Source organism: Astatotilapia calliptera, chromosome 2, assembly GCF_964374335.1.
Source record: "Astatotilapia calliptera chromosome 2, fAstCal68.1, whole genome shotgun sequence".
Classification (NCBI taxonomy): domain Eukaryota; kingdom Metazoa; phylum Chordata; class Actinopteri; order Cichliformes; family Cichlidae; genus Astatotilapia; species Astatotilapia calliptera.
The window spans coordinates 29,024,379-29,279,673 of NC_137423.1; the positions used below are offsets into that span (position 1 = coordinate 29,024,379).

General features: G+C 40.3%; 15 protein-coding genes and 3 long non-coding RNA genes across 29 annotated transcripts; 10 read left to right on the forward strand and 8 right to left on the reverse strand.

Annotated features, from left to right (window-relative positions):
• Positions 1-11,921: 11,921 nt before the first annotated feature.
• cnot6a (CCR4-NOT transcription complex, subunit 6a) lies at positions 11,922-21,598 on the reverse strand. Of its 2 annotated transcripts, none has more exons than XM_026192279.2 (12): positions 21,458-21,598; positions 20,349-20,470; positions 19,857-20,043; positions 19,266-19,351; positions 18,623-18,727; positions 18,355-18,423; positions 17,359-17,516; positions 15,836-15,990; positions 13,843-13,997; positions 13,398-13,631; positions 12,554-12,756; positions 11,922-12,380 (listed from the first exon to the last, which is right to left on the reverse strand). In XM_026192279.2, exons 2-12 carry the CDS (start codon positions 20,458-20,460, stop codon positions 12,165-12,167), a joined length of 1,680 nt encoding a protein of 559 aa, XP_026048064.1. In that variant the 5' UTR covers positions 20,461-20,470; positions 21,458-21,598; the 3' UTR covers positions 11,922-12,164. The 2 variants fall into 2 exon arrangements, with proteins under 2 accessions (XP_026048064.1, XP_080163475.1); XM_080307349.1 differs by lacking the exon at positions 21,458-21,598 and adding an exon at positions 21,018-21,038.
• Positions 21,599-22,109: 511 nt separating this feature from the next.
• On the reverse strand, positions 22,110-30,872 carry simc1 (SUMO interacting motifs containing 1). 4 transcript variants are annotated; one of them, XM_026192257.2, is made up of 11 exons: positions 30,729-30,869; positions 27,797-27,849; positions 26,569-27,294; positions 26,228-26,475; positions 26,034-26,103; positions 25,644-25,804; positions 25,089-25,178; positions 24,573-24,704; positions 23,672-23,828; positions 22,837-22,921; positions 22,110-22,346 (listed from the first exon to the last, which is right to left on the reverse strand). In XM_026192257.2, exons 2-11 carry the CDS (start codon positions 27,821-27,823, stop codon positions 22,135-22,137), a joined length of 1,908 nt encoding a protein of 635 aa, XP_026048042.1. In that variant the 5' UTR covers positions 27,824-27,849; positions 30,729-30,869; the 3' UTR covers positions 22,110-22,134. The 4 variants fall into 4 exon arrangements, with proteins under 4 accessions (XP_026048042.1, XP_026048050.1, XP_026048032.1 ...); XM_026192265.2 differs by lacking the exon at positions 30,729-30,869 and adding an exon at positions 30,526-30,650; XM_026192247.2 differs by lacking the exon at positions 27,797-27,849 and having other exon boundaries at positions 30,729-30,872.
• An 88-nt stretch (positions 30,873-30,960) lies between these two features.
• LOC145431491 (uncharacterized) lies at positions 30,961-31,650 on the forward strand. The gene is made up of 2 exons (XR_013911812.1): positions 30,961-31,091; positions 31,253-31,650. It is a non-coding gene; the product is annotated as an uncharacterized LOC145431491 (long non-coding RNA).
• A 14,660-nt stretch (positions 31,651-46,310) lies between these two features.
• Positions 46,311-49,505, forward strand: adra2db (adrenergic, alpha-2D-, receptor b). Its single transcript, XM_026180257.2, has one exon. The coding sequence runs from the start codon at positions 46,733-46,735 to the stop codon at positions 48,002-48,004; it is 1,272 nt and encodes a 423-aa protein (XP_026036042.1). The 5' UTR covers positions 46,311-46,732; the 3' UTR covers positions 48,005-49,505.
• A 40,800-nt stretch (positions 49,506-90,305) lies between these two features.
• slc34a1b (solute carrier family 34 member 1b) lies at positions 90,306-113,281 on the reverse strand. Its single transcript, XM_080307369.1, has 17 exons — positions 112,927-113,281; positions 108,887-108,997; positions 108,733-108,810; positions 108,594-108,647; positions 105,772-108,509; positions 104,628-104,789; positions 104,368-104,553; positions 103,866-104,012; positions 103,443-103,586; positions 100,768-100,879; positions 100,190-100,385; positions 99,422-99,517; positions 98,898-98,961; positions 98,353-98,520; positions 96,476-96,592; positions 91,863-91,987; positions 90,306-91,236 (listed from the first exon to the last, which is right to left on the reverse strand). The coding sequence occupies exons 6-17, from the start codon at positions 104,686-104,688 to the stop codon at positions 90,658-90,660; spliced, it is 1,995 nt and encodes a 664-aa protein (XP_080163495.1). The 5' UTR covers positions 104,689-104,789; positions 105,772-108,509; positions 108,594-108,647; positions 108,733-108,810; positions 108,887-108,997; positions 112,927-113,281; the 3' UTR covers positions 90,306-90,657.
• A 572-nt stretch (positions 113,282-113,853) lies between these two features.
• rgs14b (regulator of G protein signaling 14b) lies at positions 113,854-127,941 on the reverse strand. 2 transcript variants are annotated; one of them, XM_026192309.2, is made up of 15 exons: positions 127,751-127,941; positions 124,378-124,399; positions 124,067-124,218; positions 123,854-123,946; positions 122,273-122,416; positions 122,003-122,176; positions 121,075-121,156; positions 120,880-120,944; positions 120,486-120,704; positions 120,172-120,248; positions 119,689-119,815; positions 118,645-118,726; positions 117,770-117,819; positions 115,733-115,832; positions 113,854-115,014 (listed from the first exon to the last, which is right to left on the reverse strand). In XM_026192309.2, the coding sequence occupies exons 1-15, from the start codon at positions 127,874-127,876 to the stop codon at positions 114,740-114,742; spliced, it is 1,788 nt and encodes a 595-aa protein (XP_026048094.1). In that variant the 5' UTR covers positions 127,877-127,941; the 3' UTR covers positions 113,854-114,739. The 2 variants fall into 2 exon arrangements, with proteins under 2 accessions (XP_026048094.1, XP_026048104.1); XM_026192319.2 differs by lacking the exon at positions 127,751-127,941 and adding an exon at positions 127,006-127,145.
• A 2,115-nt stretch (positions 127,942-130,056) lies between these two features.
• LOC145431502 (uncharacterized) lies at positions 130,057-132,225 on the forward strand. Of its 2 annotated transcripts, XM_080307387.1 has the most exons (6): positions 130,057-130,161; positions 130,287-130,392; positions 130,710-130,748; positions 131,183-131,431; positions 131,567-131,665; positions 132,016-132,225. In XM_080307387.1, exons 2-6 carry the CDS (start codon positions 130,353-130,355, stop codon positions 132,096-132,098), a joined length of 510 nt encoding a protein of 169 aa, XP_080163513.1. In that variant the 5' UTR covers positions 130,057-130,161; positions 130,287-130,352; the 3' UTR covers positions 132,099-132,225. The 2 variants fall into 2 exon arrangements, with proteins under 2 accessions (XP_080163513.1, XP_080163518.1); XM_080307392.1 differs by lacking the exon at positions 130,057-130,161 and having other exon boundaries at positions 130,222-130,392.
• Positions 132,226-132,703: 478 nt separating this feature from the next.
• On the forward strand, positions 132,704-136,862 carry arl3l1 (ADP ribosylation factor like GTPase 3, like 1). The gene is made up of 6 exons (XM_026192331.2): positions 132,704-133,128; positions 134,219-134,362; positions 135,451-135,567; positions 135,827-135,877; positions 135,977-136,162; positions 136,385-136,862. The coding sequence occupies exons 1-6, from the start codon at positions 133,111-133,113 to the stop codon at positions 136,430-136,432; spliced, it is 564 nt and encodes a 187-aa protein (XP_026048116.1). The 5' UTR covers positions 132,704-133,110; the 3' UTR covers positions 136,433-136,862.
• Positions 136,863-138,450: 1,588 nt separating this feature from the next.
• Positions 138,451-139,589, forward strand: LOC145431511 (uncharacterized). The gene is made up of 2 exons (XR_013911830.1): positions 138,451-138,620; positions 138,912-139,589. It is a non-coding gene; the product is annotated as an uncharacterized LOC145431511 (long non-coding RNA).
• A 3,379-nt stretch (positions 139,590-142,968) lies between these two features.
• On the reverse strand, positions 142,969-148,004 carry LOC145431517 (uncharacterized). The gene is made up of 6 exons (XR_013911843.1): positions 147,740-148,004; positions 145,617-145,731; positions 145,407-145,526; positions 144,190-144,875; positions 143,397-143,529; positions 142,969-143,225 (listed from the first exon to the last, which is right to left on the reverse strand). It is a non-coding gene; the product is annotated as an uncharacterized LOC145431517 (long non-coding RNA).
• Positions 148,005-149,351: 1,347 nt separating this feature from the next.
• LOC113036213 (myozenin-2-like) lies at positions 149,352-156,389 on the forward strand. 2 transcript variants are annotated; one of them, XM_026192400.2, is made up of 6 exons: positions 149,352-149,494; positions 151,255-151,348; positions 153,293-153,441; positions 153,687-153,768; positions 154,428-154,611; positions 155,382-156,389. In XM_026192400.2, the coding sequence occupies exons 2-6, from the start codon at positions 151,267-151,269 to the stop codon at positions 155,563-155,565; spliced, it is 681 nt and encodes a 226-aa protein (XP_026048185.1). In that variant the 5' UTR covers positions 149,352-149,494; positions 151,255-151,266; the 3' UTR covers positions 155,566-156,389. The 2 variants fall into 2 exon arrangements, with proteins under 2 accessions (XP_026048185.1, XP_026048178.1); XM_026192393.2 differs by having other exon boundaries at positions 149,360-149,494; positions 153,687-153,840; positions 155,382-156,079.
• rbm22 (RNA binding motif protein 22) lies at positions 155,988-161,807 on the reverse strand. Its single transcript, XM_026192367.2, has 11 exons — positions 161,709-161,807; positions 160,536-160,589; positions 160,400-160,429; positions 160,128-160,260; positions 159,929-160,029; positions 159,556-159,728; positions 159,220-159,420; positions 158,215-158,379; positions 157,752-157,840; positions 156,830-156,958; positions 155,988-156,676 (listed from the first exon to the last, which is right to left on the reverse strand). The coding sequence occupies exons 1-11, from the start codon at positions 161,760-161,762 to the stop codon at positions 156,522-156,524; spliced, it is 1,284 nt and encodes a 427-aa protein (XP_026048152.1). The 5' UTR covers positions 161,763-161,807; the 3' UTR covers positions 155,988-156,521.
• Positions 161,808-164,239: 2,432 nt separating this feature from the next.
• Positions 164,240-213,186, forward strand: LOC113036185 (bifunctional heparan sulfate N-deacetylase/N-sulfotransferase 1). The gene is made up of 15 exons (XM_026192339.2): positions 164,240-164,379; positions 197,063-198,080; positions 200,575-201,057; positions 201,813-201,900; positions 202,294-202,448; positions 203,278-203,463; positions 204,634-204,762; positions 206,784-206,966; positions 207,412-207,508; positions 207,828-207,951; positions 208,819-208,993; positions 209,113-209,283; positions 210,453-210,562; positions 211,104-211,206; positions 211,293-213,186. Exons 2-15 carry the CDS (start codon positions 197,535-197,537, stop codon positions 211,410-211,412), a joined length of 2,670 nt encoding a protein of 889 aa, XP_026048124.1. The 5' UTR covers positions 164,240-164,379; positions 197,063-197,534; the 3' UTR covers positions 211,413-213,186.
• Positions 213,187-215,914: 2,728 nt separating this feature from the next.
• Positions 215,915-220,786, forward strand: cd74a (CD74 molecule, major histocompatibility complex, class II invariant chain a). Its single transcript, XM_026192379.2, has 9 exons — positions 215,915-216,145; positions 217,816-217,985; positions 218,446-218,540; positions 218,678-218,734; positions 218,823-218,906; positions 219,013-219,091; positions 219,440-219,640; positions 219,737-219,799; positions 219,914-220,786. Exons 1-9 carry the CDS (start codon positions 216,057-216,059, stop codon positions 219,928-219,930), a joined length of 855 nt encoding a protein of 284 aa, XP_026048164.1. The 5' UTR covers positions 215,915-216,056; the 3' UTR covers positions 219,931-220,786.
• A 7,582-nt stretch (positions 220,787-228,368) lies between these two features.
• Positions 228,369-231,953, forward strand: LOC113028325 (uncharacterized). 2 transcript variants are annotated; one of them, XM_026178506.2, is made up of 6 exons: positions 228,369-228,572; positions 228,654-228,778; positions 229,460-229,579; positions 229,749-229,916; positions 231,109-231,259; positions 231,343-231,953. In XM_026178506.2, the coding sequence occupies exons 1-6, from the start codon at positions 228,416-228,418 to the stop codon at positions 231,417-231,419; spliced, it is 798 nt and encodes a 265-aa protein (XP_026034291.2). In that variant the 5' UTR covers positions 228,369-228,415; the 3' UTR covers positions 231,420-231,953. The 2 variants fall into 2 exon arrangements, with proteins under 2 accessions (XP_026034291.2, XP_080163565.1); XM_080307439.1 differs by having other exon boundaries at positions 228,369-228,778.
• LOC113036250 (putative UDP-sugar transporter protein SLC35A4) lies at positions 231,489-232,856 on the reverse strand. The gene has a single exon (XM_026192466.2). It carries the CDS (start codon positions 232,854-232,856, stop codon positions 231,879-231,881), a length of 978 nt encoding a protein of 325 aa, XP_026048251.1. The 3' UTR covers positions 231,489-231,878.
• Positions 232,857-233,050: 194 nt separating this feature from the next.
• Positions 233,051-235,395, reverse strand: LOC113036259 (SLC35A4 upstream open reading frame protein-like). The gene is made up of 3 exons (XM_026192478.2): positions 235,003-235,395; positions 234,562-234,660; positions 233,051-233,572 (listed from the first exon to the last, which is right to left on the reverse strand). Exons 1-3 carry the CDS (start codon positions 235,015-235,017, stop codon positions 233,375-233,377), a joined length of 312 nt encoding a protein of 103 aa, XP_026048263.1. The 5' UTR covers positions 235,018-235,395; the 3' UTR covers positions 233,051-233,374.
• A 125-nt stretch (positions 235,396-235,520) lies between these two features.
• On the forward strand, positions 235,521-249,095 carry hmgxb3 (HMG box domain containing 3). 4 transcript variants are annotated; one of them, XM_026192447.2, is made up of 22 exons: positions 235,521-235,720; positions 236,323-236,432; positions 236,522-236,673; positions 236,795-236,969; positions 238,388-238,894; positions 239,013-239,120; positions 239,231-239,365; positions 239,453-239,688; positions 240,260-240,369; positions 240,457-240,537; positions 240,739-240,821; positions 240,926-241,033; positions 241,148-241,288; positions 241,522-241,829; positions 242,491-242,618; positions 244,071-244,202; positions 244,310-244,494; positions 244,621-244,843; positions 246,552-246,685; positions 246,889-247,008; positions 247,203-247,412; positions 247,539-249,095. In XM_026192447.2, exons 3-22 carry the CDS (start codon positions 236,534-236,536, stop codon positions 248,130-248,132), a joined length of 3,858 nt encoding a protein of 1,285 aa, XP_026048232.2. In that variant the 5' UTR covers positions 235,521-235,720; positions 236,323-236,432; positions 236,522-236,533; the 3' UTR covers positions 248,133-249,095. The 4 variants fall into 4 exon arrangements, with proteins under 4 accessions (XP_026048232.2, XP_026048222.2, XP_026048194.2 ...); XM_026192437.2 differs by lacking the exon at positions 236,323-236,432; XM_026192409.2 differs by lacking the exons at positions 235,521-235,720; positions 236,323-236,432 and adding an exon at positions 235,757-236,015.
• The last annotated feature ends 6,200 nt before the right edge of the window (positions 249,096-255,295 follow it).

Here is a 255,295-nt window from a genome sequence, read left to right on the forward strand (position 1 = left end):
TTAGACGCACCAGCAGGAATTTCAGAGGGAAAGGGAAACAGTAGGGGGGGGGGGGGGGGGGGGGGGAGTAAGAACAACAGGGGCGAGACAGAAAGAGAGAGTACATGTGTAAGAAAGTGCAGAGCCTTTGAAATCATGCTGCCACGTCAACAACTTGAACTAATGTCCTCCTTCTGATGCACTAACACAGAAGAACACATTTGGCTAGCTGTCACTACCACGAATTCCACTTCTAACAAAAACTAGTTCATGACCTCGAGAACAAAAATTACCTCTTGGACAACCCTTAATGTTTTCTTCCAACTTCCTGACACCCATTTTAAACCGATTAAATCGACTGAATTAAGGCAACATGTTTAGAAAGCCTCTGGTTTCCATATGATAAGCAAGGTGAGAATGTTTTTTACTCTCACAGAGCATTTTGGGCTAAAAAAAATGATCCGTGTGGCTTTTTGCACACAACTTTTGCTGCATTAAAAGCATTTTATTAACTGTATAGAAGTGGGCATCTACTAACAACGCAACAAAAATACATTTACACTTATTTTATATTGTTTTGAGTGCAGGTTTGCCTGCATTTGTTAGTGGCTTTCTCAGATTTATTCTGCAACCATTTCATCATGTCCTCACCATTAAAAAGGGCTCAGACTCTTGAAGGTCTGTTAACTACAACTAATATAATGAACAACAAGTGAAGCAGACACAAGCGCAGTACTGAAAGTCCACAAAGTTCTGCAAAATCGAATTTCCCTGTGCAACCACAACAGTTTGAAAGAAAATGTTAATTTGTTTTTACAGTCAGTAAAGAAGCAAAACAGAAGCAGTGGATGTCACACTGATTACAGACTGGTTATGCTGCATTCTCAGCAACATTGCGGACTGTTCAAGGCATGCATGGAGTCATGAGGAAAGTTGCAATTATTGGAGTGTTGGACTGATTAATAACCCTGTTGTTTAAGAGTCAAAAACTAAATAAATGGCTTTAAACTTTAAATCCACAAGCCAATCAGGGGCCTTTCTGTGCAGGATTTCTCCAGGCACCCTTTCACACCTGGGAGGACTTCAATCCTCAATGCAACCCTGAATTGTATGAGAACTTAAGAAAATGAAATGCTGAAAAATCCAAATTAAAACAAAATTTGAAAAAATAACATACGATTTATAAATCAAGTGTAATTACAGAATTTATAACAATTACAAAGTTTAGCAGGTTAAAATCGATATTGTGTTTGCTTGTCCTTGAGAAAATATCTACTTATACAGGGTGCATCATCAAGAATCATCTGATTTCAAAAGGCTTTTTAAAAAAATAAAGTAATGGACATAGAAGCTTAAAATGTGAGGCTAAACATAAAGTTTTACATGTGTCCACCTGTGGACACAGAACATATACCCACGATGACACCCCTCATTAATAGTAAGTTTTGCATTCCCTTGGAGAAATGCTTCAGATGAAGGTAAAATAGTTATTTACAGCTGTGTTTTAATATTGTATTCCTGAACTCCCACTGTCTGGTAGGAACACACTCAATTGTCTTTATTTATGGGGAGTGTAACCTGTAATCCACATTTCCTAGCTCATCTCCTCAAGTGGAACAACATAACTGAAGTCACTTTAAGCGGAGCGGTTCACAGATTTGTTGCCTTGTGTGCTGTGACTGTTTACTCAGCCTGTTCAATAATGGCCGGAAAGGTACCCCTGTTTGTGTGTTATTAGTTTAGCTGGATTGTGTTTGTCTTTGAAAGTGAATCCCGGTAATAGCACAAACATTTTCTTTCGACTTTATTTAATAGAAACACCACAGGTAGAAATCCTGTATGGATTAACAGCGCCATCTTAGCTGATGCTAATAGCGGTAAAGACTAATTCAATGGCTTTTAATGTCTAGTACAGCTAAACTATGCTAGCACAGTGATAACTTAACCTAGGACCTTCAGAAAACTGCAGCCCTGTTCACAGATAGCAGTTGGATACTCTTGCAGCCAGTTCTTCTCAAACAGTAACACATCTGTAGCATTTTCATAGTGTTTCCCTAATCTAGCCATGTGTTATAAACAGATCATCTGTTTATGTGGATCAAAGTTTGGAAAAAGCTCCAAAGGTTAATATCAGGAGGGTTTGTGTGTCAGTTATGTCACACAATTTGCCCCCAGCTTGAGTACACCTTTGCTTCAGTTGCCAACATTTAGCTGCAATTCAATTCAATTGAACAACAGTTGCTTCAAGGTGCTTTATATTGTAAGATAAGGACCCCACAATAATATCGCAACAAGAGAAAAAAGCCAACAATCAGATCGCCTCCCTATGAGCAAGCACTGTGGTGACAGTGGGAAGGAAAAACTCCCTTTTAACAGGAAGAAACCTCTGGCAGAATCAGGCTCAGGGAGGGCTGTAATCTCAATTTGACACTATATAAACTGATGTTAGCCTTAATGCATCAGCTAATACTTAACATTCATTTGAACAACCTTTTCTCTGCATACTGTTTGAGATAAGAACCAGCTGTGCTCTCAGTATGTTCTCAAGAAGAAGGACCTCTGTGGAGGTGAAAGTGTAACAAGAAAAGACTTTAGCCAAAGATCTTCACACTCCACACTGACCTCAGATGGCCAGAAATCCAGTCATAATGTAAGTAGATGAAGGGATTTTAAAAAAAAAGCAAGGGGCAGGTGCACACATACACACAGAGAGACTCCTTCATTCATATTTAGATGCCGAACGGAGGAAAAACTGCTAGTTATTTTCCTTTTTTCTATATGTGAATAACAATAAGTGGCAGTACTTAATAATCAGTCAAGGAATCACTCAGTTTTAATTACTATTTTTAGCATGTGATCAACATACTGTATAGAATGTAACTACTAAGTACTTGTACTTGCAGCTTGTAAAACCACCATCTGCAATAACTTGAAATAATTGTTTTCTGTATGACTTTTTCAGTCACTCACATTATTGCGGAACAGCTTTGGCCCCCCTTCCTCCTTACGGCAATGCTTGTCTTCAGGTCCTGACACACAATTTCAAACAGTCTTTGACCGAGGCATAGCAACACTTGGATACTTTCTTTTTAATACATTCTGCTGTCAATTTGGTGGCCGACACTGGATCATTGTGCTGTTGCATGATCCAGTGTCGGCCAGGCCTTAGCTTTTGACTCTGGAATCCGGTGGTCCACAGAGGAGTTCATGGTTGACTCAGTGACTGCAAACAAGTCCAAACCATCACACATTCACCACCGTGCTTGACAGCTGGTAGGAGGTATCTGTGCTGATACGCTGTGTTTGGTTTTCACCACTTGTGATGCTGCACTCTATGACATCTCAGCATTAGTACACACCTGAATGCCCCAGACCAACAAATTGTCAAGACTTTTGCACAGAGTCCTGCAAATTAAAAAATTATGTACATGTTTTCAAGATTATTTAAGATAACTTATGAAAGAACAACATTTGTTTAGAGTTCTGATATTATTCTTTTTTAAATGCACACACTGCTATTCTGGCTAACAGTTTGGAGTGGAGTTTGATTTATTGGTCAGCATCAGAATAATCAGGAAAAAATCTGATTTTCCTTGTTTAAAATTTTATGTGGCACATCTGAGATGTTTTTCATTCTTCACATTACTGTCAGGATCAGATCAGTGCGCTGTGCTTGTCCAGAGGTAATCCTCTGGCTCCATCATGTGCCCGTGAATGTTAATGCAAAAAACTGTCATCCTCAACCTACTTAAGGTACTAAATGTTAATGTTAAACTTTATTGATCCCCAATGGGAAATTCTAGTTTCATTTGCTGTTCTGGAGGAAAACCAAAGGTCAGTCTCAGCTAGATAACAGCACCCGTGGCGCTGTTAACGGTTTAGTGTCTTACTAAAGGACACTTCAGGGGGTGAGTGCGCTTACTGAGACAGGTGCTTCAACCGAGACAGTCCTCCTCGGCCCACAGTCTGGAAAAAGTGTGTCACAGAGAGCCGTGAGTGCGCAGGTTTTAATTTTGAGCAGATATTCACATATTCTAATGAAGCTGGAGGAAGGCTTGGCTGGAACAAAAACCTGCAAACTTGCATACCCTTGGGTCTCATAATCCAGCCTTCGCCAGCTGTGTGACACACTTACTGCTACGGCAACAACTGCCACACGATGCTCCTGAATCTAGTTTAAAAATGTTGAATTATCACCTCACCGTTGCAAGCCTGTGCTGCTCAATTTTACAGTTTTAAAAACCCACGCCTATCTATAGAGAGCCACAAACCGAAGATAGATAGATAGAAGATAGATTTCTTTTACAGTATCTCACAAAAGTGAGTACACCTCTCACATTTTTGTAAATATTTTATTTTATCTTTTCATGGGACAACACTGAAGATATGACACATTGATACAATGTAAAGTAGTCAGTGTACAGCTTGTATAACAGTGTAAATTTGCTGTCACCTCAAAATAACTTAACATAGAGCCATTAATGTCTAAACCGCTGGCAACAAACGTGAGTACACTCCTAAGTGAAAATGTCCAAACTGTGCCCAAAGTGTCAATAATTTGTGTGGCCACCAGAGATGGGCAGTAATCCAATTACTTTTTTCAAGTAACGAGTAAAGTAAGGGATTATTATTGCAAAAAAGGTAATTAGATTACTGTTACTTTCCCGTAAGCACGCTGCGTTACTGCGTTACTAAAACTGTGATTTTATTTGGGAGAATGTCTCATGACAATGACGTAAGCGAGTGCGACGCAACAGCTGTGTGCAGAATAACAATAATATAATAATAATAATATAACGAGTGCGGGAGAGAGTATGAGCGTGCAGCGTTTAAAGCGTGGAAGTACTGACCTTACTTTGAGTTTGATTCTGTAAAAAGTGACAAAAACATTAGCCTCCGCTGCTCACTGCGTCGGAAGAAAACTTCTTTTTACAGCAAAAAAACCCCTAAACTTCCGAGCAAGCACCGAGTACAGTGCCATGTAATGGGAAATTCACAGAGAAATTCGCGGATTCCTGCACCAGGGCAAACATCCGCCTGGCCCACTCCCGCTATACAGGTGAAAATAAAGCAACAGGACCACTAGTCTTTGGCTTTATTTATTTTCTGCTGTGTTTCACTTGCATTTATTTGAAAGACTGAGTGTAAACACAAAAACCTATTTTATTTTATGTGCTGGAATGTGCAGAAAATAGGTTTAAATGTTAAACAAATTTCTTCCAGCCAGTGAATGTTGCATATAATTTAATGTTTGCTTGATGCATAAAGTTAAAAGATTAAAACTAATAAAACAAATTTTAAAAAGAGACTTTTTCCATTTGATTAAAGTTTATATGGTGGATTATGCAGAAAAAGTAGAATTGGGCTGAAAGATCTATTGCTTTCTTATCTATTGTCTATTATCTATTTAGGTTGTAAATCATGTTTTTAAAAAGTAACTAAGTAACCAATTACTTTTGAAAATAAGTAATCAGTAAAGTAACGGGATTACTTTTTGGGGGAAGTAATCAGTAATTAGTGATTACTTTTTTCAAGTAACTTGACCAACACTGGTGGCCACCATTATTTTCCAACACTGCCTTAACTCTGTTGGGCACGGAGTTCACTAGAGCTTCACAGGCTGCCACTGGAATCCTCTTCCAGTCCTCCATGATGACATAATGGAGCTGGTGGATGTAAGAGACCTTGCGCTCCTCCACCTTCCATCTGAGGATGCTCAATTGGGTTTAAGTCTGTATGGTCTTTTTGGAGGCGTGTCGGGGCTGTTATCATGTTGGAATACTGTCCTGTGGCCCAGTTTCTGAAGAGAAGTGATCATGCTGTGCTTGAGTATGTCACAGTACATGTTGGCATTCATGATTACCTCAGTTAACTGTAGCTCCCAAGTGCGAGCAGCATTCATGCAGCCCCCAAACAATGACATCCCATCACCATACTTGACTGTAGGGAAGACACACTTGCCTTTGTACTCGTCACCTGGTTGCTGCCACACACGACTGACACCATCTGAATCAAATACATTTATCTTGGTCTCATCAGACCACAGGTAATCCACGTCCTTAGTCTGCTTGTCTTCAGCAAACTGATTGTGCGGTTTCTTGTGCATTATCTTTAAAATAGGCTTCTTTCTGGGATGACAGCCATTTGATGCAGTGTATGGCATATTGTCTGAGCACTGACAGGCTGACCCCCCCCCCATGCATTCAACCTGCACTCATACATCCATTTTCGAAAGACAATCTCTGGATAATTCGCTGAGAATGTGCACTCAACTTTGTTGGTCAACCATGGTGAGGCCTGTCCTGAGTGGAACCTGTCCTACTAAACTGCTGTATGGTCTTGCCTACCTTGCTGCAGCTCAGTTTCAGGGTGTTGGTAATATTCTTATAGCCATCTTTATGTAGAGTAGCATTTTATTTTCCAGATCCTCAGAGAATTCTTTGCCATGATGTGCAATGTTGAACTTCCTGTGACCAAATTCAACATACCTGTTCCCCATTTGCATCTGAGACCTTGTAACACTAACGAGTCACCAGGAAGGGAAAACAGCTGATTGAAAATGTCTAAATTGTGCCCAATTAGGGGTGTACTCACTTTTATTGCCAGCGGTTGAGGCAATAACGGCTGCATGCTGAGGTATTTAGAGGCGACAGCAAATTTAATTCAGTTCAGCTCAATTCAATTTATACAGCACCAAATCACAACAACAATTGCCTCAGGGCACTTTATATTGTAAGGTCCTACAATAATACATACAGAGAAAAACCCAACAATCACATGACCCCCTATGAGCAAGCACTTTGGCAACAGTGGGAAAGAAAAACTCCCTTTTAATGGGAAGAAACCTCCAGCAGAGCTGTGCATCATCACTTTGTTGAACCAGGCTCAGAGCCCCCCCCCTGAGCCTGGTTCAACAAAGTGATGATGCACAGCTCATCATCAGTGAGGTGGTGGTCTAGAGGAATTTGAGAAAAATGAATGACGGGGGTCTCTTACAAGTTAAAAAAAAAAAAAAAAATCATCAGGATGGGCAGACCGCACTTTCACTTTTCAGAAGACAAAATTGCTTCATTTTCTCCCAAGTTATATACATAACTGACAAATTGCTTATAACATTAAGCTATAATATAAAATATCTGACTTTCTTCCTTCAAAATTAAACCTTTGAATTATATTTAGCATATAGAGCCTCAACACAAGAGGTCAAAGTGCCCTTCACCCTCAGCGTTTCTGAGATCATATTCACAAGAACGGTACAGATGGAAACCACAGAATGACTCCAACTGTGTGGAGCCGTGAGAAAACTATATAATCTGAGCCAGTGATCTCCTGTTGGCAACATCTGATGAAGTCACCAACCGAGGAAGAGGAACAGAAATACGCACGTGTTAACCCAAACCTGAGAAAGGCTGGGAGGAGGGAGAGGGGAGAAAGAGAAAAAAAAAAAAAAAAAAAGCAGGCACGACAAGGAGAACAGATATAGAATTTATTTTCCAATATCCATTGCAAAGAATAAGAGGTGACACGGCTTGAAACAGATAATACAGAATTTATTTTCAACCAGAAGTAGGAAAATACATAGCTAGGTGTAAAGGAAACGAGCAGAACCTGTAGTCAAAGAAAAAAATAATATAAGAAACCAAAAATAATAAAAACTAGACCAAAGAGAATTGAGAGGACGGCTAAGGGGGTACAACGGAAAGCATTGTTTACCATTCAGTTTCATTTTAAAACAGTATGTGTTGATTTGAAAACAGCTGCCTTGATTTCTCATCTGGGTTAATGGACATTCTACAACATTGTGCAAGTGTTTTTGTCTTCTTCTTTTCTCCTTTTTTTTGCTGGTATTTCATGAATGGTAAACAATAGTTGGTCCAGTGCATAAACACAGTGACACAGATCAATATATGTACTCAGCTGACTACAGATAGACAATCCTGATCATTGAACAACTACCACTAAATTGGCAGGGAGAAGGAGATGAGTAAATATACAAGATGGATGATAGGAGGAAGAAAGAAAAAAAAAAAATGCTGTTCAGGTAACCTGGAAGGGTAAAGATGGGAGTTTTAAAAATAATTAAACAATCACACTGAAAGATGAAATAGCTACATATTCCAGGTAAACATCTAAAGAAAATCTGAATGTGTGAATGTTTCTGGGTATTATTGCCAAGTTTTTAGGACCAAAAAAAAAAAAAAGAAAAAAAAAAAAAGAAAAAAAAGAAGGGGATGCATCTGAAAAGAGCCGTCAGGTTGAGAACTCAAACTGAAAACGGGTGAATATGCGGTTCAGGAAAAGGACAAAAGTGCTTCGTTTTCCTTACAGCCCTACATTTCATGAAAACTATGAGCTGGATTTAATATAAAAAAAAACAAGAAAAATAAAAAAAAAAACACCATAACAAAACCCTGAACTGGACTGGAGAACTGAACTACGAGCAGCTTTGGTGTGCACCCATGCAAAGAGACGCAGCCTGGGGAGAAGGTTAGAAAAAAAAAAAAAAATTACAACTTAAAACCTCTTTACACCTAAAAATGAAACGATGTAAGGAAGAAAAAGGAAAAGCCAAAAAAGTGATTAGTCACTGGGGCTTACAGGTTGTCACAACTCAGCTTTGATTTGACAAGATTCAGTCCGACGCCATCTGTGGTTTAACGAGAAATGATGAAGAGGACGTTTTTGTCAATAGTAGCTAACTAGTTTGACAGATTTAACCACTGTGATGCACGAGAACAGAATGAGATTGACTAGTAGTACTCAAATCATCACAGTACCAGTCTAGCGGCACATCATTTTACACCTCTCACAAAATAATCGAAAGACAGAAAGAAAAATAAAAAATAAAATGTTTTTTTGTACTGAACTGCAGCCACTAGAAGACAGCTCTGCTGCCCTAACCTACAAGCACTAGCACTCTCCTGCTAGTGCCATGCAAGATCCAAAATAAAGCTGAAATGTAAAATAATAAGAAGAAAAAATTAAAACTGCATATCCCTGCGCTCAAAGTCGTGCTGTTACCAATGATGCAGGGATTTGTTTTTCCTTTTACCCCCACCAGTAAGCTCTCCATCCTTCACTGTGGGAGGTATTATCCAGAACATTCAACTTCTGATCAACCCATCAAAGACTACGTCTCATGATTTCTACAGAGGATTTGGTTTGTGATGGGATGAGCCGAACGGGGAAAGAATTGAGTTTAAGTAAAAACAACGTAGCAAACATAACACCATCGTAGAATTCATGATTTACACATCAACAAACACAATTCAATCTGTTTAGAAAGGAAACATGAGATACATCTTTTATTCACACTTTACAAAAAAAAAAGAATATTAAAAAAAAAAAAAAAAAGCTACCCCTTGAACAACTACAATACTAATGCCATTCAGGAAAGAAGAAAAAAAAACATGCATTAAAAAAAAAATTAAAAAGAAAAAAGATGGGGACCAAATTTATTCTTATTTAGGTGCTTCCCTCTCACTTTAAAACCTGAATTTCAATGCATTTAAAGTAATGAGATCTTTACTACAAATACAACAGGGAAGGGAGTGAGGGAAGCTGCATATGACCCTACTAAGTGCTTCTCATCTGTATAAAAGCATGACTGTTTAAGTAGCCATCTTGCTTGTGACAGATTTAATTCATTTTTTAAAAAGATGTATCAAATTCATAAGCAACAGGTTAGCCCATCCTAAGTCTGCTGACCCTCATCCCTTGTTTATCCAATCGCAGAGAAAGGAGGACCTTCAACCCTTTCCAAATTATAGAGGGAGGGGCAGGTCCACAAATGGCACTATAGCTGCAGTAACAAGGGTAGGAAAACTATACAAAGTGGTTGAGCAAAGGGGATTAAAAGATGCAGCTTGTGTAAGATAGTCGAGAGGTTAAAGTCCAAGATGGGCAGTTTAGGGTGAGAGGTGTTAGGTTGATGGACAGGCTTAGGGAGGTTTAAATCTGTGGCCGGGCAGGGGAAAGCTAGGGGCTGTGCGTTTCTGGGGGCATGGAGCTGTGTAAAAAGAGAGCAAAACATGAGTGGATTTATAAAGACAGGAAACCCTACTCATGTTCCTAAGAAAAGGAGAAAGGGTTGGTAGTGAAAGCATACCTGATTACTAGAGAGCTTAATGAATAGCAAGGATATACACATCATCATAACATTGTCACAGCTCATAAAAAAAGGAAAATAAACATTAACAAAAACCAAAAAGGACATAAAATCTTCACAAATGTCTCAACAGTATTTAAAAATAAAAGGAGAAAAGGTTGTTCAGGCGTTCGTCGCATGTAAATAGTGCAAGACAACGTCAACTGCTACAGTGAGGCACAATGTACATATATGTGGGGTTTATATAGGTTTTGCCAGTTACATCACTATTGAGCAAGTTATAGAAATGAACAGATGTAACTCATACTTGCGCGTCCTTTTGTCAGAAGTGATGGCAGCGGTGTGGATCAATGGCTTTGTTAATGGGCAAGAAGCAACAGTTTACTCAGTGTCTATTTACATATCAGCAAATGCCAGCAAATCATTAAAAAAAACTGCAGCGAGAAAGGGGAAAAATATACTGATGCATTAATTACAGTTAATCTCAAGGAAGTGCAAAGTTGTGACAGCGAACGCCTTGAACAATCTCTTCTTACGTCTTTTGTACAAGCTGGTAATATCAATTCATCTCAACATTAACTGGATAAAAATTTAGCCTTAGTTTACAATACAATCTTTTTTTTCTGATCATAATTTACTGATCATAATTTACTCTTCGTACAAAAAACGCCAGAAAACAGGTCTTTTGTGGTTCATATACAATCATGTAAAGACTGAGTCTAGATTTCTATTCTGTACAAACACTTGTGAAAAAAAAACCCACGGCTTTGTGTATGGAATTTATGGCTGGGGAAAGTCACTACTGGCCTCAGTGCTACAGATCTGCCTGCAAATTACATGTGGTGTGTGTGTGTGTGTGTGTGTGTGTGTGTGTGTGTGTGTGTGTGTGTGTGTGGGGAGCTGGATGGCAACTCCTGACAGTGAGAGGAATGCTGGTTTTATTCCTGTGTATCGGCCATTACTCGCTGTCCCTGCCCTAAAAGCAATCAAGACAAATACTGGTAATAGCCCCCCCACTCCCCAATCGCTTTGCCCATCAGCCTAAATCCCCTCACCGCTTGGTCAAAAAAAACAAAACAAAAACAAAAAAAGGTGACGCATGGGCCACATGAGCTCCTAAGCACAAGACTAACCTAACAGCTATACAGGCTGGGGTGAAATTGTCAGCAAACAGGATGGTAGCATCTATCAAATTTTCACATCGTGGCTTTTCAGCACTACACACCATCTGTGTGAAACATCAAATCTAAGCTCGGGATTCTTGTTTTCTAGGCATCTGTGGATTTTGGTAGCAGTACCAGGTCCAGGGTCAGAGGTGTAGACTATCTTGTAGCACCACGGGAGGCCATGACTACACAAAAGGCCTCAGCACCACAGTATGACAGCAGGAAATCTCACCTCATACGAGCTGCGCTACATCCGCCTCCTGGGATACTTAAACTACCAGCAAAAAGCTGCTCTAATCCCAACACATCTGCCTCAACAAATGTGTGTATCCTAGAAAACCAATCATGTAAGCTGGCTGCCCAAACTGTAGGGGATAACTAGCACAAGCAAAGGATGGAGTATTGAGACTGACAAGTCTGCTGTCTTTGCTGGTTTCAGGTTTATACAGGACAGACAGACATGCAGACCATCAGCCATGGAGCTCTTCAGTGGAAAGTCATTTCCTTCAGCCAAAATAAAAAAAAAGTATCCCCCCCTCACTCTTAAACCAAACAGTGCCCTAAGTGACAAATATGAATGAGCTACCATCCCTTCTCATTTTAAAAGACAGAAGCAAAGTGTGTAGGGTTGGTGGATCTTGAGAACAAAGGGGAGTCCAAAAACAAAATATGGTACACAAACAGGACTGAATTGAGCAGTTAAAAACAAAACAAACAAAAAAAAAAGAAAAATATAGAATATCTATAACATTATACGAAATCCCTGTCAGCCAGACCTCACTGTATGAATATTTTACAGGTTGTGTTTTTATGTCTTCCTCCTTCAGTTTGGTGGAGGGAAGAGCTGGTAGTGGGAGGAAGGAGGAGGGTTGAGAGGGAGAGGCTCCCCCTGGTGGTTAGGCAGGGTCTCACTACCTGCGTGTCGGCAGATGGAGCCCATTCACCTGGGGGGGCAGGTTGGGCAGGAGCAACTCCAGCTGAGCAAAGAGGGAGAAGTGGTCAGAGGGGATGTGTGGATGTGGGCAACCGCTGACATTGTTCTCTACAAGCCAGTGGTGGTCCAAAGGGCCCAAGATACCCAGCACGTTCAGGTGAGGCTTCGAGTAGAAAATATAGTCGATGACACCCTGAGAAGAGAAATAGAGAAGTGACTTTTGCATAGTTTTGTGTAAGAACAGACTGGTCCTCAATATCATTTAAAAAACAAACAAAAAACAAACAAACAACAAAACAAAAAAACAAATACATTTAATATAAAAAACAAAAACAAAAAAACAAAACACCACATATGTGTAATTACCTTAAAATCGAAGGTGTAGTTGGTATAAGGCATCAGGCCGTTCTCATAGGCGGTCTTTAACTTGAAGCCATGGGTGATCCTGCCATTAGATGTGCTGTTCTTGCCATTGCAATTGAATTTGGTCAGACAGTCGCTGTAACGGAGCTCCTTGAAGTCCTTGTGTGTGCAGTCCACTCCACCAGTACTCAGGTACTCCACTACGCCTGAACAGAGAAGAACTGAACCATCAGCATTTAAAAACAAAAAAAACATGATGATGACGTCAACGACAACAACTTATCCCACTAAAATATTGTTAAAAATAAAACAGGTGGAACATGGACCATTTTTTATTAGTTAAGAAAAAATACACCGTTTGCAAAGGAATTTGTGAGACTCCATTATTATTTCAACTCAAATTTGACTATAGTAAAAAACTTATAGCAAAAATATATTGCACTACTGTATGCAGTGAGCAGGCTAACAATTCTGTTCACCACCACAAAAAGGCAAATACTGATGTAATTTATGTTTTTATGAATGCCAAACAATTATTTTCATCTATTTATCCAATTATAATCAAACCCATTCTCAATTGCAAGGCAAGAGAAAATTAGGCAAAACAAGGTTGTCAGCATCTTTAAAACATGCCAGATTTAACCATCCTTTACTCGCTTCACTGAGATATGTTCGGCAGCAACAACATTAATCAGCTGTTAACATAAACTCAGCACTTCACTGGAGGCACCTCAAACACTTTTTTCAAATTTATTTAAAAAAAAATTTTTAAATTGTATTTTATGAACAATCGGTGCACTCGAAGTAAAACATTTTCTTAAGAGCAGGTCGAGTACAGCCTACTTACCCGAGTCAGGCAAGGAGTTGAGGTCAGCGCACAGCACCAGTGGAATGGCATTAGTCTCGCCAGAAACAGAGGACAACTTGAGGCTGCGTGTGGCCTTATCCACTATGCTTTTCACCTCTGACAGGAACATCATGGTCTGGACCAGCTTGACATCAGAATACTCTGGGTCCCAGTGCATGTGAGCATTGGCTACAAGGAGCAGCTGCTTTTCCATGCCATGGAGAGACTTACCAGCTGAAATGAGTGGCAGAGAAAGAAGGGTGGGGTGGGGCATTTATTAACAGGCATGTTTAACAGGGCAAAGGGGTACTAAGAGCATTAGGACAAACTGAACACATTGCCCTTGGCATAATCATCACCAAAATCCTCTGCAATACCTCTCGAATAAAATTCAGCGAGAAGATGAATTTGTAGTACAAAGGGCTGATCTTAACTGTCTACTCACAGGAGAGCTCCATCATCTCTTTGCGGACCTCAAGCAGTACAGCTACCCCAATGTTATCCTTTGTCATCACCCTGTTCAGCATAGCCTCTGAGCCCTCGGAGTTAGCCATGGCCAGCTGGTTAAACTCCACTGTGTGCTTCTGCACTGCACTGAACCTAAAGGCAAACGGGGAAAAAGAACTACTTAAAGCACTTTCTAAGCAGAGATGAGCAGAAATAATAAATAGAAAAGTCATAATAAGTTGGAAATACAAAGTATTAAGAGGTCCATAGAAATCAAAACCTGACATATTTGGCATTTCTCACATTCAGGGTTATGACTTTGCTATTGTGGACCATATTTTGTGCGATACTGGCAGTCTTGCCTTGGGGGGTCCAGTTCAAAATGCACAGCTGAATAGAGCCTACCCACCAACATATTGTTTGCAATCAAACTAAAATAAAATTAAAAACAAAATCCATAAATATTGTATCGGTCTGAATGCTACAAAGAAATAAGAATACTTTTCCTCTGACTCTACACAAAACTGGATGGCTTTAGACTTGGGAACTAACTGAAAAGCGCTCAGCCTTGTTTGGGAACCCACGTTTCATAACTATGAGGATTCACACAAAAATTTAGGTCATTGTGAAAGCACAAGAGTGCAAGTGGTTAGAAGAACCAAGATGATGATCTGGATGTGAGAGCAGCCAAATATCAATTAGGTAAGGTTTCTCATTTCATGGTCCTGCTATCAGAAGCTTTTGATCACCTTACTAAAGGAGTTCAGATAAGATAAGATGACCTTTATTAGTCCCACAGGTGGGAAATTTGTTTTGTTACAGCAAAAGTGCAAAGTTATGTAGCAGAAATGAGAAAACACTGGAATGCAATAAAATAAAATACAATAGAATAAAATATAATACTATATACAATAGAATAAAATAGAATAATATATACAATAGAATAAAATAGAAATACTATATACAACTGAGTAGGAAAATACAAAAATACAACTTCGTGAGTAGAAGAATTGCACAAGAATTGCACATATAGCAGTCTTATTGCACATGTGTGGGTTTGTGTGTTTGACCTCAAACAGGACCTCAAACCTGAGAGGTTGGGGTTAAAATTATACATGAATGGTGTGTATTATATAATTATTTATTCTTTTAAACTTCACTGACTGTGTGCATTCTCTGGTAAATCACAACTTCTCTAAAAGAGACAACTGGAGGTGAGCAACAACTATTTGAATGCTAATAAAAGCTACATGTAAAGCTTTTCTTGTCTCTAGAACAGTTTTAACAAAATGTTAAAAGGTTTATCGTTTCAGTTTAACCGTTTGTTGCACATATTGTCTTTATGATGGAACTTTTTGACAGTGATAAAAACATTACTACTATTAGGTGCTATATGAATAAACCTTTTAGCTTTAACGCAAGCATTACTAAAGACAAACTACATTAACCACTAAAGAGTGAAACAAAACTACACATACCAAAAGAATAGTTTCACTTCAAGTTGAAAACAACAGTTAAACTTTAAGTTAAGCTAAAGCTAGATTAGCCTTTTTGGTAATTGCATTATACGGCTGATGGCATCACTGTCTGGAGACTACAATAAAAACTTAGACTTTCTCCTTTGAAGTGAAGTTAAACTGATAAGATATGCATAGCAATACTTAAGCATAGGTTACAGTGTCCCAGTGTAATAGACTGGATTTTGAGTGAAAGGTTTACAACATGATATTTCATTTCTTTCTGAGAACTACTGCATCCACTTTGTGGACACTAGAGACAACCCAAAAGGAACATCGGTCACTCAGACAACAGCAGTAGGTGACGTCAGGTTTAATTGAGATTGTTTTATCACTAAGCTAAGCACTGGCTAACAAGTATTAGTGAATATAGTGAAGCAGTTTCAATCTAATTCACCACAGGAACTCAAATCACTGCGAGCTATTCTTAAACCAAGAAATAGTTGCCACAGGACAAAAACTATAGACACATACTTTTCTGTCCTGTAAAAAATTGCACATCCATCCACGTGCTTTCGATCCGACTCAGACATAGTTCTGGCTCGTGACTTTGGACTGAAGAACCCGTCATATCCTTGCTCCTTCAGCTCTGGCAAGAAGAAATTGTAGTACTGCTCTGTCTCAACTTCCTGCAATTAACAGCAAAAAACAAGTTCCAGGGTGAACAGGAAAGGCTGTTATTCATGGAAGTACATCAGTTAACCCCCTCTAAATATAAGGCCATCTGGCTACATTAGCCATCTATTAACAGGATGGGTAAGAGACAGCGTGTGATAAAATAGCCATGAAAATCTGCATAATATAATAACTAATGGTGATCTTTGGGGATGACACTGATGAATAGGAGAAACATCTTTGTGCAAGACATAATTTAAAGAGCTCCCAATTAACACTTCTTGGGGTATGTACACATTTGAAATGCAATACTATTCCCACCTTTTTATTCTTTTATATCTAAAATTTTCAAAACTCAGTTTGTATGTTTTATCGGGGTTTTTTTGGGGAGTTTCTTTCTTCTTCTTCTCACAAAAAAAGTATAACATTTTAATTTGACGCAGACTAGAGTTTACATATTAAAGTCTTTTCTGTTTTAAAATCTGGTTTTGAGCTTACACATTTTTACAAATGTAAAAACTAAATTACAACATTAATAATAAAACTGAAAGTGATACCAGAAGATTCAGGTTCAAGGAAAGTAAGACAATAATTTAACCTACATGTCCATTGAATAAGTATCATCTGAAAACATCACAAATCTCTGATTATTAGAACTGGTAGTCAATTCAGTATGGATGATCATGCACTAAATTAAATGGGCCAGGCTTGGAAGAGATTCGCAGAAACCAATACAAGTCTCTCCAGCTTGTATAGTTTTGCCTTTTAGCCGACATGACCCCTCCCAAGAATAGCTGCTACATCCATAACAAAACAGTGCAAAACTAGTTTTGCTTCACTCAGTATATGTGCTTGTCTTTACCCCTCGGCGGTCCTAAGGGCTGACAGATTGCAAAGCAAATAAAAACCCATCTAGTGGTGTCTTTATAATGAACAGGTGGCGTCTGAGCTAACGTGGTGCATTTAAAAAAATAAAAAATAAATTAAAATAAAATGGATAACAAACAAATGGATAAAAACATAATGAATTAGGCCTCTAACAAACACAAAGATCACTAGTTCCAATAGAAGCACCTGAATATTTAGCTGCAAACAAAAGGTCTAATCTAAGCACTCAACCACAAAAGAAAAGTTTGCAATTTGTTGACACTGTCCATTAGACTGAACACATCACAATTTTCAAAACTGTCAACTGAACATAGTACTCTAATAAGAGTGTTAGCATAACAGTTTAAATGTGATATTGTTAAAATAATGAGTGACAGAATTTTGTGTTTGTGTGTGGTCATGAGAAAATTTTAGACCAATTTCTTGGATCCATTTGATAGAAAACAAAATGGAAACAATTAAGAGCCAGTGAAAGAAACTATGACATCTCTCACCTGCAAGCTGATGATGTCTGCATTGCAGCCCATGATCTCCTGCATTATGGATTTTTTCCTGTACTCCCAGTTTAGAGCCCAAGTGGGACAATAGCCATATAGCTGACGTGTGGCATACTTATCACACAGCACATTGTAGCACATCACAGAGAACAATGCTGAGGAGACAAACAGGAGAAAAACGAACAAAAACATCTTAACTGTGCACACAGTTACAATTAAAAATTCATTAAAAACAAAACAAAACAACAACAAAAGAACCACAAATCTGCAGTTGCTTGCAACAGTAAAAGAAAATAAAAATGCTGAGTAAATCTCATCATTACGGAAAGCACCAAAATCAACTACCAATACTTCTTCAAACCAGGAATCAGATCAGCCGTTCTTTTTGACTCATTTGTTTTGCTTTGCTTCAGCAACCGAAACAATGCTTATACACTAGACTAAACACAAGTGGCAGAGCTTCTGCTCTAGAAAGAGGGGCGACACTAAATTTCACACCAAACAGATTATAAATTTGTGCACCTTTCAGATCATAGGAAACATTCAGCATGTTTGTGTCAAACTGGGCATTTTCTTGATGATCAGATACATGCGAATGGCAGTCAGTTTATGTGGGTGCAAGCTGGATCCATACTAAACTACATCAAACTTTGGTTTGCAAACTTTGTACTTTACATAACTGTAGCTTCCAGACTTGATGTCATAGTTTACAAATCCACTACCAAATGTTGTAACCTGATGACGCAGTCTTCTCTGGACTGTATACTACTATGAGGACACTTGTGCGCAGTGTACATCTTTAACAGGTCTGAGCTGTCTAAATGAGTTGCAGTCTGAACCGCTCTTTTAGGATCTACCAAATATTTGTGGTTTAAAGCCACAGTGCTCAACTGATCACTGCATTGCATACCATCCTGAAACTCACAACCACACAAGACAAAAACCATACAGGTACTTCTGTTCAAAGTCATGTTGTGTGTATTTTGTTCTTACCCGAGGGCCGTGCTCGATCAGTTTCCTGGAGTGTAATCCACGACCGGGGTGGGGGTTGTTCTGTTGGCACTGAGTTTATGGAAAATGGTTCAGCATAGGTATCAACATATTGTCAAACAGGGATTTATTTAAAGAAAACAAACAAACAAACAAAAACAAAACCACACACACTACATGATCTGTTGAGCCTGCTTACTGATTTACCTTTTCAGTAAAAATGACAACATATGCTGAAACTTCTCACAAAAGCAAGAGAGAGAACACTCACTGCGCTTTATAGCCCCCGCCAGATTGTCTAACAAGTAGCTCAGCAGCCTCCGCGTGCCATCAGGTTCCTGGTAGAGGCTCAGAATTTCTTGTGCAAGTGGGTTTCCTGTTGAAGGAAAAGCAAATCAAAGCTAAATCATCAGTGTTTCCCCTACCCGAGACCTCCTGGGCCCCCAAATAAACATAGGAGGAAAAAAATAAATAAAAAATGTAGACAGAAAAAAAAGAAAAAAGGATACATTTATTTTGTACATGTCATTACCAATGAGCATTTGTTCACTTCCGCTTGAGTCTGAACTGTACACGTGTTTAACCATGTACTTCACTGAAATTGTACAACCCCTAACCACCCACCCACACGAGGGAATCAGGATAATGTTACTCAAGTGGAACACTTGTTAGGTTACTGTACATGCAATGAAATGTTGCCAACAGCAGTTACTCTGTCTAAAACAACAGCATGTATGACCCTATTTCAAGTTTGTCTTTAATAACAGAAGAAAATGATAACATAAACATCAGTTGCCACCACTGCCAATTCACCCTCTACTGTTGCTGCATCCTTAGAGAAATAAAAATACACCTTATAATATCGAGGGATTTCCAGTCCAGAATGGCTACAAAAACATTGAAGAGCCACTCACCTTTCAACCCCAGTGTTTGTAACTGAAAGAGTTTCCCCAATTCAAATGGCAGAACCCGCAACTGGTTGTTATTTAAAAGCAGTTCCCTGTGGAGGGCAGATGGGAAGTGGATCATTAGAAACTAAACTTCTAAGATTAAAAATAAATACATAAAACTCTTTGTCTTTCAAAAACATTTTCCGAAAGTCGTCATTTAAAAATACAAGCATTACTTGACAGTGTTAAAATGATTATGAATGCAGCCTTTTAAATTAAAGTGAGACATTTCAACAGATGGGACAAGAGTGACAACAGTGGTAAAAATCAGCAGCTGGTCATTGCAGAGAGAGAGAGAGAGAGAGAGAGAGAGAGAGAGAGAGAGAGAGAGAGAGAGAGAGAGAGAGAGAGAGAGATTATATATATATATATATATATATATATATATATATATATATATATATATATATATATATATATATATATATATATATATATATATATATATATATATATATATATATATTTTTTTTTTTTTTTTTTTTTTTAATTAAAGTAAGGTATGAAGAAAATAGTCCTTTATAACCCAATTTAGGATACAGGTTTATCACTTACCTGAGAGACACCATGTTGCCGAGCTCTGCCGGCAGGCTCCTGATCTTATTGGATGAGAGATCCAAGTACACCAGGTTGTGTAGTTTGGCAATGTCTGGCGGGATGCGTGACAGTGAGTTGTCACTGAGGTGCAGGGCAGTGAGGTGGGTCAGAGACCACAGGGCTGTGCTGAGACTCCTTACTCTGCCTGTGGCGAAAATGGGGAAAAGGCCAAACAGGACAATAAGTCCAAGAATCCAAGCCATTTTCACAAAGATAAATGTGAAAGAAAACTGTCCCCCATTGATATGAATAAGTCAAAACAGGTGAGCTGATTTCACAGTGGAAAAACAAAAAAAAACAAACAAACATGTTTGCAATATTTCTCTTTGATAGTGAGGATTTAGTAATTACTTGTGTGCAGCTGTGCAAAGCAATGGAAAAAAATATGTGAGAGGAAAATAAATTTAAAAACCCCCAAATGATTTATCTACACAAGCAGAAGATACTCACCACTGATTTCCAGCTCAGCCCAGTATGACTTCTTCCCATTTGCTGCCTCCTCACTGGACATAATTGTGTACATCCGCCTGGGATCCGGCGGGTCATATTTTTCCTTGGGCATTCCTATAACACTAGAGAAATAATTTATATTTTAATTAACCAACAACTAAAAGTATACTAAAAATGAAGTTCAAGCTCATAAATGTAGCCTGAAATAATCCAAAGTAAGTTTGAAGTGATGTGTCTCGCTCATCAGGTTAGCCCAGGTGACTGTAGCGACCACCAAGATGTGATTAAAGTCATAAGTTTCCGTTTACTGATTATAAAGCAATGAGTTTCCTTCATATGGAGCTGTTAAAATGTCAACAGCTCCCTATAAAGACCGTGATTTCGCTTGAGTTACATAATTTAACAGCGTAAAATAATTACAACTGTAGAGCCATATTTTCCACGCCAACTTGAAAAACTAGGCTCTTAACAGTGTGAAGCTTTAATTTGTGCAATAATTAAACCACATTTGTAAAAATTAGGTTAGCACATTTTTCCTCTCAGTGACGCTAACTGATTAGTCTAGCTTAACCTAATTAGGCAGCTATCGAACTACACATAACAGACGCTAGTTAACAAACTAGCTCGCTTGCTAACTAGCACGACGGAAAACAGACAAACAAAATTTACCAGTTAGCCGACGCTAACGCCCTTTTCAAGTGGGTAAATGGATAATACACTAAATAATATTAAAAGATACCATGCAGTCTCGCTTTATATAATACCAAAGCACTGAGTTGCGCATAAACACTAGGCCACGCAACAACGCATTAGTTAGCTGTCATTAGCTAGCTTCCACTAGCAAGAAGCACTATCACGGAGATAAACAGAGAGGAACCCAATGCACACAAAGCGACAAAGCTGGACTTGAAAGCAATTTTGAGCTATTTAGCTTAGCTTGTGTTAGCTTATTGGCTAAAAGCTAACATCCTAATTATGTGAAGCTGACCACTTCCTATTAAATAAGTGTTATTTCGGAAAATTACGGCAGCACTTCTAACATTCCGCATAAGATTTTGGTCAATTGGGTGAAAATGGGTGAGTTAAAACAGAAAGGATTCAATTTTTACCTGCAAGAGCATACCAAATCGCGAGGACGACTGCGTGTTCTCTTTTGTTTTCTAGCTACTTCTCACCCGTTTCCGCTGCTGTATCATGGCGACTGTAAGGATTTTTTTTTCCTGTGCCGATAACGGCGCCTGATCTTATTGGTCAGCGTGTGGAAGGTCCAACCAGCTGTTGAACCACAATAAATATCAAGTGAGGAATGATGGACCTTGAGATGGAGCGACAAAATGCCATTATTCACTTTACTGTGGCTTATCTAGAAATCATGCTCAATCAAGCACAATGATTATCACGTATTGTGTACTCTATCGGCATAATGATGTAATGCTTGCATCTGTGTGGAAGTAAATTACACACAATGACAAAACTTTTCATAGAAAAAGGCAATATAATTTATTGAGAAAAGTGAGTTCTACAATTAGTTTGACTTAATTAGGCCAAACAAAGAGGGCCACATTTTTATACAAAAAAATAAAATAAAAATAAAGGTCACCAACATGTAGCCACACATCTGAAAGCACATTGATTTGCTCTCCTGATATGTAGACTGTAGTATTGATATTTTAACCTTATATATATATATATATATATATATATATATATATATATATATATATAGTTTATTAGTTTACCTACAAAATAAGCACCAATATGAAACGTGAAACACAGACTCTTTTATTTAACACTGACAGACATCTAGGAGATGATCCTGTAGATAAGTTAAGGACTCTTCCACATGGAGAGGTAAAGCTTGGTCGAGGTCAGCCTGAGATCTGGACAGAAAGGCTTCAACGGCTTCCTGAACGGCAGGTCGTGATACCCTGTCATCAGGCTTATAGACTGACATGCCAACTCTGCCTCTGGGCTCTGTTAATGAGTTGCAGAGATAGCCTGTGGATAACAGATAACGTAAATTAGGAGGACACACAAACAAACATTGTAGAGTTAGACAGTTGATTGACTTATTGTTACAGTGGAGGATGTGGTACACTGGGTACAAAAAAGTGACTGTAACCTATGTTTTAGAGGCATTCACCAGGAAATGCAATGACAGTGATTTAAAAAAAACATCACAGGGCAATAATGCCACAAACAACAGTGCAAACAAGACTCCTGTCAGCAGGAAATGTGCAAGCTCATCCAAAAGGCACATATTGCAATTTTTAATCTATTTATTTACCTGCCTCTATAATTTGCTAAATACTGAAAAAGCTGATAACGCTGTGTACAACAAACATTTATTGTATCAATGCAAAATTGCCCTCATTGTCGCCATCAACAATCATCTTGTCTTCAATATTATATACTTCATAGGAGACCATTTATCTACCACAGCTGCAGATACTGCGAAGCAATTTCCAGCTGTTTACCAAAATCTCACCTTTCATTGCTTTGTTATAGCTGAGCAGCAACATCCAGAGGAGATGCACCAACTCCTCCCACTTGAGCCACTTTTCAGTGCCATCCTAGAGATTACAGACATTAATCAGTGGCATTGAATCATCGTTTATGGTCACTTGTTTTGTTTTGTTTTATTTCTCTCAAAAAAATTAAATAGAACAAGAAACAAGAATCACAAATTTGTGACTTGAAAACATCAACAAGAAGCTGTCTGCGTCTCTAAAGTGAAGATCACGATGATATAAATCATTCCCATAGTATACTCAATTACAGGCTCACAATTATGTTTATTTTGAGGCTTTATTAATATACAGATGTTAACAGTAGCTGATGCTTTTTTCATTGTCCAATAATAGAATTTGGAAAAAACATGCAAATGAGGACACAGCACACTTTATTTGGTTGTATTAAATGCAGTATACTGGTACACAAAAAGTAGGCCTGAATTAAAGACTTGGTCATGTTAGCCACATTAGCCATGCACTGTTCTGTGGGAACACTACTATTGAGATAATGATGGCAGACTGTGAGGCAACTAGATTTAGCTGGCTAAATGTTGTTTAATCCTAAGCCAAAGCTGCAACTATAAATAAGAAACACAAGTCTAGTGTTTCAGGCAGTGTTTCAACAGTTTCCTTTCAAGAGAAGACAACATAACGTTGAAAACTTTGGGAAAATCTACACAAGGTAAATAGCACACACTAAAGAACAGTGGAAACCCCTCCCCCAAAAACATATTCTGGGAACTAAAGTACTGTAAAGAAGTTGGCCAATGACATAAAAATGAAGATAACAATCAGGAATGTAATATTCACCATAGGGTCTGGTGCTACAGTGCAGTGTTTTAGAAAGTGAAGCAGCAGACTGAGCGACATGGGCAGTGAGATTTTCACTGGGCATGCATAGTCCAGCAGATGTTCCAACAGCTTACATCTCAGCAGCTTACTCTGTAGGCTCTCCAACAACAACATCCTGGGAGTCAAAAACAGATCAGTCAAAGGCAGCTTGAAAAACTAGTGGGAAAAAAGGGTCAACCTTGCTATTAGAATAAATATATGTTTGCTTATATAATTTACTTAATTGATGTACTTACAAGATTTAAATATATTTCCATTAAAGCAATGCAATGAAAACACAATTATTTATTTTTCCATACAAACAGCCCTTTATTTAGTTTAAGTGAGGAGTTTCTATAATACAGACAGGTAAATTTTGTTTGTGATGATATTACCACTCATTACCACAAACAAGCAATATTTGGGCTGCAAAGGCAAGTACCCAGCAACATAGGCAAAGTAATAGGATAGGACAACAGGAAGCACTGTTGAGCCTACAGTGGAAAAACGCCAAAAAAAAAAAAGCCTGGAGACTTTTCAAATAAGGATTATAATGTTTTTTAAAAAGTGCCCTACAGGGAGGATAACTACAGAAATACTTAAAAAAAGAAAAATTGATTTCTGGCTTCTTGTATTTACACTTTCCACTTCACATTTTAGTAAGCTCCTTTTCTGTTTTGCTAAGAGTTCAAATGATTCAAGGTAAAAATGTAAAAATGTTCGCGTAAAAATTAAAAATAAAGTACTCATCATTCCATAAATTCTGATAGAAAATGGAATGAAAAACATTTACAGACTACTGAGCAAAAATAACGTGATTTAGTCTAGTAGATTTTTTCCCTACACCATTAAATATTCTGAACACACGTCTCCTCCTCACCTGTGAGCTCGTAGGGGCACGTTACTGATGAGCATATGGAAGAGCTCTTGGGACAGCTTGGCAGAGGTTAGAGCAGGAGAACAATCCACCTCCAGAGCCAGAGAAAGCATCCTTTGCAAGCAAGACACCATTCTGTAGGAGACAGAGACATACACTTTAAAAAGCAGACAGAAATTGGAATTGTTAAAACCTTTCATAGTTTTAGCTCTGTATGCCAACACAGCAGATTTTAAATCAAACAGTCGAGATGCATTTTCAGTCCTGACTTTAAGGGGTTGAAAAAATAAATAAAATACATAAACTGTAGTCCTGGAAAATTACAGCTGAGAATATAAACTTCAAATGCATATATAATGTTTTGTTACAAATTTTTTGTGGTGGTGTAAAAAGCCAAAATCACACCACTAAATCACTGTCTAAACATTTCTATAGCTAACTGTGACATACATGCAAATCAGTTGTTTATTCTGCTCAAACTACCACTTCTTTATTTAAGAACAATTTATTCTAATTCACCTCATATATTCTCTTTCTTGGGTCGTTTCTCTACCCTTTCCATGCTCTGTTGATTTCATAATGGCAGAAAACAGCCATTTGATGACCTCCCTGTAAAAAAAAAAAAAAAAAAATTAAAAAAAAGATATCAAAAATGACTTTAAATATGATACTTATAAAGAAAATGGCAAAATAATTAAAACAATCTGGTTTGTCACTGGGTGTATGTGATAATTATTTGTTGTCAATTGTATGAGTATTATACTTGATGAAAGATGTCATCATTAAAACTGTGAATGACCATTTGTGTCAACTAAACCTGAGTATTTTTGTTTGTTTTTGTATAAATGACGGTAGGTTAAAAATGAAAAAAACACCTCTCTTCTTAACAAAACATTTGCTTCCATACTGTTAAAACAAACCCAGCAGAATATCTTCACAGAAGAAAGTTTTACCCAGGCCTCCATCATAAACTCGCCAAGTAAGGGTATCCAACCTCAATGATATACAATCAAACTCAAGTGCTTATGTCCAAAGTTACCCATGTTTATAATACAGGTTGGCTATCATGCTCACCTAACCCGGGGAAACTGCTGATCACACGACAATGTTGCCTTTGCTATCGAATGGTGCAAGGAGGATGTAGAGCATTTGGCCCGAAAGTCGTCCTCCAAAGTCTGCACAATGTACTCCAGGAACATGCGCACCACATCACACCGATGCCTTTGTGTGTGCTCCTAAGGAGGCAAAAGGTTAGCAAGTAGGGAAATGATATTGGGCTGCAAATGTCTGCATTTTAGAGCAGATTGAAAACAAAAACAGCCTGACAAACAAGGTGAAACAAGCAAGCAAACTCAAAATGTTTGACTAGTAATGGGACTGCAAATGTTTTTCACCATTGCAACTAAATTATTTTCAATATGCTCTTGTTCATAGAGTTTTTGGATAAACTTCGTAAATCAGTACCTCATCGGTCATGACTGAGGTCAGTAACTCCCAATCCCACGGAACTGTGTTTTTATCAACCATGTGGTGCCTGCAATCACACAACATTCTTAGTCTAAGACATTCAAAGACCAAAAAGCAAGTGACAATTTGTAAGATATAGACTATGCAATTTAAACATACTCATCAAACTCATATTGCTACAGTCTCTTTACCTTTGTGACCTCATCAGGAGCTTAAAAGCCTGCACGCAGAGGTGATGAGGAGACTGTAGGTCGAGCAGAATGCCGTGGAGTAGGTGTGAGGTGATATCTCTGGGGGGATAGTAACCAGGCTGTAGTAGGTCAGACAAAAGCTGCAAAGTACCTTCTGGATAGTTCTCGTCAATCGTACTGTAAACCAGACTCAGACTCTGGCGACATAGCACCTCGGGAGTTACAAAATCTTCATCATCCTCTTCAAACTATGGAAAGAAAATGCACTTGCTTCAGCATTTGATCAGTTAATGAGGGTACCAGGAAATACAAATATAGATATCTGGGCAGCAGTCTCTCACCATTGCTTTTTGAGATGTTCCAGCTAGTAATTTCCTGAGTGTAGATGGGCACACAAAATGTCTATCCTCTCTACTGACCGCCCTGCAGTCCATGGTCTCTTCATTCATGTCTTCTCCATCACTTTCATCTTCCCATGGGAAAGACCCTGGACTGTAAAGTCCAAGATCTCCCTTGTACGTCTCAGTCTCCAACTGCCATTCAGGCGTATCTTCAGCTGATTCGGATCTAGGAGATGACTCAGCAGGGCTCTTTCGACTATGAGATATAGGACTTGTATTGGAGGGAGGGTCAGGCTCAAAAGGCTCAGAAGAGTTTGATGCAGTAGTAGGAGAGAAGGGGGATGAGTTACCAGAGCTGCAGGGTTGTCTAGATTTTTCTGGTTCGTCTAATTTTGGCTGATTCAGGTCAGAACAGGGGGATTCCATTTGAGCTTCGTCCTGTGATGACGATGCCAAATCTATGGATGTAATAGGTAGAGCTGAACTAACTCCATCGCTCGGACCATCGTGTATGTCCTGTGATGAAGATGCCAAATCTATGGATGTAATGGGTAGAGCTGAACTAACTCCATCGCTTGGACCATCGTGTATGCTATGCTCTTTTGAACTTGCAACAGAGTTTTCTCCCACTGAGCGAGGAGAATCTGCAGGGCTATGTAGGTGCTGTGGTTCATCATCTTGTACCTGTGTGTTTGTACATTCCTCACTGTTGTTTTCTTGTCCATCCTTAGGAGGAGACACATCAAACAAAGGCCCAACGTTAGAAACGTTTGGAGTCGTAGTTGTACTTAAATTACTATTGCAACAAGGTGCTTCACCATGACTGTTCAGAGACATTTGAGTACAATCTTTGGTCACATAGACAGAACACTTTGAGGTTTTCAGTTCTGCAACATGTGTTTCTAGAAAAGGCAATCGTTTCAACTTTACAGCTGGTGTGTTAGGACAGGGGGCTGCTTTATTGTCTTTTTTTGGATGTTGTGTTTCAGGTATTTGAGGATTTAGACGTCTCTGCTTTGGTTTTGGGTCACCACAGTCCTGCTGTGGAGCACAAACAACGGAGTCCGTCAAAGGCGTTTTTTGGTTATTAAAATCTTGACTTTGTGAGATGTGATTTAAATTTGTATTTGTGTTTTTTGATTGACAGTCATCTGGTGGTAAATTCTCTGTCTCCTGCTCTGTTTCATTTTCAGTCAAGTCTACTAATGCTGTGCCAGTGCCATTTTGCCTTCTCCGTAGCTCTGGAAGAGTCCATCTTGGATCTGTGAGGTCAATATAATTCTAAAAAAAAAAAAGGAAAAGATAATTATTAAAAAATTAATATTAAATCAAATATAACCTTTGATTGTTTTTTTTTTTCATTTCTGAAAGAAATAGGGGGAAGAAGGAAAATCATCCTTACCTTACTTCTAAAAGATTATTTAGCTTTTGTAACTATGTACCACTTTATCTTATTATAACAGGTCTTATTAATATTGAATTATTCCTGAAGAAAACTACAGAAATTACAAGAAAACTTGCTCAGAGAATTTAGGATACACTGAAGGTGGTCATACCAAATAGTGTCTGTAATTATTCAGACTTTATTTTACCTGACTTACCTTTAAGCTTTCTCACCAGTCCCTCAACATAAGCTTAAAAAATACTCTCTCCATTTAATTACATATTCATCTTCTGTGAGCTTCAGTTACAGTTATAATAGTAATATTTCAAATGCATAATATCTAACCACCTCCACAAATGTCAGCCAATGGTTTTGGTAGCGGTTTCAATCAACTCCATCAAAGGCAAGAAAAGTTTAACTGGTGACTTCCAGTCACCAGCAGTTTATTTAGCTGTTGTGAAGTCTCTGAATGCCACTGACAATCTATGGTCTCTGGTTATCAACTTGCTGCTTGTCAGTTTGTGTGTGGTTGCACCTCCCCTAATCAGTTATCAGGATCTGCCCAAGTACTGACTAACCAAACTGATTACCATCTGCAACTAAATCTTCAGTTTTCTTTCTTCTTGCTATGTCAAATGCTTTAGAAAAATTGATCAACAATCCAATGCAACACTCCTTGACTAGAGATGCGATCATATAATTTACTGACTCTTATGATGCTGTCAAGGTACTACACTATATTGCCAAAAGTATTCACTTGTCTGCCCTCACACATATGAACCAGTGGTGGTCCTTTCTTAATCCATAGAGTATTATGATGTTGGTTAACCGCTTGCAGCTATAACAGCTTCAACTCTTCCGGGAAAAATTTTCCAGGAAGTTTTATAAGTGTGTTTATAGCCATTTTTGATTATTCTCCACAACTACATTTGTGAGGTCAGACACTGAAGTTGGACAAGAAGGCCTGGCTCAAACTCTCCACTCTTATTTCCCCCAAAGGTGTTCTATCAGGTTGAGGTCAGGACTCTGTGCAGTCAAGTTCTTCCACACCAAACTAACTCATCCATGTCTTTATGGTCCTTGCTTTGTGCACTGGTGCACAGTCATGTTGGAACAGGAAGGGGCCATCCCCAAACCTTTCCCACAAAATTAGGAATATGAAATTGTTCAAAATTATTTGGTATGCTGAAGAATTAAGAATACTTTGCACTGGAACTAAGAGACCGAGCCAAAGTCCTGAAGAATGATCCCACATGATAATCCCCCCTCCCCCAACCTTTACACTTGGCAAAATACAGTCAGACAAGTACATAACACGTCTCCACGGCTGTACAGTCCAGTGGTGGCATGCTTTACAACACTGCATCCAGTGCTTTGCATTGAGCTTGGTGATTTTTTTAAGGCTTGGACAAAGCTGCTCAGCCATGGAAACCTATTCCATGAAGCTCCCTTTGCACTGTTCTTGAGCTAATTGTCTAAACTGACTGCAGAAAGTTGGTGATCTCTGCCCACTACGCACCTCAGCATCCGCTGACCGCTCTGCAATTTTACGTGGTCTACCACTTCCTGGCTGAGTTGTTGTCATTCCCAATCATTTCCACTTTGTTATAATACCACTAACAGTTGACTGTGGAATATTTAGTAGCAAGGAAATTTCACAAATGGACATGTTGCACAGGAGGCATCCTATCACAGCACCACGCTGGAATTCAGATAGCTCCTGAGAGAGACCTATTCTTTCACCAGTGTTTGTACAAAAAGTCTGCATGCCATGCTTGATTTTATACACCTGTGGCCATGGAAGTGACTGAAACACCCGAATTCAATTATTTGGATCCGTAAGTGAATTCTTTTGCCAATGTTGTGTATCTCCCGGTCAAAACCCACCGGAAATAGTAGTGCAACTGAAAAGCTATGGAGTTTTCTTTTGCAATTTTTATAGATAAAAGAACTAATGCTTTATTTACGTTTGCTTTAATGGCTGATATACACAATGTCTGTATTGCTGGTTAATTGGTTAAACTTAAAACCCAAATAATTATACTTTATGGAAGGACAGCATGTACAGTTCAAGAAGAAGGTACAGAGTTGTTGTAATTGGTCTCACAGTTCTTTTGGAGGTGGCTCTCCCTTTAATATCTGGATGTATAAGACTATGTATAAGACCAAGCCACAGAATAGCGAGCAATTTGAGTCAAAAAGACACTCCTATCAGGTTATCTTATCCTTCCCCATGGGCAGTTTCTCATTTGACTAGCAAATGCTCGCCTGGTATAACATAACAAAGAGCTCCTTTACATAAAATATACAACAAAGATTTTGGTAGACACATTTTACTACGCAATTTAATCCGCATTAATGTTAACTATCATTCCCAGTTTCATGCACTATGAAAAAATTAAAACTATTTAGCAGCGCATTTACAGTACAGTAGTACAGTAGCAATACATTTATAAACAATAAAGACATACAGCAGATACTAATGACACCATTTAAACATAAATGCTTGTTTGAGCAACAAAATTATTTTACAATAACAAAGTTATAAACAAAGCGCCAAATAACTTATTTACCTTTAAGCTAGGTTATAGCGTCTTTCACCAGTAATGTCGCTACATTTGACTTGTGCTGCTACTTGACCGCAGAGCGTTAATAAGCAGGCCGTATCTTTTAACTTTTGTTTGTTTTTTCTCTATCCAGGTGACGAGCAACAGTCTGAGAATACCTACTGAAATGTACCCTAGTTTCTACAGCAACCGAGTTTCAGTCCGCTTACCGGTGGGAGGGCGAGCTTCACGGCATCGACTTCAACCCGCACAGCGGAGAGAGGCATCGGGTCAGGCTTGGCAGTGAATGTACAGTAGGACCCGACGATCTCCACGTCGGAGTCGTCTGAGCTGAGACTGATCACATCATCCATTTCTCTTCAGTCATTCAAATTCAGCAGCCAATGCACAAAAGCATCACCTAAAGCAGACCCGTGACGGCCAGGGCAGTCCTAAACAGCCATGAGCTTCCGCCGTAGATGTCTAATTCCAATCATGTTTTGTAGAAAACGCAAAATAATGCTTCCAATGAGGCGTGCAACCTTCGGCATTTCCTTGTTCAGATCGTAGATTACATGCGTCGTGTTCGGCAGGTGGGTTAAAACGTGGGTGTATCGCTACAATTCCTGGGTTGCTGTGAATTAACTACATAGAAGCTAGACGCCAAATTTGAAATCCAAACGCTTAAAATGTATTGATAATTGCAATGCAACATATGAAGTTTATGAACGCTTCCTGTTTTTTCTCCCCATAGCTTTTCTTCTATGACTGTGGCGGGTCACAACAAGCGCCATACTTGAAATGATCTCCACCTGCTGTACTGGAGTGCAACCTGCCAGCGCAGATTCTGCCTGTCCTCAAAGAAAATTAAGGACAGACAGAGATACTAAAGACAGACGAACACATCCAAAATACACCTTAATTCCTAAAGTGTGACTGGTTACAGCCAAAGGCAACGGAAACGAGAGGCCACACGTGTCTTTGGAGTATCCACCTCACACGATCTTTTTCTAATTTATATTTAAATTACACTTTAAATGTGTTTTCCTCCTCGCCTCATAATGACTATCGATGCTAAATTTTAAACTAATGATCTATTTAGAATATATAAATAGCTTGTCTTACATCAATAAATAAATGATTAATTCTTAATTAGTGGTTCAGAGTGCACATTGAGTATATTTTCTAGGATGTACTACATTTATTTTGAGTGAAAAGCATCAATTATCACACAATGCAATATCCCGTGTTATCTAAAACATGTAAACATAACATAAATACTTATTTAAATATATTTTACTGAAAGAACTTTCCAGAGCCATAGCACCCTTCTTCCTATAAGGTGACAGGGCAAACCACTGCACCGCCATGTCAACCTATTTTATTATTACGTGTCTGACCTCTGTATGACCTCTTTTTCTCATGTGCACCATATACAGTCCCTATCAAAAGTTTAAGAATACTTAAAAAATGGCAAAATATCATATTTTGCATGGTTGGATCTTAACAGGGTAACCTTGATGACAACCAAGTGGGATGACAAGCAGATCCCACTTGAAATGTTTTCTACGTGACACAGTGGAGGGGGCGCCATAATGGTCTGGGGTGCTTTTTCCTTCAGTGGAACAATGGAGCTTCAGGAGGTGCAGGGCGTCAAACAGCCGCTGGCTATGTGCACATGTTGCAGAAAGCATCCCTTATGACTGAAGGCCCTTGTCAGTGTGGTAACGACTGGGTTTTTCAACAGCATAATGCTACAGTACACACTGCCCACAGGACAAGGAGCTTCTTCCGGGAGAATAACATCACTCTTTTGGGCCATCCTGCGTGTTCGCCTGATCTAAATCCAATTGAGAAACTTTGGGGATGGATGGGAAGGGAAGTTTTTACAAAAATGGACAACAGTTGCAGACAGTAGATGCCTTTTATGTGGCCATCTTCACCACTTGGAGAAATGTTCCCACTCTCATCGTGGAAACGCTTGCATCAACCATGCCGCGATGAATTTTTGAAGTAATCAACAATAACAGTAGAGCTACTCATTACTGAGTTTATCTTTGGAACTTTGTTTTCTGTTTTGGTAGGATTTACTGGGCTTTTTTTTGGAAGTGCGGTCCTAAACCTTTGATCAGCTGTAGAAAAAGCCTGTTTCAGTTCAATAAATTGCATGCTCTAAAATGCTTTGTCTCATTTCTATTTCCTCTTGTTGCATGTTGAAGCTCTACTTGGAACCTTGTTAAGATCCAACCATGCAAAATAGGATTTTTTGCCATTTTTCAAGTGGTCTTAAAGTTTTGATGGGGACTGTATGATCAGTCCTATGCTGTTTTAGTAATCGAAGAGTCCCCCATGACCTCTGAAATACCATCAGATGCCTGTCTCTATGGAAACCTGGGCAAATGTGGTGGGATCACAGACAGTTCTCATGACTGAATCAAGCTCCCCCTTCGACTCTGTCACCACTGGTCCATAGAAAAAAATAAAAACACACAGAGAAATAGCATGTACAGTTTCACACTTTCAATTCTCCTCAACAATCAACATTTTCCATGATTTGACTGGTGAATCGAAATTCCATCTGAACAGATAGGGGTCAGATTTGTCCTGGAACAGCCTTAATGTATTTGTAGCACCTGAACAAAAGCAGAAAACATTTAAATTAGTGTAATGTTGTGTATTTTGGGGTCACTTCAGAAAAAATAAACTTCAGGCTAAAAGAATGACATGCAGAGTATTTATGCTGCTCTGCTCGTATTACAAAAATTGAAGTATAAATAACATATACTGTACTTGATTTATATTTATTTATACAATTACAATACAATTAAACTAAAATTAGGTTTAACGCAATTAATGTATAATAAATATGTTAAATAAGCAGCTTTAAGTAAACAACTTGAGCCTTTCCTGACAACTCTGAGATATTTTTACACTTTTTACAATTTGTATTTATTCATTTATGTAGTTATTAAAAAAAATCACAATAAAAGATAGAGACATCAAACCTTTTAAAACCATCAATGCACTGAGCATCTTTGATAGTGTGCAATCTCATACATCACCACTGGAGTGCACTCACACAGTGGGAAAGAGCCACCACAGGATGTTTGCAGCAATCAAAGGTGTTTTCTTGAGTTACAAAAAAAGAAAAAAAGAATCACCAGACGTGAAATGTGAACTGAACTGATCAGAGTAAGATCTGACCCAAAAAAAAAAAAAAAAAAAAGGATGACAAAGGATGAACTGAAGCTCCGCCATCACGTGATGTCACATGCTGCTGTTTCTGATGTCACTTCAAAAAAAAAAAAAAAAAAAAAAAAAAAAAGATCTGACCCATCAATGATGCATTGAGGCCTCTGCACAATAATATTTTACAGTTTACGTTCCTGATATAGTTGTAGGGTCCTTCCTTTTGTTGAGCAGAATATCCAATACTACTGGGTTTACTTACCTGTACTTCTGAGCACACTGCTTAGAAAATGGGCACACTAAATGGTCATGTTGTTCCTGTTTGTAATATTACGTTACGATGCAAAATCTATGTGATTTAACACGTAAACACATTTAAGTATGCACTGTTTTCGTCAAAGCCATATGCTGTGAATGCACATGCATTTTCAAGAAAAATTAGAAAATATCACTATCTAAGCTGTGCTTGTTTTTCTCTGAAAATCTTTTTTTATTTTTATTTTTTATTATCCTAGTCTCATGTAATTCGATGAAAAGGGATATTAACCTCAGAGGGCTTCAACTATCTCTTTATACGGTCTGTGCATCCCACTCTGAGAGAAGTATCAGGCAGGATGAGTCATAGCAGTCAGACATATACAACCCCCTGACATCTATTCAGCAATGGGAGGACATTATTAGGGTGATTAATGCGTGCATAGCAAAGTATATGTATGTAAGTGTCTACAGCAGTTTCTTCTGTGCCTTGGAAATCGTCCTTATCTTTTGTTAGATTAGAGACTATCCTAAAAATGTCTCGCAAATACAATATATTATATAATAATGTCCAACACACAGGATTAATTAATTCCAGACTGCTTTGTTCACTTTATTACTTCTGAGAGGACAAATATTTCCCAAAGCTCATTCAGCTAGAAAAGGTGGTCCAAGTTCAGTTAGACAATGAGCAAGAGCTACAAAGACATCTGAAATCCCAAATGAACCTCCAAACATTCTGATGCCCATACATGGACACAAATTAAGCAGGCAACACTTTATCAGCATCAGAACACACAGTTTCTGTTTTAGAAAGGTGAACAACAGCATGCCTCTGCTCATTATTAGTTACTTACACTGGGAATCATTATTTGAGGCCCACTGTGGTTTTAATGTTTATAGAGATCTGAGCAATGGACTTAAACTATAAAAGACACCAGTTCCTGTGTTTTCCAAGTCGCAAAATCAAACTTGTACTTGTACAGATTGAGGTGGCGAGTGAGTGCAGTGGTTGTGAATTTGAACCCACTTGTTTGCCTGTTATCCCTGTTCTTGTGTGGGTTTTCTGTGGGTGCTAAATTGGCCAAAGGTGTGAAGAATTACCTGGCTCTCTGTGTCAGTGTTTCTGTGGTCCACTGGACTGTCCTGCCTCTTACCCAGTTTCCTGGGATAGTCTGCAGCCAATCCTATAAGCCTGAATTTTGTAAAAAGTTAAGACATTAATAATACAGATTCTTTTCTTTGAACAAACCTGATGGAAAAAATATCATTGCTTGGGTTTGCGATAGGTTTTATTTTAAACTAACTTTAGTACAATATAACATAGGTAATATTTATGTTAACATTTTATTATTTTTTTTATATTGTCAGTTCCATTTTCAAATAAAACAAATAAAAGAGAAAAAATAACAATGAGCTACTTGTTTTATTATCTTATGACAGAGCTGTGGCAGCTGCTGCATTAAATGTCTCCTTTTCATTTATCCGAGCAAAATTTCTCAAATCAAATTGCCAAAATGAGGAAATAGGACCAGGAACTCCTATTGCATTTTATAGTAGAGCATTCTCAAGAGAGAAATCTCAGGATGTTGCTCGAAGATTTCATGCATCTGCTACTGATTTACTTTGCTTTCTCTCTGTGAGTCAACACAAAAGGATAGACTCAGTCTGAGTATGGTCAAGTCCATTCACTGCTGAATACTGAGTATAATGACACCTGGCAACATCCTCAGGCAGTCAAGGTTTCCGTCTTTATCAGGGGCATCAAAAAACATTCGTTCCATCTAATCTGACCATAATGTCCCTCACATTATATTAATAATACAGAAACCAGTAACATTGTTATTGTTTTCTTTTGCCTTGGGCTGTATTAATAAATATTTTCAAAAGATGTAGAGGCTCACAAGTCAGTTCTCCGAGGACACTGAGTACTTAGTATCATGAACATCACAAGAATTTCTGACAGAAATTCTAGCTTAGCTTTTCAAGGTAAATGACAAATTTAATCAGTGAGTGAACTGAGTTCACAAGCATGTATATTTAGTTTCGTAAAAGAATGTAGCACTATGTGCTAAATAATTGGCGTGTGAAGGTTTTTTGTGACAGTACAGAAATATCACTGGTCAGCTACATGCCAGAGTAGGCTGAACATTAGTCAGTGAAGAATACTGAGAAATACCTTCAAACTTCAAACAGTTTAGATATAAACTGAGGCAATCAGAGGGCCTGATCAGGTACAGTTGTCACAAAATTAGTGACAGCTGTTTTATCCCATCCTGTCCCAGCCTGTGAGTGTCATGGTCCTGGGTCGTGCGACCCAGTGTTTTGTGTTTTAGCCTATTTTGATGTTTATTCTTTGTTTAGGGTCACTAAGGCAGTCCAGCCATTTGTACATACTACCCGTGTATTAAGTCTCCCTTGCCCTTCGTGTGGTTATGTCATCTCCCCTGTACTACGTCTCCCCGGTTCATGTGTCTTGTCTAATCTCCATGTTTCCTGTTTTACTTTGAAAGTCTGTATTCACGGTCAGTGTATTCAGTTTCACTCCTTCTGTCCTGTCATTAAGTTCATGTGTGTCAGCTGTGTTCCCATGTGTGGCCACTTCCCCTGATCATCCCTCATGTGTATTTAGTCTCTGTGTTTCATACAGTCTGTCTCGCGTCGTCTGTGTTATCTCCCCTACCCCTTGTCATAGTATCCCAGCCATGGTTTGTATTTTGCAGTCTAAATCTCATTAGAGTCATAGTTTCCCAGTCTATGTTCAGGTTTTCCCTCAGTTACTTTGTTGTTCTTTTCCATGAGTTTTTCAGCCATAATAAAAGGCTCGTTTTGGTTGGAATCCACTCCTGCATCCTCGTTTGTGTTCGCACCTGGGTCCACCACACACCTTTCCGCATGGTCTGCCTCCGCAGACCTTGACAGTGAGTCGAGGCTCTTTGTGACACTGGCAGAATTAGCTGCTGTAAGACTGAGGTCATATCTGCTGTCTTGATACATTTGACAGAGAATGAATAACAGTTAAACAAATATTTGATGCTCCACAAAACACTGTTTTGAGTGTTCAATCAGTGTCATTAATACTGTGAAAGGATTTGCATAACTCTTCAAAAATCTATAATTAAAAATCTGATATTCCAGATCCTGCCCAATCGTGCCACAGAGCACCACAGTGTTTTAAACAAGGGAAAGATGTCCCCCCCCCCCCCAAAAAAAAATGATTCAGTGACAGTTTAGTCATAATTCACACAAAGGTCATTGGGTTTTTCAAAAATAACAGATGAGTTGGAAGCAATAAATAAATAAATAATAAAAGAAAACTAAATAAAATAAAGAAAAAACCCACCATACTATAAAGATAATGTTTGATTGACTAAAGAAAAAAACATAGATATCATCTGCGCTTTTACTTACATACTGTAGTACCAGTACATGCCCCATGTTCAAAATTCAGCCAAGGTAAAACTATGTTATTATTATCATTGAAATAAAGAGACGTTTGAAAAGCAAAAGTATTCCAACGAAAAAGACCCTCTGTAAGTGATGTAATTGATTTTTAACACAGATGCTGTAAGTACCCATTCTCACATATACAATTTTACTATTGGTTTCAAACTAGCAGTTGACCAAAGGCTGACTAGTTCAAGCTTTGTAACTCTTAGCTGATGGTTGTTGAAGAAGATTAGAAATCATTTGGGACTTTTTTGTGTTAGATCTTTGTGTATTATACCCATCAGAATATATTAACATCTGCCAGGTCACCGGCAACCTGTTTAGATTTAGGCTTGCTTTAGCTACATGCTTAAAAAAGTCCTATACATTCTGCTCACAATTTTTCTGTTAAAAGTGTCAGATATACAAAAACATGATAAAAAAGATCTGGACATTACCAACCCAAACCCTGGACTTGCTGTGCATTAGGACTTTAAAGGGAATTTTTAGAGTATCTACTGACAACTACCTAAAAACACAGACCCACACACCCAGTTTATTTTGGAGGATCAAAAACCAAAAATATTGGAAAGCACCGCTTTAATCTCAGTAATACATTGCATTTTATAGACTTAGTAGTTGAAAAATTAAACTCTGAAGAGTAAACACACAGTAGCTGACACACACTATTATGAAATCAAATATCATAAGCAAGGGATGGAACTGGAAAAAAAAACATGAACTCCATTAGTTACCCATGTCCCAACTATGACCTTTTACATGCAACCTCATTTGTGTTTAATTATTTTAATATAATAATAATTAATAATATAATAATAATTTTAATCATTTGGAGCTATTCCTCAGGCTTGTTTGTGAGGGTCACAGTGATCACTGGATGCTGACATGCACTCCTGTAGGGCTGTACTACTGAAAAGTGGTGGTTGTAAGCACTGTGCTGGCCACATTTTCATTTTCACAGAGCAGCATGGAGAAGGACTGAGCTGAACACCCAGCATATGGTTGAGACAGATAGTACTGTCTCGTGGAAATGTTCAGCCACAATAAGAGGGAAACAGAACTGCAGGTAGAGGAGAATAGATGATTGAAGTGAAATAACAGTTTACTGAATCAACAGGTGTCAGCTGCCACATCAAGGACATGAAAGTGTGAGCAAGAGATCGAGGTCTGACAAAGCTGGAAGGTGACAGGCAACACAAGCATGCTGCCTGAAATCAGCATCCACCTTAGGGTGTTGCTTCTCGCTCTTAAGTCCTGTAGGGCATGGCTGCCACATACCCTGCTTCGCACTGCCATCAGATTTCGGAGGGTGACTTTTTTTTTTGCCATGCCTGTGTAGCAGCACAGTATCCCTAACAAGGTTCATTTGACTGGCAGAGTGTGCCAGATCTAGAGACAGTGGAGCCTGATGGACCAGAGCCCAATGACTCACTCTGCAATCTGTGACCCCAGGGGCTGATGAGTGTCACAACAGGATCCTTTACCAGGCAGATATATGCTGTAGCAATGAAGAACTGGGTGCTGTTTCAGAATTCAATGGTCATTTGATGTAGGATCTTTTGTAAATACAGCAACAATTTAAAGCACTGTTATGAGATTTCTCACTCCGCTACTATACAGCATGGATCTCATGGATGGAAACACCTGTGTTCTATAAATTTGTCATGCAAAAAAGTTCCTTGAGTCGAATTTAGCCACATCCAAGTTAAAATCAATAGTTTAAAGAAAATTAAAAGAAAATACCAGCAAAGCTCCTCAACAAATTTTGCATATGGGTTGTCATCAGTCTGGAATCTTTTAGATTATTTATACAGAAAATGATTTTAATTTACATGAAAGATAATATACTTTTTAAAAAATCTACACAAAAGGTATAAGAAATGTAATATTATTCTGTAACATTTTAAATTCCAATGCAAATTTAAGACATTTATTTGACCACTCATCATAAAAACTTATGTTATGAAACATATATATAAATATTTTAGAAGTCTGTCAAAATTTGTTTAAAAAAAAGCAAAAACATCATTTTGATTCAAGAGTTGATGGATTAACCATTACAGAAAAATAATAAAATGATTTTGGTTGATTTGGGCATAAACCTTACATTGAGTGGTGGTCTAATAAATTTGTTAAGAACTGTATATGTGTGTTGTATTTGAGAGAGAAGCATGTCTGCCCAAAATGCTTGCACTTAATAAAGAGAGATATTTTCTGTATCACTAAAAAAAACAACACAATACACCGTGCAAGCTGAAAGAAAAACAGGCAAGGAGCCAAAAGTCAAATCCATAATGAATGCTCTGATGAGTTCTTGGACCGGTGGCAGGATAAACAGGGATACATTTCATGCTAGCTGTTTAATTTTAATGGTTGGAATGTGCACACGGTAGACACAGATTATTTTGGAGACTTTAAAAAAAAGAAAAGCATATGCAAGCAAATTACTTCATTTTCATAGCCCACAGGGGGTGCCATAGCCTGATTATAAGACACCTGTTGTGAAGGCAGTTTTCTTTTTCAAGTGTGAAAATGCTCAAATTTGACATGAGACTACATGCAGTTAGTGGTGAATTTGCATTGGTGCTTGAATGATAAGCAAGTAACCATTTGAATGAATGTTTAGTAGGTTAATTAGTTGTTCACAGTTGTTAGCGTGCTAATACACATAATAGTGAAACTGTATTGTATATATGTACATATGACCTGGGTCCTGCGGTCAAATCCTGAATGTCCAAAGATAGAAGAAAGATCTCATAATCATACTGCATATAGACCAGATGCATATTTTGCCAGAGGAAAGCACAAATTAGATCATTTTCACTTAAACAGATGCAGGGTGAACCCATAGACTGATCTTTCCATCATATTAGCCTCATAAAAAAACAACTTTTCAAGGTCCTTTAGGTCTGCTGAGGCTAATTTGTTGTTTCTGCATTTTTCTATATGAATAATAGTGATGCCAAATTTGCTTGACTAATAACAGGCCCCCCTCCCCAGCATTTCATGAGAGAATTTGATACTTTTTCTCAATAGGGTTCAGCTGGAGCTCAAGACATTTTGGAGCAATTTCCTAGCTTTGCTTATAAAATCTGGCGGATTCCTCCGTCTCGGATGTTAAGTCTACATGATCGCCACACATTTTCTTCAATATTTGTCGGAAAGCTTTTCTGCAAGTCAAATATAAATGTTGATGCTTTCTAGTCATAGTAAATATTCCACTGCAGGCTTTCATGTTGCTCTGTCAACTACATATCTTATTGTAAGATAAGGTTATTTGTAAAGTACCCACGAAGTGTTTTCTATTTTCCACACAATTACTTTCTCAGATGTAATGGATGCAATACTTCTTCGAGAAACATTACTACAATTAAAAAGAAAATAAAATAAAATAAAAGAAGAATAAGATCTCATAATAGAGTACCTGAGAGCCCACTACTTGTCTGATAGTGATAGTTTGTTATACATGTTATGTAAGTCCTGTGAGTTCTGAGTCATTCCTCCCTTTTTCTCAGTGTCTCCAAATGAAGACAAAATTGGGACTTTCTGTGAAGTTTTCGGAGAAAAGACTATTGGATGCAAAAACTTTCACACTTCTTATGGCACAGGAAATTGATCCCACTGCTGAAGATAAAATGAGGCTTAATGTGCTTAAGACCCTTATTCCACACCCATTCTTTTTCATTTTCAGCCCAGGGCAAAGGGCCACCATGGCGTTAACTAAATTACTACAAATGCTCTGAAAGTGAGCGACTTCTAACCAGCTACAAATGTGTTCTTTCTCTTAAAATGAGAAGGGCGATAATTCCCTGATGTGTTTTTGCAGGAAGCCTATTCTCTACGGCCCTGGAAGTGACTTTTAAAAGCGCCTTCCTCTACTGTGCACACAACCATTAAAGCTCTTTATCAAAGATGTAGCCCTTTATGCCTCGTTTCGATTCACAGAGCAGCTGATGAAACAAGCTGATCAGTTGCTAATCTGAATATATTCAAAGTAAGTTTAATGATCTGCAAAAAATATGCCATGCCTGCTTAATTATTTGAATTAATTTTATTTTTTTTAAAGAGCCAATTCTATTTTTTCTTGCAGTGAAATTGATGTAATTTGTGATATTTTTATTGCCGTTTTGGCATCAACAGCTTTCTTAACAAAAAGCCATCCTGAATTTCAGCTGATTGCTTATAATTCAAGGTGAAACTTCTTTCAGGGAATGTGGTGACATGCATGACCTTCAAGGATTCATTAATCTGGTCACGCTTTCGCATTCCAGGGCGGTTTTGTCCAAAGCTGTGGAAAAATGTGAGGGAGATCTTGTTTGTTTGGGACACAACAAAGGTCAGCAGTCATGTATTTTTTGCTGACCTGCCGGGGCTCCCGACAGCAAAAGCGACAGTGGAAGAAGGTGGGAGATGTGGAAGATGTGCAATCTGTGGAAAAAAACAAAAAGACATGTGAATCACAGTGTAGCTGTGACACACATAGTCCTTCCCACACCCGAGCTATCTCCTACAAGCAGACACATCCAAAAGAGCCAAGGATCCTGTAATCACACATGGAAATTAAGATGGATAGACTGTACAGTATTTAAGTAATCATACCGGGTCATGGCTGATTTTTTTGCAGACTGAATTCCCCAAAGAAAGTGTTTACTATCACAAATCACCTGCAGCCTGAGATGAGTTTTTCACACGCCACCTCGGGCCATTTATTCCTGGAACGTTACATAACGCAGTAGTGGGTTCTGCTTGCATTCAGCCAAAAAGCCTCTTTATAAGAAAACAGGAAGGTAAGAGGATTGAGGCAGCAAGGAAAACACAGTCATCAGCTGCAACCTCTATAAGGTGCCCTCCCAGGGATCTCTCTGTTTTATCAACATAAAAGGGCATCCCAGGGGGGATAGGTGGGGAATAGTGGAGGTAAATAATCACAGCCTCATCATATATCCAGAAAAAAAAGCACTTTTATTGGTAATTCTGAAATGTAACATTATTAGGCACAGTAAACAAACGATTAGCTTATTGAATGAATACTTTGATTTACTCTTTATTGTATCTCCAGCAGTATTGGAGCTTCTGATGTATCTCCTACCCGCTGAAAGGTGCTAATGGTTTAGTCCAAAAGAGAAAAAAATAGTTTAGCTTTAAAGAAAAAAACCGCATGATGCTAACTGTGACAAGTTCTGGCGGAAACACACTACAGCTTTCCAGTAATGTTTTTGGCCTGAATTCTAATTGATGTCTGAGCTATTGCACATGTCAAATATAGCTCATAAGGCTATTATGCACTTTTAAGGCGCTTGTGATCCAGAGCTTTCTCCAGTAATAACTTAGTCTGACAAAAGCTTAATAACTTGGACTCAGTTAAATATGTTGATACTGGTCAGTACTGAGAATTTTACAGCGTGTTTTTTTTTTTTTTTTTTGGCTTTCCCTTTCAAAAGTTTGATTTTAATGCATCTATGTTTCTACAGACTGCAGTAATGGAGTCTTATTGTGAAATACAGTGCAGTCTCAGTATGGGGTGCACACAGTGCTTACCAGGTTTTTTCTAATGCTTAACATGAGTGTAAAATCTGTCACACATATGGAAAACCTCACAGTGACTCACAATATTTACATAATGCACTCGCTGCAGATGCATCGGCTCACATATATTTGTTAAGTTACTTATTCCTGTGACAATAGATACAATGTTTATGCCCTACAAGCCTGCATATGTACTGAGCCCTGACTGTTCACACAGTCTTGTATTTCCCATAAACAATGTTATCTACGTTACTGTATGTCATAATAACATGCTTCTGCACTGCTTTTCATCATGTTGGTTTCCTGTGAGCTTGGACACACATCAGACCAGTGTGGTGGTCCAGTTCCTTGATTGCTAAATTTCCTTAGCGATTACCTTGGAAAGCGCCCACGAAACTGATAAGTGTACACACAGCAGCTATTCAGCAGTGAAATTATGGTCAGCAAGCATGTTAATAATCACTGCTAAGCTAATGAATATTTTCTGTGGGCAGTATTTATCACTAAAAACACATTACTCAAAGTATTACCTGCTGGCAAGGACAGAAGTTGTTGAATCATGGTGCACACCCAATGATTGATGAGCTGATGAGATTAAAGTCGGTACGGATGCTGGAACATGATGTGAACACTTTTCCAAACTTCAGCAGAGATTGATGCATCAGAATTACAGCTAGGGTGGACAGGATAGCCTTAAACACACTGCTGCAAGAGCACCTCGACCCAGAAAACCTTCTCGAGGCTTCTGATGTGCAAGCACACACATCGAATGTGCCTGAAGTGCCGTGCTATTTCTCCCATGGGAACACACTGGCTCCTAACACCTCTGCAGCTCCGGAGACCAGCTAAAATTTCATACCATGACAGTAAATGAATCTGGCATCTGCATTACAGAGTTGTCATGTGTGTCACCGAGATGTCAAGCATGTAACATTTTAAGCAGCTTATTAGTTTTGCCTCCTTGGTAATGGATTTTACTTTGAATTGGAAAGTGAAATTGTCTGAATAGCCAGTTGGTAAGATTTGTGTCAAATTTGGGGAGAAACCTTCAGGACTTCAGGATAGCTTTGCATTTATATGCACACCTCACTATGTCCGATGACTGCAGCATAACAGGAAGCTGTATCCAAAGAGACAGGATGTTGGGTATTGTTGCACTGCTTGGAATAGAAATTACGGAAGGCTTGAAGGAACATGTCTGTAAGTGTTTTTTATATATAGATTTCCCAAGTTCACCCGATAATGTTCTGATTAGGTTTTTTTTTTTTAGCTTGTTATGTCATGCTATTGTATAGAAGAGTGAGTGAATTGTGTTATCTCATAGCACAAAAGAATATATTGACAAGCTTGTTCAGTGACTTTCAGCTTTAGACAGAATTTAAAATTATATAATTGTTCATTTTGAAACCAGCAAAGTGCAGAAATGGGAAGACAAAACTGTTGTCATGAGAATTTGTTCTCTTTTGAAAAATTGTCTGCAATGTTCTCTGCAGAGAGCAAAGCTAGTTCACAAGCATCGGTGCTGATTAGACTAGATTTTATCAACATCTGCAAGAAGAAGATGTCAAAACAGTCACATCATTTCTTTTCACCCTGTGGTTTAAAGATGCAGAAACAATAGTAGCATTTGGTTATACATTGCAAAACCACTGTATGAATATGCAACATATTGTTGGAATATTAATGCAAACACCTCGTAAATAAGCTGTCTAATCTAACCTGAACAGCTTGTCTTTGTGTTTTTGTCTTTGCAAACTTAATATGAATTCATTATTGTCCCTTTAGTGTTTAGAAAGCTGAGAAAGAAAGATATTTAATTGCATCTTCCATCACAGAATTGCAAAACTAATAATGCTCATTTATAATAATGGTAATTTGTAGGCAGTTCTCTTTTAAAGAAAAAAAATGAGGTGCAATAAAGACTGTTTTTTCTGCTTGTAAAGGCTGTTTGAGGGTGCTGGTGACTGAGGTCAGTGTTTTTCCTGTTTTTTTTTCAGCAGGTAGACCCTTTAGGGTACATCTACCACTGACCACTGATATGTGGTGACAGTTGCCCTGCTCTTTAAAGCTGTTTTTTTTAATTTTCATACTGTGGAGAGAGGTTACAGAGAGTGAGCGGGAAAAGAGTCAGGGAAACAAACATGTTCATGTTCTTGAGCCTTCAAGCGTGGACACAAACGTACACCTAAAAGCAGCTTTTATGTTGGCATCCGTGTAGGTTTACCTGCACTGGAAATCCAATAATGACAGGCTTCTGCCACATGGTATTTACTCATATACTTTAAAATCCCAAATAAGTGAAGCACTTATGTGTTGGGCAAAGCTACAGTCTCTACATCAGAGTACTTCAAAGTGACCCCTCTTCTGGCCTTGTGTGCACCTTTCTGTTTGGCTGGTACATTTTTCATAAACATCCCCTGGCTGTATGTCTGGTTGCCTAACATAGCTGCATATGTGTTATATAACTGAACCTCCAGAGCAAACAGATGGAAGCACCGCAGCAACAGGTATTACCTTCACTGTGCCAGCATAGAACAATTCCAGATTATGATTCATGAATAATGGATGAGTGCAATTGCACATAAACAAGTTAGGCCTTCACAAAAGTAGTTTACAATGATAGATGGGCATCTATGCTTCACTGACAAAATTCATGCACTGATCAGTGATCACTGCTTCCATTAAAGCTATTTTAATTTGAACACTTTGCCCTCCTAACTCATCACCTGCAGGGTTGATAAAGTTCAGAGAAACCTCCACCTGTGCTGTTTTACCTCTTGTTCCATCAGGGACTCTTAATGATGGTGCCATCACAAATTATTCAGGTTTTTCAAAGAAAAATTATTTCTGATGCAACATACAGTGCTTAACAAATGTATTCACCCAATCCTATACCCAGAATAATGTTTCACCCACATCTGGTTGAATGTTATGCTTGATTCATTTCTGACTTCTCAGAGTAGTCCCTTGTGCCAGCTCAAAAAATGTGAATTTAGCATTTTTTTTTTTAGTTCTGAAGTTTTTGATAGATTTCTAAAATATTTGCGTGTCCTTGTTTTTTTTATAATAATACATTGATCAAGCAGTGTACTTATATATTGATAAACAGCGTGGTAGGAAACCTCATTTTAAAGGATGAAGGAAAAACTCGCACGTGTCTATTTTTTCCTACTGGCGATTTGGTTTGAACATGTAAAGCAGAGACATTAAATATGAAGAAAGAAAAAAATATTAAGGACAAAAAGCAAACTTACATGTAGAGAAACACTTTAAAGTTTTAAAGATATCTCTTCTCTCTCTCTCTCTCTCTCTCTCTCTCTCTCTCTCTCTCTCTCTCTCTCTCTCTCTCTCTCTCTCAGTTTAGAAATGGGCTGGTTCTCTCGGTGATGTCACCTCGCTCCTGTGTGGACATTTATTCCACACAGTGTGCATCTCCCGTTCGTCTCCATAGAGAAGCGGTTCACCCTAACGCAACTAGCATTACGCATGACATGGATGCCGCAGGAGCGAGTTTATTCTCGGAGTCTTTGCGGATTGTGAACTCTGCTCCTCTCGCAGTTTTCTCACACAGTCGACATCTGATGTGCGTGTCGGATCTCCCCAAAGGACGTGTGTTAAACAGTTTGCTGTTTCAGGAGATCACGTCTGCAGCCCCCGTGTCTTATGTGGGCTGCACTCGATAGTGACCCGGAGCTTTACGCGCAGCCGATCCCCATGCTTTAGCAACACAGCTCAGCGCACTCAACCTTAGATGTTTCGAAAAAGAACAGGGTGAAATAACAAAGATGATACAAACGGACATTTTGCAGACAGAATGGATTTAACCCAGCTAAGCCTCTTGTTGGAAAATGTTTCCAACGTTGAAAACACCACCGACGCACCGTTCGCTCTGCCACACACAGAGGCAGCCACCGCACTCATCATCCTCGTGGTTACAGTGATCATTTCGGTCACAATTGTTGGTAATGTGTTGGTGATTGTAGCGGTTCTTACTAGCAGGGCTCTCCGTGCCCCTCAGAACCTTTTCCTGGTCTCTCTTGCATCGGCGGACATCCTGGTGGCCACACTAGTGATCCCCTTCTCCCTCGTCAACGAGGTAATGGGCTACTGGTACTTTGGAAGTACTTGGTGCGCCTTCTATCTCGCTCTGGATGTGTTGTTCTGCACCTCATCCATCGTTCACCTGTGCGCCATCAGCCTGGACCGATACTGGTCAGTAACCAAGGCAGTTAGCTACAACCTGAAACGGACACCTAAGCGCATCAAGTCCATGATTGCTGTAGTGTGGATAATATCTGCTATCATCTCCTTCCCTCCTCTCCTCATGACCAAACACGATGAACGGGAGTGTCTGCTAAATGATGAAACCTGGTACATCCTCTCATCCTGCCTGGTCTCCTTTTTCGCTCCCGGTCTCATTATGATTCTGGTATATTGTAAAATTTATAAAGTTGCCAAGCAGCGCTCCTCCACCGTGTTCGTGGCTAAGAATGGCCTGGAGAGGCAGCCCTCTCAGTCAGAGACCTGTTTTGTCAGGAAGGACCGGTTCGAAATGGAGAGCCCTAGCAGTCAAAGCTCCGGCAGCCATCCGCAAAAGCAAGGGGAGCTGGACGACATTGACCTGGAGGAGAGCTGCTGTGCATCGGATACGAAACCCCGACACCATCGCTTCACCAAGCGAAGGAAAGTAGAGGGATCGGACAGTTGTCCACCCCAGAACTGCCGACTTTCCTGGGCTTCAGCCCGGGCGTTACAACTTTACCCGGAGCAGAAGAACCCAGCTGGGCGACAACAGCTGGCCGCAGCCAACAAGACCAAAGTGGCCCAGATGCGGGAGAAGCGCTTCACCTTCGTCTTGGCGGTAGTGATGGGGGTGTTTGTGCTCTGCTGGTTCCCCTTCTTCTTTACTTACAGCCTGCATGCTATCTGCAGAGAGAGCTGCTACATCCCCGCCGCACTTTTCAACCTTTTCTTTTGGATTGGCTACTGCAACAGTTCTGTGAACCCCATAATCTACACCATTTTCAACAGGGATTTCAGAAAAGCTTTTAAGAAAATCATATGCAGGACATCAAAACGCACATGAAAGGTTGAAAAAAATTTTTCTGGCTCTCAGAAACATTGGGAAGAAATCATAGTATTATAACTTATTGATCTTGGCTGACTATTCTGCTACTCCATCATTTAAATGTAATGTTTAGCATATTAAAAATATCCAGTGTTGTGTACACATTAAATTGTCTATAATTGAAATAAATCATTATATATACTTGACCATTCCTGCAGCAAGCTCAGATATTTCAGGGCAAGGGGAAGTCATGGTCACGTCTGTTGCTGGACTCTGAGTGTTGGCAGCTGGTCACTGTGGGTGCCGAGATAAATAGAAGATTAATCTCCAGCATGGAGATTTTGACTTTTTTTGTGATATTGAAGAGGAAAAAAAGTGCTGAATTCTGCATGGATGAAATGTTTGGCATTATTTCAGGTAATTCGTGTAGCTTTCTGTGCTTGCTGCAGTTAAAGGTACAGCAAGGTTATCAGCTGTTTCTTATCAGTGAACCCCTAAACTTATGTAAGAGTGTAATCTCACACCTCCGCCATGCTATCACACCACCTCAGGACCAGAACAATGGCCGAGCTGAGGCCTGCATTTGCAGAATTGATTGCACACGTCTCTGTATTTCATTTCCCTGCAACTGCTTAACATTTTGTCATTAAATATTTTAAGATGCTGTTAAACATGCAGTGCCAACTTACTATACATATCGTTTTTAAGTCTTAGACAAAAGCCTCCTGATGGATTTGACATATTCTTGAATAAACAGAAGAAGAACACTCAAAATAACAAAAGTAAAAACATTTCTGATAAGATCTCAGGACTGGTTTAATCCACTGTGAGCTCTCTTTGGTTAAAAAAAGAGTTTAATATCTATAAGTCAGGCCTCACACTGTGATGCTAAGCTTTATAAAGCTGTTAGATTACCACTTTCTTAATATAGTGAAAAATCTGCAGAAGAAATCATTCATAAGGGACAATTCTTCAGTATGTGATTAAAAAATGATTAATGCATTGGTACAACTCGCATACATAGGATGGGAGTGTTATTAGAAGACTGTATTTGAACTTCCCAACACTGTTTTCCATACAACATCAGACTGTGGTCGGTTGTTGATGCATGTGGGATACAACGTGTATGTCATACGGTGAATATATCATGAAGGACCGCGCTGAGTATAAATACACTATTTATATCCTCTTAGGAATGTCTTCAAAGCACTCCTACTGCTCACTGGCCCCTCGCCAAAGATAATCACCCTGTCTGAGGGATGTCATGCTGAAAAAGAGAAAAAAAAATGAAAGCGGTTTTTGTGAAGTATGCTCACATTCACAAGGGTATTGTTAAAATACTGTCAGGAGAAACAAGGGTGAAGATGGCTGCATATTTTCTTTTCTTTTAATGTGAAATACCATTTTATTTATGAAGGGAATCAGAAAGTCCGAGAGGAGTGTTGTTAGCGCGAGGAAACTTTATCTCAGAGGGATTCACAAACTCTCGAAAGAAATTAAACGTCTGGGTCAAGTCGCACTTGTAAGAGTCTGTGTAATTAGCTTTGTTCCTTCATCACATTTAGCAGGATGGGATTGATGCTTATTTATCTGTGACTTAATGGGATGTTGCTGTACACATGTTACATGTAACCTGATTTCTCCAGAGAACAAAATTACAAGTGCATTTTTCATTACCTCAAAATGAAACACTCATATTTAAATTATTTGCTGATAGTAAACTGATTCGTGGCTGACAAGACACCCAACTCCCTTGTTAAATCACACTTCCGAATTCAATTGTCTTTTGTAATCAGCTGCTCAACTGCAGCAGGATTGGGGCACAATACTTTTAATTAGCTGTAGTGTTTTCTGACGCTTTCATGTGCACTTCCTCCAGGCAAGTCTCTTCAAATGTCAGCGCAGCTCTGTTAAATCTTTTGAAAGCGAGCGCTTGCAATATTACATTACAGTGCTGTTATTTTCCTTTGGTGACCCGGGAGGAAAGTATGACAAAGCAAAACATGGAGAATTTTCATAGTCCTTCACCAGTCGTCGCATAAACGCTCTGATAGCTCAACTTTTATTCAAAACCAAGCCTGTGGTGGCTTTTTGTGTTTTGCAGATTTGAAGCTCTACAGTCTGCACAACAATCCACAAACTCTTTTCCTTATCCCAGAATGTAAACAAAGTTGGCGACTGGCTCAGGGAGGGAAGCAGAGCTGCAGTGACCCTTGACCTCCTAAACTCTCTTCTAAAGACTTAATGAGAGCAACAGAACAACTGGACAGAGACAAAACATTTCCTGATGTGGACTGTTGACAAAAAAAGCCCCACTCGAGCCTCTTAATAGGGGAAGAAGAGTGAAGATTTGGAGTTAAAAAAACAACAACATTTTTTTAGAGCCAGAAAATTTTGCAAGGTTATTTGCAGTCCTAATAGTCAGAAAAGAGACAGTAATGAATATTTCAAGATAGGTGCGCCGCAGAGAAAAGTGAGCGTCTTAGGAAAAGGGAGAGAGTGGAGAAGGGAGCAGTTGCTTCTTGTCGTCTGCTACATTACCTTGTTTATCACACAACGGAGCATCTGCAGGTAATTGCTTTTTTCAATTGTCTCTAACAAGATAAGGATTGGAGGCAAGTGAGGCCAAATTTCGACTCAATCTCAGGAAGCTGTGTATCCAGAGAAGGAGACCTCAGTATGTCATTAGTGTAAATCAGCTGGTTTCATGTCTGAGCGAGGGTGGAACTGGGCTCATGTCTCCAGGGTGTTCTGATATATCGCCCTGCTAAACGCAACCACTATGTGACTTGAGTCGACAATATAAATCACACCGTACTAATTTAAAGATGATAGTGGTATTATCTGTGTTTGAGAGCAGATTTTACTAACTGAATCCCAGTGACGTTCATATTGCATTTTAAGATATTTACTATTTACTATACTATGTTTTGTATTTTCCGTAGAGATTTGGAAATTAAAATATTATTGTGCATTTCCCTTCACTGTGGTGAACATGGGCACTGTTTAGATAGAGCCAGTCCAGCAAACACTTTCCCCGCTGCTGTGGAAAATCTGTAGCACGGCGAGTTTGCTGCTAAATCTGCATAAATTATCCTCAAATGACACAATCTACTCCAATTTGAATAACAATACAGTGGCCGGAAGTTTAAGAAAGTGGACTGGATCACTGGTTTTAAAATTGTCTTATGATTCATCGTCTGCTTTATTCCTTTGATTCTCAACAAATAAAGAATGTGTATAAACAAAGAGAAATATGTAAGCCATGTAATTAGTCATAACTGATACAATGTCGCTCATTTGGACTGAACGTTTACATCATGCTCGGTGGCTGTAACTCCTTAAAACAAAACTATTTTCCCCCTTGTATGTTCTCATACAGAAAAAAAAACATGTCTGAGGGGTGACTAATGACTTGGACTGTGCTGGAAATGTTTTAGTCCCCAAAGACCCAACTAGGACACGTAATCTGAGTTATCTCTGCTCTGGTACCTGCCTTATTATTTGTTATCCAGGATTAGGTACAAAGATAGTTCAAAAAGTAATGAGTAGTCATTCTAGGAGACAACTTAAGTTTACCTCCATTTAACTCCAAACTATCTCTGATTTAAATGTTTGGTAGTGATGAGGTAATGATGTAATAATGATGCAATAAGGTGGAAAAAAGGTAATAATATTTATTGCCCATTTATATAAATTTCAGTGAAATATCACTCAGGTATGATGATAGTTGACACATTACTTGGTTATTTGACATTACTTTTGTAGAGTGGTAATAACTTGTTATTACCATATTATTACCCCCACACAGCTGTAATACAAGGTGATACTTAAGTAACGGACTCTTCATCACTACATTCAGAACATTCAGGGACATTTGCACCTCTCTGAGTTTATATTCATGAATTCCTCCAGAACTACAGGTCTAAAGTATTGCACCATCCAGATAGAAAGTGGACAACAAGGCCTTCTGAATGCTGTGTTGCTGCTAACTGGCTTTACACATCAGTGAGTGAGAGACACTGCATCCATCCATGCACAGTGTCTCATAAATTGCACACAATTCATGAGAGACCAAATCTTTTTATCCTCAGACAATATTTAAACTCAAACAAAACATTTGTGCAGCTGCTTCATTTGGGGAAATCTCTGCTACATTTCTCTCACAATCTGGACTGTTGTTAACACGCTCCAGTGCTTTCCCTCACTCCTGTGATGAGACAGATTACTCGGGCTGATTATGCATTCTGCTGGACGATGGTGCATCTCTGCCAACTGATTATTATTTATTTCTATCATCACCGGTAAACACACATAAGACAAACACACTCTCAGCTCTCTGCCAGGCGCTCGTCTGTTTCACACATACAGGGAGAGTAAGTAAAGCATTAAGAGGATGTTTGTGACCTGCGATAGCCTACATAGTCTTTAAAGCCTATGATAGCCCAGATAGGATCTTTCACCTTTAAAACAGGAAATGAACTGGACCTGCTGTTTAGCAAAGGTATGTCACTGTCACACAACAGGGACACTGCACTCTGAATATCGTTAGTTCACTTTTAAACAACACATAACTCACTGCTAATTAAAATAACTGTAGTCTGAAACACAGCAACCTCCCTGCCTTTTGACCCTTTTATATTTCACCAACCATCCAGATTCATAAAAGCACATATGAAACCATTTTTTCCTTTCAAGGCTTGTTTTATGAAGCACTAGTAGGGGTCGCTTCCTGCAGTGTTTTTCTAAGTTGAAACAATTTTTGTGGCGGCACCTGCAGCAATAACACTCTGCTAACTAATATTTGTAGCAAAAGGAGGATGAATATTAGAAATAATGAAAATGGGAGTTACTATAAAGAGCTTCATGTGCATAGAAATAAAGTCTGTGTTATTTCCTCAGGCAGGAGGGATCGGCTCTGTTGTTTTTCACCACCGACAGCAACAACAACACTTCGGCGCATACTCTCTTCTTCCCCAGTTTAAATGGATATGAAGGATGGGTGTAAATGCTGATGATTATGAGTTCACATGCATGTTTTTCTTCTTTTTATTTTACTGAAGATATTAAATAAGTGGCAAATAAAAGTAATCTTTAAGAACTTCTTCAACAGTATTGATTGCATTTAGTTCTTGAATGACTTACAAGTAACTCACCGAGGCTGCTTTTGCTCAGCGTATATATGTGTGCAGTGATCATGAAAGATTTCTTTTGGTGTCGAGCATATCAAACATAGCCTTCAAAAACTCACATGCATGCGACAAGCTTGTGCTTGCAATACTCCGGTGCAGGCTTTCAGCTCTCCTAATCCCATAAGAGAGAGGATGTTTTTTTTCACTTTCTTAAGCTACAGTAAGAAGAGGATAACGCGCTTTTACTCCTGTCCCTAAAAGGATCAAATTCACATAGCCTTGTCCATAATATTTGATATTTCAGGGGTTTAAAGAGAGAAAATAGAAAAGGAATTTAGCAAAACTTGTTGTTTTATCTTCAAGAAAAAAAAATGAAAATCCATTAAAGCATTAAAGCAGCATTTATCAGCATTTTAATTATAATGTAAAAAGATCTCAAAAAGAAAATGACTATCGTGTGACTGTATAGTTTCCCCATGCCTGAAGGAGGATTATTGTTTTGGTTTTTGATGATATTCTTTCATCCGCCTTGTATGGTACAGCTCCAACACCAAACATCAGATAAATTTAAACTACTTGCAGATTGATGAAACCAGATTAGCATTTAGCAGCTAAAGACACGAATATTTCCCCAAAGAAATGACACCAAAACACAGCTGGGAGCTGGGTAGAAATTGGACTTTGATTCATCAAATGGTCGGCAGCAACAACTCCAAATAGTTGATAATGTTGCATCATGGCTGCTGGGTAGTTTGAGAAGTGTTGCCAGCACATTTATCAGAACAGCTTCATGTAATAACAACACATGAGAGCTATTCTTACATCACCTTTTTGCTCTGCCCCCAAGAAACCAAATAATGAAGGTTTTACTATTCAGATTATTACAACCTCAATTCTAAACAAAACTGGGAAGTTGTGTAAAACATAAGTAAAAACTGAATGTAATCATTTGGAAACATCATAAACCCGCATTTTATTCATAGCAGAGCATAGAAAATATGTAAAACATTGAAACTGAGAAAAAATATAAATTTATGAATAAAATTCGATCATTTTGAATTTGAAGAGACATATCTCAAAAGACGGCAGTGTTTACCACTCAACGTTTCATTTACCATGAGTGTGGGAACCATCTGGGAACTCTGGGAACCAGTTGCTGGAATGTCCATTCTTGTCTGATATAGGATTCTAGCTAACAGCTAACAGTCCTGGGTCGTCTTCTTGTATTTTTCATTTCACAACATTTCAGGTGTTTTCAGTTGAAGAAATGTCTGGAATGGGGCGAGGCCAGTTCACCATCCAGACTTTTCTACTCTGCAGCAGTGTTTTATATGTGGTTTAGCTTTGCAGTGCTAAAATATACAAGGCCTCCTTTAAAAAGATGACATCCAGATAGGAGAATATCTTGGATGTCTTGGTTTAAACCCTGTGTATAGAATTCAGCACTCTTGATACGCTTTCAGATGTGCGAGCTGCCAATTTCAGAGGCACTAATGCACCTCGTACCATCAGAAATGCAGACTTTTGAACTCTGTACTAATAATAAGCAAATAAGCTAAAAGGCTCATTTTGATTTGTCTGACCACATAACAGTTTTCCACTTTCCCCCAGTCCATTTTAAATAAGCTTTGGCTTATAATTATGTTAACTAATTGCGTATGTTTGCATCTTAGAACTTTAACCTGCATTTGTAGATTGCACAAGAAATTGTGCTCACTGAAAATGATTTCAATGATTTGTTCCTGAGCACATGCGGCGATTGCTATGAACAAATCATGCAGTGCTGCCTGAGTGCCAGAAGTTCACAGGCATCTGATACTTGTTTTCAGCCTTGTCATTTGCACATTTTGAGAGAATTGGAGTTATATTTTAGGTCCAGGTTTATTCCTGGTAAAATAATAATTTTATGGCAAAGTGAATTACCCTTTTATTTAGGAAAGTACTTTTGATGTCTGAGGCAAACACATTTTTGTCAGATATTCCCCACATAATTTTCTCCATACAAATATCCCCCTGACTGAGAGATTGTGGATTATGAATAGTATGATGAAAATCCTGCTGTTCAGAGAGGAAGTGAAGGAAGTTGTGGGAAGGGTGGAAGAGGGGTGTTTTACCCTTGACCTCAGTCCCTGTGGCCAAGAACTGAACGCAGTACTGAAGAGGCCACACGCTCATTCCACAAGACAATCACCCATAAAAATTTGGATGTTATGCATCAGTTTCATAAACTTATTTATCATGCTGTGCATTGAGAGTCAAGTCCACTGTTAAGGTTGTGTGTTATTTTAACAGTTCTAATCCAAGATTGTGGAATAGTTACTCAAGCATTCACCCGTCACTCCCCGAGGGGTAAGAAGTCACTTGGGTCATTTAAATACAACCTGCAACCTCTCCAACACCAACCAAGCATAGGATTTACAGTCATTTTCTTTTCCATTCTTTTATCTCATTCCCTGAGAACGTTGGTCAGCGTTCCCAAGCTGGAGCTAGAGTGTAAAAACTGAAAATATATAGACAATTTAGTAAAATTCAGAAATTCTAAGAAAAGCAGGAAGTAATAACTCAAAGCAAGAAGCTGATTGAAGACGATGGCTGAAGAGAGCACAGCTGCAAAACATAGCAGCCGTTCATACGTAATGGAGATTGTCACAATTCCACTGTGGCATCAAAATAAGGGCAGGGGAAAAATGCAGGAGCAATGAAACGTTACTCTGAGGAAATAGACCAATGTCCTGCTGTGAAAACAAGGCAAAACAGTCCAAACAAGGGGACTGTTTATTTCCATGACATTGACGCTTCTCCACCACATCGATTCGCCTCCATCTCCCTTTGCTTATTATAATGGATTGGATTTATATAGCGCTTTTCAAGGCACCCAAAGCGCTTTACAATACCACTATTCATTCACTCTCACATTCATACACTGGTGGAGGCAAGCTACAGTTGTAGCCACAGCTGCCCTGGGGCAGACTGACAGAAGCGAGGCTGCCATATTACGCCATCGGCCCCTCTGGCCAACACCAGTAGGCAAGTAGGGTAAAGTGCCTTGCCCAGGGACACAACGAGCAGGACAGAGAGCCCGGGGATCGAACCGGCGACCTTCCGGTTACAGATGCGATTCCCAACCCCTGAGCCACGGTCGCCCCCCTATTACTATGTTCCAGGTTCCATCTTGGGACCCCTTCTGTTTAACATCTACATGCTCCCACTGGCACAGATTATAAACAACAACAAAATAAACTATCACAGCTATGCAGATGACACACAAATATATATCACAATGTCACCAGGAGACCGAGGCCCTGTACAGGCTCTTGGTAAATGCATTGAGGAAATCAATGACTGGTTGTGCCACAATTTTCTCCAGCTAAACAAAAACAAAACTGAGGTAATAGTCTTTGGCGCCAAAGAAAAACGATTACAGGTCACCAGAGAACTTCAATCTATACATCTAAAAACCACAAACCAGGCGAGAAATTTGGGTGTAGTGATGGATGCAGACCTAAACTTAGAAAAACACATTAAGACAATAACAAAGTCAGCTTACTATCACCTCAAGAATATATCAAGGATAAAAGATCAGATGTCTCAACAGGACCTGGAAAAACTAGTCCATGCATTCATCTTTAGTAGGCTTGATTACTGTAACAGCATCTTTACAGGTCTACCTAAAAAATCAGTCAGACAACTACAGCTCATTCAGAACTCTGCTGCTCGAGTCCTCACTAAGACCAAAAAAGTGGACCACATCAGTCCAGCTCTGAGGTCCTTACACTGGCTGCCTGTCCGTCAGAGGATAGACTTTAAAGTTCTGATGCTGGCCTATAAAGCTCTGAATGGTTTAGGACCAAAATACATCAATGACCTCCTGACCCAGTATGAACCATCCAGATCCCTCAGGTCATCTGGATCAGGTCTTTTATCAGTTCCCAGAGTCAGAACCAGACACGGAGAAGCTGCATTCAGCTTTTATGCTCCTTATATCTGGAACAAACTCCCAGAAAGCCTCAGATCAGCTGAAACACTCAGTTTATTTAAATCCAGGTTGAAGACTCACCTGTTCTCAGCTGCATTTGAATAAAGCACCAAATCCACACTTTAAGCTTAAATTTCAAAACTTACATTTAACTACTGATTTTATCTACTGTTCTGATTTTATCTGTTTTGATTTTATATACTGTTGTTTGTTTGTTTGTTTTTTGTTTGTTAATTAGTCAGTTAGTTTATTTGCTTGTTTTATTCAATTTTAAATCATGTTTTTTATTTGTTCTTGTTTCTAATGTCTCTGTAAAGCACTTTGAATCACCTTGTTGTTGAATTGTGCTATACAAATAAACTTGCCTTGCCTTGCCTTCATCTATCTGCCTTGCAAAATAAGAGAAGGTTCATATTCCAGGACCTTCTGACTGTATTGGAAGAGAGATAAATGGAACTTATTCTAAGCATCAAGAGTTTGGACGTGTGAGAACACAGGAAAAAACTGTTAGTTCTTTTTGCACTTTACGCTGCACTCGCAAATATATCATCTTGTGCATTACCATTTCACACAATAGCACCGAAATTCAAAAGCAAAGCTCTTATTACTCATAACTATTTTGTCAAGAAGTGCACACCATACTGAATAGGAAGCCTTTCATGGAATTTTAACTCTGACCCAGACTTTACTTTTATCGGGGTGTAGATGATGAGATTTATCACCTCGCACTTGGCAAGCTCTCTGAGAGGAAATTCATCTTTAAAAATAACCACCACTCCAGCTCAAGAGGTAAACTTCCAGCCTATAGATATCTGGTATTTGAGAGCTATGCAAGGAATTCCCAGATGAACAGCAGCTCATTAATGGACTTTGGAAAATGTGATTGTGTATTACTAGGGGTAATTTTTTAAGTGTTACCTGGAACTGAGTGTTGAATGTAGGAGAAGATGCGCATATGTTTATGTTTATCTCTCTTTGGAGTTTGGTTTGGCAGGGCATCAGTCTTTCCTGATTCACTGGAAATGCAGCCTGAATGCAAACAACAGCAAAGTATCATAGCTCATGTGTATTTAATATATGGTGAGCTCAGTATTACAGTTTGCTGCTTGGATTTCCTTTTTTTAAAAGAAAAGTTGCTTGTTGGATATATAATAAAACACTTTTTTTTCAGTGACACCACAAACCTCAATGTTTCAGCAATTGCAGTTATAGCCAGTCTATTACAATAGTAGTGAAACCTTCTTTTTCTCTGAGCATGAATGAAACTATCCACACTTACAGGGCCAGTGGCCTTTTATTAAATTTATCTGACAACAATAACACCTGGTAAATTTGGAGGCCATGTGTTGACACTGACCTCAATATCATACGTGTTCTCCAGTTTTGGATTCATTCCAGCAAAGTGGGTCAGACAAAAGCTGAACTTCAGCAGCACTGGTCTCCAAAGTAGGATGCAGCGTGTGATTTCAGTAACCTCACTTCACCTGGCACCTGCCATTGTTCTGACATAAACGGTAGTAACCAGACCGAAAAGCAGTGCACATTTCGGTGCTTTTTTTCGGTGCTTTTTTTCCCCTGAGATGTCATACACTTTGGATTCTAGCCAATCATTTTACCTTTCCAAGGATAGTAGGCGGGCCCAGGTACGTACGTTCTTTTAGAGCAGAGCTACAAATTAAAAATGCCCAAGGCGAAGCAGTCAAAAGTGTGGCTGTACTTCACAGCAAAAGATGCAAACTCAGCAGCCTGCAACAAGTGCTTTAAGCTGATACTGTGCAAAGGAGGTAACACCTCGAATCTGATGAAACACCTGGCGACGCATAGCGTTTTTTTAAAAGCGGAGAAATGCACCGTATTTGATAGCTTGCTGCAAGACCAAGCAAATCTACTGCGGGTGGGTTGCCTGTTATCGGACCCGGAGTTAGTAACATCCCCCAAGAACCTGAAGAGGAGAGTCCTGGCCCCTAGCCCTGCCAGTGTAGCAGAAATGATGACGGATGATGATGCAGCAGCAGCCGTTCTTCTCTGCGTGAGTAGCTTAATGTTGTTCGTGTGTAATTTATGTTGAGTAGGCTAACCACGTTATTAAATTAATGCACGTACCCGTCGTAGTTACATGCGGTTGTCTTCTTGTTTGATGGCAGATACTCCCTTCACCCTGGCCAAAAAGGCTAAAATGACCAAAGAAAAAGTGGAAAACAGCTAAACATGAGAGGTTTTTGGACAAAGTTTGTGTTTTTTCCATTGTTTAAGCACTGCTCCCAGCCAAGAGTGATACCATATATGCCCTATAGCTGCAGAAAAGGCTAACATTTTACAAAAAAACAGCTAAACATGAGAGTTTTTTGGACAAAGTGTGTGTTCCCCATTCTTTAAGCACCGGTTCGAGCACCGTTTAAGCACCGGCACCGTTTCAAAAGTACTGGTTTGGCACCGGTATCGGATAAAACCTAAACAATACCCAGCCCTATGTAAGGGTCCATGTTGTTAAAAGATTCCTCTATTGAGCTGTTGTGACAATGGAGACCATCCGAATTCTTCAAACATTTGAATCTGGCAGCAGAAATGCAGACTGATCAGACCAGGCAATATTTTGATTACATGCCTAAATTGAGCTGACCCCATTTGATTTGCAGAAATCAGAATTGTTATTGGATATTTCTATATCTGCCTTTTTACTGGTTACATGGTATCCACATTGCTTTCTTCACTGCTTGAACCTGTCCTTTACTTGGAGATTTATTAAGTCACGTCTTATCTGCCCATTTTGCTGTCCTACAGTCTAGTATTTAAGTAACTAAATTCTTTTTTAACCACGAAATGTCTGAGAAGTCAACTTTAGAGTCCCGACCTAATCCGCTAAAAATTGAGTGTTCTGCCGGGGTCATAGTTCTGTTAAACTCTAAAGATTTTATTTCTCTGCTCAATATTTCTTCTGCGGCAGTGTCAGCACACAGATGTTCAGTGTAACACCACAGGTCTACACTGTAGAGAAGTATTAATCTTTGAGGCCCCTGTATCTCTTTGCTTTTTTTTATTATTCTATCTAAAAACAGTTCCATCATTCAGACACAGCAGACAAAAGCCCTCGGCATTTTAAATTTAGGTAATGGTAATGGGCCGAAAAATGCTATTCTAGATTATGTCAGGGGTATCAGTGATGTGCCACGGGACAATTAGGCTCATAGGGTGTCAATGAGTATTGATTCAAGAGTATGCAGAAGTCTGTTAACCTCTCATAAGCACAAAGCCCAGTGTCACACAGACAGACCCACATGCACATTAGCCCACTGCCACTGTGAAACACTGTCATTTAAAATAGGGAGAAACTAAGAGGAAGATGTGGCTCATCTGTATGCATGTTTATACTGGCACATTTATGGTTCTGGATGTTATATATGTATGTTCATCTGTTACATGTGTGCTTACATAACCCAGGAAGCCAGTGCAACTCCCAAGTGACTCTGATTGTTCCTTGGATAGTTTTTAGTCCTCCTTTTTGATTCATTTGATAAGATGGAAAGTTAGATAGGATGAACTTTAAGCAGTCCCATGACTCGCACATGTTTCGGATTAATGAATCACATGTGTGTGTTCTTGTATCCATATTTGTACATGTGTGGATGCATGTTGTTACAAGGCCGAGCCCTCCAGCCTACGTTATTACCATGTGGATTAGTGTTTGTTTTACCTCCCAAGGGAGCGCACGCAGTTGTTTTCAGTTAATTAAAACAAACTACCTGCAGTTGTAGCCTCAGGACTTGGATAAAATCAAATATCAACACAGCGTGGTGTCCAGTTACTGCAATTTATGTACATTTTTCAGCATGTGGTCTCAGGAGATGTGTCGTGATTTAATTAAAAGGTGGGCTTTTAAAGCAGCTTTTAAAATGTCAGAAATACTTCAAAACTTTACATTTCATGACAGAAAGAGATTCAAAGTACACACCCTGTTGTTCATCCAATACAACACAAATCATCTGTGTGAGGCCTTCCAGCACAGGTAAGACACAGGTGACAAATAACTTGTTTTATTTAGTGTAAGTGCTATGTTGGCTGCTCAATGAGTGGGCAGTATTTCTGCTGCTTCTGGGAACGAAGCTCCTGGAAGGGGGAACAGGTGCAGGGAGGGGACAGCCTGCGCGCCTCGATTAACAAGCAGATGGTGGAATAGGGTTTATCCTGGGCCAGAGAGCGGATTGTGAAAAAGAGAAGAGAAATAGTGAGAGAAATGGGGTTGGCGACACACTCAGACACCTAGACAGGTAAACAAGCTGGAGTAACCTAGGAGGAGAGACACGTAGGAAGGATTAAATGACAAATGAACCGATACCAGTCAGATGATGAGTGAGAGGATGTGAGAGAAAAGAGGAATACATTTATGTCTATGTAACGTATCTGGGCAGTCATATGATGTTTACAAATGATGCCTCCTGTAATTTATGCAACTTTTGAACACGCAAACTTTTGCATATGTTGACTCTGAACTTTTCTGATTCATCTGGAGTCACAAACATGTCAAACTTTTAATTTATTCTCTAATTTGGTTTATGACCCCATACCCAGAAAACTCATTAGTTCCATTAGCCCCACAAGTACTTTGTCTCTTTTGGCAAATACCACCATGCTGACATGCGACATTAAAATGGTGAAAATGATGTGCAGGGAAATGCAAGTGGAGTCCTACTCTAAGGTACAATCACAGAAAATGTGAAAATAGTTGTGGTACCTCATCAGTGGGTCTGTCTCAGCAGTGCTTTGCACAAGTCGTATTTCTTCCCTGCATCTGACTTTTAAAAAGCTTAATCGGTTGTTTTCCTAAAGCTTCACCATTGTGCTTGTTTTATCAAAATCTCACCAGTTGAGTCTCGGATATGATGCTGATTTTAAGAGTATGATGAATATTGCCTTTGGATAATTTTTTCTCAGCCCGTGTATCCATTTTGATTGGTAAAGCAAGCTGATTTTGATGTTTGTCAAACATCAGTTATGGATTCTCAGCTTTAATTACTGTGTTCCCACTGGGCCCAAAACTTTCTCTCCTTCTGTTTGCGCTTCTAGGTTTATTATCTAGCATTATTCACAGTGAATGTCAGAAATTTCAGTTCATACTAAAATGACGGCTCATCTGTCAGACTGACATTCCTAACACCCAGATCTCACTACTGTTTTGGTTAAAAATCAAAGATGTCTGATAATTTTCTCAAAGTTTTCTCAAAGCGTAACAAAAAAAGTACATGTTCTGCTCTTGTAAAGATCTTCCTGTGTGTTTACACTCAACATGACCACTCAAAGCACACCGAACTCGTCAGCTCCTCTGAGTGGATTTTCTTTTACATGTCATCCTGTTCATTACAGCTCGAGGTGAGGATTTGTGTCACAGTGGCTTATTACAATGATGTGTCCCTGTGCTATGGCTATGAATTATGCAATACTCAAATAGCTTAGAGTACAATATATGACTGTGACAGCACTGTAGAAATATGTGGCATTTTATTTCCAGTACCAATTCAGTTCAAAATCCTCCAACAGCGATGCTGTTTACAGCTTGAGGACCTCATCGGGACTGGAGTGTCGTTTTCATGATGAAATTTATTGGAAAAAAAAAAAACATGGTGGGGAAAGTGGAACCAGCACCAGCACCCCACTTACACACACACACTTACCTCCATTTAAATTTACAGTTTAAGACCAATGTCTCTGTTGTGGTATTCACAGGCAGCTTATACAGAGACAGAAGGCAACAGGTTGAAGATAGTGCTAAAATAATTCAGAACTATCATGCACAAGGGTTCAGTCCTGCCATCCCACCTCCTCAAAATGTCACTGCTTCTCCAGAGTAAAAATAAATAAAGAGACACACAAACTGTTGGCCCTGGAGGAGAAAAAGAAGAATAGATGTGAAATCTCTGTCAGCAAGCCAAGGTAGGCCTGCTTTTATTGCAGCTGAACATGAAAAGCATTCAGATTGACTGGTAAGTACAATGTTAATCAGCTGGGGGATGGAGGCTTATCAATGGGCTCACCTGCTGTAGCGTTTAGTTAGACGGAAATTATGAATTCTCTTCAGCTCAAATAAATGCTGATTGTATAAACCACTTAACCAACTTTTGAGAGCCAAAGCATCGGAAAGCAAACGCACAGATTGAGTGCTGAACGAAGGTTACTCGGGAAGAGCTTTTCTTTTAAAAGAGACAAAATTAGCATCTGTAAATAAACAATGGAGAAACTTACACTCTAGTCTACTCTGATGTAGAAGGAGACTTTCAAAGATAAAACCCCACCCCCCCTCACACCGTTTGCCTAATTGTAACAACCATCTTGCTTCAGAGCAACCACCGCTCCTGATAACCTAACCAGCACCACCCTGCAAGCCAAATTGGCAATTAGCTGATGAGCATTTAACGAATAAAACGTCACATAATTCCCATGGGAATTGGTTGACAGAGGACCAGAGCTAAAAGTAGTCCACATATTGACCAAAAGGTCAAGCTTATTACATCAAGTGAATGCTAGCGTTTCTTCCTAATTGCTAGCTATGAAAATAAACAAGTGTATGGGCCTCAACAGCAGGAATAGACACACAAATACCAACTCACAGTGTGGCCATGATCCATGTCAAAGAATGCAAATCCATTCACTTTTTTTTAGTATTTAATTTTATATTTTAAATTGAATTTAAATAAAAAATGAATTTAAAAAAATGAAGAATTAAAAGAACATAATCTTATTTGACTTCTAAAAAAAGAGACCTTTTCTTTTTCTTGGGTATTAAATTTGCCCAAACTTCTGTATTTCCCTGTAATTTCCACCTCTCTATCCTCTCGTACCACCTCATTCAAAAACACACAACCGTCGTTGCACTGAAACATCTGCGTTCAATTAGCAGGAAGCTTTCAGTGGCAGCGCGCGTTATCGGAACTCCAAAGTTCAAGAGCAGCTAAACATCTGCAGCGCATCTGTCTTCAAGCATGTTTTTACTGTGAGAGAGCACTTTAATCTAAAACACACAACCTGCTCCGTCTCTGTGCTGCATAATGAAGTCTGGTTTTCATAAAGTGTACGTGCAGTCTAGTCACAGTTAAGGGGAGTGTTAAATGGAGTAAAACATAACATGACAGGAACTTTTTCAGTGCGGACATCGTTCTGCTCTCTGGATATCAAAAGTCTTGTCTTTGGTCTCTTGTGCGCTGAGTTACAGGACCCTAAACTGGCTCTCGGACAGGAATTCTCACCAAGTCTAAACTGCCTCCAAATATTCCTGTGAATTAATTATTCTGTTCAATACTATATAAGGAAGTAAGTGTTCCAAATTTCGAGCCAATAGATGATGTTGGCTAGGCCGGCTGTTTTTTTCTCATTCTTTCCAACTTAACGTGTACTTACTCCCTGATGTAAGCTTTAGCTCTCTTACCTTACTATAGTAAGGTTGTAATTGTTGTTTTCATGCTGAGACCCCTGTTACTAGAACAACACATTTTGTCTCCCAACACAACAAACAGTGATTGTAACATATTGCTATCACAAAAAAGTGCAATTTTGACTGATGTAACTAAGCTATCAGGGACAATAATTAAAGCCAAAATTATCTCAGCTGGAGAAATGTAAACACACCAGAAACACCTGGACACACAAGCAGCAATCCATTAAGTGTTTTCTAACATAACTCCACACCCTAATGCAACTTAAGTGGGTTGGCATATTTAATAGATGTAAATACTAGTGAAATTCAACTATTTCTTCCAAATTACTTAAATGTTTAGACTTTATTAACGTACTGCTAAACATACTGTCTTATTGTTAGTTTTTTTAAGCTTTTAATATTATCACTTTCATTGTGTTCAATGACATTTTGAACACAATGAAAGGTCCTTTTTTGTTACGATTGGTACCTACTCCTCCTCCATTGCCCCTGTTACCTCTGGTGTCCCCCAGGGGTCTGTACTGGGTCCTATGCTGTTCTCTTTATACTTGTTACCCTTGGGCCAAATCTTTTAAAAATACAATATTTCTTTTCATTTTTATGCAGATGACATTCAAATCTATTTTGAACTGGCTGAGGATGTCACACCATCGTTGCAACACCTCTTCGATTGTATGAATGAATTTAAAAACTGGCTGCTGAGCAATTCCCTCATTCTGAATGATAACAAGACGGAAACTGTAATCTTTAATAGTCCCATTCGTCAGCCTGAACTAACTAGTATATTTGGGCCCTTTGCTGACTCTCTTTCTGATACTGCGAGGAACCTGGGTGTTGTCTTGGACAGTCCCTTTAAGCTGGACAAACATGTTTCCTCTGTAGTTAAATCCAGTTTCTATCAATTATGTCTTATCTCCAAGGCCAAGCCCTACATACCACGTAAAGACCTTGAAAACTTATTCATGCCTTTGTTACTTCCAGATTACATTACTGTAATTCCCTTCATATTGGTCTACATTCTGCCCTTATTCACAAATGGCACCTCATTCAAAATGCTGCTGCGTGTGTCTTAACTGGGACTGGTAGGTTAGATCAGCAGGCCAAATGTTCCTGGTGTGACCGAGATCTCGGCTTAAGACCAGAGGTGACCTCTGTTGTACCCTACCTCTGGAATAATATTACCCAATTCTGTCTGATTCAATTCAATCTTTTAAATCTCAATTAAAAATCTATTTCTTTAGCCTAGCCTGTCCGGCTTCCTAGAGCCCGCATGTGTGATGGTACTGTATTTTTTCATTTTGCTCTGATTATAATTTATAATGATTTAACCTTCAGCCTTTGGCTTGTGCCTACTGTGTGCCTATTGTGTGCTTACTGTGCCTGGTGTATATTGGATAGTTATGTTTCCCACCTGTCACTATATTTGTATTTGTATCTGTAATTGCACTTAATTGATTCTGTGAAGCACTTTGGCACCCTCCTCAGGTGGTAAATAGCTAAAACAGTCTCACAGCATTAAGAGGAAAAGACACAAAATTGCATGTTTTCAGTCAGAAAAAGTCCAATCTTTTCTGTTTACATACAGACACCTACCACACAATTTGGATGTACATGGAATTATATTTATTCCTTTTTATTTGTCATGACAAATTTTCAGTGTTTCCAATGTTAGGAGTCATCAAGGTCCAGTTGTACAGACAAACAAACAAACAAAATATATTATTTATCACACTCAGTCTGTCATAACATTTCATCTGAACAAAGAATTATTAGCCATTATATTCAGCATTACTAAGAAAAGACCATTAAGATCATAGATGTAGTTTATAAGAAGCTCTTCAGCTCATCAAATCTGAAAAATAAACCAAGTACATTAAAAACTGTATTTCAATGAATTCATAAACATGTCGGTCTCTGCATTGACAGTAGAGCCTGTAAATCAGCTTTGCTCTGCTTGTTGGCCGTCGCAGTGGAAATGAACAGAGCCACAAAGCAGCAGGTTCAGCAGACTGGAGCAGAGAGGAGCTTACATCAGGGCACAGACCTTCTCTTACTGAAAGCGCTCCCACATGGACATGATAATACGACTGCAGCTACTGTCTGGTGTCTGTGTGCGAAGTTCATACAGTTCAGAGGGGCACGGGTGGATATGTGTACAGTGTGTGTCATGGGAAAAATATAAATTATTGCTCTTGGTTTCCTCTGAGGTTAAAGGGAGCTGTTTTGCTCAGGGCCATCAAGAGTGAGTCATAGCTCACTACAATATTTTAAACAAGCACACACAACCCAACAAACACACAACCTCTTACGAGATAGGTCATTCATGCATGATCCTTCGTTGTACCCCATCCCCATTTTTTGAGACATGTTACTGGCACGAAATTCAAAATTTTCCATAAAATAATGACATTTCTTTTTCAAAATGTGATGTTTTTTTTAGATAATCTATGGTGAACAAAATAAAAAACCTGAGATTAGGATTTATTTCTTTATTTACATGTTAAAAATTCCATTTTATTTGGTATTGCAGTTATATTTGAAATTCATGTTATCCACTATAACTATTATAGAGATTCACATTGTCGTAATCTTTAAGACTGGAGACCTGGTTGTGAAAGCTTGGTCCCTAACCCACAAAGCTGAAAAGGTCAAAATGATCTCATTACACTAAAGTGGAGGCCGCAGTGCACGTCGCACAAACGCAGGTGTGCTGAAACACTTCTTCTTCTGGGAAAACCGATTTGTGAACATGAACAGGGAAACAAGCAGGATATCATCGCGTGTTTGTGTCGGTGTGTATACCTGTGTCATATTCAGAGACAGTTTGGGAGTCAGGTGCTAAGTGTGTGCTGCGGTTTTTGCTTAAGGGATATAATCTCCTTTAGTTCTCTATGACACTGAGAGTGAAAGGAGATCATTTAATTTTCCAGTCAGCCGCATACCTGAAAAATTGTTGTACAGTAATGTTTCCTATGCAAATGAATGGATTTTATTTTTTTTTAAAATGCACTGTTGAACCGAAGAAGTTTTATCTAACCTTAAAATTAACTTATTATTAATTTGTATATATGAGTTTTAATGTGTAAATTTGCTACATCCAGCAGTTTTTTGTAATTTATTTCTTAAAAATGTGTTGTGCAATTTAGCTTTCCTTGTTTTAGAACATGATAAAGAAATGCTGCTGGGGTAAATGAAAGAAATCTGTCAGCACGACTGTGTGAGACCCAAAGTGTATGAAATATGTGTTTACTGTGGGTCCTCTAAAAAATAAAAAATAAAAAACATACAATTCTATGTTAGATAGTGAAACAGGAACCTTTCTGTCATTTAATGTTTAACTATATCTTAATTATGTTAGTGTAGTATGGCTAGCCATGGGGAAGGTCTTTGTCAGTAGGAAAAGCTGTAAAACTTAAAATACAGTCAAAGAGCCAGACAAGATTTTTATTTCCTTCACATTTTACAAAGTAATCCAATGGACCAGATTGGAGTCTTTGCTGGGGCGATTCTGGCCCCCGGGCCTTACATTTGATACCCCTCAATGAAGCTGTTTGGCGATAAGACTCCATTGACTGATCAGAGCAGAATGAAAATCCCAGTGGTGAAAGGATTTAGGACAAACCCGGGTGGTGATAAAGATCAAGAATGAAGTTTGGATGGAGCTCTGGGTGACCATGGTGAGGAGGAGATTTGGAGGAGACAGGGAAAAGGGAGCTTTGAGATTTAAAGCACACAAAATAGAGGCTGATTGGGTCAGAGAAGGCAAGTCTAGAGCAATGATGTGGAAGTGACATAAGGAAAAGACTAGCAGGCAGACACCTAGTAGCAGGCAGATGAGTTATTAAAGAACATCCTTTCTAAACGTATGTATTGCATATGCAGGCTTTATTTGCTTGTTCTTGAAATTAAATAACTACTGATATATTACATTTACGGTATGTCATAGATAGAATGCAACCCTATGATTATGTATACATTGTACTGCTTTTGTTTCTTTGATTTTTCAGTTTCTAAACCAGATGGAAAACAGAACAGCTGCTGTTCCTGATCTTGTCTTAGGCCAGAGGTTCCCAAAGTTGCGTGATGAACTCTGTATTCCTCATCCACACATAAACGCGAAAAAAGGAGTTTTAAAAAATCTCGGTTTTCAGTGATTCGAAACGGCGTATACGTGTGGACAAAATGCCCAAATGTAGTGTATTTTATTACTACCTGTAATTTATTGCAGTTTACTTGTATTTGCTTAACTAAATGTTTGTTTACTAAATGTTTGAGGTGTGACATAAACCGCAATGGAGTTTGAAAACAAAATATAGGTGTGTGTGGTTGGATGATGTATTTGTGCGGGGGTGGGGTTACAAGAACAAAGGCCCCCCTTTGTTCGTGTAAGGTTAAAACAGAGTCCTCGCTTGTTGATCCTGCTCTACAAACCTTCACTACTTTTGTTCTTTTACTTGTACACTGCCTCTCCTTCATCATCAATAACAAGAGGTGAGAATCCTTAACGTCATAAAGAAATCTGCTGTCTTCCCAGATCTACTTGTTCTTCTCACGATGGACTGATTGCAGATTACATGATTAGTAATTAGTAAACACATTGAGCAATACGGCATATTGCATGAAGTAAGGAAGAGGGGAACTTAAAAATGTAAAAAAATCAGAAAGTTACAGTACTTCCTAAAATTATGTGAAAAGGCCTTGTCTGTAGCCACTACATTTTCAAAATAATAAACTGAATGTGATGTAGATTTACTTTTTATGTGCTACAGCAGCTGTTTTCATATGAATGAGATTTAAACACGGACCAAATCACACTCGTGTGTTTGGAAATTCCGGTGATAAAAGAAAACTTACTGCATTCTGAAGCAGTCTCGATTTTTCGTATGCGATAAAAAAAAGGAACGACTTGCTTTACAAAACCTCTGATGTAATGAATGAAAACCCAATAAAACACACAATAAATAAATCCCCATTGCAATCAGGGTTCTTACTTCTGAAAGAAATCTCATTTTAAGGGAAAAACTGCACTTCACAGGGTGCGTGTCATTAAATCTCCGACCATCGACCTCTATATCCTGCTTTCTTAAAGTGTTTCTCTCTCCCAGCAGTGCACTTCTAGCCCTTGTATTGTACGATTTCAAATATCTCATGTCTCTATCAGCGGTCCTCTGCAAGCTCAGCGCTGACAGCCCAATAAACCTCAGCTTATTCTTCAGCTGAGATGCTGCGCAAGATGTGTGCGAACCACAGTCTGAGACATGATGGTACGATTAGGTACACAGTAATATGCGAGATGCTGTGATGCAAAGCTCCATCCCTGCTTGTTTCAACACTAAATTATGTAAGCTGAAGTTTCGCAACCTGAAAACCTGCAAACAAATACAAAGTAAATCTAGAAAATGACAGAAGGTAAGTTTTGTTTTTACAGATTAATTTCTCGGAATCAGCTTATCTTTAATTCATAAAACACATAGGAAATGTCCATAAAGTAAATGTTAACCGGAAAGGATTGTATCAAATAGGTGTTATTCAGTGAAAAAGGTGTAGCTAATTACACCCACCCAACAATTTTTTTATTAAACCACATTTCACCAAAACAAAGACCAAAGAAAAAAAATTTAAGAACAAATATTAAACAAAAACCTAATTTTTTATAACAGTGATGATCACACCTATCACCACATTTTTAAAAAATGTGCATAATGAAGTGCACAACCTCAGTTCCTTATCGCAGCGATTACAAATGTTGACAGATACAGAACTTTGACCTTTGATTTTTTGAACTTTCCTTTTCCTCCGAGTTCATGTTTTATGTCTCTTGTTTCAAACAGATTATCTTGTGATTTGTACTTTATCACTGCAGTGCTAAAAAGATCTAAACTGTAAAATTATCAGGCATTTAGTTTAACGAATAGTCTGTTGATTGGTTCATAGTATTCCAGCCTATTTATATGTCTTAAATGGTTTCTGGCATTTTTGTTATTACGCGGTCAGTTATCACACTCAAAAATTTAGTTTCACGCACTCTTTCTGTGTCAACTTTGTTTATTATAATTTTGACTTATGACTGACTAAATATTATAAACTTTGCTTTTTTCCCAGCTCTTTAACAGCCTTGTTGAGCTGTTTAATGTCGTCTATCAGTGCAGTCAACACATCTTGTTGTTTGGTCACTTTACTGAGATCATCCTTCATGGAGAGATTTTCTAATCTCCTCCAGCTCTTCTTCTATGGGCCAGATTATTAGCTGTCTTTGGTGCCATTTTCAGCAGTTATCATTACTGTTTTCTCGTTGTTGTTTTGTAGGCGCCACCGTCAGAACACCAATGAATTTTCATGAAAAGGTTCAAAACTACATATAGCTTAGAGAGAAAAAGCTCAGATCTTCAGATCTCACTGGCATCCAGTTATCACTTTAAATAGTGCTGAAATAGTGTGATGCTGTTCATTGCGCTCCTTCTTATCTTAATATCCTTTTTTATGACTGTCTTTATTTTTAAACAGGAGGTGATTTAATTCCGATTCTCTTGCTGGTGGAGAACAGATGAATGCCTCACTTAAATGTCTGCTTATCTGTAATCTATTTGTATTCCACTGATTAAGACCAATGCTTTGGAAATCATTTCCAGATACAAAGCGACGTGCCTCCGCAAATGATGTTATTCGTGACCTCTGCCCACTGAAGAACACAATAAAAGCCAAATTAATCCATACACAGACTCTGACATGCAAGCTGTCATCTGATGGACAATTGGCCCAGCCAGTGCTGGATTAGCTGAGCATGTGCATGTCCACAAAGCACACAGGCACACACTGACACACACACACACACAGCCTAACAGTGTCATTTCTCATTGGAAACCAAACCAGGAGGGTTCCTCATGTATTACCCATTGCACATAGCCAGACCAGAGTGCAACTGCAACCTGTCAATTAAAATGATTTCATTTGAGCACTTACTTCAACTCCAAAAGTTGGAGAAAGCAGAGGGTTGGGGATTAGGAGAGCTAATGGGACAGGAGAAGAGGGGAGAGGGGTTTATATAATGTCATCATGAGTACAAATGAAAAAACAATCACAGTGCCACAGACCCACGCAGTGTGTGCATTTATAGCAGTGTGGCTACATCCCTTATGTGTTTTGACACTGAAGCCCTTTTCAGACATGGAATATTTACCACAGCATCATTCTGTCATTTATTGGTCACTCTTACATTCATTTTCCCCATTTTCTCACGGGACATTTACCACACTAGTGAAACTGAGCTTCTTTCTTTCAAAGCAGTTTTGTAATTCAACTACATCCAGTTCAGATTATACCATGTTAAAAGTGACACGTAAATGTTAAAAGGCCACGGTCTTGTGTCTGGGGATGGGCGTCCAGGTACACACCGGCTCACTCCTTGGCGGCCGCTTATCGGGGCCTGGAGCCTGGGGCTCGCTCGGGCCACTTCGGAGGTGGGGTGCCCCCGGCCTCTCGGCCTGGGGCTCGGTCACTCAGGCACAGCTGGCTGCCGGCGGAACTCACGGGCGCGTCACTGCAACTCCCCCTGGCTTCTGCTCCGCGGCTGCTGAGTGAGCCCTCATCTGGGACTCTCCTCAGCTCTTTCTGGGACAGTGGCGCGGCTGCCCCTCTGTTAGTCTTCCTTGGTCTCTTGTGTTCTGGGGGCCTCTGGATGTCTGGAGTTTTGATCTCCTTCATACCTGCTTCATGCCCTGGAGGACGGGGCTGTGGCCCCCCCACACCCTCTAGCAGATCATTACATGAAGGAACCTTTTAAAAAAAAACAAAAAAACAAGCGCGTCCATGCTCACAGGTGTACACACGGGTGATCACACCCACAAACTACATCCTTTTTGGCTCCTACCTCAAAGCACACTGTGTGCTGTCGATCTTACGTGCTGCACAATAATGTTTAATATTTAGTATTTACTGTCATATTCCCATATATCATTGTGATGTTGTTTATTCTATTACTCTTGTTCTCTTCTGCTTGTTTTCTTTTTTCTTTCTCAACAGGTGATCCAGGTGATCGATATATGCATTTTTTTTCTTTTCTTTCTTTCTTTTTTTTTCCTGCTCATTCTGTTGGTTTTTGTTTTTTGCCCTTCTCCCCCGTCCCTCTTCTCAGCTGTTTCTCTTTCCCTCTTTCTTTCTCCCCTTCTTTCCTCCAGTCAAGTCTGTCCCGTATTCAGTAAGTGAAAATAAAATAAACAATAAAAGGTGAATCAAATGGACCATTACGGCAAGGCTGGGATGGTCAATTTGGTAAAGTAAATCCGTTGGGCATCTTTCTTTGCCTTTAGACAACAATTCTGATGGCAAAAGAGCCAAACGGGACAGGCAAAATGAAAAAAAAAAAGGCCACGGTCTTGAAACTGTCAGAGGATTTTCTGACACACTGAGATCCCATCACATTAATGGAAATGAGTAAATGTTTGAAAACGGCTTTCTCCACAGTAACTGTGCAGTGCTGACTCCCCAGTAAAAATGACTCCCAGTGGGACCAAGCTCTGACCCTGCCCCCATCCATCATCTCCTGCCTTCTCTTTATTGATGTAATATGAGAATCACATTACAGTTTTTTACAGACGCTAGGACACATTTCTCAATACTTAGGTCACTTTTGCAAAACTCCTCACACAATGAGCACAACAGAAGTCTATGTGGGCTAAACTGAGGACCAGTTATCATTGTTTTGGCACAAAATGCATTCAATGACTACATCTCTCAAATTTCATGAATTATTTTCTCACTCAGACACAACAACTGCCAAAAATCTTTGTACGTACAGGACATTTTGCATGTGCTTACATACTGTTTTCAAAACTGTTAAACTTGTGGCCAAAACAATAACACAATGCAAAACTTAAAAAGACAGCAAAATTCAACAGCAATATTTTAGTGAAACATATTTTAAATCTAAAAATGCAGTTTAACCAGCCACAGCTGATTCTCATTGTAGATGAACATCTACACAGATGTTACTCCTTCAATTTCATTACAAAAGGAGACAACTGCTGAATAGGTTTTTTTGTGATGTAAACATGGACCCAGCCAGAAATGGAGTAGATTAGCATTACTATTGTATGTGTATCAGTGGATGGTGTGTATACAAATTCTTGTATTTTGGGATTACTTAGTGCAAAAAAATAAAAATACATAAACAAATATTAACGAATTCTGCATGATGTCTGATTCATTCCAGTAACATATATTGAAATTATAAACAGAGATGTGTCCTTGTTTTACACAAGAAAACACTGTGTAATGCTACATGTTGTTAGTGTTTTTTAGGTCATTGTTTTGTGGGTGACAAAGTGTGTTTGTCGGCTGTCAACCTTTGCTAGTGTTCTGGAAGAATGAGTTTATTTGAGACCTGAATAAAGTGTTTTGGTAGTTGTAGTGCATTTTGAATGTGAAATGAACTGCTTTGCCAAGCTGAAGGTCAGTTAGGAGAATTGTGTGAAGAGTTTTGCAAAAGTGACCTAAGTATTGTGAAATGTGTCCTAGCGGCTGTAAAAAACTGTAATTCCAATGGTAATTCCTACATACACCAACATGCTCTGATGTCTTTTTTGGAGGGCTTTACAACTTGACCATCTCTCTCCGGATCACTAAAATAAATGAGTGAAACAACAATAATCTTCTGTTAGCATTTAAAAAAATTAGACATGCTGAAAAGCTAAAGATGGAGTTGTAATGCCCAATTCTGCTTCTTGGGGCACACAGAGAGGAACACACATACACACTTTCATGGATGCACACCCCCTTGAAATTGAAAACTTCCTCTGTCATGGGAAATGAGTGGGAGTGAAACAGGAAACAAAAGTAAGTGTGTGTGTGTGTGTGTGTGTGTGTGTGTGTGTGTGTGTGTGTGTGTGTGTGTGTGTGTGTGTGTGTGTGTTTAAAGGATTGTAATGATCTTGCCTATTGTTGTTTTTCTATTGCAGTTCTCATTTCCTTATCTTGATCATTGTTTATTGCCTCTCAGTTGTGTTGTTTAGGAGCATTACCTTGGCAACATTTTTAGAATAACTGAGTTTGTGGGTGCAACATAAATCTCTCTAATTATTAAGTATATATATTTTACAATGAATACACATAATTTTAATAATTTTTGTTTTTTATTACTATACGTTTCTAATTAAGTTTCAACAGTGAGCAAGCAGTTGCAGTAGCAAATAGTTGTGTTTGATGCAAAAATGTGATCAGTTATCACCACATTTATGGACCTCATTGACTGAATTCATCTTTCACACTCATTAACTTACATGATCTTAAAATTTTGAAGTCAATGTTCGTGAAGTTGATAACCTCCACCACACCCCCTGAGAGAGCCAATTAAAACCAAGCAATTAAAATTGGCAGCTTGTTTCACTTGGAGTGACATCAGGGAATCCAAATACACAATGTAGTAGCTGCTAAGTGTGAAACAAAAGGTTAAAAATGATAGTTTAGGAACATTGTTTTAATTACATATTACAAATGCTGTTGGCTATATATATATATACACACACACACATATATACACACTTCTTCCACTCAAGCTGTGTGAGTGCACAGCAGAGGTAGGGGAGGGGCCTTTAGACAGACTTGATTGGCCAATACAGTGTCAGTAATGAAAGTGAATGAATGGGCTGCTGTCAGTACTTGCAAGTCCGGTGCACAGCGGCCCTTCAAGCTGCCCCATCGACCCAAAAGTGCGTCGGCCCACCGGGAAAATGTCCAGTATGCCAGATTGCCAGTCCAGCCCTGCCAGGAGGACCCCAGTGAAAATCCCCTAATGCCTCCCAGACAGTTTTCCTAAATTGAATGATTTGTTCAGTTATTGTCTGCTATGGGTACTAAATTGAAGCATCTCACAGTATGAAAAGTAGGAGTACTCTGTCAGTCATTTTAAAGAAGAAAAGCTCAGATACCATCGGTACATTTATCATCTGGATGGGGATCTTCCTACTCTGGAAGTTATCTGAATCTTGGCAACATCATCAGATGTACCTGAAATAGATGCTTTGGTCATCCCACACATAAAAAGTAGAACTGATGCTGCAAAGTCCATTCCAAGCAGCAATGACCCTCCTGGGAGTGAGAAAACCTCCATCTGTTGATGCTCGGCTGGAAAAGCTACTTGAAAAAGGTGTTACCTTTCTTCCTTAAGCACAGACAGGAGGGTAGCAACTGTTTGATCCTCCTGTCATAGGCACCATGCTCTGAGCATAGCATGAGGCAAACTGTGTGCTCTAACTCCCTGTGGTGTGTTTTTAGTTCTGATTCATGTACACCTATAGTGAAAGTTTCCATCAATAAGTCAGAGTTGTTCAGATGGTTGCTGGTCACTTATGCTGAACGTTATATTTATGGACAGAATTTCTAGGTGCAGCCCAACGGTGATGGGCGCAGGATGTTGAGTTTAATAGTCACAGGACCTTGCCTTTGTTTTTCACAGATTATGTGGTTCTGTCAGCCTCATTGAGCCATGATCTCCAGCCCTGCACTGTTTGCAGCTGAGTGTAAAGTGGTCGGGAGAAGAATTACAAGATGTCTGAGGCCATGGTTTTCTGGAAATTACCCATTCTGGAATAAGTTGCTGCCCCAAGTGGAGGAGTTTAAATATCTTGAGGTTTATTCATGAGTGAGGGGAAAGTGGTGCAGGAAATTGACCGGCAGATTGGTGAAGCCTTTGCAGAGATACGGATGCTGCAAAGATGTTGTGGTGATGAGAGAGCTGAGCGTGAAAGTAAATGTGTCAATTTATCGGTTGCTCTGCATTCTCATCCTTCCCTATGGTCAGGAGCTCTATGCCATGACTGAATGGATGAGATCATGAATGCGAGCAGCAAAAATTAGATTTCACCGAATGGTGTGTGTGCGTGTGTGTTCACCCTTAGGGTAAGGAGCTCAGCCATTCGAGAGGGGTGCAAAATAAAGCCGCTACTCCTCCACGTTGAAAGGAAAGGTTGAGACTGTATGGGCATCTGACCAGGATGCCTCCTGGGCACCTCCAGGCTGAGAAGTTTTTAACAATGTAAACGGGGGCAGATCCAGGACACACTGGGGAGATTTCATCGCTGGGCTGGCAAGTGTGTCTCTGTCTCCTAATTTAATTACATGGGGTCAAAATGAGCCAACTGACTTTATCATACAAATACAACAGAATTACTGAAAACTTAGTCATACCAACATCAAAAGATGGTAAATAAGCTGTTAAATAATAATATGGTATAATATGGTAGTTGACATAAAGAATTACAAGGTGCAATAAAATTATTTAATAATAACTTTGTACAGCACATGTTAACTTCCTCATAATTATGCACTGGTACGACAGCTTTTATTCTCAACGATCACAAGTTTAGTGAACTGTTATAGTCGTCACACTAAGTGTGTGAAATGTTTTGAAATTTGAAAAAAAAGAGAGCAAAAAAAGTAACTGTTAAATGAGTATCTGAGATCATTTCCATCAATGGACGATCATTTCCGTCTAAGCAAATAGTGGGAAACTTTCTCCTGTGACATCTGTGTTTTTCTTTTTTGGCAAAATTAATGAAATTCCCTGTAAAGCCAGAGCTGCCAAAAACCTGTCAACAACAGGGAGAGAGGGACCCAAAAAAGCAACATGCTTGGACTGAAAAGCTCACATCTCTCGCTCCATCTGTCTGTTTGCATATCTGCATGGAAATCGCAGACAGAAAGGCAGCAGCGACCTGTCTACAGCCTGTCTTCATTTGTAATTAAGTGGAGCCAGCATCACAACCTGAATTTGACTAAGGTGGTTCCCCTCAGTGATGTAACATTGTTTTTAGGCGCGGAAGCTGCTGTTATAAAACAATCATTAGACCAAACATAAAATAATAATTATAATAATAATTATGTGCACTCAAGACACAAAAGTCATCCTAACACAATTAGCCTACTGTTTTTAGACAGTGTGCCATATTGGTTATTAAGCTGTGATATGCACTGAATGACCAAACTCAAAGTAAACTTTGTAAAAAGTTACTTTCGAACTTAGTCTTAGTAAATGTTCAGAAACCATATCAGTTTCTGTTAAGTCCAAAGTTCTCAAAATACAAGGTGTTTAGAAAAACCTTTTTCTTCTTGCATTGGTTCTTCTCATTGCCAATAATAATAATAATAATAATAATAATAATAATAATAATAATAATAATAATAAAAGGCCACAGGTGTAGCGCTTTTCTACTTATGAAAGTAACACCAGTGACTGTCCAGATTGTCTCACACTGTCTCAGTGTGGGTGAGAGCATATTGACCAACTAACTGACAACTCATACTGAAGACTACAGTCCTGGTTTTAATGTAAAGATACCGTAATGTCATCTAGGCTTTCAAAATGACAGATATCTGTAAGCCTTGATTAGCTTTGATCAACTTTGATAAATCAAAAGAACGGTTCTCAATATGTTCATTCACAGATATCTTCAACTGAATTTTAAACCTGTACACATGAATGGACAATTCATTTGTATATTGCCTTCGTCAGGTACACCTTGCTGTACTAGGTGTATCTAACCTTGTACCTTGACGGACCTTTTTGTCTTCAAAATTGCCTAAAACTGTCTTAATACTTGGTTATTATAAGTGAATATGATTATTATTTTCTAACTGTAAAAACTGGGCATATTAATGCAGACTAATGGAGGATTTTCCTTGTTTTGAAGATCCAAACGTTGTACCCATTAGCACAAAATGTACAAATTAAGAAGGCGACCTTCCCAAATTCAGTGCAAAAAAATAAAAAATGCGAATCATGCTCAGGAGCACAAAGTAGATTGCTAAGTGTGCCAAGAAAATATCTCCTTAAATCACTTTTCTTCCTCATTCTGATTCTCACAGTTTGAACTTCAGCATGCCATCATGAGCATGTGCATTGTTTTCATTGGATTGGCTCATTATATATTTGCACTAAAAAGCAGCTAAACAGGTGTATCTGCTGGTATCTAGTCATGTGGCTGGTGAGGATAAAGCCCTGTGTGAGTATCTGGAATAAATGACAGACCGCGTAACCTTTAATCTTTATTCAGCTTGTCATACCGAAACATGCCTTCAGCTTCTGTAACAGTTGTAAAGTTTTCTTTGTGTCTGGATGAAAGTGAGTGAGAGTAGCAAGCAGATCCTCTTGACTTTGTGAACTCAAAAACATGGGTCTCGCCTCCAGTCCATTTGAATGAAGAGTCTCCTTACAGAGCCACTAACAGACACTGAATGACATAACAGCACTTCACATTCTGCTGGAAAAACAGCACTTAAGCTAGTAGAAAGCCACACGATTTACGGTCAAAGAGCACTTAAACTGTCAATAATAATTTCATTACTTTTCAATACTTCATTATTCAAGTGGAACATGATTACAATTTTCTAAATGTAAAAATAATGCACATTAATGCAGAGTAATGCAGGATTTTCCTACTTTTGAAGCTCCACAGTAAATTTTGTAGCTAGCAGGGCAATAATATGTGTGCACAATATTAAACTTACAACTTAAGGACGCAACCTTCCTGATTCCAACAGTGCAAAAAAATAAAAAGAGAAACCTAAATGATGCAAAACTACAAATGAGCTGAATATTAACTCACAGCTATGTGATACATTCTAATCACGTCATAGATGGTGTCTGAACGATTCTTCACAAAGTGATTTTCTTGAGAAAGGAATCACATTGAGTGTGCTCCTGCTTTTCACATTGTTCGTATGATAAATCTGTGTAATCAAGTCTTCCAGCACACATGCTGCATCCTAGATGGTATCTGAAAGATTCTTTGCAAACTACATTTCTTTGGAAATATTTTTTAAAGAAAGAATTATATTTACTAAAAGAATATTTTTAAATGAGACTAGAATGTTTTCCTAATTCTCAACTGCAGCATTTGATCTCTTACTCTGTGACTTCTAATCTTGGAGTTCTTTGAACTTCTCAGAAAAGGATGATGCTAACAATAAACAGCAACTCTCAGCTTCAAACCTGCTCCAGTGCAAATCAACATGAGGCATCACAGGTGGCTATATCCATCTTTATAAATAGTCTGTGATTTAGAGAAACGTTTGAGATGAGTGCACAGTTATTTATGTAGAGCATCACATAGAGGCTTGAAACCATGGAAAAAGCAATCAGTGTGTATTGAAGAAATTATGTCTTTATGATAATCAGCTGTGTAAATTGGCCAGCTTTCAGAAACCTCCAGGGTTTCATTTAATTGTATATATCTACATAATTTTTAGCATAGAAATAATAAGTTGATACTATTTGATGATATGTACTGTTCAGGGTCATTTCAGGGTGTGCGCCCATGGGGTCGGCTCTGACCCCATGGGTTCTCCAGGGTTAAGACACAGAGGATAAACAAGCACATACAATGCTCTCTTTTCAGCATTTTAAAGGCTCATTTGAGCTGTGCTGCATGAGCGTCTGTATTTTTTTCCCTTGTTTGGCTATGCTTGATTGTGAGCATGTGCATGTGATTAGAAGGCTATCAACAAAAACAAATGAGCTCAGGCAAAGATTTCCATAACTGCTGGCCACAACACCAAATAAAGGTAGGAAATAAAGTCCTTTTTGTACAGCTGAAGACTGCATGGGGTTACAATGATACAAAAGTGCCTTTTTAAAAATGATAAATCTATTCGGAAACTAAGAGAATATATCAGAATATCTCCAAACTAACCAGTGTAGTAATTTTACAGTGTCTGTTGAAAACATTTGGCACTTGTTGATGCTTTTGTTATCACATACTGGCAAGATACTCTGTACATAATATTGTGTTGCCAAGATTTCTGTTCTTTTGCTGACAGCCACCCCTATTATATTGCAATCATTTTTCAAACATGCCATTTTCTTTCACAAAACCAAACTAGTGAGCTTTCAGATGGGGAAGAAAAAAGCTCCTCAGACAAGAAAGGTAGACATGAAAGAGCACAAGAGTGGCCTGAGCTATCACTAGCACTATTAGCTCCCATTCACACACTCTGTTGAAACAAGTCTAGTTGAAAAGGTCATAGCTATATCAGAGTCCATTATGAAGTAGCCCTGTAACAAAACAGTTACTCCGCTTTATATAATAATGACAGGACATAAAAAATGCTTTAGAAAAAAAGCTGCAAAAGGAACGTGTAATTATTTCCCGTTGACCCCTCGTGCTTCTAATGGAGTCCAACATCTCACACCTACCCCCGTTACTCCCTCCTCTTCTCTTTCTCTCTTTCTGTGAGAGTGTGTGCTTGTTCCCTTGTGAGGTTTCAGAGGTGAGGCTGCTCGCCAGTTCCCCATTGAATTCCTGAACGATGCACTTGATCGTCATAATCTAATCACCTCCAGCTTCATCATATTGGCCAGCTCTTTCAACCTTTTTCAGCCAGATTTTTCCAGCTGGAGCTGTAACATTTAGAATCATCACTTGCAACTCTTGCATTATCTGGTGAAACCCTTTCTTTCACTGTGCTTCAGTGTTCTTCACATCTTCAGCCAACTGGCTCTCTCTGTCTAGTCCTCATTTATAAGAAACCCGTAACTAGCTGCCATCTTCAGCCACAGTCTATCGCCACCTCAACCTCTGCTTTACTCCAACAGAATACTTGAATCTTGTCAATTAACAAGACAATTAATTTATTACTTTTGTGTAACAAATAACAAAATAATAAAAAATAATTTACCGGGTCTTAAAATTAGGTAAATATAACCTGAGATGACCCACAACACGTGCCATATTATTCTAGTTATTATCTATTTATCAAAAACTAGGCCAAAATGCAAAAGCGGTGTAGGAAAAGCCAAATACATCCCATGATTTGATAGCTTGTAGAACCACCTTTAGCAGCGATAACTTGAAGCAGACTTTATCAACCTCACATTGTTGTGGAGGAATTTTGGCCCACTGTTTTTGACATTGTTGCTTCAGTTCATTGAGCTTTTGTAGGCATTTGTTTATGCACAGCTCTCTTAAGGTCCCACAGCATTTCAGTCAGGTTGAGGTGTGGACTTTGCTGCACCTGGATTTTTTAATTTTTCAGTCATTTTGTTGTAGATTTGCTGTTGTGTTTGAGATCATTGTCCTGTTGCTTCACTCGATTTGGGCCAAGCTTTAGCTGCTGGACAGATGGCCTCATATCTGACTATATAATGCTTTGGTAAACAGGAGGGCTTGTGGTCAACTCAATGACTCAAAGGTTCTCAGGTTCTGTGGCTACAAAAAAATACACAATTTATAACCTCCACCAACCACCACCCCCACCGTGCTTGACAGTTGGCATGTACAGATGTGCCATGTTTGGTTTTCTCCAAACACAGTGCTGTGCGTTATAGCCAAACAGCTCCACTCTGTCCAAAACCCTTTGCTCCAAACGTTTGCCCAAACGTGTCTTTGCAAGCCTAAGCTGTGCTACCTTTTTAGAGAGAACAAGCTTTTTTTCAGCAACGCTTTCAAACAAATTGTTCCATGTTTTTTGAATTTAATTCAATTAACAACCTAACTGAGGCCTTTAGAGTCTGAGATGTAGCTCTTGTGTTTTTTGTAATTTCTCTTAACTTGGGGCGAATGTGCTGGGACATTCATTGTATTTAATATTGGAAAATGTTTTGAGTTTTTTCCACTTGTGACTAATCTTTCTCACAGTAAATGATGGACTTCAAATTGTTTGGAAACAGCCTCATATCCCCTTTTTAGATTGATGGACAGCAACAAAGACCTGCTCTATTTCAGCACGGGCCAGACTGAAAGACAGAGCCACCTTGTGATCGGACAAATCCTCCTCATTTCCAGTTTAAACTTCCATCATGGTGCACTTTTTAAGGCTGATATACACATTACTGTAAATCATCAGTAACTGCACATATTTTAACATATTATGTTTTTGCTGTTTTGCGTTGCATACTACACAATATTATTGTCATATATTTTTATGACAAAGAGACTGATGCACAGCTTTAACTTTCCAGCTTGCCTTGGTAAATAAATACTAACAAAATAAACAGTGCTGTGGTTCAGTGCTGTTTGCTCAGTATTGCTGCATTATGCGGGTTAAGTATCTGCTGTTGCTCCAAAGACAAAACAATAAACCAGAGACTGTTTTTTTGGCTGGGTTTAGCTAACTGACTGCTGTCTCATCTACTGAAATGTGTTGGCTCAGATACAATAGACATACAGTATGTGACCTTCCATGTATCTCACTTGGCAGCACAATCAATTGTCAGATACTGACTAAAATTATTTTAATTACACAGTAACAAACAGGCATTTAAAAAAATGTTGGTTTATGAAGAGCTCATAGTCACTGCTGCTGAGAAACAATGAAGATACAAATTGATGTAATTAGTCAGGCCTCATTTCTTTCATTTTGATGCCTGACTTTACCTTTTACTTTATTATTTTTTTACTTGCTTTCTTATTTTTGCTGAGACATAGGTACACATGTTCAATTAATGTTTCAGAAAGTGCTTATGAGTGCTGCAGCCGTTCTTAATCATTTATCCTTAATTGCTGTTAAAGTCTGGTGCAAGAGGAACTTATTGCTTATTATCTTCACTTTCAATATCAGAGTTAATAATTGCCACCTGCTACCAGTAAAAACACGTGGTTGATGCGTTGAGACTGGAAAGCACTATGTGGGGGGGGGGGGGGGGAATGAAAGGGAAGGAGGCCAGCAATAACACCAGGGAATTGCACCCCAGAAAATATTAACATACAATAAAATCTCTCAGTTATATTGTAAACTAACAGAGACACAAAGATTTATTATATTGAGACAAGGATGTCAAATCAAATGTGTGGGGAACAGAGCTGCTGGAGAAGAAAAGCCACAAAGCAGATTTCCAAATACAAGTAAGGAATTAAAATCCTACTTCATTGATACTATAATCGAAAAAGACCTAATCAGAAAATCAAAAGGCATGGACATTAAAAGAGTAAAAACAATCAGCCTTAATTAATCTTAAAGAAAAACGAGGAAACTAGGTGAAGACCACTGTGGTGGGGCGTGGTCTGCGGTGCAGTGCAGGGAGGGCGGACGCACCTGCACGGCATCCTTAATCACGCCCACCGAGGTATAAACACGGGGACTCAGGGGTTGGTGTGTATTGTGGTGTGGTGTATTTGCGGCTGGCAGCTTGAGAGCTGCAGCCACATGAAATAAAGATGGCTCAAAACTATGATCTTTGGACCCATCGTGCCTTAATTCCACCACAACCACCTACAGAACAGCCTCCAGTACACTCATGAGAGCCCAGGAGTGCACATAGGTACTCAGTGCTCCACTCCTCACTTCAAATGAAATGGTATAATCTAGTTTGGTGGCAGGGTGTGGTTCAGCTCTGGAAGGGAGAGCTGGCATAGACTATGACCAGTCCAAACAGCTGAGTGGCACATCAGACGCTCCACTTACATAGTAAATGCCTGACCAACCTAAGATAAATACAGAGAGATGATAATAATAATAATAATAATGATAATTAAAGCAGAACTGGGAAAAACAATGCAGATTAAGGCAAAAGACTTAAACAAAACTGCATCAGTGACTTCATATGGACACTGGATTAGATTGGCAGAACAACAGCGGGGTTCTGGCAGAAGTCGGCCAACTTACACTTCCAAAAACAAGGCAAGCGACAAGATACGCACTGAATCACTGACTTTATACTACCTGTGACAAACACGCTCAGCTGCAACCAAAGTAAATGAAGGGAGGCCAAGTGAGAGTAAATCAGGGGGGGTAGCTATATTATGAAGCATGATTTGGGGCTTAGAGAGATCCAGCTTCCACCTTCACTCCATAAACACGTGAATTATGGAGATATAGAGAATATTATGGACATACTGACATTATGTGTATGGACATATTAGGTCACACATCACCAAATAAATGAAAATAATAGTAATATTATATAACAAATAGTGTACCAGTGTACAGAATAAATCACATGAAGCAACAGTAAGGCAGAAAATTGAGAACAGAAAATAGCATATGGAGGAAATACTGAAATAAAAAACACATTATACATTGCATACTTTTCAGAGTGTGTGTGTGTGTGTGTGTGTGTCACATTAGCAAGTCTACAGGAAGCTAAATATACTGAAAGTTTGATTCCATATGTAATGTTATATCCCAGCTTGGACTGCATGACGTCAAAGAGTCTTGTTTGTCCTCCTGTTCTTTGCTTCTGTCTCGTTGTCTGGAAATGTGCCTGCTTGTCAGATGCTGTTTTCTACTTTTCCCTCCAATCTTGCAATTTACATTCAGCTGTTTTTATATTCTTTATGCATGTCATGAGGACCAGGCAACACATGGCTTTTGGCTGATTAAAAATAGAAACCACCTTGCTTTGGTGACATCAGATTTCAGTCTCTTCTTTAATGCACATATTTACTTTGCAGCTCATTCTTATTCCTGCTTTCACAAATTCTGCTTTCATTTCCTTATATTTTGCCATTAGATGCATCCTGTTCACAGTGCTATACAACATGTTCGCTTGTCTGTCTCTACTGCATTGCAACATCCTGTTTGTTTGCATTATTATGCTGACTGATGATTGAAAGCCCTGGCCCAGATGGAGTTAAGGGAAAGCACCAATGCATAAAACAGATAAAGCAAGATTTACTGTGAATGTGGAGCTTGAAATATTTCAGCGCGGGATATAAATTGAGTATGACCTTGAGATTGGTATAATTCCAGCCACATGCACACATGTAATTGTAAGTTATCAAAACAGCAAACCAACTTATCAAAACATTTCAGAAATTGCAGTCGTTAAAAAGCCGCGTCGTGTAAAATGATTGCCATAAATGGCTCTGAATAAGAATAATAACGCTGTTTGTTTTGCCGTTTAAACAGGAATAAATGACACATTCTGTGCATGCTAGGTAACTGAAGTGAAGCATCATTGCATCAGCCAGCATTCAGGAACCCCTAACATGCTGTATAAACAACTTTCACGACAAGCCTGTACACAATATCAGCATCAACACTGAAAGCACTGAATATTTCAAATCAACTACCCACCTTGTCCAGCAGCGAAAGAGCCAGTCCCCCCCAAAAACACTCACATCTGTTTCTCTCTTCCTCGCTCTCTCTCCCTATTTCTCTGAGTGGGGAGGGGAAAATATGAAAATCCAAGGGTCATTTTTAAATTGAAAGTACTGAGTCGAAACTGTATGCTAATGTTACTAAATGGCACAGGCTGGTTGTCCACTTTCCACCCAGGGGCTCCCTAAGCAGATAAGAGACCAGAACCACTACTTCCAGTTTGGCTACCATTAGACTATATTAGATTGTGGCAGAGAATTTTTTTACCTGCCTGTGGCAGTGGCTTACAGTGTGTGAACGTTGCCCACACAGTAATAACTCATTTGCACAGCTTCAGTTTTAACACTTCCTGTATTAACACAGTTACCTGAAATGAAGCTGTCAGTGATAATTTCCACTTCTGGACATTGTTTAACATGTACCATTATTTCCAGGTGTTGGACAAGTGAGAGGTGGCCTGGACTGCACTGTGCAGCTTCTATGTATGCTCTATAATTGTGCTTCCCCATAAAACACTATGGAGTTATAGATATTGCAGTACACCTGTGTTTTGACTATATTTAGACTCATTATTTCAACAAATCGTGTGCAGGCTTACTGATCAATCAGAAAAACAACAAAGGACTGTGTCCGTGTTATACGTGTTATTAGAAGAAAAGTGTAATTAAACAGAGGGTGATTGGTACCAGCCCGTTTATTGATAATGTAATAGTCGGACAATAGTACCTTTGTTTTGAAACAGAACTGCAAACTGTTTAAGTGCAGAAGCTTCTGCTAGTTTGGATAAACACGTAATCCCATCAGGCCCAACAGCCACAGGCCATGAAAGATCAATTTGTTTTCTTATGAGAGGCTGAAGAATAAAGGACATTTTTCTAATCCAAAAGGGAGTACAGATCTGGTGCTAGGAGCAGAGACAATGTGATGGCACTGGGTCTTTAACTTAATGTTTCTATGTTTATGGACATTATACTGTTTATTTTGAATATAGTTTCATGGTTGTTTTTACATCATGCTTAAAGTATGTTTCTTTTAGCATTTAGTTTAGTGATCTTTGAGTTTTTCTTCCCTCAGTGTCTGCTCCTCTCCTGTGTTTAGTCAGCCTTGTCTTCGTGTTGTTTATTTCTCGTCTACCCAGTCAGTCATGTCCCCGTGTCCTTTTCTCCCTGGTCCAAGTGTCAAGCCTGTCTTCATCTCCATGTTTATCCTGCTTCCAGTTTCTTTTCCAGTGTACAGTGTGTTCAGTTTTGCTTCCCCTGTCCTCTTGTCCTGCACATTTAAGTCTTCAGTCTCCCTCTGTTCATTGTTTTTCATTTACTGTGTGTTTCCTTGTGTTCCACGGGCCCTCATTTATCATTTATTCCTACTTGATAATTCCTCGTTTCTGAGTTTTTATATGTTTGTACTTTTGAGTTTAATTAGTTACAGCTCTGACAAACACAAAGAGCAATACAGGACTATATATATATATATAGATATATATATATAGATATATATATATATATATCTATATATATATACGTATATGTATAGTCCTGTATTGCTCTTTGTGTTTGTCAGAGCATCTGTGGAAGAAGTAACTTTATTGCTGTAACTAATTAAACTCAAAAGTACAAACATATAAAAACTCAGAAATATATATGTATATATATATATATATGTACACACACATTGATAACTGCTTGGGAGCAAGACACAGGCAAAGGTAAGACTATCAGACAAACAGCCTAAACCAGCTGTCAAGGTAAAAAAGGAAACACCCAAAAGATACTTTTCTAATCCAGAGGCAACAAGACTCACAGGGTAAAGCTGAATGCTAAACCGACTATTGCTAACAAATAGAACTCAAGGCATGAACCAAAGCTAAATGCTAAACTGAAACTCTGCGCTTGAGTATCAGAAATCAAAGAGGCAATTTTAACACCACCGGAAATGTTGTGGAATCAAAAAAGATCACTCATTCGTTTTAACTTCATACACTCTGATATAATAATAATAATATATTGACTGCTGCTTCAGAACCCAAAACACCAGATGACTTCAGAATCATTATTTCCTTACACCTCTTCTGCCCTCACCTTTTCAGTAATGATGTCCCTGGATGATTATGTGGAATAAGTATGTTGTAATGCCTTCTCATCACACAGTGAGAGAAGGCTGATGACAGATTATTGCTAAATCAGCACTTGGGCGGTGAAGCATAATGCCTTGCAAGCAAAATTGGAAGGATTGAGGGTTGAAAGGGTTCATGAACACAGTTGCTGAAATGTGTGCGGCATGACTTCATCATCACACACCATGTGTTTATACACCAATCTGCAATTGATCATTTGTTATTATTAATCTCTGGCTCTCTTCCAGTGTTTCTTGGTTCTGTCTGATTTCTGCATGTTAAAAGGGAGTTTTTTCTTCACACTGGCGCTGCACAGGTCTCCCACTGATCTTACAATATAAAGTGCCTTAAGGCTACTGCTGCAGTGATTTGACGCTATATAAATAAAACAGAATTTAATTGAGTCTGGTGGACTGGTTTCTTCTTTTGCTTTGCTCGCACAGAGCATAGAGAGTAAATAAGTGTGAGAGAGCATAAGGTAGGAAGTAACAGATTCCATGTTAATGGGATCACAATGATCGCACTGGGAGAAATGGAAAAACGATTGAAACACTTTACACATCGTGGATGAGTGAAGAGAAAGGGCACTCAGAGGCGTGAATGTGTGAACGATCGTGTTATTTTCTCTGCAATATTGTAGAGACTGAACAAAAAACAGCAGAAAGTCCTAGCAGCTCCAGGTCCTCACTGTGAATCCTTGGACTCAAAAAGGCTTGGCTGGAGTGACCCTGCCCTGCTGGACTCCAGCATTGATCCAAACTGCACCCACACAAATGATTATCAGCACTCACATCACCTCTCACGAGAAGGAACAGAGCTGGGTGTATTTTATAATGAGTGGATGTAAGAATGAGGTTCAAGGACTCATGGTAGTTTCTCTTCTCATGCTGCTCTTCGATGCCTTCAAGGTTCAAATGAATCAGCAAGACAGTGTAAACTCAGTGCAGACTGGCATGTGTATTGGCGACTTTTGAACATCAAAGCGAAACACTATCAGAGAGACATGAAGACAAGACGATGCTTTTCGTTAAAGAAAAGGTGAGCTGTGAAACCAAAGATGACTAATCTTAATAAACAAACTCTTATTTTAGACAATTCTGAACAAAAGTTATTGGCAGGCTAATGGTTGCTCTTCAGTTCGTCATGTCTTTGTCTATCACCTTACAAGTGAAAGTGTCTGACTTTGCTCTCTGATTGCATCAGTGCATTTCAGCAAGCCCATATTTCTTTTCTTTTTTTCCCCTTTCTTTATCAATTGTTTCAGAACAGCAGAGAAAACGGCACATATTCACACTTTCAGCAACACCTCCCGAGTGTGCATACTCACCCACTTGGAAAAGCATACACACACATACACACAGCCCGCAACACGTTCATGCCACATTCATGCACTTCTTTGTAGACAACATCAAGCAGCTAATGTGGTGATTCTTTGAATTCCTTGTAGAGTCTCTGTGTATTCAGTCGCCCACTAAGACTTATATAACCAGTGAGTACATGGTATTTTCACTTAATGATCAAACATTTCTCCACTTGGTAATATGATTGTTTTATTAAACTCTGGACTAAACAGCGCTCATTTCTTTTTCTTGATTTTTCTACAAAAACTAGAAGATAAAATAAATATCTTCCTCAACCATTTCTGCATTCTGTGGGAAATAAGGCCTAATAATTGTTATTGTTATGTACTCATTCTGGCATTCCTACACATGGTGGTGTTTATTTTTAATGAATTTATTAAATATTCTTAAACTGGATAAAATGATTTGGTTTCTTTGTGGAATCCTTGATGTTTGTGTGTAAATCCTCACTGTTTGGGTCAAATTTAACACAGGTTGACATTTGACAGCAGTAAATATGACCCAAAAAAAGAAAACAGGTACAGGTGCTACATGGAGGCTGGATTTTAGATGCACAAGAAAAATCTTAGTTTTAGGGAATCTTCAAACTGTGAAACTGTACATATCATATCTGTGTGTATTTTTTGTGGGACAGTAGTGACAGAGTTGAAGAGGGACCTTGAGACTGTCTGTATTTCCACCTAATTTCTTCAGGAAATGAAGAAGCCTCTTGGGTGAAATGTCTTCATGACATGAAGAAGTCAGGTCGCTCCTAAAATGACCATGACTTGGATGACTGAGACACAGACAATGTTACTTGTAGTAAAAAAGTGATTTTTGTGGTCAACAAGACCAGGAACATGTCATAGAAATGTAGGAAATTCTCAAAATAATGAAATACGAATCTTTTTTTTTAAAACTCCAATTAAAACAGAGATCAAAAGAGGGATTGTAGGAGTTTCCTACCACTGCTTTGAATGCAGTAACTAGTTTGCAGTAAGCATTTTTTTTAAGTTTTGTGCTTTGTTATAATAATCTAGATATGGATAATTATGCAATCTTATTATAAGGTTGATTTTTATGATGAAAGTGTCTGTCTAAATAGTTATGCATGATTACATAATAAATACCAACACTTTCACAATGTTTTTCCCAGTTTTACCTCAAATAATTTATATTTAAATCATTATGTTTTAATAGGTAAGAGAGGCCATGGCATTGCATCATAATGTAGATTTTACAAACACTAATTTACAAGAAATGAGTGTAAAATTTAAAAAAAAACACTATCTCTTCTATGAAACCTTTTTTAAGGATTAATCATCCATTTATTAACGTCAGTTAGGCTAGTCATACATTTTGTATAGATTTGTATTTAAAAGGTCAGTATAGACATTCATTATGAGGGAATCGTTGGTTAAAAATTGGCAAAAACAAAAAACAAAAAAAAAATTGTTCTCCTCATTGATTCTTAGTTGGTGTTGTCTGAACTCACATCTCATCCTAAAATTGCTTTCCATTTCAAACGAAGTCAGTCAGTCAGGAATCACAAATCAGTTTATTTCCAAAAAATTAAAAGTTACTTTTCTAAAACCTACTCTTTTGACAAAATGGAATTTTTCTTCCATTTTGTCAAAAACCCTCATTATTGGATGAATTACAGAGGAGTGCTGTTGCACCTCTCTAAACCTTTTAATTTAAGAACTGGTACATCTGGTCTTCTCTCATGCAGGTAATCCATGACTGGGTTGTTGTAAGCAAGCTGAGCAAACTCCGTGTGTTTGTTGCAAGAGGTTGTACTTGGAGATATTGGTGCTTCTTCTTCCTCTTGTCTGTCTTCACAAGAGAAGCTGCAGCAGAGAACTGTTTTGGCAATTAGGTGGTCCAGTGGTTTGAGAGAGTGCATCCATTTGGGCAGGAAGTCCCAGTTCTTGAGCTTGTTTGGCAGGTGATGGGGGCTGCGGGACTGCATTACATTCACCATGGTAATGAAGATGGTTACACCCAAGAAAGGAGCCCCAACTCCAGCCATCACCTGCCAACCAGCCAGTGAGAGGCCCAGCACCAGTGATGGAAGCAACAGGAAGCAGAGGAGTAGGTACAAGATTGCAAACCAGCGGTACTTGGCAGTGCGCTCACCGAGAACACGAGCCATCCTTATCGGTAGACGCATGAATGGGAAAGGATACCACAACAGAATGCCAAAAACATTGAAGAAAAGGTGACACAGAGCAATCTAGAAGACAAGAGACCTAATAATTAAGAATTCAAATGCTTAATGTGTATTGATGTCAACTCAAAGTCATACCAGTAGAAAGCGTCTACTGATTTCTTATAATGTCACACTGATATCATAAATATATTCCAATTATGCAACGCAGCTTTCATGAGTAGCTTATTGTAACACTACATTACAAAATACCTCACACTGCGGAGTCTACAGCCTAGCTATAGCTTGCTATGTTTTGGTTACATGTTTCAAACGGCTACCATATGTTAGGCAAAAAGAGGGTTATTTTGGCAGTATATGGCTGATTTTGATTACTTATACAAAGCTCAGATTCAGCAGGTTATGGCCATGAAGTCAAAACACAGCAAATACAAAGCAAAATCAAAGTTTTCAGTTTAAACATGTGATGTTTGTTTTGTTTTAAATTACATTTTCCACAGCAACCCTCTGGAAATTTTTGTTGTTATTATTATTATTATTATTATTATTATCATTATCATTATCATTATCATTATCATTATCATTATCATTATCATTATCATTTTCATTATCATTATCATTTTCATTATCATTATCATCATCATTATTATTATTATATGTCCTTTGTATCCAGAAAAACAAACAAAACCTACCTGTATGGCAGCAGCAAGTTTGTTCCCAGGACTGGCCAAAGCTGCCAGCAGGGCTGTGGCAGTTGTGCCAATGTTGGACCCAAGAGTGAGAGGATAGGCTCGCTCCAAACTGATTACACCAATACCTGATGAAGATGACAAAGCCAAATGCTGTAAAGCATATCGTATTGGTTTACCAGAAAATATAATTAGTGTTTTGTTCCTGTTGAAATATTTATAGAGCACCACTAAGCTATACGGAGAGTTCTTAAGATGTTTTGTGACAAATACAAATGCCATCTATGATAGATCTCAGAAATTAGCCCTGTTTATATACTAGCAGTAATAACCCAATAAGTTATGAAAATTGTTCTCCAGGTGGCGTAATACTTATTGAGATAGTCGAAGGGAAACATCGCGGATATAAAGAAAGAAAGATATTTTTGTACGTGCCATTTGAGAACACCAGATAGTATTTTAATTTTTTAAAGAAATCCTTCTCATAAAGGTTAAACTACATCTTTGGCTGATAGGATGATTAGTGACTGCCAAAAGAAGGTCACAACTGAAAGCTGAAGACATTTATATAAGTAAAGCAAGTAAATAAAAATTGTACTCATAAAGCACCAAAATTCCACAACAAAAATGCTAAAAATATAAAGACAAAAAGCTTTAACTGCCTTTAGAAAGAAACCAGTTGTCAGGCTAAGAGGAAAGCATTCCAGAGTCTATGGAGGCCATTGCCGTGAACTCTCCCATATGGAAAAGAAATAGTAAAAACATATATGATTTACTCAAGAAAGTGGCCACTTTCATGAGTAAATCATATATAAATCATATAAGGCTTACATGATTTACTCATGAAAGTAGCCACTTTCTCATTACTTTCATATATTTTTTTAGTAAGTATACAAAACATACAAGTTTCATTATATAATTTTTCAAGGGATCTTATATGTGTTTTCACTCTTGTATGCTTTTCATACAAGTTTCATACAAGACAGATAAAAACTTTATAAGATTTATATATATCTTTTCCATATGGGCTTTTTTTTATAGTTCTCTGTCTAGTATGATGGACAGCCAGCAGGTCCTCAAGGACCCCCAAGATGTATGGATGTAAATGTTCAGTGATCTATGCTGTCGCTTGTTCATGTAGTGCTCTAAAAGTCAAAAACAAAATCTTGGTAGTCAGTGGACACTGAATTTACTTGAAAGCCGGAAATGAATGAGCATCAGACTGATATGTAAGTCTCATAGTGGCATTCTGAACAATCTGCCAAGAATGCAAAAAAGCTTTGTTAAAGCAAGCAAATAATAAATTAAAATAATCCAGAAGGTATGAATAAGAATTTGGAATTTAGTGCATGAGACAATAGAACTCAACTTCACAACATTTCTTATCTGAAAAAACAAGAGCAAACCAGAGATTTAATGCGACTCAAGGGTTACCAAAGCTTCTCACAGAAGACTTAGCAAAAAGGGAAAAGAACCTAGAATTACCCTTACCCTGACCACAAATCTGTTAGGGCTTCTGTTGTCTCATAAAATTGAAGGAAACAGTCTGCTGTCCAACTTTTAACAGTCTATGGACGAAAACAAGATGCGCAACTATAGTTGATATTTCTATATTACTATATCTATATTTCTATATTACTATATATATTATATATATATAATACTATATATATATATATAATATATTACTTATATATATATATTATATATATATATTACTATATATATATTACTATATAGTTGATATTTAACTATAGATATTTCCTAGTTACCTATAGGTAACTAGGAAATATCTTGGGGCTATATATATGTATATAGATAGATAGGTAGATAGATATAACTGAAACCTTGTGGCATACCACAGGAAAGACAAGTAGAAGATAAATGAATTTAAGCAGCCACAGAGGTAATAACATGGCTAATTAAACAAAATTAAACAAATTAAACAGCAATACAGCAAACCTTTTGTTCCTTTATTAATAGTTTATCAGGATAACCATAAACATGTGGATAGAGGTTGCGGTGTTAGAATTTATATTGTAGAGAAACCACTGGCCTTGGGGGGGAGAGTGCAGTTTATGGCAAGAACACAACAGTAATTCTTATGTGTTGTTATCAGTGGAGTTCTCTCTGTATGTGTCCCCTGTTGTGACAACTGAAAAACAAAGTTGTGTAAAAACTTTACACTGGTACACTGTTCTGGCATATTTGTGGATAAAAAGTAATTTTCAGCAGTTCCTCAATCTTAAAAAAACAAACACTGCTCAGTTTTAACCTCTCCTAAACCTCTCTTGCAACATGTATTTCATGCATACCTTTATTTGTTTATTGGAAAGTTTGTTTCAGTAAGTTTCAGTGGTTAGAGTGTCTTTGGTTGCATCTAATTCAAGCTCCACTGATGGGAGTTCCACTTGGAGGAAATACCACAAATGTGTCGTCTATTAACACCACTGTTAGAAGGTTTATTTTTAAAGGGTTTTTTCTCAGTTGTATGGACAATGTTCTGCTTTTTCACTATTCTGGCCATTCAAAAAGCTTTGGCCACTTTCAAAAACCTCTGAACTGTGATTTTATTCCTCCACACCCACTTAAAAGGAAAGGTATGTAAAAAGTCAGCAATTAACAAGCTGCTTGTTCCTGACCTCCAAATGGTCAAAATGACGGAAATTAAAGTAATAGGTCTGCCATGAAATGCTGGTATTTTTATAAAATGTTTTAGATTTCCTTCTATACACTTTAATCTATTCACAGTATGGCATAAGCTCTGTGATGTAATTGAAGGCTAAAACATGACAGATATCGAGGTGATTGGTTTCATGAGAAAGACAATCTGATGGGGGGACAGGTGTGGGCAATTGAGGGTGAGGGGGAGACACTAAAAAGAGTTAAAAGTGGGTCATTGGGGAGTTAAAGGCTGTGCTGTGTGGTCCGGAGGGATGGTAGTATCCACTGCTGTTTAGAGTCAGTGGCAATGAAGACAGTTAGTTATTCCACTGTTAGGAAGGGCGATCTGTTGCCTCCTGAAGACATTTAAGACCAGTAAGGTTGCCTGTATTGCTCTCCTGTTGTCTAACACTGTATCTCCATGATACCCAAGCTATATAGTATGTGTATGTGCTTTAATATGTGGGAAAGGTCGATAGCCAGGAATGTAATTTAGCAGGAGGGACAACTTTAAAGTTTCTATTATATTGCATGGGTTAATTGCAGGTCTGTTCATGTGGGTGGCTTGGCTTTTGGAGTGATTTGCCATGTGTAAGTATCCTGTATAACTGTTTGTGTGGGTTGCAGCAGCACTAACTTACAGGAAATTATTGATTGTTCTGGAAAATGTTAATATCTTCTCATGGGGAAAAAATGTCTGAGTACTATGAAACATTAATTGTTTATAATAAATAGCATGTTGCCACCCAGACAAAACTTCCACATTATTGCTGCATATGAGGCGTCAAGTCAAAACTGGAGGCAAACAAATCCGTTTTTTCCTGCATCAAAGCCTCAAAGAATGTCTTCAGACTGTTACATCTCCTTTTGTATGATCTGCGAATCTCTGAGCAAAGAGTGGACAAAGGGACATTACGTAACCTTCCTGATATATTTTTGAGCCAGAGACAGTTATTGCGCCAGGGTTAGGGTGACACTGACTTAGGCAGGATTCACTTGAAAATGAAACTGACACCAATGCAACAGCCACTTACTGAAAACACGTGTTTTTATTGTCATAATCTGTCCTTCAGTTGCTTCATGGTGACTCAAGGTTTTTTGTGTCAAGTTAGTGAGGTGAGGATTATTTTATGTGCCATCTATAGGAAATTTAGTGATGATCACTGGAAAACATTCATGTCCCCATTCTAGGATTGATCATTTTCTTTATAGCGTTAGTCATGCCGTTCCTCAGCACTTAATTTAGCAAGCTGCTCCTACAAGGTTAAAGCTGATCACCAACAATAAAGCATTTTTTATATATTTTAAGTATACTCTATTTATAAAGTATGACCAAATACAATTATATCATCCAATTAAACCAAACAAGTGGCTCATTGTAGGTCAGCATGAGTGAGATAAACCTAAACAATCTCTGTAGAAGGAGACAATTTAAGAGTGGCCTGTTCCAACAAATCAAATGGAAGTTTAGAGTTTCATAGGCCAAGCCTCTTATTATAGGAGCTTTGTAAGAGGATTTGTGGGCACTGCTGGCCCTCTCCATTAGCTGGCAGAGTAAAGGAAGCTTTTTCAATAGAATATGACCTGTAAATATGCATGGATTTTGACCCTTGAATGACCTTTAACTATCTGCTAAAGCATTTTGTAAACTCTGTTCTCAAAGACAGACAGACAGACAGATAGATAGATAGATAGATAGATAGATAGATAGATAGATAGATAGATAGATAGATAGATAGATAGATAGATAGATAGATAGATAGATAGATAGATAGATACCAATATTGAACAAATTAATTGTGATTTTTGCCTATAATCATGCAGCCCGAATTGATTGAGGCGACTAAAGTTAAAAAAGAATAAACAGATAAAATCCACGAAGCTTGGCAAAGATTTGTGCACATGGTGTGCAGACTTTGACATTCAAAAGAGCAAAAACATACATCACTCACCTATAAGAGGAGTCATGGCTGAAGTAAAGACAGAGCTACTCTGCACCACAAATGTCACACCTGCACCCACAAACATGGCGATGTATCCTGCCAGCCACCCAAATGGATAGGGAAGGTCTGCAGTGATGCACAAGAGAAACTTGAATCATTTTTAACTTTAAAGAATAAAGTGCTTACATTTTCCATGTAACCCCCTTCAGTTAAAAATCTATGTTAAAAACTAAAATGTCAGTTCTACACTCATCTGCCCGTTGATGCTAAAACTAAGAAGAATTGCTGATCAAAGGCAGTCATAAACACCTACCAGGACCCTGAAAGCTCATTCTGAGAACTCCCTCTTATGGGTTAACAAGGCAAGGAAACATGCATATTTGGAGCTGGCCAATATGAGCTGGAAGTTTCACTTGAGCTCTGAAGCTTTTCAAATCAAGAAGTCAGGCAGGGCTTCAATAAACTCTCAAATGATTTTTGTGTGAATTTTGTAAGGCTTCACAACATCCCTCACACATATAAAACAAATAATTATAATATACTGACACATAATAAGAATTAAAAAAAAAATAAAATAAAAAAAAGCTTAAATTCACCATTGTGTTTAGCATTTCAGTACCATGGACAGCTCACAATGCTTGCCCAGATTGCTGATGGTGTTTCTCAAAAATTCATCAGCAATCTGGGCGAAAATTTGCACTTCCAATCTGCACTTCTCTTGATAGAGATTTTGGTCATTACTGAATTGAACACGATCCATGTGCATATGTAAATTTGCCCATTGTTAGTATATCCCTGCAGAGGTTTCCACTCCCATTGCACCTTTTCCAAGTGCCTTCTCACACCAGTTTCTTCCAGCTTAGTTACACTGGCCTTTTCTCCTTTAGTAACTGTAGCAGTTTAACCTGGGTTATTATGAGTGTTGGAAAGTACATCTTCATGCAATCACATTACATTTTTATGTGATGCAATAATGGAATGTATTAGTGTGTTAATTTCAGTAATAACATTGCAGTAACAGTTATATTGGTTCTCACTTTATAAAGAGGTGGGTGGAAAGAGAGAAAAGAGCATTTTTTTCAACTACAGTCAGCTTTTCTGCTGTGAGGGGGAAATGGTGTTGCACCTGCAACCTTTGTCACTAGGAAATATAGATGTAATTTTATTTTTCTTCTAGCTTTTTAGCTTCCATTTCAACCTGTAAATGCTTTTGCAGTACAGTCTCAGTGGTGAGGTCCTCTGTGGCCAAGTTTTCACCTTTCTTTTGATTCAAATTTAAACACTAAAAGAAAGATCTCATCTCATGAGTAGGATAGAGAAGTACTTTCTCCAAATAACATAAGGCATTAGTTTAAAAAATAACAAGTATTGTGTAATACATTACTTTTTTGAGAACTTTAGCAACACTGGTTGATGTTTTGCTGTTTGTTCAGTACAGTGACTTCCTGGAGCTACACATAGCACTAAGTAATACAAATAACACACGATGGGTTATCTGTATTACTTAGTGCTGATGGGTTGATGGGTTTATCCTGGCTCAAGAGTTGGCAGTTCATCTTGTGATCGGAAGGTTGCCGGTTCGAGCCCCGGCTCGGACAGTCTCGGTCGTTGTGTCCTTGGGCAAGACGCTTCACCTACCGCCTGCTGGTGATGGCCAGAGGGGCCGATGGCGCAATATGGCAGCCTTGCTTCTGTCAGTCTGCCTCAGGGCAGCTGTGGCTACAACTGTGGTTTGCCTTCCACCAGTGTGTGAATGAATAGTGGAATCGTAAAGTGCTTTGAGGATCTTGAAAAGCGCTATATAAATGCAATCCATTATTTGTTTCCTAACAAGTCAAGATATTCATTTTTTATTTATTCATTTGGTAGCTCAAATTTAGACTAACCTGTGTTGATGACTTTATGGATGGCCTTTGCTACTTGGCCTTTAAGAAGAGAGTTGAGCAGTTTGACTAGAAGCAGCAAACATGTGCACAGGACAGCCAGCGAGGTGGCGAGTAGGATGAGGCCCACTGTGAGGTCTGACATCTCAGCAGATGCAAACAAATGTCTACCTACAAAGAAAGCCACAATAACAGGATATTTGACTGCATTTATACCTTACCAAATGAGTTGAGACACTATGGAAAGTGACAAAACTTGAAGTTCAATTTACCACCATTTAGTTTGCCATATTTTTTGATAATGTTCTCTTACTGTTTAGTTATACTTGTATCGACTGTTTTGCTATGTAAATAAAAATTTCTTGAGAAGACAAGTTCAGTTTTGGCCTTCTCTTGTTGAAATAAGGGAAGCCTTTTATCCAGAACACACTGCTTGTATTCCAACATTATGGCATTATGTTAACTTCTTTGGATATGAGGTTGTACAGATTGGTTCCGGCTTACTATATGATTGATTCAGATTCAGATAGGACTTTAGGTTAACTTACACTTCACGTGTGTTTGCAAGTCATGGCTGGAGTCACAGCTTTCAGTGCTCACGTTGTGATGAGACTATGGATTTATGGATAGATAAAAGAAAGAAAGAAAGACATTAGCCAGGCCATTTTTACTGGCATCAGTGACAAGCTCCATTTGGCGCCAGTACACAGTGACACAGTATGGTAAATGGCCTGTATTTGTATAGTGCTTTACTAGTCCCTAAGGACCCCAAAGTGCTTTACACAACCAGTCATCCACCCATTCACACACACATTCACACACTGGTGATGGCAAGCTACATTGTAGCCATAGCCACCCTAGGGCGCACTGATAGAGGCGAGGCTGCCTGGCGCCACCGGGCCCTCTGTCACCACCAGTAGGCAAAGAAGTGTCTTGCCCAAGGACACAACGACCGAGACTGTCCAAGCAGGGGCTCGAACCGGCAACCTTCCGATTACAAGGCGAACTCCCAAATCTTGAGCCACGATCGCCCCACGATGTGAAGGAGACAGGGCTAGAGATGAGACATTACCATAACAAGGTTGGTCTGGCACCATTCTTTCACCAAGCTCCTGTTCCTCATGCCCTCCTTCCCCATGGCGATCCCTGTGATCACACACTTGTCCAGCTGAGGGTGAAAGAAGATGTACATTCATTTTTCACCACAATTTTTTTGTTTTGTTTTGGTTTTTTTTGCTTGGCAGCTGAATTGCTGATCGAGTTTATCAGTTTTCAGCAGTGACCTCAGCTAACGAGTTAGATGATACATGAGATGGTTTTGAGGTGACATTTTTCACTATTTACTTGAAAACATGTTCCAGATATTTCTAAATATGACGTGCATCATTTATTTTATACTTTACTTTTTCATGATGTTGAAATAACCTTACCATTGTTTTGCTGTGTAGTATCAAGTTCAGGCATTATAAGTAGAAGAAAAATTGTGATAAGCCAAATTTTAACGGGTTGCTGATGACCCGACTCTACACCCCTACAAAGCTTAATCAGAATTTATTTGAAGATTTTTGAGTTATGGTGTTTCGACAGAGACACCCATCAATTATGTGCTCAGAATTGCCTTCTACCATGTTGTGTTTAATCTATTTCTTACATTTTGGTTTCTGTGATGTTTGGTTTTGGACAGAAAAAGAAAATAAATATAAATTACAAATAAATCACAACATTGCTGACCTGCTGTGAGTAACATCACAGTTACTAAGCTGAGATCATAGAGGGCTGCAGTCCAATGAAGGGGCTTAGTAAACAGTAAATTAGAAAAAATGGCGTCTGATGGTTTTACCTGTATGATAAGCTTGGTGACTGGCTCCGTGATGACCTTGAGTAGCTCGGGTGCTTCCTCCCCTGGCTCGAGCCTCAGAGTGGTGACCAGCAGGTGAGACAGCCGAGTCATGAACCCGCTCGCCACCTCCAGGGGCAACAGAACCAGGACTGACAGCCAGTTGAAGCAGTCATGGATTGTTGCTCCGGCAAAAGCACTATCGTGGATCACAGTCATTTTCTGTGTTAGCTATCCAGGAGCATCATAAACTACTCAGAGTGATTGCTTGTTAATCTCCTTTTCACAGCTCAACTTTTGCTTTTTTGGTCTTTGGCAGTGATGTAATGGGGCACTGGTTACTGGTATAGGATTAGTGTGGACTGGTGCCATTATTATAGTGTGAAGCTGCAGCTACAGCTGCTGATGCTTTCTCATCATCCTCCTCTACTTTCTCCTCTGCTCTCTTAACACTTTTTCCCTCTTCCCTCCATCTAACCACTTATCCACTTCACTTTTCCATTTCAGTGTCTTCTTGCCTCAACCCCCACCCTATTCTACCTCCACTCTCCTCCTCGGTCTTGCTGTGTTTTGTCACTCACCGTTGAAACTCGGTTCGTTCTGCCGCTTGCATCATGGCCACTATGGTGTTTGTAACCGAAGTCCCAATATTGGTCCCCATGATGACTGGAACAGCCGACCTGACTTCTAAAACTATGAGATGAGGCGAAAATGAAGAAGCATGTTACAAAAAAAACTAAACATTGTAAATGCATAAACACCATTGCAAATGGTAATGCATCATATATATATATATATATATATATATAATTACAGAAAATGGCCTTGTACTTTTTTGATGCAACATGTGTTTTAATGGAAATGAGAGGTGATTGTAATTCTAGGCTAAGTGAGACGGCTTTGGAGATGGGTTATTTTTGAATACGCCTTTAATGGCGATGACCCAGAGGGCAGACGTCAGGAAGACAAACATTTATGCCTTTCCATATCTTTCAGTCTCCAGTAATTACCTCTAATCATCCTCATGGCTCTCTTATTTAAAACAAATCTTTGGAAGCAGAGCAGCAACTCCTGCATACTGATGTAATTCACTTTAACTACCCAGAGCAAAAGTGGAAGACCTACATGCAAAAGCCTGGACATTTTCTTGTAACCTTACCACATAATGGTCTTACACAAGGCTGACTGAGATGATGAGACATTACCCAGAGTAAGAAAGGTTGGATTTGATTGCCCCTCTAATCTTGCTTCACCCTGTCAGACTACACTTATTTTACATCATTTTTACAAATTGCAACTGCAGTACTGGAATCTCGAAATGGGTCTCAGTTAGCGTCTTGAGCCACCTCTCATTTATTTATATTTTGCAAGGAAAATAGAAAATGGGTGCAGTGTTTAATTGAAACATGCAAATATACACATATAAGGCAAAAACAGAGTTTCTTTCTTTAAGCAGTCTTCAGGAATAGTTCTCTGGGCTCTTGCAGGACATTTAAAGCTCTTCTTTGGATGTTGGTCTGTCATGATGTTCTCAGACTGCTTCAATAATGTTGAGTTGGATCAAAATCAACAATACTTTGTTTATTATTGCATCAGTTTTAAAAAAAGATCTCCATCAGCCCCAAACCATCACATAGCATTTACTGTGTTTTAATCTCTATCTTTGTGCTTCTCTCCTGACCTCATCTGGATATAATGATGAGGATTTGAACCAAAAATGTCAAATTTGGATTAATTACTCCGTACGAGCTGTTGCCACTCATTTTTAGTCCAGTTCTTGTGTAATCTTGCATACCTCAGCCTTTTCTGCTTGTTTTCCTTTCTTCTGAAATGGCTTCTTGACAGCCACCCTTCCACTGAGACCATTACTGATGAGGCATCATTGAACAGTAGCTGGATCAGGTGAAGGGCCAGATGCATCTCTCGGGTCCTGTGTCAGATCTTTGATTGATTACATTCCTATTTCTTAAGGCCATGATTTTCAGATACTGTTTGTCTGCTGTATATAGGGTTGTTTTTTTTAGGTCTGCCTTCTTCTTTTGTCCTTCACGTGTCCAGGTTACTCAATTTTTAAGGACACACTGAGTTTTCAGCTAACAGCTCTTTGGAAACTACTTTGTTGGCAGAAAACTACTATTTTATCCTGTCCAGCTGTATTATCTTTGGCATTTTTTGTTTTTTGTGGATTCAAAAATGAAAAGAACAAATGTTTTTGCGACAGTCTGTAACAAAGTGCAATTTGTTTCTTTCTATTTGCGTAGACATAACACTGGTTCACCCCTTCAGTTAGGTGGTGTTTTTTAAACTTGAATGATTCATAGGTCAGTGTTCAGTGGTTCAAAAAAATGTCCTTTTGAGAACAGTCAGGTATGGGGACTGACCTGAAAGTAAGTGAAAAGTCAATGAAATGCTTTGAGAGACCTTCAGAAAGCCTGGAGAACTATTGCTCAAGACCACATGTAGATCTTTGGAATCAAAATGTAATGAAATGAGGGGCAACTCAAGACTTGTGTACAGTACTATACATTAATCATTCTTTCATTATACAAGTTTGAAAACTGACATAAACATCTAAATAGTGGAAAGCTAAAAATAAAATAAAATAAAAGCAACAACGGTGCATTAATCTGCAGCCAAAAGTAGCACGCAACAAATAAATCATTTACAATAGACTTTCCTAGCACTTTCAGGAGATTAATAAACCCGTGAATGTGAGTTATGGAGCGAAAAGTTAGCACAATGCTCGTTTTAATATTTTTCAAGGGGTTGTTTAGATGCTAGATGACAGGAAACATCACTCTTAGCTGTTCATCTGCTGGTTTAGTTAGTGGAGAAATGTGTGCAAGCAAATCTTCCTGTTCTCTGAAGAACAATCCTCTGGTATAGTTTGTTAATGTAACCCAAACTTTTTTTGCTAATTTGATCCTTAATGCCAAATAACAAACTGATCATAATGGATTCAACCCTCCACAGGGAATACGGGTTGTTATAGGACTTTGAGGCAGAAAATTTCGATTTGAACTATAGACTGCAAATTGATTTTGCTGCCAATAAGGCGCCATGGGGGTGTTATTTTCTCTGGTTTTATTGCTACGGTAATGGATTTTGTTTTCTGTTTATTAACTTATCTATATATGCAAAATAATAACCTGCAGAGACATAAGCCTACTGTGCAGACAGTACAATAAACACACACGCGCACACACCTGAATTCTGGCACTCACACATTTGCACATGCGTTTATGTGCCTACTCACGTCCGGAGGCCACCAGACTGACTACAATGGAGGTGGAGGTTGATGAGCTCTGAACCAGCACAGTAACCAAGATCCCCACCACGAGCCCTGCCACGGGGTTAGACAGCACTGCATTGTCCTGGAAAATGTCCCCTGCCACTTTACCTGGTTAGATATGCCGCCCACATACACAGAAACACACACATAAAAAAATACCAGTCTTAGGAATCACAAGGTTGCCAAGAGCAATGTTAAACAAAAATCAAACTGTTTGTTTCCCCAATTTCAAGAAGGTCACAGATCAAACTCGGCAGTAAATTATACAGCAGCAGGGCCCAGTAGGATGGTGTGAACTGGTGCTCGGTGACTCACTTATTTGTCAAATATCAACAGACTGAGTCACTATGAACCTGCTGATGGGGCAGTGAGGGTCAGAGCGCTTACCCCCTGCTAACTGGAAGGCAGAGCTCAGAGTGTCCAAGGAGCAAACAAAGAGGAAGAGGAGGAGGAAGAGGAGAGGGATCTTGGATAGATTGATAAGGACCTTCTTGATCTTGTTTGGACTCGCTGCTGAGGTCTGAGGAGATCTGTCTGGAGAAAACAGCAAAGAGACGGTTAGACTGAAATCTTTTTTTAAGGGATTTTATCTGATGAAACAAAACGGCAGCATGTTTTTGGCCACTGCTCGACTCTCTGATAGCTGTGTCCTCTCACATGTAGAGATAGAAGCCATCTGACAAAGTACATTCATAACCCATATGCAGCCAAACACTGCTGAGTGAGAGGCCACATGATCCCACTGGCACTGTGTGTCTCCTGAGCATGTCCTTATCTAATGAGCCTGTGGCTCGCTTCTGCTGTTGTAATTTACCGCCTCAAAGAGGTTAAACCTGCTGCCAGCGTGGGAGATGTATGTGTCACTCTCCTCTTTATGCCTCTCTTGTACCTTTCTCCCCGGGGAATGTGCCTGCCTCCATCAGTGAGGGTTTGTCGGAGTGGTGATTGGTATGTTGGTTACAGCCCTCAAAGCTGCCAGTGAGGTCAAGGGTGGAGCCGATGCCAGACTCCCTGTCCTCCTCTGCCAGTGGGAGTTTGGGATGTGAGGGGAGCTGAGCCGAGTGTATTCTCACCCCTGGTAGCAGAAGAGGAGTCAGGCAATTCAAAGACATAAAACAAGAATGGTGGGAATTTAAACTAATGAGTTACCACTGAAGCCGAGCTCCGTGCTCCGTCCAGAGGACACTATGGTTATAGATCGAGAGGACATGGCGCTGTGAGTGCTGTGTGGAGATATGCAAGCAATTAAAATCGCAGGATGTTACCACCGTGGAGGGAACAGATCTGATAGTGGATGTATTTATCAGCCACCTGCAGCAGTAAGAAAAAGAAGCCAACATAGAGACCAACAAGTGTGTATATGAGCCCATCTCTCACAGAGGTACAGGGATCAACAGACAAGCAATTAGAAGAGAGCGAAGGCAGCCCACGTGGTTATGTAATTGGCAGCCATCCGTGATGTGAGGTCAGGCGTCTCACCTCCCAAACAACTAAACAACCTCATCAGATCATGAAGAACACATTAGGATCCGTGTAGCTTATCCTGTCTTCCATTTCCTACAGCTGCGAGCCAGCTCTTCAAGGGACTCTCCAGCATCTATAGAGCAAGTCTCTTCAAAGGGTTTCATGCTCTTGATTTGAAGAGATCCCCCCCCCACCCCACCCCCCCAAACCCCCACCCCCATCCCACCCTTCTTTTTTTTCTGTCTTCCACTTCGGGGACTCCAGTGGAGGAGGGAGTACCAATGTCTCTTAAAAGCAAAGAGGATGGAAGTAATTACAGCAGCCGAAATTACAGTAATTACAGTCACTGCATCATCCTCACCGCGCGTGTCATCCTGCTGCAGGTTTCAGATGCGCGCGGAGGCCTGCGTTAACATATGTACATCTGTCTGTATGTGGGAGAAACAGCCCACTGCAGCAGGATAAACTCTGAATGTATCTGAGCTGATTTTGTGAGCGTGTGTACTGAATGTTATCCTCTAATCTAACTGCCCCGTTCGTCTGTTTGTCAGTCTGCCACCGTTCCCGTCTCAGCTCTTGTGCCGTTACGTGCAAGTTTGTGTTTAAGGCTGTCTCTGTGACTCACATGGATAATTTCTCAATTAGTGTTGCTGCAATTTTGTTTTGCTTTGTAGAAAAATGCAGGCTTTTCTCAAGCATTTAGCCAATGTTGTCAGTGTGAGTCAGCTTACTTGGCAAGATTTTCTAAAAGTATGTATGAGACATCGAAATAAAAGCTGGAATTTAAAAAAAAAAAAAGTGTATATAGTAAAATAGTGTTGCCTCTTACCTTGTCCAAAGGCTTAGGTGTTGCTCATGACCCCGCTAAAGGAAGGTATCAAACTGAAGACTAAAACATCTTTAAATAGACCGAGTGTGGAGGTATCAGGGGGGAAACATCTACGTGATCTCTCGGTTATTAACTTGCTCTCTCATCAGAGACAGCATTGTTAATCAGTTACACAATGTCTTAAGTTAATGATGCATAGGTCTTAAATGCCTGTTGTGTATTAGGTAATAAATGATGTTTGTTCAGCCAGCTATTTTCACCTGATTTGGGCCCCAGATAAAGATTGCAAGATGAAGTGGCCTGTTTGATGTGATTTATCAGCCCTTCTCACTTGAGGTTTTTAGGTAGCAATGCAGGAGAAACCTGACATCTAGTGGCGTGTTTTAGATAAACCTGGGAGATTGCTCCTGTTTTCTTAAGTCCGCTCACATTCTCATGCGGCTGTTTCCATCACATTTCGTAGTCTTGGCAAAGATTAAAGCCGGGGTATTAAATGATCACTTCTTCCACGAGATAAGTCAGTGGAAGTATTTCAGACACGCAAAGCGTAATCTGTTTGACTTGTACAGAATGTTCAGGTACTTAGGTACTTTGCCAGCACTCAGCATCAAGCCTGTTTTGATTGGAAATAGACTATCAAGGAGATTTTCTGAGAGCCTCTTGACACGCATGCACCACTATCCACACGCAGCGCCCGCCTGTGTTGTTGTGGGGGTAATTGTTAATGATTAGTGCAGCCGCGGTTCTGTCATATCAGCAGTGCTCTCAACCAAATCTCCCAAGCCTGCTGACGCCAGACTTGCATCTATGAACTTAATAAACCCTTTAGACTAAGTTGTTGCTTTCCAATCTGTTATGAGATCTGGGAGCCTGAGAGAAATAACAGCCTTGTTGTTTTTCAGGGAGCTGGGTTTGCTGCTGTAGGTGGCAACTGGAGGAGAAATCCTTGAGATTTGGAGCAAAATTATACAGAGAGAGAGAAAAAAACGAAGCACAGATGTACCAGCGCACATGGATGCGCGCGCGCGCGCACACACACATGTAATCACGTAAACACACACTGAGCGGCTCTAGAGCTCTTTGGTTAAAAAACACTCCACGTTGCAGTTAATCCCATCTCCAGATGTGCGAGTCACAGGGTGGCTGCTGCTACTGCACAGCATGCCGAACCAGACGGGGGCTAAATTCTGCCACGCAAGGCGTCCTGCTTGGTTTATCTAATATTAAAAAATAAATAAAGCAAAGCCTCTGGGTTTTTAACAAAGGGGCCCATAACACTATGAACAAAACGTCAGTTAATTATCTCTACACAGGTGTGTGTCTTATTCTAAAGACTCTGTTCTTGTTTTGACTGGCTAGGTGACACTAATCAGCACAAGTCATTCAGATTAATACTAATCTCTTTTACCTTGATCACTGTTGTCATCTACACGAAGGGAGGAATGACGCTTTGAGAAAAAGAAAAAGCACTCTGATATTTTATATAGATCTGTGTGTTTTTCATGTCTGTTGTTAACACAAGAGCTAAACTCTTAACTGGAGCTTCACATTCACAGAACTGAAACAATCAGACTCAAATAATCAACTCGATTTCAGGATTTGAGCACCTAAGCTGCTGGTTTAGGAACAAGCGTCAATCCTGCCACATGTACGGCCTCCGTTTCAGATTATGCGATTCCCAAAGTGGTTGCTGCAGCCCCCTAGTGGGTGCTGAAGTTAGGCCTGCAGGCTTGCTGGCCAAGGAGGCGCATTTTACAATTAAAAACAAAAAGCAATCACAACTATTAAAATAAAACCCATGGAATTTAAATGACTTCTTATCGTAGGTGGCAGACGTAAAGCTCATAAGAGAGAATCGGCTTTAACGAGCAAATCAATCAACAGAACTTCAACAAGCAAATCAAAATAAATCACCGAGAAGAAAACACTCCATCGTAGTTTCATGCAGTAATCAGAGTTATGATTAAAGGATTGCGTGGGTGGCAGAAGGTTGCCAGATTTCAAATTGGGCTTCGGACCTTGCAAGTTTGTAAAAAAAAAAAAAAAACTGCAGGAGACGTTGCAGGGTGAAAAGAACATTTGAAACTAATGATACATATATTTATGTGTGATGAAGCAGCTCTTCCGTCCTTAAACATCAGCACCTTTATTTATTTTTATTTAAAAATACACTGAGACTGCCATTGAATGCATCGATGGGATAATCTTACATATTATTGGGTGATTTCATAAAGATTTCGATTTTAAGCTGTGCTTCTTTCATCCTCTGCTGCACACCATCATCTATCTGTATTGTTTCCGACAGCCTTATTATTTGGCAGTTGGCTTAGTGGAGGTTAGTAAACACAGATTCACTCAGCAACATCACTTTATTGTTACTACACATTCAGGTGGCATGTATACACCACTCACAGTACAATGAAACAATATCATCACAGGTGTCCTTTTGTTCACATACATGTTGTTTCAGCGGTAGGGTGAATTTGTGTGTGTGTGTGTGTGTGTGTGTGTGTGTGTGTGTGTGTGTGTGTGTGTGTTTTAGTCCAATTCTCTCCTTTTAATCAATTCACGGCTTGCATTTTTTTCATATACTATTCTGCATGTTCCGCTGTGTACATCTGCACATTTTATGTCTCAGGTTTATGATGATGTAGCTTTATGGCATCTTTTTTTGGCTTTGTTCATCATTTCAGTTCTTCGCTGGAGGATGACGGTGTCTCAGAGCCATCAGGACATTCCTGCAACAAATAAAAATAAAACTCTGGTTTTAAACATAGCTTTAGGCTTTAATGCCAATACAGTAGAACAGTGATACATCTCACCTTCACTCTCTCCAGCTCTGGTCTGCCTGGGAGTGATTTTTGTGAGGAAAAGGCCTGTGAGGAAAGACAGTTAGGTTGACTCATAGGGTGAGGGAAGAAATAGTGTGCTAGGGTGAACATCAGGCTGCTGCAGGCTCACCTTCTTTGACTGCTGTACCTCCTCTGTGGACTTAGACCTATTTTTCATGTGTTTCTGAGGAGAGGTGCTGGTGGGACACTAGGCAGAGGGAAGGGTCGCATTAGACGGCAAATGATTAAAATTTAGTGTATCAGAGTATCGGGTTCTTAAGTACCTCATTTGTCTTCTGCTCCATGGCTGACTTGAAAGTTTTTCCTCAGAAGTTCGGGGCTGTGGGGACTTAGGATGGATCACTCTGTTTTTCTTGCAAACTTTGGCTGTGCAACTAAAAGGTTAGGAGAAAAAACGAGAGAAACTTTCAAAAAGCGTGACTGCACGCAACAACAACAGACAAGGGAAAGTCATTAATATATCCAGTAAAATGCAAACAATTAATCTTGCCCTAAGCGGTCTGATCCACTGCAAGAGATCCAAGTGGAGCAAGAGAGTGTGCAGTTATGAGCTCTTCTCACTAGAGGGTGTCTCTGACTCAGAGATACACTACTGCAGATTTCAGTGTCCTGTTGTTTGTTTTTAGCTTTGGGATTCACTAGAAGCAAAAATTATGACTGATTACAGGTTAGCTTGGCTCAATTTTCTCTACTGGCAAAACAGGCATACTTTTAAAAAAAAAAAAAGGAGCGGTGGGGGGGAAGAAGGGGTGGTAATTCTTCTGACCTTGTTTGATTATACATAAATCCACCAAATATTTTTTTTTAAATTGTATTTCAGTATATAAACATTGCTTGTTGGAGCCCTAATGGTTGACATAACAGAAGCTCAACTTTAGCTCAGAGGATGAAAGCAAAACAGCAAGTCACAGCAAATAAAATCGTGAAAAGGACTGCTCTGAACAAGGACACACACACAGTTACTCAAACAGTGATTCCTCGAGAACTGAAAGACCACAGAGAACACTAGGCAACAGTCACAGCCAGGGCCACAGCTGGAGTCATGAGCCCTGTTGGCTGAGGGACAAAACGCCACTGGGTCTGGTTCAGTGAACAAGAGACTTTTTTTCCCCTTTCTTTTTTTAACAGTCCATCAGCCTCCCTTTTGATGTCTGCTTCTCTCTGTCAGGCACACCGATGAGATTCTAATGGTGTGAAGGGGTGGTTCAGTGCTGCTGTTCAAAAAGAAGAAATAAAATATGTCATAGGTATTTCAAACAAAAGACTTGAGCTTAAAAGCTCTTGGTTGAACATGGGAACCAACATTATTGAAAGCGGAAACTTTAAAATTAGGAAGTTATTGTAGTTTTCTGATGCTTTTGTCTACATCCTGCAGAGAATAGCAGAAACACCATCTAAGTGGATCTATCACTTTTGCCAGTATTTTTTTTTTCTGGCTCTTTTTCCTATGATTTGCCATTTGTTCTGTCTCTCTGTCCTCTATTCTCCTTCCCCTCCCCCCCAACCAGTCACCGCAGATGGGTGTCCCACCCTGAGCCTGGTTCTGCTGAAGGTCTGTTCCTGTTAATAGGGAGTTTTTCCTTCCCACTGTCACCAGGTGTTTGCTCGGAGGAGGTTGTGTAATTCTTGGGGTTTCTTTAATATTGTAGGGTCTTTACCTTATAATATAAATGAACTTGAGGTGACTGCTGTTGTGAATGAATAGTATAAAAATAACTGTAAATTGAATTAATAATGTAATTTGGCATATTGCAACCTAATAAATATGAAAAATGATGTGATAGTAACAGAAATAACTTCATATCCTTGATGTTTCTACATTAAAAAAATACCTGTTTCTAAATCCTGATTGGTGCAGAGACATATGCAACATTACCATTATGTAACTGAGGCAACTGAGTCATTTCACAAAAAGCTGTGTTTTTTTCAGAGCCTTTAAAGCGTCAATCATTGCTGAGTTTTCAAAATGTAGCACATCTAACAGACAGCTTATCTCTTTCCAAGATGCATGGAATTACAATTTACTTATTACTTACTGATGAGGCTAGAATGCCAAACACACACACACACACACACATATATATATATACACATATACACACATATATACATACACACTCTGACTGAAGTCAAACAGTCTACTATTCTGGGCTCCAGTTCTGCCTAAGCTTACAGGAAGCATTTAGCCCAGGGCTCATAAAGAATGAATAGGAAATGATCAACGGGAGCGCACTCACTCGCTGTGATGGCTGACATCATGGTGGCATCACTTTTGATGCTGCAGGGAACTCTGGTACAAAGTCCTACCTGAAGTGGAATATATGTGATATTCAGTGAGGCCAGAAATACTCCACTTGGTCAGTACCAGTGGAGTTTCTGCTTTCTTTTATACAAGTTCCATTACCGCAGAACATGTATGTTTGTTCGGTAGGTACAGCCAGGAGGGATGATGAACTCTCTGCACTTACTTTAAAATGTGCATTATAGTCCTTTGAGGGACAGCTGAGGATAATCTGAGGCTTGATGGCAGGGCAGGCATTCAAAGAGTCCTGAGTGCTCTTTCTGACCAACTCGCTGAAGGAAATGACCTAAATGTGAATGATTTGCTTGCTTGCCTCACTCTGTCAACCCCTGCTTTCCTCTGTTACCGTCTTTTCATCTTTGTGTAGAAGAGAAATTCTTCCACTGCAGACGAAGCCAAGAAGTGGAGGATCGTATAGGTTAGACTGAGGCGGGTGGAAGTCCAGCTCCTTTGTAGCAGAGATAAAAACCCCTGTGGCTTTTAGAAACACTTCGCCAACGATTAGTCCACATGAGCAACAATCAAGGTGGCACATCGAAATCATCACGTCTCTTTTTTTGATATAGATAAAAAGAAATGTACATGCATAAAGCTTTTACATGCCCCTACAGACGGGAGCATACACATGCAAAGCAATCTTTACCATTTAAAGCTACTGAATAAGTTTTGTTCTGCAGGGATGAACAAACAGACTCAATTTGAGATGCAGCAGAAGGAAAAAGATAAGGCAGAAAAGTTTAATGACTACGTAGCCTTTACGATCCTTAATAAACGCTGCTGTTCACATCTGCGTTACGTAAGAAGCAAATCTATTCCGGAGGTTTGAATCCATAACCCTGAAAGAACCTCACACAGAGCCTATCTTTGCGTCCGGGTCAACACTAATTAACTCCCTAACTGAGAAACAGAACATGACAAGAGCTCCTTAAGCATAAGTTTCCTGTGGATGTGTGTTCTGCCTCTACACTGTCACTCCTGCCTTCTTCCTGCTCAACCTAAAGGTCTGCCAAATCACTCCCTCCTGGAAACACAATAAGAAGTCATTAGTTTCATTCGCTGATTTAGTCAAACAGTGATGACACTGGATGCCTGTATCGCTTCAGCCATGTGTTGATGGTTTCAAGTCTTTTGGGAGGAATTCAAACCAGGAGTTAAAAATCAGTGTCTGACATTTCTCAGCCACCACACAAGTGTCTGCAAACATGCTGATCGCAAATCTTCACGTGGCCAGGATTTGTGTAATAAAATGGGCTGTTTTACCACAGACAACACACAGCGAGATGGCTGGAGCACCAAGGTCAGCATGTGAGCAGTGATGGAAGAGAGCACATGAAAATGGCTCAGTGTCAAGGACATTATGCCGTGTAATTGATGATGATGTGCTGTCTGTTTTGTCACACTCAGGTGGGACATGCACACATCCCAACTACACCCAGCTGGATGTATTAAGTCAGTAGCTGACCAGCACAACTGCCCTCTGTCGGAATCACAGCTGAGCCATGTGTATCTCACCTGATACCCGAGTCATGGTTATGACTCCATAATCTTTTCATTCTTAACCCACTGAAGACTGATTGAAGACTGCCCTTCAACTGTGCACAATCTTTCAATCCACATTAATGTGCCTGCATCGATCGGCTGGACAGGTTTTGTTTTACAGCACTTACACATATTTTGCAGGACTCTCTAAGGCGGTGTGAGCTCCCATTAGAAGAACTATTTTAGAAATCCAGAACCTGCTTGTTATTCATCCAGATGTACAATGGACATGAAGCTTAGCTCAAACTGAAAGCTGTAAACAACAAAACAGAGACAAGACAGAGCGCTAGCACAGTCTGAATGAAAACAGTAAAGCACTGAGTGACAGAAGGGAGTGGAGGATGAATGATGCGGGTGATGGAAAGAGGAGAAAAAAAGGCACCCACATCTACTGACTGAACGAGCCCTGCAATCATCGCAAATGAGACAAATGAAATGCCTGGGGTTAATTCATACACTCACCTCCTTCCCTCTCTTTTCTCCTCTCAGTACAGTAGGCGTGCAGTGGAGTAAATGACACTCCTCATCTCACTGCTGCTATGGTGTCTGTGAGAGTACACCCCTCTCTGCCCATTCATAGCTCCGCCAACGCACCACTCACGGATGGAGTCAGTAGCCAGCCAGCCAGCTCCCCCCCCCCCTCCCCCCTCACACACGCACATCCAAGACTACCACCAGGTGTGTCACTCAAAGCTCTGTGTGCTAATGTCTCCAGGCTGGCAGTGGGAAGCTGTGGGTGTGACAGACCGGTATTGTACACTGCACATCAATGCTGACGTCCACAGCTCTCATCATTACTTTAGGTTATTTCAATGACAATCACATTATACCAGATGATGATGCATGTAAGATGGCTTGACTGAGATACTTTCAAAACGTACTCTGAAATATGCATAATGCTGACATCATTCATGTTGATGAGACCATCTATGACTCATCCAGATTGTTTTGTAACCCATACAATAGCCAAATACAACAGGAAGCCACCTTCCAGCAACAAGTCTGCAGACAGATTAAGCTGGTCATTGGCCACAGAACCAACTTAAAGAGCCAATCATAGCATTGCAGTGCTGTGATTGGTTCTTTTTAAAAAAAAAGAAAAAGAAAAAGGACATCATTATGTGACAGCATTTTCGAAGAGCTTTCCTTTAACCAAGATACACCAGAAGACTCAAGAATGAATAATGTAATCAATGCTAGTTACATGTGTAAAGACTTTCTTTACCCTGTATGAATCACACAGTTGGTCCACAGGGGTTGTGGGGTCTGACTGCACTGCATATAAAACCCAATCACGTAGCATTTCTCAAGCCAGAAACTGACCTCAGTGATTCATCACCCCCCCCCAAAAAAAAATAAATAAATAAATAAATGCAGACAGACAGGATAACAATTTCTTATAAAACACTTTAATTTTTTTCAATACACCCTGTGGATTATCGTTAGAATCATTGCAACCATTTCATTTTTATTATCACATTACTCATTTAATGAACTAGATCTGTAGTCTGAGATGTAGAGAACAGGAATACAGGACATGACCAGGGCTTTGCAAAGTGCAGTCACAGCAAACATAGGGATAATTTTAAAAAATAAAAATAAAAAGGGAAGAGAAAAAAAAAAAAACACAAAAACACAAAAAAAAGAAAACACAACACACCTAAAGCATGCAACACACAAATTTAAAAAGAATATATTAAATAATAAATCTGCATCAAATATTCCATGCATGTTGAAGCAAAGAAACCATGCAAAAACATTGAAACCCATTTTGGACAGTCACTCCTTCCTGTGCTTAGTTTAAAGAAAACATTACTGCAAAGTAGGGCTGTGAAAAAACAGAAGAAATGTGAACGATATATCAAAATCTGTACAGTATTACAAATCAGGGGATGAATAAAATGTATACTAAAACATTTAAAGTTTCAGGGTGACATTCTGACCTATAACTTTTTCATATAAGGTTGAATTAATCATTTCATAGCAAACATTTTCCCCATAAGGATGTGTAGTGTTTTAGAACGACACCATAAATGCTTGCCATGATCTGCCTTATTTACAAATTGGCTTAAAAGAAGGTCATTCAAAAGTATAGAGCAGCGTGTGGTAGCACACCGCTTTCTCAGAGCTTATACTGCGAACAATTAGAAAAAAGTGCTATAGGACTAATTTTTTCTTGCATTAATTTTCTTAAATTAATCATATCACAGTTTTGTGAAATGTTCGTCGTAGTTTTTTTGATCACATCTTCGTTCATCCAACACATGATTGTCTTTCAAACTGTTGTTTCCCTCATGTCTGGGGATTTCGATTTAGCAGAGTCGGGGGCTTCCTTCGCTGCTTCGGCTGAATTTTCAGCTGAATTCTTATCCTCAGATTTTGCTTTGGAGTCAGTAGTGGAAGAGCTGGCTATACTGGGATCCTCTGGTTCCTGCACCTGCTCTGTGGGCAGCTGGAGGAAGGAAGGAACCTCCAGCTGCTCTTTGGTGAGAAGACCTCGCTGATCATCTACCCTGGAGTTCTGAGCCCTCGTCAGCATGTCCAGGAACCCTGGCATGGACAAATCATTGTTATTGTTGCCCTCTTGTTCTGATAATCAGATAAATGTAATATAATCTGAATTTCCCGGAGGAACCAACCCAAGGGATTAATAAAGTTTCATCCAATCTAATTTGTAATCTAAATAGTTGATATATTGACAATAATCTTGATATTGAACAGAATTTCAATAATAATATAAAACATCTGAGAAAAAAAAAAAAAAAAAAAAACCTCAATACTGTCACCTGCCAGTGGTGCTACCTACCCCGCCCAAGCCTCCTGGCAGAAGTACCCATTGCATTCCATTGGTCGAGGTCACCGATTCAAACTCATCCAAGACTTTTAGGGGATGCATCTATGGTATCAGTTATAAAAAATTCTACAAGGCATTGTTTTCAAGATATCAGATACCCAAACCTGTGTCCATGCCACCCATCCAGCAAGTGACCACAATACCCCATCAGCCTTTTAAAGCTGAGGGGTAAAAAGCTAAAACGCATACGCCTCAAAATGCCCATCCTTTTTAGATGGGTTGGCTAATAAAGATAGTCATACAACTTCACGATGCAACAATCATGTATATTCTAATGAAGTATTACCTACATGTATATATTTTGGCATGCAGATAAAGACTGATATAACAAAATTATTTCCCCACATTGAAAACAACTCAGCTAATTCAATAACCTTAAACCAAACCACACTAGATATTGCCAAGTCATCCTACCGTCCATCTCGCGGTTCTTGGTAGACCTTGGCTGAGCCTTAGCTCTGTCTTGGCTCAGTGATCTGGCTTCTGGACCTGTACTTGCTGCTCCTCCCTGGGACTAAAACAGATTTCAGCATCATCAACAAACCATTTCTCAGCTCACAAGGTTTAAATCTCAGTAACACTTAGTAAGTTTTCATTTCTAGTTTTAATCATTGAATCTGACGGCGTCTTGTGCAGCCATATACCATTTCCAGACTTAGTTTGAGATCGCTCCTCCTTGCAGTACAAACAAACCTCCTTTAGTGTGTCTCACTTCAACTTACATTTTATCTTGAAGAAAAGGTGTGTGGCTCACAGTCAGAGACCCAACTCTTATTACTAGGGATGCTCCTCAACATAAGGATTAGATCAGCTGGAGTTTGAGGTATATTTATGGCATATTTGAAGCATACAGGTGGCTAGAAAAAGACATCTAGGGAGCAATTTAAAATTGCAGCAGTGCCAAAAATAATTCAAAAGTGCACAAGACCAACACCTGAAGGGCAGAATGGCAAATAAAAAGACATGTTTTTTGTTTATTGAGACCTCAGCAGCATAGCGCATAGAGGTCACACACCCCTTCTAACTTTTGTACCCTTTAGAGTAGCTCAAGAGTGAGTGTGTAAAGAGCTTCATGGAGTGGTTCCCATGGCAAAGTAGCTGCATTCAACCCTTACATCAACAAGTGCAATTCAAACGCCAGAGTCTTAAAGCACGCTGCCACTGGACTAGAGAAGTGGAAACATGACAAATCGCACTTCTCCATCTGGCAATCTGTTGAACAAGTCTGGGTTTGCTGGTTGCCAGAGGAGTGGTAGTCTGACTGCATTGTACAGTCTGGGGGAGGGGGTTTTGGCATATTGCTTTACAGGACTTGGGCTCAGCCCCTTAGTTCCAGTAAAAGGAACTCTTTATGCTCCAGCATACCAAGACATTTTGGACTATTTCATGCTCCCAACTTTGTAGGAACAGTTTGGGGACGGCCCCTTCTTGTTCCAACATGACTTGCGCACCAGTACACAAATCAAGGTCTATAAAGACAGCGGTTGAGCGTGTTTGGTGTGGAAGAACTTGACTGGCCTGCACAGAGTCCTGACCTCAACCTGATAGAACACCTTTGGGATGAATTAGAGCAGAGACTGTGAGCCAGGCTTTCTCGTCCAATATTACCGTCTGACCTCACAAACGCGCTTCTGGAAGAATGATCAAAAATTCCAATAAACACACTCCTAAAACTTGTAGAAAGCCTTCCCAGAAGGAGTGCGCTGGATAAAAGTTATAAGAATAAATAAATCATTAAAGCAATATAGCCTGAAATGTCTCAGACTTTGCCTTCTGTATTGTTTTTGAACTGGTGAGACCTCATATTGAAAGGATAAAAATGTAGGCTAAGGCCTAAATCATTTTAGCTAACATATTCCTTATAGTCATTTAATTTTGTAAACATTTTGTGATACCAAGTTGGAAAACTATAAACAATCATTTCTGACAATATTCTTATTTTACCTTGAATACAAAGATGTCCGTTAAAATTACCCAAAACCATCTGGTGATCAGGAGGTTTTAAGTCTTCTTTGCAGAGTACCAGAATGTATATGCTTACACTAGTCCATTAAACATTTGTACAGAAAGATTATATAGATTTGACATAATGTAGTTTGTGAATGAGGCCCATTTACACACTGCAACATACCACTTTTCATAGATTTATATAATGCATGTTTATATAGATACTGTTAAAGGGAAATGACTGGTCCCATAAAATAGACAAAAAAGGGCAACATAGGGACTTGTCTAAGAAGGTAATGAAGGTTGTTTAACACTATTCATGTTCAGCCTTGGCTTCATACAAAAATTCTCATTTGAGTTGTTATTTTTCCAAAATAAGTTACCCAAAAGTCACAAAAGAATATTTATGCCTAGGAATTACAAAGCAGCAATTCAAAGTTTCTTCATGATGGTAAAATTATTTTTGTTGCCGTTTTATTGACGCTTCAATAAACACTGCCTCACCTGGTTGGCTGCAGAACTGCCGCCTCTGGAAATGCTGGTCTGCTCTTTGCCTGTATACACACAAAGATGGAAATGAGTTTCTAACAGAACTCTTATTTTCAGTGTACAAGTAGTCAACAAAAAGCTGACGATGCTACAGAACTTTAGCATACCCATTACGTTAAACACTGACATTAGGCAGATAAAACATCTTAAGTATTAAAATGGTCCTCCTGGGATACAACCACTCTAATTGAATCTACTTAGTTCCTCCTGAACAAAATAAAAAGAATCTGAGGCCGAGAGCACTGATCCAAACTGAAGTCAGATCTAGCCTCAGCAGTCAGGAAAAGAGGTGAGTGAACTGAAAGTGGCACAGCATTCAACAAACCAAATGGACTCAGACATTTTAACTTCAATTTAAAAGAAAGAAAAAAAAAAGCGGCTAAAAGAGAAATGCACAAAGAGGAAAGCAAAGTAAAGAAAGAAACATGCAAACAGTGATGCAGAAAAAACATGACCGCAAAATGGACAGTGAAAAGACTCTTCAGACAGCCTCAAGGGAGAGAGCACCATGAGCTGAAAAACACTTTGTACGAGCCATTAAGAAACGATTAAATCAATAAGGAGCCACAGACAGCACCAGAGAACACACAATAATGGCCAATGTATCGTCAACATAATCAGCTGATGGAGAGATGAAATGTGCTGTTATCTGATTTCACTGAAGACTGTTTTCATTTACTTATCAGCTAAGTAGGTTTGTTTTCATCCTGTGGCTTATTGTGCTCCTCTGGTAGCTGCATGCTGTATTACAATAAATGTTATAAACATTAATCAGCCTGTTTCATATTGAGGTAAATTTATGGGTTTCTAAAAAGGTCAAGTATATTAACCTTTGATTTTGTCAAGTCGGAGCGTCTTATTGGCCAGACTAAACACATTGGTGCTCACATTCAGAGGCTCATCACTTCCAACCTGAAACACAAAGCATACACACATGCAGACATACTTAGCTGAACAGTACTATGAGAATCAATCATCTCTGCAGTAAATGGGTTGTGCATAACTTAGAAAAGACAATGCATTACTAAAATAATCTCATTACTCACTACAAACTAGTGTAACGTTTATTAAAAGTAGAACCAGCATCTTAAGGACACACAGAAGCTGCTTACATTAGTTTCAAAATGATATCTTAATAATCTGAACCATGCATTATTTCTAAAACGAGTAATTTTACTAAAGCAATTTCATTAAAACAATAAGCTAAACTTGTGTCTGTGAAAGTTGACAAATAAAGAAGATGACTCATTAAAATGTAGCAGCTTTGCAAACAGAGGCCTTCTTTCCTGTAATAAGAAATGAAAGAAACCGTGGCTGGAAAATGTTTTCTGTGCAGCTGGCTTCCCATTACTGAGAAAGATAAAGGTTTTAAGTAAAGCAAGTTTTCAAAAAATGTAATGTGAAACTTTGAAACGTGAGAAACATTCAAGTGTGTGACTCATTTCAATGCAGCTACAATGACAATGCCAACAAGGGTGTGCCATTCATTTAGTGACAGATTTTGAAATCCATCCTTAAAAGTGACGCTCATTTCCAGCTTTTTTGCTCTACTGAGTATCTTTGCAAGACCTATAGTTCAAAATAATCCTAGACTATACATGGCTGAAAAATATGTAAAATAGATATTGATATTATAATATTGAAAAGAATCACTGGTGTAACACTTTGAAATTACATGTTTACATAGGTAAACATGCACATTGATTTTTCCTAATAGATTAAAGGTTAAAAGGCATTTCACATATTTTTGTCGGTAGAATTCAACCACAGAAAATCAATCATTCATTTAAAAGTGACAATATTGTTAATCTTTATATGGAAATGACTCAAAGAAAAGGTAACATATTATAATCCTACTCATATGCAACACTCACCATGGTGACCAAGGCCTCTTGTGGCTTAATATTGTGCTTCTGCAGCACCACAGAGAGAGCTTCCTGCAGTGTCTTACTAGATTTCACCATGATCCCCACAGTTTTACCAGAGAAGGCAATCTCCACCCTGAAACACACACTTATTTCTATAACTTTCCTCTCACACTGTGACTCACACTGAATCAAATGCAATGGAATAGAAGTACAGAATTACTGTCAGACAATGTCTGTAGTCACGAGGGCAGCTGGCAAGGGATATCTTAGCAGGAAACCCATTTCTGATTACATTTTGAATTTTATTTAGTCAATGTAAAGGAAGAGTACAAAGATTAATGCTCAGAGAGCTAGACTTTGTGTGCATATTAACACAAGGACTTCCCTCTAATATGGTAAGAAAGGACATGTAGTGGGGGTGTGCAAGCCTGCTATAGTGTCAAAGACAGGAGAAAATAGGAAGTGAAGGAAGTCATTCAGTTGACTCACGCAAACGTCACTCTGAGCTCTAAAGAGACCTGCTGATTTCTCAGTACGGAGCAGTCTTGGTCCAGCGATAATGGTTGCTGCAGAGAGAGAAATTATGTTTCAAACAGAAAGAAACAAGAGGGATTTCTATAGATGTGAACATCAACATGGGTTACTTTGAGGGGGTGAGATAACACAGCACGAAAATGTCAGAACAGGAAGGAGGCAGTCGTCGGTCATGCTCACTGTTGTAAACAACTTTACAGTGTGGCTCAAGTTCCTCAAAAATGCCTCCTGATTTAAAGTTGCAGCTGAAGCACAGCAAACGTGCTCACCTTGTCCTTGCCATGAAGGTAAATGATAACATCTTTCAGTGGGAAGCCTCTTTTCTCACAAAGGCTAGTCAGCAAGTCTTTGATTGGCTGGCCATTAGGCGTGGGTGCCAAGGAGGCACTGCCATCAGGCAAGTAGACACAGCAGTATCCCCCCTCCAACCCTACACGACTCCCACCTCCACCCCCCAGCTCAGGGGAGCGGGGACTCGAGCCACCATTCTACATCACAGACAGAGAAATGAGAAAAGTGTAATCCCAATCACACATTTTCCTCTATACTTGTCACCTCAAATATTAGTTTTGTTAACTGTATACCTCCAATCATATAAATTGTAAATTAACATTCATTTCCCATAATTCCAACCAACTCTAAATGCTTTATAAATGTACTGACCTCCATATGCCTGCAGATGGAGCCAAGCTCCACACTACTGGTCGACTTGATGGACAAATGGGACTCTTTCCAGGAAACCACGCCATAGGAGTTGGAATCATTGTTATTGATGAGATTTAAAAATAAATAAATAAAGTCAGAAGATGTACATAAGATATCACAGAAGCATGAGATGTGTCATTTGGCACACATTACCTCCCCAGGATCCTCGTTTCTGTCGCTGTTTCTCTGAGGCACTCTTACCACCTAGAAAGCTGTTAGGGTCTGACTTCTTGCTCTGTTGGAGGCAGCGATGAAATAAATGTCAAACGAATAATAAAACAGGTATTCTTCATCTCGACCTTCAGTCCATCTACCGTATTTTTCGGACCATAAGGAACACCGGATTATAAGGTGCACTGTCAATGAATGGGTCTGTTTTCATACATAAGGCACACTGGATTATAAGGCGCATTAAGCGAAACAAAACAGTCCGATAAGTCAAACTTTACTCAACTCATCCTTCTTGATCCTCCACTTCCGTACCATTGATTCATTAATGTTGAATTCTCTTGCAGCTCCTCTATCCCCATGTTGTTGCAGTATACTAATGACTAACCTCGTATTGTGGATGGATTATCTGAGTTGTTCTCCTGACTGAAGTTTGGTCCGTCCTGCCATGCGATTGCATTTGTCCCCAACCACCGAGAACCCTCACATTAACTTTTATCAAGTGGAAAACAGTTAGCGTTCATCCTCCAGCTTCACTGTGTTTATGTTATGCTAACATAGCTGTGTCGCTAGCGATCATGTAGCACAGCATTATATACCAGCTAGCCCAACTTCAGCAACCCTATAAAAGTCACTGCTGTTTAGTTTTGTGTTTTCATTTATGTTAGAAGTGATAGCAGAGCTGTACATTTTATTTTTTCAGAAATCTCTCAGTCAGAACATGCTATATCATGTTTAGGTGGAAACTAGCAAGCTAACTTCCTGCTAACTTCGGTTCGGTAAATTCGGTTCTAGGTCAGTAAACACAACCAGAATTCATACATAAGGCACACCATGATTATAAGGCACACTGTCAATTTTTGAGAAAATTAAAGGATTTTAGGTGCGCCTTATAGTGTGGAAAATACGGTACCTTCTTTTCCCTTAAGGGGACTTTGGAGGCCACATCCTCCCAGGATCCCATGCGCGGAGACTCATTGGAGAGCCGAGGTAGGCCTTTGCCTTCTACTGTTGCCAAAGTGCAGCTCTGATAAAGAGGGGACCGTACAAAGCGCCTGTAGCTGTCCATTTTCATCAGCTTAAATATCTGAAGCAAAGCAACAAGAGGGGGCACCCAGTCATCTGTGTGTCAAAAATGAGTCACAATTACTAAGCAGAAGTAGTAGGGTTGATTCATACCAACCTGCGCTTGAGCTTTGTTAAACATGTCAGGTGTAGGCTGCTGAAGGTCCTTCTCCTCCGTCTTTGCTGTGTCATCAATGTTCACCGAGTAGGGAGCACTCTCAGACAGGTAGGTGCTGTAGATTGAGCGAGCTTCTGCTTTCAGCTGGAAAAAACAGCAAGAGCTCTGTCAGATTGAACTATTCTGAAGGTCAGCAATCAGCTAAACTTTGTTTCTTAATTACAGTTCATGAAGTGCTGAGGCACAAGTAAGATCAGACACTCTGTTAATTTCCCTGTGGATTTCATTTGAATGTTCACCTTCTTAAATCCTCTAGTAAGTCACTTATTGTTTGCAAAGCTCCCAAATTACATGGTGGTATTACTTTAAGCGTTAAGCACACTCTATGTAGCATAAATTAAAGGAAACCTTTCTGTGGCTCTCTGATGTAAATCATACAGATTTCTAAAGGATAAGGTAAACCTTTCACCTACATAATTATGGCTGATGTATGATCTATTTGAATCCTTTCAATACTTTTTTTTTTAAATTTCCTCAGTCAATCTCCAATGGAAATAATCTCCACAGGAGGTGAAAGAAAGATTCAGGTCAGCCACAGTCAAATGGTAAAAGTTAGTTTACTTGTGTAACACAATACTATATCCCATTGAATACTCTAAATTATGAGCTACTGTGGATATTAACACATTGGTCCTGGTGATGGGGTTTACACAGGTTTTCATTGTAACCACTAAATATAAACTGTTATAGAGGAATACAAATGTCCTCCAAATTATGATGCATTTGCTTGCATTACATAACTTTGCTTTCCAATATATTTGCCAAAAGAAGTTTATAGAGCAAACTGCAACAGCTGGTAACTGTAACAACCATTCTGTAAAATGGAAAATTAAGTAGTTCCCACCAAACCTGTTCTTCATTTTTAATAACTGAATACTTACAATTTCTGCACATTGTTTCACAAAGTAAATCTCCAAAAACAGCCATAAAAATTATCATATGGCAGATCTATTTTTTGCCAACAATGCACAGCTTCTGGCTGTTTGACTGTGGTTGATGCAATTAAAAGTTAGTGTCAGCAGTTAAAGTGCACCAAATGACTTATTGGAGGGATCATCTCAAAATTACAACAGAAAAATGCTTATGTTACTTGAAAAGCAACTAAAATATTACTGAATTACTGACGCACTGCCATCCTCCGATTGCTGGAGACACCCATAGTTACAGCAACAAGGCAACCCTATTCCCACTAAACAGTCCACTTCTTTTCTACAAAACATGTGTTTTAACAAATGTGTGCTATCAGGGTAGTGGTTTACAAATATTTTTCCTGCCATATCCCACTTCAGAAGGCAGGAAAATTCACACTCCACACCCATCAAATATGATCCAAGTTGAAGGCCATCACAACTTCATGATCAAACGCTTGTTAATTTTCCCTTTAAGAATCATATTTACTTCACTCCATACTTTACACATCTGGTCCTGCAGTAGTTCTGTCTCCCATAGTACAAGAACTACTGCAATAAAGTATTAATTAAAGATAAATACATAAAAGAAAAGTTTAGAGAGAGTTTGTACCTCATCCAAGGAAGTGGCCGGAATCTTCTTGAACTTTTCACAAGCCTGCCAGAATAAAATGTTCTCCGCACTCACCTCAGACTTTAAGAAGTCCTGCAGACAAACACACACACACAGCATTATTAGGTATGGGTAATGATTAGTTAATGTCAACACTTGAACTCTGCCTGAACTTTTTCCTAACTGAAAAATTCCAACATTAGTTTGCCTCACCGTAAAGTAACGGACCCCAAAGGGGTCCTCCAGCAGTTTCTCAAATGACACGGCCCAGCTCATGACACTGTTGGCTGGGCCATGCTCTCCGGCTGGAGTCCCAGGAAGGCTGGTGCTGCTGCCGCCACAGCCGCGTGCGGACATGTTCAAATCTAAAGCATATCCAGGCACAAACACACCCATTTATCAGCACAGAAAAGCATGACCAAGAGTGAGACTGAATCAGATATTTTCATGCACAGACATGTTCACGTTGTAGAACTGAGATATGTACAGGATTAGCAGCATGCAAGTTGGCTGCTCATGCTTACCTCCATCTGACACTGCCTGGCTCTGTGAACAGAGAGAGCAATCTGTCAAAGAACTTTACTTCAACAGTTAAAACTAAAACTGAGAAAAAGCCTAATACTGAATACTCTTTGTTATTGTCTGTATAATACTGATAATATTATTCAAATTTATCCTACGTATATTTTCTTCAGGCTGCACAGTCAAAAGGAAAGAAGAAAGTTTACTTTGGCCCCGTTTACACAGGATTGTGGAGATTCTCACTACAACTCAATATTACTGCAACAACTATACAGCACTACGATAAAAGCCTTTAGGAAGGGAAACACGAACAGCAGCTGCACATTATTTTTCTCTTCTTGTTTTTTTTTTCCAACCTGTAACTCTGTAGCGCAATCAGCCAAGGCTGTTTTTACAGGAAGTGGTTGCAAAACTGGTGACAATAAGCCTCATTCAGCTTTCAGAGCACACAAAATGCACATCTTGTAAATGTTCGCTTCAACCGACACATTTTTTTTTTTTACAGAAACTGAATGAAATCTGCAGACTATTTAAACACCTGTAACCTACAAGCTGTGATCACAAACATGTTTTCAAGTCACCAAGATACTGATCTGACGTATACACAGAAAAGCTTCAGCTTATGGAAATATTGTTTAAACAGCAGCAAATTAGCTCACAGCAGAATTTTTGGTTTTAATCCATAGGAGACCGTCGATGGATACATTTATGAGCTTTGTCAAGGTTTCCTCTTCATGCTCTGGTTTCCTCCCACAGTTCACAGATGTGTGGGCTCTGATTCTAAAATTGCCCAAAGGTGTGAATGTGTGTGTGTCTACATGTCTGTATAGTCTGTGTGGTAGCAACTTGCCCAGAGTGTGTGGAGGATATAGGTCTTATAAATAAAGTACCATTTTCAGAACTGACAGCTGTGAGTGCCATTTTAATCAATGTACTATTAAGTGTACTATTAAGCAACAGTACACGTTGTTTTTAACTGATAATACTAATGTAACGGAATCCTTTACATTACAGAAAAAGGCAAATATCTTCACAACCCTGCACAGTAACTGTTGCTTTTAAAGTAAAGCATTTAACTTTTTATGAATAGATTACTTTCATTTTCATTCTGTGTTTAATATTACTTTTGTGACCTGATCTGTACTTGATATTCTAGCTTTTTAAGTCATTGAGGCAAGCTTCTTAATTATTTGTTTATTTTGTTAATGAAGGCCATGTAAACATCAAGGTTTTGACAACATGGCCAGTTAATCTTGATTTCAGTTCAGAATTTTAGTCAAATGTTAAATCATGAAGTTACATTACTTATAATCTATATAACTGGATATAGATAACTAGATAAAGTTATCTGTCATCCTAAAACTAGCTCTGATTAGGAAGTCCTGCAAGGCACAATTTGCAAAGTAACCCAGCTACATTAGTGCAACACAAACCAAACTGGTCATCTACATTGTATAGTTAAAGTGAAATTCAGATACATAACCAAGGCAACACAGGCTGAGGAAGAGGAGAAAATCATCCACTAATCAAAGGTCAGTTTGCTCAATTCCCAAAACAGAATCAATGGGTTTCGCTGTAGAGCTCCTCATGTGTCGATACAATAAAAAATTAACATTTTATTTTTCCTAATACGTCACTGTATCCTTTTATGCTTGACATTTGCTACAAGCTTACATTTGAGATAAATCTATACATCTATATAGATGTATCTATAAATCGACGCACTCTAAGCAGAGAGTGCGTTGTTGTAACCAAAAATAACTGATCTTGACAACAGCCCCTGTCTATTGTTACATTTTGACCATATACGGTTGAAATGGGCTGTCTATCTCTGCAGGTGTGAGTCTCTCTGACTCCACCTCTTCAGTTATTTGCTCTGCTATGCAAATACTGCTTTCATAGTCAATAGTACATTTTCTAAACACTAATGAAAACAATCGATTCGTCACTGTCTTAGCTGTAAACCTTGCATTCTCGTAAAATGCACTTTTAACTCTCTGAAAAATCTATTAAAGGAGCGATATCAAAATGCAGACATCAAACGCAAGCCACAGAAAGCCCCTTTTTTTAAGACTACGGCAACATCCTGCTCTTGTGACTTAATATCCGTTGATACATTTTCACACCTTTTTTTGGCAGAACTGAACCATTTCAAGAAATGCAATGGTCTCACACCGAGAACACTGAAGCCAACTCAGCCTACACATGACAGATTGGACAACAGGCATGGCTCAGTTTCTCCTTCTGGCTCAGAATGGCCCAGCCTGTTCTCAGTAGCAACCAAGTGTAGCCACACAGGCTGATTCTGGCACTATCAAAGACTGGAGGCAAAACACAAGCCAGCACGAGACAACTGCTCAAACCGTACTCTTGATACTCTGGATTGGAAGTCAGCTTAATAGTAACAGCACCGTTAAAAGCAGATCAAAACAGCATACAGGGAGATTTAGAGTGCCTGCACAGCTACAAGAAGCGTAGTCAACACACTCAACACTAAAATGCCTTGACTAGTCACTGTGGAAGGCCGGTCAAAGCCTCCTATCGTATATGTAACAAGCGTATCAAAGAACTACTACCCAAAGGACGGCCACAGAACCAAGTAAGACCTAACAAGAATGGTGCCAACTCACCATGTGGCCAATAGGGATCTCTAAAGAATTGCTGTTCTTCGCCATGATGGCCCAGACACCAGTTTCAGAGCTGAAGTCCTACGATGTGCACACTGTCAGGGGACGCAGCAGAGTGCTCCACCCAAACTTGATGCACACTCCTTACACACTCACACACAAAACTCATCACTTGGGTCTTCCTGTCACTTCCTGCCTGGAAGGGAAGTCTTACCATAGCAACAAGCCACAAAAGAGGAAGTATGGTTACTATGATCAAACTGCTCTCAGCCTACATCTTGAGAAACACTGTGATGTGGGTACACAGGCAGCCAGACTGTCATTCTGCTTTTTTATGCGCAGTCAATGAAACGCTTGGTTATTTTGGCTTTCTATCTTTATAAATAAACATGACAATTTTGCAGATTTAGTGTTAGACCTTAGTTTCAGAATCTGTCGGTTTTACTTTTAACTCATTGCGGCCTAAAGCACACACATTTCAAGTCTTACCCTTCAAACGGGCCTCGTGAAAGAAGCCTTTCTTTGCTATAAGCCCAATTTTGCTATAGGGTATCATTTAACACGTTTCTGGATCATCTGAAAGCAAAACTCGTTACATGGCTTTGCGCAGATTCAAATGAAATGATAAGAGATAAAAATCATCACAGTACCACTCTCTCGCTATTGCAAACAGATGACTCAAGATAACGCTCAGGCTAAAACTGCACAGTCACACATGCACCGAAAGCTCACACTGTATGTGGCATACCTTCTTGTTGTTGCCCAAGATGTTGCTGGCTATGGCGCACAGTTTGTTATATTTCCGTTGCTGCTTTTGGGCTGCAACTTTTGCCAGGCGAGAAAACCTGTTATACACTCCGCTGAAAGTAACCATGGTTCACGATACTAGAAAATACAGAACAGAACACAGTGTAGACAACATTAGCCAGGCGCTACCGTGACTGTATAAATGTTTTCTACAGCCAATTGGGTGCTACTTAACAACTAATTAAGCCCTGACATGCTCACAAGCAGCCCTGGACAATCAGCGGCCCTCTACCCCGGGATAGTTTTTTGGCAGCTTGGAATTTATATTACTTAGCTATGATATCACATTAGCCATACTAATTGATAGTACTTAGCTATACTAATTATTAGTACTTAGTAGCTAATAGTACATTTGAGTTGTAATGTTTTAGTAGTGCTGTTAAATTAACACATTAAATGCTACAATAACATGAAAAAAACTCTTCACTTAAGTGTTTTGCAAAACTCATGAGAGTGGTTTATCGAAAAACAACTCAACATGTTAGCATATATGCTATATAATAAAAGAGACAATATTGATACCAAAAAAACATGCTACACTAACTAGCACGAGAATTTCATGCATATTTCATGCATTAGGCACCTCCTGGTCCCACAGGGCATTTTTGTGAAACGCTACAGGATGTCGTAGGCCGTCAGTGTATGAATCATTAGGCAGCCAGTGATAGATAGATAGATAGATAGATAGATAGATAGATAGATAGATAGATAGATAGATAGATAGATAGATAGATAATTTTCCCGAAGTACCATGTTAATGTTGAGGATTATACAGTAGCTTGATCACGTTAAGCATGTTAAGTGAATGTGTAGTATATAAAAAGCAAAGGATCAACTTCAGTAGAGATGTATTAAGTGAAACTGAGTGGTGGAAGAATTAAAACTGAAAGGAAACGTACACATTTCTAAAGCCATGTGGTCTCACTATGCAATTTATAAGCAGAGGAAACAAAGGTTAGTTTGTAACGCTTCCTGAATTTACACTCAAAAACAGAAAGTTATGACTTTAACTAGAGCTGCTTAAGTGCTTTAATGAGCACAGATTGCAGGCTGATATTTGCCTCAAAAACAGTTGTAAATTCATTTAAAACTATTTCCAAAGCTGTTTGATTTGAAAGGTTGTTGAGGTCCATGTAGAATGGACTCACTTTGCACAAATAGCAGCCTGAGCACATCTGGGAAAATACCAGTTTGCTCACATTCTCCTACATCGCTTCCTTTTAACAAGTCAGTTTTCTCTTTAATCACTTGGTACAAGGCCAAGAAAATTAGAGTGTGGCTTAATCCGTTTCATTGTTATTTCTTATCAGCAACTATAAAGAGCTTGATGGCAAATGGAATAGCAAAATTGTAGCCTTGTGTCATCATTCCGTGAACTATTGTTTTCTGTTGTTGTGTTTGATGAGTTTAGGTATCTATCGAGACTGGCCACAGTAAGGGAAATTTTTGATTAACGTTAAGCTGACTAAACAAATTGAATGTAAACAGCAACGGGCCACATTACTCAACCATATTCATCTTATTTACCGTCTGGTCACTTTGGTTAAGGTGGCCCAGAGAGAATTTGAATGCAAAGCCAGTCATTCTATTTCTGTGTGGAGTTTGCATGTCCAGCGTGTGTGTGTGTGTGGGTTTGTATGCATGCATTTTCCAAAACAGAGGTTTTATTCAATTCAGTCTCTGAATGTGCTGTAAAGCATTTAGCTTTAGCAGTGTGTAACATGTTTTGGCAATGGTAGACCATTTAGCTGCACGGGAGCCCTTCAGAAAAAAATGAATACGATTTTGTGATGAGCAGCACTCTCTAGTGGCCACTGTTTGAATAAGTCACTGTTTAAAGTAATGCATGATTTCAGTAAAAGGCAGTAATGTATTTTTGAGGTGCCTTTTAAACTAAATCATTTTGGATTTATTCTTCCAAATTCTTAGAAAAGTTCATCTTAGTATGTGTCATAATAAACTGTGTGCACAGAGGCAGAGGGTAGTTTGCCTAAGTAAACCAATGTTTCCCTGATAACAGGCTATATTAGAGCACAGCTCCATCTCTCAGCATGTGTCCTTATGTTTTGGGTGTTTTGATCAGAGCTGAAGAAATCTCATCATTTTGACCTAAACGTCACTCAATGTTACATGAAAGCAGCAGCGGCGGCTTTACCGTCATCGTTGTCGTCACATGCACCTTCACAACAAACAGCTGCTTTGTTCATGCTATAATATTCCAGGGATGAATATATTTGCATTGCTATCAGTGTTTAGAATCAGTTTTGCCGTGCCTCTTCTGATGCAAAGACTATTCAGTTAAGCAAAGCAGAGCGGGTCATCACTCTGGTCTGTGTGTCAGAGGCAATCCAGGTAAGAGCATTACGTATTATATGTATAACTTTAAAAATATATTTAATGCTTTGTCTAAAAGTTTTAAAGTATTTCATTGCTATGAAACTTGTTCTTCCTATTTTTCTATATGCTCTTTTTTTTAGATATTAATGACATTAATTTCTCAGACTGTTCTTAACGGTTGTGAATCCAGTCTGTTCTAGTAGAGAATGGTTATCATTTATCTCATGCTTGGTTATCTCCTCTCTGGTAAGCACTCACCTACATTTATGTATATATGTCTATATTTTCTTGTTCTCTGTTTGTATATGTGCCAGTTTAGCTCTAAATAATTCGCTCTATATTCTGATATCGTAGCTGGTACTGACTGCCTGTGTTACTGTTGAGTTTTTGAAATGTACCATCACAGGGTAAACTATGGCAGATGGGGGAAAAGGAAAATTGTACATCTGGAAATGTCATGTCGCAGCTAATGTGCCTGAACATTGCCTGCCAATAAAATGCAAAATGAGATGCATTGGAAAAATGTTCCTGACGTTATTTTTTTTCATCTGTTTTTCTCATAGATACTTATGCGAAATGTGAAAACAGCACTTTGTGTAATGGTTAGTCCTCACTTTGTTTTTATTTGTTTTGTTTGTTTGTTTTTTATAAATCCTGTGAACTTGAATAGACTGCAACTGGTAGAGAGGTGTGATAACAGCCTAAGGTTGTGTCTGACACTAAAATGAAATATAAATTAAATATTGATAAGCTTTTTTTTTCTTTGATAATTGTGTATCTCTAAAATTAAATCTTTAAGAGTAAAGAAAGTCGACCAGATTACGTTTAAATTTCTTTTTTTTAATAATGCTGAATGTGACAGTGTTCATTCTTCTTCATTTTTTTTCTCTTTAGGAGCAACATTTAAACAATGCACTGAATGTAACATTTGAGAATACCTTTGTCTGAAGCAATGGATTATAACAGAGCACACTCTAATTACCTAACATTATTTATTGTTGCTTTCCTCGCTTTTCATGTTTACTCTGCCCATCAGATGAAGTGTTCATCAGCAGCGAGCCATCCAGCCCAAATGAGGGTGACGACGTCACTCTCACATGCAATGAAAAATGTGAAAATTCAACTGTGACTTTTCAGTGGAAGAAAAATAAGGCGGTCAAAGAAAAAGAAAATAATAAGACCTTTCTTATCCAAAGTGCCCTTTCAATTTCTGACATATACATCTGCTCAGTAAAGTGCTCCCGTTACTGTTGTGATTCTAAACCATACACACTGTCTGTAAAAAGTAAGTCCATCCATCTGTATACTTCTGTTATATGTTATGATTTTAGAAATGTGTATAATGGCATGCTATCAACAGCCCTTGATACCATGTGTCTTCACTTCCTGTGTATTTGTCTATGTGTGTGTCATTGTCCAGACAACACTGTGATCATCTTGGTGGTCTGTGGTGTTGCAGCTTTGGCCCTTGTTTTGATTATGGGACTGATTATGAAGTGTAAGCTGAAAAGAGACAGTGGTAAGAGCTCATTTTAAGATGTCTGTGGTATTAGACAACAATAAGAAAGAAAGAAAGAAAGAAAGAAAGAAAGAAAGAAAGAAAGAAAGAAAGAAGTTTTTCTAGTTTTAACTAACTTAACTATCATGATATGACTATCAATAAAATACAACAAATTTTGATGCTTATTATGAATGTCTGGGTGAAAACAGGCTGTTTTTGCCGCATTACAAGTAATTGTGCGAGGCTAAGCTAACAGGCTGGTGCCTTCAGTTACAACTTTGAACAATATCGTTGATGATCTTGAATCTATCTACACATCAGAACTCAGAATGACACATCTGACTGATTTGAATGCTCTCTCTCTGCAGATAAACACAGGGAGAGGGTGAGACAGAGACAGGCTGGACAGGCTGCTGGTGGGCCATATCCTGTCACACCCAGAGAGTCCTAAAAAGAAAACATTCTATCATATTTTGATATAATAAATTCTGATCTTATGCAACATAATATATATTTATCTTTTTGATATTTCAGACTTTTGAATGCTCACAAATTGAATAAATACTCTTTAATCTCTGTTTTTGAGTGCATGTGTGCGTGTTTAATCAGTTAAAGTCACACTTTTCCACAATGTAGCGTTGCATTTCTGTTAGTTTGCTCAGTTTAAAAAAAAAAGAACCTAGAAATGTTTTAATCCACACACAGGATTGGCATGCTCGCACTAATCCTGCTGAATGCTCCACTCACAGTGGCACACACTGCTCAGCTTTACAGTGGCTTGCATGTAATGGATATATGGGAGTGTAATGCTGTCTACTCCTATCCATGAGAGGGATGAATGTGGGATTTGAAGATTGACTTATGAACATAGTAATAGCGTTAGGTGCCTCGATTCAATGTCAGGATGCAATGATTTGAAGTTTAAGTGTTAAGCTCGGTCTTCATGCTGCCAGAGTGCCTGGCATTAGCAGTGTTTTGGGGGGGTTCCCCTCCCGGCCATATGGCAAAAACTTATTTATCCGCATGTATGAGTGGGTCAGGAAGGACTGTTTATTCAGTTTCCTTCTATAACAGGTGGCTAAGGGATAATCCAGGTAAAGCCACTGCAAAGTGGAGACGGAGGGATGGACAGAGGAAGGGGGAGGAGGGGGATGGGGTTGCCTTTGCATGGATGCCTAGGGCTAATTCTGGCCTCTTAATCCCAGTCCCATACGCCCTGCCTCTCTTCCTTCTTGTAACTCTACAGTTACATTGAGGAGCAGTTCATGTCCAGGTAGACATTACTATCACATAAACGCATCACGTAACCCACCCAGGTTTACTGAGAAGGAAGGGAAAAAGACAGAGGCTGCTGGTCCCTTTCCTGGATAGCTGGGTGACTGGATAGCTAACACACCTGTGTGTGAGCTTCACTGGAGAATGGAGCTGTAGCCCTCCAGCCACGCCACAGGAAACACACCAACATGGGAGAAGCTCAAAAGGTAGGTGACCTGATTTGGAGCAGCAAGACTTACAAACTCAAATGATAACCTTATGAGTCTGCATAAAAAAGAGGTTTTACAAGTAGCTGTGACCTGAACAGTGGGCCATGAGACATAAAGTATTTTGCGGTTGTGTTGTGTGTCTTTGCAGCTCACAGACACGATGGATTATCTGAACTCCTTGTGTTAATACAGAACAGTAACTAAGATTTTACTCCTGAATCTCTTGGAATGGAATGGAATCTCTTTATTGTACAGTTAACCAGAAATGCAAATGAAATGTTGAAAACTATGGTGCCTGTAGTCAACAATATGGCAGCCTTGCTGCACTGTCTGCAGTTGTGCAACCCTGCAGACTAATCACATTAATGTACAGCTATATGAATGGAGCTATTTTTTACACCAGTGCTTCTCTAAATAAAGCAACACAGTGATCCTCACAGGGTGTCTGTGGTAGCAATACAGTCTTTTCAAAAACTGAGGAAGAAAAACAAGTAGGCCTCTGTGAGGGGAGCTTTGACCTCAAATCAGAAAGAGGTCAGTGGGATTTTGTTTTGAGAGGCTAAAGCTATTTTTGTCTATTCATGTAATTTTGTTTTTTGGATAGTAATAGTGTGATTAGTGTTGTTGTTTTTTATGAGAGAAACAATGCACCCAAGAAAAAAGGATGCATTGTACATAAGTATTTTCTGTTTGCCTCCAAAGGTTAGGGCTGGGACAAAATAATGTGACGGCTGCCATTTGGTTCCTGTTTTTCAGAAGGATTATGTAAAGACTACAGAGCTGAATTTTCACAAACTTCGTAAAAAAAAAAAGAAGAAAAAGGAGAAAAGGAATAAGCCATTAAACTTTAGTCTGGATTACTTTCTTTTAAATTACAAAGCAGTTCATTGGCCCAGGCTAAAGATGCACTCTCAGATTGTGTTTAGTTCTCAATAACCTGACTGTATTAATTACTCACATTTACATACAAAGTTGGCTGGCTTTATGCTTTAATTTAATTATTATTCAGCTCTGAGGGAGTCGATGCTTGACAGTTTCTTTGCCTTATTGCTCTGCCTGCCCCTCCTGCCCCCATGCCTCTCCACAGGGCTTACTCTCTGTCATAGAGAAACTGAAGGGATCCACAGAGCAGGAGGTCAGGATAGTGCTTCTAGGATTGGACAACGCTGGCAAGACCACCCTGCTGAAAAGCCTCGCCTCTGAGGATGTGAACACTATCACGCCAACGCAGGTGAGAGGAAGTTATGTGTTCAAAAAGCAGTGTGCATCCGCTCTATAACATTAGAACACATGCTGATCATTGTGTTTTCATCTCCTTGTTTAAATCAATTCAATTTTAACATAAACAGTCGATGCTCATTATTATATGTATATCAAGTGAAAAAAGGTCCGTCTGTGAGCAGTTTTCCATCAATACTTTGTTAATAAGCAGTTTACCATTAAAGCTCTTCTGAATACTAAATATAATGTAATAAATGTAATAAAATGTAATTAAAAATACAAAACATTGGAAGATGGTTTGTATTTTCATGATACTGTAGCCAAGCATCATAACAGGTGAGAGGATTGTGTCTAACCTTGCAATATCTGCTAAATCAGAGCACATTTGAAGTAATGAGACTCAGATGACCCTTGTTTTCCTGACCCACACAGTAAAATGCAATCATTGGCCTCACACCACACATGCTTTAACCAGATTTGTCAGATCACGCTGTTACACTGTTAAATAACCCTTCATCGCGAGATAAACTGTAGCCCGACATGACCTTGTTGATTTGCATGCTCTCCACACATTTTCTGAGAACATCCTGGTTGGCGTTATGACTGCTTCTCTCTCTCCTTTTCTCTTTTTTTTCTCTCATCTCCCTCTGATGTATTTATCTAAGCTCTAATGTCGTTATCTAATGACCTTGTATTACTCTACCGAGACAAGCCAACACTGAGTTGATGTACTGCCAGGTCCGGTACTGGGCAAGTGTGAAAGCTCATCAGACACCAGGGAGGGAGGACGCAGTCCAGTATGGCAATAGTCGACACAAAGCTAAATCAGACGTGACACATGAACACATACACTTACCTTGATCCTTCGAGTCTTATCCTCAGATTTGCTCCTCGGATGGCCCTCGGGATAAAGTTGTTATACAACTTTGCCAACTGAAACAGAGGTGTTGTGTTATGAAGAGCAACCATATCCTTATAAACAACTGAGTGTAACCACTGATCAAGTACAGTGACACTTCATGAATTACCTTATCAGGTGGAAACAGCTTTTAAATTGAAGGCAGGGCAGTGACTCTAGGTGCTGTGTTTTTTCTTAAGGGCTTCAACATAAAGAGTGTTGCCTCCCATGGGATGAAACTTAACGTTTGGGACATCGGAGGACAAAGAAAGATCAGGCCCTTCTGGAAAAAGTATCTGGAAAACACAGACTTGTTGGTGAGTAGGTCACTTTAAGCCATTTTAAATCAATAACACAGTAAAGTAGAGAAGTTTTATGTTATTTTAATATCTTTTTAACCCTCAGGACACTATCCCACATATAAGCAGAGATTAAACACTTCTTTAAGGATGTTTTGGACATGATGTGACCACATTCTTCTCTAGTATTTTTTAACAATAATTTCTTGCAGATAATAAAATGTAAACTTTCAGAAAATGTGGATGTGATAACACTGTAACATGTCTCTTCTTTTAGATTTATGTTATTGACAGTGCGGACAAGAAGCGTTTTGAAGAGACGGGGCTGGTGAGTGTCTAAACCCTTTTACTAACAGCCTTATTACTAACGGTAATGCTATTGTGCACAAAATAGAATCAAAAGTTGCACCTATGTATGTATGTGCAGGAGCTGTCCGAGCTGACTGACGAGGAGAATTTGAAGGGCGTTCCGCTGCTCATCTTTGCCAATAAGCAGGATCTGGCCACAGCATCACCGGCCAGCGAGATCGCCGAGGGGCTCAACCTGCACACGTATCGGGACCGCGAGTGGCAGATTCAGGCCTGCTCTGCTGTTTCTGGCGAGGGAGTTCAGGTCAGACCTGACTTTGATTTATTGATTTCTCCCTCATATGGAATCTAATTGGCAACAAATGCTTTGCATGTCCCTCCTTTATTCACTGGGCCCACAATCAATTGAAACAGAGACCCTGTTTCTTTCAGTGAAGTCTTTAACGTGATTAATTTGATGGTTTTGTGTTGTTTTCCATGCTTGGATCGTTTGGATCATTTTCTTTTGTCTTCATTTCTCCATTAGGATGGGATGGACTGGATTTGTAACAACATTGTGAATAAGAAGAAGTGAATCATCATCCCAAGCAAAACCGATCGGAGTGAAACAGTGCAGAGATCACATAAGGGAATTTTTAAAAAATATATATGTTTCATGTAATATCTCCAGACTTCACTTATAACAGATTCAGCTCCCCTTACAGATTTAAAAAACAAGTTTATTTTTACAATTTCTGACATTTTTATGCAAAATTAGCCAATATAAAGACACATTTTAGCCCCAGTAAGTCAATTAGGCATACATTGGTCATTCTTCCGTCCTTAAAAAATATATTTTTGTTCCCTCTTTTATCCTCGTCTCTTCAAACTGTGTGCTTTCTTGGGGGAAGGAAAAGCTGAGTGTGTAGTTATGTAGTGGTCTGTCAGTTACACAAACACCAGCTCAGTGTGAGTGTAATGTATGTGTCATGAGATTTTTAACAAATAAAACAATTAGTCATTTCTGCCATTGTGTTTCCTTGTTTTCAAATCAAATGTAGCCATCAGTAATCAGATTGTCCAAGCACGAATGCATGCATGCACAGACAATAAAGGCATTTACGGGTCAGATAATAGCTGTCAGTGACAGAAACACACAAATGTGACTGTAAATCATCTCCTGAGTGACAAGAGGAACAATAACGAGCTGATCTGCCCCTGCTCAGCTGTCATCTTGCTTTTATTTCCACTCTACGATGACAAGCACTTACACCGTACAGTGAGTGAGGGGCTCATTGAAAAGCGAGAAGTTGGAGGGAAGAGGGTTTACAATTACACACTCACATTGCGTGGCAGAAGAAGATATCAAATCTTTGAGTCACAGCGGAACAACAGAGAGAAGGAAATTACACAGAGAGGGGTTGTCTACATTTTCGGCAGGGATTCTTTTTCTTCAGATGTTTTCTATGTTAATTCCAAGACTTTTGTATTAGCGTGCGACCTGTCTAGCTGCTCTAACGGTGGTGGTTGGTCATATGACACATCTCACATCCAGCTGTGAATGCACGGCATTCAAGTAGAAATGCATATAGTCTCATCTACTATTCAAGTTCTGTCTTGAGATGTGTTTAAAAAAAAGGTACTTCCTGAATCAGTTAATCTGTCCTGGTACTCGAGCAGTTACCCCTGTGGTCATTCTCCACATATTTGTCCTTTACGCTGACCTTGGTGTAAGCTAAGTCCTCTATTCAGCCATTTTGGCCCTGCTTTTGCTGCAGTTGGATTTAATGGATCTTTTCTTTCTATTGTTTGGAGCTGCAATTAGCCATCTGAAAGCACTCTAAAATCACATCAGCTGGCAGGCTTTACTCCGTGTGTTCTGCTCTGCATTAAATTATGCAAATTAATATCCCCCACCCACCCCTTTTTTTTGTTTTGTTTTTTTTAGTCTGACATTTTTGAGTAGTTCTGAAAAATTAAATGTATGTTTGTTTACTTGGTAAGTGTTAACAAAACGCTAGATGTTGGCTGATTAAGTGAGTCATCTCCATGGTGACTAATACTGGAGCAAGCCTTAAAACATTCAATGTCTTTTGAGGGAGCACAGCAGGGGTGTGTGGGACCAATTACAAGTTGTACTAAAGAACCTTATGGCAGTCTGAAAGGGACCAGACAGTGCAGGGGCTGGGAGGGCGTTGAGTTCTTTTCATGTACAGTCTTTGGTGGAGAAATGAGGTTTGCAATGGACTTTTCAGTGCTGCTTCTTTCGCCCACAGGTGGCAGCATTAGAGGGTCGGATCACTCTTGTGGCAGACGGGGAGTCCTCTATTTGCACATAAGTGATCTGACACTCTCTAATTCCTCTGATTTTGTTTGCTGTTTGAAAGGTCAAGTGTGATTGAGCATATGCTTTTATTGCTTTCTGTAAATACAAAATAAATTATGTATTTCATTCAGGTTACTGGGCAACAATTTAGTGGCTTTACCTCTGGATTGTTTAAAATGTAAAAATCTCCTAATTTCTATACAATAAAACGTGTTTTAATCTTAAAGAGACATGATGTCACTCTCATGCAAGTAGCCCCTAGGCAAGTGTTGCCATAGCAACCATCCCTGTTATCCCTGGTCCAGAAGCAGCTGCCGCTCTTCCTCGGTATAGCCCTTTCTCTCTCTCCCTTCCTTCATTTCTTTCATTTCCCCAAAGCTCGCCTTACCTCCTTTACCAAGGAAATCCTGAATCCTGCACAGAAACTGGACCACAACACTGCAACTACACACTGCAGGTAGGAATCAAAAAACTTTTTCTGTGTTTGGTTGTCTGTGTGTTCATTAACCTGCCAGTTTAAAAATACAGAACAGAAAGCTAATGTTTACATTTGAAAGGGTTAACAATTTACAAAATGTCATTACATTAATAGAGATTCAAAATAACTGTTTCTATTGCCAAATGTTGTCTTTTCAACAGGTTGGCTTATCACTGCATATACTGTATGCTTATCTTGCTTTTAAACTCCACTTGGATTCATTTTACGCTAGTTAAAATGTTTTGTTGTTTGTTTGTTGGTTTGTTTAAGGCCACAACAAAACCTTCCAAAACCCACTGACGGAACATATCCATCATGCCAGAAGACGCCTACCTGTCTTCCATGAAGCCGCCCTTCCCAACACTCACTCCCCATCCCAGGTTTGACGCGAGCCCGACAGCTTTCAGCCTCCTGACCACCACAGCACTTCTGCCACGTGAGCGCTTTCACATAGAAGGATCCACCCTCCTGATTGTGGTCATTTTTTGCGTGGTCTTTGTCCTGCTCCTTTCAGCCTTTTTCTACGCCTTCTGCTTCCATTGCTCCATCAGTACGTCGCTTAAAGACTCGCATGCAGATAACGGATGCAGCCTAGATCATGAGGACGCCACATATAAGTGCAGCTCATCTGATAACCAGTCAGTAGGGAATGTTGTCTGACTGTGATGCCAGACCAAGATAATTGTCATGTGGTTGTGATTAAGCTTTCTTGGGAATTTCCTGCAGTAGCAGTGCAATGAAAGCATAATTCCAAAACAGTATTGTTAGTAGGATTCCTCCTAAGCTCACATGAGTTTAGGTAAGACGAATCCAAATGCACTTAAATGTCATAGATCCATAGCTATTGTGTCCAATAAAAATCTGTTGAATAGATGTATAATATATGTGCACATGAGTCTGAATGCCACTGAATCACAAGAAAAACAATAATAAATGCATTGGCACCCAGCCCAGCAGCCATCGTGCTTTATTTTCACTGAGGTGACAGGTGATTTTATTGTGCCACTGCTGTGTGTTTCTAACAAATGAAAGAGAGAAAGGAGAAGGGACAGGGTGGGGGGAATGAGGTTGTTTAAAGGGTGAATCAAGACATCACATTTGGATGCAGCAAAAACAAGGAGTGCAGGAAATTACTGAGCTTGTGTCTGGCTGGAAGACACAAGCTTACAGAGCTTTAGTGGCTGAAACTGAGACTTGTCTGTTCAGTCGTGAAGCAAATTAACACTAATAATAAAATCAATTTGTGCACTTTTGGAGCTTAATGAATTATTTCCATATTGGAAATTCAACACCACATGAGGTCACTAGTAATTCTGAGCATTACAGCTTATATACAGACATCAACACAAGATGATCTTCATTATCTGTCATTTATAGGCTAATATTCAGCATTCTGAATTCTACATGACTGCATTTTAGCTTCGATTGCATTACTATCTTATGATTCATGATAAAGAGCACATGGCACTTTTGGAGCAGCGGGAACCACAGTGTCGTCTCTGTCCTCTGACCCACGCGAGTCCCAATCAAGGTGAGAGTCCTGGAGACCATCATTATAGTAAGACTGGAGAAGGAAGACGTTATTTAATCATCCTAATAACAAAACAGCAAGGTTGACTCAACTGTGTATATATGAAAAGCAAAAGAAAAAAATCTTTTTATTTAATTCAGCAATTTAAAAATTCCTGCACCACAGTTTTTCTCTCAACTCATGAACAGTTATCTCCTCCATCCTGCTTTCCTTCAACGAGTCCCCAGAAAATGGCCTGAAATCTCCATTTTCATACGATGAGAGCGAACATACTTGACATCATCCTTGTCTTCCCCTGGTACCAGTGGGAAAACCTGAGCGCAGAGACAGAAAGAGCCTCGAGGAATCAGAGATAATGACTGTGGCAATAAAGCAAATGAGAGTGCGCACCATTCAAGCGTGTCTCAGCCGAACCTTTACCGGTCCCTGCTCATCCCCTGTGGCCTCAGGGTCCAATATGGTGGCCTTGCTGATGGCTTTACTGATGGTCCTTGTCTCAAACTGAGGACACGCTGCCTGAGCATTACAATGCTTGTCCATTTTGCCTTTCAGCCACTATGTTTCTATTTCAACATTGCCTTGTAAATGTACAAAGGGAAGAAAAAAGAAGAGAAATTTGATGGTTTTTGTTGTTTTTTGGGGGGGGTTTCTACCATAAATGTACCTAACATACAAACTTATATTCAAAGACAGAGATTCACAGGCACAATTTCTGCTTTGGAAGTGAAATGGCAGCTGCCAGATTCTTAGTTCCCTGATGAAAAATGAATTGCTGTTGCTTTCTTGAGATTGGTGTGTGTAATCAGGTGCCTCAGAAACCTCTGGGAGTCACTTTGCCGGTATTATCGCTGAATGTACAGCCTCAAAGTCGGGCTCACTGATAAAGCAGTAAATCAAGAAGCAAACTGCAATTACCAGCTGTGAATACTGAGTGTGCTGACTCCCCAGAGCCAAAACATTGTCAGTTATTATTATTTCATGTGTTTCTGAGGTTCATAAATGTTTATCCTTTCTGTTTGCTGGTAGGCATCCATTAACACAAATGAAACCCTCAGTCTTTGGGTCTCATAAGGCCTGTCCACAATATCCAGGCATGCCCGTTATACTTTTCTAAACATTCAGACTATTTAATACTGTTACGTCGTTGCCTCATCCTCTGTTTTTTGAGACCTGTGTTCTTATTTCTGTCATTTGCTACTTTAAACAATTTCTTGAGGTAAATTGTATTGAATTGATTTAAACTATGATGCGTATTTGTTCCACAGCAATAGATAATTGATTACATGTTTCTGTAATGGCTCGTTATGCGCAACAAATGAAGTAGGTGTCGTTGCTATGGGGAGAGTTTTGATCGCTGACCTTGATGCTAACGATGCCCCTCCTTTCAGACATGAGGTGGCTTCCTTTCAGGTGCTTGTAGGAGGCACTGCTTCGCTGAATGTGCAGCTCCTGATTGACAGAGTCATCAGTCCCCAGAAAATCCCCCAAATTACCAACAATAACTAAATAAAGACATTCTGACTATACATACATACTGAGCAAGGAACATTTCCACACTGACAAGTTGTGGGACTGGTACAGTCTAAACCTGATTTGTGTATTTTTTTTCAGTTATTATTATCATGCACAGACTTTTATTTTTGTGGATCTTTTTTTTGCAAGAGTTGGCTAGCAACAATCCACCATGACTGAGACACCTGCAGTGATGAATAGCTTCTAGCCAATGACCCATTTCCAGTTGCTTGTCATACATTCATTAAAGCATTCTTTAGAAAGCTGTGCGGTGTATGTAAGAGGGATTCTATCGCCTCTCCCTTAATTTTCCAATAATATTTCCTTTAACTACCCTAAGCTTCCTAAAATTAATAAATAAATATGTCTACTACCATAATTAATATTACAGAATTTCTTTATTTTAAGTTAGCATAACTTGTATTAAATTGTATTTGATTGTTGTCACCGGAGTTTACGCAGCTTCTACCCACCAAGAAAAAATGGTATGTTTTTGCTGTTAGATTGGTCTTTGAGGTGATCTATGGAGTGCATCATGTCTAAGGCCATGTCACAGCAACTACCGTGTCTGCATCTCCACTGTACTCAACCTGCATAATAAAGGACAAGTGTTCTTACCCAAACACACTTGGGTATAAAGTGCTTTACAATAAGAAAGAAAAAAGTTAAAGATGTGTTGTGTCACACTGAGCGTGTCAAATAGGGTGTACATGGTGTTGAGCATGGAGACCACCTGCCTCAGTGTGATGTGGCTACAAATGCGAGTAAATCCCTGCATCACTGAAGAGGAAGGTCACATCACGGAAAACCTGGGAGAAAAGACACAAAGTGTCTGGGAACTCTTCACAATATAAACAGCTCAGTTTATGCTTTAGTAAATGCTAGATTGGAGATGTAATGAAAAAAAAATTTGACTTTTTTAAGTGCTTCATACATGCGTGTGAGTTAGAGTAAGTGCACAGAGCACACATGTCTCGGGGCCTTCTTCACGCCCTAGCGCAGCCACAGCAAATCATGCTGTTATGACAGCTACCCTCAGTACTCCCCTCTTCATTATAGATGGACCATTTTCTTTCATCTCAATTTCTTTTAGAGTTAATTAGAGCCAATTAAAGGCAAGTATTTAAGGGCAGCGTCTGTATCCTAATATTGATGAGGCAAACTGAGTCCGCTGAAGACATTGTAAAATTTATCAAAGTTATGCTGGTAATATATATTCACTTGCCTTTTTCTGTGGAAGAAGAAGAAACATTTCTTTGACATGGAGCCACATTTTTCACCAGAACATTTGTAAACAAATGACCTTTTATTACCTTCAAGGTTTCTTTCCCAGCATGTTGTACAAAGACAGTACCACCTGTGTGCAATAATAGTTAGCTTAGCTTGGTACAGACAGTAGAAAAACAGCATTTTCTAACAGCCGAAGTGTTCACAGCCAGCTCTCCTTTCTGCATCATCCTGTAAAGAAGGTCTTCAGTCTTCTTCATCTCATAGTCCAGCAACTTCACGCTCTCCTCCAGCTTACTCGACTGCCTTTGCTCCTGGTTTTCCCCAGTGAGAAGAAAGAGAGAAAAAGTATTAGTTTGTGCAAAAGGTTGGTAAACTGGTTCTGCTAGACTGAAAGCTGGGCTTTAGAGCAACTTTGCATAATACAGGTTGACAAGCGAGCCGATCACTCATACAGAATACAGCTGCACTTTAGCACCAAGTACCTGTATGAGAGCTCTCTTTAGCTCCTCTCACTGTTGTTGCGTTCCCTCCAGCACCAGGTCTCTGCTCGAGTCGTGCAGCCTCAGGTCGTTGATGTACAAGCCGGTCTTAAACATCACATTGAGGCTCTCCAACCTCCACATGCAGTGAAAGACAGTGGAGGTGGAAAAATACATTAATTAACAATGATAGTGGTAGTTATGTGTAATAAAATCAAATTATACTATCATTACTTATAAAATTATAAAAACTGTGATCATGGGATGCATTATTATTTTTATTTTTTTCAGTTTCCTGCAACATTAATAATGTAAGCAGTGTGGTGTGGCATTTGATATTTCACTAGCTTTGTCAATACAGGGATAAGGGCATTTTGCTTGGAAAACAAAATGTTTTAGAAGAGGAGGGGGGTGTTTTTGTAATGTACTCAGTGGAAAACACTCTCAATTGCAAATGGGTTCCCATTAGGCTCACAAGAGCTGCACTGTCTGATTACAAGCTAATTAGCAGCTCATTTCATGCATGGTAAGTGCTGTTAGAATGGGCCTCTGATTTGATTCACTGCCCAGGCTTTTATTTCTCACTCGTAATTCACTTTAGCTCTTGCTGCTTTTTAGAATGTTTTACTTTTCAACTGCAGCCTTTTAATAAAGTTCTCTTTCTGTGTGTGTGTGTGTGTGTGTGTGTGTGTGTGTGTGTGTGTGTGTGTGTGTGTGTGTGTGTGTGTGTGTGTGTGTGTGTGTGTAGGTGTGTGTGCATGTTTGTGTCTTTGGAGGTGAACGTGAGGCTTTATACAGGGGTTCCCAGGAAGATGATGGACTCCCACTCTGGCATGTATCTCATTTGTCCTTTTAGTTTGAGGCAGCAGCTCCCATCACTCCAGCTCTCCATTGCATTAGCACTGTTACCGCCTAAAAGAGGGGCAATCAAACGGTGAGAAAGCAAACATTCAGAGAGGTGTTTTAGGTTAGATTTTAACTGTAGATACTCAGCAGTACATTTCAGCGGGGGATAATGGTTTGCACACTGTGATAACAATGTCATCTTAATTTAATGGACTTAGCATTTTTTAAAAGAGTAGTTTGACATTTGGGGAAGTAGTTTTATTCATTTTCTTGATGGCAGTTTGATGAAAACAGATAATACCCTCATATCTGTGTGTTCAGAGTGAAGCTGGATACAACAGCTTGGCATAGGAAGCGCTAACTGAGAGAAAGCTTGCCTGACTCTGTCTCAGCTTTTGTTCTGGGCTGCCTTTGGACTTCAGAAACTTTCTACTGGCTCCAGTTTCATGTTGAAAAGAAAAGAAAGAGGTATTGAAAATATATATAAATATTTTGAAGAACCCAACGAGTCTCGCCATACATTTTTGCGAATAACAGAGAGGACTTGACCTTTATAATCATCTCCGATGACAGACTGGTAGGCCATGATCTCCACATGTACATCAGCAGAGCAGCTGACATTTTCATAGTCAGAATCTGCGGATAAACAAGCTGAAGCACTGAGACTCATGAACGTGTTTTACCCGGGCTTGGATCAGGTCAAATAAATTCAGTCAATTGAAAACATCAAAGAGTTGAATTTCTGCAACTGCAGGACCTCAAAAATTTGATTCCACTCTAGGTGAAATATTCATTCCCTTGCACAAGAACAGACAGTTTAACAGTTTAACTGCACACTTCTTTAAAAGAATGAAATTTAAATAGCCAGGCACTACTTTGTGTCTGACTACAGTATATCTGATTAAACCACAAGTCCTCTAAATCAGACACACACCCCTGTGACTGTTTACAAGCTTCGGTCTTGGTTTGATGGTTCCTCTCGCTTAGCTAGCTGCTTGAATATGATCTGAAACAGATTTTTGGGATTGGAGATTATCTGTTTACACAATACTAGATCAGTATTCTGAATAGCTCATATTTTAAAGACTACATTGTAATCTAACTAGTGTCTAGTCTGAACTTTATTTGCTGTTAACAAGAACATTGTTGCCGTCTGAAATTTCTCACCATGTTCCAGGTGAACTCCACAAGGGGGCGAGCCACCAAGAAGGTTTCATTGAACTTCTTTCCATCCAGATCAGGGAAGACTGTAGCCAGGCTCGAGCCAACATTTTGCACCACCATGTCCTAAATCATTTAAAGGATCAGTGAGTGTGTCTTCATTTCATTCCAGACTGCCAGCGGTTATATAAAGAGGGGGCAATTTAAAATAATTACCTGTCTGTTAAAGGGGAAGACCTCAAAGAAGAAGTCAGAAGTAATGGGAAAGGTTTTCTGCTTTTCCTCATCCTCTTTCATGATGTGCCGGTAGGCTGAGTTATCAAAGTTCAGCCTGTGTAGTGAAGCAGATGAGTGCTTCTTTTAAAAGTTTAAAGTTAAGTTTTCAAAAAACTGTGTTGAAAGAAGCATGAAGATCTTAACTTTAGAAAAAGGCAGCGGGGCATGAGGATTTGGTAACCACTGATTTCATGTTTTTATATTATATCTTAACTGTCACTTCCAAAATACATGCAGAAAAAAAAAAGTATCCAGTTGCAATAAATGAAAATAAAGAGTTCTTCCCACCACTTGATCTTCTGTGTTTTTCTCTGTTTCTACACCTCATGGTAACATGGGAGTAGTCCCCAGTCATCTGCTCACAGAGCACCTCCACATGGATGTCAGTGTCATAAAATTGTTTCCACATCTGCCTCAGCTGACCCCTAGCAAAGTGTCCTATCGCTTACTCCTGCAGGGGACAGACAAAGAAAATCTAATGTCTTTCTAAAGAGATTAACCACGCAGCATTTCCTTGTCTCTACTCCAGCTTTTATGTCTGTTATGTCTCCTGTCTGCCCCAGCCCAACGCTGCAGTCAGTCCCCAACCACCTCCCCACCCCTGCTGTAGCAGACCTGTAGTGGAGGGTCACTCCTCCTCCTGGCAGAAGAAGGTCGGCGGCTGCACCTTGGGGTAGCAGGTATTCGTGAAAGTTATCAAGGCCATTGACAAAGTCACGTATGTGTCGGCACAGCACTTGGATGGAGAGAGAATGACTTTGGAAACCCTTTGTAATGTGCCCTGCAACAAAGCGTGTAATCCCTTTGTAAGTAACTGGAAATTCATTGTATTTTATTTGAATTTTAATGTAATTATATTTACCTACAAATACTTTAAGGTAGGTACACTAGAATAAGGGGGTGACAAGTCAGGTTTTTCTGGAAACAAATTAGAGTGTAATTACATTTAAGTACATTCTAGGTTGTTTTAAGTGATGCATAATTTCATGGTAATTTTGCTGAAAAACAAGATTTCCTCATCGTACATCATAAGTAAGCTGTAATTCTCAGAGCACAGGCCGTATTATGGACTGGATTAATTTAGCCTTTTTACATCTTTATTTTTTTAGCTTTATTTAATCCTGACTATGTTGATGTGCATGATGGATTGTCCCTTTATCATATGAATATAAACCCTCTGAGGATTGTTCTCCCTCACCGCCTTACAAGAAAAAACAAATCATCAAAGTTGCATCCCTAAATAATCGTAAAATGATGAAACAAAGCCTAACTTTTTTTTCTTCCTTTCACCGTCACTGTTCTGAATCCCTACTACATCTCTACCATAAGGTGGGGAAAAATCTAAAGAGCTGATAAAATACAGTGAAATGCAATTTAACTACAGAGAAATTACACCTTTAGTCACATGTTACTCTGACTTTTTTAATAAAGTAATCATACAGGGACAAAGTCATTTAAGATGTTTAATGCAGAATATTTCATCCATTTTAAAAATAATCCAATCTGATGTTATTTCATCTTATCTCTGAATATCTTTCATTTACAGTCCATGTTTTAGTCTGCCAGCTATATCTAAGTGTTATTAGTCCTTTATTGCAGTTACACAAGCTATTCCAAACCCACCGATATCTTCTGGATATGGAAGAAGCTGCATGGTATTACACTCATGTAACACCCACTAGCAGAACAACAGCCGTGACAGTTTTGTCATCTGTATCTTTTCTCACCTCAAGGATCCTGTCATAACCATATTTCTCAACAAAACCCAGGAAGCAGACACCCCAGGAGTTCATCAGCCTCTTGTGGGGTGTTGCTGTCACTCTACATGCTGCCTTTGCAATCCGGGGAATGAAACTCTCAATATAGACCTGCAAATGCAAACGCTCTGACTTAGGTGAAGAAGCTGTTCTGGCCTGTTGACTATGACCTTTCAGACAAAAGTGACAGAGCAATGAATAAAAGTGCTATCATGTTGACTTGGATGCAGTCACACACTACAGACCTAAAATATATTATTAGTCCATGGATGACTATAAAGCATAAAGCCATGCCAGTGTACCCACCTGACATCTGCTCTCTCTGACCAGCTTCCACACATCGTCTCCGTAAGACTCCTTGATGAAGTCATGACTCTCACACAGAAGCCCATACATTATTTCTCACTGGATTGAAGCTCAGACTGACTAGCACTATATAGCAAGACGCCTCCCCAGCTGACTGACTTGCAACAGTCCTCCCCAAGGCACCTGCAAGCGATAAGAAAAGTTCAGAATGATGACTTTTTCAGGGCTGCAAGCTGAATATTAATGCATTTAGCTTTTAGCGGGAAGCTATAAAAAGACGTGTACTTATACTGCTGCTTTTGCTTTCTCCAGCTCTTCACTCTGCCAATAAGGATTCATCTGAAGGCCAGCGGGGCAAACGATTTTAAAGGCGCCCTAATTGCACAAAACCCTTGAGTCTGAATGGGACTCTTTTGTTCTTGTGTCAGCTGTCAGTGCCTGGTGGCTGTGCACCTCTCGATGTGACACAAACTCCCTGCGGAAGACGCCTCTCGAACACAGATGAGACCAATTTGAGAAACTTCTGCCTTCATTTTATCATCCTCTTGTTTGCAATAAAATTATCAATGCACAAAATCTGAATGTGTATGTGTGTGTTATTTATTTATTACTTTATCTAGCTCAGAGTAGACTTGAGTTATGAACTGTTTTCACTGTTCCCAACATGTGACTGAACCACACAAAGCAGATTTATTTTTTCTTTTAATGTTTAAACCTTTATGAGGGGGTTTTTCTTTTTAAAAAAAGCAAAATTGCTTTTTCTACTAAACAAACACTCTTAAATAAACCTTTAATGGGCAGAAACTCTTCAGCTTTTATTGTTTGTTTGCAGCTGATTTTCTGTGACTCGGGATGACTTCACATTTTCTTTCAGGCTGGGAGGCTTCCCACTGGGAGATAGTGGTATTGTGGAGCAGGGCAGGTGCAAAATCGATATCCAATCTCAGCAGGGATAAAGAAAATGGTTTTCCCCCCCTCCAGACTCCTGCTGAGCTCAATGAATCAATTTGGGGGGGGGAAGAAAAACTGCATGATAAAATTAACTTTAGTTCAAAAAGGGCATCCAAAAATAAAGTTAAAGGTCATTACGCATTGTGCAAGGCAAAAAGTATTTATGCAGAAGTCACTATTGGAGTTTCTCTGCAGTTGGTAAACCAACAAATAAATTAAATCCAGATAGTAAAAGTATTGCATGGTTGCTTACTGTGATCATTTACACAGCCGAATAACTCAGCTAAAGATCTCCCACCTCTAGAAACTCAAAGAACAACCAAACTAGATTCAGAGCCACAACCTCGGATCAGTCCTGAAGCTCTTTCTCCAAAACCGCGTTCTAGTGTCCAAGTTTGCAACGGGGGAGGCTGGGGGCTTGGCCTCAGTGCGCAAGTGTCTGGACAGCTGCTGTCATCAAACACACACGCTGAAGGGATCCGATTTTTATCATCACAGAAGCTTGAGGTCATGATGTAAATCTTTGTGCTCGTCCCTTTCCCTAAATCGCTAGTGCCACCCCTCCTCCTCAAATACTCCCTCGATCCATCCTCGCCCTCTTACCCCTCTGCTAAAATAAACTCAGTGAGGTAAGCACTGGAGGCATCTTGGGATGAGTTTTATACAGACTGTTCCCTCTGTGCTGAGGAGTGTCAGAGTGGAGCGTGGAAGCATCCCAGCAACAGTAAAAGAACAAACCACACAAACACCCCAACCAGCTCCAACACCCGGCAAACAGGCAGGCAGCAGAAGCAAGAGAAGCAGGTAAGGACTAAAATAAGGGGAGTGCAAACCTTTGTATCATCCAAATAAGGAGTGACATAAGACACAGGATTCATAAATGACTGTTTATCAGAAGCATGACTGAACAGCTAAGTGAATATTTTTATTTTCATTGTAAAGAAGTAATCTGCCCGTTTTGTTTAGACCCATAACCGGAGTACGTGTGTACCAAAAAAAATCTGCAGAATATACATTTTTTTTCAAAGAAAGCTGGGCCACCTTTTAAAAAAGAGTATGGTGATGCAGTGCAAATCATCATTGACTATATGTATGTGAAATGAGTGCAGATTAAATGTAAACACTGACATGATTTTATTAATTTTTAACTTTGTTTTGACAAAAACTGTTTTTTATACTGTTTTTATACAGTTTTTTGTTTTTTTGGTTGGTTGGGTTTTTTTTTTTTAACTTTTCTACAGGTGACAGACAGCCTGTAAGGGTTTGAGGACTTTATTGACCAAGTTTATTATTTTCTTGTACTCACTTGATATACGATTTCAGCTACTTAACGGTTTGCGGTCTCCCTTGTCATAATTTGGGTTTCATGGTGCACCAAACGCTCTCAGTGACTGACAGGCCCGGACTGCAGGCACCCAAGTTTAGAGCCCAGAGTCTTTAACTTTACAGTCATGATCTTATGAATATGGTTTAGTTTTAGTAAAATAATTAAGACCTTCTCTTTTCGTAATTTTGCCTCTGTGCACCACCACAGTGGATTTATGATCAGACAGTCATGTGACTATAGTGTAGCCTTTAGGCTTTAATTTGAGGGGTTTAAAAAAATACATGAACTCTTTGGGAATCACAGGCGTTTTTAAACACAGTCCCGCATTTTCAGAGGATCATAAGTAATTGGATTTTGATTTACAAGCAGGTTCTTGACCAGGTGAGGCCTATCTCTGTTGTTATTCTGTGGCAAATTAAATATTAAAGATCTGAAGTAGCCAAATTAGTACAATTGGTATTTTCTTAAAATAGACAATCCTTATATTTGTATGTATGTTACTTTGCCCAATTATTTTTGAGGACTGTTTATAAAATTGGCTGCGATTCCTTGAAAGTTAATGCCATACTTTTATAGAACCCCTTGAATTAAAGTTGCACTTCAATCACATCTTGACTGTGTGATTTCAAATCTATTTTGGTGTACAGAGACACAGCTACAAGCGTTGTGTGATTGTCCAAATATTTATGAACCCAACTGTATGTTCCGATGCCTGTGTATAACGTTCAGCATCAATAATGCCTCTCCAGATTTGCATAATATGGATAGTCTCTGCAATTTGCAGGTAGGTGCTTTCCACCTCTAAGCTGGATAGTCCCTTTCTTTTTTAACCCACAGGATGCAGAGAATTTGTGCAAGAAGTTGTTTATAATCCATCTGACCAAAAGATAATTCTCTACTTAACATATTCAGTATGAAAAAAAAATTCCGTTTCTCGTTTAAGAAATTGGTTTTCGATCTTTTGTAATTTTTTGTAATCTGTATTTCTTACATTTTACACAGAATCCAAACATTTTTCTTTAAGTACTGGGTTACATTACTAAGGATTTGTGGCATATGGGTGAGGGGTGGCATAGCTAAGTTTTATCAACATCAGTGATATAAAAATATCTAATTATAAAATGTCACTAAATCAGAAAGAAAGAAAGACAGATTAGAAAGATTCTGTGTTTATGTTATATGGGAGAAATTACACATTAGCCCTTATACTGATGATGAAAATGTATGTGTTCCTTAGAGGAAGCTGTGAATGATGATGCAGTCAGACGTGAATCACATGACTAAGCAGAGGTTGTTGCAGACTAAGGGTCTGTCTAAGGAAGTCAGGGGAGGTAAGTGTATTTTAGATGCTTTGTTTTATTACTGCCTATGTCAGGGCATCAGGAAATAGAACTGACATATGTGTACAAAACATTTGCATATTAGTTTCAATGCTTTTATGCACGTTGGTCTACTTCTTCTTTTAGTTGGTCCCTTTAGATCATCTACCTTTATCCCATTATCTCTCACAGAGGCTCTCTGCATGTCCTCCTTCACTACATCCATCTTCTCTGTGTTTTTTTTTCTTGTGCCTCTATATTCAGCATCATTTCTCCACTATCCCTCTTCTATACGACTCATTCGAATCTTGTACATCCTGGTCACTCCCAATGAAAGTCTTAACATCTTCAGCACCACCTTCTGTCTTTTTGTCAGAGACACCATCTCCAAACCATACCTCATAGCAGGTCTCACTACCATCTTAAAAACCTTCCCTTTCCCTTCTGTCACAAATCCACCCCTAACACTCATCTCCACCCACTCCACCCTGTCTGCACTCTCTTCTTCACCTCTCTTGTGCACTGTCCATTGCTTTGGATCACCCCAGATATTTAAACTCATCCACCTTTACTGCATACACTCCTTGCATCTTCACCTTTCCACCTCTGTCCCTCTCATTCACACTCATGATTTCTGTCTTGCTTCTACTGACTTTCATTCCTCTTCTCTCCAGAGCATACCTCCGCATCTCCAGGCTCTCTCCCATCTGTTTGCTATTCTCACTACAGATATCTTCTGCAAACATCATAGTCCACAAAAACTTGTGTCCGATCTCATTTGTCAGCCCGTCCATTCAATTCAATTCAATAAAACTCTATTGATCCTGAAGGTTGACCCCGAAGGAAATTGGGTTAAGGCTGCCGACCTTTGCCAGCGCCATTTTTTTTTCCATCAATCATTGCAAAAAGGAAGGGGCTGAAAGTAATCCCACTCCCACCTTGAACCCTTCTGTCACTCCTACCACACACTTCACCAATCTCTCACTGTTCTCATGCAGGTCTTGTATCACCCTCACATACCTTCTACTCTTAACTTCCTCATGCAGGATCACAGTTCCTCATATTCCATAAAATAACGTGTGGATATGAGCCCATGTTCCATGTGACATATAGCATATCTGGGACCAACAGATTGAACTGAGCCAAACATCAGCACATGCTGGCCCACTGCCTGGAGAGAAATGAACTGTAGTATACTGAAATCCCCGGAAGGCCAAAGTGCTGTTGAAATTCTCTGCACATTCCAGTGGGGACCATCCCATTTGCACTGTTTGTTTTCCAGTTTTGGCCGCCAGCTACACTTTGAAACTAAGTCTCCTAAACTCAGCAAAATGTGACTCCCACCACTGAATTTTACACAAGCTGATCAAAGACAGCTCCTCCAGGATGGCACATGCCCAAACCTCCCCGAACACTTATCATGTGCAAGTAAGAGAGCCGCTCTTACACAAGTCTTTCATCCAAAGAGCCTATTTATATGCCGGTTACCCATGCAACCTTGGACCACAACAGACATTACACACCTCTTGACATCACCTTGAGGTTATTTGAGACCCTCCACAGTGCCGGGATATCACACAAGAAGAGACCCTGAGCAAAAGCTCTGAGGATACCAACTAAGTGAGGCTTCCCATGCTTTTACTTTTATATATAAGTCCCTCTCAGCTGTTTAATGTTGACAGAAATAAGAGGACCAGAGGGAACTTTATGATTTGCCAAAGGTCCTTAATAGCCTGTTGTTACTGCCCTTCTCCTTCCAAACGTCTGCAAGTTGCTGCCATCATTAATTAGCACCAACAGCTAAAAGTATTTATGGAGGGTCACATCCACGCTGCCTCACTGCACAAAATCTTGAAGCAAATTATTTTCTGTAGTATGAGCTGTAACTTAAAAAATGCCACGTGTAATCAGTTTTTAAAACATGAGTATCTCTTTGTGTATCCTGTTTTGCACAAGGTTTGAACCTGGGGAAGAAGATTAGCGTTCCAAAAGACGTGATGATGGAGGAGCTCAACCTTCTCTCTAATCGGGGTTCTCGCATGTTTCAGGAGAGACAGAAGAGGGCTGAGAGATTCACAGTAGAGAGTGCTGCCAACACCAGTAATGTAAGAAAGTGAGAGATTAGGAAACTGTTTCTCATGTGTATACTCTCTTGTAACAGCTTAGTGTGCTACATGGATCGAACAGTTACGATTAATAGCAAAAAAGCATTTTCTTAGCCCTTGTGCAATTTGTAGTACAGCAAGAGGCCACTTTACCTCACATCATGAAGAATTACTGCCATATCAGCATCACAACAAGGAAACTTGTTAGGAAAGTAATAAGTAAATTAACCCAGTATCTTTCCTAGGTTTATGCGGAGCCCATTCCTACCCAGCAAGTCATCCAAGAGGTGCAGGCAGGAAAAGAGAACCAGGCTTTCTCCATCCCTGGTAAGCATAGCCTGGTCATGAACCTTCAGAAGACTGTAGCAAAGAAGGGCAGTCCTGATGTCCTGGCTCCAGGTAATACACGACAATGAAAGGATTGCCAAGGACTGCCAAAAGCACAAGCCATGAGACTTGCTCGTTGCAATGCCAGTGCCTGGATAGAGGAAACGCTTGAGCAATGCATGGTCATTGTAGCACACTCTGGTTTGCAAGTGCTCACCTTTGTTTTGGAAATGCATCGGGCACATGGATTTGTTTGATGGTTATTGGTGCCAGGAGAGTTGGCAGTTTGTAGAAAGCAATTAAGTGTGAGCATCTTTGCCGAGTGCTGTTGTGTATTTGCCCCAACAGAAGGCACCGCTTACACTCTGACTGACAGTGAGATAAGCACTGTTTATTATCAGGGATTCACACTGAGATCTAATTACTGTAGTTCCTATTTCCTATTGACAGGGGTGATATCAAACATATTCATATTAGATCTGTGTCTGCTTTAATAAGGAGAGCTTTTATGATTTTTATCTAGTGGGTTTTGAGTTTTTTTTAGTTGAGCTCATTTACATAGAATTTAGCACACACTCACAACTGAAGTCAAACTTTTCTCTTTGCCCAAAGCGGTGTGCTATTTTTAGCCGCTGATACTACATTTTTGCTCATGTCAGGGTATTCCGGCCCTCTGAAGGAAATTCCTCGTGAGAAGTTCAACATGACGGTAATCCCCAAATCCTACTGCTCACCATGGATGGAAGCTTTGGGAGACAATGAGGAGCTCCTGAACACCCTCAATACTCAGCTGCCCCAGCCCCCACAAAGACTACAGGCTTCCAACTACAGGTGCTTCAACAGGTAAATCTGCCCTTTCACCCCAAATAAATCAAAAAGTGGTAAATCTTAGTCTGTTAGAAGCCCACAGTTCTACAAATAGTCCCACAGATGACCTCACCACCTTATCCATCACTATCATATCTTCCCGTCGGCTCCGCTCCATGTTTCCATGGTTTGAAAATTAATCCAGTGTCTGGCTTGCACTTCCTTAGGAGTGACGTATCTGTGATGGCTATTTTGAACACTGGCTCTTGAAAAACGATCTACTGAGGGGTTGCAAGCTTTTAAATGGCCCCACAGGACAAACCAGCACACGAAAGAGAATCACGTCTCTCATGGAACACAAGGAATTGCATCACACAAGCGAGGGCAGGACAAAGGTTACGCTTGGGCAGACGGATAAACGGAGAATATATGAAAGACCAACTGGCTTTACTCACTTGAAGCTGTCAGATAAATAAATTCTGACAGCCAGGTTGAAACTGAAGCCAATGTGGAAGGATCTTTTTACACACTTACAGTTATTATGAAGGCTTAATTAAATCTGAACTCTAACAGTGAGAGCAGCAGTGTTAGTAAAGGAGGTCAAGTTCCCCCCCAATGCCTGTTAGGGGTTTTTTTTTTTTAACCGTTAAAAGAGCCTTCTGTTTAGAGCAGGGACTTCCAAATTCATATTAGGTATCATGTGAAAGACACCCGCTTTAAGGGAAGGAGTGTAAGCTAACACTTCTAGGTAATGTTCCACCATAAAGTGTTTACTTAACCACAAAAGACTCTTCTTTGTTTCTCAGATCTCCAATGCCATTTGGGGGCGCTGTGGCAAGCAAACGGGTGATCCCGGTGATCAGCTTTGAGGCTGTAGAATCCCAGCAACTTCCTGGCATCGCTCTGGACCGCATGTGCCGTCGCCCCAACTTCAACAGAGCACCCAGGGGATGGGGACCCGATTACTGCCCTGAATCTAATGAACTATGAAGAGAAGCTGACAGACTAAAAGAAGCTAAAGACTGAAACTCTGGCCTATGATCGCTCTTCTCCTCCTACAAAGACGAACCCTCTGTTAATCCTAAAGCACCGCAGGGGAGAAGAAGAAGAAAAAAAGTACTCCTGCATGATATACAAAGTGGTTTTCTACTGCCGAGTGGATTGATGAGCTGAGGCGAACTCCCAAGTTCATTACACACTCAGTCAAGTCCAGGACAATGCTGCCACAGGCTGATCAGTCCTACCTATTGTTCCTGTTTGTCACCTCGAGCAGTATCTGATCCCATCAATGTCTCAATGTCTGCCTGCCCTCTCCTTTCCCTTCACTCTGCAGCTTTACATCTTCTCTATTAATCAGAAGCTGCCAGACGCCGTTATACAAGTAATGATGAATAATGCACACAGAGACGATGGATGGAAAAAGTTAGCCGTTTTAATGACAAATGAAAACAATATTCAAAGAAAGCCTTACAATAAAGTAAGTCAGATGATGTCAGATAAAAAAGTCAACTGAAATTAACAGAATCTAACTGCATGTTATACTACACACAATGTGACAAATACAAGTTTAACCTAAGGAAAAACATTTTATATATACACACACAATGGTTCCTACCACAGGAGGCTTTGAAACCCGCTCTTGTTTTTAAAGTCTTTTAAAACGTTAGGCTCCGGTGTTCAGATGCCGTTTTGGCTACTTTTTGACAACTTGCAAGATCCTGGTTGTCGTCTCTCCAGACACAGATGGTGCTTCTTCACATCATTCACTGCTCTGCAGGTGGAGTATTTAAAAAAAAAACATAACAAAAAAACCCGACTGTTTTCTATGCGATGTCCTGCTCCCAGACGTTGCCTTTGGGTTCACCGCCAGTTTGCAATGTGTCCTGACCAGGTTGAATACAAGGAGAAGAGCGACATCTAATAACAGCACGACTTCCCTCTGACTGCTAATCGCCATGACGTGCTCCATGTGCAGCATGGGCACCCATGCGCTGAGGATCCTGAGAGGGGTAGTGGATTTGACCTGGAGGTCTCATGCTCATTGGAGGGGGCATAGGCGGGGCCATGGGACCCATGTGGTGAAACATTGGAGGGCCAAAGCCTAAGGGAGCAAAGGAAATAAACATGCTAAGTATCTACAATTACAAACTGTGTACACCTATGTAAGTGACTAAACCAAGACTGATGCCTTTAAAAAAAAAAAAAAATTCATAAACTATACTATAAAATACACATTAATAAGTCATAATTTTACCTGGAGGAGGTGGATTGATGCCTGGAGGTGGGGGTAATGCAATGTTCATGACAGCAGGAGAGGAGCTGGGGTCAAGGTTGAAGTAGTTGGCAGGAGGCTCTTCATCTAGAGCTGGCGGTGGAGGCAGAGCTAGTGCAAAGAAGAGCAAAGCTTTAGAAACTAAACAGGAAATGGCAACAGGCCAGCAAGATGTTTTTATGTCCGATTTTGCCAAATTAGCCCAATTCTACACGCACAGATTTCATATTAACTCATTCACTGCCATTGACGTCTATAGCCGTCAATGGCAGTGAATGAGTCAATGGGTTTAACTCATTCACTGCCAATGGCTGGCAGTGAATGAGTTAATTGAGAGTTTGTAAAACAACAAATAAGAATTAGATGCAGACATCAAACAGCATGCAACAGCTCGCTTTCTCCTCTGCTCGCTGTGTCTGACAGCTGAACCTGAGCTGCAGTACATACGCAGTCACAGCAGATGAAGTGTCCGTTCCACTTGGATTCACATGAAATCTGCAAATGTGGCAACTTCCTCCAAGGTTGTGTGGAGCTGCACACAATCTTATTTGTGCTCTAAAGTGCAACTACCTTGAAACACTGAAAAAAAGGAACGGCAGACTCTTTGCTTTACTCCAAAAGTCACATTCACTCAGCTTTTTTTCCCCTCTGCAGTGACTCTATTCCCCACCAGTGTCAGTACAGAACTGAAGGTTTAAGGGAGAAAAGCTAAAATGACTGGTGTGGGACAGATGATGAACTGAATAGCTCAGTATAAGATAAATAAGGAACATTTTCAACCCTAAATCAAGCACAGCTGAAATCCTGCCCATACACACCTACCACAAATGCTCAGCGCCGCAAGAACAACTCTAAATGTTCTTCATGCACACACACACACATCCTCACACTCTTCGAGACTCACCTCCAGGCAGTCCAGGCACAGGATCAAGTCTGGTACCCATCTCACTGACACCATCTTTGATTCCCTCCTTTCCTCTTGCTGCCTGGGACCTAAATGGGCACACAGCACAAGTCAAACAATGACTAATGACACTGCAACATTCACCATCCAGGACAAAATCAATTTTAAGCCTCCTGCCTGACATAATTTGATTCAACTCTTTCTACATTTCCACTTTGAGTCAAGCATTATGTCAGGGCATTACCTTTAAACATGGCAAATTATCACTTTTAAAATTGACATCTTTACCTAAATGGCTCTCCTTGGTGGGGGTTTATGGGAGTTAAGCTTATAAATCAGATTGCAAAATGATGTTTTGTAATTTACATTGTTATGAGCCCCCTTTAATGGATTCAGTACCTTCTGGTGTTGCTCTTAATATTCACAAAGCTGGACAATGTTTAACTTTTGATCGGATTCTTACCTTCCCCACTTGACAGTGAGTCTTCGTCCGTTAATAATGAGTTTGTTGAAGGACTTTTCAGCAGCCGTTTCAGCTGACTGCCGCGTGGCAAACTGGATGAAAGCGCACTGCTGCCTTTGGACTATGGTAATGGTTCGGATTTCACCAAACTGGTAGAAGTGACTCCTGCAATGACACAAAATAGTGAAATAAAAATACTTTGTAAATTTTGCTGTGTTGCAGTAAGTAGAAATAACAATATCCGCTTGTGGCTGTAACCCTCTAGCCGGCAACAACAGCTGTCTAGCCTAATAATACATGTAGCGGAAGCTTTAGAAGAGTTTATTAAGCAGGCACGAAAGATAAGTGTTACCAATTTAGAATCTGACCAAACGTGACATATGACCACAATCTCTTCTTCTTTTCCTGACTTATTTCTTTGAGTAAAAGTCAGCAAATTGCTCTCGTAGAACATCCCATCAGCATTTTGTATTACTGCCAAACGCCCTTGCTATGCATCGCGGAGAAGGAACAAATATACATATGCTACGATCATTACAGTGTAATGCTATGATACATTATATTGTGGCAACATTCTATTCTGACACTGCACCGATCAATTGAACTGTCAAATGTACAACAATAAACGACTGTGGGATTTCTATAAAATATTCCTATAGGCCATATAAATGTCGGCACTCACAGGGCCCTAGGCAATGTTTATACAAAGTTTCATCAAGATTAGTGCACTTGTGTTGGAGGCGATAAGGAGCATGCAAAGATACATACGCTATGATCATTTTAGTATAATTAGACATTTGTATTTTGTATTATTCTAACCAGCTCATCTTTGTTTGTGCCTGATTTAAATAGTGATGAGAGAGATAAGATAGGAATGGAACAGATGGATGAATAGACAGCCAAAAACACAATGCCTCCAGCCACAGCTGTCCCGGGCATCGAGGCATAACAATAAATTATCACAGCAAGCTGTAAAAGAGGTCATTATGAAACAGAAATGCTTACTTGAGGTCTCCATCTGTAACAGTGTCTCCCAACCCCCCAATGTAGAGAGTGGTGATGGATTTGTCCTCTGGTGGGTCCAGTCGGGGCATAGTTGAAGCCCGCTTTAGTAATTTGTCAGCCACTGGGTCATTGATGCCATAGTAACGATCCTTTATGTTTTGGTCTGCTAGAGGGTCATCAGGATCTGTGGGCTTCTCATGCCTGTGTAAAGAGGGCAACAGAAAAACAATAAATATGATATGAAACTTCAACTAACCCATAGCGATGTCTTAATATATGTGAGCTGATATCAAAAGAAAGAATCAGCTCCATGGAGACTAGCATCATGGCACTCACCTGTAGGGACATTCCTCCCCTCTCTTACACTCTCCCTTGACCCAGAAGGAGCAGATGTGTGGCCGGTTCCTCTTGTAATATGGTGTGGTCCGAGCCAACTTCAGCAACATATCACTAGAACTTGGAGCCTTACCAAGCTGGCCCACTGGCCGAGTGCCATCGGAATTGGCTATCTGTAAACAAAGAAGTCCAGAGAGGCATGATGGATGGAAAATCTCTCTTATGTTTGCTTGAAAAAAAACCCACTGGATCAGACATTGGACCAGTAAAGACTGTTATCACTGTGCAAGCATAACAACTTAAAAAATAAACAAACCCAAACCAAAACAAACAAACAAAAAAATCATGCTGCAGTCATGAGAAAGGAGCTTACCTCTCTCTCCATGTTCTGTGTGTAGTACTCTTTATTCACATCTGACCGAGGAACCTCATCTTTAACGGAGAGTCCAGTGTCTCGGACTTGGATAGGCAAACCTGTCAAACACAAGATATGACAGGAGGGTTACGCTCAGAACTATATAAATGAGGAGCTCATGAAATCTGCACAGCGACAAAACCCAGAGGAGACTCACCATACTCCAGGTCCAGCAGACATGTCTGACAAACATTTTTCATTTTACTGCAGGTCTGACAGACTTCTGTCTTTTTGAAACGCATCCGTGTTCCTGGACACCATCGGAACACTGTAAAGGGCCGAGCACAGATCTGATAGGCGGAGAGCGACGTATTAGAATAGAATAGCCCTTTATTGTCATGCATCAAAAAGGCCTGTACAATGTGGGCTAAATATGTACAATTTAAACAGTTAAGGCACCCCCCCCAAACAAAAACAAAAAAAACATACCTTGCATTCTTTCCCATATTTTTCCTTGGTCTGTAAAACAAAGCATGACCATATTTGGACTTGCACATTTGCTGGTATTAACACTACAAGCAAATAGTTTTGAATTTGCTATGAAAGCACAGGGATGCTCACTCACCATACGAATGTAAGGATTTTCTCCTAAACATGTCTGACACAAAATTGGAAAATCCTGAGGAGAAAGAAGAACCGTGAAAATCAAGCACTGTAATCTTCGGTTTATCCAACAATTCCTTGAATTAAGTTATTCAACAGACCGACTTGGCTCCCCATCTCTGCTTCACCTTCTGCTGTGAGCACCTTGGCACACGTACAGGTAAGACTGAATTACAAGACGTGCTATGGGACCTATTTTGGCATCTGTTAAAGGATGCTGTTTCAGTCCAAGTGCTGGGTGCTGAAAACGGCCTTGCCCTAATCCGTCTCACAGACAGCATCAGCCAAACATCTAAATATAGGCAGATCTTATGGCTGAAGCGACATCTACATAATCTAGGGTTGCAAAGTTTATAGACTAGCATCTTAACAAAATCAACATTGGATAAATGCCCTGTGGTGTCATAGCTCAATAAGGGAAACTGATTTGTTGCCTTATAGGGTAAGTAATGTTTAGGTAGGTCACAAAAACGTTTTTTGTTTCCAACTAAGGACTGGTCTGTTTGTGACCTTATATAACAATCAGTCGCTGTTGAATTTACCCAGTAGTGTAAAGACTTTATTTTTAGACTAAATTTTCTCTAATATTTTCGCCGCTGTCAAACCTGCCTAACAAGAAGGTTCGTTTTTTCAGTGTCACTTAGAGCGGTTCCACCCAGGATGATGTGGCTTTTTTCGTTTCCTCATATTCATTTATATAAGCAAATTTTCACCCGCCTACCATCGTTTTAGCATTGTTAGCCTGCTAGTGCTGGCCTTTATAGGTGCAGCCAGTTAACTATCACACAGCGCAGGGTTAGGTTACGTTAGCAATGATAGCTGTAAGCTCAGTCACTGTCGTTTTTACTACACTCTATAATATGGTCTCGTTGGATCCAGTGGAAAAAGGTATGTTCCATGAACTAATGTAAAATATCGAAAGCAATAATGTACACAGGTGAGCTAATGAAGCTAGCAGCCACGCTTCTACAACTAGCTACCGCTAGCTAGCGGAAGGCTAACTATCGAGAAAACTGACTAGTTTAATAAAAAGCTAGCGTGTTTCGCGATTATATTAACTCGTGAAATGAAACGTAACATAATGTGCTTCAATCATTGAAACCACTCGGCAACATATAACCCCAATAAAACGTACCGCGTCTTCCCAGTTCTGTCTGTTGTAAGTGTTGGAGCCTAGGGAAGTCGCCATTTTGCAGACTGTGGATCAACCGGAACGGGTTGCCAGGTCTGTGCGTGAAAAACCACCCCAATAGCCAATCAAAACTGGCGCCCACATCAGCCAACGCTGGTAGCGGTACAGGCAGCGGCTGGCAGAGAGTACCTGTAAGTGGATGACATGTGAACTAGAACCAGTTTGCTGGGATATGTAAACATGTATATAACTGCTTAGTCATGTATGCATTGTTTCATTTCAAAAATGAATTTGTATTTATAGATGTACATGTAAGTTCCTTCGAAATGTGTCTACTTAACCAATAATTTTTACCCTGCAGCATTTTAACTGTAGCCCAGTTCCGGGAAAACTGCAGAACTGGCAACCCTGCAGACCTCGCTCTACACTGGGCGAAAGGCGACACATTTTTAAATTGACTATTGTTTTTACTTTTAAGTCTAGGATGTGTTCTATCAGGAGTCAGTTTGAGGATGTGTTTCGTTTAGCGGGATGTGGGAATCTTGTGTAGTCTGCGAGACTACAAAAGCCCACAATGCACCGCGGGCCAGATAGCCACGTTTCACCTAAGGATGTCGCTCTATTTCAAGAAACTATCAGGTTTACGATAAAATAAAATGGGAACGTAAATATCAGAGAATAACTGTCAGTATAGTAGAAATACTAACCCCGACTCGTCCATCTGCACCTTGGGTGTAAACCTGAGCGTGTTTTTGTTGTGTGCTTTTCCCTTTGGCTCTATGACACGAACTGTTAATTGTGAAGGTGTATAATATTAATTTACCCCAAAAACAGAAAACGCAACTGGTGTTTTTTGAGTATGTCTTAAAAAAAATCAGTGACCTAATATGATATGGCTTACAGCCTGTGGGGAGGTTTAAAATGACTTTAATGCTTTATTTGCTTAACTGAGGTGCTGATACAGAGATATTTGTTGTAAACAAAGGCTGTAAAGCGCTATTTCCGGAGACAGGGAAAAACAGAAGACAGACAGACTGCTTGGTTGATGTGTGAGAGCTCGTGTAGGCCAATTGTGTCCTCGACACACACACACACACACACACACACACACACACACACACACACACACACACACACACACACACACACACACACACACACACACACAGTTTGTCTATCCACCTGCTCTGATTCAGGTCAGGGTGTCTTTGCGGTGTGAAACTCCAATTAGTGGGCCAAAGGATGTTGAAGATTACAGATGGCAACTAAGTCCCTAATGTTTATTTAAGGTCAGAGAGGTTGTGGAGTCAGAGGGCAGGGATTAGATGGAGGTCTGGAGCACTGGCAGCATGCAGCTGCCCTTTAGCAAGTCAAGATGAAGCGTCTGGGATTCTTTATGATCACCTCCAAGTGGAAAATCCCCATGTTGTCCTTTTTCTTTTGATCTCTTACCTAGATTTAGGATTTCAAGTGTAAACTGGTTGAATTCTATCAGATAGGTGGCTCCATTTGTTAATGATTGAGGGTTTGAGTAATCATATTTACATAATAGGGGAGCAGAAATTTCCACTGGCCTTGTCCTGTTGTTTTTCTTCAAATGGGGTGAACAGACAGTCTCTTGCCCTATAGCACAACAAAGCAAACCTTTTGGGCACAGCCCTTTTGTCCTAATGAGTTTTCTGACCCTTTCTCCTTGATCATGTGAGCCAGTTGTTTTGAAGAACGGCTTTGTCTCGGATTAACCGGCCTGTAATTAAAATCACCAACTGCAAGAGTCACAAGGTCAGAGGACGTGTAGGTGTGCTGCCGCATCTCAGATGCTTCGTGTTACAGAGCTGCTTCAAGAAGTCATCGCCTTGATACTGTGTGAATCTGTTTGGCACATGACACGACAGACAGTTGGTTGTTATTTAGGCTATTATGGACCGTCGTCACCAGTTTTATTGCAGATGATTCAAAGATATTGATGTTTGCTGTGAAATGTTTTGTATTATTAAGCATCACCAAGACTATGGTTGCAAATACAAGTATTCCATTAGACATATCCTTCACAAGATAATGAAAATACCATAGTGTGAAAGGATAACTGTAGTAATGCAGTGATAAAGCCACTATGACTCAACACTGTGTAAGTGCTTCTTATAAGGAAACAGAGACTGATGCAAAACCGGTTAAATGACCTAAATGTTGGCTCCTTGTGCGCATAGCATTCCTTTCCCTCAACTACCCCTTTTCCTAAAAAAAATATATCAAAAACTTTTAAGTGCAATTGTAATAGTTTTCGACAAATGTGGAAGCACAAGAAGACAAATAATCTCCGCATTGTCGATCAGGGACGCTCCCGCAGTAATCTCCTGCAGGAACAAGATCGCACAGTGATTTCTTTGAGGAGTTCTGTAGCTTGCATGCATGCATGCGCATATCAGAAGGAGGAAAAATGCGCCGCGCTGGCGCCTCCTGACGACAGTTATGGGCTACTGCCTGTGCACAGAGCTGCAGGAGAGAGGGTCTTTCTCACATTTCCCGATTTCTCCCAGCCGAGTCCGCTCTGCCCGCTTCCACATCACGGCCGACAGCAAACCGAGACGACGTGAGCCCGGCGCGCTTAAATCACCACATTCAACCCGGCCGGCCTCCTGTGCACAACATCCGTGCGTCGTCACATACGGACAAGGTGAGTGAAAATCGACACGACCGCACGGAGCGTCGCGGTGTTTTTGCTATTTGGTAGGCGACCGAAAGCCTCGTCGCTCGGTCTCCCCAGGCCAGGCTAGTTGTCTGGCGCAGACGGAGATGAGGCCAGTTTTTTTTCGGCCTGATCTCCCTCTCTTTCTCTCTCTGCCCACTAGCTGGGAACATAAAGCCCCGGCGTTGTTATTATGGTGGCGGCCCCTCGGCACAGATTTCACGCTCGTCCACGTAGCAGCGGTGATCGAGGGGCTAACGTTATTGTCGTGGAGCGCGTCGGGTGGAAGTTTGTGCTCAGGATAGAACCGCTCCGTGATTTTCACGGGAATTCCTTTATCGAGGGGACCAGACGGCACAGCTCGGCACCGAGCAGAACTGCTTTCTACAACTTTGTGGCTCAGTGTGCACGGTGTTAGGAAATTATCGCCCTCCCATAAGTTTGCGCTATCCGGCCGCAGTGTTAACAGCAGACCTGTTACAGTGCTGTGGTTAAAAAGGCGAATGATAGTGTGCGTAAAATAACAGATTTATGCGAGTGTCTGCTGCGCGTGGCAGAGGTGGACAAAAGATTAGCACGGGAGTGTAACTAGTGCTTTAATATGACTTCATTTGATTTAGGCGATCATATTTTTTTCTTGAAACTTGCTTGTTCAAAGCTGTTATTATGGGATTTATCAGATACCTGTAGGAGTCATCTAAATGCTGGTGTTTGTTTATTGATTTTTCTAATTTACTAACTGTTTACAACTAATAATGTGAAGCTGATTAGGTCAAATTATTAACCAGATGAGGGGTTTTTTGTATTCTGAGAAAGTGGGACATTTTCAAATGCACGAGAAATGCACCCGGTTCTGATATGTTTACATGTGGCTTGGTGGTTGTTGTAAAAGGGCTCCAGCCATGCACAGAAGGAAGGCTCAGATACGATTTGTGTCTTCTCTCTGTGAGCCTGCTTTGTTGCTCTTGTCTGGCGTAAAATAGAGCAAATGCATGCCTCCACCAAGCACCGCATCCGTTAAAAACTATAAACACTTAAAAAAAAAAAAAAAAGAGAGAGAAAAAAGGGGGGTAGGCAGTCCAGACCTGCCTGAAATCTGTTGCCTTGGGGCGTTGGAGCATGGAAGTGTGCACCTCAAGTGACTAAGAGATTACTAAAGAACAGTGACTCACGCTCAGAATGTATTTGGCAAAGTCACAAGGACTTTCCCTGCATTTTGCCTCAGCTGCAGAGCAAATTTTTGCAAGTGAAAAGCAGTGCCCTGCTGATTTTATGTATCAAGAGATTCATTTGACCATTGCTTAACTTTTTTTTCTTTTCCTTTTTTGCTATTCCCAAGCCATGTGTTGTTTATCAAATGTCCCACCCTGCATCTGTAGAGAGAGAGAGAGAGAAAAAAAGTGGGGCTTATTCCATTTTCAGATTATATTTTTTTAAGGAGTGAGGTTGCTGTCATTTGTTTGTCAAAATTTTGTGGAAAGCCAGATCCTAAGTTGTGTTCTATTTATCCGTGCCAACTGTTTGTCTGGTTGTTCTAACCCTCCATCTGACTGCTCCCACTGGCTGCCAACCATGCTGTGATCTAGCGCTTTCAGCTGATGAAGGCTGCCACTGCTGCCGCATCCATTTGATCATATATCAACATCTTTTCACTTAGATATACCTGTGAAACAGCGCAGCAGGGCTACAATGCCTACACGCGCGCACACACACACACACACACATACACGCAGGTTGATAAAATAGCGCGGGTATGATGCTGTATGACAGATCGCGTCACCGAGGCGCGTCTTGAGCGTTTATCAGAATGAGGCATGATCACAGGCAGTATGTCATTGTAGATTTTAAGGTTTTAACAGGGAACAGAGGGAGATCGGCTGTCGATCAGAGGCTCCAGCCCTTCGTCGTTGCTTATCTCCTTGTAGAGGTGGATGTAAATTTAATTGTAAGCAGTAACTATCATCACATTTAAAGCTATGTGCAGTAATTGTTGGGAGCTGCAGGGCCCAACAACTTGCCAGCGCTTGTATTTTTCCATGTCACTGCTCCTTGTAGCTCCACTCTGTGTGTGGGGGGCAGACCTCTCTTTAGTGTGAGGCCGAAGCCAGGCATCTTTCCAAACTCAACTCCCCCCCCAACAACCCTCAACCTTCTCTGCTGGTTATAAGCACTGCTTTGTGCCACAGAGCTGCTCCCTATGGTTTTTATTCACATATTACTACAACACCACTAGCTCCACAAGATACTGGAATCTGCAATTCGACGTAAACCCAGCTAGAGCCTGCTGTCTGACAGACAAAGTCAGATGTTCCCTCATTAAAATGAAGCTTTTGGATTAATAAGCCAGAGTTCGAGAGGCAGATTGCGCCACTGTAGCCTCTAAAAAGTAGATTGCGTTTAAGTGTCTTTTCTGTCCCGGAATGTGGAGGTGGCATTTTTGGGCTTAGGCTGGGCTACCATGAGGCGTATTGGAGAGCAGGAGAAAAGTAAATACATTTCAGACAGCGCAGCACAACCGAGTATTAGCAAATGATCCGATATCATCTGTAATCCTCGGGAAAACCTGGAGAGTTGTCTTTGAATGGCGCTAGCGTCCATCCAGACAGTTGGCAGGCGGTAGGGGTGTCCACATGTGCGAGTGGCTGGCGAGGCTAGCTGAATGCTACAGTATGCAGGCAGATCAGATTACTGAACGATTAGCCATGGCCTCCCATCCCCGGCCCGGGGAAATGATTTTCCACTGTCATAATTCCCTAGACTGAATTACGCCGGCCAGTGACTCAGAGATACTCCGTACTACCAGCCCAAGTACCGCATGGTATAACTGTTGCTCTCTGGGGAGGGGGAGATATGTTGTGACCCTTGTTGCACCAGAGCACAAAATCGTTTTTTTTCTATTTGAATTTCATTAAGAGCTCCGGGACCTGCTTTCATGCACAGATGGCAGTGTGACCTGGCTTCAACTTTGGTTGCACAAAAGGTAGAGTTCAGCGTGATGTTTACTCTTTAGCTGGCAGTGTGACGCAAAGGAGGAAAACTGCCCTCAATACAATAAACTGTTCCTCTATTGTGATGCGTGCTAGGCTGATCGGCGATGAGGCAGTGCGAATCAAGCAGGCCTCTAGTGGAATTTTACTGAATGGAAAGCGGAGGGGGTTGGGGGAGGAGGGTGGAAGAGAGTCGCTGGTGGAGGTAGGACCATGTTTCCGAGGTGCATACCCCCTGAGGCAGGAATCCGATACATTCCAGAGGATCCTGTATCCAGACAAATAATGGTAACTGGGGTGTTGTGTTTCATCAAATGACACATGACTGGAGTATAAGTGCTGGGAAATTAAGACCTATGTCATGGGCTTCGAGGTAGCCGGCTCTAGTTGCCTGAGGGGTCAGAATGAATGCCAGAAAAGCAAGACAGGTCATGAGATATGGCAGGGAACAGGGTTTTTTTTTTTTTATCACACCCATTTCCCCTTACCACTGCTAAGATAGAGACCTTTACATCTCTTTAGTTGACATGCTCATCCAGAAAAAGATACAATGAATGAATGACGTAGTAGGAAAAACATCAGTTGTCTTTAGTACATTAAACTCAATTGTGCTCTGATTAGGCCCACAGCGGGAGTTACACTGAACAAAGATTGGCTGTTAAATTGCTTCTAATGAATAACAAAAGAGCCTCGTTTGGCTACCCTCTGTATAAATTTTGATAAGAAGCTGTTTCTCAGGTCCACGGGCTTCTGAATATTGCGTGACCTTGCTCTTCGTACGGGTTTTTACATCTTCACTTTCCTCCAGATCAACAGCACTAAATCAATGGGTTTAATTTTCTACTTCGAGTGGAGAGTTTTCGTGCTCTCCAGCCCCCAAGCTAAAGGCTATTTATACTGCAGACAGAGAAAAAGTATCTTGTTTTATTTAGTGGTCAAAAAACAAGCTGTCGGGTGTTAATGGACTTCACCTCAGCCTTTCCGGTGGACCCTCGGGGTACTGCGCGTTCGTACGCTCGGCGAGGGAGCTCTCGGCACAGGCCTGTTAATGAAGCCATTTTCAGAGATGGAGAGATGCCGTAATGGGAACGCACCACTTCACCGCCGGATATTTTAACCCCCCCATCCTCATCATAAGTGCTATCAGTCATCGGATATGATTAGATTTTTTTCCCTCCTTTGTCCATTTAGATGTTTGGTTTGCTCTTTTTTTTTTCCAACTGAGTTAGAGATCTGTCAGTGATTTGTCTCGGTGTTGCTTTAAGAAATGCTTTTAACGCATCCAGGTATTTTAAATTTTAAGCCTGTCTTACATATTACACTAGAAATCAATGATGATTATATTTTAAACTATAGGTTTGGTGCTTAAAGCTCATTTACATGAACTTTGAGGGAAGATAGGTAACGGTAGTTGGCGTGGTGGTGGAGGCGGGGATGAGGGTGGTTGTGTTTATTCAGTTGCCGTGGCCCCGGCCGTGTGTGACTGCACTACGCATACCACAAACATACTCTCACCTACTGTCGAACTGGCATGTGTGCACGCTCTCACGCATGCATGTCTCAGTCTGTATACAGTTTAGTTGCAAATAGCATCCATCCCTTACTCTAAATAGAAAAGTTCATCTATTTGCATGTATGTCACTGAGGAACAGACAGTAGGAGAATTTAAGGTTTAAGTGGAATTTTGCAAGATTTGCAAAATTGCATAACTAATAACTAGTAAATTGTTAAGCAGTGCCATATACCAAATATACATTTGACCACTGCTTTTCATGCATGTGAATATAATATGGGGCACCACTTAATAATTACACTTTTTTAAAATTAATCTAATGATTATTTTTTTAATAAGTCAATTAATATAACAGTTGTTCCAAAGGTTAATATGTATTTCCCCACCTGAATACTGCATGTCAGTTATTTAATCTTCACCTAATTTCACTACCTGCCCTGTTAGCACATTAATAATAATACTATTATATTAGCCCTAATAAATAGGACGCCTAATTAGAAAAGTACTGGTCCTGAAATTCAAAAGTATTGCTGTGACACATTGATTAATTGAATTACTTTACGTTACAGCAGCCCTCTCCTTGATTTATATTTAAAAAATTTTTTACTCGGATGATTGTTGTCATAACCAAATTGTTATGACATAGATTAATTTCATTAGTCGGAGTAATGTGCAGTTAAAATAATCTGTGGGCAAGGGAAATAACAGAAATGATTTACATCCTCTACCAACAGTCGTTCATTCAGGCCATTTTCTCGAAATCAATTTTAACGCGTCTGCTACTAACAGAAGAGTTTCTCGTGTTTATAATCGTAATGTACCGTGCTTGGATGAGGACACAAAGTAAACAATACTGTGTCTTGCGCTTGCTGCAGTCTTGACAAAGCACTCTTGGATGCTTTTTCTTCAAGTGCCTGCGCGTAGCAGTCGTACTTGTGATAAGCCATTTTCAATTTGCAGTGCTTGTAGAGCGTCACGTTGTTGGGTCTCTGTCTTAGTACTCACTATAAGTGATCATGGGTGAGTTTAAGCTGCAGCTTGTTCTCCACTGGAATGCATTGTCCGGGCTTTGATTGCGTTGATTACTTGCACCACCCCTAATGTAGTCTCATGCTGTCATTATAAAGTACTTCCCTTTTATGTTTGTCTGACTACAGGCCATGGAAACTACTTCAGTCTCTGCACTGCATTGTTTTGGGTCCCAGTAATCCACCCACCAAGTGTGAAACGGACTCAATGAAGTAGCTTTCACAAAAAGCAAAGACCACACGTGTCACACAAGTACAAGCTCCATCATTTTTTTCTTAATCATGAAGTGAGAATAAATTTAGAATAACCTTTCCAAATTCGGGAGCACTACGGACTACAGCTGCTAACATGCGCACAAATTGTGACCTTCACAAAAGGAGGTGTAGCAGGTTGCATTAGATGTACTTAAGTGTACCAATTTACAGATAACTGACAGTGTAATCAGTGTCTGTACTGTATTTTGCAGTGCTCAGGCCTATGTTCATGCTGTTTGACGGCTCTTCCTCGAGCCTAAACAAGATCACAGCTTTGACCTCACGCTGTCAGGCAACCCGTGTTCTCTGTTTGCCAACTCGAGTTTATGTTTACAGCGCTGTCACGATGAGCCGTGATACTGTGAAAAAAAAAAAAAAAAAGCAGGCAGTGAACACCTACGCAAAGTCAGGTAGAGGTTTTAGTTTTCCTTTGTTAGCCTGTAATGATAGTTGTTGTTCGTTGGGACGGCAATACAACATAAGAGCAGGCAGATCTGTGGCACGCTCTTTTCTGTTCTCCGTCCAGTTGCTTGAGAGTCGACCGCGCCAGAGTGGTGGCATCCCACCAGGACTGCATTGACTTTTGTAGGGCATCTGGTGCCCAGTGCCCCTGTTCTCTTCTCTTTCCCTCTCTCCCGTCTCTTGGCCCCAAAGCAGACGATTTTACCACATCACAGCAAGTCATCTGGTGTCCAGTCGGCTCCCATCTGCGAGTGTATTTGACTTCAGAGCAAACAAAACATTCTAGCATGCAAACGGCCGCTAATACATCTAAACAGCTCGGTCCCGCTTTCTTCCTCCCCCTTCATCTTTGTTTGGAAACTGTGAGTCATCCTCAGGGTTATGGGTCATCTCCATATCAGTTCATAAAATCATACCGAGACACTGAGAATACAGCGCTACAAAGTGACCGCAGCTGATGACACGCCTCTTTTCCATTTTGAATTGCTGAGGTGGAAAGAATTGTGACGGTGCCGACCCCAGGTTTAGCTTCTGGCAGCTCCGCGCGTACCCCTCCACTGATCCGAGGCGGTGCCACGTCTGCCTAGCCTGCTGTCTCTCATTCATCCTGTGTGGCAGAGAGATATGCCTCTGCCTGTGTGTGTGTAGCTGTCCCTGTCTGTGCAGGACAGGTGTTGGCGGAGGTTGGTCCAGACACAGCTGGGGTACCTAGACAGAAGGACGGCTGGAGACTGCAAATGACAGCAGGATGAATGAGCTTTGTTTTGCCAGGTTTTTGGCCAGTTTTTATTCAAAGGGCGCAGCTTCGAGAGGGGTCAGTTGTGACAGTCAGGCGGCATAACGGCTGGCCGCTCTCAGCGGAAAGCGTACGGCAGCGAGCGTTCGGTCCTTGCAGAGAGGCTGGGAGGCTTGTTTGGGTAAAGAAACCAAACTGAAGGAACTTTAGTGGGGTGTGCGAGCCTGAAAACACAAACACAACCCTACCCCCTCTGTGGAGTGTTAAGTGCCCGGATATGTTTGGTGAATGGGACACAGGTGTCTGGGCCGGGCTGTATGTGCCTGGCCAGAGGTCTGTGTTTGTTTTCTCTTAGTAATGGCCTCCAACTCTCTGCTGCAGCTTGACCGAGCTCATTGGCTCTCAGTGGGCCGAGATAGAACCTCCCCCCTTCCCTTTTCCCCCCCCTAAACTGTAGGACTGAGTAGTGGATGAAATAGAGTCAAGAATCTGATAATGATATTCATGACGGGGATCCTGTGAATATACATTGAGCAAGCCTGGCACTTTTTTTTTCACCTTTATTCTTTCCTTTATCCCTCCAATGCCTCTGATCTGCCCCAGCAAAGCAGGCATTTGAAGTTGTGAAGGCTCAGGCTTTTGTGTCGAGTCCTCAAAGTGCTTATGTGACAGGTAGAGCAGAGCTGCAGGGGAGTAATGTGACTCCACTATACGGTCCAAAACCTCCCCATTCGCCATCTTCCACACCCTTGTTTCCCATTTTCTTCCCGCACGCTGGCTTCATCCCCGTACTGACGTCACTTTGCTGAGCTTCCCTTTGTTGAGTGCTAGCCCAAAGGTGCAGTTCAGGCTTTGAGGAAAACACACACACACATATACACTGCTGCCACAACTCTATGCTGTGTCTCCCCTGGGAGTGCAACAGGGTGAGGTAATGACTTGTTAACCCCTCAGTCACCTCCGTGTTTAGCCGTGATAGCGTCAGGAGTGGCAGCTATCATCACCCTCATCTGATTGTTTGAGTAACCCCTTGGTCTTTAGTTGGCCGCGCCCCAGCGCTGGTTTATGATAACCATAGAGTTCATGTCTGGCCTACATAACAGTCTCCCAGTTTCTTGCCCGCCCCTCCACTTTCCTCCAACTCTGCTCTCGTTTCTCCCTGCCACCCTCTGTGCCATTGTTTCTGGTGCCTTCTCCTGAGTGCCCTGTTTTATTTCTTTATTTCACTCATCTTTATAAATTCCAGAATCCATTTCTTTTGCCCCCGGGCACAGTGGGTGATGGCTAGAGAAAGTGTAGCAAATTAAATTTTGTATCCCTATTTTTTTTCTCCCAGGACATTGTTAGGATGGAACAGCAGAAAGAGAAACAACAGCTTAAAAAGCTAGAGGAAAAAGCCCATTTCCCATGCATTACTGTCTCTGTCCTTAGGGTCAAGGATGGAGTAACACCAACACCTCTATCACTTTTTTTCTTTCTCTCTCTTTAATTTTCCTTTTTTAGTTCGCTCTTACTGCTGGTGTTCGCTCTCATGCGGCCTAACCTGAAGGTCTCTCTGCTCTCGCTACCGCCGCTAACACAATCTGACCCAGTTTATTAGTTTGGGTCTAGTAAATCATTAATCGAGGTTATCTAACTGTTCCTGTAATGATTCCGCCTGGACTCGCGTGTCAGAGCCTCTCTGTGTTTGTAACCAATAAAGCTCTACCCTCACGGTTCTTGCTTGCACACATTTGTACTTTATCATAACCATCGAGCAAAAAAAAAAAAAAGCATCGTCCCTCAAGCTAGACTATATGTTTAATAGGTGTGCTGTGCACTGTAATATGTCATTGTGTCAGAGCACAATACGAGGACTAAGTGCACTGAATGCAAATTAATCTTGTGGGATGGCAGCAGCTGAATAGAGTGCGGTTTTGGGGAAGGGAGGGACAGAAGAAGGGCTAACAGTGGCGACAGAGAAGAGAGGGAGAGAAGAGAGCATGTGAGAAGGAGGAGGAGGAGGGGAGTGGGATGTAGTCATCGCCAGGCCCATTCATCATGCAGTGCCTGCTGGGATGCGCTGGGGTCAGTCCCGCACAACACAATTACAGCCTGTTCTGGTGTGTTGTGCTCGGCTTCGCTGTGTTCCGACTGAGTTCTGTTGTCTTTTGTTAGATTTCCTCTGTTCCGATGCGCTCGTCTTCCTCCCTTTGCATGTTTTCGCTTCTCTGCTCTTTTCTGTCCCATCCTGTTCAGTGGCAGATTTCGCATTTTCTTTCTTCTTCTGTTACATATTTTTGAACCTGCTGCTCAAGTTGTCACCACAGCAGTTCTTTGAGCTGAACATCTCAATTAGCTACACATTTGTTGTGTTTTGTTTCATTGAGCCTTAAACTCAAATTTGTCTTTCTGTGTCTGTTTTCCTTTTTAAATAAATTGCCATGTTTTTGTTCGTGCGGTGTAGCTCGTGTCTTCCGTGTCTCGGGCTTCCTTTAACCACTTGAATTGCAGCCACTAGCTTGATTCATGTGATTGACAGGCCTGGCTAGCATGGGGGAGTGAGATGCTAGTAACCATGTTGTTTACCCTGCCTGCCTGACAGACTTCTCTGAGCCTACAGATGTTTTCAAAAAGCCCGACATGTGTTCTGTGTACTCTTATGTCAGTTGGAAGCATGTCTGATCATGAGGATGCCTCAGTCTTTTTGTCCTTGACTGTTTTCCATGCAGGGAAAAAGTTTTTCAGAAGGTCCAAATGTTTCATAAAAAACATTGTGCAAGGATATTTTTGCTTATTTATGCTCACTGGCCCCTTTATTACCAGGTCGGGACCCCTTTTTTTCTTTTAGAATTGCTTCAGTTCTTCATGACACAGATTCAACAAGGTGCTGGAACTTTCCTCATAGATTTTCCAAATTGGTTTAAAAGGAAAAAGCGGAACATTTATATAGTTAAAAGTTGAACTGTGACTTGTTGGTTTTTGTATTATATGATTTATTTATTACATTTTATGTGGAGTGAATAAATAAAAGTATATTTACGGTGGCCCCTACAGACAAAGCACATACAAACTTCAAATCACGTACGGGTAGCTCCATGCCCTCCTGGGTTTAATTGCACCTTAGAACACATATGCATCAACACTACAATGAGCGGGTGGAGGGAGGTTTGGAGTCTTCTCCCACCCCCATTCTCTGCGGCCTGCTGGAGCGGGAGGGCTAGTAGGAGGAGTTGGCCGTCCGACTGCGGTCTGGGGTGTGGGGCCTCCCTGCTGCTGCGGAGTCGGGGTGGTCTGCCTCTCCCCACCGCAGGGAAAAGGGTAACACCACCTGGGTCTGGGTGCAATTCCCCCCTCCAGGGACAAGGGTACCTAGACCCGGTTTGTAGAGTACGCTTGGGGAGTGTGATTGTGTGTACAGCGTCTCTTTATGTCTGTCTCCACGTTGGTTGAGTGTGGAGTGAGTGCATATGAGAGCATGAGGGTGGGAATGGATGTTTGTGTCTGTGTGTGCCTGTATGTCTGTGTCTATATGTCAGGTTGGGTATCAGACGCCACCTCTCTGGGGACACCTCAGGCCCTCCAAGGTTTGGAGGCCTATCTCCACCCACCACCACTTCCCCTGCCGGTGGCGGACTCCCTCAGGTGTCGGTGTGTTGGTGGTTCTTTGTGTCTGGGGGTGGGCGTCCAGGTACACACCGGCTCACTCCTTGGCGGCCGCTTGTCGGGGCCTGGGGCCTGGGGCTCGCTCGGGCCCCTTTGGAGGTGGGGTGCCCCCGGCCTCTCGGCCTGGGGCTCGGTCACTCAGGCCCAGCTGGGGGCCGGCGGAGCTCACGGGCGCGTCACTGCAACTCCCCCTGACTTCTGCTCCGCGGCTGCTGGGCGAGCCCTCATCTGGGACTCTCCTCAGCTCTTACTGGAACAGTGGCTCGGCTGCCCCTCTGTTGGTCTTCCATGGTCTCTTGTGTTCTGGGGGCCTCTGGATGTCTGGAGTTTTGATCTCCTCCATACCCGCTTCACACCCTGGAGGACGGGGCTGTGGCCCCCCCACACTCCCTAGCAGATCATTACATGGAGAAACCTTTGGAATGCAAGCGCGCTGATCCACACAGGTATGCACACATGGGTATTCACAGACGCGGACTAAAGCTTTCTTGGCTGCTACCTCAAAGCACACTGTGCGCTGTCTATCTTGCGTGCTGCACAATATCGTTTATTATTTAGTAAATATTGATATCTATGGCTAGCTAGTTTATTGTGATGGTGCTTTGTTTTCTCTATTATTATGTTGCTCTTTGTTGTTTGCTGTCTCCTCTGTTTGTTTTTTTTGTTTGTTTGTTTTTTTTCTCCATACAGGTGACCCAGGAGTTCTTTTTTTTTTTTTTTTTTCTCTCTCTTCCCCCCCCTTCTCACCGTCTCTTCTCCCCTTTGGTTTTCTTTCTTTCTCTCCCCCTCTTTCTCTCATTCATTCCCCCTGTCCTATTTATTAAAAAAAAAAAAAAAATGACAAAGGATGAACTGAAGCTCTGCCATCACGTAATGTCGCATACTGCTGTTTCTGATGTCATTTAAAAAAAAGAAAAAAAAAAAAAATCACGTACGAACTCTGAAGCACGTAAAAACTCCAAAACACGTAAAAACTCCAAAACTTGTAAAAACTCCAAAACACGTAAATACTCCAGAAGCACGTACAAACTCTGAAGCACATACAAAACACAACAGAAATGCTCCAGGATGCTATGGGCAGTGTTGAGCTTTTGTTACCTAGTGGCTACACAAGCCAGGAAGTACCAACGACCGGATTTGGTGTGTGGTAGTAACAGGTAAATGAACATTTTTTTAAATTATTTGAATATATATGAGTGCTTGTGTATAAATACACAAACCATACACATATGCTTTCAATTGTGTAATTTAAGTGATCTAGGTAGCTCTGATTTGGAAGTTCAGTTCATGCTAGAAATGTGTTTTGGAGTTTGTACGTGCTTTGTCTCTAGGGGCCACCACATATAAAACCACTTTTTTTTACATTAGTAATTCCTTTTGTGCATAATTTTATATTATTGTTAATAATAAGTTAATTAAAGCAACAAAACAACCTGAAGAGCCGGTTCGGAGCCGAAAGAGCCGGCTCTTTTTAGTGAGCCGAGCCAAAAGAGCCAGTTCTCTAAAAAGAGCCGGAAATCCCATCACTATTGGCTGCACATCCTTGATGCTAATCTCCTGTTCTGCCACGTCCCAAAGGTGCTCTATTGGATTGAGATCTAGTGACTATAACGCTGTTTGAGTACAGTGAATCCGTTATTGTGTTCAAGAAACCAGTTTGACATGATTTGAGATTTGTAAAGTGGTGCGTTATACTGCTGGAAGCAGTTATTTGAAGATGGGTTATATTTGCGCTCAGCAAACTTCCTGTTTTATACGTTACAACCAATCGTGTTGAGTCCTCTCGATTTGTGGTCATTGACAAAGGCTCATTCAGACCGATTGCAACATGTTGGCAATCTGCAATATGCAACTTTTTGCAGAAAGGTTGCCTCTTATCAGGCGACCTCTGCAATCATTTTGCGATTAAACGTGGCTGTAATTGTGCAGCACCCTTAAGGTCTGGGTAACCGTTCAATCACCACAATTTGCAATCAGTCGGAGAATGTGGGGAAACAATCAATATAATCACCAGACATCCACTTTTTATATTTTTTTAATAATTTTTTTTTAGTGCAAGCAGGTTGCTGTCCCATTTACCCCTCATGCGACTGAGCCATTCACTTGCTCTGAATTAAGAGGCAGCTTAATTGTGTTGGATGGATTTTAATTTAATGTAATTAATCAGTTTGCTCTGCTGATATTCTCTCAGGATGGTGGTGCAGGAGATAAGTATTTTTATTTATTTAATAAAACATTGATGTTTGGTGTATCAATACAACATCAACACGCAAAATATCATGATGCTATGTTGCACCAATTTTTCTTTCGATTTGTTTTGGGGGTGTTTCCCTAACCCTCGTACATCAGAGGTTTCTGAAATGCTTGTGAAATGGCATGGTTGTTGGTGCCAGGTCGTGTGTCCGTAGTCGCTTAAATCACGTTTCATATCTATTCTAATGCTGAGCTTGATCTTCAGCAAGTCGTCTTGACCACGTCTACTTGCCTAAATGTACTGAGCTGCTGTCATGTGACTTTTTGATTAGGCAAGGCAAGTTTATTTATATAGCACAATTCAACAACAAGGTGATTCAAAGTGCTTTATAAAGACATTAAAAAAATAAAAACATATAAAAAGGATGATTTAAAATAGATGGATAAAATCAGTAGTTAAAATGTAAGTTTTAGAATTTAAACTTAAAAATGAAACATTGCAAATTTGGTGCTTTATTCAAATAAATGAATTCAGCTTCTCCGTGTCTGGTTCTGACTCTGGGAACTGATAAAAAAAAAAAAAACAGATCCAGATGACCTGAGTAGGGATGGGTATCGTTTAGGTTTTATCCGACACCAGTACCAAACCGGTACTTTTGAAATGGTGCTGGTGCTTAAACGGTGCTCGAACCGGTGCTTAAAGAATGGAGAACACACAATTTGTCCAAAAACCTCTCATGTTTAGCTGTTTTTTTGTAAAAAAGATAACAATGCTAGCCTTTTCTGCAGCTATAGGGCATATATGGTATCACTCTTGGCTGGAAGCAGTGCTTAAACAATGGAAAAAACACAAACTTTGTCCAAAAACCTCTCATGTTTAGCTGTTTTCCACTTTTTCTTTGGTCATTTTAGGCTTTTTGGCCAGGGTGAAGGGAGTATCTGCCGTCAAACAAGAAGACAGCTGCATGTAACTACGACGGTGTTTGCTAGTTCACCTTACGTGCATTAATTTAATAACGTGGTTAGCCTACTCAACGTAAATTACACACGAACAACATTAAGCCACTCACTCAGAGAAGAACAGCTGCTGCTGCCATCATCATCTGTCATCATTTCTGCTATACTGGCAGGGCTAGGGGCCAGGACTGTACTCCTCGGGTTCTTGGGGGATGTTGCTAACTCCGCGTCCAATAACAGGCAACCCACCCGCAGTAGATGTGCATGGTGTGAGGGCTCGCAGCAAGCTATCAAATACCGTGCATTTTTCGGCTTTTAACAAAATGCTATGCGTCGCCAGGTGTTTCATCAGATTCGAGGTGTTACCTCCTTTGCACAGTATCAGCATAAAGCACTTGTTGCAGGCTGCTGAGTTTGCATCTTTTGCTGTGAAGTACAGCCAGACTTTTGACCGCTTCGCCTTGGGCATTTTTAATCTGTAGCTCTGCTCTAATAGAACGTACGTACCTGGGCCCGCCTACTACGCTTGCAAAGGTGAAATGATTGGCTAGAATCCAAAGTGTATGACATCTCAGGAAAAAAAAGCACCGAAATAAAGCACCGAAATGTGCGCTGCTTTTCGGTCTGGTTACTACCGTTTATGTCGGAACCGATGCCATTACCGGTACCCATCCCTAGACCTGAGGGATCTGGAAGGTTCAGGTCAGGAGGTCACTGATGTATTTTGGTCCTAAACCATTCAGAGCTTTATAGACCAGCATCAGCAGTCTATCCACTGATTACTGCTGGTAGCAGTTGAGCAGGTGTACCTAACAAAGTGGCTGGTCACTGTATATTGCCATTATACCATGTGCCTGGGTCATTTTGAAATGTGAAAAAAAAGAAAAAGAAAATCCAGCATAAAATCAACCTCTTCATAAATCGTCTTGACTTTAGAGCCCTCAATAAAACAAAAGACTGTTTGTGACTCAAAGGATAATATCACAGCAGTGAGTAACTGTTATTTTCGTTTCATCTTTCTGCTTTTTTCTTACTTGGTGCATAAAGCATTACAAAAGAGTCACAAATGCCTGTTACATAAGGATGGTAATCATTGGCAGTCTACCGATTTGACTCCAATTCAGAATTTATTCTTATTTCAAAACAAATTTTGATTCACTGAAAGAAGGGGTGGCATTTTTATTTTGGCGTCTACCGCGGGCTGTTCATTCTTTGCCAAACCACTGACTCCTATCCTTTGCCCACTGAGCTACAACTGAGGATTTTTGCTTTAACAAAAAAAGCAGTGAAAGGTGTTTGAGGATAACTTGAAGCCATCGTCAAATTGTGAAATAATTGTGGTAGTTAGAGTAATTGCATTAACTTTGAAGAGTACTAAACAATCTTCACCCTGTATGAAATTCAGATTCTGATTCTGTGTGATTTATTAGTGCAGTTCTTCACGGCCAGCCTCTTATCCAGATGGTCTTTTCTTTACTAAAAGGTCAGTGTGTGTTGGCCACCTGGTGTGGATCGGTATTCACAAAATACTTAACCTTGCAATTATGAAGTCAGTACATCTGAAACGTGGTGTTGCACTGCAGCCTCACAGTTCAGAGCTCTTTTCATTGTGTCCCAAACATCTACCACGTGACAAAGAAAAGCAAATCTTTTAGTACACACTGAACGTTGTGAGATTGAATTGCTGCCTTGGATATTTTTGTGTGTCTTGTTAGTTAATGAATTATGGTAGGCTCCCGTTCAGTGTTTTGAGCTTTAATGATGGGCTTGGTTTACATTCGGATGACAAATGGAGCCTTTAATTAATGGTATCATTAGTAGAACTGGCTGCATTTTGTAGTATAGCGTGCTGGCTGTGGAGTAATATTACAAAGGTTAAGTTTATTTTTGATTTGCAGACTTTTGTTTCTAAACCTCATGTTGTTTTGACAGTGAACCTTCCATGAAATGATAAAATAGTCAGTTTCCTCCTAAAAATGTTTTCTTGGTGTTGATAAAGCTGTCTGTTTAACAGCATGTCGACTGTGGGGAACAGGGCATTCCTCTCCTCCTGTTTCAGACTCGCGTTGTTGTGTTCGTTGCATTTAATTGAAACATGTCTCGTTACAAAAGCGAATACAAACGCACCCAAGTGTTCCTGAAGTTCACTTGCTCTCTGCGGATGCTTTGGGTGGTGGCTTGGCTAACAGGAAGCCCCAGCATTGACTGGAAGAATGACAAATCATAGCCAGAAAATGCAACAGTTTAAAGTACGAGAGCATCTGGAAGCAGTTTGAAACAATGGATTGTCTTTAGGAGGCTCCTTGTCAGACTGAATAAATGCTTCTCTTTCCTGACTTTAGGCCTCTTCAGACAACTATCTTAGTTGATGCCAGTGATTGATTTATTATGCTTCGATTTTATATTCATCGCAAAAATCATCATCCTCATGCATGCCGGAATAGTTTTGGTGGTTTGACAGATAGGAATCTTTCCAGATTTTACCCAAACCTGACAGCGTAAAACCAGATGCACTTTCCAGCCTTGTGCTATTTAAGCGTGCGTTTAAATTGTGCGTTTAAATGATCTGGCAAACTACTAAAAACTACTTCAGCATCTACAAAGCTTCAGATATATATAATATAGGTGCATCCCAGATTGAGACACCCCTGTGAAGGTTATCAGGAAGTACCAGAAGTTGATTTGAAAATATGCATTTATGTGAACTCTCCTCGAGAGAGAGAGAGAGACATTCTGATTTTCAGTGCAGTTCAATTCAGTTTATTTATATACTGCCAGTTCATAATAACAGTTACCTCAAGGCTCTTTATTATAGGGCAAAGATATCACAGTATTAGAAAGAAATCCCCAATAACCATGAACGAGTACTTGGAGACAGTGTGGAGGAAAAACTCTTAACAGGAAGAAGCCTGCTGAGCCAGGCTTGGGTAGGGACAGCCATCTACTACGATGGCTCGGTATGATCATTTGCTCATACCGAGGCTGCTGGATTGTGGCTGGCTAGCTCTCAGTAGCTTCACCTTTGTCAGCTTCTGTAAAATGGGCATTTTCAGCTTGGTGAGGGTGATTTAAGTGTCTGTCCAGGTTTGTTGTTATTAACGATGCATGGTGGTCTCCCAGTTATTTACTTTGGCGAACTTTGTGCCTTCACTCACAGCGAGGAGCTCCCATGCTAACCACATGCTAGTGTGTGGCTCTGATTGTGTACATGACTGTTTGCCTGTGCCACCGCACACATGAAATGGACCGGCTTGTAATTGGACATATGTGAGGCTTCCCAGCCGACCACGAGACTCCTGTCCCTGGCCGGTCATCCGATAGACCTCTTGAGGAAATAATACCTTTTTAAGCCCATGGGTAGATTTTAATAATGGGCTGACATCCTGGTACTGCTGAGCTCTAATCAGCTGCAACACAGGTGAAAACTTAAAGCAGCTGACTATAATGTTAAGTGGCCTTTGAGCTCCTGTTATAATCTCTGCTATCAACAATAAATCTGGCCAGTCAAATGTAGGACAAGTTCTAACCGCATCCCATGCCGATATGGTTGCTAAGTATACCTGCTCGAGAGCCTCCCTGGTCTGCAGATGCAGCAGTCTGTCTGTCGTCAAGCTGTCTTTCGTGTGCCCTAATGAAGCTGGGGAAATGTGACGACATGCCTCACATTTCACTCTTCACCTAATTGTGTTGATGTGGAGGCTGATAGGAGTGCTGTGGTGGTTAATCTTCCCAGTGAGAGGAAATGGCGGAGTCATCAAGGGATACGGCTCAGCTAATTAGACTAGTGTACTCTTCCATAAGTGAGGGGAAAGGTGGGGGTGTAGTGAGATCTAGCAAAAACAGAGGGGCGGGGAGGGTTGGTTTTGGAAGTTTTTATTCATTACGTGTGCTTAAAGTTGCTCCAAACTCATGTCTTGAATGTGTGGCACATTCTTTGAATGCCGCTCGGTGATAGAATTCACATCCTGACAAGCAGCAAACCCCAACATTCGTTACAGCTTGACACTTTTACCTCTTGCCACATCACCATTTTGGAGAGCTTGAAACTAAAGTAATTTGAAGTTGCACACACTGGTACGATAATTCCGTGTTTGACTTCATCCTCGCCCAAGAAAAGCTGTTAGTACCTTTGACTGATTAGAGCCTGAAGCCTCTGGCTCTCAATTAGACAGAAGACAAAGCTTCAACCATTGCTGCTGGGAAATCAGAAGCAATGAATTAGTGATAAAGGTTTTAAAGACAACACCGTTAGAGGAGCTCTGAGGAGAAGTTGGACATTTTTTCCCTCTCCTTTCAATTTGCCAAGCAGGTAATTTGAAGTCTGAAGAAATACCAGCAGCATGCTTTGTATTTCCCTTTCTCTGCTTCTTCCCCCTGTCTTTCTCCCTCCAGCTACTAGTGACAGTAATATTAACCTCCTCTCCGCTGCATGGGAATCATGTGACCTGGAAGTCGTCTCTCGTGAGAAGCGGTCAACTGTTCTGCTGCTCAGGGTCTTGAACCTCTGAAGCTCATAATGCATTATGGCTGCATCGCTCGGGGGTGGGCGGATCAAATATTATATTAATATTATGTTGCGAGTTGTCACGCCACACTTAGGTTGAGAAGCGCTACGCTGGCAAAAAAATTTCTGTAGAGTCATGCTCTGATGAGCCCTCATTTCAAAGGCTGCCTTAGGCCCGGTTTGATTTTATTTTAGCTTCCAACCTTTTGCCAGTGTCATCCACACCACTCATCCCCCCCTCCCCCAGTTATTGACCGCCACTAGCGCACACAGCGCCCATATTCATCAGGCTGATAGCGGCAGTGTTTGCCACATTCCCCACCACCCCATCTGTCTGCGCTCCTCTTCGTTTGTGGAGAGAGCTCAGGCCTGTCACCTGAGGGATAAACTGTGTGGTGGAAACTTGTATCCTCTGAGGTATGCGGGGTAGATGCAGACCCTCATTTGGTTCAGCTGTCGTGCCTCGTACAGGCGGGGAAGGCACAGCAGGCCTCCGTCTCTGTTATTGGAGGAGTTACGGGGCTGGGCGAGACATTTACTGTTTGCGAGAAGGTTTTCACGCCTCTTTAAATCTAAATTCGGGTCATGGCGGTCCTTTTTTTCCCTTTTTTTGTGCAGGGGCGTTTTTATTAACTGTGCATTATTTCATTTGCATTGTTTTTATGCAAAGAAATGTCCAAGTTAAGTTGTCTTTTATTCCCCTGTTAAAAAATTAAAAAGAAATCTGCTAGCGCTAAGCAGCCCAGGCTTTAGTGTCTTATGACTGAGTTTTTTCAAAAAACATTTGTTAGTGGTTAGTTGATGGCTATAGCGGCTGGTCTGAGGTCAGCCTGCTTGTGCTGCTGACGGCAGGGTGACAGTTTTTCCTTCATCTTTTTTTATTTTTTTTAACTACCTTAAACTGTAGACTTGCTTATATTTTGACCAAAATACCAAGAATATATTTTTAACGCAGATATTACACAGAATGAGCCCCTTATGAGTAGAGATCACACTGATACATTTCGTCCTCTGTGTGACAGTATAAAGTATACAGAGTGAGTTACAGGAATGCAATCTGCGACTTATTGGCACTGCATCCTTTTCTTTTTAAAGTCTGTGAATATTCGAAGGACTTCCAAAGAGGAATGCTTCTCCAGTGCCTTTTTAATTCATTGACCTCAGGACAGAGAAGCAAAATGTTAACATTTAGCTGCCTTTCCTGCCCAAAGCCAGTACACCGTGCGCAGATTTTCATCTTGCCACAGAGGTCACTCGCTTTCAAATAGCACCACCAAAGATCTGGTGCTTTAGTCAGAGCTAATGATGTGGGAGGAAAGTTCAAAACATCACCCAATGCGTTCTTCCCAAAAACCCTTCTATTGTTTTAGAGAAAGCCGCTCTTCCTTTTTGTCGGGAGCAGAAGTGCCAGTGAGCAAAGTGATAGGATGTTAGAGGTCCTGTCAGTGCTTTCTCCGTCTCTCTCCCAGCCATCACTTTACCTTTCCCCCAGCCTCACCCTTTCGATTGATGGTGAGATCACCCTTTGCATAATGGAATCCAGTCTTCCTTCCAGTCCCTCTTCACTCTCATCAGCTGCTCGCTCTAATTAGATGAGGGTGATTTCAATAAAGTTACCGTCGTCCTCACTCCATTAGTTATATTAACACTCGGATTCCTGCCCCGGAGTTGTCTGTCTATCCTCCGCCTTTCACCGAGGGGGGGGGGCAGTCCTCTTCTTTTCATGGATCTGTGTAACCTAGTTACTGAGGGCCCAGCAGGGGAGGCCAATCAATTAATGAACAAAGGAGACCGCTCACTGAGCAGCAGCGCAAGTCTGGGACTATAAACAGGGCGCTCCCAAAACATGGTCACTGTCAGTTCAGTGCTCAACTGATGGATGTTGTTTTGCTTTGTTGCTTTGCGCGTGTGTAAGTGCGCGTCTGAGAGGACTATTTCAGAGCAGTCCAAAGCAAATGGATACTGTTATCTGTTTGAACACACTGCCAGCCAGACAAAACTCTGCTGTCTATTATTGAGAATGAGAAGTGAAAGATGGGGAAGAATTTGGAACGTTTTTGCTTTTTTTGTCAGGAAAACCCGGAATGCCTTCATCACCATTATGTTTCACCGTATTTGAGACGTGCATAAATGGACGTTGAGCACAAAGCTAACAAATTCTGGGCAAAGGTTAAAAATCCATATTCAGGAGTTCTCCCCCTGGCAACCTTGTGAGCACTGGCAGGTCATCCACCTGTGCTCACAATCTTTCACCACTTTCTCATCCTTCCCCTTTTCTCAATACCTCTTTTCATCCTAGTAAGTCCTCCTTTTTTCACCGCAGCTCACCCTTTAAAAAAAACATCCCTGAGGTCCACCCCTCTTTCTATTCTTTCTTCTCTCCAGCCTCGCAGTCTCTCTGTCATCCCTTTTTTGTTAAATCTGGCTGTTCGTCCCCAGTGTTCCCCTCCCTGGAGTTTCCAGCTCTATCTCCCTGTGTGTGAGATCAGTGAACAGGCTGTTGTAACAAGCTGTTGAATAATGTAAGCACAGGGCTATAGGCCAGAGTTTCATTTAACCCTTTGATCTCTGATCACACAGTGGGTGAGGTGGACACATCGTAAATGACAGCTCGACAGCAGGGAAAAGCATCCTGGAGGCCGTTTTGCTTCTGTCTTCCTTCAGCCCTTAACTGAAGGCTAAAGTTTCCCCATCCGGGTTTCATTGGCAGTGTCTTTGTAAGCAGAAACACAGTGAGCGTCCTTAGCCTTAGTTATCTTAACATTGATGTATAATTAAAGGGTTAGAAAAGGCAATGCTGAATAATTGATATTGGAGCAAAGATGTCGTGGCATCCTGAACCTCATTGTGCTCAGTGTTTTAACTTGCAGTGCAGATAAAAGATTTACCAGTTTGCTTTCTGGTCATCTACTTCAGCTAGCAGTGTTTCATTGTGGTCAATGCTACACTGTGACTGAGGAGCTACATATATATATATATATATATATATATATATATATATATATATATATATATATATATATATATATACATATATATAGATATATATAGATGTACTTTTAGGTTTCAAAACAAGGCCACGGAGTGAAAAGTAAAGCATTACCAATTTTTATCAATCAGCTGACCAAGTCATACGTTTCTAATTCAGAAAGAGAAAGTATTAAGAACATATGGTCACGTTAACCCTTTGTAATCAATACGATTCCTCTCACCTTAAGTGCTTCTACTTAGCTTTTGAGCACCATATCTTGAAGCTTGGGTGTATTGATCTGCCCAGCTGATTGGAAGTTTTCCTTTAGGAGCTATAGTATAGCAGTGGGACTACAAGTGGATGGATCAGTTTACTCCTTCTTACCCCCACTTCCGTCACCACACCTGCCACAGCTAGCAAGAACACACACAAACGGCCCATCTGCGCGTGCAAATCCTCGTGTGTCAGTGCAAGAAGCTGCTTGTGTGCTCAGGAGAGCACACGTCTGAGAGGCGTATTAAATGAGAAATGTGTTACATAGGGTTTATGGTGGCGGCGTGTGCTTGAACCACATTGACTTGAGCAGCTGCTGGGCCTTATTATGGATCCGTGGCAGGAGACAGATTTTAGATTTTTACAGGGCTAACACACTATATGACAGTCTGCTTTTCCGATTGAGTGCTAGAACTCATAACCCACTGCCGATTAACATCCACGCACTCGTGCAGAAACATGCACACTTTTACACCCATAAACAACAACAGCAATATACACTCCATTAAATGGTCAAACAGTAGATATGCATGTCTATATAGGATGCTGTTTATCCACAGGTCTGGCAGTGTCTCTCTTCCCACTTACATATGTCTACTTTTCTCTGATTCTCTTCTTTTATCTAACAGATGCTAAAATATAGTTTGGATTTTTAAAGGTGTTCTGGGATTGACCTCGTGCGTAGCCTCAAGCCTCCCCCTTTTGTAAACTGATATACCTCATGTGTGCGTGCGCGTGCAGGCGTGGTGTCACAGTCGGATACACAGCAGCTGTGGAGGAGGCGGTGAAGAGGGGAAATGGGAATAGCCAGCACAGTAGACAGAGCCCAGATAGACCTGTCAGCTCTGTGACACCCACACATGGCTCAGGCTCTCCTCTGGGATGAGACCAGAGCAAGGGAAAGGAAGCGTGACAGGGTGCAGGTAGAGCCGTAAAGCCACGGCAGAGGTGTGGTACGCGCTGCGTAAATTCTTGCTCCCTTTTGTTCACACAGATCAACAGATTCACAAAAATAAGAAGGGTTTAACTACATGAGTGCTAAATATTTTTAGCTTAAGTCTGCAGTCAGCGGTTACAAGCTAATGTTGGGACTGCACATATAGCTGTGAACAGTAAGTTGCACAGCTACCGCAAGTTTGGAGTCCTGCAACTAATTCTGCGTTGCACAGAGGTCTGGAAGCTGGCTTAGCCACTTTAATAAAATAACATAGCTGTGTTAAAGCCACTCCTGTGTAGCTGTTGGCCTGTGTTTGGGATTTATGTCTTGCTGAAATCAAAACCTTCTCTTTATAGTTTCATAACAGAGATTCCCATAGTTCGTTTTTCCCCTTCTTTTGTTGTTGAATTTATTTTACCTTTACCAAATTATGCTGCAAGGAAGCCCCTCCAAGCATGATTCTGCAGGAACCAGGCTTTGTGGATGAAGGATGAGTTATGATGACATCACACTGTTTGGTTTACATCAAACATAGCATTTAGTGTGATAGAAGGGGGGGGGAGCAAAGCTCATTTTTCTCCTTATTCCAAAAACTATTTCAGCTTTGTTCCAAATTCTCCCACATGCCTTCTGGCAAACGCTAGCTGAGATGGCATCAGTTTTTTTAACAGTGATTTCTCTCTTTTTCAGTCTACCAGAAAACTAGCTGGTAAATCACCCAGGCAACTGTACATTGTCTCTCATCTCTCAGCCATGGAGGCTTGTAGGTTCTTCAAAGTTGCTGCAGACCTCTCGCTTGGCTTCAAAGTAGTGTCCTCCAATGCAGAGATGCTCAGTTTTTGAAGATGGCCATGAATTAAAGTTTTTCAATCACTGGATGGCTTATATAGACGTGTTTAGTATTTCCACTGCTGCTTACCATTTAGTATGTAACACTGCCGGGATTTTTTCTCCCCGGTCCAAAACATGTAACCATTGTGAGAGCTTTTACATTAATATTGACATATGGAGCTAATGCAAAAAAAGGTCGTGGAATTGCATTCAAATGAACTGCTCACATTTGGTCCTTTTTTCTTCTTCTTTCAATTAAGAAACAAGCAGAGACACTCGTGCTGCCACGTTGGAAAAGCTGGAAGTATCGCTGAGCTTGACTGCGGTCGTGTTTTTTCAAACCGCGGCTGTGGAAGAAAGAATTAGAGAGAAAGAGAGAGGAGAGGAAAAAAAAGTCTCAGGCTCAGTTTCAAGCAACACATAGGATTTGTAATAAGATTCACGACTGGGCCTACAATCCGGTGTGTAGTTATTGTTACTGCGATAAGCCAATCACGAGGCTGAGTGTTTCTCTGCAGTTGGATGTGTCAAGTGTGCGCTGTTTGTTTATGTAAAACATACTGTAGACAAATTTCCACTTCCTTCCATTTATCTGCTGTTCTTGATTGTGCGCTGAAAGCAAGCTGATGATTATGAGTGTGTTTTCTTACGGGGGCGTGGGTGGGATCATATCTGTTTGATCTCGCAGGCAAAAATATGGGCAGCACAACAGAATCTCATCTCTTGTGTCAGCTATTCTTCCGCGCTGCGATATTCTCATGGGAACGCGTTTCTGCTGCGCGAATCACAGACAGATCAGTGCGGGCCGGTTCTTATCTGGACATGAAGGACGGGAAGATGGAAGAGGGAAGGTGTAAAAGTGAGGGAGAGGAAAGGAGACGAGAGAGAGGAAGAGATCCTCTGGGAATCATAATACCTGAAATTTGGGTGGGAGGGCGGCGGCTCTTGAATCTAGCCCATCATCATTTCATAAGCAGGTATTTTACTTGCCCCCCTTTTTTTTGCAGGCCGGGATGCAAGCTCACCTCGGCTGCGTTCCCTCTGTTTCCCCTCAGATTGAGCAGATTAGACAGTTATATTGTTTATGCGAGTGCCACGACTCGTGTAACAGCCTGCCTGGAGATTTTGTTATTAGTTTGATCGCTTTCTTTTCTATTCGTCTGCGGCCATCATGCGCGTTGTTGCCGTTTGATAGCATCTCTGGTTCATGTCAGGTCAGCAGATCTCTTATTGCTGTTCTGCTGCAGGTGGGGAGGTCCTAATAAAACCGTTGTGCTTCAGTCAGACATTCTGCGGGGCACTACGTAGGGTTTTCTCAGCTGAATGGGCATTTGATCAGCAGACCCTGCAGCATCAAACCACGCTGACACTTAAGTGCTGTTGTCTCTACGTTCCCCTTCCACTCAGGAACCCTCGACTCCCACACTCACATTCACGGAGACGTGCGTTATTCGCGAACAGTGCGACTTTCACCTCTGAGTGATGTGTATTGTCTGCATAAAGAGAGACCCGTCAGGGATCTTCAGTTCCCGATGGAGACATCAGGCTGCCCGCCATGCTCTCTTGTCCTTCACTAGCATCCTGAGATGACAGTAGATAAACAATGGGAACAAACAGGCACTCCCACCAGCATTGATCTGGCTGGCTCACCCCTCCCTGCTTTCACCAACAACGCCACATTGATTCCACCTACACTCAATTTATATGAAAGCCCCCCCCCTCCCAGCCCACCTCCCTTTTCTACCAGGACTGACAAAAATGATAAATGACCAACCCCTTCCTCCCTCTTCCGCCACCTCCCTCTGCCTCACGTTGGCTGTCCGAGGCTCTACAAACCTATTTTCTACCCTCAGAAATCCAATAGAGTGTGCTTGCCTTTTTTCCCCTTTCTCTGAAGTGTAGTTTTTGCCGGTGTGCGGGTTGTTCACCACCTTTGCAGTAATTTCCACACATAAACATGTCACTGGGTATAATTTCAACCCTGCAGGACGCCCATATCCGTGATGTCAGAGCATTAAGGAAGACAAATGAAGGAAATTAATATGCATTTTCAATGGCAGACGCCGTAGGATCGCTTTACCCTGCGGCTAATGCCTCTGATAGTCTGCTGTGTCACTTAAAGAAGTAATCATATGCACAGTTTCCAAAATGATGTCAATTATTTTCTTCTCTTTGGCTTAATCAGACCGTCGTCTCATTATGTAATTATTATCTGGTTAATTTGTCCCCTGTGTAAATCGCACGATCGAGTTTGTGGTTCGACTGTCCATCTTAATACACGTTCAGCTTTTTATACATATTCTTTTTCTGATCCAGTGTCCCCCTATGCCTGTAAATGGGACACGGAGCGTCTATAAATAGATATACTGTGGCACCGAGCTGCTGGTGTGTGCGCGTGTGTGTACTGCTTTTCACATGTTCCGTGGAAGTGATCGAGGCCATTGATGAGGATGCCGGTTCCACTCTCGGCCCCTCCATCCTGCTGCCCAGGGGTGCAATACCATTTCACATCTCACTTAGACCCTTCCCTAATGATCCTTCTCCGCTCAGCCACAGTTTTCCCATGGCTCCCAACTCCGCACTGCTTTTCCCACTGTGAGGTGATCCATTTTACACTTCCCTCTGCTCTCAGATACCCACTGGAAAACTAAAGGAAGGTGGCAGCCAGGTTTGTGAGCCTCCAAGATGAAAATGACTCACGAGTGCCATGTATAATTTATTCCCTGCTCCTCCTGTTTCTTATTCATTTCGGTCTTAATCATTCTCACATATTATAAATGTGTAATCATGCCATTATGCCAACGCCTACTTAGGTTGTCTCCCTTGACGATGATGTTTGTGTTGATGGGATCTGATGTGATCTCTTAAATATAGAAGTCTGAGGACAGGGTTACCGTCTTCCCATTCTCTCGATAATTGCTCCTAGGTAAAGATTCCACTACCTCGTGCGCATTTGAAGATAATTCCCTCCTTGTCCCGTTACTATGTCAAAGAATAGCATTGCAATCATTTCAATTATGACAGCGCTGGGATCGAGGTCATCGAGTGGGGCCTTGAGAAGTAATTGGAAGGGCATGGGCGAACCGAGGAAAGGCATTTTTCTTCTGCGAAATTGCCTCAGTCTTGGGGACAGTAAATTGAGGTGCTGAAAAATGATGTGATAATTCAGCCACATGGTTTGGTAAGGGGAAATTGTCTGAAAGGCACTTTCTGGAGAATTAGAAGGCAAAACTACATTTCCCTCCCGAGTCCTCTGTCCTTCACGCAGTGGCATGAAATGAATTGATGAGACGGAGGGAGAGGGAAGTGTCGGTGTAAATGTTTGCAGCTAAAATGAAGCTGCCTGCTCGCGCATTCAGATTGGCTGAAGGGTGAGAGGCGGTAGCCCGAGCGAGGATACGGTACTCCGCTCCACACTATTTCACGGCCTAAGCCTTTAATCGCAGCAGCTACAATGAATGCATAAAATGGAATTCAAATTTCAGATTGATTGATTTTATATTGATGAATGCCAAGGCTGGCTTAAGGGGAAAAAGAACTGTGACTGTGGCTTTTTTTAAACGTAACCTCTTTAAGAAGGCGAGTCCTTGCTGCTCTCATGTGCCCGTTTGTTGCTTTTAGATGTGCTTCAAAAGAAATATGAAAAATTCTTGCTTTTTGAAGTTTAATCTCTCTTAAGAAAGGGTAGGAGGCAGAATGCAAATGTGGAAATTTGCTCCGGCTTTGCTATTTACTGCTTGAGACTTGGGCATCTTGTAGCCGCGGACAGTCAGCATTTCGAAAATGTCAGGCTTTTGAGTGAGCCTTCTGAGCGAGCGTCGTGGACATCTCAGTTCTCAAATCAAAAACATGGCTGCCATCCCAGCCTCCCTCCCAATGTACTGTCAAAACTTCACCATAGTGGCTCTATTGTGTCTCATTTCTTAATCCCTTCAAGGTATCTCACACAGTAACAGAGCTGCCATAAGCACATTTGGTGCTGTTTGCAGATTAACAGGATTACAGATTATGGATTACACTAGCGTCATTCTTACCCATTTAACCTTGACGCATGCCCTGCTGAAAAATTTCAGGCCTTTGCAAACACAAGACCAAGTTCAGTGTTAGTGTTTGAACACGATACTTGGCAGTGTTGTCCAGGACTGAACGCAAACAAGCCTATCTACTATTGGAGTGTCTTGTGTGTGTTTGCGTATGTGGTCACACCAGCAGCCCTTCGATGAGGGTCCTATGGATTAGCGCCCTCACTGTTTTTCCTTCGCCACAGCTTCCATGCCTTTGAACGCAACCCAACTCCAGCGTTTCCATGGGAAACGTGCAGTTGCCAAGTCCTGTGGCGATTGAGCGCTGAGGGTCATCGTTTATTTCTGTCTGACAGGAGCAAAGGGGGCAGATTGGAGAGGGGACAGCAGGGGGGGAGAAGAGGGGGAACTGTTGGGTCCTGAGGGGATGTGGAGGGCCTAAATCTCCTTTAAAAGTTTATTTGTCCAAGGGATCGCCTACGGCGGAGTCTGACACTGGTTTGTTGGTGTTAATGTACCGACTGTCCTCGCAAATCCCTCAGACACTTAGTCGTATTCACACTTTAAAAGAAGTGCAGCAGCAGTGCCGGGGAGGGGGCAAAAAAGGGGGGGAGACGTGTGAAGCCGCATATGGTCGACCGTAGCGTTGTTTTTCCAGAGAGTTGTTACAGCTGAGGACTAGCCTCCATCCCCCTGCTCCTCTTTGTCTCTCATTAATCTAGCACTATGGCTCTGGCTTGTTTCCAGCGATGTAGAGCGAGCAGGTTTAAGTGACCACCCACCCTGAGGAAAAGCATCAGTCTGCCCCCGGTGTCACCTGCTAGTGTTTCTGCCTACATTTCACTCTGTCGCCTCGTGTCTATCAGCCGCTCTAAAATAATGAGCAAAGTGCTTTAATTGTAGTTTTCGAAGCGTCGGGATTGATGGTTATACTTTGGGATGAATCTCTCGCTAATTTCTCTTGTCTTGTACGAGTTGATCAACTTGTCCTTTCATTTGCTATTGTCTTTCATTTTTTCCTTTCTTACTACTCTGGTCTGCCACCTCTATTTAGGGAGGCTTTAGTCCACATGTGCAATTACAGAGTTCATATTTGGTCTGAGCTCTTTCCATCACCAAGAATGAAAAGGTTGGCTATGGGATCTGTGTTAGTCTCCTACTGCCGCTCCTTTATGCATGAGTTAGGACTCTGGCAGACTGGAACACCGTGGTGTCTGTGAACCCTTTTGGCTTCTCTTCACCTTACCCAATATGTCTGCTGGCTATACCGCTCATCAGCTTCTGCAAAGCATGAAATATTCATGTCCCCCTTGCTTTCTCCCTCTGCATTTTTGAATCTATTATTTTGAAGAAAGGAGCACAGGCACGTTTCCAGCTCTATCTCGGCCTCTTCCAAGGTATACGTAGCACATTAGGTGAGATGGGCATGCAGACATTTTGAGATCCATTAGCCATTATTCGGTTTAGGTGCTTTATCTTCAGCCCCATCATGGTCTAATGTATTGTACTCTCTATTTAACGGGTCTGACCTCACTGCTTCGCACTCAAGGCCTTGAGATTTCCCTTTATTTGTGTCTGCTTCTCTCACTCCGCCTCTCAGGCCTTCTCTTTCTCTCTGCCTTCTTCCTTTCTTCAGCTGTAGCTCACTGCATCGCAGTGTGAAGGTCAACATTGGGAGGCGGTCATCTCTACTGTGATTTGGGCAAGAAATGTGGTTTCCTGTGAGTCTGCTCAGTCTTTCCGCGCTGCCATTAGATCTGCTTCCAAGCCATGTTAACAGTGTCATTAAAGTCACAGCAGTGCTTATTGTCTCCCTGCAGACACGGCCAAAGATAGCATGTCTTCAGTCTGATTACACATTAACAGGAATTGACTTTAATATAGCTCTGATCGGGGCAGGCCACTATGGCTGGAAATGGAGAAATCTGAAAATATATACATCATTAGAAGGTTTATCATTTGGGGAGGAAACATTTTACTAATTAGCGTTCAACCAAACCGGTTAGGATTAATTTGTTTCTCTTTTTTGTTTCTTCCTGTTTTAAAAACAAATCTTTTGGCATTTGACTATTCGTCAGAACAAAATAAATCTTTAGTGTCCATGTTCTTAATAGACCACTATAAATGTGTTACTTTGTTGTTAAATCTACATTGTTGTTTCTCTTATCACAAATATTCTTGTGTATTTCAATGTTTCTTCCTGCATATCTGCTGACATACGCTCACCGGCCAGTTCATTAGGTACACGTTGGACCCCCTTTTGCCTTTAAAACTGGAAGCACTCCTCAGAGATTTTGGTCCATATTGACATGACAGCATCACACAGCTGCTGCTGAATTGTCAGCTGCACGTCCGCGATATAAATCTTGTAATGTAGATTCCTCCACATCCCAGAGGTGCTTTATTGGATTGACAATCTGGTGATTGTAGGGGTCATTTGAGTACAGTGAACTCATTGTCATGTTCAAGAAAGCAGTTTGAGATGATTTGAACTTTGTGAAATGGTGTCTTATCTTGCTTAAAGCAGCCATAAGTAGACTGCTTCACTATGCATAAAGGGATGGACATGGTTGGCAACAATACTGCCAAGAAAATAATCCCACACCTTTACTGCAATCAGCAGCCTGAACCAATACAAGGCATATATCCGTGCTTTTATGTTGTTTATGCCAAATTCTGACCCCACAATCTGAATGCTGCTGCAGAAATCAAGACTCATTTTTTTCTGTTCTTGTCTGATATGATTGATACCCGTTGTGGTCTTCTGCTGCTGTCGCCCATCTGCTTCCAGGTTGGATGTGTTGTGTATTCATCGATCTTCCTCTGCATACCTTTGTTGTAACAAGCAGTTATTTAAGTTGCTGTTCCCATCTTATCAGCTCACAGCAGCCTGGCCATTCTCCTCTGACCTCTGGCATCATGGCATTTTTCTCCCAGAGAGCTGCCACTCACTGGATATATTCTCTGTAAACTCTAGCGATGGTTGTGCGGGAAATTTCCAGTAGATCAGCAGTTTCTGAAATACTCAGACCAGCCCATCTGGCACCAACAACCATACCACATTTAAAGTAACTTAAATCACCTTTCTTCTCCATTTCAATAGTAAGTTTGAACTTCAGCCGGTATTCGCAATCATGCCTCTATGCTCATTGAACAAAACAACTTAGAGCTAGCTGCTTATTTAGTTTAATGTCCAATAGTACATTAAACTAAATAAGGTGAGCATATGCCAAAAGGCATATGCTCACATATTTAAAAGGAGGAAAACTATAAACTTACTATAATTTAAAACTAGGAACTCACTGTGGTGAGGTGAAAAGATACTACAACAGAGGACAAGGGGGGACAGCAAGTATATCTACACAGGAGGGTGATGGGGGGAGTGGAAACAGCTGCGGAGAATGAGACACCGTTAAACCAAATCACAGTGAACAAGACAAAGGAAGCAAAAGTAAAAACAAAGCACCAGGACTACAAACTCTCAAAGTAAAACAGGAACTGATGACTTAATGAGGAAAACATCATACACGAGACATGAATAAACTAAATGCAAGAGGCTTGACACGGGAGGGAGGAAAAGAGAACTAGACTAAATTCGCTAGGAGAAGGAATACAAGACATAATCTAAACCTCACACAACCCTGAGATCTCAATATATATCGAGTAAATAAACAAAACTAGAAAGTCCAAAAACTCAAATGCTGGGAAAACAAACCCATGACCATAAAACCATAACACATCATCGTGATACAATTTTAAGATCAAGTGAATAAGGTTTGTTGATTAATATTCTGGTCCTCATTATTGGAGCCATGTAGATTTCTGAAGCATCTTGACGCTGAGAAATCTAAAAAGAAAACTGTGCTTCTTTACAGTGGTAATAGTTGTCACCCTGGTCATGTCCTCTGCTTCACTGTTTCCATCAGGAGTCACTTCCTGTGGCTAATCATACTTTGATATGCTGTGGCACGAACCCTGGCTCCATAAGAAAGGAACAAACAAGGTACCCGGGGATCTTCAAGCAACCAGCTCTGTTGGTTTTTGTCTGCACCGCTGTGATATATTCTCTGAACACCCACTGTTTTTTTTCACGGCCTCTCTTTACATTAGTCTCTGCATCCCCATGAAGGGAGAAGTTGGACACGACTCAGAGAAAAAAGACGTGCAATTTCTTCCACAGATCTTGCAGGAGGCAGATTTAAGGCATCCTGTTAAGCTTAGCTGGAAGGATAGCCGGGGCAGAGACACTTGCCAGACCTTGATTCTCATTAAAAGGACACCGGATGCACTTGATTTTCTCCACTTTGGAATTCCGTTTGAGCCGAGCTCAGCGCGGCCACTTGTGTATTTTTGACGTTACTGCTTACTTTTAATTAAACCTAGGTTTATCGGGTTACCAATAAACCCTTTAATGGCATTATTACATCTACTTTATGTCCCCTTTGTGTCTTGCTGGGTTTCGTGGTCACTGTTTAATGTCTTCGGGTTGAGGGGTATGTGTCTCTAATGCAGCATCTATGGTTTTTACACAGGGATGTGTGCACGGTGCAATAGCTCTTCCCGCTTAATGGTCAGACCATTTTCCATGCAAAGGTAATGATGCTCCATCTCATTTCTCCACCAGGAGACTTAATGGAGAAATGATGTTTTTGTAAGTGACTCGCTCATACCATTCTCATGCTGGATGCTTTACTTTTCACACTTGGCTTGATGGAGGTTGCCTAAAGGGCTGGTATATTATGTTAGGTCTGCTGAGGGTATGGAAATGTATATAGAGTGTGATAAGGGATTTTTTCCAAGAGTAAAGGATCCTTTTGTTGCCAGGTCTGTCTGTCACTCCCATCCACTCCTCTGCTCTTGGATCGCTTCCCTTCCATCGGCTTGTTTTTCCTTTCTTCTCTCCGTTTTGGTTCCGATACTGTGCGGATTTGAGAGAAATAGAAGGCGAATGTCCCCATGGGTGATGGCTTCACTTGCACGCAGTCACACAATTCTGAGCTGAACTGGGAATTGGCTCACCCTGAAGCTTTGTCACTCAAATTTTGCCTATTGATTGTGTGGAGGCTGCGTGAGCGGGTGATTTGTGTGTGTGTGTGTGTGTGTTATGTTTGCACACACAGGGGTTAGGCGTGTGTGTGTGTGTAGGGGAAAACTGGCAGCTCTTACTTTGTGTAGGTGAATGCAAGGACTACTTTGGAGCGAACTTTTGGAGTGCTGGCACTGCCAGTATGCAACATCTCCCACACACGGCTAATCCCACTCAACAAAAGAACGGGATATGCTGTTTGTTCTATAGGAGCTGATGCTTGTGCTGTTAGAGTTTAACGCTATTTCCTTCTGTCTTGCCGTTTTTCTAGGTCAGGAGATTTAATCCTGGGGGAATGCTGTTGAGATGACCTGCGTGGCCTTTGTTTCCTCAAGAGATTATTCTCCAATCAAAAGAGTGGAGCAAAATCGAGCCAGGACATGCTTGACAGGTTTACATGATGGACAGGTGATGGAGTCTTCCATCATCTTTCTCCACCAGTGACTCGGCCTGCCAGCTCTCCCCGCGAGGCATAAGTGTGTACCAGCAGTCCAAGGCCCCTTATTTGTTTGCCATGGTGACATAAGCAGTGCTGCAATATGAGGGAGAACCAAAACCGCCTCATTTCTTTCTCCAGTAGCTCCTGCAGCTGCTATCTTAATGCTTCTTATATTTAGCTCCATAACAAGGCTGACCTTGCTCTGAGAATCCCCTGCTCGCTGTCCTCTATCCACACCGAGAGAGAGACTGTCCCCCAAGGTGTGCTGCTGAGCCGGCGCGGCAGAGCGGTGTGGCGTGAGACGATGCTGGGATGTGTGACCCGCCTCCGTCGGCAGGTCCGTCTCCTCCCCCTGCAGACCTCGCTGATACTTCTCTTCCTCTTCTGCACCGTCAGCGTCTTCATCTCAGCCTACTTCCTATATGGCGTCAAGCGGGAGCTGGAGCCATCAGGAGGGGGTGTATCCGGAGCCGAGGGAGCATCCGCCGACACCGATGACCCAAGGGTCACTCCATCCCGACTGCTGCCTTTGCGGCCTGTCTCAGGGGGCCCTGGGGCAGATCCTGGAGGGACAAGGACAGAACCTGTTGTCCTGGTGTTTGTGGAAAGCCAATATTCTCAACTGGGGCAGGAGATTGTGGCCATTTTGGAGTCTGGCCGATTCAGGTACCGGACTGAAATCTCTCCTGGCAAAGGGGACATGCCCACATTGACGGACAAAGAAAAGGGGCGTTTTACACTTGTTATTTATGAGAACATTCTCAAGTATGTCAACTTGGACGCCTGGAACCGAGAGCTGCTGGACAAATACTGTGTGGAATATGGAGTAGGCATCATTGGCTTCTTCAAGGTTAGGACAACACCACACTCCTTCTGCCTCCCCCTTTCTCTCCCCTCTCTCACTCACACCTTCTGCCCTGTCCATCTGGCTCCACCGTCTCTAAGGAGATGGGATTCACAGAGTTGGAAAGACCTGCCTGGTTCAATATCACTCTGTCCCACGGCAGTGTCTTCTGTCTCTCTTATGTTCTCTGTATCAATGTTTTTCTTTATTCTGCAATCTGGCCTTCTTCTCTTTTCTTCCTCAGTGTCTTATTTCTCTGCTTTGTTTTAACCTACACATGCATTCCCCAGCCTCCTTCTCCCTCTGTGTTTCTCTCATGCTCTCTCCTTTTTCCTCTAGATCAGTAAATCCGTAGATGCTTATGTTTGCCCAAGGCCAGCTTTTTTTTTCTTTCTTCTAAGGTGTTATGGTTTTAATCACCATTTCTGAGCCATGTACAGAAGATCTAGAGATGTAGAAGAAATTTTAGGCAGGTCATGGTTTCCTGGCAGAATTTACCACAAGGAGAAAGAGAAAGCAACCAGTACACTTACACATCTGCATGATTGATGTCGTTGTCCCGTTTTGGCCTTTCCTTGATGGATATCAGCGAGTTTGTTACATACACATGAAGTCCACTACAGACGCAGATGCATTGCTTCTAATTAGACTCCAGCTGTACAACAGTGGACTTGCATCTGCTCTGCATCTGTAATTAGCTTTGGCTACTTTTTTCATGTAGCCCTACAAAGTTTATTTGGATTATTTGTGATTTACAACTCTGTGTTGTTTACAGTTAAAACTCTACAGGGTTCACATGACCGTGAACACGAGTAGCATGTCTCCAGAGTTTTGCACACTGTAGAATTTCCCGTATAGCAAACATGATATGGTATGTTTTTGGTCATGTGTAGTCTGTGCAGAATAAAATAGTTGTTTTTTTAAATGAAATAAAATATTTCGACTGATATAGTGGCTGATATTAGCCATTTGCCAATATATCGATATTGTTTTCTCATATTAATAAAGACTCATAAATAACTACATCTAACAACTGTTAGGGAAATCATAAAAATTCTGTGTATTAGTGAGGCTTCATCTCCTTCATAAAGCACGCCTGATATATGGAAAAGGAAATTGATGTTGCATGTGTGCTTGTTTATTTTTCTACATATTAGGTGCTGATAAGATAAAATACAAAGAAAAATAAATACAATTAGATAGTTAAGCATTGCAATAGTTGTTATCTACAGCCTCGGGGTAATTTAACTCCAAATGATGCGGGGCAAAAGAAGCCAGAATGAACGAATGGTTAAAGAAAATCAGCTGATTTGTTTTTTATTAGATTTTTAAAACTACTAAATATGATCAGAGATGTAACGTATAGTTTGCACACATGAATGGGAAAAACGGTGACGTGACACCACGCAGTTTGTGTTAGTGTCAACTTTTCTCGCTAACACCCACGCGCTGTTTTGTATTTCTAAAGGAAGACTTAAGTTGTGCAACATGAAGTGACTGTAAGTAATCATACAGCAAATCAAGCGAATACACTTTTTGTCACGTGTAGTCTGCGGAGAATAAAATGCTCCTTTTCAATGAAATTCGAGCTTGACTGAAATGTTGGCCAAGTTTTCTGCCCTGTCGGCATCGGCCACGAACACAACGGCAAACGGCTGATTGGAGCAGAGTCGGGCGGAGCGTAAACGAGTAATCCACGACATAAACAAGATTATATTTAAATGGTTTCCTTATGGTTTGTTAATAGGGACTCATAAATGACTGCACATACCAAACGTTAGGGAAAGGCGTTTATATTTTGTGCATCTAAAAGAAAAAAAAATCTGACTTTTAAATCACCAAATATTTGTAATTTTGTCAATCTCAAAAATCTAATGTCAGACAGGCTCTAAATGCAGTCTACCTCACAGAGCAGGCCTAATTTGTAATTAGTATTTGTATCACTTTCTTCATATTAGTTTCTGATAAGATGTGATGAAAAGAAAAATCAATTAGATGACATGGGTAATCACTTTATTTACATCCACAGCCTCGAGGTAAATGAGTGTAACAAATGAACGTTTCTTTAGATATAATCACCATCATGTGGACACTGCACAGTGTATATTAGTGTTAATGTTTCTAACTAACACCCAAACACTGTGTTGAAATTCTAAGGAAGAGTTATGTTGAAGTGCAAGATGAAGTAAGAGAGAATCAGGGAATGGCAAGTTTTGGCGGGGAAATTTCATTAAGCCTTTGCTGAAGTCTCAGTCTCAGAGTCTTTGAGAACACAGCAGGAGGTTATTCGTTTTGACTGCAATCTCAGGGCATAGCAGATTGAGCATAGCAGGTAGAAGCTGCCTCATGCCTTCACGTTTGAGCAGGCCTGACATTCCTTATTTCACACATGACTGGAGAAATTGGGGAATTATTTCCAATGCATTTCTGTCTTCATCACTCCAGTGTATGATGAATCTGTGTGATTTCTCTCTCGTCTCTGTCTCTCTGTGTTGATCAGGCCAATGAAAACAGCCTGCTCAGTGCACAGCTGAAAGGCTTCCCCCTCTTTCTTCACTCTAACCTGGGTCTGAAGGACTGCACGGTCAACCCCAAGTCCCCGCTTCTCTTTATCACTCGATCTGGGCAGCCGCTGCCAGGTCCTCTCCCCGGAGATGACTGGACCGTCTTTCAGTCCAACCACTCAACATACGAACCCGTGTTACTGGCCAAGACCCAATCAGCTGAGAGCGTCGCGTCGATGGGGCAGAATGCTGCTCTGTTGCCGTCAGTGGTGCAGGACCTGGGGCTTCACGACGGCATCCAGAGGGTCTTGTTCGGCAACAATCTGGCTTTCTGGCTGCACAAGCTGGTGTTTGTGGACGCTGTGGCCTTTTTGACAGGGAAGCGACTCTCGCTTTCTCTGGAGCGCTACATCCTTGTGGATATAGATGACATCTTTGTGGGCAGAGAGGGTACCCGCATGAAGGTGCCTGACGTAAAGGTGAGTTTGTGTTTCAAAGTGCTAAAAAAAGAAAAACATCTTCTCAGAATAGTAACTGAACCCACTTATCTATTCATCAGCCGCTGTTTTTCAACAGCCCTTTGCTGGAAAATAAAAAATTGCCTCACACATAGCATGTTCTACCCTCTGCCAGTCATACAGAAACCCCTTCTTCTCACTCCTCTACTCCTTTTGAATGCATTCGTCCCAGTAGGCTGCTCAAAGCTGACAGGCCCCACTGCTCACACTGTCACAGAAGCTCCACAGCAATGAATATTTCAGGGGCCCAGAGACATACAAAGAATGTTGAAAAGCTCCTTGCTTGCGTCCCCTCAGAGCAGAACAGGCTCGCCTCACATGTGGAGGCAGAGGGTATGAGAAAAAGTTATGGAAGAGGCATCAAGGCCCCCCTCACTGGCAGCGCAGCAGCTAGCTTTTAGAGACGCATCACACCCTGACATGATGGAGAAATCTGAGCGAGAGAGAGGGGGTGTGCACTGGGAGCCTCATCCAGCACGGAGATCAAATGAAACAAACACCCGAATCAGAGGAGAGCAAAATATCAAACAGAATGGAGGAGAGGAGTGAGGCAACTGGGAGTGGATGCTGGATGTTTACCGAAAGAAACTTTCAGAATAAAATATGCATGTGGGCACAAGACCGAACGGGTGTTCGCGCTTTCTCATTAATGCGCTCGTGCACCGGTTTCAGCGCATCGTGTATTGACTCACCCTCCTCTCCTCCTACTGTTTCAGGCCCTGCTGGAGACACAGAGGGAGCTGCGCACCCATGTGCCCAACTTCACCTTCAATCTGGGCTTCTCAGGGAAATTCTTTCACGCTGGTGAGATGCAACCCGACGAGAACTTTTGCCAGTTGCTGAGATAAACTAAAATAAATAAAACTTCAAGCTGGTGAAGTCGTGATTCATATTCTTTAATTTTGCTTCTCCTCTCTGTCCTCTCTGTCATGCCCTGACTTTGTCCATTTCCTGCTTCTCATTTCTCAAATGCTTCCTTCTAATATTTGAACTCTGTCTCTCCCTTTGCCTTGCTGACTTTCATTTCCTCTCCCTGTCATCACTCGCTCCATTTTACCTTTGCCTCTTCTTTGTCATCTCCCATTTTTATATCTTCAATTTCCTCATAACCCACCGCCCCTCATTTTTGCGCTAACCCCGTTCATCTCCCTCCATCTCCCCCTCTTCCTTTCCCATGCTATTCTCTCTTACGTCCAGGATCTGATGAGGAGGACCTGGGAGATGACCTGCTGCTTTCCTATGTGAAGGATTTCTGGTGGTTTCCTCACATGTGGAGCCACATGCAGCCCCATCTATTTCATAACCAGTCCGTGCTGGCCGAGCAGATGTTGCTCAACAAGAAATTTGCCATGGTGAGTCAGCTTGGGGGTAAAGGTCACATCGCTGTTTTGAGTAAACACAGTGATCGGCCTTATCTTTTGCATATCCTGCTGTTTTGATTTAAATAGGCAGTCTCGGACGAGCTGGTGACGTTTTTGCAAGTAAAAAAACCCAAAAACAATAAAGATTGAAGCTCACTTCAGTTAGCGGCACACGTGCCTCGAGCAGCTGTTTTGTCTGTAATACAAAAGGGCATCTGGTGCATCTGTGCCTGTAGCCAAAAAAAAGTCTTGCGTTGTTTTGATTAAGAATGCAAAACTAGTGCAATTTTAATCAGATGTGAAGATTCGGACCTGCATGTCTTCTGTGCAAGAAGACGCTGTGGAAGTAGGCTTGCTGAGGCGTCGTTCGGCTCTTATCTAATATCTCGCTGTGGCTGCTCTTTCCTTCCTCACTGCTCGCTCACTCACTCCTCAAACAGAGACGCATAAAAATGAACTTGTTCAAAAAGAATGATTTCCATCTCCACTAACAATGTTAGCACGTGCGACGCATCTTCTATGACCCCTTTAACAGTTAAAAAACAAGTCTAAGATTTAACTGCACAGCAGCAACGGGAAATTATAGGTTTGGTAGAGCTCTTAAATGGTGTAATATGAGCAACAGAACAGCGAGCCCGTTATTAGTTGCATAAATTTGCACATGCTGCATTGTTTTCCTGTGAATTCCTTCTGCTTATACAGTCAGTGTGAATACAGCAAAGAAAACGCAGACACCCTTTTCAAATTCAGACAATTCTCAATATCCCCAGAGCTTGACGGGTGTCGTTAAACCTCGCCTCGTTTTCTTTTTCATCCCCAGGAGCAGGGGATCCCCACTAACATGGGCTACGCGGTGGCTCCTCACCACTCGGGCGTTTACCCTGTGCACATACAGCTGTACGACGCCTGGAAGAAGGTGTGGGGCATCAAGGTGACCAGCACAGAAGAGTACCCGCATCTAAAGCCTGCTCGCTTCCGGCGAGGTTTCATCCATAGCGGCATCAGTGTAAGGCAACTTTTCATACACCCAGGCATTCGAAAAAGCCTCGTTATCTTCTTACCTCTGGCTTGTTAGCTTTCTCTCCACTTGGCTTTTCAACATCCATTACCTTCTGAGCCAATAATCCCTTTCAGGGGGCTCTTCTACTATTTATCTTCTACTATTTACATATTTTATCACTCCCCCCTCCTCCTTCAGTTCTTTTATATTTATTCCTCTCTTATGACCAACTCTCTTTTCAACCTGTTCTTTTGCCCCTCATCTACTGCTCTCAGCGTGCCCGCTTTTCCTAGATGATAATTGTGATGACAGTGTTATTATTTTCCATCTTTGGAATCAGGAGTCCTGCAAAAGGCCAGTCCTGCTTGGTTGTATTTCCTATCGAGTGCCAAATGATAATGTAGTCAAGTGAACCAGTCTTGCATGAGACACCTGTCTAGATTGCGCTGCCTAGGAGGCCTCAGCAGCATAATGGAGACTGACATCCTTGGCAACAGCATAGCGAGTGTCTGCATACAGCAATCATTGAAATGTCAGCACTCCCTCCTCCAAAAAAAAAACCAGAAAGAAAAATACACTTGACTTTATTCAGCTTCGGATCCGAGTTGGTGCTGAAGAGAGCAAAATTAAAGATGAATAGAATACATTCAGGAGGTTTTAAAAGGTGGGTGGGTGAAGGGGGGATCTTATCCATTTCTTTCCCAGGTTGACCTTCACTGCTGATAAGAGGCAGTGCAGCCTCAGTCCAGTTGCTTTGTAGTGCTGGCATTCAGTCAGCCTGTGTGGTCCCACAGTTCTGTTCCTGTCCTTGAGATAGAGCAGTCTGAATGGACAGTCTCCACTGCTTACTGATGATTGATATTCAGTTCCCCTGACACTCCAAACTGTAAACGCATTTCCATGAATTTCCATATAGACTCGGAGTGAATAAGAGGTTTGCCTTGGCTAGATGAGCTGCATAATATGAATGTTATTGGAAGCAAACAATGTGTGGGGTAACTGCTTGGAGTACTGACAGCTTCGCTCTGCTCTCAGCGGAGGGCTGATGGTGTGTATTTATTTGTGACAATGCACTTCTCATGATCCTTTTTTTTTTTAACGTGAGTGTGTAACTTCATTCCCTTTTTGTTTCCTCGCTCTTGGTTTGGTGACTTTGTGTTTTTGTTCGTGTCGCAGGTGCTGCCCAGACAGACCTGTGGTCTTTTCACGCACACTATCTTCTACAAAGACTACCCGGGCAGTCCGAATGAGCTGGACAAGCTCATCAATGGTGGAGAGCTCTTCCTCACTGTTCTTCTGAACCCCGTGAGTCAATTACACATCCGCACAGCACCTCGATAGTCTTGCGAGCTTGGAAAAACCGTTTTACTGACGGTGTAAATTGAAATTTAAACGAGGGACGGGACAATGACTAGTCGGTGAGTCACACAGGGATGTCTGCATCAAGCGCACTCTTTTTTTTTTACTCTGCTGCGAAAGCTTCTGTCGCTGGAGCAAAAACAGTGTTGAGAATTCGTTGTGTTTGTCAGCATGTTTTGTTTGAGATGATATAAATGGGTTAGTCTGGTCTGAAGATAATTTTTGCAAGGCTTTACTTTTTAAGTGAGACTTGTTTGTGTCACATAATTATAAAGTGTTGTTTCAACAGTTTTTTTTTCTTTTTTTAAACTGCCACTTCCTCTTTTGCTCGAAACCTTTTCCCTCATACTGCGTATAATTAACTGTGATCCAGGAAAAGTTCATCTGAAGGTTTTAGTGGCTTATTGAGAACTGGGGCAGCATGCTCTAATATTTAAAGTCTATTATACTGTATAGTGATAGTAATGAATGTCAGAGTCATTCATCTGTGATTAATATGTTTATTTTTATTTTTTTAATAATGTAGTGCAAAAGTCTCGAACCACCCCTCATTTCTTTATATTTTGCTAGGAAAATGCAGTAAAGCATAAATAGAAAATAGTATCCGGGGCAAAACCACAGTTTGTACAATTTGAAAACATGCGGAGGTCAAATTTTAGACTGACCACATCAGGCAAAACATTGTTAGGCAAGCTCTGTTGTCATCTTTTTTTATGTAGTTTTCAGGAAAAGCTCTCCAGGCTTCTCGAAAGACATTCAAAGCTCATTTTGGGGTGTTGGCTGTGTTTTGCTATGTCCTTTGTTAAGATGTTCCCACACTGTTTCAATAATATTGAGGTCTGGACCAATCCATGACTGATAGTGCTGCATTTTTTGTTTTTGTTTTTCTGACCGTTTACTGCATTGGTCCATTCGTTTGCGTTTCTTGTCATGCTGAAAAGGGAAGCTGTTGCCAATCAGATGCTTTCTGGATGCTATCACATGGTGGATCCAAATCTGTCGATACATTTCTGTGTTCATAGTTCACTTTTGACAAGAGCCCAGCCCCTCGAACCATGACAGAGTCTCCATTGTGTTGGGCTCCTGACCCCCTCCGTACGTCTCAAGAGTGATTTGAAATTAAAAAAAATTATGTTTCAGTTCATCACCCTGTAAGACCTTTTGTCACCTTTTTTCAGTTCAGTTCTTGGGTAATTTTGCTTACCATTTTTGCTTACCACTTCTTCTTTTGTCTTTCAGTTATCTAGTTTCCTTAAACTGTTTTGTTATGTTTTGCTTTGGGGTTTTCAAAGAACACACTGTACACTGTGGTGAGGTATGCCGATAGCTCTTTGGAAATCACATTTGTGTTGCAAGAATACTATTTTACTTGTGTAAAACTCTTTTATCTTGCACATTTTTGCACAAAGTAACAAAGTGCCTGAAGATGCACTTCAAAACTGCTAAGTTGCCTTATGTTATGTGTAGGCTCGACTGGTTCATCACTTGAGTTCGGGGCCTTTTTGTGCTTGAATGATTCATAGGTCAGTGTTTAGTGTCATTCCTCTGAGAACATTCCTCTGATAATGGTAAGAAAAAGTGAAAGACCTTCATAAAACCTTGCAATAAAATCTGGCTACTTGGAAGCAAAATATTTTTCTAAAAGACAGGTGGCTCAAGACTTTTTCACAGTACTGTAGTACTGTTGGCAAAGTGTGCTCATAATAATGTACCAGAGTTAGGATTTGCTTTTGTTTGACATAGGCAGACATTTCTCACTTGAAAAGCTGGACTCACTAAATGTTTGTCATTTTCTGTTCATGAACTAATCAATTAATCAACTAATTGTTTTATTTCCTGTCAAATTCACATAATCACAGACAGTTACATAATGTACACAGTTTACCACGTTTTCAGTTCAGACCATATTTTGTTTGTCTTCTTCCCCTTTTATAACTCTCTCTCCACGTTTCCCTCTCCGTTCGCAGATCAGCATCTTCATGACCCATTTGTCCAACTATGGGAACGACCGCCTCGGCCTATACACCTTCAAAAGCCTGGTCATGTTTGTCAAAACATGGACCAACCTGAAAATGCAGACCCTGCCGCCTGTCCAGCTGGCTCAGAAGTACTTCAGCCTGTTCCCATCTGAGAGAGATCCCCTCTGGCAGGTGAAAAGAACATACTGAGTGTAATATTCCTTATTTTTTATATTTTACTGAAACTCACAAAGGAGGGACGATTCCAGAACCTGCTCCAAGTCTGCGCACGTATTCTTAGAGCTATGAAAATGAGAAAAACAGCATATGTTCACAGTGGCAGCTATTGCATAGCTTAATGAGCAGGCTAGATACAATTACAGCCCATTACGGGGGTATCATCCTTGCTGTAGTCAGTATACACCATATATCACCACCGCACAGGCCTATCGCAATTGTTGAGATTTGCAACACTGCAACGTGTAGTTAGATTTTCCCAAGTTAGGCCGTGTCATAAATCAAGCAAAGCCTGTGCGTAATACCTTAATGATGGCCACTTCACCATTTGGTTGCTCTCATATCTGTTAAAAATTTGTAACACTGGATGTTTTTTCAATGTGTTTTCTGTTGGCTACAGGATCCTTGCGAGGACAAAAGGCACAAGGACATCTGGTCCAAAGAGAAAACATGTGACCGCTTCCCCAAACTGCTCGTCATTGGTCCTCAGAAGACAGGTGAGAAGCAGTACTTCAACACCCTCTACAGGACATAGCTAGAAGTGATTAAATGTGACGATTGCCATTGTTATTGTATCTTTATTTCAGACATATACAGAAAAAACAATATATACATGTTTAGCTTTACTCAGTACATTCAGCCATTCAGTTCAAAAGCAGAAGTTATCTTATGAGAGGTTGTCACCGTGGTTGACTGTAGATGTCTGTTACATTACACTTAAATCTGCTTTCTAATTATATTGTTAGAGACTTCCTCTTTCTTCCTCTCACCATCTTCATCATGTCAGTGACGCTTGCTGTGCTGTTCTTCACTCAGGGACAACAGCACTCTACCTGTTTCTTGGCATGCACCCTGATCTGACCAGTAACTACCCCAGCAAGGAGACTTTTGAGGAGATCCAGTTCTTCAATGGGCATAACTACCACAGAGGCATTGACTGGTATGTATTTTTACACTCGCCTCTTTTTTGTGCAGTGGGAAGTAACACTTCACGAGTCAGAAATATCCCCATAATATAATTAATGTTCACATTTTTTCACCCCACCCCCCCCTTGTCTGGTGTGATGCTGCAGCATCGAAGCAACTGACAGCAACTGTTCACAGTGCTCTTAATTTAACATCCCTCTTCGGCGTGTTGGCATATACGCTGGACTGTGAGTGGAAAAAGGCAGTTTTCACTTGTAATTATAGTCACAGTTGCTTCACAACTTTGCTGCACCTGCATCTGGAGTTACGTTCTCCCATATGTGTAGGTAGGAGCACAGGTTAGATCATTTGCAGTTAAATCAAAAGAAAAAAAAACACAAAGTGGCAACGGCAGTGAACAATTTATTTTCACTTTGTTAGTAAAAAGCAAAAAAAAAAAAAAAAAAAGCAAACGACGCCACCTCACAACAACAAATCCACTCATTTGTGACATTGCCGAGAGCAAGACCAGCAACGCAATTAACACCCATTCATCTAAAAAAAAGTCACTGTTTTGAGTTTCCTGCAGGTTTAATTGACTTCGAGCAGCATTAAAGTGAAGCTTCACGCGCCACTGCAGACAATCTGAAAACAATCCAACACAAAATTTACTTGGCAGGCTGGAAATTTCTATGAGTGGGCTGCCCAAATATTAACATTGTATAACACTATAGAGTGATGGTTTTTTTGTACTCGGGGTGCCAAGCTGTTGTGCATGGTCAATCACCCACACAGTGAACAGAGAAATAATCCTTATCTGCAGGTTGCAAATTGGACCAGATCAACTCTGGCTGCTTGTAATTTTTTTGCTGTGTTTTTGTGTGTTTTTTTAATGCATTAGGTATATGGAATACTTCCCTCTGCCTTCCAATACTAGCTCAGACTACTACTTTGAGAAGAGTGCTAACTACTTTGACTCTGAGGTGGCAGCTCAGAGGGCTGCAGCTCTCCTACCCAAAGCCAAGATCATCACCATCCTCATCAGCCCAGCAGACAGAGCTTACTCGTGGTACCAGGTTGGTGACCTGCTACTCCACTAATCTCCAAACTTTTGAATAAACGCTGCTGTATTATAGTTAGAGAATTATTTCATCCCAATTAAAATACTCTCTTCACCTTTTGTGTCTGTATGCAGCACCAAAGAGCCCACGATGACCCAGTGGCATTGAAATATTCTTTCCACAACGTCATCACTGCAGGGCGTGATGCTCCTGTCAAACTACGGGTCCTCCAGAATCGCTGTCTGGTGCCAGGCTGGTATGCCATCCATCTGGAGCGCTGGCTTAATTTCTACCACTCCAGCCAGGTACCGAGGGGAGGATGCTTTGTTTAGTGGGGGGGAAATGTGCAGATGCACCCAAAGTCATTATAACAAACTAAAACAATGCTAGATGTGAAAAAACTTTACCACTACTATGAAAAAATAAAGATAACTACCTGAAAAGGTTTTGTGGACTTTGAACACTAACAAAAATAAAATAAGAATACAGAATAATTGAATATTTCTGTCCTTCTATTATTTATTAATTTGGCAAAACTTTAAACTAAAACAAGCAAACACACTTAAACTAAACTGAAATAAAATCAAAGAATAAAAATGCTAAACTAATTACAAAGTATACAACTAATTTAATAGTTGAATTTAAATGAATTTAACACTCAGGTTGTATAAATGTAGGTATGGTAAATCACTTGTGGTAAGGGTGGCTTGTTCTCTCTTTGGTATTCCTCATAGTCAGTGTTTCAAATGCGGGTGACCTTGAAGAAAGAGAGCTGCTCTTTGGGGACACTCAACAGCAAAGTGAACACTTGTTGCTCAAAATCTCTAAGCTGCACAATGAGTCGGGATTAACTGTGAGCGTCATTACTGAACAAGAACGTCCATAAGAGTCAGCTCTGGTGGATTCTGGCTAACAGATCATTATATTCAGACTTGTAGGTCTAAAATATGATCATTTATAATAAATAATACTTCTAAAGCTTGACTAATATATTGGCCAATATGTTAGTCCTATTGAGAAATTAGAATTTAAAAAATAAAGAAGTGGCTGGAGGATCTCTCTTCAACCATGTTTATAGTGTTCGTGTTCATAGTTTGCTCACTAGAGGGAACTACACAACTTTCCTGTCCGTGACACGTTTCCACACGCCAAACAACCAGCTGGTCCAAGCAGAGTTGGGCAGATCGTAAAGCACAATTTCATGTGAAGTTTAAATAAGATATGTTTTTTATTTCATTGCCATATTATCCTAGTAAAGACTCATAATTAACTACGCATATCAAACTTTATGGAAATCTGTTTATGCGTCATATGAAAGGAAATATCGGCCGATAAACCTGATTCTTAAATGAGCAAATAAACTGGTATCAGTCTTAAAACTCCTTTATCAGCTCTGCTCATTATTAATTTGAGAGTGTCTTATAGCTTTCTGCATACCCAACTATCCTCTTCCTGTTCACATACTGTTTCCCAGGTGTTAGTTTTGGATGGACAGATGCTGAAAACCGAGCCTGCTTCAGTCATGGACAAAATCCAGAAGTTTCTTGGCCTCACTAACATTATCAACTACCACAAGATCTTAGCGTAAGTATCTTCATCCCAGCATGTTGCTTTCAGCTGCCAAGTTTACAGATGAACTTGCAGCTGCATTAATAGCTTTCCTGCCTTCAAATGTAAATACAAAGATGGGATTTGAGTCATTAGCTTATTAAAAAACCTTAGCTATCAACAGCTCCCGCTAGTAAAGAATTAAGACATTTAAAAAATCATTACATTAAAAAAAATCTAAATCACTTGGCTTTTAAAAATGTGTTTGTCTCATGGTTAATTTGAAGGTTTGTCAGCTCAAAAAAAGATTTCTCCCACCCTCCTAAAATACATGCTGAAAGTTCTAAGTGTGAACATCACACTTCTTTAAGTTGCTTATTGGAATGGGATTATTTGTGGAGCCGTCAAACATGCTCATATGTCCACGCGCTAGAAAACAGCACGTGGACATATGAGCAAAGAAAATATGACGGAAACACAGTAACTGGGGGGAGATTTTAGATTTTCAATATTAGAATTGAAATTCTAAATAGTCGTTTCTTATTTCTCAGTGTATTCTTGTGTTTTTTACGTCCAGGTTCGACCCTAAAAAAGGTTTTTGGTGTCAGCTGCTGGAGGGGGGGAAGACAAAGTGTTTAGGAAAGAGTAAAGGACGCAGGTACCCTGATATGGACCCTGAGGTAGGAAGAATTATCACATTATAGTATGATCTTTTTTTAATTGCTATATTTTAGTTTAATATTTGCTCTATTTTTGCGTTCTCCAGTCCCAGGCGTTCCTCAGGGAGTACTATAGGGATCATAACATTGAGCTGTCTAAGCTGCTCTACAGGATGGGACAGCCTCTACCAAGCTGGCTCCGAGAAGAGCTGGTCCACACCAGGTAGCAGCACCACAGGGGAAAACCACACCTCCTCATACTGAACCACTAATATTCCCTGCTGGGGCTCACTGGCCTCATGGCCTGAAGTGTTGAAGATCCCAATTTGTTTTGACTGAGATTTGAGGATGAGACATCCGCATACAACTCAAGACTCAACTGTGATCTTCCTAAATAGGGCAACAGTGAGCAAACCAGGAACATGGAAGCCTTAACGGTGTGCACTGAAGAAGAGACCGGGGAAGACTCAAGAGGACGCACACGAGGAATTGTCGGTGTTTGATAATCACATGGCCGTTCTCCTCAATCAAACTTATCATCACTTGAACTTCTTCCTGGAAATCAGAGGAAGGGAATAAAGTCTGAAATTTCAGTTGTGGGACACAGGTGATGGAGAGCATCACCTGTGTCCCCGCCAATGAATTTTCACGTAAGGAGCACATTAAAGCAGGCTTAATGGATGATATCCCGATCGCCTGAGAGACATTGGTTCCAAATGCCTTTGATGCACGTGTTTGTATGAAGGGAGAATGGGACGTCTGAAGTCTTGACTTAGGCTGCATGTTGTAGCCTTATTTGATAGGCCTTGGTAGAATCTAGTTATCACGTTACAAGTGCCAGGACAAGAATCTTCCTTAAACTATTACCACATGGACTTTTCATGGCTCTTTTTTTTTAAAGTGTTTTTTTTCCTTTACTTTGATTTTAACGTCTCTGTAATGCGGATGGCAATGCATTGCTGTAGAATGTACCAAAATTAAACACTTTAGCGCCATTGGTTTCATATGGGCCAGATGTACAGTACAGTTGCGTACACTGTTTTCAGCTTAGCATGCTCTGTAGCCAGTTTTACAACCATTTGATTGGCTACAGCAGGAACATAGGACGGGTGATGAAAGCACATTGTTTGAAGATAAAAGGTTACTGGAAAGCACACTCACGAAATTGTTCCTACTACAATCTGTGAAGAAGAAGATCATAAGCTAGCTACTGTATGTTAACGCCACACTCTGGTCCCACAAGATTCAGAAGATTGTGCATCTCAAAATCTGGTGTCAGCATTGTTGTTGTTTTTTGTTTGTTTGTTTTGTTTTGTTTTTTAATCACAGCTGTTTATGTTTTCTTATGTTCTGTTTCATGTCACTCAATAGAAAAGGTTTTGTTTGGGAGATTAAAAGCTGACTCTGCTTATTTAAAAACAGAACAAACACTTAAAGTCACCCGGCAAACCAACAGTTCGCCCAGAGAGACCGCTCAGACATTTTGGTTGTCGGTCAAGGTGTTACCACTGCAACTAGATGTCAAACGTAGGTAACAAAAAGCTGCTCTTCTTGCAATAGTTTTGTACGATGTTCTGATGTTATAACAATGCACATGACGGTGACTTTATAATGTAAATAATGCGAAAACCCTCTGTAGACCTAAATTATTGAATGTGTTTGGGTTTACACTCTCCATCAGCCCATTGTGTGAAATGTCAGTGCTCTACTGAGGGGGAGTGTGGAAATTTTTATTTTATTTTATTTTATTTTTCTCCTCACTGTGCAGAGGTGTGTCGCTGAGATTCTTTCCTCTCATGTCCTCTCACTGCCAACTGTTGTACAAAGGTACTGAGTCTCTCCATATAAAGTATTAAATGATAACACATAACAGCAACGATGGTACTAATCTCCTGGACTGTATGATAAAGATTTGTAATTGTTGTCAATAATTTTTACAGTGTAACTAATATTGTCGGTGCTTTTTAATTTGCAAATAAAACACCACTGTATTTTTCAGTAGTTGGATCTTTTTTCCTCTCCTTTCTCTGCTGTTTGGCTTCCAGCTGTTTTTGTTTGTTTGTTTTACATAAACAGCTCTTTCATTTAATAAAGTCATGCAAAAGCCTACCTCATGCTATGATTATATAAGAATATGGAAACAAGATTAAACAGTGGCGGATCTAGAAAACTCTACATTTGGGTGGGGGCAAGAGGTCTAGGCAGGGTGGCACATACCTCTTCAGTGAAGGTTGTGAGAATCCCTTATCAGAATCAGAATACTTTATTGATCCCTGGGGGAAATTATTTATATGAATATGTCAACAAAATATCCACAAAACACTTTAAATTATTAAGTGCATGATCTCTTCTAAGAAAACAAAGACAATTAGGTTGAGAAAATTAGTTGGGGACAGAAAATTGGGGTGGGGGGAGCACGGATCTACAGCATTGGGTCAGTTGCCCCCCTTTGCCTCCCTGTAGATCCACCCCTGAGATTAGAAGATGAGCCTAGTGTCAAAATGCTCACAGAGTCTTGTGAAAAGGGAAGTTTCTTCCAGGGTTGGATGCAGTCCTGTGAAGTCCATCCATAGGAATTAAGGAGTGTAAGCAACTTTGTGTTGCTGCTAGCTAAAAGCTAATTGCTTGAAAACAGTCTGATCACCTCTAGAACAGCAGTTTTGGTGGTTTGATGGTTTTATAGCATTCGTTTGTGTCTTGTAACACAATACTACAAATTTCCCAGGTGTGAAAGTCCCGTCAAAGACACCCTAAAGGTCAGTCAGTACAATGCTCAGATACTGCACACAACAAAAGGCCAACAGCTACATGTCAGACTCTTCAGGCCTCTGTTAGCATGTTAAATGTTCATGACGGTATAATTGGAAAAAGACTGAACAAGTATGGCTTGTTTAAGGTTTTGCCAGCCAAAAGCCTCTTCTCTCTAAAATGAACATGTCACCACAGCTTAAGTTTGGAAAGTTGAACAAACCACAAGATTGTTTTGAACGGTCTTGTCTGTCTAAAGGACAAAGTAGAAATGTTTCACCAGAGTCACATTTGGTGAAAAGCAAACGTAGCATATTAGCACAAACACCTCATAGCAGCTGTCAAGCATAGTTGGCAAGAGGATTTGGGCTTGGTTTGGAGCCACAATACCTGGTCACCTACAGTTACTGAGTCAACCATAAACTCCTCTGTATACTGAAGTATTCCAGTCAAATGAGAGGCCATCTGTCCGGCAGCTAAAGCTCGGACAAAACTAGGTCATGCAACATCGCAGTGATCCCAAGCACAGCAGCAAATCTACAACAGAATGGCAAAAAAGAAATGTCCTAATCAAAGTTCAGATCTCAATCTGATTGAATTGCTGGGGTGGGACCTCAAGAGAGCTGTGCATAAACTAACACCTGCAAACATCAACGGACGGTTAGTGCTACCAAAGGTGGCCTGTACTCTGTACTTTCTTTTTTGCATTACTATAAAAGGACACCTTTCTGATGCTGGCTTGTTTTAACTAGCCACTCACTTCCACTCTACTTCCACTCCACTAACTCTTTCTTAACCAAAATGTACATTTGAAAGTATTTTTTTCCAGTGAATTATAAAGACTTGAGTATTAAATTGTGACACGAAGTGCATGCAGTTTTTAACAGAGCGTAAATATGTTTTTCAGCCCTGAAAATATCATTATGGGTATAAGAAGCCTAAAAATATTTTGGTTATAATTAGTTGGCTTAAAGACCTCCTAATTTTGACCCAGCCTTATAAGCACCAAGGTCATGTGACTGTAAAAATGTTAACGTGTGGTAGTAAATTTTGCAGTCCTAAATAAGTCCTTAAATATATTACAGTCCACAGGTGGGAGTTTGTATGAACTATTATTTTAGGGGTAGCTGTAAATTATAAGCATTCAACGTGATGATGACCATTATGCAGAGATTTCTAGAAGCTTCCCAGTCTCCTGGTTTGGATTGAAAAACAAACTGTTTTTCTTTTTGTTTCACTTTATGGAGACGTGAAGCAGACAAACCAAATCCCTTGATAGCACATTCAGCACTAACTTTTATTAAGTAAAAACTTTTACTTACTTACATAAGTCTTTTACTCTAAAGTCCACCAGATTTACAAGTAATTCATATTTCTTCTTTTCGTTTCCTCATTGGGGAAAACACCTTAAAGTGTACAAAGAAGTCTCATCTTATTCCTAAAAAGGCCAACATAAAAAGTAGACAAATGTACTCACCACATTTCCCTTAATATTGTTGTAATTGTAATGTCTAAAACTTTGTTTTAAAAGAACACTGCATATTACTATGATTTGATTCACTGTTTCTTTATTCTTTAAGCTATAATAGTAATATTAGCCTTTATTTGTAATTATGGGAATATTATTATAATATTTTCAATTATATAACATGTACTTTATCTACTAATACAACTACCTAAATGTCATAATGTGCAGTAGTAATGAAACCTAAAGTATGTATTTTCACTGATGTAGTAATTCAGTCATCTAATAAACTACTGTAGTATTATTACTAGCAGCATTATCTATATTTACAAATAATTAATGTTTACTTGCTAGAATTAGCAGAGGCAACTGAAAATACTATACTATCAAACAATAATGGTAAATTCTAGATCTTAAACCGTCGCTTATGTCGCTGCTGTCTGCCTCTGTCAACAGATGATGCTATTAAATCAGCCAATCAGAGTGGCGCTAGTGATCCGTCCCACAACTTCTTGTTCTTTTTTTTTTTTAAATAGAGAGGCTTTCTGTGGAACCCGTCTGGTTTTCTTTTCCTCATTTTGTAGGCAATTTATGCTCTAGACGTGTTGCTCTTTGTTCAGTTTGTTGCTTGAAGGAACGGAAAGAACTCCTAACACAGATGGCCCACTCTCCAGACGATGCACCCCTGGCCAGGGGAAACCTGGCAGACAGTGAGGAGACGCTTCTTCCCCTTGCAGCACCAAGAGGGTGAGAAGAGTGTACTTTATCCATAGCAGCTGTTTGTGCTGTATCTTTAAAAATTATTATTATTTTCAATAAAGTGCACCTTTTTAAATTGGCTCACACAGATAGAGCAGAATAAATTTAAAAAACTGAAGTTTTTCACCAAAGGTTAGTTGCTTACATGCAGCAGTATCACATTTCCTTTAATTTCATTTAGCAATAGCAAAGATACATTTTATGACATTTAACTTTGAAGGTAGGCCTATCTGTTTCAGATTTGCACTTATTCCTTTTTAGTTAAAAGAGCAGTAAAATTATTTCGTTTTTATCTTTTATAATTATATATTATAATATTATTTATGTATGTATTCATGTTTACAACAAATAATGCTTTTAAAACATTTCGTTTTACTTCTTAATTTCACTGAACCGCACTTCCCCTTTCAGCCAGGACAAGGCGTCTGCCTAGTAACTGGTGACGCAGCAGTTGTTATTGGCTAATAGAGAAAAGAAAATGCCTTTTTTTTGGGAACAATTCAAGTTAGAAATAAATACAGTCTACAAGAATTACAACTTAATAATCGATTAGAATCTGATTTATGAATAAACGTTTTGTGTGGACTGTTGATTGGAAATAATAGATAAACAAACTTTATATTTTCCTTTACGACACAGATTATATTGGCGGTATACATGAATTTATGATAAACAAATAAAAAAATAAATTGCATCGAACAGACTAATGTCGCAATTTAAAAAGCGGATATGTAAACATATGACTTTCTGACTTTCACTATTAATGTTTTCCAGCAATAATGAAAAAGTAACATTGTCCTTATACGTTTGCATTTGAGAAAAATCATTTTACACCTATCTACCTTTGTTTAATTTGCAAGTTGAACTTGAATCATAGTTGAATATGACTTCCTGCTGAAGCCAGAAGAATGTATCTGCCTAGTAACTAGTGATACTCACATTCTATTGGCTGAAATAAAAGAAGGAGCAGTAATTAGATCTGAGATCACTCTTTTTTATCTAATCTAATTTTTTTTTAATTATATATTTCCCAGATTTGCTGCTCTTTACATGATGGAAAATAATTGTTTTTTTATGGTTTACTGATTTGATTCCCAGACAGCTGGATCGCAGCTGTATGTTATATCTCTCCTCCCCAACATATCCTACCCATTTTCAACTCCTGCCCCCCACACTCAAAAACCAAACAAATATCTTTAAAGATTCAAATTAAAAAAAGGAACAAAAGAAAATAAATTTTAAAGGAAATTCAAAGGCAAACAAAGGAGAGACAAAGGCCAATCCCCCCCTCCCCCTCCTTGTTTTCTTCACAGATTTGTCCCTTCCTTTACATCACGTAATGTGCGGTAAATTAACATTTTACACACTAATCATGATCATTTTTCATCATCTACAGGTTTGACTAAAGGAAACTGTGGCTTTCCTTTTTTTTGTTATTGTATTTTTGTGTGTGGACTGTCCAAAATCCAAATGACTCACCCAGGCCTTAAAAATGTCACACACTTATAGAAATCCCCTCACGTCACTTTCATACCAAGAATTTTTTTATTGGAATCCCATGTTTTGTTTTACCGTTTTTTATGTCCTTCATTTCTTCCACCAAACCTCCTGATTTACCTCCAACCTTTTAGTGACACATACTTTTCTATTTCTCACAGAGGCTCCAACAGTCGTGCCTTGAAAATTGCGGGTCTGACAACCTTGGCTTGCCTGCTGGTGGCCAGCCAGGTCTTCACTGCCTACACGGTGTTTAGCCAAAAGCAGCAGATCCACACTCTACAGAAGAACTCGGACAGAATTAACAAACAGCTGACCCGCTCATCTCACGGTAAAGTCGAGCGCTAAAACCTTAATGGCCACACAGAGCCCTAAGGGGATGTGTCATTTTGAGTGATAGTTTTAATTAGACAGGCGGACGCGGGCTGGAACGCTGAGGAGGGAAGTGAGAGTTTACTTTACAGAAGCTGAGTTTGAAGGTGGATGGAGAAATGGAAAGTTTATTGTGACTCATGGGGAGAAAAAGGTTAACTGTGTGATATTTTTATGTTAATAGCATTAAAACAAGATTTCAAACAGAGGCGTCTCGAGAGATACTGTTAAACAAAGAAACAAAAACACATTCCTTTTTTAATTCTCTATTTATTATGTAGTCCAACTTTTCAATTTGTTTCTGCTGAGCATTAATAATTTAGACATAAAAAGAGCTACTTTTTCTTGTACTTGCATTTATTTAAGTTTTTTGTTGTTGTCGCTGATTTTTTTTTCTTCTTTTTAATTTTTTTTTTCAGCTGTGGCTCCAGTGAGGATGGCCATGCCCATGAACAGCCTGCCCCTCCTCATGGACTTCACCGAGGACTCCACAGCACCCAAGACCCCCTTGACTGTAAGTGCACACCATCTTCTGGGAAAAAGTTCATATTTGTGTGCAGCTGGGATTCATTTAAGGCTTCAAATTAATTGCTAATGCTTGGATTTAAAAGTTGAATAATTAATTTCAACTTGAATGCTCCCTTCCTCCAGAAACTGCAGAACACTGCCATTGTCAGTGTGGAGAAACAGCTGATGGATCTCATGCAGGTAGGTTGCAAACACTGTCTAGCCTCACATTCCTTACCTGCGTGTTGATGTGTTGCTGACGGTAAGCTCTCGAACGTGCTCTGAACAGGACTCCGAGCTGCCTCAGTTCAACGAGACCTTCCTGGCCAACCTGCAAACCCTGAAGCAGCAGATGAACGATAGCGAGTGGAAGGTGAAGCGTCACACGCAGTGATCACATTGCTAACGTAGCTAAAATAGAAATGAAAAATGGCGACTGTCCTTTTAGCCATGCTTATCTAACACTTTCTGTATTGTAGAGCTTTGAGACCTGGATGCGCTACTGGCTTATCTTCAACATGGCCCAGCAGCAGCCTGCAACCCCCACACCTCAGTCAGGTTAGCTCAACTTTTCTTTCCTTCACTTTTAAGTGTTTTATTACCCAAATAGTTGCTATAACAGCAAATACAGATTTTCCTGTTTTACTAGTATGCACTAGTTTGGCATTTAAGTCATTTTTTTTAGAGATTTATATATAAAAAAAGAAAGAAATACAAAATGTTGAAAAATTATTGGATGTTGTTCATGCGTGTTTCATGTTTGTGAGCTGTGCTAAGCTATCTGAGATCTGTATTCCCATTAAACTCTCAACAAAATGTCTTTTTTTTTACAGTCTTTATTAACGACTTTTTAATTTTTAACTGGTAAATAAAACCAAAACGAATGTCTGAATATTCTCCGCTCAGCCACTACCATCAAGACCAAATGCCAGGTGGAGGCAGCACCCGGACCCAGCAAGATTGGTTCATACAAGCCCCAGTGTGACGAGCAGGGCCGCTACAAGCCAATGCAGTGCTGGCACGCCACCGGCTACTGCTGGTGCGTGGATAGCGAGGGCCATCCCATCGAGGGAACCACCATGCGTGGCCGTCCCGAGTGCCAGAGAGGTAGAGGACACGGATTAAAGGATCTTTTCTTACATGTGTAGTTTTGGTGAGGCTGTTGTGAATGACACCAGATGGGTTTTTTCCTGTTAACTTTAGCTGCATTTCCTCGTCGCATGATGGTTGCACCCAGGCTGATGCAGAAGACATACGACATGGATGGTGAGTGCTTCAGATTAGTTTCTTTGTTTTTGATGATTTTTCATTTGTGAGATTTTTCACTGGCATCATCATCATGATCACTTTGTTGTTTGCTGTTTTCATCTCTTTTTCCAGATGAAAAACAAAAGTGAAGCAAATCTTGAAGAAAGATTTCATCCAGCAATCTCTGCAAATGACAGACGTCATGCCGCACTTCAATTATTAACGCTTCTATCCCTGATGAGCTCGTTTTGCGTGGAATCTCGTGATTTTAACCATTTTTTTGTGGCTGCTTGAAATCGGATCAATAGAGGCCTGTTACACCTTAGTGCATTTAATTTTGAAAAAAAAATTGCCTTTACGTCAGATTTGTTTTGGGGTATATTTGTATAATCTACAATAAGTACATTAAACTATGTGAGTGTTTAATATGTTTGGTTCTGATGAATGCTTAAAGGGTAGGTTTACCGCATCTCCTTCTCTTAAACTCAATGCAGGAAAATGGAAGCTTGGTTGTGATGCTCTGAACATTGAAAAATTGCATTTATTAATGTAAACCAGCCTAATTTCTTCCCGTGCTGGTCTGATAATCCAAACCTCACAGAGGGCAGTTTAAATAGGTTCTAATATTTTGCTAGAAAGTAGTGTCAGGAAAAAAACCCAAAGCAACTAGGAACAATCTGGAAAGAGATGTTGCTATTTTACATATAAATAAATGAATAATTTGCATTTCCAACTAGAAATCTAGCTAGTATAAATCTACATACCATAAATACATACCATAAACTGTGGGCTAACCTATCCTTCACAGGATGTGAATATGATAAAGTTACTCTTTTATGACATGTTTGTTTTAATAAGGTTGATGAATAAAGTTTTCCTATTAACACCGCTTGCATTACATCTTTCACATTATCTACAGTTAAGAGAAATCATTGCTTAAGCTGTAATCAAAATAAGGTCTGAATAAACTTTAACCTGATTAGATGCAGTGACGCTGCTCACTCAGTCCTGGATTTTGTGGCATTTTTTTAAAAATTAGACACTTTGACACTCAATACATTTGCCGTTAAAGAACCTGAAATGTGCATGAGTGCACCGACTCATCCTTTTAGTTCTTTTAGAAATTGAGTTCTCTCACATTTTCTTAAAAAAAAAAGAGTGCCCCCATCTTTTTTTAAGCACCACTCTCACTATCAGTCATCAAATTAACACGATCTAACAGGCAAAGGTGAAAACCACGGTGCTCGCTTCTGTCCCTTCTGTTTTGACAGTTACCCAAGATCATGTTAAGAGTGCAAATTTGCCCACTTGAGGCTCGCATATCTGGGACGACGGGTGCAAAAGTGTGAATTTATTTTCTTCGTCATTAGTGGTGAAGATGTACAAAACATTAGGTTTTTTCTCAGTGAGTCCTCTTTTAAAAAAAAAAAAAAAAAAGATGTGAAGAAAAGGAAAATAACTGATGGATTAAGCCAGTTGCACATACCTGCTCCAACTTGGTGAACAGCTCACACAAAAAATACTCATCCATGTCTAAACTGGCTGGACATGAAAACACATAAGATCCACGTTTAGCTACAGATTTGTTCTCCCATATCCATCCATCCACTATCTTAACCACTGGCTGGAGCCTGTCCCAGCTGGCATGCAGTGAGATGCAGGATATACCCGGACACGGCGCCAGTCTATTACAGAGATATTCTTCTGGCAACCAAAAGGTCTCAAGCTGTAAAAAGTGGATGTTAAGAGTTTATAACTCTGCTTGGCTTCACTGTACGACAAGGAAACCCTTAAAAAATATGAATAAAAAACAAAAATGTGTACTTAAAGAACCATTTCAAACTGTCAAATAAAGCAAACACGTATTATAATGAAATTTTATGTGGATTCTCTGAGATTAAAGTTTCTCTTAGTTCCAGTTCCTTTTTTAATATTAACAGGAATTCTTTTCCTTTATTAAAACATTTTTTGTTGTATTTGAAGCCGTAAATTTAAACGCTGAAACCATGACATATTATCTTCTCTAGATCTGATACTTTTTATCTTCTGCTGACTCACTGAGTCATCCGTTTCATTTGAGGCTTATTACCACTTTAAGAGCAGCCACTTCAGTTTGCTTTTTAAGCAAGGATAAGATTTGCTTTAAGTTTAGTCGTGAAACCCACAAAGTGTATTTATTACCAGGCTTTTCAGCTTTGCGCAAACTGGAGCAGAATGATATTCTTTATGCCAGCAGTAGCCCCATTAGTGGGATGCCATCATCTTCCTGGATAACACAGACAAGTGTGTAGTGGAGGACTTGCCTGAGAACTTGTATGCGACACACCAGCAGCCCAGCGGGAGACTCTGATAATGAATTTGTGTCTTGAAGCATGTGAAGCCGAGCAGCGGGATGCAACATCACACTTGATTTTTGACACTATTTATTTTTGCCCACATTTACAGCATCCATCTTTGTTGGGTTCTACTTTCAACTTTTATAAAGGGTCTAATTAGAGGTTTCATAATAATAATAATCTATAACAAAAAGTTTCAGGGCTGTGAGGAAGTCTTTTGAATCCATCCAGAGTAGAGGAGAAGTCTATTGACAACTTATTAACTATTTATTAAAAGAGTTTGTGGATCTTTTTTGCTCTCCCAATTGAGTCTTAAATTATTAAGTGAACGTCTTTGGGAGGAAGCCAGAATACCTGGAAGAAACCCTCAAAGGCACGGGGAAACTCATGGTCTGGACTCCCAGATGGAGTCCAGACCAGGAGCCTTCTTGCTATTGTCAGGGCTCTGTGTGCAGGCAGGTGGAAATGTGGATCCAAATGCAGGACTCCGAGACGAAATGTAACTAAAACCACAGCTTTTATTGCTGGCATGAAACAAAAACCAAACCAACCATGAAACCAAGCAGGAACACACAGGCAGGGTCTGAGGGTACGACACAACACTGAGCACAGGAAAACACAGGGCTAATATACACAGGGTGGTAATCAGGAAATGGCCAACAGGAGGGAGACACAGCTGGGAGAGATCAGGGTTAACGAGACGGGGGGAACCAAGCTGCACACACTAACATAAGACAAGACTTTCACAATAAAACAGGAAACATGAATTACTAAACAAGCACGCAGACTTTACACTGAGAGACAGACAGACAGAGAATGACACATGGAACCTGAACTAAACTAAACGTGAGATATAACCGAGAACAAATCCTTAAGCACGGATAAACAGAAACAAGAAACTAATAATAATCATCATCACTACGAGAAAAAGAAAACAATCCATGAAGCAGAATTAAACCGAAATATAATAAACTCAAAATACTGGGTCCAATGGATATTATATATATGGCCAATTTTTCAAATAAATAATGGCTATCACCCTTATGTTTCCTACAAGGTTAAGTCAGTAGAACACAAGCAGCATGTTCTTGCAATTAATAATTAACCATGGTATAACCATTGTATAGCCATTATTTAACTTACAACCCTTGTATAAAGTGTGCCTTCTCATAAAAAGGGCAATAGAAGACAAATGAGTTTTTAATTATACTGTCACAGCTGTTGTATTTCTCTAGTGTGTACAAACTGTATATGTGATCATGGAGCGAGTCTTCATAAATCCTATTTTATTTTTCCCTGCCTAAAAAGATAGTACTGCTGATCAGTGACCCCATTTCTGACCGCTCTGTCCGTCTTGGTAACAGAACCCTGCTCACTTTCACCAGTGGAAGTAGCCTCTGGATCATTAATAATTCATCCATCTGAAATGAAATCCAGGTGCGCCAGTGGCTGTCAGACGCAGGATGGCCACTGTTAACATGGATGCACCTGTGAGTATTCATATTCTACACAGTATATAAATAGCATCTTTTTAAAGCAGGGGTATATTTACATCAGAATAATGCAGAATTTAAAGGCACTCTTGTTGGAGTCTCTGTCATTGATCTTTAATGTTTTAGGGAGCTGACGCAGTGAGAGTGGGAGTTGTACTTACAACAAAACCAGGTAAGGCTGGGACAGTGACAGTATACCTGTATATTTGCTATACTGTCACTGGAGAATGACTGTAACTCGGTTTTGAATGCACAGAGAGTAAAGAATCTGTTGTTATTGATGAAGAAGGACATAGTGTTTACTACAAATCATCAAATAATGAGGTAAGTCATTTGACTTCACACACATGCTTCAGAAAGTATTTGTTAATTTGCTTTCAAGCTTGCTTACATTCTTTCAAACAGGCAGCCAAGGCCTTCTCTTTCGACCAAGTCGTGACTGTTGACAGCATAAAGGTACAAAACAGCTCCTGACCTCTTATTTTAACCCTTTTCTGCTCCACTGCACATATTTTCACTACCTGATATTTTGATGGCTGGAAACTGAAAGACTTGAGTGTAAATCTGCAGAGTTTTCACCCTGAGCTCCTGCAGCCTCTCACCGAGTACATGTCCAGTGGGTGTAACGCAGCACTGCTGATATGTGGAGCCTCCACAGAGACGACGAGAGCTCTTATTGACAGCAGTGTCATCAGACAGGTGGAGCTCTAAACAAAACTGCATTTAATATTTGCAGATTTTATGTGTTTATATTTTCAATCATACCCTTGATTTGCTTGTAGGTCGTGGCTAACCTGTTCAGCTGTATGGAGTCAAGAGTGAAAGGCGAGTTATTCATCTCTGTGTCATCCCTTCAGGTTTGTCCTTGTATTCAGTAGCAGAGCCCCAAAGGATAATAGATGCAATAAAACACATGATGACAGCTAATGTTTTTCAATGTCAGTTTTATCCAGACGGCAGTGCAGTGGATCTCTTGAGCCTCAACAGACAGACTCTACAACCTGTAACACATCCAGCGCTTGGAAGGTGTGTCACAATTTTGCATTTTAATGATAAACAAAGACCTCATATAAAACATATACACACTGAAGCTGTATTATATATGCTCATGCCTGCTTTTCTCTCTCAGTCTCATAGGAGGATTATGTGAGGTGTGTGTGCGTTCAGCTGAAGACGCTTATAACCTGTACGAAACATGCAGGGAAACACTGAAGGCGAACACAGGCTCCATTTCCAGCCGGTAGGTCATACAAAGCACAACTTTTATGAACTCTAATCCATTTACAAAATCACTTTGGATCCATTCATTAAATTGGTTAATTGCAATAAATCCAAGTGCCTGAGCGATAAAAAATTTACTTCTGGCTTTTATGATTGAGTTGTTCTGCACGGTGTCAGTCAGCTTGCCCTTTTTTTCATAAATTTCCATATGAACTTGTCAAATGTTTATGCTGTGTTTCTCTCAGATGTAGCTCCCTGTTCATGGTGACTGTTGAGTGGAAACTCCATCCAGAGGAGGTGGAGTCAGATGTCTGCCGCAGCAGATTTCAGCTGTTCAGCCTGGCAGGAGGAGCCAGTAGGACTGACCTCAGAGGGTCAGTGACATAGCCAGTGAGATCTCTATTACATGGGCAAGTGGAACTTGAAATGATCTACCACAAACTGATAAAGCATTATTCTGATTGTGGTCATCATCTGGAGGGAGATGTGCTATATTTATTTATTTATTTTACCTCTGGCTGTAGGCATAGATTATAGGAGATAAGTAGTATATATTGCTATTCCTGAACAAAATCCTCTTGTAGGAACAACTGCTTTTCTTGATGGATTCTTGTAGTTGAGGAATGTACCTCTTGTGACTTTCTGAGTAGGTGTTTTTGTAATAGAGTGATGTTGGGGCCAAATCTACACCAGTCAAAAGTGATTCTATATCTGTCCTATAAACAACTTTAAGGTAGCCAAAGTGTATCATCTGCCCCCCGTCTCACACTATCCCTTGGATTGTAATCTTATCTAAGGTCTTCCTCTTTCCCTCCCATCTGGGAGCTCAATGTTCAACATCCTTTGTCCAATTTATGCAGAATCCTTCCTCTGCACATATTGAAACCCTCTCAGCCTTGCCTCATTAACTTTGTCTCCAAACCACTCAACCTGAGCTGTCCCTCTGATGTTCTCATTTCTAATCCTGTCCGTTCTGGTCACTTCTATTGAAAATCTGAGACTCTCCACCTCTGCTTCCTGTCTTTTTTATGTCAGTGTCAGCACCTCCAAACCATACATCACAGCAGGTCTCATTACCATCTTGTAAACCTTCCCTTTCACTTCTTTACCACCCCTGAACCTTGTCTCCGCTCACTCCACTTGCCTCTTCTTCACCTCTTTGGATGGTTGAAACAAACCAAGTTTTTTTTTTTTTTTTAACTCATCTGCTTTCACCACCTCTGCTCCTTACAGCTTCACCTTTCCACCGGTGTCCCTCTTATTCACACACATGTATTCTGTCTTGCTTCTAACCCTACCTCATCCAGCGTGCTCTCTACTCTCACTAAAGACCACAATGTTGCCTACAAACACTATAGTCCAAGGACACTCCTGCCTGACCTCATCTGTCAGCCTGTCCATCATCATTGCAAACAAAAATCTATATGACACTAATGTTATTTCACTCAGCAAACCAGCTTCAGATCTTCATCTCTACAAGAAAACATATCCAACTCAACAGGGAGTGAATTTGACTCAGAGCCTACAGGTAGATGCTGGGGTGGGGGATGGCCTTTTGAAATATGTTCAGTAACAATGGAAGGAAGTAGCGGCATAGCTTTTGGGGAAAGCAGTGTTCACAGGCAGGCAGTGAAAGAATGAGCAGGGAACTGACAGCTTATACCAGCATGATTAAAAGGGTGTTGGGTATGTGAGGGGAGTATGCCAATGCGAGTGCCGCAGTACACTAGAGTGATTGCCTGAAGTATCTTGCAGCCTTCACCTCATTAGTAAAACCTGTACTTTTCTGGCTGCGATGAGTCAAAAATGTCTGCAGTTATATGGTCCTGTTAATTAGGTCAGATCAACAGGGAGGACAGCATTTGCCTCAGAAATGTAATTTTTTGATATCAGTTCTCTTTATGAGTAGAAGCTTTATTCAAGCTAAAAATTATTAATTCTACATTTTACAGCATGGTTTCTTATGTCGGTGTGCTAGAGCATGAACACAACACAAACCGCCTTTTCAATCTCAGCAGGTCATTTGGAATTGGCTTTTAGCATGGCTGCTCTCTCCCTTAGAGGTAAGGTGCAGAGTTCAGTCATTTGGGAGGGGCTCAGAGTAGAGCCGCTACTCCTCCACATCAAAGAGAGCTGGCTGAGGTTAGTCAGGTATCTGACTAAGAGGCCTCCTGGATGCCTCCCAGGTGAGATGCTTCAGGCATGTCCTACCAGGGGAAGGCCCCGGGGCAGACCAGGACATGCCAGAGAGATGATGTCTCTCTGTTGGCTCAGTGTTCTTTCAGATAAGCTGGGGAGAGGGAGGTGTGGGCTTCTCTGCTAAGTCTTCTCCCCCTGCAACATGAAGATGGGTGGATGGTGTACTTAGTTTTTCAGATACTTCCTTTGCATTTTGCCTTAGTTTTTTGATAAAATAATAATAATACGATGTAATTTGTCATGTGTTGTAATTCAGCTCAAGTTGTTTTTACCTCATTTTAAAAGACCTGTAAAGGCCTAGATATCTTTATGTATTGATTTTATACCCAGATTAATTTCTGATATGATATTATATGCTATTACTATATTATATTATGTCCTGATATCTTAGAGACAGGGTGAAGAGCTCCGAGTAGAGCTGCTAATCCTTCATATCAAAAAGAGCCAGCTAAGGTTGTTTAGGTTTCTGACTAGGATCCCTTCTGAATGAGGTGTTTCAGGCATGTCCTACCAGGAGAAGACCCAGATCCAGGCCCATTATGTGTCTCAGCTGGCTTGGGAATGTATTGGTGTTCCCCTGAAGGAAGTGGAGGAAGTGGATGGGGAGAGGGAGGTCTGGGCATCTTTGGGACCTGAACCCAGATTAACGGCAAAAAAAAAATATATATATAAATAACTGGATGGTTGGATAGCATATCCACTTTGTGATATTTGATATATATTTTCAGAGTGAACCCACTGCTGAAGGTCCTGGACCAAATCCCAAATCCTGCTGCTAATATCAGTGTGAGCCTCCTGCCTCATTTGCTTAATGATGCCTTAAAAGGAAATAGCAGGACTGTCCTCATTTACTGCATTAACCCTCAAGGTACTGAGCTACACCACATCAACATACAAAGAAATAAATATGCATGTGTGATTTACAAAACAAAAATAACCCTCCTTCTTTCAGGTCTTCTAGATAACGAGACACCTTCTGCTTTAAATCTGGCCCAGAAAGTGAGAGGTTTTGCAACTAAGCCCACCACTGGTTGCTGGAGTCCAAGGGCAACTGAGCAAAAGATTCGTGACAGCATCACTGATCTAAGAAGCGTGATAATGTCACAGGGGGACAGTGAAGTTCACAGCATCTACGAGCTGGCCGAGCTCACGCAAAACCTGCAGGTAATTCATAAAATCAGCCTCATGGAAAATAATGCTTCCCAAATAATGAGTTTGAGTCTGTGCTGTGATCACCACAACAGATGGTGAAAAATCAATCATGGGAGAAGAGACGGGAAGAATCAGAAAAGATAAAAGTCAAAATAAAGGTTTATATCCGAATTATTACATTTATTCACAAGTGTAGCAAAAACTAGAACACAAAGTGTCTTCAACACAATAAAATGAGCTCCATGTTTTATATTACTTGGCAGACTTGCAAGACCTCAAATAGCAATCTGCTGTTTTCTGGAGATCATCACCCCAACAGCAGGCAGGGTACAGATACAATGAAATGTCTACAGGACCAGCTGAGGCAGGAAATGGAAGAACATATTACAGGTAAAATACTCAGATTCAAAAGTCACGGTTCCATATGGCTAACCACAGCCGGTGTATTCTGTTTGTTTCTCATATTCCCAGAAGGTAAAGAGAATGCAGAAAAGGTCCAGGAGAGAGTAGCGAGAATCCAGCAGCTGAAGGAGGCTCTCAGGGAGGAGACACTCAAGAGTGGAGCTGCTACTGGGAATTCCCCTGCCTGTCAACAAGTAAAGCACATCATCTGGCATTACAAACTCTAATTTATTACAGATCATTTAGAAAATACTCAGACCCCTTCACTACTTGAATACCCTATGATGTAGATGGGGAATATAGTCCCACATATGCTGCAGTGAAGCATATGCATAGCACGATTCTGCCACTGAAATGCTTTTCCTTGGGGATGAGATGAGCAGTGTTACTCTTTTTTTTGAAACATCTGAACTTAGTCCTTTCAGTGAGCTCCAAGCAAGTAGGTGTTTGTCTTTTATGCACGACCAGCTTCCATCTAGCCTCTCTATAGGCATGATGTTGGAGTAATGCTGACCTTCAGCTCACTTCGGTTGAAACACCAACTCATCAAAGTTTTAAGCTTCCACTTCAATTTGGCTCCTGGTAACAGTTGAAATGTTGGAAGATGTTCAACACTCCTGCCCTGATCGACGCAAGTCTACAGCGAATTTCTTGGACTTCTAGGTTTTAACCTGACGTCCAGATTTGGTTTTCCGACAACATGTTAAAATGTGCAAGAACAAAAGGGGTTTGGGCATTTTCCAAAACCATGCATGTGGTTGGATAATGCAGTAACAAGGCTGAATCAATAATCTTTTCACCATCTAAAAATTATTTATGTGCACAAGAGTGGGCAGCCCACACAACGGCATTTGTTTTGCCAATTTAATGATTAGTCTCAGTTGGAATACAACAAAGCAGAGGAACGGAGGAGGCAACTTAAGGAGGATCATGGGAGATTAATTCAGCAGGAGGTGGAGAAGATGGAGAGAGACTTGGCACAGGAAAACCTACCGGTGAGATAATGAGATACACTAACACTATTCTGTTTGTGATCCATCTTAACTGAGGTTGCTGAGTCAGTTTGAATTAATGCAAGGCTGGATTTATGGCAGGCAGTGGAATTCACTGTATAATTATGTTATTTTCTTGAATAATTTTATGGTTTGTGCATTCCTGTATTAGAAAGAAGGTCCTCAGAGGGACTTGCTGGTACTGACCAGAGAGAGACAGGTCCTAGTACTGCAGATAGAGGCCTTGCGTGCCGAGGCCCAGCAAGCTGAAAAAGACCTACAGGATCAATATGACAGACACCGAGCAGAGCTGCACTGTCTCAGGGAGGAGAGCCTGCAGGTGGGAGAAATAACCATGATTCAAATAACAGGACTTATTCACATTTAATCAGTTTGTTACTTTCAGCAAACTCATGTCTGCCTGAACTGCCTCTGAAATTAAAAACACCAAAGTTACATTTCTATCTTCATAAGGACGATCAGAATTTGTGACTCAGTCTTGGAAATCAATACCATGTGTAAATTTTTAGCTGTCATCAATTCGTCTGGATTTCCAGATTATTTAAGAGAGGTCGTAGCTATGCATGTAAATATTGTTCTTCTCGATAACTACAATTGCGTAAAACACAAGCTGACATTTAACTCTTTGATTTAAAAATGTGCAACAAGTTTTATAGTAGCTGAGCTATCAAATACAAGATTTCCCTTTAGCTCAAAAGACAGTATCTATATCCTAGCGCCTGTTAGCTAACTTTTGATGAAAGGTGGGGGATACACTCAGGACAGGCAGCCAGGTCATCACAGGGCATGACAACACATAGTGATGACAAGTTATTGTAAACATGCGTATGAACTTGCCTGTAAATGTTTTATGGAAAGTTAATCAAATTAACAGCAATTAAATTTACTGTATAACTTTATTAAAAATATGTATCTTTGTATGGTTGATTACTATATTCCTGTATCCGTTAGGATTTATGTACAGTAAACATCACATATTTATATTTGGAAGCACTGCCATAGACCGTAATACTCTGATGATGGATAATGCAGCGCTGACACATCCCCCCCGAGTGATGATATTTGCTGATTCAGCTGTATGAGGAGGGAGGAGTCACGTATATAAAGTTCATATTTTGCATCTTTTCCTGCTCTTAGTACTTCAGACTTACATTAAAATTATTAAGCATTTCGCCTAGTGTTGCTGTGTGTTGCTATAAACATGGCAATTAAGAATGCAAGCGAGACAGACCATCGTGACATTTAAAAGAGTAGGTTATTCCTACAGAGAAATCCACAGAAAGAAAGCCACACATACTCAGAAGATGAGTTTTTGAAGTTAACAGCTTGTAAGGCAGCTTACAAGACCACAGTTTGATATTGATCATAGTAAGCAAATACCAGTTTTGACTTTAAAGAGAAGACTATGCTCTATATAAAATGACTTTGTTAGCTGCTTCATAAAAATACTTGTATAAAGCTTTACTAAATGATATCCTTTCTACATTGCCCCCCTGCTGTTATCTCCCTAGGTGTTCAGAGTGTTTCGTCAGGTAGGCGAAGAGCAGAGAAAGATTTCAGAGGGCAGATACAGAAGTGTGCTGCTGGAAGCGGTGCAGGATGCCATCTACTTGTCTGCACAGAACCAGCAGCTGCAGGCAGAGAATAAGCAACTCCGTAAATGTCAGTTTGAAATTATGTAACCTTTGCTAGATGTGTGGTTGTATAACTAAATGCTTAAAAAAATGTTTTTTTTATTTAAACAGCAGCAGCAGAACTGAAGGATATGCTAGCTGCACAAGGTGATCCCATGGCTGATCCCCCGTCAACACTGAATGTGTGACTTGAATGTCTTTACGCAGCAGTGTGCGGACTGTAAATCATGAGAAATAAATGTCAAATAAAAAAAAACTATTTTTTGACAGTTTATTGGTTATTAAAACACTGCATAACACTTTATCTCTGATGTTGTTCTTGGCAGAGAAGGTGATAAAAAATGAAAGAAAAAAAAATAGCAGCAGTCATCGGAAATAATTCACTCCATATAACATTTGTTTACTGTCTGATCTGAATTTACTGCAGTGTAACACAATCGGAAAGTCAAATTAGGCAACATGACTTAACAGGTATGAGCAATATGGTCACAAACACGTGTTGAATCCAAATAAAAAAAAGAAGAGTTTCAAGTTTCAGATGGAAGATAAGGCATTAAAAAACCCTAAAAAACAAAAGTTTAGGTAGCCTCCACTGAGAGCTTTTGTGGGGTCAAACTGTGCTGGTGGTTCTTTTATTAAAGACTGCACTATCTGTAGTAAAGGTAAGCTGCCAATCCAATCATAGCAACAGGTACTGGGAATAAAGCAGTCAGCTGCAAACCTAAGGTGGACCAAGACAACAGAGCATTAACCAGCATGGAGCAGGAAATGACAAACAGTCTGGTGATCCCACTGCCATGTTTGAGAACCACAGACATCAGGAGTCCATTTGCTGCTTGTCCTGCAATGATAACCCAAACCACCCACGAGTAGCCTTCCAGAAAGCCTTTGTCACTTGCCGCAGAGGAAAAAGATGACAGTCCATTGATTACCACACCAAATATATAGAGGTAGAGGTTCTGTAGGCTCAGGGGAAGCTGCTGGCTCTTCAGTATCCCCTCTGTGTAAACTGCTGCCAGCCCTGAAACACAGCAGTACACCAGCACAAGGAAAAGCCCCCAGGCTGTGATATGAAGCCTTTCAACTTCCTCAGCTTCACCCTTTTCAGGTTCCTCCAAATCCAGGTTACTGTAACTGTGGAACACGCCTGCAAACATGAGGAGCCCCAGGCCTAACCACTGAGCAGGCCGGAAGCTCTTGCCCAAACAGAGGGAGTAAAGCAGGGCAGTGGAGGCAATTTTAAGATTTGACAGTACCTGGAATGAACTTGGGTCCATGTAGGCCTGCATCAGAACAACCAGGTTGTTGTTGAGGGCGTAAAGTATAGCAGGGACTGCATAGGGTGCCACGAAGGCAAGGCGTGGAAAAGCACACAAGTTTGATGTACCACCAGTGAGAACAAGAGTCATCAGAGAGATGAGCAGTTTAGCTAACTCAATCATTACAACACACGAGGAAGGGTTAAAAGGGACTTTACCATCTACCTTAGTGAGAGTGATGAGTGGTGCATGAGAACCATAGATGAGAACCATAAGCCCCAGGAGAAACCCCCACCTAATTCTTTTCACCAACTGCCTCTTAATCCTTGCTGGGGGACTGGGCCCCACATTATCAATCACAATCATAATCGATGACACACAATAAATACTTATTTTCCAACAATCTGAACCTCAAGCTTTGCTAAAGTGCATCAACCCCCCCACTTAAGGTTACTTTGAAATGACAAGCAGCAAATTACAGCCATTTAAATGGTAATTGCACAATAGATAGATATTTCTCTATGTAGCATGTTTTAGCTGAACAATAAAGATGTAGGAAATATTTTCAATTGTTTTTATATGACTACTTCAAAATCTGACAGGTGTAAACAGCTGGACCAAAACTAAGACAGGTCATGAAATATAAAGGCTCAAGGTCAGGGTTAACATTGGACAGATGCAAGTGGAACAGTAGCATGTAACTTCCCTCACAACAAAAATGCAAGAAAAAAAAGAAGAAGCAAGAATTCAGTCCCCAGTAAAATTTGAGTTAAATGTTTACATCCATAATTCAGTCTACGCAAAAGTCCTGATCTATCACGAGCCGGGAACTCCAAGAGTAGTACTTCTGTAAAGTCACTGGAAAGACAAACAGTCAACCCAGATTACTTTGGTCCTTTCTTCAAGTTGTTCATGTACTCCTTAAAGGTCCTTTCAATGTTGGGCACTTGATAATTCTGCGCTGCATACATGCCAGTGACTGTTCCCAGCAGTACTCCCAGGAAGGCAGATGAACGTAGTCTGGCCACCACATAACCGGCCAAAAAGCCTTTCAAAAATGGCGATCCCAACACTGAACCACCCTACAAGGCAAAACAATATACACAAATGAAGATATTTCATTAAGGGTAAATATATATTCTGCATAGACCACAATCACAATTTAGCTTCCGTTAGTCTGAATGAGTGACCAGTATTCACTTTTATTCATCAGTCGTAATACAACTGCTAACGGAAATGCTTTACATTTACAATGATATACACTCTCCGGTCACTTTATTAGGTATACCCACTCAACTGCTCATGAACACAAATATCCAGTCAGCCAGTCACATGGCAGCAACTCAGTGCATTTAGCCATATAGACGTCGTGAAGACAAGACGCTGAAGTTCAAACAAAGCATCAGGGTAAGGAAGAAAGGTGATTTTAAGTGACTTTGAATGTGGCATGATTGTTGGTGCTAGGTGAGCTTGTCTTGGAGATTAAGTATCGGAATTTCAGAAGCGGGACCACGCCTCTATACACGCTCCTTTCGGTTCTCACCTATTTAGGTTTCCCCAGTCCGACAAGCTGTTTGTTCTCAAAATTATTGTCAGTTTTGTTTTTGGTATTTTGAACTATACTTATCTGTTGTGTCTCTGATGAAAATGTGGGGAATGGATGACTTATTACAGACAAAATCTTCCTACAGGTAGACAAAGTATCTCAAACCTGATGTCACAAAGCTCAAATCATGTCAAACTGGTTTCTTGAAAGCCACAATGAGTTCATGCCACTTAAATGTCAGCTGATCTCAATGGAATAGAGCACCTTTGGGACGTGGTGTGACATTTGATCAACAAATCTGATGCTTACATGTCAAGATGGGGGGGAAAAAAAGCTGTCAGTAATGTTTCCAGTAGCTTGTTTAATCTGTGCCATAAAGAATGGAGACAGAAAAGATCCAACTCGGTAATAGCATCATATACCTTATAAAGTGGCCACCGACTGTATATTCCTACAGCAAGATTAGACAAGGAGAACGTGCTTCAAGGTACTGACCACTTATCTGGGACACTTGTAATAACTTACCTGGGGAATTCCTGCAGATACTTCGTGCTCTACTCGCCTCTGGATCTCATCCAGCTGATTTTTGAGCTGTGTTAGATCTCTTAACTGTTTCAGAGGATCCTGTAATAAAAGCAGTTAATCAAATTCCCATTAGAAATGATATGATAGTTCGAAATTAATCTACCCGAGGACAGGTGTCAGCCTAAACTTGTCTCCAGCGGTTTTACGAAGAGCACATTTGTTTTTTTCCAACAAACTCCACACTTCTGTCGAAGTTATCACAGCTACAAGCGGTAATACTAAAGCCGAACAATTTCATGTAAAAGTGATCCCTACCCTGTTAAAATAAACGCCAAAATAAACGCTGTTAACAGAAAAATATATTTTATTGTTCTAGCAGTCGCTAACATACGATGAAGCGCACAACATAAACATTTTAAGACTGACCACACTCTCACTAACCTTGTCATCCGCCATTTTTGCTCGGTGCGTTAATCGGCATTCGGCTCATAAGTCTGTGCTGCAGCTGTTTGTCCGCTCGATTGGTATAGCCTGGAAATCAATGCTTTGCAATACGTTAGTTATACAAATGGAAATTTGGTGCTGTTGGCAGGCGTATGAGAAAGTACGGTTAGAAAAAGTTTGGAGTTTCCCTTCCATATCGCTGTCGTGCAAAGTTATGAAAATCATTGTCAGGATGCACGTCATTTAAACTTTTCAAATGCATTTCTTTGGCTTTGGGATTTATGGGGAATATTTAATTTTTAAATGCGTCCGATTTATGTATCCCACTCAAAGCCACTCTCTACCCTGTTATTCTACTGTAGCCCCTCTAGAGGCATTTAACCGGAAACAATTGCGCTTGCTTGTGTCCACAAGCACTACTCCGTAGGACGCACACTGCACTTTCACGTGGCAAAAACGTCTTACGTGATTGGTTTAATGTATACATTCTGGAATGTGATTGGTTAATGACAATGGCAACAAACCGCCATCTTTTTTCATGAGACGACTAGCAACGAGGCTACTTTACACCTTTACTAGCGTCGTGAAATTCTTTATCTAATGTAAAGAACAGGCAACACGTAGCATTACTTAGCATAATAACACAATGCATGGACATTTTCGGCGACTTCTAAACGTTGTTCAGAGTAGTTTGTAGTACCTTGGGCCGTCGTAGGTAAGACTTCAATAAGAAGGCATTTCATTGGATAACTGACTGACCGTGCGGGCAGTATTAACACACGCCATTAAACCTACCTTTAAAACGAGGAAGGAGCGGTGGTTTTTACATGTTTGTTTGGTTTAGTATCTCTCTCCCTGAGCAATGTGGATAAAAGTGCATGGCATTTTTGCAGCGATATATTCAAATAATAACCTTTAGTCACACTCCAGTACTTTTATTAGTATTATTTTTCATTAGTTATAGCCTTTATGAGCACCTCTGCTTGCCTCTCATCACCCGAGGAAAGGAGGTGAAATAAACTTTATGTCAACAGCACTGCAGTTACTATGTAAAATCACCCTTGTCATACTGTTCAAACATTGTGCCCGCTAATGATTTGTGCCTTAGTTGCATGTTATTGTGTTATTAGGCATAAAATAGCTAAGATGTGCAAACATGGAATTTCATAAAAACAAATTTGCAAGTTGTTTCCAATTTGAGCTTTAGAATTTACTGCATGCGAACGAGATATTGTATTCACTCGTCTAATGTGTGTTTTTGTCTGTTCTTATCGTTTGTGTTTTTATTTACAACTATTTTACTGCTCTCTTGGCAAGTTAACTGCCGAATAAGAGATCTTTATTCTCCCTGAGACTTTTACTTGGTTAAATAAAGCCTAAATGCTTCTATTTTTGGTGCTTCCCTTTTTGAAGTGAAGTGGAGATGGGTACGCTTTGACACAACACCCCTGCAATAAATTCCATCTTCTTGACAGTTCAAACATGGATCCCCTGCTGTGTGTCATTTTTGTCCTAGATCTTTGGAAACATGGACAAAGTGGAGCTTTTTGAGGTTGTTAAAGTGACAGAAGAGGTGGAGAGTGCCTACAGCCAAATGGAGGTGACATCCTTTAAAAAGAGGAAGAGCAAACCTCAAGATGACAGTGTGGAGAAACCTAAGAAGCCTAGGTAACATGAATAAAATGGTTTTCAACCCTTCTCTCATCACTGGCTGAGCTTCAAAGGCATTAAAAATGTCTTAAAAATGTCATGTTCTAATTGTAGACTTGGAATGTGTTGTCTGCCTTAGGTCTGCCTATCTGCTATACTACTTTGATGTTCACCAGATTATGCAACTCGGAGTCTCTAATATGCCACAGTCTGAGATCAACAAGCGTATCAGTGAGAGCTGGAAACGACTCAGCGTAGCTGAGAAAAGCTACTACCTGGAAAAAGCCAAGTTGGAGAAGGAGGGCATAGATACAGTAAGCTGCAGTCTCAACTTTTTTTTAAAAAATGTAAACAAACCAGCGTATCGGATTAGCTGAGAAGACCATATTATTTAAATCCATTAATCTGTAGACTAAACCTTCTTAAACACTTATGCTAGAATTCAAAACTGGCGCACTTTCACCTGGCAATATGAGTCTGTTACAAATAAATTAGAAAAATACTTAGTTCAATATATGGGAAAAAAGATTTAATTTACATTTAAGACCTTCCTCAATAGTATTTGACTATCTTTCAAAATATGTATATATTCCTACATAGTGAACAATAGTGTCAGAACGTTGAAAAATGTCTGCAGCCTTCATAAACGCAGGTACATAACCTTACTTTTGCTATATGTGAACATGCAGTCATCCTTTGAAGTATACAAGTCATTTCCAAGGGACGACTTACTATGATCGTAGAATATGATTTTATAAATATAATAGGAGGGCCCCATCACTGCAGCCAATCACATCATGAAAAACAATCACTTTTTATAACTTCTAAACAGTGAGTGATGTTAACATTTTCAGTGAAGATCTGAGAATAAATCTAGCATGTCCACAGATATGCTAGATCTCTTTCTCTTACAAGGATAACAGCTTGTGAATGTGAGTGTGAATGGTTGTCTGTCCTTGTGTGTTAGCCCTGCGACAGACTGGCGACCTGTCCAGGGTGTACCCTGCCTCTCGCCCTATGACAGCTGGGATAGGCTCCAGCGCCCCCTGCGACCCTGAAAAGGATAAGCGGAAGCCAATGGATGGATGGATGGATATCTTCTTTGAAATATCAGCTATGAATCAACAAAAGAAACCATGTAACCGTGTTTAGCTGGACGTGAAGAGTCAGAATTTGTTACTATGGTAACTGATTCAGATTTTAAATTACTCCTGTTTTCTGAACAAAACATCCAGATTTTCCCTCATCTGAGTTAAAAAGTTCAGTAAAAACTTAACAGTAAAAAGTATTTTTATTATAATAAATAAATGATGTTATTCCTATTTATTCTATTTATCCCCTTTGTATATTTTATTTATATTTGTCTCTGTATTTATATATGTGTGTGTGTGTGTGTGTGTATATATATATATATAACAGTTCTGTAACTGTAACTTCGGTCGTTGCTGTGCTTTTTTTGGAAGTCGAATTTCCCAGAGGAACCCACCCGAGGGATTAATAAAGTTCTATCTTATCTTATCTTATCTTATCTTATCTTATCTTAAATACTGTACTAGTAGACACTCTAGTAGTAAATTAATCATTATTCCACAAAGTCAACCTGTCTTTTTAAAAACATTGCCACTGGTAGACAGCTGATTAAAAAGCCCTTCCTCCAGTGAGATTCATTTATTTCCTTTATCATGAATTCTTTTGGCCATAAAAAAATGTCTCGATTGTGCTTTTTCCTCAGTCATCTGTTAGTCTCTCCAAAGATCTGCCAGGCTTCCGCAAAATCCTACCAAGAACCAGTTACTTTGTATTGTCCAAAGGCTGCTCTTCAAGTCTCCAGCCGGGAAGCTCTCAATCAGAGCTCAGCATTGAGTCTACGGAGAATCCACCTGAAAATGGCTTGCCCTCAGTCTCCCTTATTCAGGAACCCCGGTTGACACCTTTAGGGTTGGCTGGTAAGGTTGAACTCTCTGAACACCCCATTGTTGTTGATGAAATAACAGGGGAAACAGCAGTAGTGTCACCTGCCCTCCAAGGAATTCCACCCACCTCTTCCTCCTCCTCTGTCTCACCGAAAGCAACAGCTTCTGGAGACTCCAGTGTCTCACAGAGCTCTGGTGACTGTATGGCAAATCGGGTCATACTGAAAGGAAATGAGGCAAAAGCTGGCAGTAGTAGTTACAGTGCATCGATGGTACAGCAAACACAGGGGGAAACCACACAGGTGGTGGCCATCATACCCACCCAGGTACAACCTAAATGTCCTCCATCTTCTGCCAGGTTGTAGACTGATATTCATTAACTTATATAATCACCTAATTTTAATAACAGCACATGTATTTTGCTTACTTCTTGCCTTACCCTAGAACCTACTGGAGCCCAAGTCTTTGGCAACTGTGAGCTCTGTGGGCCCGGTGGTGATGGTCCCTGTTAGAGCAAGCATAGAGCAAAGTGTCAAACCTTCATATAAAATGGTAAGCATGCATATTAGTCAAATAAAGAAAAATCTTGTATCTGGAAGAGTACACATTTAATTTTTAGGACTTGAAAGACCTGAAGTTACATATTTTCTTCTTCTCATCAGTCTGTGAAGACATACACTCGGAGAGGTCGAGGGAGGTGTCTGAATCCTGGCTGTTCATTTGTCTACGTTACCCGCCACAAGCCACCAACATGCCCCGAGTGTGGGAGCCACTTGGGTGGTAAATGGATACCCGCTGTAAGTGTTAATGAAACCTAAGAAAAAAATATTCACTATTTACTTGTGATTCTAATCAGTTAGTTTTGGCTGCCATTTTCTTAATAGGCAAAAAAGTCACACGAGAAGCAAGCTGCTTCAAGGCAAAAAGCTAAAAAAAAAGCTAATAAAAGCTGTCAAACCACACAACCAACAACTCAGAAGGCAGGTGCTGCTGTCAGCAAAATAAATACTACTGGAGTCAACAAAGAAGGACAAGTTGTGAGGCGCGCCAGAAAGCAGCCTGTTCGTTCAGCTGGATTGCCACAAGAGGGCAGCAGCACCAAACAACCGGCTCAAACAAGGTGCGTGTCATTTCTGCAGATTATTACATTTTTCTTCAATACTTTCTTTTAATGTTCAAAGTCATTTTGAGTATTAATTCTCAGGGCTTTCTGAAGGACTATCAACATTTTTCGTTAACTCATTTTAATCTCGTACTTGAATTTTTTTTAATATTTGTTAAGCCATGTAACAATAATATCAGAATAACTGAAGCATAAAAAGGCACTAAAATCAATGGCATGTACCTGTATTTGTAGATTTGTATCTGTATGCCCGTATTTGTCATTTTCCTACTAAATGTCAAGAAATTTGAGGTGGCTCAATGCTTTTTCACAGCACTGTATGTGCATTAGTGGATTTGTTTATTTTTAAAAATGCACACTTATCTTGTTTTTTCTCTTTTAACTTACTGTACCTTCCTTAATAACAAGAACTGCCAAAAATGTGTGGAAAAAAGGGCCATTTTGAAAATGTGGATGAAGTTGAATTATACTCATTTCCTCTTTGTGCTGTTAAAACAGCTGCCTGCTGCCCTCTGTGTTTTGACACTAGACTGTATCTGACTTGACATACTTACTCTTTTATTTCTAGACAAGTGAAAGACAATCCTAAAAGTGCCTCAATCCAAGGCCAGGAAAAGAGCAGTACCACTGTGCAGAAGAGGCCTGTGAGGCCCATCCTTCCTGCCTGCTACAACACAGGTGAAATGAAACAGAGCCAGCAGTAATGTTTTGGTGCATGTGCTTAATTGGGCTCTTACAGCGTCAACATATGTGTTTGTGTTTTAGGTCGTGCTGTGTTTCAGATCATAACTGTTCCACCTGACAAAGAGAAATGTCAGTATTCACACAACAATAATTCACCGAATGGTAATGATCATTTGACTGTATTTCTAATTATTCTTCATTCTGTGCAATTTCCACATTTGTGGCTTCTGTCTGGTTTTATTACATGTCTGCTCTGTACTTGTTCTTGACACATGCAGACCAATTTTATCATGAAGTGTCTCGATGTGACTGTATTTTCTGAGGTTTTAGCTCTCAGTTGATCTGGTTCTTTTTTAACCACAGTGCCACCAGAGAGTTTCTCAGGTCTCAAACCCAGCACTTTAAAGCAGCTCGGCCACGCTGTCCCAACGACCACAGCTAACCAGGTTAACACATACATATGGTTACACACACAGAGAAAAACCTCACACAGAACTGCAAAACAGCAGAGTTAATTCTTCTTTCTAACTGTCTGCATGCATTTGCATAGGATTTTCCGGGCGCAGCTGACAGAGGCCAGCCCACGTCTTCTCTGACTGACAGGAGAGTGAATATCCTGTCAGTTGTGCCTTTCAAACAGCAAACAGTTTCCAGTTTTGTGAGTATCTTCTTTGCAGTTTATTTTGCTGTAATTGTGTACAAACCTGTACTTTTGTCCCTCTATATTGCTTGTTTGTTGATATTTAGGTAATTTACTTCTTTATTCTTTAAGGATTTGGGACTGTCCACAGCACGAGGCAGGGGTCGGTGTAAGAACCCATCTTGCGACTATATTTATAAGAACAGGCACAAACCTGCAGTGTGCCCGAAATGTGGCTGCGAGCTGACCCAGAAGAATGCCAAGGCAACAAAGGTACACAAAACCTTCCTTCCTCCAATTTTTCTCCAAAGTGCAGGTGCTGTAAGGTGCTGTTACAGCTGTAACACTTTCGTTTACTTGTCTTCACTATAATTATTGCAGAAACCTTTAGCAACTTCTGAACACAAATGTATTAAATGCTTTACTTTTACTTTAAAACCAACATTTTTGTATTTTTCAATACGGATCCATTTGTCTCCATTGATTTCTTAATTTCCCCTTTTCAGTCTGAGACTCTGCTGTGTCCATACAATCCCCTTAGTCCTGCCCAAAAAGACATCCAGCGTCAAAATACGGTGCAGCTGCTGCGCAGCTCTTTGCAGATTCCTGAGAATGAGGCTGAGCTTCAGGAAACATTAACCCTCATCCAGGAGCTCAACACTTTCCAGGTTGTCTTTGTTCAAGTGGCTGATCAGGAGCAGGAAAACAGCGCCGAGGCAGAGACCATGCTTCAGTCTAGGTGGCCTCAGTACTACGAGTCAGCAGCTACTCACTGTGGCCTGTGTAACTACCCTCTCTTCAAAGGTGATCAGAGGTAAGAAGATGCATGACAAGATTAGTTTTAATATCTTTAGTATTCTCCCACCTTGATTATTGTAGTTCACTTTTCACATGTGTCTCCCAGTCCTCCATATCTAACCCCCAGTTACAGCAGGACAGCAGCAAGGCTGCTTACAAAAACTAGTCAGCAGTCACATATTACACCTATTCTCTGATTCCTTCACTGGCTTTCAGTGAATTTGAGAATCCACTTTAAAATTCTGACCTCTGCTTAAATAGCAGAGCTTCTGAAACCTCGTCACTGCAGCCGGCCTCTCCGATCCTTAAACCAGGGTTTTAAAAATAGAGGTGATTGTGCATTTGAGGTTGTTGCACCTAAACTGTGGATTAGCCTTCCACACTCATCAGGTCAACTTCACTGTTACTGGTTTTAACTGCTGAAAAGTCATTTTTATAGGTTAGCTTTCCCTTAATATTTTCCCCCTTGACTTTGACCGTAATTTGCAACTATTTGCTTGTATGTTGGAATGAGTGTCTGACCGTATATGGTTGATTTTGTTTCTGTGTGGTTATCATCACTCTGTGGCTTTTATTCAAACTGTTAAGCACTTTGTAACTCTGTGTTTTGAAAAATGCTAAAAAAGTTATTATTGTAATATCTGGTATCTTACATTATCTGTATCTGTACATTTTAGCACTGTTGCAGGACAGGAGAACTGCTGGCTGCTCACTGAAACTCTAATGCAGACAGTCTCTCTGCAGCTCAAGGTTTGTCTCAATGTTCAGTGTCTGGCCCTGCACAGCTTCACTGACCTTCATCCAGGTAAGCAGAGCCAATTGAAGGTATATTGCACATATAATTATGGGATTTGTTTGAATTAAATAAAGATTCTTCAGGAGACTGGCTACCTTTTGTCTGCAGAAGCTCTCAGTAGGCACAAGCTGGCACATATGTAGTAATGACCAGAAATTTACATTCAGTTATCATAGGCATGAATGCCATGGTAATTTTAATTATTTATTTGAACTGTTCTTTTTCAAAGAAGTATTGGTTCTGAATTTATTCTGGATTTTCTCTAATCCAGACAGGGTCAAAAACATACACAGACTCATCTAAATCTTTCAATAAGTGGTGCTGAGGTTCTACTGTGTTTTTTAACGTGATGAGGCCAAAGCCTATTAAATTCTCGCTGGTGATCCCAAACAACATCAAAACTGGTTTTGAAAGGATAAAACAAGCTGACATTAGACTTCTGGAATGGTCTTCCTAAAGCCCCAGCTTAAACGTTTTTAAAAATGAATGAACTAACCTTATGCTTAAAATGCATAAAACCTTTGACTCTATGTGGATTAGAGAAAATTTAAAATAAATTCAATCCTATGCACCAGTTCTTGTTTTCTAAAGTTGTTAAAGATGTATGCTTCACAATCATTACACCCTGAAAAACAGCTAAAAAATCAACAATACCCCAAAATACCACGACATTTATGCTGTATGTAAACTTCTGACAACATCTGTACATTTATAGGCCCATGCTCCCAATTTGACTTATCCAGTTTTTAGTACACTGTGCTTCTGTGATCCACTGGACAGAAAAGAAGTTGGCAAAGTCTTCAGTCGTGATGGAAATTCCAGTGTTACCAAAACAGCAATGCTATTATGAGTAACGGTGGCTCTGTGAGACCAAAACAGTAAAACTAAGAAGGGTGCTGCAATTCTGTTTGCTTAAAATGTTAGAAAAGACAGCAGTCCACTACTTTTAGCCTTGCTACTCATCAGTCGCTCCTTTTTCAAAAAATAAATTGGTGCTTGTTCAAATGTTAACTCCATCAGTACCTGCCCTGGGATAGCTCTTCTTCAAAAAGTGCCCTTAAAGGTCAGCTTCTGCAGTAAAATGTTGCATTTACCAGTTGCAGTAATTATTTCACTGATTGGTTAAAAGCCTAGCATATAAGACTCCAGTGAATGCAAATCTATCAGTATTTTCAAAAACTGTTGTCATCGTCTTTCAACTCCATACTAACCTTTAATAATATAAGGACAGGTTAACGTTTCAACCTGCCTCAATATGGTCAAAGTATCAGATGGGGTTGTTGATGATGTTGATGACTTTTGGCTGACCATGGAGAAACAATATTTTCCTTGTGTATTCATACCAAAAGCATTGAGTGGATATAAACAGCTCTTACTGAGGAAGCTTTTTTATAAGGTGTGGTTTAGCCTGTAGCCATATTCTCTGGCGTCGAGTGGATGAATCTTTCTTTATTCTAACAGGTCTGTTCAACATTGGGAACAGACTGCTGGTGAGCATTGACCTCTTTCTGAAGATCAGGGCCAGCATCAAACTAGGCCAGTCACCCTATCAGGCAGCCAAGACTATAGTGGACCACGTCCCCAGTCATCCTGGTAAAATCCTCTATTACACTCAGCATTTATTGCTTCTACTTTGTAAGGGTCTACATTTTTAAAAATGGCTTTGACAGTCTGTTTTCTCCTTTGGTTTTGGCCCCCAGTCCATTCTCTTAATCCAGATGAATCATCTCAAATTCAAGAGCTTCTCCTGAGTGGCTACTGGGCCTTTGAGTGCCTCACCATCCGAGATTACAACGATATGATCTGTGGCATTTGCGGCGTTGCTCCAAAGATAGAAATTGCACAGAGACACACAAACAATGTCCTGGAGCTCAAGAATGTAGAAGTGAGAGTTTGGTGATAACAACTGTAATTAATGCCACATAACTTTTGTTTTGGCAATGGCTGCTTTGTTTAGATATGTGTTTGACTGTGTGCTCTTTTGTTGTGTCCTCTTGTGACCTTTCTGCAGTTTACCTGGCCTGAGTTTTCAGTGTCAGATGAGGTACATGTGGATGACTTCTGGCTGACCATGGAGAGTGAGGCTATTGAGCAAGCAGCTTTCCCCACAGACATCCCTATCACACGGGTAGATGCTTCCATAATTGCTCCCTTCATTCCACCTTTGATGAGGAGCCCCACTGTTATCAACACAGAAAAGGACAAGGTCTTGCCACACCCTGAGCAGTCCTCGGGTATGTTCTTCCTGTAAATTACTGCTGATTTTAATCTCCACATGCATAAATCATTTTTATTAAGGGGTGTCCGATGTTCCAGTGATTAAATTCTAGTGCAATAAGTACTATATTCAAGCAAATATAATAGAGATTTTTAAGGCTAAAAGAACATAAATGCGTAATAGTGTTTAAAAAAAACAGTTTTGTAGTAAACACATCTCACATGACCATTCATGTGCACTGTATGTGCGTAAGATGCTGTAAACAGGAAACGGAGGATTAAAAACATACTAAAAGTGAGATCAAGGATTTCTTTACTCGGACTGCCGATAACATGGAAATGTTACAGAACCACAGGAGCGGCGGGAGAACATAGATTAGGGGATTGTTGCACCAATATGGTGATTTAGTAACGGATATTAGATCGGTATCCACTGCTAGAAGAAGTCATTGCAATGAAAAAGCAAAACTATGAAATCTCACAGGTAGCCTAGCCATAATATTTGAGCTTAATATACCCTCACTGGCCACTTTATTAGATATACTGGTTCAACAGGTCATTAATACATGTGTAAACCAATCATCTGACAGCAACTCGATGCATTTAAGCATGTAGACGTGGCCAAGACAACCTGCTGAAGATCAAACACATCATTAGAATTATGATTTAAATGACTTTGACTGGGGCATTGTTGCCACGTGGGGTGGTAATTTGCAAACTGCTAATGTACTGGAATTTTCCTAAACAACAGCATCTCACAGAGATGGTTTACAGAGAATAATTTGAAGAAGAGGAAAAATCCATCATCATCATCAGCATCTTGCCGCACAGCAAGAAGGTGCTGTTCAATTCCACCATCAGGCTGGGGTCTTTCTGTGTGAAGTTTGCAGGTTCTCCCCGTGTTTGCGTGGGTTCCCTCCGGGTACTCCGGCTTCCTCCCACAGTCCAAAGACATGCAGTTAGTGGGGATAGGTTAATTGGTTAATCCAAATTGCCCATAGGTGTGAATGCAGGAGTGAATGTGAGCAGATGGGCCACTTTAGTAGGAGAGCACATGGTTTTCACGCCTGTTAGTTAACAACAGGAAACCAAGGCTACAATAAGACCACAGAAGACTGGTCTGAGGAGTCTGGACTTTTGCTGCCACGTTTAGATTTTAGGGTGAGAATCTGGCATAAACAACATGGAAGCATGGATCCATCCAGTGTACCCATCTTCTAATGTATAATACACCATGTCACAAAGCTCAAATCATCTTAAACATCTTTATTGAACATGACAGTGAGTTCACTGCACTCAAATGGCCTTAGCAGTAAAAAATCTCGTTGTGATAGAGCACCTCTGGGATGTGGTTGAACCGGAGAGTCACATCATTCATGTCAGTATGGACTAAAATCCCTGAGGAATGTTTCCAGCACTTTGTTGTATCTGTCACCATTTGGACAATAAAGTGCAACCCAGTACTAGGAAAATGTATCTAATAATGTTACTAGTGACTGTATATGACTGAGAAGAAATCAAGGTTGTCTGCATCATCATTTCGGAAAGTCTCAGTTTTGTCTCGCCAGACTTGAATACAGACCTACAGATTTCTAATGAAAACTGAAGGCAGCATTTGCAAAAGTTGGAGTAGTGTGGATCTGAAATATATGTTAACTTGCTTTAAGATGATGGAGTAGGGATGTAGCCATTTTTTAAGACAGCATTGTTCATCATGTGCTTCAGGAGATCCATCAGTTTTGGTACGCCTCATTCACGACAGTCAGCTGAGACTCGACAAGATTGAAGATCACACTGAGGACGAGTTGAGAAAAGTCCTGGACTGCTGTGGGGCAAACATCGCCCCAGGTTCCACTAAGGTACGTGTGTGTGTGTGTGTGTGTCACTTTTTTCCTACTAAATAACTGGAACTGGAACTAAATTTACTACTTATGAAGCAAAATCTTCAAAAATCTGTTTTCTTGATCATTAATTTGCTTTGTTAATTCGTTCATTTTCTCATATTTGTGTGAGAGTTTGTAATAATAAAACCCTGCTTTCTGTCTCCATTTGAATGAATTAGAATGAGCTGCTGGCCTCTCTGATCTCCTTATACGCAGTCGTTCATAGCGGCCTCTCCACTGCCACACAACCCCCTGCACACCTCACTGCTGGCAAGCTGTCCAAAGTCTGCCCCCACAAGGTAAAAACAGCAGCCAGATGTTATCCAGATGTGTCAAAACAAATGAATTAAATGGATCAACTTGTATCACATGCATCCATCTGCAAGTGTCATTTGGCGCAAACACACCAAAGTATTTTAAAGAAGTAACAAACAAAAGTGATTTTACACACTTTAAAAAGTATAATTGTTTTCTCTGTGATGCCTGTGCCCAGGTCATGTGCGCGTCTAAGTACTTGGTGAAAGGAGAGACGGCTCGTGACCATGTTGATCTGCTGCTGTCATCTCGCTACTGGCCTCCAGTCTATGTTTGTGACAGTGCTCGTCAGGTGGCCCTTTGCACTGACCTGCAGTACCCACAGCTGGCGAAACAAATGTGGGGCAGAAATCAAGGCTGCTTCTCTGACCCTTTTGAAAAACCAGTGGTGTGTGATTCCAGTGTTTAGTGTGATTGAAATAAGCTGTTATTATAGTAGTTTGCATTCAAAAGTTACGAGGTAAACACTCTGTGTGGTGCCTTCCTCAGACAAACTGTCCTTTGTCTTCTTTAGCTCGTGTCATGTCCGGAGCTCCAGGACCAGCTGTACAGTGCTGACCTGTCCTCCGGAGCAGAGAACCAGCAGGTCCACCCCATCACCAAGTCCTCTTCCTGCTGGCTGGTTCATCCTCCACAGGAAACCCAGAAGCCTGCTGCTCCAGAACATCATTCTATGGTCGTCTGCAAAGACCTCGAGCCCTATGTTAGCCTGGTAGCTGAGATAGAGATGGAGAAGGGCGAGGAAGATGACAAGAGTGCTCCGGATAAAGAACAGTCAGATACACTGAAGAGTGACTCCACAGAAAGTTCTTCTAGCGTTCCTTCTGTGAGCCGTGCGCTGAAACAACCTATTGTTTTCAACAACACTGCTTATTATTACCTGTACAACCGTCTGGTGGATTTTCTCACCAGCAGAGACATCGTGAGCCAGCAGATCAGTCAAGTTGTAAAGGCCTGCCAGCCTGGAGAGGTCGTGATCAGGGATTCTCTGTACCGACTGGGAGTGGCGCAGATAAAAACGGATGGCGAGGAAGATGAAGGAAGTGGGGTGGAGGGACAGGCACAGGAGGAAGTAATAGAGACGTTTGAGGTTGTTCTGGATGAATAAGCTAATTTGGCTTAGAAAGCGAGATATGTGAGCAAGCAGGCAGGGAGGTGGACTGAATGTATAATGGCTGCAAAAATTTAGAAACATGCAAGTTCTACTAGTGATTGTAGTGATTGTAGGGTTAACCCTGACAATAGTAGTATTTTTAAGATGGTGATCTTGTATCAAGTTGTTGAAACAGTTTTAGAGATGTTTAAGTGTGAGAACAAGTAGATCAGATTGATGGTAATGAAATGTCAAAGCTGTCCTTCTCAGTTGACTAAATGAATGTAACCTATGTATATATATGTTTTTTTAGCAACAGGAAATAAAGATTGAAAAAAGAACAGAACATATATGTAATGTATGTAAGTAACCTTGAGTCCTGCTCGTAAATGAGTGCTTTCCTCTGACTGAAAGAATGTAAGCAGGGTTTTATTCACTCAGCTACGACTTCAAACATGAAAGTAAATATTTAGCTTTGAATTATTTGGTATATTTATAACCCTTTGGCGTTCCTGCTTTACATTTTTACACTCTTACCTCTCAACTGCCACCCGCTGCCTTTTGGACTGATGTTTATTTTGGGAAGCGATTATAAAATGTTAATTGTAATATATGATAATGTGGTGATAGACCCTTGTTGGTAGTTTTTGCTTTAATTTGTGCCACACTGAATGAGTTGGGTTGACTCAAGTGAAGTAGCCAACCTTTAAAGAAACAGCTGCATAAAAGATATGTAATATATCTGTCTATGTGAAGTATTCGTGTTTTTTTTTTTTCATTTTTTCTGGTGTTGATAAAGATAACGTAGACTTTGCCTGGCAGTTAAAATGAACAATGCATGAACAGAATCTCTATGGAAGTATTGGGGCTGCAGAGTTGTTAGTAGGGACACCTGTTGATCAAGTGGCACCGAAGCAGCCGTGTATGGTAATATGCAAAAGTAGTCTGTAAATTAAACTGCTTCTGTCACAAATAAATGTGTGAGTCAACTTTTCTTGCGAGAGACAGAGAGAGGCGTTGAAAGACTGCTCCAACGGAACTTATTGTTTTCGGAGGAAAACACGAACACGGTGTACAGTCGAGTCTTAATAGCTTACTTACAACTGGGCTCGTCAGGCACTCTTCTTGGCTGAAGTGGTTATTATTATATTTACATGCTTCCAGCTCCCGTTTTTCCTCGATGACAACTCCAACCTTTCCACTCCCCTTTTTCTCCCTCCTCGCGCTCACAGACCCATAACGTGTATGGCAGTCCATTCTTCCTGCAGCACGGACTACACTGCCCATGATGCTACATTCTTTAGAGCTATGCTTGTAGCATTCTGCCTGTTAGCTTAGCACAACAACAACAACAACAACAACAACGAAAAGGCGCTCTCTCACCCAGGAAACACACAGTCGCAGAGAGGGAGAGAGAGCGTCGCCCTGTAACCATGGCAACCGTAACGCTGCCGCCTGGAACAACAGAACGTAGCTGTCAAACAAAACCCAAGCAGTCCTGACCCGCGACAAAATGAAACAGGAAAGTACCGCAGTGTAATCCATTTATTTCAACAAAGTAACTGTATTCTGAATACCACCTTTTTAAACGGTAACTGTAACGGAATACAGTTACTCATATTTTGTATTTTAAATACGTAACGGCGGTACATGTATTCCGTTACTCCCCAACACTGTGTATAAATAACATGTGTATAAACTGATAAACTTAGACTTGACAACAGGAAATCTAAAACTTTGTAACGGTTTAATGTCTGCTACTGTAAATCTGTTGTCTGTGAAGTTTCCTTACTCAGTTCTACATCAAAGCCACCCACAAGCAACACTGACATTCAGAATTACAAGAAGTCATCACATGAAAGAGGCTGCAAACATCAGGATGGTTTTTGAAGTCCCACAAAGGTAAAAGAAGTGAAACAGCTCCAGGATATAGTTTCTGACATCATTCATTGCTTGAGGAAATGAAGAGAGGTTTACAAGTAAGCAAATTCCTAATTAAGTTATTAATTCAGTCAATGTTGGGTGTACTTTGGGGGATTAATGAATTAATATATAATTAGGGCTGCTCGATTATGGCAAAAATGATAATCACGATTATTTTCACTGAAATTGAGATCTCGATTATTTGACGATATTTATTTAACCCTTTAAGACCTACCATAGAACCAAGTCCGCCAGAGCTTATATTATATTTTTACATGTTGTAGTGCCATTTGTGGGAGCATTTCAAGTTGCTATACAACTATTATAGCCCATATTTTAATAATATGTATGCATTAAGTCCATATTAACTACATTAATTGCAAAAAAGTGCAATAAACTACAAAAAAAAATTGAAAATCATTTTTGTTTTTTTTGCATATATTTCTACTTGGAGAAATTTAAGAGGCTTATCCTTCAAAACTTTAAATACAAAAAAGTTGCAAAAAATAGTTTACAACAGGAAATTTATTTTGAGTGTCTTCATAGTTTTATTTTGGAGATACATCAATTTTTATATACTGCAGGAAAAATGAAAAAACAATCCTATGATGCAAATTTGCAAAGAAAACAGCATCAAAATAAACTATTTCCAGCAGTGCAATTCGAGTTCTAAGCATCCCAGAAACTATTCAGAAAAGTCAAACATGACCAGTATAGGCTTTCAAGGCCTACAAGTAAAAAAACTACAATTTCCGCGAAAATGACGTCACTTCCGGTTTCGGGCAGGAAATGGCGGACATGTGACAGTTCGCGCTGACGTCTGTTTAACTGTGGGAAGTGTTACGAACAGCTGATCGGATCGGCAAAGCTGTTTCTGGAATATTATGTTTTTGTTCCTGCAAGCGCTTTTTATGCAGTTTTTGCAAAGCTTTATGTGGAAGGAAACCGTGACCGAGGACAAGCTGATGGCATCAGATGTAAGTACAACTCCTCCGGTTTCATATGCAAAACAAATTATTGCGCTAGCTTACACTGTCCAGGTTCTACAGGGATTTAAAAATAGTTATGCAAAACGGAGCGTGCTGCTCTGACCGGATCTAAAGGGTTAACAATGACTTTAAAAAATAATATAAAATAGTGTGCAACACCACTGAAGTTTTTTTTACCTCTTTTTTCAACCAGCGGCAGTCACTCTCCTCTCCAAATAACTTCTGCTTAGCTTTCCGAGCTTCCCTCGGGTCCTCTTAATCAGCGGTCTCCAACCTTTTTTGCGCCACGGACGGTTTATGCCCGACAATATTTTCACGGACCGGCCTTTAAGGTGTCGCGGATAAATGAGGGAGGGGCCAATTAGGGCTGCTCGATTATGGCAAAAATGATAATCACGATTATTTTCACTGAAATTGAGATCACGATTATTTGACGATATTTATTTAACCCTTTAAGACCTACTATAGAACCAAGTCCACCAGAGCTTATATTATTATTTTTTTTACATGCTGTAGTGCCATTTGTGGGAGCATTTCAAGTTGCTATACATCAATACAACTGTTATAGCCCATATTTTAATAATATGTATGCATTAAGTCCATAGTAATTACATAAATTGCAAAAAAGTGCAATAAACTACAAAAAAAATTGAAAATCGTTTTTGTTTTGTTTACATATATTTCTACTTGGAGAAATTTAAGAGGTTTATCCCTCAAAACTTTAAATACAATAAAGTTGCAAAAAAATAGTTTCCCACCACAGGAAATTTATTTTGAGTGTCTTCATAGTTTTATTTTGGAGATACAGCAATTTTTATATACTGCAGGAAAAACAAAAAACAATCCTATGATGCAAATTTGCAAAGAAAACAGCATGTGCATCATTTTACTGTGGGAAGTGTTACGAACAGCTGATAGTAACGGCAAAGCGTGTTTCTGGAATATTATGTTTTTGTTCCTGCAAGCGCTTTTTATGCAATTTTTGCAAAGCTATATGTGGAACGAAACCGTGACCGAGGACAAGCTGATGGCATCAGATGTAAGTACAACTCCTCCGGTTTCATATGCAAAACAAATTATTGTGCTAGCTTACACGGTTCAGATTCTACAGGGATTTAAAAATAGTTATGCAAAACGGAGCGTGCTGCTCTGACCGGATCTAAAGGGTTAACAATGACTTTAAAAAAAGAATATAAAATAGTGTGCAACACCACTGAAGTTTTTTTTTTTTTTAAACTCTCTTTTCAACCAACGGCAGTCACTCTCCTCTCCAAATAACTTCTGCTTAGCTTTCCGAGCTTCCCTCGGGTCCTCTTAATCAGCGGTCTCCACCCTTTTTTGCGCCACGGACGGTTTATGCCCGACAATATTTTCACAGACGGCCTTTAAGGTGTCGCGGATAAATGAGGGAGGGGCTAATAATCGGCTCAGTCATTTTTAATGATCGTTGAAAGCCCAGATCGTAATCGTGATTAAAATTCGATTAATTGAGCAGCCCTATATATAATTATGATTAATTAATATATAATTAGATGATTAGAATAGAATAGATGTGAAGGGGAAAAAAGCAAGTTTCTGTTGTTTTTTTACAACACTGGATTTTTAATCAAATATTAAGTATACAATTAGACGGCAAGCATTCAGCTTTAATTGAAGGGGTTTATAAAAGTTGTGAATTTACTTGAAAATCCTTTGTAGTGAATAACTACCTTAAGTCTAGAATCCATGGACATCAACAAATTCTGTCTTCTACCTTGAGATGATTTGCCTTCAGTAACTGAATAGATGCTCCGTACTAATCCAAACATTACAACAATTCTGTCACTAATTAGCTAAAATAAACTCATTTAAATGTATTAGCGGCAACAACCAACAGACCATCCCAGTGACATAATGTTTTATACAGGCATAGGAAGGTGCTACACATGCTCTCAAATCTTACACTTTAACCACTTAAACATTTCTTCAATCCAGTGTCACAGACAACTTTTTATATGCTTCCTTTAGCTGGTATCATTCAATCTTTTAGCAACCTGTCTTATCATTTTTATGCTGATGACATTCAGCTCCATATGTCCTTTAAGCCTCATCAGCTGGATAGGCTGTCCACCCTAGTCCAGTGCTTAACCCAGGTTTCTGATTGGCTTTCAAGCAACTACCTCGTTCTAAATACTAACAAGACCGAGACCATGATCATAGCTCCTCCTGAGCTACATTCTAAAATCAGTCAGGTTCTTGCCTCTTTCACAGGGAACGGTTCTGGCTCCGTTCCTCTTCACCATCTACACTGCAGACTTCTCCCACAATTCCACCCAGTGCTTCCTGCAGAAGTTCTCTGATGACTCTGCAATAGTCGGCCTCATCACTGATGGGGACGACAAGGAGTACAGAGGATTGACTCAAGACTTTGTGGACTGGTGCCAGCTGAACTACCTCCAGATCAATGCCAGTAAAACCAAGGAGCTGGTGGTAGACTTCCGCAGGCACAAGCATTCTCCACTGCAACCACTGAACATCCAGGGTATGGACATTGAGGCTGTGGACAGCTACAGGTACCTTGGTGTTCATCTGAACAACAGACTGGACTGGACTCATAACTCAGACGCCCTCTACAGGAAAGGGCAGAGCAGGCTGTACCTGCTCCGGAGACTCAGGTCGTTTGGGGTGGAGGGCCCACTCCTGAAGACCTTCTATGACTCTGTGGTGGCTTCTGCTATCTTTTATGGTGTGGTCTGCTGGGGCAGCAGCATCTCTGCTGGGGACAGGAAGAGACTGAACAGGGTGATCCGAAGGGCCAGCTCTGTTCTAGGATGCCCTCTGGACCCAGTGGAGGTGGTGAGTGACAGGAGAATGGCGGCTAAGCTGTCATCCCTGTTGGACAACGTCTCCCACCCCATGCAGCAGACTGTGACAGCACTGAGCAGCTCCTTCAGTGGGAGACTGCGGCACCCACGGTGTGGGACGGAGAGATTTCGCAGGTCTTTCCTCCCCACTGCTGTCAGACTCCACAACAAAGACTTTAACTGAACAAACACACACATCCACACATGTGCAATAACACTAAGTGCAATAATCTTTTCTGGCATCGTTGTATTTTTACTCAGTTGTATATAGCATTCGTATTCTATTTTTATCTTATTGTATATTTTTATTCTATTTTATTCTACTGTATATAGTATATTATTTTATTCTATTCTGTACAGCTGTGTACTGTATTTATTCTTATTGTATTCTAATTTTTGCGTCATAACTTTTGCACTGTCCACTTCCTGCTGTGACAAAACAAATTTCCCACGTGTGGGACTAATAAAGGTTATCTTATCTTATCTTATCTTATCTTTCTGTCCATCTGTCAAGTCAAATATTCGAAATCTTGGAGTAATATTTGACTCTTCTCTGAGCCTTGACTCTCATGTAAAATCTTTGTCTCGTTCCTGTTTCTATTATTTAAGAAACATATCTAAACTGCGACATATGGTTTCCTCAGCTGAACTGGAAAAACTCATTCATGCATTTGTGTCATCACGCTTAGATTACTGTAATTCCCTGTTTACTAGCTTGGATAAATCATCTCTCTCCCGCCTCCAGACAATACAAAACGCAGCAGCCAGATTACTAACTCGCTCTACTAAGCGTGTTCACATCACTCCCATCTTATATTCTTTACATTGGCTCCCAATAGAGTTTAGAATTCGCTTTAAAATTCTTGTTTTAACATACAGAGCACTAAATGGCCAGATTACTTATCCAAGCGTCTTATAAAATACACTGCTGCTCGTCATCTCCGCTCACAGACTCAGAGTCTCTTAGTTGTTCCCCGTACACGACTGAAGACAAAAGGGGACAGAGCCTTTCAGTCTGTTGCACCAAGGCTGTGGAACAGTTTACCACTACAATTACGTTTGCTTGACTCTGTGGATTCTTTTAAAAAACAGTTAAAAACTCTTCTGTTCAAACAAACCTTTTGTTGATCTACATATTTTATATTTTTTACATTATTTACATTTGATCTTTTACATTGTATATAATGTCTATTGATTTTATTGTTTATTTTAATACTTTAATATTTGTGTACAGCGCTTTGTGATTGTCTGTCTGTGAAAAGCGCTTAATAAATAAAGCTTACTTACTTACTTACTTACAACTATTTCAGTTTTTGAGAGCAGCGCTCCACAATGTGTGTTAGCCTCGATATGTGTAGTGTTTCATGTCCTCTTTAACATTAGAATAAGAAGTGCAAGTTCAACCATATATTTTTTTCCCCTG

Coding starts and splice junctions, on each gene's coding strand:
- cnot6a (XM_026192279.2), bottom strand. CDS start 20,460: ATGCCCAAGGAAAAATATGACCCGCCGGATCCCAGGCGGATGTACACA. Junction 19,352..19,856: donor GGCAACATGGTGTCTCTCAG/GTAAGTGATAAA, acceptor TGCCCTCCACAG/GGAACTGCTTTTAAATAACA. Junction 17,517..18,354: donor TGATCGAGCACGGCCCTCGG/GTAAGAACAAAA, acceptor TTGTCTCCTCAG/CATTGTTCTCTGTGATGTGC.
- simc1 (XM_026192237.2), bottom strand. CDS start 30,872: ATGGATGATGTGATCAGTCTCAGCTCAGACGACTCCGACGTGGAGATC. Junction 25,179..25,643: donor CAGCAGTTTCCCCGGGTTAG/GTGAGCATGATA, acceptor TTTTTTTTACAG/GGAGGTCATCAAATGGCTGT. Junction 24,705..25,088: donor CAAGAAAGAGAATATATGAG/GTGAATTAGAAT, acceptor TGTCTCCTACAG/AATGGTGTCTTGCTTGCAAA.
- adra2db (XM_026180257.2), top strand. CDS start 46,733: ATGGATTTAACCCAGCTAAGCCTCTTGTTGGAAAATGTTTCCAACGTT.
- slc34a1b (XM_080307369.1), bottom strand. CDS start 104,688: ATGTCCTCTCGATCTATAACCATAGTGTCCTCTGGACGGAGCACGGAG. Junction 103,587..103,865: donor TGCCTTCCAGTTAGCAGGGG/GTAAGCGCTCTG, acceptor ATATCTAACCAG/GTAAAGTGGCAGGGGACATT. Junction 99,518..100,189: donor TCACCAAGCTTATCATACAG/GTAAAACCATCA, acceptor TTTCACCCTCAG/CTGGACAAGTGTGTGATCAC.
- rgs14b (XM_026192309.2), bottom strand. CDS start 127,876: ATGGTTACTTTCAGCGGAGTGTATAACAGGTTTTCTCGCCTGGCAAAA. Junction 124,400..127,750: donor TCTTGGGCAACAACAAGAAG/GTATGCCACATA, acceptor CTCTGTTCACAG/AGCCAGGCAGTGTCAGATGG. Junction 120,249..120,485: donor ACCTTCATGGCAAGGACAAG/GTGAGCACGTTT, acceptor CTCTCTCTGCAG/CAACCATTATCGCTGGACCA.
- LOC145431502 (XM_080307387.1), top strand. CDS start 130,353: ATGGTTATCATTTATCTCATGCTTGGTTATCTCCTCTCTG. Junction 130,393..130,709: donor GCTTGGTTATCTCCTCTCTG/GTAAGCACTCAC, acceptor TTTTTCTCATAG/ATACTTATGCGAAATGTGAA. Junction 131,666..132,015: donor TAAGCTGAAAAGAGACAGTG/GTAAGAGCTCAT, acceptor CTCTCTCTGCAG/ATAAACACAGGGAGAGGGTG.
- arl3l1 (XM_026192331.2), top strand. Junction 134,363..135,450: donor ACACTATCACGCCAACGCAG/GTGAGAGGAAGT, acceptor TTTTTTCTTAAG/GGCTTCAACATAAAGAGTGT. Junction 135,568..135,826: donor TGGAAAACACAGACTTGTTG/GTGAGTAGGTCA, acceptor CTCTTCTTTTAG/ATTTATGTTATTGACAGTGC.
- LOC113036213 (XM_026192393.2), top strand. CDS start 151,267: ATGATGATGCAGTCAGACGTGAATCACATGACTAAGCAGAGGTTGTTG. Junction 151,349..153,292: donor GTCTAAGGAAGTCAGGGGAG/GTAAGTGTATTT, acceptor GTTTTGCACAAG/GTTTGAACCTGGGGAAGAAG. Junction 154,612..155,381: donor AACTACAGGTGCTTCAACAG/GTAAATCTGCCC, acceptor TTTGTTTCTCAG/ATCTCCAATGCCATTTGGGG.
- rbm22 (XM_026192367.2), bottom strand. CDS start 161,762: ATGGCGACTTCCCTAGGCTCCAACACTTACAACAGACAGAACTGGGAA. Junction 160,590..161,708: donor GACAGAACTGGGAAGACGCG/GTACGTTTTATT, acceptor CTTTCTCCTCAG/GATTTTCCAATTTTGTGTCA. Junction 157,841..158,214: donor CTCACTGTCAAGTGGGGAAG/GTAAGAATCCGA, acceptor GTGCCCATTTAG/GTCCCAGGCAGCAAGAGGAA.
- LOC113036185 (XM_026192339.2), top strand. CDS start 197,535: ATGCTGGGATGTGTGACCCGCCTCCGTCGGCAGGTCCGTCTCCTCCCC. Junction 207,952..208,818: donor TACCACAGAGGCATTGACTG/GTATGTATTTTT, acceptor TTAATGCATTAG/GTATATGGAATACTTCCCTC. Junction 210,563..211,103: donor AACTACCACAAGATCTTAGC/GTAAGTATCTTC, acceptor TTTTACGTCCAG/GTTCGACCCTAAAAAAGGTT.
- cd74a (XM_026192379.2), top strand. CDS start 216,057: ATGGCCCACTCTCCAGACGATGCACCCCTGGCCAGGGGAAACCTGGCA. Junction 218,735..218,822: donor AGCTGATGGATCTCATGCAG/GTAGGTTGCAAA, acceptor TGCTCTGAACAG/GACTCCGAGCTGCCTCAGTT. Junction 219,641..219,736: donor CCGTCCCGAGTGCCAGAGAG/GTAGAGGACACG, acceptor TGTTAACTTTAG/CTGCATTTCCTCGTCGCATG.
- LOC113028325 (XM_080307439.1), top strand. CDS start 228,416: ATGAGCTCCATGTTTTATATTACTTGGCAGACTTGCAAGACCTCAAAT. Junction 228,779..229,459: donor ATTCCCCTGCCTGTCAACAA/GTAAAGCACATC, acceptor TTTAATGATTAG/TCTCAGTTGGAATACAACAA. Junction 231,260..231,342: donor GAATAAGCAACTCCGTAAAT/GTCAGTTTGAAA, acceptor TTATTTAAACAG/CAGCAGCAGAACTGAAGGAT.
- LOC113036250 (XM_026192466.2), bottom strand. CDS start 232,856: ATGATTGTGATTGATAATGTGGGGCCCAGTCCCCCAGCAAGGATTAAG.
- LOC113036259 (XM_026192478.2), bottom strand. Junction 233,573..234,561: donor TATCTGCAGGAATTCCCCAG/GTAAGTTATTAC, acceptor TTTGCCTTGTAG/GGTGGTTCAGTGTTGGGATC.
- hmgxb3 (XM_026192409.2), top strand. CDS start 235,884: ATGGCATTTTTGCAGCGATATATTCAAATAATAACCTTTAGTCACACT. Junction 244,844..246,551: donor ACACCCTGAGCAGTCCTCGG/GTATGTTCTTCC, acceptor CATGTGCTTCAG/GAGATCCATCAGTTTTGGTA. Junction 247,413..247,538: donor ACCCTTTTGAAAAACCAGTG/GTGTGTGATTCC, acceptor TGTCTTCTTTAG/CTCGTGTCATGTCCGGAGCT.